Source organism: Protopterus annectens, chromosome 3.part0, assembly GCF_019279795.1.
Source record: "Protopterus annectens isolate FY-2018-M chromosome 3.part0, PAN1.0, whole genome shotgun sequence".
In the NCBI taxonomy this organism is placed as follows: Eukaryota; Metazoa; Chordata; order Ceratodontiformes; family Protopteridae; genus Protopterus; species Protopterus annectens.
This window is the reverse complement of record NC_056731.1, coordinates 329,988,327-330,276,684: the sequence shown is the minus strand read 5'-3', so window position 1 is coordinate 330,276,684 and position 288,358 is coordinate 329,988,327. Positions and strand designations below refer to the sequence as shown.

Genomic DNA, 288,358 nt, shown 5'->3' with positions numbered 1-288,358 from the left:
AATAGTTTATTGTATTCTCTTAAATGTCCATATTGATGTCAAGTGACCCTCTTGGGTACCTACTGTATAAGAATCCCAATTAATTAAACCCAGCTAAACCTTGTAATATCTGTCTCATCGTAACACCAGAAAGTAGGATAACTATGGGTCCCAGTTGTTACCATTTGCATCTGTAACTTTTCTTAGCATGGATTTAACTGTTTTATTAAACCTCTCTTTCCTAATCCATCAGACTGTTGACTGTAGACTGATGTCTTCAAATGTTTGACTTTAAATCACTGACAAAACTGATGTAGTATCCGTGGCATAAAGGAAATGTCTCGGTAAGTAAGCATTTCTTTAGGGATATACATTTGGGAGAAAATAATCAGTTTTCTGGCAATAGCTTTAGCTTTCATAATGGTACTTCCTCTAGAAACTTTGCATCACAGTCAGTTATTAGTATTATATACTGATACCTATTGTTAGATTTAACTAGTGACCTCATGATGTCCATAGCAGTACATTCAATTGGCACTTATATGATAGGCATTATGAGGACTTCAGTATAAAGGAATGATTGCAGTTTTATGGAATTTGGGAAAAGAAACACAACGTTTATTCTCGCTTTAATAATGATAATCTGCCAGTAAAATCTGGCTAATACTGTTCCTTTGGTTTTTCCCATCTCTAGTTGAGCTCCTAATATTTGAGTATGGGTTACTTTCATTACTACTGTCTTGTAAAGTTTTGGCACAAGCAGCTGGTATAAAATGTCTTCCTTATCCTCACTCACTCTATATGAGTTTATATTCTGCACAAAATAGGAAATAAGAAGTAATGAGACTATCCTGTTCATTATTCTTCCTTATAACTGTGATTATAGTCTTATTATGTCAAGATTAAACGATCATCTTCCCTGTGTGCACTTTTACGATTTGTGTGGTTTATGTGTAAGTTCATGAACTCAGGGTTACTTTCATCACTAGCTTGTCTTGATGTCCATCTCAATTGCCATTTACAAATTCATCACTTTCTCCACAATAAATGGACACCACTGCAAAACCATTGAAAAAAATAACTGGCTACCTGTGTTAGGATTGAGCAGTTGTTGCTGGCTCACCCATCCTGAGAGGAGTGAGATACGTCTGGCTTGCCACAGTGGTGACACCTAGATGAAGTTCTACATGTTACTCAGGGGACTTCAAGTCAAGGCTCTTACTGTCATGGTGATTAGCACAAGGGACGCCAACATAAAGAAACATGTCTCCCCTCAGAGGATACCAACAGCAGGCATGGAAGAGCCACTCAGGGCAAGAGGAAGGTAATGCTTATAATGGGGAGAGGACAGGCATTTTGTCTTATTCCATACCACCCAGGCCTCACCATGGAAAAGAATGGCTGATTGAGATTTCCATGTGAAAATAAATGGACTATAAGGCTTTCACTCAGACCTGGGATGCCTCACTTCCATATCCCAGAATGAATGAGCGAATGGGTATTTATAACACAGCCATAATTCAAGGTCCTCAGAAGGTACAAAAATGTGTTTTAAGTGGTCCTCTTCCCCTTTCATTTATAGAAGCATCCGGTCATTAGTTTAATGTATCAGTGTCAGTGGTGCAACGGGTCGCCCACTCATCTTTGGTGTTGGAAAACCAGAAGGCTATGGGTTCTTCTCCCACTGCAGCTGGGTTACAGACACTGCAGTGTAGTATTAGGGGGACAGTGCACTCCAGAGTATGTCACTCTTTGGAAGAGACATTAAACTGAGGTCCCATCTGTTTGAGTCGGTGGTAGCTCAGGTGAATGAAAAAGGACCCACAGCATCTATCAAAAAGTGAAGGGGAAATTCTCTGATGCCATGGCCAAATTTCCCTAGAAGTTGAAACAAAACCTTGGCTGAAAAGAGGTTACTAGCCTAGTGGGACTAACCTTGTCAGCATATAATAAATAAATAGGAATCAAGTTAAAAATGCATTCTTTATGCAGGATTTTCCAGAAGTGTTTGTAATGTTATATTCACCCATACTTTTTATAATGTTTTAAATTGTATTTTTCATAGATCTGTAAGGGTCCAGTAGGATCATTTCATGTACTCCTTTACCAAAAGAATAACATACATTTTCTGTTTTCATTTGAGTGCTCACTGCTTTTTGCTTTGACAAGTATCTCTATTTTGATTGCTTATGGCATCCTCTTTCTTGGCGTCTTCTCACTTTCTAATATTTGCTTAATTGTCAGCCTTCTGAATTTATTTTGGCATTTAAACAAGATCATGACTCCTTATTCGAAAATTGAAATCTGTTCAGCTTTATAACCTGCCCAACACTGTTAGCACTGCTGTACATTTTAAAAAATAATTAAAGGTGTTTCTTCTATGCATCTGAAACTTTGTGTATTTTTTAATAAAAAAATGTGCTGTAATTGGTTTTATAGCATCTTATTCTTCAATGCAAATACCAGCAATTGCCAAAATGAGTCACAAACCAACGTGTTAGAGAGGATGAGTAAACATGTGCTACAGCAGGTCTCCATGTTGCAGAAGCCCTGATGGTTATCTACCAGGATGTGCATAACAGCTGTGCTGTGCATATGCCACTGCAGTAGGTATTAAGTACGTAATACCTTATAAGGAATGCTAGCTGTTAAATAATAGCTTATACAAGTGCACATGTGAAGCATTTCTGCAAACAAGACTAGGCTGCCACAGTCTTCGCAGCTTCACTGATGAATATCTTCCTTTTGAAGGCAGATGAGTGCAAGCATGCATCCAGACTACACACACACACACACACACACACACACACACACACACACTGTAGAGGGAACAGTGTTCAAAGTACAATGCTATATAATTTTATTTTAAAGTTATGTTTGTGTGCCAAAACAGTGGAAGATATTTCTTTTTTATGTCTTGTCACCTGAATGTTTATACACACAAAGTAATGTTCCTGGAGATCTGCATACTGAATAACTGCCACATTCATAGTACCCTATTTATTTTTACAGCTACTCACTTTGGTTTGCTAAACTTAAAAAATAGCTATTTATTTATTGCTCAAAATAGAAAACAAGTCAGTCATTTTATATTTTTGCATTGTACAGCAGTACAAATAAATGTTTTTAATTTATGGTGAGTACTGGTGCTACAAATAAAAATATCTAGAAGCTGTCACTGACAGAGTGGTGTTGAATTAGCGATGATAGTGATAGTGTGTTAAAAATGAAATATACTGTACTGCATCTCATATATCTGCTTTTAACCTAAAATAGAATAAGACATTTAAAATGACATATATCATACTTAATCTCATATATCTTCTTTTAACACAAAAATAGAAAAAGACATAATGATGTTTTATGAAACACATATCTAAGCTAGAGTGGCAATAGATAGTAGCTCTAGTAGTGATGATACTGGTAGAGTGGTGATAAATAGAATTTAGCAAATGGTCCTAGAAAATGCTTACACCTAACTGAAAACACTGTAAAAATTGAAATTGAACAAACTGGCATGCTCTAAGCCTGGTTAAAAAGAAGACCAGATAACACAGACTATTTACAATGTAGGATCAATTTGCCTAATAATATATATTTTTTCACTCCATTCACTTTCCTGTACCTGCTCTTTTCCGCAAAACTGGTGTTATGCAACTCTGGATGTCTTTTTTTATTTGCTAACTACTTATTCTAGGATACTGCATGTGTTTTACATTGTAGAATCTGCAGCAGATTTGCAGTTAATAGTGCACACTGGCAAGTCAACTGCCTCACTTACCCACTGCTCGGTTGCAACCATTCCTGGACTACAATCCTACCTACGGCACCTGTACCCTTGTGTAAAGTATGTCCTGCTACCTTCAACTTACCACTGCTCAACCCAGCCTGTTATTCCCACCATAGCTTGTATTCTAGTTGCACATCACTGTACCGCTCTTTCTACTTTTACCTATCTCTGGCACCCCCACCCTGATTTTTCTTGCTCACCACCCTCATGTACTACCAATAGCTCCCTGCTTGCTGCTTGACTCCTTGTCCATCTCTGAACTCCTCTCCCAGCCAAACCTACTCTCCTCCTTACCTTTACTCACCTAAACTAGATAAACTTGTTTACCTTTTACTCTCCTACCTTTCCCTACTGTCTCTCGCCTGTTTTTTTAGATTGTTTCTGCTGGTATTCACCTATTCCCAGTGTAGCCCAGCTCCATTCGCCCTTGCTACATTTGGGCTCACTTTACTCCCCTACCCCACCCCCATTCCTGCCCACCCCCACCTTCCTAACATTTATAACTCATAGACACTCCCCTTCCCCTTCTGCAATCCAGTCAAATTCTATTTCCTCCCAACAGTCACTCCCACAGACATAACATCACTCCCTTCCTGCAAGCCCAAAAGCTATGTAACTTCCTGCTTTCTGATACTCCCACACACACCCGCTCCACACATACTTAACTCTACTCCCCAGCATTTCCCCTACTACCCCTTCCTAGCTCTAGACCCTCCAGTCCTCACAATGTACCACATCTACTTTACCAACCCACTTCTAACTCTTCCCACTTTCTCAACCTCAAACCACACTAATCTCTCTCACCCACTTATGCACCCTATCACTAGCAACTATAACCCAATTCCTACCTTCCATTCATTTGTAATCTCCCCATTTCCCTACAACATTTCCTATCTCTGCTTCCATAAATATATTATTCATCAATACACCTCTCTTAACAACAGACAAAAATGAAAGCTTTACACTCTCAATTCCCTGCAAACTTCTCACAACACATCTACAAGCACCCTGCTACTATCAGGAGACATTCACCCCAACCCCAGAACACTTACCCTTTGTCCCAACACCACTCTCAAAAACTCTTTCCCTACTTCTCCATCCTGTCACCCACTCAGTTTCCCTCCTGTTACCCACCACATCCCCCCTCCCTTCTAGCTCTGCCAACTCTCATCCCAAACACCTAGCTATGTATTCCCTAAATATTCAAAGCCTTGTTAACAAGGCCACTGATCTTCACACCTGGATTGCCATACCACCCCCAATATTTTAACCCTATCAGAGACCTGCTGGCTAAAACCCCATGTCACTAACAATGAAATATTACCACCTGGTTACAATATTTACCGTAATGACAGACTCCCAAAGAAAGGTGGCAGTGTTGCCATTCTCTACTCTAATGATCTTAACCTCTCACCTATAACTATCCCTATTTTCAACTTCCACCCAGCTGAACTACTTATTCTCAACTACCACCTAAATTCCCATAAGAAATTCATCATTGCCTCCATATATATTCCTCCAGGGAATAATATTCCCACCCTCAAGCTTATTCTATTCTGGCTGTCCCAAAACATCAACTATGAAACAGTCATCCTCGGGGATGTCAATATTGACTGGTCAAAACTATCATCAGACTCCCCACAACTCTGCATTAACTTACACAGGTTCCTCCAACTTATTACATCCCCCACATGCATGCACAAAACCTCATCTACTAATCCTATACTAGATTGGATCCTTGCAAACACCCCACACCTCTACCACAACCTATGCACCCTACCTGGCAGTCTAAGTGATCATCTTCCCACCTACATCCAAAGATACTCCCCCAAATTACCCAAATCTCACTCCTATCGAGAATGTCACAAACTCACTAACTTTAATGCCAACTCATTTAACTCCACTCTGGCTAGCATAAACTGGTCCTTCCTCCAGCATCTCCCCCTCAGTGATGCTGTTCTTACATTTAATAAACTTTTCCTTGTTATTCTCAACTCCATATCCCCTACTAGAAAAATCAAAACTAAAGCCAATTATGCCCCCTGGCTCTCCAAAGAAACCCAAGCTCTTATGCATAAAAGTGATAGTGCTTGGAAAGCCTGGGCTAAAACCAAAACTCATGCCCTCCTCCAAAACTATAAAGAGCTACATAACCTCATCAAAAAATAGTTAATAAAGATAAAAAATCCTACTACAGCTCACCCCAATTTGACCGAATATCTAACCCACAAAAATTCTGGGCCACCCTAAACAACATCCTCCAACCTAGCAACCCATCCACCCCCTCCCTGTTTCCTAACAATACCCCACTGGAAACTGCTACCCTCCTGAACAATTACTTCATTGATACCATCCAAAAAACTAACACACACAAAACATAACTCTAACCCTTCTCCAACCACCCCTACTCCAACAAACAATACCTTCTTCTCCATGATGCCCATCTCCACAGCCTATATTAAATCACTCTTGCTTAAGTTCAAACCTTGTTCTCTCCCAGCAGATCATCTACCACCTGTCTTTCTCAAACTTGCTGCAGAATCCATTGAGTACCCTGTATCCCTGCTCATAAATAGATGCATTCAAGAAGCCACCGTCCCTGAAATTTGAAAAGCCTTTTACACCATTCCACTATATAAAGGCAGTAATTCTACTGACCCATCAAAATACAGACCCATAGCCATACTTTCCCCTCTATCAAAACTACTTGAAAAACGTATCCATACGCAACTACTTAACTTTCTCCTTCAGGAAAACCTACTGACTCACACCCAGCATGGCTTCAGACCAAACCACAGTACTTCCACTGCACTGTTGGCTTTTACCCATACAGTAGCTGAGACCAGGGACAACAAACTTGTATCCTGTCTTCTCCTCGACCTCTCCAAAGTTTTTGACATTGTTTTACACCCCCTTACTCCTCTCTAAACTCAATGATCTAAATCTCTTCACTTCTTCTCTTACTTGGTTTACTAGCTATCTTTCTAACAGGCAGCAGTCTGTCAGATGGCTCACTTCCAGCTCCTCCTTTCTACAATGTGGAGTCCCCCAAGGATCCATCCTAGGCCCCCTTCTGTTCAATATTTTCATAAATGACCTCCATACCTCCTGCAAACAGTCCTCCCTCATTCAGTACACCATCAATTCTATGCTTAATTCCATCTCTGACTACTTATCTGACCTCCACACACTAACCCAACACTCCTTCCTGTCTGTTGAAACACGGCTCACCAAAAATCAGCTCATCTTAAATCCAAAAAAAAAATAAACTCTTACTACTATTTCCTCAATCTTTCTCTCACCATAAATCTTCCTTTGTCATCACATCCCTTGCCAAGACCACCATCCTAGCCGAAGCCCACACGAAGCTCCTAGGCACAATTATTGATGATGAACTTAAATTTAATCTGCATATTCAGCAAAATATTAAAAAAAAAAAAAAAAACTAGGTCTACTTTACTGAAATAAGAAATTTCTTAACTCATTAGCTAGACTCACCGTAGCTCAGTCTCTCCTCTGTCCCTCCATTCTCTATGCAGCCCCTATTCTCACTTCCATTCAGTCCACACATCTTTCCAAACTCCAACAAACTTACCATAAAGTAGCCAGATTTGCCACTAACTCTCTACACAACTCACACCACTGCCTGGCACCCAGCTTTCTTAAATGGCTAGAATTCTCCCAACAACTCCAAATGTCTCAGTTTCAAATCATACACTCTGTACTATACAAACCCACTTCCTGCTTCTCTCTCTCTCTCTCCTCCCTTGTATCCTATTATACCCCAAACTGCACTTTCCGTACATTGAATCAACAACTCCTTGACATTTATAAACCCAACAAATATTTTGGAAAACTACTTTACAAATGCAGCGTAGCCCAAGCATGGAAAAATCTCCCTTCACATATAAGAACCATTTCCCACCCTAAGCACTTCAAAAAAGAGCTTAGACTACATTTACTTAGCATAAAGTCTTGCCCCTGTTATGACCCTACCTAACCTATTACACATCTTCACCCCCTCCCCCAAGCTGGGAATAAACTACAGATAGTTTAGTGATTTCAGTTATATAAATGTATCTCACACCTAGCTGTATGTTAACTATTTTTTTTGAGGTATGTTAAAAAAATTCCTAATATTACAACCATTATTTTTTATGGTTTGTATTTTTATCTTGTTCACATTTTTCTGTACATCTTAATTACCTGCCATTACATTACTACTGCTTTTTGATTTGTGTTGTGATTAACTGATAACTATGTTAAAATTTGTTCTTGTGCCTATAAAATCTTTGGAGCTTTTCTCCTCGGGTCTCCACTGAAAATGGGCCTCTAGCTCAGTTGGACCAACCTGGTTAACAAATGTCAAATAAATAAATAAATAGTAACAATTAAGTAAGATGCTTGCACAGGCCACCTATAAGGATGAAAAATAAAGCTGCACAATTAGTATGCAGTTTCAGTGTTGCCAAATGACATGTAAGTAAAAACAACTGTGAGCACATTAAAGGTGCAGTCAAAAAAAAAAAAAGTTTCAGAAGTATCATCATTCAGACTTTCTTCAGATACCTCGGAGATCCATGTAAAATACCTCTCCATTGCTATAGAATGTAATTCAAGCTGTAGTAGCTACAGCCAAAACACCTACCCCGCCATCAGCCATCTCAAAACAGAACATGTCAGTGTACAATAGTAGTATGTTGCTAAAAATATGTACTTCATCTTTTAATTCAACAGCACACTGTTTGTTACTCTCCTACTTTGGACACAGTAGAAGAATCTCTGTGGGTTCTGTTCAAGCAGCTTTATTTTATAGAAACACATCACTACTTTCCGCGGTGGTGCAGCGGTAGCGTTGTTGCCTCACAGCAAGAGGTTCTCCCATTCGATTCTCGGCTGGACTGCGGGGAGTGCCTTCTGTGTGAAGTCTGCATGTCCTCCCTATGGTTGGGTGGGTGTTCAAAAGACATGTGTAAATGGGCGTGCCTTCGTTGAAGGTTGAACGTCGAGCTGACACCTCCACGTTCATGAAAATCTACTGCCAATCATTAGCAGACCGGAGTTCTGCTGTGGCAATCCCTAACCGGGAAAAGCCAAAAGACAACAACAACAACAGCAACATCACTATAGAAGTTTACTGACTTTAACTTAAGTAACGTAATATGCAAACTAACAACTGCAATCATGCACGCTCTCACTCTAGCTGTTCTTACAAAATGGCACTAGGGAATGCACGTGTCTGGAATTTATATGTGCATGTACAGCCTTGACTTGCTTTTTAAAGAACCAGCACACTTCACTTGCCCTCTGATCTACATCCTCCCTCTTTGAGAAATAGATTATACAATGCTATGAGTCTATTTAGCATGCAGAAATCACAGGCAATTCTTAGTCATGCATTAAAGAATACTAAGCACACACACACACACACACACACACACACACATATATATATATATATATATATATATATATATATATACAATCAAGTCCACGTTGCTGCGTATTTCACACTAGGCTTTGATACTCACCCATATCACGTGACATAAAACTGAGAGATAGATTTAGCAACTGGAACTGTCTCTGCAAAATGTTGACCTGTGGAATGTCTGGAACATTTTCTGGAATTGAATCAGAATTTTGAACACATTCTGATATGGAAACAGTGTCTGATTCACTCTTAGATTTGAAGTCTGCATCACAGAAACAATGTTGTGATGGTGATGATGATTCTGGTACAGTAAGAAGATGTTTATGGTTCCTCCTATATTCCACACCCTCGGAGTCCACAGGTAGGATCTTGGCTTGGAATAGATGCCTGTAATCTGTCCAATTCAAACAAAACCTTTTGTTGTCTGGATTTTGGACACCCAGGTCACTCAACACCCCCCACCTGTAGTCACCCGAACCCCACCTGTACCTGCAAACCCCTTTCACTCCAAACCAAGTAGCAAGAACCTTTAACACCTTCTTCACTGAAACCATTCTTCTTCTTTCCCAACAACTATCCCCCAATAAACCCATTCTAACATCCCATAATACCTACTCCCCATTTCATCTCTCAAAAATCTCCCACCATTGCTGCTTCATTGCCAAAACTCAAAAAAACCACCATCTATAGTTACAGATGCTCAGATCCTTTCACATGTTATAGCAGCTCATGCAGTAACAGATGCACCAATCTGGGTTCTGAATGGACAAACATAACAAATATCTCATTCTTCATAACATATGTAAGGATAGGGATCTATCCACTAAGGATCATACTCTGGCATCTATGAAATTACCCAAAGACACCATGCAATATTACTCTATAAAACATCTAAAAGACAGAACAACATTTGCATTATAACAACACTGCAAATACAACAATCACAGCCAGCTGCTGTACTGCTTTCACCCTTTTTTCACAGTACTAACTTTTGCCAATAATTCCAATCTATCCTCATAATAAAGCATCAATCCTCCACCTCTCTATCCTCAGCCAAGCCTTTTTCTCTCTAAACACACAAAAACCATGGTTAACCACAAACTTCTCATTAACACTGTGACCTTCCTATAGCAATAATATACAATTAGAATACAACAGGCAACAACAAGTCTTGTGGGGAACAAACCCATCCCCATCTCCCCTCCCTTCTCTCCTCTACTTGGACCTGGTTCTATACTGTCTTTATCAATGACCTGGACACACTTGTTCCTCCTCCATCCTGCTCCCACCTTAATACAATAACACAATATGCTACACATCCATGATATAATCCCACCACACCCAAATCTCTCACCCAAAAATCCAAAAGTGTTTAATCTAGTTGATAATTGGTTACAACATCAATGTCTTATCCTAACAACTAATCTAAAACAAAAAAACAAAACTTCTACTTTACTCCCACACATAACACACACTCTCAACTTTACTGTCACTTCAACACAACTTCTATAATACTGTCCTCTGACCTAACACAAAAACCTATACAATTAAATGACAATAACCATAACTTATAACCCATAAACAATAATAAACAAAAAAAAAAAAAAAAAAATACTACTAATATATTATAGAATCATCTTACTTTCTTATTAGATCCTAGCTAGATCTACTTCGCCTAGACCCCTACCCTCTCTACCTCCTCTATGCCTCCCCTATTTATACAAAACCACTAAAAAACCAAAACTAACAAACTATACAACAATATTGCAAGATTTGCAGATTTGCAACTGGCTCTACATTAGGACCCCACCACTATTAAAAATAAAAAAATCTTGAGTTACTAGAGTTACCCAACCTATCAATATTTAATCAATTAATAAATCCTAAAAACCCTCACTAATAACACACACACACCACCTTACCAACCTTATCCCCTACAGTAACCTTAATATACCTGCAGCTACTATAAAAATGCTAGTACTACACACACACAACAACAACAAGGCACAAGGCTCTATTTTCTAACACCATTGGTAAAAAAACCTGGAACTCTCTTCCCAGCGACCTAACCTACTCACACTTACACAAATCAAAAAAATCAGGCTTAAATCCTATTAAAACACATTGGCTATGCACCTGTCTTAACCCAGACTAAAATTTCTATATGTCTGCAATCTCTACCTGCATAATACTGAAGAAGAGAAGCTGAACTTCTCTTTCTTTTATTTTGGACTATTTATACCTATACCTTATCTCTCTTTGTCACTCTAGTATCTTATGTTAACACACCTCTTTTCTAGCTGTTCTTGTTACTGTACTTCTTTTACTTATTTCTTACCCTTACTACTATTTCTATATGTTTTTTTCATAAATACTATAAAATTGTATATAGTACTTCTGTTTCCTTAACTGTGAATTTTTTTACTTTTTTATTTGATTAATGTCATACACTGTTTTTTGTACTAGAGGAGCTTTTCTCCCCGGGCCTCTGCTGAAAATGGATATGTGTCCAGCTGGACTAGCCCGGTCAACAAATGTAAAATAAAATAAAATAATAAAATAATTTGTACCATTTCTCCTTCCCTCAACGGACAAAGTAATCTGCTCGATCTGTCGTAACTAGATTTTTAGATGTTACGCTTCTTAACCAATTGAGCCTTGATGGTTTTATTGTTCTTGGGTTTAGGCTTCAATAAACTGGAAGAAATGGGTAGTGTCGTTCTAGTTTTCCTGGAAAGTAGCCTTTGAGCAGGTGAGCCAAGAATATCATCATGGGGTATGTTTCTGAGATTAAGCAAATTCAAGACTACATCAGTATTGTCACTCTTTGACCTTTCAAGTAATTGCTTTGCACTCTGTACTGCATGTTCAGCTAGACCATTTGACTAAGGATATTCAGGAGTACTAGTGACATGTACAAAATCCCATTATTTTGTTTCTGAAACAACTGGCTAGTAAATTGAGTACCATTGTCAGAAAGAACTTTGTGTGGACTACCATGAACTGAGACACAACGTTTCAACTTAGTAATAACAGCAGTGGATGTTAAGTTAGGTAGTAGATCAATCTCAAACCAATTTGAATAAGAGTCTACCAAAACCAAGTAGTGTTAATTGTTCCATTCAAAGATATCAGCTGCAACTGTTGAACAAGGTAGCTCTGGAAATGGACTTAGCTGAAGTAGTTCTCTTTGCAAATGCGGTCTAGTACTATTGCATACTGAACAAGAAGAAAGTACTTTATCAATGTCTTCTGGTAATGAAGGCCAAAATACTAATTCTCGTGCTCTTCTCCTAGTGGATACAGATCCCGGGTAACCACGATGCAAAACCTGGATATATTCTTGTTGTAAGGAAGCAGGAAGAGCAGTTTTAGGACCTTTGAAAATAATTCCATCTTCCATCAACAATTCATCTCTGTAAGGAAAATAGGTTTGCACATCAGGTGGTACACTAGATTGCTTTGATGGCCATCCAGTATTAATGTAGTGATTGAGCTTCTGCAAAACTGGATCAGTCTGAGTGTGATCTCTCAACACATCAAGTCTAGTGGTAGAAAAATTATGCATTGAAATCACATCAAAGTCAAAATTCTCTGTGTGAAGCTGTTCTGTCATATTTCTGGGCAATCTGGATAAGGTATCAGCCAGATAAAGCAATCTGCCTTTCGTGTAGACCAGTTTGAAAATGTACTTTTGCAATTTGAGCATCATTCTTTGTAATCTCGCTGGAGCAGAATGCATAGGCTTCTTTAGAATAGTAACTAGAGGTTGGTGGTCAGTTTCAATCGAAATAGCTCGACCATAAATATAATCATGAAACTTAAAACATGCAAATACTATTGCTAAAAGCTCCTTCTCAATCTGAGCATACTGCATCTCAGTTTGGGTTAGTGCTCTAGATGCATAGGCTACTAGTCTGACCTCTTGAAGTATAACTGTGCCAAGACCAAATTTTGAAGCATCATAGGAAAGAGTAACTGGTTTGTTCACATCCTAGTATCTTAAGGCAGGTGGGGTGGCAATTTTCTGCTTACCTTCCGGTGCTGCTCCAACCATGACCATGCAACATTTTTGCACGTTAGCGCTCTTAAAGGTGCTGTCAACTCACTGAAGTCTGGTATAAACTTGCCTAAATAGTTGACCATGCCTACAAAACATTGTAGAATGTGTACATTATCTGGTGCTGACAGAATAGCGGCTTGCTTGGTCGGGTCTGGTCTCAAGCCTGTACTCATGAACAAATTACCTACATAGGTAACATCTGAAAGTCTGAATTTGCACTTCAGAGGACTGTGCTTCAAATTTACTTTACTAGAAGTTCTGACTTCTGAATCTTACACTAAGGTACTGTACGAGCACATCCACTCATGCATGAATCGTGCCATCTCCAATAGAACCAAGATGCTCTCCTCCAAAAAAAGGAAGCCAATCTGGTGGTCTCTTGCCATAAACAAACTTTACAACAAAAGGAAGAAACTGTTGCAGAAAAGAGGAAAATCCCAGGATGCAAAAAACTCCCTTAACAGCCTCTGTAAGAAGCTGAGATCCCTCAAAAAATCCTCCAAAGCTAGTTATGAAAATAAAATTGCCAAAGATTCCAAAGACAACCACAAGGCATTCTATAGCTATGTCAGGAATCTGAATGGCAATGCTCAGATTTCCTCTGAGCTACAGCAGAATGGCATTAAATATACTGATCCCAAGGATATTGCCAATATCCTGGCAGATCAATTCAGTGCAAACTTCATCCCCCTCTCACCCCCTAAAGGGCCCATCTCAATACCGAAAGATTGCCAAATTCTGGTAATAATGGCCACACAGGTAAAAAATGCACTCTCCAAAGCTACGAATACAGCATCCATGGAACCAGATGACATCCCAGGCTGTGTACTACATGAACTACAAAATGAACTGGCACCTCACCTAAGTGTCCTGTTTAATCATAGCCTCACCTCAGGCTTTGTGCCCACTGAGTGGTGCACAGCTACAGTTATCCCACTCCACAAAGGGGGATCCACCTTGGATCCCAGGAAATACTGCCCCATCAGTCTGATGAGCCAGATCTGCAAGGCCATGGAACGTATTATCATGGAATCTATTAACAAAGACATTGGCAACCTTCAAACACTGGACCCCATGCAGTTTGGGTTCGTGAAGGGCCGATCTTGTCTCTTGAACCTGACTGACTTCTTCAAATCAATCTCCAGAGCCATGGACAAGGGTAAGGTGGTCCACACAACCTATCTGGACCTCGCCAAGGCCTTCAACACCATCCCCCACTCTGGAATCATAGATAAACTTTATAAGCTGGGCATTAATCCCTACATCACTCAATGGGTTGCCAAATGGCTTACTGACAGAACGCACACTGTAAAAGTAGCTGACTCCAAATCCAGCTCCAGACAAGTGACAAGTGGTGTACCTCAGGGTTCAGCGCTGGGACTGCTCTTGTTTGGCATTTACTTCTCTGAAGTACAGGCCAACACTAAGGGACTCTGGCTAACAAAGTTTGCAGATGACTACAAACTGGGAGCCATTATTGAATCCCCAAATGATGTGGATATTCTACAAAAGGGCCTTACAGAAACAGTTGCTTGGTGCCAGAGCCATGGACTCAAGCTCAATGCCAAGAAATGGATAGTTATCCCCTTTGGGAAAAACCATGTACCCATGAATTACCACATAGGTGGCAGTACACTAAACACCGAAAGTGTGATAAGAGACTTAGGGACACAGGTGGACAGTGGTCTCACCTTCGATAACCACATCGCCACAACAGTCAGGAAATCCATCTATGTGGCACACCTCATCACTAAGGGCTTTTCATCTAGAAAAAAGGAGGTCATTGTCCCACTGTACTCATCCCTCATTAGACCTATTATAGAATACAACACCCTGTTTGGTATGTACCTCTCAAGACATCTGCAACAACTGGAAAGGCTGCAGAAATACCTCACTAAAAGAATCACAGGCCTAAAGCAGATGCCCTATGCTGACCATCTAAAAAAACTCCACCTATACTATGTTGCATATCATCTATTCAAAGGCGATCTCTGCTTAACATACAAGGCCATGTCAAACCCAGAGCTGTTCCTCAAAGACACATGCTCCTGGGATCTAAACCTTGTCATCACAATGAACAAAACATGCTGGAGGGATAGGTTGCTGACTCAGAGACGGCCCCAGACTCTCGAATAGACTGCCCATACATTTCAAACAGAGCGCCTCTTTGGCCCTCTTCAAAAGGAACCTTGATGACTAGATGAGAGATAGGAAATTCACCCCAGGGATCAAGTCAGTCACCCTGCTAGACAGGGGTCCAGGTAAGTAAATACTGCAGGAAGAAATAGCCAGGGAATTGTTATGGCTAGGCTTGTATAGGCCCTAGGGCCGAAAGCCTAGTACCAACCTGTGAACCTATGAACCTATGAATCTATGAACGTGCTCCATCTAGAACTCTCTTGAGGTTTCTGTCATGCTCTGCTTTACCATTGCCTCCAACTAATAAATCATCTGCTATTATGACACAAGGATAACCTGAAAAAATTTGCTCCATTGCATGCTGAAAGACTTCACATGCAGAATTTATTCCAAATGGCATCCTTAGAAATCTGTATCTGCCAAACGGAGTACCAAAAGTAGTTAGAAATGAAGATTTGCAATCAAGTATCACTTGCCAAAATGAACTCTTTGCATCCAAGACAGAAAAAACAGTAGCATTTGGTATCACAGCTGCAACCTCTTCGACTGTGCGCATTGGATGATACAGTCTCTTTAATGCTTTGTTCAGATCTCTTGGGTCAATACATATTCGGATTTCATCTGAGCCTTTTTGTGAGCTGCTACCATGGACGACACCCATTCAGATGGTTCTGTGACTGGACAAATGACACCTTGCTGCACCATTTTATCCATCTGAGTCTTAACTTTATCCTGCATAGCTATCGGAACTCTTCTTGCTGGTCTGACTATGGGAGTGGCCTCTCGGTCTAACTTCATGGAATACACAACTGGAAGTTTGCCTAACTTGTCTTCGAAAATATCAGCATACTCTGAGAAAATGGCTTCAGAAAAATTAGAATTTGGAAATGCACTTACATGATTCTTTAGCAAAAGAAAGCACATTCATTCTTAAGCTATCTTTGAGACCCAGACCAAAAGGCCGATACAAAACTCCACAATGTCACAAAATACTGGAAAAAGTTAGTCCTCACACCACTCCATATAGAAAATATTTAATTTAATCCACAGAATATATTAGCGCTTTCATCTTAAAAACCTTTAAAACTTCATCAGATACATTCTGTTTCAAATTCTCAATCATTTAAATAAACTCAGTTGGTCATGTGACATTCCCAAACTCACATTTTAAAGTGACACAAACATTATACATACGAAATCCACTATATACACAAAAAATAGAAATTACTTAGTGACTGTATTGTTATATACAAGATTAAAATATATTTACATAAAATAAACAACTAGATCCATATAATTAACAGAACTATCTCTCCCATGATTTTAATTTTAAAATTTGAGCAATACTAACATAGTCATTTAGCCCCAGATATTTATATGCTTCCAACTGCAATTGCCATTTCAATTCCTGCTGTTCTAAAATTACTGTCCATGGGCCACCGCTTATATCTTTGTCTACCTTTTTCAAGATGCTAAAGTTAAAATTATGTTCAGGTTGTTCATCTAAATGCCTAAAAAGGGCATTTGTGTTTTTTCTTTTTTTCACATCATTTAAATGTTCATATATTCGGTTACGCAGCTTTTGCTCTGTTTTTCCAATGTAAAATCTTTCACATACTTGGCATATCGCCACGTAGATTATCTCCATTGTATCACAATTAAACCGTCCTTTTATATAAAAAATCTTGCCCCTTATGTTAATGATGGTCCCTTCTAATATGTGTTTACAGTAATTGCATCTAGTAATTGCATTTAGTCATCCTAACATTCAAGGGGATGAATTTTTCTTCTTTGCTTCTACCATATTCTTAATGTTACCCCCTTTCCTGTATATAATAGTGGATGCATAACCAAGGTCGCTAATCATGCCTGTGTTTTCATGAAAGATTTTCCCATTTTTATTCATAATCCATCTCATATCTGCACTTGCTTCATTAAAAGTAGTAATAAATGCCTTATTATAATTTCTACCAATATTCCTTTCTATTCCTATAATTTCACTATGAACTGTACTTCTCTTTAAAATGGGTAGGTAAAAAACATTCTCTCTTTTTTTTTTGTGTAACCTCAGTTATTAACTCATGTACCATTTCAAGTGGATAGCCTCTTCTTACAAACATTCCTGTTAAGGTCTCTACTTCCTTATGAAAGTCACCATTCAAACTATTCATTCTAGCTGCCCTTACCAGTTGGCCTTTTACAATCGCTCCTTTTTGCTTGTAAGGGTGACAGCTAGAATAATGCAATAGCATATTAGAGTAGATAGGCTTTCTATAAACACTTGCTACATATTCATTTTCTTCATAGTCTTTCCTAATCAAAACGTATGGCATCTCCTGTATGCCATATTGAAACATGAATCTCAGAAATTCAGTAGTTCTATTGATGTAATCCATGAATTCCTTAAGGGTAGCCACATCACCTCCCCAAATAAGGAAGATATTGTCCAGATATCGCACATAAAATTTTATACTTTGAACGTAAGGACTATTATGAATGAATTTTCATTCCCACTCCAACATGACCACATTGGCCATTGAGACCCAATAAAGATTGTACTGGTCTTCAGACTATGTAGAATAACAAGTTGCAACAGTCCTTGGCCAAATTACATGAAAGCATCACTGAACCTTCAGTTTGAATTTATTCACCTCCATAAGCAACAAGTTTCACACTACTGACCACATTGAGTTGTTAGTTAGTTCTCACGTTACCAAATGTGTCTGCCTATATAACATTATACTTTGAACCAGTGACTACTTTAAGCTCTGTGGATTTTCCATTAATCCAGACAGTACAAAACACCTCACTTTTTGTTAATAAGTTCTCTGCATCAACTCTTTCATCAAGCACTCATACACCATCTACATAGAAAGCTGTCTGTTTGACTCAATAAAAATATGTACCTCATCTTTTAATTCAAAAGCACACTGTTTGTCGCTCTCCTACTTTGGACACAGTAGAAGAATCTTTGTGGGTTCTGTTCAAGCAGCTTTATTTTATACAAACACATCACTATAGAAGTTTACTGACCTTAACTTAAGTAACTTATATACAAACTACCAACTGCGGTCATGCATGCTCTCACTCTAGCTGTTCTTACAAAATGGCACTAGGGAATGCACGTGTCTGGAATTTATACGTGCATGTACAGCCTTGACTTGCTTCTTAAAGAACCAGCACACTTCACTTGCATTCTGATCTACACTGTTAAAATGTTGTGGCTTGCTTTATTTCACAGCTCCACTGCAGTATCACTGTCTTGCTCATGCACAAGATATGTCACAGAATAAAATCCAGTTTTGCAGATAATTTCTTCCTTCCATAATGTCCTCCAGGGTGGGAGTTATGAGGAAATAATGAACCTTTTGGGGTCGGAGGCCCTCCCTTGATGGCATGTCGCAGCTCTGATCAGGACCCTACCTCATGGTTAGGCATCTCAACACCAGTGAGTACCCCCCCCCACACACACACACACACACACACACACACACACATATATATATATATATATATATATATATATATATATATATATATATATATATATGGGTTCCATACACTAGATCGAATTTTCACTAATTCGAAATAGTGCATGGAATGCTCACTGCTGCGAAAGTGCACTTACGCGAAGTTCAGTACAACGAACTGGTGTTGTACTGAACTTCCGTGCAGTACTCACGGACCTTAGGGTTAGGGCACAGGTCATAGTAAGGGGATAGCTCGTAGGGCTATCCCCTTACCATGACCCGTACCCTAACCCTAAGGTCCATGACAACTGCTGCTAAGTGAAGGACATAGCAATGTCCTCCACTATGGTGTGATAGTCACAAACCTTAGGGTTAGGGCATGGGTTAGGGTAAGGAGATAGCTTTACTAAGTATCCCCTTACCCTAACCCTTGCCCTAACCCTAAGGTCTGTGAATATCGCACCATAGTGGAGGATATAGCTTGTTTTTTATGTCCTCCACTGTGCTGCGGTGTTTTCGGTGAAGTGCACTTACGCAAAAGTTCACTTTTGTTAGAGCGAACTTTCTCAGAAGTGAGGCTTCCTATTACAAGTTCGAAGTAGTGAACTTTCGTTCTTGTAACAGGAATCCATATATATATATATATATATATATATATATATATATATATATATATGAATATATACTTTATATTTTTCTTAAATAAAAAAATATATTAAAACCTTTTATTAAACTATTTTTAATAAAGTTCAGTAGCAAAACCTACTGATGGCCACTCCACAGAAGTTGTGTCATACATACTCCACAAAACAATAACAGGGACTATTTGCGATCAAAAATATCAAGAAAAAATACATTTTTTTATCATTTAAAAATCACAACATGATAGAATAAACATCAACAAAAACAAGCATACTGGTGATTTGCTAAATACAATAACACCTTCCAGGATGGTAGATATAGGAAAGTAATGGAACTTCCAAGGTGGGAGGCCCTCTACTGGAGGTATATCACAGCTCTGGCCAGGACCCCACCCCACCATCAGGCATTTCAATACCAGCAAGCAGTTGTTGCTAGTGCACCTTTTTCAACAAACTAAAATCATTTTTTTTAGAAAGTTTGATTTTTTTTGGCAAAAATACAAAACAAAACCATACAAAGGACAGAACTCAACTTTTTTTTACTTTAAAAAGCTTAAAAGCTTATTCTTTGTTTTATTTGCTTTTTCTTTTCTTATTACATTTTTTTTTTTGTGTTTCAAAAAAACTGTTTTTATGCAGCTAGAAAAAAAAAATGTAAAAAATTTTTTTTTCCTAAAATTTTTTTCCATTTTTTTTTTTTTTTTTTTGCAGGACACAACTGCCCAAAGAGGGACTGTCCCTCGCAAAGTGGGACAGGTGGTAACCCTAGTTGTTGCTTATCACTGCTCTACCATCAACAGCAATAAATTTATCTTCACTCAATCATCACCAGATTTTAGAAACCAGTTAATTATTTCCTGTTACAGCAGCAATGCTCACCACATTCATAGTTACTGCAGTAGCATACCATATTATAAACGAAAACATAAAGCTTAAAGCAGATGGTTTTACACTGTAAACAAGTTATCCCATACACAAAATATACAAGATATTTGTACATTTACATGATATATGCTTTTTATATGTAGGCAGTTTGACAAAGAAAAACAGAAAATCAGCAGTTTTCATGTTAAACAATGCTTAATAATATTACAACAAAGATCGCTGCCCTGGCCAAATTTCCCCAATCAGTATGAATATCATTTTGAGTCTCCAAAGAAAAGAGGCCACTGGCCTAGTAAGACTAATCTGGACAACAGTGACTGCATGAATAATTAAATACATAAAATAACAGTTTCTACTCAACATATAACAGTTGAGTATAAGGGATTGTGTGTCATTCCTTTCTTACCACAATATATACTTCAAAACAATGGAGCTCAGAATTCAAGGATTTGTTTAATGAAGATACTGAATAAAAATATACTGTACAAAAGCATTTATTTGCAGTGCCACACGCTTTTTACTATATGGCTATACTGCATAATACAATAAGCAAGTAAGCTAAAATTGTATCCATGAATAGCTCTGGAATAAGCAGTAAAGCTGGCAAATTCAGATTTGTGAATATGATGCAAACAAGCTAAAAGAATGAGGACCCTTCCTTATGGACAAGGGCTACTTCCCTTATGGACAGGGGAAATCTGTAAGATACTGAAGGCATAGGCAGAAACCCATGACATCCTCTTGCCCCTAGCTGCCATATATTGGGTAAAATCAGGTTATATTGGCTAGACTTGTAAGGGCTCTAGTAATCTCCTATGAACCTATGAGGTTGCAAGAGTCTTCTTTCATATCTGTCTTGGGTTTCTATGAAAACAGTACTAGCCCCTATAGGGAAGTACCCTCAATACTGATACTAGCACTTAGTCTTACTTCCATCTAATGCTGGTCATGCTGACCTTTACCCTTGGTAAACACCCAGAATGGTCAGCCTCTTTTCATACTCCACCTTTCCTGGTCCTTTAATCATTTTTTATCACTCTTCTCTAAGCTTCTTCCAGTATGATGGCCTTTCTTATGGTAAAACTTCCAGTACTGCCTGCAACATTGCACAACAGTCTCTACTATTGCTCTGTAAAATAAAATAATATCCTGAAAATCATTGCAGTCCAAGCCTCTAAGTATGTACTCAAGCATCTTTTGTGCCATGCCTATGGCTTTTCTACAGTGAATGGAAAAACTTACCTTTTATATGAGTCATGTCTCAGGGTTCATTTCTTTCTATGCTATATATTCTTCTTCTTGATATGGTAGTAACACATTGTTTGTTATACTTGTTTTCTTTGTATAACAGCATCAATAACCTACTTCACTTGGCTTTTTTACAATGGGGCAATTAATTACTCCCAGGCAAATTTAGAGGTGACAGGATAAAGGAAGGGTTTAACTTTCTTAGGCAACAGATAAAGCCAGACGTTAACATGCTCTCCATATCCTCAATATTTAGGGTTTCTATCAGAAGAGCCAACACTTAAATTAGTGATTGCTCTTATACTGAACTTTAAAATGCGAAACTTTAAAATGTCGGCACAAAAAAACTCGACTTTGCTGCACTCTGCTGATCTCAGAGTTGGTAGTTTTAAGTATTTGTGTGTGGTGTGTGGTGTGGGTAGTCCCCCACACACCATTTTTGCCTGTACATTGCTTTTTTTTTTTTTTGAATCAGCAAATTTTTTTCCCAGGGAAAAAAAACTCGATGGGCCATTCTCTGGACTTTGCTGTTTTCTCTGCACTGGTGTGATCTCAGAGTTGGTATATTTAAGTTGGGGCAGTGTGTCAGGGGGTGTCGGGGCGAAGTCCCCCCCCCCCCACACTTTATTTTGCCTGTACATTGCTTTTTTTTTTTTTTTGAATCAGCAAATTTTTTTCCCTGGGAATTCACTGATTTGTTCCTTTGACATTTTAAGGTTTTGCATTTTTAAGTTCGATAAAAGATCATTCGATCTTGTGATATAGACACAATATTTAAACTAACAAATTTTATGACTTAAATTAATCAGGCACATTTTTTTTTCTGTAAGCACACTCCTCTTTCCATTAAATTCTCTTTCCCTTCCTTCACTAATTGTCCTTCTCCTGTCTTAGATCCACACTGTCTGACTGGTCTGACTTAACCAAAAAATTATTCCTACAAGAATCTCCGTGTGTGTTTCTTCAAACTGTTCAAGGAGAGTGATATTAACTTTCCATGATGAAAATGGAAAAATCAGTCATTCTTCATGATGAATTGTATTAGTAGTAAATACCATCAAACACTCCCATGGCTGGAAGGGACAGAACTTAAATAAGCTAAAAACTTCTTTTCAGGTGGCATGAGCATTCTTACTTAATTGTTTTTCTTTTCCTTGCAAGAAATGATCCCTCTGGAAAAATCTATTAAATTATTATTTCTTTTAACTTCTAAATTTTAAATAGAATTGAACTGATGTGCTTTACATGAATATATCTCTTTCCATAGCTCTCTGACAATATGTTCTTCTGCCCTGACTCTGACTCAGATTTTTCAGATTGCTTTATTAGTTGTCAGTTTTTATCAATTACAGCATTTGCATCTCATCACACATTTATTAAAACACATCAGACTGACAGCACAGTGGATTAAGGCCATGACCTGTTAACAAACTGCTTCCTGAGGTACAGGGTTTGATTCCCTCAGCCTTTATTTGCCTGCTGTGTGACTTTGAGCAAGTTACATAATCAGACAGTGCTTGGTGGCAACTGAGAATATTGGCTATGTTCCTCAGTGATCTCCTGGGCTGTATGCTTAGTAACTACCTATGAACCTACAGAATACAATAAAATCGCATAACAGTATATCTTTGTGGCGCTAAATAGCATCTTATTTTACATGTCACTTTCTGCATTACGACATTTTCTTCCCAGGCATTTCTGCCGTGTGCTCATCCCTGATGGTGAACAAAAGGGCAATAAGAATCTTTTGACTCTCATAGCTCTTTTGTTCCATCAGGAACAAATGGTGTAATCTGGATTAATACTTGAAAACATATTTTTCCTAATCTTATTGTGATGGGAACATCTTGTCAGAATGTCTGCTACATCCTCCTCACTATTCTGACCACATGAACACCATTTACCTACTCCAACTCCACACATTCTTTCTTTCTGCTTCGGCTCACTGTTTTACTATACCACTACCTGGCAGAACATCTACTAAGTAAGTCTTGTCAGTTGTACTGCTAATTCTTCAGTTAATCCTGAATATTCCCAAGCCTAGTACAGATGGCTAAAAGGGATTTGTTTTTCTTGGGCCATATCTACATTTGTACCATTGCCATCACATTGCAGATTTCAGTAAAGGTGAATTTGGTTTGCATGTCTGCACAATTTGAAGCCAAACATTTTGCTAGCTATAATATCAAAGTGGTAATTTTATCTTGGTTTTAATGAAGATAAGCCAAGGCTTCCAATTTTTCTTAACATTTTAAGGTATTTACTTACAAAGAAAATTTAGCAAAAAAGGTAGACAGTATGTTTATCACTGCAAGTCAGAAACATTTTATCTCGTGTGGCACTTCATTTCTTGGTTGCAATAGTTCTCTCATTTCTTTTATGAATGTTTGCATTACAGCCAGACTTCAATATTATAAACAAGATTAGAAATCAAAGTCTTAACCACATTCCCTGCCAACAGAGTTATAGCAGAGCTAGCTACCTGGCTGTGTTGGATTCTATAACCATTTGATATACCAGCTGATAACTATACTTCTTTGCACTTGATTTACACTGTACTGCATTTATATATCTTCCCTCTGCATTCTGTCTGCATTGTTTGTTTCTCAGAATAGTTCAGTAGCTAGTTTCAGGTGGGGGCTGTTTTGCTTTCTTTGGGGTCAGCCCATCTAAGGTGTTAGCCATTGACCAACACCTGTGTGTTTATCTGATTGCCCGAGGCTTATTTTCTATATTGTAGTTCTAAAACAATGAGTATAAAGGTCACACAGGAAAACCAACTGGTTAAAAAACACAGAAAGAAAAATCTAGCAAAGCTAGACTTTCCACTGTATGATACCTTAAACCTCTTGTATCAGAGGCAACATGGGATATATGCAAATTATCCCTTAAGGCTATCTAAATGGCAGTTCTGAATGTCCATAACTTTTTCTTTTACTTTTACCTCTAAGTCTATTTATGGACAAAACACAGCTAGAGGGTTTGGCTTTATTGGCCTGAAAGTGTCCACAAATAGACTTAAAGGTAAAAGTAAAAGAAAAACTCATGGACATTCAGAATTGCTATTTAGCTGAAACACCTGATATCCTTAAGGGGTAATTTGCATATATCCCATGTTGCCTCTGATAGAAGAGATCTGTTTTACTTCTAATACAAAGACTTACATTCTGTGAATTTCTGCAGAGCTATAGCAGAGCTAACTACCTGGCTGTGTTGGATTCTATAACCATCTGATATACCAACTGATAAGTATACTTCTTTTGCACTTGTTTGCACTGTACTGCATTTATATATCTGTCCTCTGTATTCTGCCTGCATTGTTTGTTTTTCCCACCCTCCTATCCTAGTGTTGTTGTATTCTTAAAGTTGGTGGCTTTGGAATTGCCTGCCCCTGCTGTAAAATTGATTTTGGTCACTCCCATTCCCATCTCATTTGCTCACTCATCTGAGTAAATTTAGATAATTTGGGAAGGACTTCCACCCTAGCTTCTTTGATTTTGGACACTCCTCCCTGTCCATTCTCATCAGCTCAGTCTACTGAGTACAGAGAGAGCATTTGGGGAAGGCCAACCCCCTTAGTTTTTAAATCTTGAACTATCTTCTGTTTCTTCCCTCTCCATTAAAAAAATACACTTTATTCACCTGCTTCTACTGTAATTGTATTCTTCCTACTTTATCACCTTATTTTTGCTGTGTGCTTTTTAGTGTTCAAGTGCTTTTATTCTGCTGTGTTTATTACTGCTTGTTAGTAGCCTGTTTAAATTTATCTGTTATTCTAAGCATCTTAGTTTTGGTTTTAGCACCTGTGCTTTAGGATGGTTACTTTACATTTAAGTTTTTTTTTTTGTTCTACACTCTTGTGGACAAACCCTTATCAAAACCCTGTCTCCATAAGTCCACCCAAGTATTTGGAACACTATGTCTGGATAATTCCCATCAGTTTCTCCTGCCAGCCTGATCGACATAGGCATACTGAGACAGTGTAGCAACTGCCTCATGTTTAGTGACAACCCTCTTCTCCTAGCACTTAATTCTTCTACTTGTGAGAAATGCATCTATATCAGTAACCTGGAATCCATGCTGTGTCATTCCGCAGTCAGTACTCCTGACAAACAGAAGATTGCCAGCACAAATGCCACACCACTCACATCACATAGTCAAGCACAACACACACACACCTATGCAGAGGTCCTCAATATAAATTTACCTAAACAGCAGAAACCTCCAAAACACACACACAAACATTCCCCACATAACACCAAACACATCACACATAGCAGACAACACACCACTGTGTCTCACAAACATAGCCCATGAGGCAAAACAATAAACCATCACAGCCCATAAGGCATAACAGTAAACCAAACATACTAGTCACTGGTGACTCATTTGTGAGACACACTGATGCCCCCTCACTAGGCTTGAGTATGTGTCCCAGGCAGGTATGACCCTAGCCCTAAACAGCATCCTACCTTCACAAAGAATGTTACCACAATACCAACAAAACATAATTGACTTCAACAATTGGCTTACTTTCTAGTGTCATTCCAAGGGGATCCAGTATCTGTCTGCCTGGGATGACATGGTTGACAGGCCTCATTGCTTTGCCATAGATGGCCTCCACCTGTCACCACTGGAATTCCAGATCCTGACCAAGGCTCTCACCACCCCCATTGTGCTTTTTTTAGGCAAGGCCCCAAAGACAAATCTTGCAACATAAAAGATCTGTCAAAAAGCAAACTAAAGGTCATTCTGCTAAATGCTAGGAGCCTTAGCCTGAAAATGCACTCACTGGAGGCTCTGATTACACAGGAAGATGCCGATGTCTGTGCGGTCAAATAAATTTGGTTCAGGGTTGAGGAAAGCACCCCTGCCTTATCAGGCTATACCTCATTCCACACATTCTGACCCCAAAATAAGGTCAGGAAGACTAAGGGTGGTGGAGTCTCTATCTTCATTAAGGACAGGCACACCTCCAGACTGGTCTCCCAACATGATGCATTGGAACTACTCCAGGTGCAACTGACAGTTGGCAAGACACCCATCCAAGTTATAGCCAGCTATAGACCCCCCTCCATGACTTATGACATCCACTCCTCTTACCTGAATCTATTTGACTACATCAAGGTACCGCCTAACACCCTGATCCTTGGTGACTTCAACTACCCCACAATAGACTGGGTTAACTACTCCTGCACAAATGCACTCACTGAACAATTCTTTGACTTCATCAGTTTGAATGCACTAGACCAGCTTTTCTCATTCCCACAAGGGGGAGATAACATTCTGGACTTGGTTCTTATCAACATGGGTGACCGCTGCACCAGTCCCATAGTATGTTCTTCCCTGGTGAGATCAGATCATCAGACTGTCTCGTTTGAAGTTTCTATCCTACCCACCCCCCCCCCCAGCCATAATCAAGCTAAAAAACTTTTCAAAATCTGACTGCAACCATCCCAGAGGATGCAGACAAATATGCTGAACAGTACGCTAATACAATATAAGCACCTGTACAACTGCATGGATGCAGCCATACCCAACAGAACTAAAACCTGCTCCTCAAGGAAACACAGACCTGTTTGGTGGACATCCTCTATCAACAGCCTTTACAAAAAAAGGAAGAAACTCTTGTCCAAGGGTAAAAAGGAACAAATTCCAAATTCAAAAAACTCCCTCCTTAGCCTCAACAAGCAAATTAGATCACTAGTGAAAACTTCCAAAGACAATTATGAATTGAAACTAACCTCTGAAACAAAGGGAAACCACAAAGCCTTCTTCAGTTACATCAGGCACCTCCATGGCAAAGCCCAGGTTTATTCTGAATTAGTACTTAACAGTATCACTTACACTGATCCTGTTGACTTAGCCAACCTGCTAGCAGATAGGTTCAGTGCAAACTTCACCCCACCTGCCCCCCCCAAAGGCCTGTTCGACATCTCTGATACTTGCCCTGTACCTCACATCTCCATAGATCAAGTGTTAAAGGCCCTATCTAAGACAAAGAACACCACTTCCATGGGACCTAATAGTATCCCAGGCAACATTCTGCACCGTCTCTAGCAAGAACGGGCTTCGCCACTGAGCACCCTATTCAACCACAGCCTAAGTACAGTCTTCAGTTCAGCAGAGCGGAGAACTGCCATTGTCATCCCCTTGCACAAAGATGGTTTCACTACTGACCCTGAAAACTATCACCCCAATTAGCTTGACAAGTCTTATCTGTAAAGCCATGGAGCATATTATTATGGATCTCATAAACAAGGACATAGCCAGTCTCTAAGCACTTGACCCCACCCAGTTTGGATCCGTCAAGGGGACATCTTGCCTACTGAACCTGGGTAACTTCTTTGAGACTGTCACTAAGGCCTTGGATGAGGGAAAGTCAGTACATACAGCCTACCTTGACTTGGAATCCCTATCTTATCAGGTGGGTGGCCAACTGGCACACCGACAGGACCCTCAAGGTCAGAACAGGCACCTCAACCTCTAACAGCAGACCTCTCACTAGTGGAATTCCCCAGGGATCTGTCACCTCTGTTGTTTGGCATCTACTTCTCAGAGGTCCAGGCAAAGACAAAAGGCCTGTGGCTGACCAAGTTTGCAAATGACTGTAATTTGGGTGCTGTCATCGACTCCCCAAATGATGTTAACATACTGCAAAAGGATCTCATAGCAACTAATGACTGGTGCCAAAGTCATGGCCTTAAGCTGAATGCAAAAAAATGTATCATCATACCATTCAGCAGAAACACATCCCCTACTGATTACCACATCAACGGCAACCCCCTAAATACACAACCTGTGGTGACAGACCTGGGTACTAAAGTTGATAACAATCTCACATTTGACCATAATGTAGTGGCAGTGGTCAGAAAAGCTTTTCACTTGGTTTATCTCATAAGTAAAGGGACTGCATCCAGAAAAAAAGAAGGTTATTACCTCCCTATACTCCTCCATCATTAGGCCAATAATTGAGTATAACGCCCCATTTGGTATGTACCTCTCCAAACATCTGCACCAACTGAAAAGGCCACAGAAATACCTCACAAAGAGAATCCATGGCCTCCAATACCTGTCCTATGCAGACAGGCTCAAATCACTATCACTCTACTTGGTATCGTACAGATTGCTCAGAGGTGATCTGTGTCTCATCTACAAGGCAATCACGGACCCTGTCCTACTAGAGATGCTCCATATCTGCAAGTTTAACTCCTCGAGCATTACCCACTTGAAAGGCCTAATCTAACATGCGACATCAACAAAATCTGCTGGAGACACAGGTTTGTCTCCCAGAGGCTACCCTGTCTTTGGAATAGGCTTCCCATACACGTCAAATAGAGTACCACACTGACCCTCTTCAAGTGCAACCTTGATGAGTGGATGGGAAATCACAAATTTGTACCAGGGGTTCCACCTGTATCCCTCACTGACAGGGGTGACAGGTGCTGACTGAGGTTTCTTTTTGGGGTAAACTCTTGGCTAGGCTTGTAAGGACCCCAGGGCCATTAACCTAGTAACCTTCTATGGTCCTATGATCCTATAAATGTTCATGTTTCTTTCCATTAGTTCATGTCTAAGCATTGACAGGGACCTAACAATTCTTTCCCAATCTATTTCCCTCATTAGAATACACATATATATATATATATATATATATATATATATATATATATATATATATTAATAATGGAGACTGACAAAACTCTAATTTAATGTATTTTTTTCAAGTACTCATCTTCCCAATTTGTTGTTAGTGTCTTCCCTAACACGTAATATTTTGCAGTTCCTGTAAAGCTGACATGTGGAGTTCATTAATATTGCTCCATTAGCTTTCATCATTGTCACAATCCTCCGTAATTAACACATAAAATATATTTCTACGTCATTTCATTCATACTGAATGGATTGAGATGATCATCGAGGTTATTCTGGTTCTGTGGGGTGTACTGCATCTTGGATTGGTGTGATTACGAAGTTTAATATGAAATCCACTTATTTGTTTCTCTCATTCTTGCTTAATCACCTTAAAGGGCTATGTTCAGTTCAAAGAATAAAGTCTCATCCAGAAACATATTATCTTTAAGGAATAAATACCTCATAAGTAGTAAAGCATTGTCTTTCAACACTAGATTAATAGAGTTCTGAGACTGTCACTTTTTACTTAAAAAGACTTTTAATTATGCCTTGCTATTTCTTGCCTTAATACTGTATAAACACTTCCTTAGTATCACCACCAAAACCACTCCTGCCACTACCGACCTTCTCCCATCTCTCTTATATGGTGTACCCATCCTAACCAACCTTCAGAATACAGTTTAAAATAAGCTGGAGGCATACTATAACACAATTGTAAAATTTGCCACCAACAAACACCACAGCCACCACTTTATTGCCCTTAAAGCTTTGAAATGGTTTGAACTGTCTCACCACTTTGCATGCAGCTTATCACCACACACAACATTACTCACAAAGCCAATGACTGCCCTGATTTTATACCTACTCTCAATTCATATCACCTTAATAGACTACTTCCATCTAATGAACAATGTGCTACTAAAAAAATGGAATTCTATCAATCTGCAAATTAGATCTACTTCTAACCTCTCCAAATTCATACTACTACTAAAAGACTAACTAAATTAAATCTGTCTTGTCTTCTGCACTACCCCAGGCTGAAGTAGACCCTCCTTCTTTCAACCACCAGCATACTTTAACAATGTTCAGACAGAAGGAGCTACTAAAATCTATTTCTTGGACAAAGATCAAATATATTTTTGCCTAGGCTATATTATCTGGTCCTCTCTATTCCAAAGAGTGTGCTTAGTATGGTTAATGTCATCTGTACGAACTGCATCTTGTAAATACTGTATCTATTAACAATGTTCTTTTTCAGCTTGTTATAGCTGTCTAAAATTTTGCAGTATACATAGGTTCACACTGTATGAACTGAAGCTGAATTTGTACTTAGTGTGTCATTCTTCTGTATCAGGATTTGTAATACCTTTATTTAACTGTAGCCATATTAAGTCGATGTGGAGCTTTTCTCCTCGAGTCTCTGCTGAAAACAGTACTAAGTCACCCAAACACACACAAAACCAACACCAGAACACTCAAAACCCACCCAGGTGGGGGGCTGCCCCCCCAATTAAATATACCAACTCTGAAATCGCACCACCGTTTGGGAAAGGTCAAAGTTCACTTTCACAGCTAATAGGTTACTTACCCTGGGAAAGATTTTGTTCATCTGGTCTGTCAATGAAGTGGGTTTTCGTGGATGTCGTCTCGATGAATCCATCTTCGACAATGTCGGCTTTCGATATTCTCAGGTAGACACACACACACATACACATATATATATATATATATATATATATATATATATATATATATATATATATATACACACACACAATTTTATATATATATATATATATATATATATATATAGAGAGAGAGAGAGAGAGAGAGAGAAAGAGATTTTTTTTAGAAGGCTCTTATACAGGCACTTTTCAATAATATTAAGATAACTATAAAGCTGAAAAATGCAACCTTCTTATTATGACTAGCATTTCATTTAACTGGGGGAAATGGATGCACATCACACTTGGTTATGGTATTCCACTTCTGAAAATATAAACAATGATAAATGCCTCACCCTGGTTTATTCACTGTAAACATAAGAGGTAACTACTAGTTGAATATTCAGTTAATACTTGCTGTACAAGCAGTGCATCTCATTTGTTGCTTTTTTTCTGAAGGACTTAGGAATTATAGAGGTTCATACCCACACATCTTGACTACTTTTACATACAGCTGTAGCTAGGTCAACTGGCACCCTGGGCATTAGGTCCCCACTCACAAAAAATGTCCTCAATAGTCGAGTCTATGTTTGTCTGTAGCAGTACTAATTGTTACTAAACCACATTGCATGAAATGAGGTTTCATCCAAATGAATATTCAGCTGAATGAGTTTTCAATTTGTAATAGTTTGTGACTAAACCAAACGCCATTTAACCAAATGAAGGCAAATGTACTGCTTTTTCATTTTCTACTTACAGCACCAAATGCATTGCTGTTGTTTGTTTGACAATGTGATATCATCATATTAACAAATTTGTAATGTGTACCTTTGGGACAGAGAGATGAGTAATGCTTCATACGTTATTGGTCTTATTTATTTATTTGCTTGTTTGTTTGTTTATTGACAATTTCATATGATGTTTTCCCACTCTTCCATTTGTTCCAGTGTACCAACCACAACTTTTCATTTTCACATTATTTGTTTTGTTGTTTTTGTTCTTGTTTTTGAACAATATTTAGTCTATCTCAAAGAGTCTGACTCACTATGGCATTATTTTTCTTCCCATATTTCCTTTATGACTGATGTGGAACTGGCCTGGTTCCACACTGCTGTGTTATACCTCCTGATAAGTGAATAACAGCATCAGTAAATACTTACCTCTTCCTTATCCTTGATCATTTACATATTTCTTTACCATCCCTGTAATATCTGATTAGACCGTCCTGTTAGTTCATCAATTTGTGATTGATAAAGTGATATTTAAATTTTTAGTTTTAGTAATTTATGCACTACATATCTAATAAACCTTCCCAATGTAATCCCATCTTAGAAAACACATTCTTCAGCTCTTTGTTACTTTTTCAGTTCCTATGTATTAAGCGATACCCTTGTGCATTTGGGAAAAAAAAATCAGACATGAACAAGCTGCATGTATTTCATCTTATTTGTCCTTGATAATAGTGTTATTGCATCAACCCCTGTCTTCTCAAATGGAGTTTGTGATAAGGGTCTATTTTGACATAAGGCCCCTCTGCCAGATCAGTTTGGTAGGGTTTTTTTCCACACTTCTGACATTTTTTAGTTCCCGATACACTCATGAGCAAACAAAAATCTTCCTCAGAATTGGAGACTCATACTTGTGTAGCCCATCTTTGGAGATCAGACCATGGGTATGCAGGGCTAGGTTTCTGAACATCCTTATAAATCAATTGCCTTGTAAGTACCTATCAACCTTTGAATGTATATGTCTTGAATCTCCATATGCCCTTATATCGTGTGTATAAGCTAATTACCTTCATTTTCTCTCCCCATTGTTCTTTTTTTCTTGTATAATTAACCAGTTTCTTCTTTATAGCTTTTGGAATTGAAGTTTTACTTTTCCCCTACAGCTTTCTATATTTCTCGATCATTTTTCAAACTGAATTTGTTGCTGACCTGAAAAGGCTAACACTTTTGGTTTTCTTACATCCAAGGGAAATACCTTATGTAATGACATATCTGTCATAGAAGATGTACTTATAAGACTATTGTCTGTTTCACATCAGGAGACAAGGAAGTCCCATTACATATTTGGGATGAAAGCGCTAAAACTTTTGAATAAAATAGCGTTTTAATTATGTTCAGTCTGTTGTTTGTGGAGACTTCTATGGTTTGAAAGCTTCTATGAACAGTTGGACACTATGTAAGCCCACAACTGTTTTTTCTAGTATCTTCTAAATTGCCATAGATGTATGTGTGTGTGTGTGTGTGTGTGTGTGTGTGTGTGTGTGTGTGTGTGTGTGTGTGTGTGTGTGTGTGTGTGTGTGTGTGTGTGTGTGTGTGTGTGTGTGTGTGTGTGTGTGTGTTAGTATGCTGTTTTCATGCTATAAGTCTACTGCATGCCAATTTGGGCTTTAGCTTTTCTATAACCTTGAGTGGGTTAAAGTAGATACCGAAAAATTAATGAATTTATTCAAGTTGACTCATACGATCATTTACAATTATACAGGTAATGCATATAATTTTCCACCCTATGTTCATTCATAGGATATAATTTAATTTGTATTGAGTTTTCTGAGGCATTTTACATCTATTGGAGCTTAAATTTTTATTAATTTAATATCTATTGGACAGATGACCAAATAATAATTCTATAACTGACATGTAATTAAAGCATTTGCGATTCTTAGGACAGCACTTGAGGAAACCTGACTATCTATGTTGCTGATCATGAACCAAGGTTTATGCTCTTGATTTATTCTAGCTTTCTATAAGGTTTTCTTCCATCTCCCAGTAGTGACTCTGCTGATAAGCTCCCTTGTAGTCTTCTATTATCTTTACAAAAAACTTAACAGTCCTAAAGATCTTTTCTAGTAGCCAAGGTCTCACTTTAAAAGGTGGTATTGTTAGCATTCACTCTCAAATCACTATGTCAGTGCTTGTTTTAATTCCTATTAGAATTTAACCATTTATGCAGTGGCGGCACGCGATATTGGACTGCAGGACTGCAGCCCCCCCCAGCTGTGAACCACAATGGTACAGTCCTACTGATCACAGATCCTCCATACAAAGTAAATCCGGACTGCTGCCTTTCCAGTCCAGATTCAGGAAGAAGGAAGCAGACTTCTGATTCCCCCGAAGTCTATGCAGTGCTAACCGCATAGACTGGAAGGGGATCAGACTGCAGAGTCAGCAGTCTTGGAACAAGCCAGCCGGAAACCAGAAGTGTGCATTCCGCAAGCGAATGCAGGATTATGTCTGCTATGGGTTCATTCTCGGGATGAAGAAGGTATTACTGCTGTGGGTTTTGAGACTCAGTCAGGATGGATTAGTTGTTACGATCAGCGGTGAATGCAGGAGAAAGCATACTGAAGGTACTATAGCTGTGTTACGGACTTTGCAGGATTAGCTGCTGTTTTACTGCTGTGGGTTTAGAAACTCAGTCAGGATGGAGTAGCTGTTACAGCGTGAAAGCATGAAGGTACTGCAGGATTAGCTGGTTCACAGAAGGTGTGTGTGTGTGTGTGTGTGTGTAATGTCCCAGCTTGGATACACCAGTGGCTAAAGACAGGCTTGAACCCAGTACCTGTAATGCAGGTAACAAGAGCCTGAATTCCCTACCCACCACCATTTCTGAAAGTTTTGCAGATTTTTGCCTCATATTTTGTTCTGTTCTGTTTCCTTGTAAAAAAAATCTGTGCTTTCTGAGTTTTTAATTAATTAAATAGTTGATGGTGCAGTGGTAGCATTGCTGCCTCACAGCTAGAGGTTCTCTGGTTTGATTCTTGGCTGGGGTGCCTTCTGTGTGGAGTCTGCATGTCCTCTCTGTGTTTGTGGGGGTTTGCTCTGGTGTCCTCCCATGTTACAAAGATCTGTGTCTGTAGTATTTCTCCCTGGGCTTCTCCTGAAAATTGGATTTTGTTCCAAGTCAGACTTTTCTGGTTAACAGATATTAAATAAAATTGACAGGCATTTGAATTTCAGACTTCATATTCTTCAGAAAGTACATAGTAAAACAAAACCTTTTATTCTAGCAATTTTCTAAGTTTAAAAGATGAATATTTGAAATGTGTCCCTATTTTTGGGACTGTATTCACCCATTATTGGCTTTGTCCAGCTTTTTTGTGCTAAGGTTGACAGCTATAGTGAGAACTGAATTCACTGAATATGTCTGAGGGCTGTATTCCCCATTATTGGCTTTGTCCAGGTTTTGTGTGCTAACGTTGAGAGCTGTGGTGAGAACTGAATTCACTGAATATGTTTGAGGGCTGTATTCCCCCATTACTGGCTTTGTCCAGGTGTTTTGTGCTAAGAGGTTGACAGCTATGGTGAGAACTGAATTCAATAAATGGTAGCCATTTAAGTTTCAGTCTTCCTGTCTTTCACAAAACAGCTGATTTGGCATAGTGGTATGTTGCTCTGACTATTTTGCATAGGGTCCTGGCCTGGGTTCAAGACTTGGCAGTGAAATGCATGGTGGTAACACAGCATTTTATTCTAGCAACTTTCCAAGATTATATAAGCAATGTTTAAAATGTGTCTCTGGCTTTTGTCCCTCCCCAATACATTTTGGCTTTTTCCAGATTTCTTGCGCTGCAAAGTTGAGACATACAGCTGAGTGTCGAGTAGATTTTACAAGGAGCTCAGAGGTGCAGGGGAAGAGAAGTTTAGAGCTGCTTATGTTGAGACCGCTTGCATTGTTAATAGCACAACAGGTAGGGTACTTGCTTTTGATGCAGAAGGCTGTGGGTTCTGCTCTCACAGTATGTAGATGCATTGCTGATATTGTACTGTGTTGTAAATGGGGTGGATGCTGCCATCTTGATAATGTCCTCTTTGGTGAAGATACCTAGTAACTATGAACCCGTCCATTATTTGCCACACATTCCCTATTGCAATATTACTAGCTTATCATTTTTTCTAATGTAATATAGGCAATTAATTCCTCAGGGGCAACAGGCACTTTATTTGTAGATGAAACAATGAAATATAAAGTTGTTTGTTAGCAGCGACCTCTTCATTAGTTACAGATCTTTTTAATGCGGAATTATTTAGATGAATTTTATTTCTGCAGAGATTGTGCATTTTTACTGATACTGGTGGATTGTAGAAGTCTGAGTAGACTTTTATGATGGAAATGTTCTCAGTTGAGCAGTATTGTCATTACTGGTGCATGCATTTTGTTTCATTGTTTACTGGAAAAATGTTCAAAACAATACATTTAAAACACACTCTAACAACTGTAATTATACAAGGAATATAATTTAATGCAATCAGGAAGGTGCATCACAGAACACATGTATGTTTTGTGTGCAAGGGGCCTATCATTTGAAAATAGCACAAAGTTAATCTTTATCTGCCACTAGCCAAATCTATTTTCTTTGAATGTGGGTTTCCATGCTGTCTCAATGAATGTGAGTTTCAAGGGCAGAGAAGTTTTAATGCTAAGTCTGTTTTCATTGTGAGACTGCTTTATTTAGCAGATGTCTTAGTGTTTGTGCTGTAAAATGCAAAATAAAACTTTCAAATGAAGTCCAAATCATCAAAGAAGTAAAGCAGTATGCACATTAGTGTTTATCGTAAATGGGGTGAAATAGCCAAGTATGGTTTATTACAATGGCTGCAGGAGGGAGGCTCCATTCAACCATGATTCTGAGGGGAAAGTGCGGCAAACTCAGACAGCCCTGGCTGAACTATACCTCTCGATTGTCCAGATTTTCACAGAATGAATAGAGTTTTGCTTCTTATTTTTGGTTTGTTCCTCATAAAATGTGTGGTTTTCTGGCAAATCATTTAGGAATTAAGTCAGTAAATAACAGACACAGAGTTTCAGACTTTATAACCTTCGGAAAAATGCATGCTAAACAAGACCTGTTATTCTATCAACTGTCTCAGTTTATACAAGAGCAATTTTTAGTACTGTTTATGCATTTCCCCAATATATTTGGCCTTGTCCAGATTTCCTGCATTAACAGGTTGAGAGGTACGTGTAAATAAATTGCTTTATAGAATTAGGCATATCCAAATCTCTCAACTGTCCCCGATTTTGGCTCAAAATGTTGCTCTTCCCCTAATAATCCCTCCGCAAAATGGCAATTTTGGAAGAAAACATGGAGGGTTTACAATTAATAAATAACTGTAATAATCAGAGTTATAGATTACTTTTATTTCAGAAATGCATGTAGATTCTTTTATTTTGTCAGCTGCTCAAGTTAGCAGTACTAATATTAAAAAAGTATTCCTTCTTTAACAGGTTCCCAGCTGTATTGTGTGGCTATTTTATATTTTTGCATCACATTTTTGGTCCATTTTTCATAAAAGTGTGTTTTTGGCAAATCAGTGGGAAATCATTAAAGACTGAAGTTAGAAAATAATGACAGACATTTGAGTTTCAGATTTCATACCCTTCAGAAAATTCATACTAATGCAAGACCTACTATTCTATTATCTTTCTAAGTTTATAAGCGCAATATTTAAAAATCGTCCTTATTTTTGGGCCTTTGTCCAACTTTTATGTATGGCTTTGTCCAGATTTCCTGCTCTGAGGTTGAGAGGTATGACAAATGTGTCAGGGCCATCACAGTCAGCCAGAGACATTTCAAATTGTGACATACTTGTTGCACCTCACTTCCCCATGTAGTGACTCTGGATGTGTCCAAGCAAGGCAAGGAGCAGTTATGCAGTGTAAATGTGCAGAGTATCCACCCATCCAAGGTACACAAGTACTACGGTGGCTTCTCATCTGTTCTTGATTTTGCTTATTATTATTCAGAAAGTGCCTGTTGCTCTGTGTTTAAGTAGCAATGCTTTAATGACCATCAGGTAAGCTTGTCTGAGATAGTAAAATGCAAGTAAGCTTTAATAAGCATACTGTTAAAGAACTGCTAACATTGAAAGCCTTTCTGTTGTTGCCATGCAGAGAATACTTGCATATCTAGATAACTTATAAGCCTTGGATATTGAAATGCATATGACAGTATTTGTAATAAAGGACAGGATTGCATTATTTTAAGAAACTCATTACATTTGTTGGAGACTTGCAGTTATCTTTGCAGGCTATACCTGTAAACTAAACAGAATGTCAATTGATCATGTGTGCTCCATAACCTGTGCAGTAATCCCTTTAGGCAATGCATCTTGAGCTTCTTTCTTGTCTGTTTTTCATTTTTTACTTGGATCATGTTTTCCCCTTGAAACAAGTAGATAGTTGTTGTCAGGCAGCAGGTCTTTTTTGGATAAGAAACATTTTTACAAGTGGGGGTATTGCAGAGATTGCTACTTTCAGCATGTTACTTGGTACTTTAATAAAGTTGAATATAAATTATAATTAGAACTGCAGTGCAAGGAGAAGTGGTTTGAGTTAAGTGCTGCTTGTTTTTCTTATACTTGATTTTGACTGGCATTCAAGGATAATGTATTTAAAAAGTAATTTATTTTTCATGCCTCACAACCTTTTTGTTTCCATCTAGATATTAAGTAAGCTGTCATGCAGCCAATGCATTTAAATATTTTTTTTTCTTCTACACTTAATTTTGTCTTGATTGGACTCTCATAATGATGATTTGGCACCCAGGGCAGCGTATTTAATTAAAGTTACAGTTTTGGGGGTTTTGAGCTTTTTAGTTGGCCGCACCCCTTCCCATTGACCCCACACTTTCAGCTGTCTCCTGCAGCCCCCCTTTGATTTGAAGTCACCAGCCGCCACTGCGTTTATGCCTAATCCACTGCTTCTATTTACAAGTCCAGCATAGAGTATCATAATATCATAGATTCACCTGCCAAAATCTCACTCAGTAGGCTTCATTATTAATATTATATCTATTTAATGCAAAACTATTAAATATACACATACGATAGGCTGAAAAAAGAATTGATGGCAGAGTCATACTATTTATATCAGCAAACAAAAAAAAAAACACGCCTAATATTAAAAAAACATACTGTCTGCAGACAATGCTCCAAATTATCTAGTAGTCCAAGTACAATTAGAAATATTTACAAAAGTAAATATACCTGCTGGTAAGATACCATCACCATCCACTTCTGCACTCCTTGAAGAGGGTACTACTAAGTACCCACAAAAACCTTTTAAATCATATCTTTATATTTTAGGTGATTTCAGTCTCACTTTAGCTCAAGGTATCATCACTCAGCTCATTATAAGTCCTACTAGGTAAAAATCCAAACAAGGATGAAAACACTTCCTAAAACTGGTCTTCACTTACTAACTCAACAAATTTGAAACTAACAAGGTTTTATCATGTTCCCTTAATGAGCAATATGCAGTGATTAAATAGTGATCTTTAAAAACAAAAGCCCTTACTGTTCAAATCACTGGAACATCAATCTCACAAGGAATACAAACTGCCCCACTTGTAGACTTTAGCTCTAATAATAAAGATTTAATACAAAAAGAAAGAGAGATTAACATTGCCTGTATCCAGTTTCTCAATATCCTAGAACACTTGCAAAATAAATGATTCCATCTAAGAACCAGATGAATAAGTGGAAACAAATATCCATGAGCCACCAGAACTAAGCATAATAACAAGAGGTGCATGCAGCATAAAAAATGGAAGGCTACAAATGACCTGATCATCTACAAGATATTCATTACATTTCATACAGACTCTTGTACCTCCACTAATTCTGCCAAAGCCATATACTTCATAACAAAACAGGTCAAGTTAACCTCTGCAAAACCTTTTTGGAAATAGCTTCAAAGAAATGACAGGATATGTTATTCCCAAGGTCACCCCCAAAATAATCTAGACAAATCTACTACAACTACAATCCTCAATAAAATTAAGCATCATATCTCAAACAAAGAACACTTTTGTCATAACCATCCCCACACTTGCTTCCTTCAGCCCCAGTACCACATCCCCATTCCATGGAAACTACAAGAAGACACCTTTTAACTTTTCAAAGATATCATCAAAACCTGCTCAAAACATTTAAACATCATACCCCTCTTTTCTCGGAATGTCAGGTCTTGTGGGTGCTCATACATTAACCTGCACAACCTTTCATTGACACAAAACAAGTCTGAAATATTCACTCAAAATCCCCTCACTAAACTTCCACACTGGACGGGTATCCCTTTTCAGGTTCCACCAGAAAATGATGTCACAGACCAGGCAAATGATGGTGGGAGGAATCAAAGTCTGTATCCCTGGTTATAATAAGGAGCTCGTTGACATGGCATAGTCTTAATCGAATGCATTAACTGTTGGTTGCTTAGGACATTTTATATATTATCCTATGCCTACTTTATCCTGTCCAAAACAATAACCAAAGCAAAAGCAAGGCCCCAATTTGGAAAGTACAGTTGTGTAAGTTGAACTTACCATAACAGTAGATGTTCAGATGATCACTGCTGCAATAGCCTTAGTTATATGTGTTACATCCTGCCAAGGACATAACAGCCAGCCAGATTCCAAAGCTTTAGGGCACCTTCCACATGCCCATACTATTGGACAGCTCAAGCTGAGCTGATTAAAAGACAAGTTTGGGCACGGAGCCCTTCAGAGGCTTCATGCCAGCAGAGAGAGAGGGAGGTTGAGAACTCAAATACCAGTACTAGGAACAACAAAAATAAATCTCCATGCCTTGGCATAAAAAAAACACCAAAAGGACAAGGGTGGGTGGAGGGAGGGAGCACTACTGTAGCAGTGATCATTTGAACATCTACTGTTATTTTAAGTTCAATTTACACAGCTGTACTATATTCTTCATATTATCACTGCTGCAGTAGCCTTATCTGTATGGGTAGATTACCTTACCTAACTACATTTGGAAGGTGGAAGTAAAAGAGTCCTGGAACCCTGGGAAAATGGTCTTAGCAAAGCTTGATTTGGGCCTAAAGAAGGAATCAAGCTTATAGTGCTTTGTAAAAGTATGTGCAGAGGACCAGTTATCAGCTTCTAGAATACTTCGAGAATACAACCCTTTCCAAAAGGCCATAGATGTCACCGAGGCCATGGGGGGGGGGGGGGGGGGGGCTTGATCATACCTGGAATAGTTTTACTATGGTGAGTGTAACAAAAGTTAATAGACTTAGACAACCATTTGAAAATAGTCTGTTTTGACACAGGATCCCCCCCCCCTTTTACCTTCACAAAAAATGAACAATTGACCCAGAGATCTGAAAGATTTAGTTCTGTCAAGATAGTACCCGAGTAGTTTGTGAACATCCAAGGTATAGAATATCATTTCTCTCTTATTTTTAAGTACAGGAAGGAAAACAGGGAGATGGATAGTTTGCCTTAAAGTAAACTCAGATACCACTTTACAATAGAAGGATTAGTTCTCAAAGAAACCCTGTTTTCATGGGAAATAAGATAGGGCTGACTCACCATAAGAAATTACAACTCAGATACCCTTCCTGCAGAGGTTAGAGCAATTTTTAAAGTTGTTTTCCATGTTAAGAACATCAAATCAGCCAGATTAGCTGGTTCAAATGGAGCAAGTATTAATTTCCGTAACAAAAAATTAAGATCCCAGGGAAGGGCTAATGGTTTTCTTGGAGGCCTCTTATATAAATCCTCTTTCAAGAACATTTTGACATCAGACTGCATTAAAACAGAAGGATCTATGGGTAGACATGCTGAAATGGCCAATAAATGAACCTTGATATAGGAGCAAGAAAGGCCATGGAATTGTAACTCACACAAATATTGTAAAGCCAGAAGTAGCCCTGAATGATTGTGGGTATGTCATTGGCACCAACTAGAAAACATTTTTCCATTTGCTAATATATGATTTTCTAGTAGCAGGCTTTCTAGCCTCCATTAGTAACTGTTGCATGTCCTCAGTAAACAGGTGCCTAAAGGGAATTAAGACCCTATCATCGAGGCAGTCAAATGAAGATGATTGATGTCAGGGTGTATGAAACACCCTGTTCTTGTGTGAGTAGATCCAGTCTGTGAGAAAACTTGTGGTAATTGCCACTAGTCATTTCCAAAAGAAAGCCAAAATCACAGCATCTATGGGACCGGACAACATCCCAGGCTGCGTTTTACACGAACTTCAGAATGAACTGGCTCCCCACTTAAGCACAATGTTCAATAATAGCCTCGCATCAGGCTTTGTGCCCACTGAATGATGCACAGCAACAGTTATCCCACTCCACAAAGGGGGAGCCACCACTGATCCCGGGAACTATCGACCTATTAGCCTGACGAGCCTGGTCTGCAAGGCCATGGAACATATCATCATGGAACTCATAAACAAAGACATTGGTAACCTCCAAACTCTGGATCCCACCCATTTCGGGTTTGTGAAAGGCAGATCATGCCTCCTCAACCTGATCGACTTCTTTGAGGCAGTCACCAAAGCCGTGGATGAGGGTATGGTGGTTCACACAGTCTATCTTGACCTCGCCAAGGCATTCAACACCATCCCCCATTCTGGAATTATAGCTAAACTCACTAAACTAGGTATAAATCCCTACATCACAAGATGGGTTGCCAACTGGCTCACTGACAGAACCCACACTGTAAAAGTTGCAGACTCCAAATCTGACCTCAAGGCAGTGACAAGTGGAGTGCCACAGGGTTCCGTCCTGGGACCTCTCCTGTTTGGTATCTACTTCTCTGAAGTACAGGCTAACACAGAAGGCCTCTGGCTGATGAAGTTCACAGATGACTGCAAACTAGGAGCGATAGTCACGTCCCCAAATGATGTGGACATCCTACAGAAGGGCCTCATTGAGACAGATGCCTGGTATCAGAGCCATGGCCTCAAGCTCAATGCCAAAAATTGCAGTGTCATCCCCTTTGGTAAAAGCTATGTACCCATGAACTACCACATAGGCAGCAATCTACTTAACACTGAATGCATGATAAGAGACCTTGGGACCCAGGTGGACAGTAGTCTCTCCTTTGATAGTCACATCGCCACAGTAGTCAGGAAGTCCTTCTACATGGCACACCTCATCATAAAAGGGTTCTCATCCAGGAAAAAAGAGGTCATTGTTCCCCTCTACTCATCACTCATTAGACCCATTATAGAGTACAACGCCCCTTTTGGAATGTACCTCACAAGACATCTGCAGCAGCTGGAAAGGCCAAAGAAGTACCTCACAAAGAGGATTACTGGTCTCAAACAAATGGCCTACACTGACCACCTCAAAAAACTCCAGCTTTACTCCGTAGCATATCGCCTACTCTGAGGTGATCTCTGCCTAACATATAAAGCTATGTCAAACCCAGAGCTGCTGGACATGCTACACCTAAAGAAATCCCAATCCCTCCAAGCTACACGCTCTAGGGACCTAAACCTTGTCACCACAATAAACAGGACATGCTGGAGGGATAGATTCCTGTCCCAGAGACTTCCTATACTCTGGAACAAGCTACCCATCTATGTCAAGCAAAGTTCTTCATTAGCACTCTTCAAGAAAAATCTTGATGAGTGGATGGGAAATAGGAAATACACCCCAGGGATCACTTCTGTGTCTCTACCGGACAGTGGCACAGGAAAATAACTTTCTTGGGTGGTGTAAGCTATGGTACCTTGCTGGCTAGGCTTACGTAGGCCCTTGGGCCAATAGCCTAGTACCTACCTATGAACCTATGAACCTAAGGGAGAAACTCAGTTGCCTGGGCCAGAATCGAGTCACCACAGTGATCTTAGAGGATTGCTTCCAAATCTTCAGAAGTACCCTGGATATTAGTGGAAGGGTCCTGTCCAAGAAAAAGAAAAGGCATCTATCTTCCTGGCCCTCTTGCATGGAATCCTGGAACATAATTTTACCAGTTCATTGTTTAGAGAGGTGGCAAACAGGTCTACTTGAGGAACTCCCCACAAAATGGATCAAACCTTTGGAGAGCCACGTGATCTAGTTTCTATTCCTGAGGATCTGCCATGGTTCTGCACAGCTTGTCTGCCACACAATTTTGCTCTTACAGAAGGTAGGATGCCTCTGGAGTGAAACTGTGCTTTGATGCTATGTCCCAAGCAAACATGGCTAGTCTGCAAAGGGGGTACAACCTAGTTCCACCTTTCTTGTTGTTGTACCCCATGTCTGTTATATTGGCTGTAACTTCTTGAAATGGTCTCTGGAACCAAAGATGGTTCAGAGAGTTGAGTGCCTTGATCAGGACAAGCATCTCCTTGACGTTTATCTGCTTGCATCTCTTCTCGGTGTCCATACTCCCTTTACTTTTATCCCTCCTGAAGATGTTACCCAATCAAAGTCTGAAGCATTTGTGGTGATTGAGTGCTTTGTAACAGGGAGGGTGGAGGGGAGATCTGAATTTAAGGATATCTGCTGTCTCCACCATTAGAGTTCTCTTCTGACAAACCCCGGAAGTTGGATTTGAAATAATACAGGATGCTGATGCTGGGACCAAAGATATTTCAGACACCAATGCATCTTTTTTTCATGTGGAGTCCTGCCAGGGTATTGTGAGACTTGTAGATGTCATAAGACCCAAAATCCAAATCAAAGTCTGAGCGGAAAACCTTAGAAATAGATCTAGATAAAGATCTATTTTTTTCCTTTGTAAGAAAAGCTCTTTGAACTGAGGTGTCTCGTCGATATCCCAGGAACACAATCCTGTGTGAGAGAGTTAAGAAAAACTTTTGAGTGTTCTCTTGGAGTCCCAGCTTGTGTAAGAGATTCTCACACAACAGTGAGATTCCCGACACTTTGAAAAAGACTCTGCAAAGATAAGCAAGTTGTCTAAATATAGAAAATGTGGACCCGTGTAGCCTGCAATGAGCTATAACTAGAGTTAGACACATTGTAAACACTTTTGGTGCAGTGGATAGTCCAAAGGGTAAGGTAGAGAGAACTGATAATGTGATCCAGACACACAAAATCGTAAGAAACGTCTGAAGTCTGGATAAATAGGGATATGTTGATAAGCATCTTTCAAGTCTAGTATTACCAGGAAACTTGAAAGAAGGAGAAAAAGAAGAAGAAGAAGAGTTAGCAGGCTTGGAAGTGGCATCATTTTGAATTCAGGCATTATCACAAACAGGTTAAGGAAAGAAAGATCTAGAACTGGTCTCCAACCATTTTTTTTCTTTCTTTGGCAGTAGGAACATCCTTAAATAAAAATCCTTCCTCACCTAGGAAGAAGGAACTGGTTCTATGACTCCATGGAACAGCATGTGATGAACAAACAGATGGAAACAAAAGAGTCTGATCTGGAGGATAAGGAATAACCCCCAGGAAAGGAGGAATTACTTTCCACTGATTTTCTAAACCCATTTGTCTGAAACAAACTGTTGCTAAAGAGAAAAATGGATACTCAGACTTTCTGGAAGAAAAATAGAGGCAAGGGCTTGAGGGGTGCAAAGAACTCAAGAAAATTAATTCAGAGTTGGATTATCCTTAGTTTTAGAAGGTTTGAGAATTTTTGGAACTCCCTTGCCATTTTTTAAATGTCTGTTTACCTCGGTTTTGTTGAGACTGTTTATTCTGTTTTTGCCAAAATTGGATGAGGAGATAAAAAATCCCTTGGACAATTTGGAAAAGGTGAGCAGAAAAATCTTAGAGATTACCTAAATCAGTTTGCCCCTTTCATCACACTTTTTGATCACCTCTTCAGCAGAGGAGCCAAACACTAAGTCTCTGCCCAAGGGAGAATTATACACCTCATTTTAATATCATCTGGGAGGTCCTTTAAATGCACATAAACCTCCTCAAAATAGTATCAGTGGCCACAGCCCTGGAAAAAAATATCAACAGAATCATACACATACTGCAAACAATGAATAGTGATCTATGCAATAGACAAAACTAAGTCATTTGAAGCAGCTTTTTCTTCACAAGAAAAAACTGCAAATAAAACATTCCTAATACTTTCACAATTTGTCAGAACAAACTTTAACATATGGCTTGATAATTCAAAATTCTGAAAATCAAAATTACAGAAGTATACACTTTTCCCCCATACCATTTGTATCAGAAACAGTAGGATTGGAATTAACTAAATGTTTAACAGCAGTGGGATTAACTAAAGCTATAGCTGTTGGGTCAGGTTTGGGAATAGTGTGTACAATTTTAAAAGACTGAGGACCTTTATAGATCCTATCTTCCTTTTTAAGGGCAGCTGGCTGACTATCAGGAAAATATCTGGCAGTAACACACACAACCTATAAAGCTGACAGAACAGGAGGTGGTTCTGGAAAATCATTCTGTGACAACTCGCAGTATTTTCTGAGGGATGAGAAACTTCAGTATTCTCCCACTGAAAACACTGGCACATTCTAGCAATAGTTTCAGAGAAAAAGAATCCCCCACAGACAGAATCAGAAACTGAGCTTTCCTCTTTATCTGAATCAGAAATGTGAGGAAGAAATCCTGCATCCATTCCAGTATCTTCTTCTTCACATTCTTCAGGAAAAAAGGAATCCCTCTTTCTTTTAACAAAAAACGCTTTACAATAAGGATCAGTAGACTGAATTAAACCCTGAACCAAACCCAATAAACTATTCCTATTCAAAGAAATTTGAGGAGGAGTAGATACAGGCTTGATTTTCTGTTTGTTTTTGGTAGAAAAATTGGGCCAACCATGTTACTAATGGCAGTAGCTGCTTCACCAGTGATGGGAACCAGAGTTGGATCCAGCACTAGCCAATCTAGGCAGTTGCCTAGAGCCCTGCTGGCCGGGAGGGGCCCCAAGCTGGCTGGGAGAGGCCTTCTGCCTCAACATTTACTTTTTATTTAAAAAAAAACTTACATGTCTTTCTTTAAGAGTGTTCATCTTTAGGAACACCCCCTACATGCAATATATACACCTCATTATACACACACACACACACACACACACACACACACACACACTGCTGCTTGCATTGACCTGCGCTTCCTTTGCTTATTATTCTATCCCATATCCGCATGTGGAATTTGTTTGTTTTGTGTGTAATACCCTAGTTAGGGCAGGCAAGTTAGTTAATTTAAACAGGTTCAAACCCTGTACCTTAATTACAAGAAACAAAAGTGTGAATACTGTAAACCAGCTGCCACACTATGATTTCAGTGCATTTTCAGGGACATGAATTTCAATACCTTTTCAAGGAATTGTGAGTTTCACTGCATTTTTCAAGATAATGTGAGCTTCAAGCGAAGAGAAGTTTACTGCTGCTCATACTAAGTCTATTTTCGATGTGCAACTGTCTTGTTTAGCAAATGTTCATCACTGCTTGTGCTACAGAACTTGAAATCACTGTTACTAGCACAATAGGTAGCATACTTGGTTTTGATGCAGAAGGTTGTGTGTTCTACTCTCACACCATGTAGCTGGATTGCTGATACTATGTTGTACTTTAAGGGGGGCTGCAATCCTGAATGTGTCCTCCTTTGGATGAGATGCTTGTAATTAAGAACCTGTTTTCAGTTTGCTTCCATGTATTATTTTAATATTACCAGCTTACCATTTTTTTAATGTAACACAGACAATTTATTCTTCAAGGGCAGCAGGCACTGAATTTGTAGAAGAAACACTGAAATATAAAGTTGTTTGCTAGTGACAATCTCTTCTTTAGGTACAGATCTCTTTAATGTGGAATTATTCATATACCTTTTAGTTCTGCAAAGATTATGCAAATTGACTGATACTGGTGGATTGCAATAATATATGTTTGAGTGGCCTTTTATGGTTGAAATGTTTGAAATGAGCAGTTTTGTCTTTATTGGTTCATACATTTTGTTTCATTGCTTACAGGAAAAATGTTCAAAACTACAAATTTAAAACACATTCTAACAAGGGGTGCTGTATTATACAAGGAATATAATTTAATACAATCAGGTAAGGAATCAAAGAACAGATGCATGTATGCATGGTCCTAAAATCTGTGCAGGGGCTTATGGTTTGAAAACAGCCCAAATAAACTTAATCCACCATTGGCCAGAAGTATTTTCTATGAATGTGGGTTTCAATGCCATTTCAATGAATATGAGTTTCAGGGGCATAGAAGTTTACTGTTAAAGCTAAGTCTGTTTTCATAGTGAGACTGTATTGTTTTGTTTAGCAAATGCCTATTAGTGTTTGTGCTATAAAATTTGAAATAAAAGTTTTAAATTAAATCCAAATACCTGTAATCACTGTAGAAGTAAAGAAGAAAATAGTGTCACACTGACAGGTTTGGACAGTGTTTATGGTAACTGGGGAGAAATAGACAAGTAATGGGGCACTGAAATGGTTGCAGGAAGGTTTGGTGTAAGGGGGAATCCGATAATTAATTTGGCAGATTAAGTTAAATGCCACCCAACCCCCGGGCCTGAATGACAGTATAAGCCTCATGAGTGTGCTAAAGATGAATAGAGATAAACTGCTTTAACTACATCTACAGAGGGTACCTTTAGGGCTACAGGGATTACTTCTACTTTTATCACTCAGATCTACTGTTTGACCCATCTCACATTTATATGGACTTTTTATTGTTTAGTGTCATTTCTTTTATTGCATTATATAGATGTAGATAACTATAGTTTACTAATTTAATTATCCTATGAACAGTCTGGCAATGTTCTGGGCTTCCTATGCGTCTACTGTGTATATATTTGTAAACATTTAAAAATTTATGTATAAAATGTTTTAATGTATGTTTATTTTAGAATTGGTTTTACTATACAATTGAAGGAATACTTTTCACTACAGAGGATTTTAAAAGAACATGTGAGCATATGTTTAATTCAAGCTTGCATTTTTAACAAACTTAATGCTCAGTAGCATTTTTTAGTTATGCTTTTGTAATAGTATGAGTTTGGTTAATGATTTCAATTAGTAAGTGCTAATTAAAGCACATGACTAACTTCCAAAATATAAAAGGAACAACAATTACTAATTTAATTCAACTTGAGAAAGCCTGGTACAACCAGGCGAAAGCGCTTGTTCGAAGTGTTCTGTTGACTTTCTAAAATAAAGGATTTATACCAGCTATCGAAGCCTCAACTGTTGCTGCTTTGAGTTACTTCAGAGTGTATTTATGCCGTCTACTTTGTGACTGTATTTTTATAGCTGGGCTACGCTGGTTTCCGCACTTGGGATTTTTTTGGGGAATCCATTACCCTGCCTAGGGCTAGGGTCCCATTTGACCTTGATCCAGCTCTGATGGGCACAGTATTCTGATACAACAGGGAAACATTCTTTGTTCCCTCTTCCAGGACCAACAATAGAGGCTCTCCCTTGCCCACTGATGGGACCCCAACAGCCACAGAGGCACGGCTAAACCTCCAGTCCATAGTATTTGTAGGTGCCACATGGCAGAGGTGCAAAGAAAGACCACAAAGAGTCACCCACCATCAGAGAGGCAAATTGCTAGACTGCTGTAGTGGCAAGGGCTACTTCGGAAGTCTGCTCCATGATCATGACGAAAATGGTGCCTCTTTCCCAGAGAAAATAAATAGCAACACTAGCAGTCCACAAAAAAAATACTTTTTTTGGGGTGGGGGGACAGTAAAAACCACTTTAAATCAGCCTCACAAAAGTAAAATAAATACAATTTCTCCACAGACAAAAAAAAAAAACATTTTTTCAAATATTTCAAACTACTTTTAAACTGCCAATAAAAAACAAGTGCTCTGTTTAAAAGTGCGTTATAGACCCGAGACAGAAACATACTGTTAAGTCCTAAACTCACTATTACAACCTGTGATAGTTAAAACAGAAACACCACAATTTACCTCAACAGGTATAGTAATAATGAAACCTTTATAAAAAATGAAAATAGAATTATTAAACGTCTTCCTCCAAAGCAAAGCCTATATATATATATATATATATATATATATATATATATATATATATATATATATATATAGGTTTACTATCATAAATTCGAAAGTAAAAATAAATAATGTCTTTATTTTCGAATTTATGCATCAAAAATGAACATTTTCGAATAATAGTAAACTCGAAAACAAGGGTGTATTGTCAAAAATGTCGCTTGGACATTTACGGCGATACACAGCACGCCCACCCTTCCCATAATCACCTACCTACCTAACCGAACACACAGTTATGCAGGGGGGCTGTGCCCCCCTGCACCCCCCCTGTGGGGGGTTGTGTCCCCCACACCCCCCTAACTTAATATTCCAACTCCGAGATCACACTACAGTGAGGAAAGGGATGCATTTCCCTAACCGCACTGTACCGCGATCCCCTCCCATGACCAAAAGTTAGAATTGCGAATGCACAGTTCATTCGCAATGCAAACCTTCACTCATGTCACCTGCCGTAATATGAAGTATTCGAACATCTGATGTTCGAATACTTAAAACCGCAACTACTGCACGTCGACATAATGATAGCAAACCATATATATATATATATATATATATATATATATATATATATATATATATATATATGTGTGTATGTTCATAGATAGGTATACTAGGCTATCTGCTCAAAGGCATTTATAAGCCCAGCTGGAATGTATTGGCTTTCACTGCCCCCTTAGATTAGTTCCCTGTGCCTCTGTCCAGCAGATCCATTTAAATGATCCCCGGGCTAAACTTTCTGTTTCCCAACCACTCGTCAAGGTTTCTCTTGAAGAGTGTTAGTGATGAACTCTGCCTAATGTAGACTGGAATCATGTTCCAGAGCATGGGACATCTCTGGGATAGGAATCTATCCCTCCAGCACGTCCTATTTATTGTTGTGGTGAGGTTTAGATCCCTAGAGTGTGTGGCTCAAGGGGATATGGTTTTCTTTAGGTGGAGCATGTCCATCAATTCTGGTTTGGACATGGCCTTGTATGTCAGGCAGAGATCAGCTCTGAGTAGGCAATATGCAACCAACTACAGCTGGAGTTTCTTTAGTTGAGCTGCATAGGGCATCTGTTTTAGGCCAGTGATCCACTTGGTGAGGTACTTCTGTGGTCTTTCCAGCTGTTGCAGGTGTCTTGTAAGGTACATCCCAAATAGGGCGTTGTACTCTATGAGGGGTCTGATGAGTGATGCGTAGAGCGGCACAATGAACTCTTTTGATCTGGATGCAAACCCTTTTGTGATTAGGTGGTCCACATAGAAGGATTTTCTAACCACTTTGGCAATGTGATTATCAAAGGAGAGATTACTCTCTACCTGGGTCCCCAGATCCCTTATTACGTCTTCCGTATTTAGAGGGCTAGCACCTATGTGGTAGTTTGTGGGTATTTTGTTTTTTCCAAAGGGGATGGCTATGCACTTTTTGGCATTTAGCTTGAGGCCATGGTTCTGACACCAGGTATCTGTCTCAGTGAGACCCTTCAGGAGGATGTCTGTGTCAGCTGGAGAGTCAATTATAGCCCCTAGTCTGCAGTCATCTGCAAACTTGGTCAGCCATAGTCCTCCTGTGCTTGTCTGTACCTCTGAGAAGTATATGCTGAAGCCCTGGGGAATGTTACTTGTAACCGATTTAGAGTCAGACCTACCTCCTGCAACTCTTACTATGTGGGTTCTGTCCATGAGCCAGTTGGCAACCCATCTCGTGACGTAGGGGTTTATGTTTAGGCTAGTGAGCTTGTCTATAATACCAGAGTGGGGAATGGTGTCAAAGGTCTTTGTGAGGTACAGGTAGGCTGTGTGGACTACCTTTCCCCTCGTCTATAGCCTTGGTAACTGTCTCAAAGAAGTCCACCAGGTTTAGGAGGCATGATATATGTAGGACTCTACACCAGTTACAAGTTGTGTTCCCCAGGGCTCAGTCCTAGGAACCCTCCTGTTCGGCATATACTTCTCAGAGGTACAGGCAAGCACAGGAGTGCAAACTACTGACACAGACATCCTACAAAAGGGTCTCACTGAGACAGATACCTGGTGTCAAAATCATGGCCTCAAGCTAAATGCTAAAAAGTGCATAGTCATCACCAATGGAAATTTGGGGACCCAAGTAGATAGTGATCTCTCCTTTGATAATTATATTGCCAAAGTGAACACTCTTCAAGAGAGGCATCACTTCAGTTGCTCTGCTGGATCTGGCTAGGCTTATAAATGCCTTCAGGCAGATATCCTAGTACCTACCTATGAACCTATGAACATATATATATGTATGTACATATATATATATATATATATATATATATATAGATATAGATATATATATATACATATATATATATATATATATATATATATATAGATATATATATATATATAGATAGATATTTTATATATATATATAGATATATATATATATATATATATATATATATATATATATATATATATCTATATATAGGTACTTTTCCGTTAAATCCCAAACACACATTTTCGGTCCCAGATTGCCATGTTTCTGGGATGATTCCTCAGCAGGCTGTGCAGATCCTTTCAGACCCATGCAGTGAGCCATGCATCGGCAGTGTCCTGCAGCTCTCGATTTCTGGAGAAGAAGTGTTACATGGGGCAGATTGTTTTCTCTGATGTAAACTTGTGTCGTACCGGCATGAGATTGCTTGGCCACTGCCGGCCATCCCAGGTTAACAGATGTTGTGGACAGCAGGGTTGGTCTTTCACAGACTTCACAGTCCGACTTATCTTCCACTGTCTCCCCCCTTGCACCACCGCACTTCCGCGGGTGATTGCTTTTTACTGATTTCCTTGATACCCCCTTCCAACTTGGCCACTGCCAGCCTTCCCAGGTTAACAGATCTTGTGGACAGCAGGGTTGGTCTTCCACAGACCTTGCAGTCCGACTTGTCTTACACTGTCCTCCCCCTTGCACCACCGCATGTTTACGGGTGATTGCTTGTTGCTGATTTAGAAAGAATCAGGGCAAAACACAGCAGTCCGGGTCCCAGCACGCATGGCAGGAGTTTAACGGAAAAGTACCTATATATATATATAGAGAGAGAGAGAGAGAGAGATGTAGATATATATATATATATATACATATATATATAGAGAGAGAGAGAGAAAGATATATATATATATATATATATATATATAGATATATATATATATATATATAGAGATATATATTTATATATAGATAGCGATATATATATATAGATAGATATATAGATAGAAATATATATATTATATATAGATATATACATATATTATATATATATATATATATATATAGATATATATATATAAATATATTATATATATGTATATATTTATATAGATATATATATATATATATATATATATATATATTAGATATTATACACACACACGTATAGGTTTTCTTATATCTATTTCTTTTGCGGTAGTTACTTTGTTTTGGTTTATTTTTCACGTGATAATTAAGAGTATGCCAGGACACTGCAATGTCACGTCCTCTTGGCTCCTAAGCTGTACGCTTTCAGCACATCTCGCTCTTAGTAAATTTGCGCAGTAGTCGGGGCCACAGCCAAAACATAATGGGAGAGCAAAGGCGCGCAATAAGGGACAGCATTTAAATATTGCTGTTATTAAACGTTGCTAAAATAATAGACTTTGCATTAGCATACATTATTTCCGAACAATACGAAGTCCGAAACGCAAATGTTATTCCTTATTTTCTGACTGTAGTTCTGTAATGATTTACCAGAAAATCCCACATTTAAGGGGCGACATTGAAGTGTATTAACCCACCTGATGCGCAGTAGCAAGCCACGCCCAAACCCCGCCTGTGACAGCGATGTCAGTACACCGCCCACCTTTTGATTGAAAGCTGCCAAGTCATTTTCCCTAGGTCGGAAATTGGAATAGGAGGACTAACATAAGTTAAAAACAAGAAACGGCACAGGATCAGCGTTAGCGTACTCGTTTAATAAAATTCATACAAAACGAGAAGACCAACAAATTCAAATAGTCTTCATTCCTACCCCCACAGCTGTGATATTTTAAGGAATACAGAATAAAAAAATGTAGAAATTTGGATATAGTGCGAAACTCTGGGCAGTAGGAAGTACGGCTGCACTGCTCGTGCCAACAGTAATCAGAATACGTGTTCTTTGTCACGCTTATTTAAAAGAAGTTAATGAAAAGGAGTTTTAACGATAAACACAGTCACTCGTTGTAAATGCTCGACTTATGCAGCGTAAGGGACATACCGTTCAAGTGTACCTCATTACGAGGAACGTACCTCATTTGGGGTCTTAAAAAGTTCTTGTTCCTCAAAGTCCCACATTGAAAGACTGTCACGCAATCAGCATTAGGAATTTTTAAAGTGAAATCCATTGTAAATATAAATGAAGCATATTAATTCATTAAAAGATCTTCTTTATAAGTAAAACCAGCATATTTTAACCATCTTATGATCTTCCTAGTTGAAGTTGTTAGTAAGCCATAAGTATGTGTTCCACATTTACAACATTTGTTCTACATTATGAGGGCTGGTGTTCCTCATTTTGGACATGGAAGGCTGAGAGCTATGGTAAGGGAAGATTTAAAACACACACACACATTTTGAGATTCGTGCCCCAAAACTGGGAAATAAGCTTTTAACCGTATCATTTCCCATTAAATGAATAGGGTCTACAAATGCTTAGAAAGTTATGACAACAACTGTTGGTTCACGTATTCACTATCGGGAATAAAACAACCAGTACTGTATAAATTAAAGTAGGAGCCGAAAGTGAGCTGAGTATGACGTAGTACTGTGTCTGGTAACAAGTGGGAGGTCTGAGGACATTTTTTTTTTACCGATAGCTACTGGGTTTTCGAGGGCGCGAGTTTTATTTTCGATAGGCGTATTGTTTACTGTTCATTCCTGCACGTTCCAGAAGTGGGAAAGCTCTGAATAGTTTTGGTAAGCATTATTATTTATTGTAATATAAAAGGACAAAGTAGACGTGAGAACTTTCTAAAATAAAGGAAATTGTTACTTTATGGTGTTTTCCTTTAACAAGTATCTTCAGGCCTTTTGGCCCTGCCAGTTTATTCATCTTCTACTTTTGATTGGATGCACCTGGATAAGCGCTGACTGTTGAAGCAACACCCCGATCCTATATGCAAAAATGTTGTACTGGATGGATATGGCTCATAGGGGTCTGTTGTGTTTCACCGACATCCCAAAGCACTAAATGCATTTCCTTGCCTCATCTTGCATAAAACACACTAACCTGAGTGCACATATTTTGTAATTATGTACTGTAATATTAATGGATTTTAAAGAGAAGCACATGTAAAAACAAGTTGTTTTTTTTTTGCGGGGGAAACAAGGCTCCTCCGTGGTTGTAGACTTTACCCCTTCTCTTTACATCTGTCTGACCGTATGTCCTCACTTACTCTACTACCACTTGGAGAAACGGAGATCACTAAAGATAAAAGCTGTTTCTATTTTCTTCAAGACACTGCAGTCTCCAACTGCATATAGAGTAAAGACATGTAGAGCCAGCATACATTGCTACAGTATGCAGCATGCAATAAATAAAGGAATGTATTCCCTTTTCATGGCCTAAACCTTTATCTGTTTTCCCCCTTCTGTGTTGTAATACAGTGTGTGATCTCACTCTTGACCTCCTGAACTGAAAGAAAAACTGTGCAAACGCACATCTAGTCGCACCATACCCAATTACATCTCCAACCCAGATTCATGAAGCCCACCTTGCATTCCAACTCCTACCTGCATATATGTAGACATTTTAAATGTCCTGAAGTACCTGTCAGCTTTGATTTTCTGTACAGGTCACCTGTAATGCATGTAACCAAGCATTATTTATTTGGGTAGTACACTGCTGGCAGATGTTGCTTACAATATTTCCATTATTTTCTTTACACATATTCTTTCCCACTAACCTCTTTAACTTTAGTTTCTCCACTGACACCCTGGATTCTTCTAAAGGTTGAGTAGGACTCTAAAGATGGTGGTGGTGACTCCTTTCTGCCCAGGCAACAGTGGTTCTCCCTTCTTTTCAAGATAGTGATGGTGATTTCTTTTTGGCACAGGCAACATTGATTCTCCATTCTTTGCAAATTAGCCAAATGTGGTTACTACAAGCTTTCCCACAGACTGGACTTGCACAAGATAGGGGTTGTTTGATACACCCCAATCTGAAAACATTTCAGTTGACTGCCTAAATGATAGAGTTGTCCTTTAGGCATCTTTTTTTTCTTAAGATGTGCAGCAAGGACTAAAGAAGGCTTAAAAATTCTGCTGCTAGAAAATCATATGTGCAAGTGATAGGTGTTCAAGTTGATACTACCCTGAGAATGAGGACTTTTCAAGGCCCATTTACCTCGGTTTATAGACTGTGAGAGTTGTCCTGTAGCCTTTCTTATTTATCCATCTATCGATATTCATGTTTTGGTTATTTCTGCTTGTCTGCCCTTAAAGTTCACCTTCTTGCTGTCCTCAAGTCAAGTCAAGCAGTTTTTGAAAGGGGCTTTATATAATCCATCCACCTAAGTAAGAGGTGGTTTCTCCCTGAGATATTAATTTTGTGCTTGCAAAACTAACACTTTTTCCATTTGAGCCAGCTCACCAGGCTTATTTGAGATTCTTGACTTGCAAAACTGTGTTGACTTCTGCAAGAAGAGTATGTGTGGTTAAAGATTTTATGGTGAATCAGCCCTACCTCATTTGGCATAAGGAAAGGGTTTCTTTGAGAACAAATCCACTATACCTAAAGTGGATTCACAATTTACTTTTGAACCAATCTATTAATCCCCCTGTATTCTTTCCAGAACCTTGGATGTTCACAGGCAGTTCAGATACTAACTGGACAGAACAAAATCTTTCAGGAAGGCCGATGAACTATGTGCTTTCTGTAAAGGTAAGATAAAAGGACAGCCACTGTCAAAGCAGACCGTTTGCTGTTTCTTTCTGTTAGTCTCACCATATCAGGCCACTTCCAGGCAAGGTTAGGACCCACTCTACAAAGGCTTTAGCTTATTATGTTGATTTTTGGAAAGGGGTGAACTCACAAGTATTTTAGAGGCAGCAAACGTGATCCTCTGAACAAATTTTCACAAAGCATTACAAACTGGATTTTTTTCCAGGTCCAGAACAACTTGATTCTTAAATTTCTTCATCATCCCTAGGTATTCGTAAAATATGCTAATCTGCTTATTTAGCTTATGCTACAGCAGTCGTGATATAAATGTTGAACAATGTATAGCTGTGTATGTAAACTTAACATAACAGTAGATGCTCTGATAGATCACTGTTGAAGTAGCTGTCCCCTCCCTTTACCCCCTTATTCTTTTCTGGGTCCGCTTTTCGTTCATGGCTCTAGTCTCACTTTTACATTAAATATTTTTATTAAGTATTAAAAAAAATCGTGCAGCAAAATATCGTTAATTGAATAGTGATTATTTTTCAAGTGTACATGAACATAAGTTTTAACAATTCATGCTAATGCAGTTGCTTTATAACTGTATACAATATTTGCATAGCATGCTTCATATTAAAGTCCATATAATCAGGTCCGGTCATTTGTGCTGTAAATTGAAATAATATATTCTGTCAAAAAAAAAAAAAGCAAGTATAAATCAAGTCTGTTACTTTCCAAATTTGTCCAATATGTTCTGAACATTTAACCACTGGAGTTTGGTAGGTTTAAAACATAAAACTGTATTTGTTTTCAAGGTTGCTAATTCTTTGTTAATAATCGATTGTAACAATTGTAGAACATTTGAAAATTGTGGAGATTCCCTTTTCCATTTTCTGGTGATTATTTTCCTTGCAATTAGTAATAAAGAACATACAAGATGATATTGTTTAGGTTGAACACAAACTGGTAATGGTGTATTAATATTACTAATTCTTTGTTTATTACAAATTTATCATTCTATAGTACTTAACCAAAACATGAAATGTTATTTCAAGAAAATCAACATATTAAATTTGTATATTGCATGCTTCCAGTTTGCTTTTGTCTACACTGCACACCTCCAACAAATTACTGAATAAGAATTTATTTTTAGTGAATAAGAATTTATTTTAGAAATCCTATTGGGAGTATAAAAGGCTTTGTGAGTACATTTCTAAGTAAATATTTTCCAGATGGGTGTTTGTTGTTTTATCGGCTGATTTCAGTGAGTGTTCCTTGTTAATACTTTTTTATTTCTGAAATATGTACTTCCAATAAGACACACACAATCCATTTTTGTAATCCGTTATTAATATGTCAAAATTATTTTTTTATTCTTTAATACAATTTTACTAAAATATTCCAATAATTTTGGTGTAGTTTTACTTGGATAATTCCTCAGAGATTGGAAGCATTTTTTAAATGAATCCTTTAAGAGTTTAAGTATTCAATCCATTCTTTCTTTAACTTTTATACTTTTGATAATTTATTCCTGAGATTGTATTATTTTGTGCAATTTTAATTCTTTCCATAGCTAATGTGAACAATAAAGGTGATAAAGGACACTTTTTTATATTTGTGTTTTGAAATAAAAATGGGCCTCTTTTAATATATGCCTTGGTGTGTGTGTGTGTGTGTGTGTGTGTGTGTGTGTGTGTGTGTATATATATATGTCTCTCTTTAGATATAAGACCAGTTAGAGAATTTTTTTCAGTGAAAAAAGATGTCAATGGTGTAACAGGTAACACACTTGCATTTAGTCCTGAAGACTGTGGATTCTGTTTCCACACTTGAGTAGATCAATTGAGGACACTGCGTTGCAGGATAAGGATGGTGCTGTACTCATGAGTGTGTCACAGTTTGGATGAGACATGGAACCAAGGTCCTGTCTGCTTGAGTTGCTAGTGGCTCACATGGCTATAAAAGATCCCATGGCACCTATAGAATAGAGTAGGAGTCCTCTGTTTATATATAAAAAGAACTCTTTCTTACAAGATATTTACAAATGTGTAGATATACAAATATATTTATACACATTCAGAATTTTCTTTACAGTCCTACTAAATTTATAATTTCTTTTAGACACTGACTCCATTTTCTATAAGCACCATCTGATTTTACTTGGTTTACTATCAAAAGAACGAAAATCACATCCGCAAACGGTGAATATCCTCGACTCACTCATATTAAGTAGGTTGTATGGTCGCCACAACAAGATCGACAATTTTCTATCGATCTTAAAGTTAGCAACTCCCATTGCCAACCATGCTTTGAGCCCCTGCCCTGTGTATGTCCTTCTGAAAGGATGTACACATGAACGTCGACATTCCGGGTCTATATTAGAACGTCGAAATTTCATTATTTCGAACGTTCTAACATCGACCCCTTTTTCAGCGAACGCTGAAAATAGAGAAATGACAGATAACCAATTTTTTTCCTAGGGAAAGAATTTGGTTGTCCATTTCTGTCGTTTTGCTATTTTCAGCGCTGTGGTGGAAAGTTACGGGTCGGGTTCAGGTAAGTGTGCAGTTGGGCATGGGTTAGGTGAGTTAGGGTTAGGGCCCAAGGGAGATATGTGTGCGATTGTGTGGACATGAGGGTTAGGGCGCGGGTGAGGAGAGTGTGCGATAGTGATGGACCTTAGGGTTTGGGTTAAAGTAAGTGGATAGTTAGTGGTGTTTGTACAGTTTAGTGTATGGTTAGCTGCAAGATTTTGGGTGCATTTGTGTGGATTGCTGTTTGTTTGGTGTGCTTGTGTTGTGTGTGTGTTTTGGAACAGCTTATTTTTTCCCTAGGAAAAAAAATGCTGTTCTGAATGTTCAATGTTGTCAGCGTTCGCTGAATAGGGGTCGATGTTAGAACTCTCGAAATAATGAAATTTCGATGTTCTAATATAGACCCGACATTACAATTGTCACTCCTACCATGTTTGAGGAGGAGGCTGTCATGCATCTGAATGTCAACATTTTGACTGTAAAGCGATTTTACTTAATGTTGTTGCTAAAATCTGTCTCATTAAACATTATTTCATTTATTCTTTCATCCCATGTAACCCATATGGCATATAATAACTTTTTGTCTATTCTTTTAACATATTCTTTGTGTATTCATATATCTGTATTTACTCATGTCCATGTTTATCCACTTCTTTTATATCTTCAAGAAAATCTTCTTTACATAGTTTGCCTCATAACTGTTTTACTTACATTTCAAAAGCACATGTTCAGTAGTTTCTTCTTCTTGAAAACATAAACTTATTCTGTCACTTTTTTCATTTTATATAACATATGTCCTTTTGCTGATAATTTATCTATTACTAGTCTCCACAAAAAATCATGGCATTCAATTTTTTATTACACCATTTGCTTCTTATTTTTATAGAAGAAAACAAAAAAAAAATGCTGGAAACAAAGCCACACACAAGGAGTTTAATGCAAGTAAATGATGAGCGCTTTCGTCCTCTGTTTTTATTATAATTTTAAGGTCTTCAAATAAATAAAAGATGCAGCCTTATAAGCCATTCCCAAAATTCCACACTAAAAATCCATCCAATCATAACACTGATTTAATTAATCAATTAAATCAGTTAAAAATGTCATTGTTAATCCACACATTTTTAAACTGAAACATCCTTAAGATATACTTATAAAATAAATATTCACATACATTGAAAATATAAAAAAATGTAGATTTAACTTGTACACAATAACAATATCATGGTTACAATTGTTAGTAAAATCTGAATCTCTCCCTTCCCCATTTTCCTTCTCCACATTTTCTCTGCCAATTCTGGTGTTGTGTGTTGCCCTGGGGATGGGGGGAGGGGGTATAAAAAGTAGGATCCACTGCTTGCCTTGTATGCAAGGGTTTAAAAAATAGTTTTGTGTATTGAAGAGAGTTCTTCAACCTATACTGGGCGGTTGCTGGGGTGCCGTTATTGAGACAAAAGAACTTTATTGGCAAATTAAGTTAAATGCAACATCATCCCCAGGGCATAATGGTAAAACTTAATAAGCCACCACAAAGCCAGTAATCAGAATGGAAATAAAAAAACTGTTAAACCTGTTATTTATTATCAACACAAACCAAGCTGCTGTAGTGCCTTGGCCCACAGGCCTTCTAGGAATTCATAAGCATGCGTAAAATACATCAAATATTTTACATAATTATCATCAATAATTCCATTATCCAATCAAAAATTATTTACAAAAGAGACTTCAAGCTACATTCCTTATTAAGACCAGTAGATGTCGGAGTTCCATATTTTAAAATAAAAATAGATTTCTTAAACAGCAATTTATTCTTTAAAAGAGTAACATTCTCAGCTGTAACATGTTCTAAAATGCACCCCTTTAAATTAGTAAAAAAGAAATTTAATAATGGTATGACTTCCCTCAATGGGCTGTTGCATTGCACCCCTTTAAATTAGTAAAAAAGAAATTTAATAATGGTATGACTTCCCTCAATGGGCTGTTGCATTTGAAATCTATGGATATTTAAGGTGCTTTTTTTATATCAGTAGTATGATACGAGTGTTATATTTTCAATGTATGTGAATATTTATATTAATCAAGAATGCTTCAGTTTAAAAATGTGTGAGTTAAGCTAACTTTTATTTATGTATTTATTTCCAGTCTGGTGACCGAGGAGGTCCACTGGGTTCAGGGAGCCCGTTTTCAGTGGAGGCCCAGGTAGAGAAGTTCCGCATTACACAGTGTAATTACAGATACAGTCATAGTAAACAAAACACAGTTACAATTTCATTTTATGCTAGAGAACAGGAATAAATTCTTTGGTTACATAGTATCAAAATATTTAGGATGGCATTACATGGTGTAGTTACAGATACAATTATAGTAAAGAAAAACAATTAAAATTTCGTATTATGCTAGAGAACAGGAATAAATTCCTTGATTGCATAGTATGTTAAATATTTAGGATAGCAGTGGTAACTTAATTGTGAGGGAGAAAAAAAGTTTGAGAAGGAAAAGCGAGAAAAAAGGTGGTAAAGGTTATTTATAATACAATTATGTTATTTACAATATGTACATTTATGTTGGGTTAGCTTGTACTCAGAGTTAGTCAGGAGTTTAAGGGGTGGATTTGATTATTAGGCTAGGTGCAGTTGTATTTCCTGTTGGAGGAAAGGTAGGAATGTAGCTGAGTTTTAAAGGTTTCAAAGTTTTCACAAGTCCTTAGGATGGAAGAGAATTCCATTTTTTAGTTAAGGAAAAGGATAGCAGAAGCTGACCAGCAGGACGATTGGGTTTGCGGACAGTGGTTAGGTTTTGGTGAGTAGATCTTAGAGTTCTCTGAGGGGTGTAAGGTTGAAGGATGTTGGCTAGTGCCAGGCACTTAGTAGGTTGAAAAATTAGTCTGTGGGCCGTAATAATTTGGCAATAATCTAGATGGTTGGAGAATTCAAGCCAATTTAACAAATGAAGGGCAGTACAATGATGGGAGGAGAATTTGGCTTTGGTGGCAAATTTAGAAATCTTATTATAACAGACTTCCAATTTAGAGGAGAGAGAGGCAAATAAGTTTGTTAGAGGAGCGCCATACAATAGTGAGGGGAGTAGATAGGTAGTGGCAAGAGTTTGGTGGGAGGTGAGAGAAAGTGGATGTTTCTGTATAGCATACCAAGTTTTACATGGGTTTTCTTAATGTTTTGCTGGATGTGAGTGTTGAATTTTAGGTGTTCATCAATAGTAATCCCAAGTAGTTTAGCGAAGGGAACAACCTCTATTGTAGAGTAGTTTTGGCTAATAATTTGGAATTACAACCTCTTTTGTAGAGTAGTTTTGGCTAATAATTTGGAATTAGTTTTTATCAAGAGGGGAAGCTTTTGAGGGAGAGAATAATAGTATTTTGGATTTGTTGGCATTTAACGAGAGGTGGTTTTGGAGCATCCAGTTTTCAGTGGAGGAGAAAGCAGTTCGGTTCACTGTTTGAAGCTCTGAGAGGTTAGAGGCGTAGCAGACTAAAGTTGAATCGTCTGCATATTGTATGATTTTGGTGTTGGGTATGGCTTTGTGGAAATTATTAATAAAGATGTTGAACAGCATTGGACCAAGTATAGATCCCTGGGATATCCCAGTGGGGGTAGGAAGGAAGGTTGAGGTGCCGTTCCCCCACTTCATGGCTTGAGACCTGTCGGAGAGGTAGCTTGAGAACCAGTATAAGGAATTCTGGGAGAGATGAAGGCTAGAAAGATGGTTCAAGAGGTGGGTGTGGGAGGTAGTATCAAATGACTTGGACATTTAAAGTAGAACTGTAGATGCTATTTTTCCAGAGTCACGGGCAATATTTACTGTGTATAAGAAAGAGAGAAGAGCAGTGATAGTACTATGGCCAGGTCAGAAGCCATGCTGGGTTGGAGTAATTAGATGGTGATTGGCTAGGAATGTCATAAGCTGAAGGTGGATGTATTTTTCCAGGAGTTTTGAGATTGGTGGAAGGATAGCTGTGGGGCGGTAGTTAGAGATGCTATTGTTTTTGCCCCCTTTATGGAGGGGTAGCATAAAGGCAGCATGCCATAATTTGGGAACATAAGATTCCTGAATGGATCTATTGATCACGATGCTGATGGGGAGAACGATACCATTTGCAGCTATTATTAGGAAGGAAGATGGGATATTGTCAGGGGCATTGGAGAATGGTTTTAATTTAGAGAGTAGTTTTCTTATGTGGGAGGTTGAGATGGGTTTAAGTTCAAAAACTGGAGGAGGGTTGGGGGCAGAGGGTTGTGTAGGGGGTGATAAAGATTGGATAGGTTGAGGGGAAGGGTTGTTGTTAGAGAAGGTTTTGGTCAGTTCTGCTGTGGAGTTGATGAAGAAGGAGTTGAATAGGGAGGCTATTTCAGGATCAGATTTGCTTGTGTCGGGGCAGGGGTTATTTTTGGTGCCTGGGTTGAGAAGAGAATTAATGGAATTCCAGAAATGTTTGGGTTTTTTTGATTGGTTAGACTGGAGTTTAATATAGTAGGACTTTTTATCTCTTGATTTGTTTTTTAACGAGGTTGCGGAGTTGTTTATATTTAAGAGTTTCTGGTTGGTTATTTTGCAGGTATGTTTTCCAGGATTTATCTCTTTGTAGCATAAGTTGTTTTGGTGCCTTTGGTTAGCCAAGGGGCAGTCTTGAGTTTTATTCTTTTTGTTCTTGGTGGAGCTAGGGAGTTGAGGATGTTTAAGAAGGTTGAGTTGAAGAATTCTATGGCATTGTCTAGTGGTAGAGTTTTTTGGGGGTTCCAGTTGGTTTTAGGGCTTCAGAGAAAGTAGTGGGGTTAAAGTTTGTGAGGTTTTGTGTGTGAGTATATTGGCAAAGGTGAGGAGAGGAGTGGGTAACTCTGTGGATGAAAGCTGGCAAGTGGTCTCCTATAGGGTCAAGTATAATGCCAGAGTTTGTGACTTTATTAGGGTGAGATACTAGGATCCAGTCTATTATGGTACCTGGGGGGTTGTTTTGTTGGGTCTGGTAATAGAGTTTGTTAGTTAGGTGTAGTTAAATAAATTGATGGATATGGTGGGATTTGGGTTGTTGATTTTATTCCAGTCGATATTTACATCTCCAAGTATGAAGGTCTCTAGATTAGTATTGGTAGAGGTCCAGAGAAGGATTTCTTCAAGAGTGGTGGTGTTATTACCAGGGGGAATGTAGAGGACAATGATACAAATGCTTTTGTGGTTATTTAGTTTTAGTAGGCCTATTACTAGTTCTGCATTGTTGAATGGAAGGATAGGGTTGGGGTAGGGAGAGATGGATAGCTGGTTGGAATAGATTAAGGCTACCCCACCCTTTTTTTCTATTTAAGTGGTCATGTCTGAGGGATTGGAATTCAGGAGGGAGGATTTCAGAGTCACAGATATGAGGTTTTAACTAGGTTTCTGAGATGGCTACAACGTCGGGTAGGTTGTAGTTAACCCAAGCATGAAAGTGGGCTACTTTGTTTCGTAGACTTTGGGCATTGATGGTGAAGAATTTGAGGTATTTATGGTTGGTTTTATTGTTTGTGACAGGGGGATTGGGGCTAGAGGAAGTATTTGGTCTAGGATTTGGGTGCATGTCCCCTGCTAAGCAGAGGAAGTTGAAGAAGGGTAGTAACATTTTTGATTTGGTCTTTAATAGTTGTGGACAGTAAGGAATTAGGTTAGGTTTATAGTATTTAATTGAGGGGGGGGGGTTAATCTGAAGTAGTGGAGCGAGTTGGGTTAGAGAGGCAGATATGTTGTGGAACTGTGTTTTAGTAGGATGAGGAAGTGGGGTTGGGAGTGTGGGGGTAGGACAGGAAGGAGGGGTGGAGTTGGTTATAGGAGTAGGAGGTAGCATGGTATAAAGGGAGTAAGAATAGAATGCAGATAGATGGGTAAGAAATGTTTGAGGTAGAAGACAAGTCATGGTAGAGGAGTGTGTGTGTGTATATTAGCAGTATAAAGTGAGTAGGACAGATTGTATAAGTGAATAGATGAAGTAGAATAGATGTTTATAGGGACTTTGGGTGGGGTGGTTGTGATAGGCAAGTGGAGTAAAAGAGGGGTGGGGTTACAGAGTGGGGGTAGTTGTTTGAGAGAGGGAGGGGTTTGGTATTGAAATAAATGTAGGAGTAATGGGGACGGGTGAGAGTTGTGGGCAGGGTAGGGGAGCAGAGTGAGCCCATAGGGCGAACGAGTGGGTAGAGCCGGAGGAGAAGAAAGAAGACCAACCAGCAAGGAACAATCAGTGAGCAGGGAGCCAGTTAGAAGGTAAGGAAGGCAACACGGGTGGGGGATGGGGTCTTTATGTACTTAAAGTAAGAGATGAGCAAGATGTTCTCAGGGGGTAAGGAACCACTCACAGGGTATCCTTATAGAGACTGAGCTGTTGGCTAACTGTGGTTTGGCTGGGACTATGTAATTCACCTGAAATACATTGACAGGAATATTAGCATTCGTTATGGGGCTAGCGAGGGAATATGCTGCTTCCTAGTGGCCAGACTGAGAGCAAACTACAGGATAAGGACGGGCTGACAAGGGAGTAGGAAAAGGGCCAGGAGAATTAACTGGTTATATGGCTGTATTAGGCTGCTAGTGAGAGTAAGCTTGGTGAAGTATAACAGGTTAACTAAAAAGCAATACAGGGACTGTAGTTTATAACACAGGGTTACACGCACTTAATAAATCCTAGATAGTGGGTAGGCTGAAGTGGATAGCAAACACTGCAAGATCTCCTTTAGGTGGTTCAATTCAGAGGCTGGAAGCCTGGAGTTTAGTTGAATAGACGGAGACACCAGGGGTAACATGGCAGTAGTAAGCTGTAAAGAAAAGGAACAGATAAGTAAGACTTTACAGAAAATAACTATATATTACTAGCATAGGGGAAAAGACTTTAAGTAAGAAAGGGTCAGTGTAGATAAAGGCGGGTAACCAAAAGATGGGTTCGTAGTTGAGGTGAGAACATGCAGACACTAGAAACAGAGAGGGACCAGGTAAAAAAATAGGCATATAAGCATAGTTAACCATGACAATGTACAAGCAGTTGAATATATTACACTTTAGCAGCAAAAACATTTACACCTTGGAAGAGAAAAAGAAAATCACAGTCCTAAAACAGCAACACTCAGGTATGAGCAGATAGCAGTTGGAACCTTTTAGAATGAAAGCGGAATTACCGGTTACACAAGGTTCAGCAGCAAAAATACAGTTTAGAATGCTTTAAGTGAGCAGCAGATGTTTCACATGTACAAAACAGTAATAACTCAGCAGTTACATGAGTCCATAAAAGAAACTCCCACTAGCAAGCAGCAACAATAAAAACACTATCCATGCAGGCAATGCAAAGCAACAAATACCGTAACACATGTACAGGTTTACAGTAGGAGGAGATTAAACGTAGAGTAATTTAGTGACTAGGTCAGTGATTCAAACAATGGCCCGAACGCAATGTATTCAGCGTGCAGTAAACAGCGAAGCACTGTCGTTGACCTATAAATCTTATGGTTTGGCCACATTCAGTACATAATTCATTATTAGAGTGCTGTCCGCTTGCTTTATACAGCGGACACAGAAAAGCCCAGATAAACCTATGTGTTATTGGTACTTAGAGCTAGCAACTAAAAAAAAAAAAAAACCCCTAGTAGAAACGGCCTACAACGTATGAGGCTAGTGGAATTGAAAAACAGTATAAAAGCTATGTTATTGTGTTCACTGCGACAGCCAACACTATCAGGACTAGCGCATTGATCGCAATTGACCAGGGCTATGTGGAATAGCCGTTAACTAAATAATCTTAGGTTTCAAGCGTTAGGAATATCCAGACATTTCATATATATATATATATATATATATATATATATATATATATATATATAAAAGAGAGAGAGAGTTGTACAGATGTATAATCATACATACGACATCAACCATAAGACTAGCTTACTAGTAATTACAGTTCAAAGAAATCACTTACCAACGAATAAAGCCAGCAGCCTAGGGCCGTACAGGGGTGGAAAGGATAAGAAAGGACTTTTAAAAATGGCGCCACAGGTAGTGGCGTCGCTATAATGATTCTGGGGGTGGGAGGGCAGATAAGAAGAAGAAGGAGGGGCAAGTGTGAAGGTAGAAGCAGATGATTAGGGGAAGAGAACAGAGAGCTGGAGGGGGAGGAGGTATGAGCGAAGGAAAGAAATGGAAATAGAAGGAGCCAGAGGAGAAGAAATAAGACCAGCCAGCAAGGAACAATCAGTGAGCAGGGAGCCAGTTAGATGGTAAGGAAGGCAATAGGGGTATGGGATGGGGTCTTTATGTACTTAAAGTAAGAGATAAGCAAGATGTTCTCAGGGGGATAAGGAACCACTCACAGGGTATTCTTATAGAGACTGAGCTGTTGGCTAACTGTGGTTTGGCTGGGACTATGTAATTCACCTGAAGTACATTGACAGTAATATGAACATTGGTTATGGGGCCAGCGAGGGAGTATGCTGCCACCTAGTGGCCAGACTGAGCAAACTACAGGATAAGGACGGGCTGACAAGGGAGTAGGAAAAGGGCCAATAGAATAAACTAGTTATATGGCTGTATTAGGCTGTTAGCGAGCGTACGCTTGGTGAAGTATAACAGTTTAATGAAAAAGCAATACAGGGACTATAGTTTATAGCACAGGGTTACATACACTTAATAAATCCTAGATAGTAGGTAGGCTGAAGTGGATAGGAAGCACTGCAGGATCTCCTTTTAGGTGGTTCAGTTCAGAGGCTGGAAGCCTGGAGTTTAGTTGAATAGAGGGAGACACCAGGGGTAGCACGGCTGTAACGAGACTTAATAAATCCTAGATATTGGGTAGTCTGAAGTGGATAGGAAGCACTGCAGGATCTTCTTTAGGTGGTTCAGTTCAGAGACTGGAAGCCTGGAGTTTAGTTGACTAGAGGGAGACACCAGGGGTAGTACGGCTGTAGTGAGCAATGAACAAAGCCAGCAGACTAGGGCCATACAGGGGTGGAAAGGATATGAAAGGACTTTTAAACTGATTTTTAATTGATTAAATCAGATTCCATCCAGAACTATGATTGGATGGATTTTTAGTGTGGGATTTTGGGAATGGTTTATGAGGCTCAATCTTTTGTTATTTGATGAGGCCCTTATAATAGTACTCTCATTTATTTGCATTAAACTCCTTGTGTGTGACTTCGTTTCTGGCATTTTTTTGTATTTTACTTGGGTGCTGTTTTTTTTTTCTTGTTTTTATAGCTTTCATTTTTCATCTATTAGATTTTGCCTTGGTTTTACATAGCAGTGTTTTGTCATTACATTCTTATAGCGTGCTTTTCTTTCTTTTTCTATATTATAAATTTCTATTTTCCACAAATATATATTTTTTCTTGGTAACATTTTATGTCTTCATTTTTTTTTTATTCGGCTTAGCTAATTGTCTCTTTCTGTTTGAGTTTATAAGGATTACACTGTGTCCTGTATATTGTTCTGCATATTATATTGTAGTAACTTGAATATTTAGGTAGTGACTGTGTTACTTTCTCCTTGCTCATTGTTAAATGTATTTTTACATTACTGCTGTTTATCCCTTTCCCGCTAAAGGAATAGGGTCTCTGACACAAAGTTGAGCTAAAAGCGAATGTTGTCTTTAAATGTTGTAACCCATATTGCCTAAGCTGTACTACCTCTAGCCTTTACCTGCTTCTTTATACTGATATTCCCTTAAGGACTCTATCCCTCTACAGCCTAGCTCTAGCTACATCCAACTCCATACCCTATCTACTTTTTGTGCTTTCTAACACCAACCTTTTCTCTCTATATATCGCTCTCTATCTGGCTTCCTCCCTCCCTTCCCTTTCTATCTACCTACAACTTTACCTAACTAAGTGTTGGCTCTCTCTCTCTTCCACAGTAATCCGTCCCGGGTGCTCCCTCCCTGCCTCAAAGCAAACAGGAGTAACTCCAGCCACCTCCTGAAGACACCCTAACTCTGCCAGCCTGCCTGGTAATCAGAACGCTACTGCTGAAAAGCCCCCCCCCCCCCAACAAGATTGTGTTAAATGTTGCTCACTATTAATTATACATTGCCTTGTTGTAATACCTTTTGTGCTAGTCTGGCCTCCTGTGTGTGCATTCTAGCAGCCTACCGTAGACCATATGCCCTCTCCCCCTCCTGTTCTCCATAACTAAGACTATATTTACACTTAAGACTGGTTTAGACTCACCTTGCTGCTTGCTTCCTCCCTCTACCACTAAGTGTCAGCATCTACCCAAGTAAACCCTACTTGTACACTTTAATCCCGATAAGTTAATCTTCTACAGAAGAGTCTGTTGAATCTAATATTCTACGACTGCATATATCCTTTCCCTCCATGCTAAACCTCCCTCAGTAAAGGTCAGTCTGTACTACCTCTCCCAAAACATTAGAACAAACCCTCTTACTACAGCCATTAAACTGCCCTTCACTGATACTTTTTCTGCTGTACTCCCCTCTTCGGCTCCTTCCCGCTCCGTTCGCCCTTTGGGCTCACTCCGCTACTCCTACCCTGCCCCCAATTTCCACCTGCCCCCAGCACTCCTAGCTTTATTCCTCCTTGACCCCTCCCTCCCAATCTAATCACCCAGTAGCTGCTCCCCCTACCAATTCCCTCCCATCTACTACCCCTTCATACTCTTCCATCTGCACACCACCCATATAATTACAGTCCCCTCCTCCTTTAGTACATTTCTATAAAATCCTTCATCACTCCCTTACTAAACTTCTGTTAAAGCCTTCATCACTTTCTAAAACCTCTCTTCCTATTCAATCTTCTCTTTTCCACAATCCTACATCATTCTTTCTCCCTTCTGCCCAATATGCTCTTATCAAGTCATCACACCCTCCAACTCCCTTGCCTACTCTCCCTTCTCCTAATTCCCCTATACTTTCTTAGCTCATACACCTCTAATGCTTGCTCAAAAATTACCTACTAAAACAACTAGCATACATACACACCTTCACTCTCAGTCCTACTCCCATTTCTGCTCCATCTCCTCATCTCTCATCCAGCCCAACACTCTTCACTTATTCCACCCTAAAATCTTCTCCTTTAAAGTTAAGATTGTCACCCACTCTAACCTGAAAACCACCAAATCTCATACTTAGTAAACCTAAATGGCTAAAGGATATTACCTTTAATAACTTAGTCCAAGCTGGTGATATTCATCCTAACCCTGGTCCTACCCCCTCCTTTGCCAACACCTACCATCTACCATCCACCTCCTACCACAACAGCCTAAAGTTTTTCACTTTAAATGCACAAAGTCTTAACAAAATTCACCAATTTTAAGCTTGGTTAAGCCATAACCAGCCTGACATCTTAGCCATCTCCGAAACATGGCTCAAACTTTCCATCTCTTACTCTGAGATCCTACTCCCAGGATTTCATACTCTCAGAAGCGACCGACTTAACAAAACAGGTGGCGGCTCTGCCCTAGTCTGCTCTAACCTCCTTACCATAATTCCCCTCCAAATTCCAATTCCAGAATACAGAACAAAACTGCTGGGACAAACACAAAAAATATCTGTATTATTGCCCTATATATCTCACCTGGTAATAATATCTCTACACTCAAAGAAATTCTCTTATGGGCTTCTACTAGAATTCACTACGAAACATACATTATAGGAGATGTAAATATTGATTGGAACAAAATCAATTGCCACACCCCCTCCCTAACCATTAACCTCTATAACTTCCCTCAGTTAATCCTCCCCATCACCTGACCAAACAAAATAAATTTACCTGGATCCTAGTCTCAGATCCAGAAAAAAATAACCAACTCTGGCACTATTCCTGATACCATTAGCGACCACCTCCCTGCCTTCATACATCGCTCAACCAGCACTTCTCCACACCAGCATCAATACATCCACACTCGCAACCTCACTAACTTCAACCCACTACCTTCTCAAACATTTTCAAACAGATGAACTGGCAAATTCTAAACACCCTTCCTCTTGACAGTGCTATAGATTACTTCAACTCTGTCTTCTTAGATACCCTAAACTCCCTTGCCCCTCTAAGAAAGAAAAGGATAAAAGCTAAAACTGTTTCTTGGCTATCCAAAGAAACAAAAAAGATCATGCACCAAAGAGATAAAATATGGAAACTTTACCAAAACAATAAACTGCCCACTATACTACTCCAATATCAATAACTGCATAACCTTGCAAAAAAAACTAATCACCAAGGACAAAAAATCCTACTATATCAAACTCCAGTCCAAAAATAATAATGAAAATCCCAAACGTTTCTGGAATTCAATAAATTCTCTTCTCAATCCAGGCTCCAAGAATAACCCCTGTCGCGACCCAAGTAAATCTGACCTTGAACTAAGCTCTGAATTTAACTCCTTCTTCATAGATACTATTTCTAACCTCACCAAGACATTTCCTAACAATAACCAACTTCCTTTCATTCACCACTTTCCAGTTCACCGAACAACCCTCCCTCTCTGAGCTCAAACCCATCTCCACTAATAAAAAACATTAATCCAAACTTAAACCTTGCTCTAATGCTCCTGACAATATCCCTTCCTCATTCCTGAAATGCGCTGCTGATGGTATTGCTCTTCCAATCAGCAGCATTATTAACAGATCCATAAAGGAATCTTATGTCCCTATATTCTTCCACTTCACAAAGGAGGCAAAAACACCAGCATCTCAAACTTTCGCCCACTCGCTCTGCTCTTGCCAATCTCCAAAATCCTAGAAAAATGCATCCACCTCCAACTCATGCATTTTCTGACCCTAAACAACCTCCTCACTCCCACCAAACATGGCTTCCACCCAGGCCATAGCACTATAACTGCTCTACTCTCTTGCCTTGAAACTGTCAATCAAGCCCGGGATTCAGGACATTTAGTTTCTACCATTTTACTTGATCTGTCTAAAGCTTTCAATACTGTGTCCCACAAGCACATTCTCTGTCAACTCTCTAACCTCCATCTCTCACCCAACACTATATCCTGGTTCTCCAGTTATCTATCCGATAGATCACAGGCAGTCAAATGGAAGAACTCCATCTCTTCCTTCCTACCCACTCCAACTGGAGTACCACAGGGATCTATTCTTGGCCCCATGTTTTTTAATGTCTTCATCAATAACTTTCACTCTGCTATTCATGACACCAAAATCATTCAATACGCAGACTATTCAACCTTAGTCTGCTCTACCTCAAACCACTCTGAACTACTAAACAAAACCCAGATTGCATTCTCAACAACCGAAAACTGGATGTGCCAAAACCACCTCTCTCTCTAAATGCAAATAAATCAAAGATTCTGCTATTCCCTCCTAAAAAGTCCCTCTCCTATGACAAAAACAACTTCAAAGTCTATAGCCATACCATTTCACCTATAGAAGTAGTTCCCTCTGCTAAACTAGTTGGTATTACCATTGATGACCACCTCAAATTTGATATACATATTCAACAAAATGTCAAGAAACCCCACCAAAAGCTAGGCATGCTGTACAGGAACAATCACTTTCTCTCCAACTCTTCTAGGCATACTCTGGCCTCAACCTATCTTCTTCCTTCCTTATTATACGGAGCCTCTCTCCTAATCAGTCTGTCCTCCACTATCACCTCCAATCTAGAAAACTGCTATAACAAAATCTCTAAATTTGCTAACTCCAAAAACTATACCCATCATTGCCTCACCCTACAATCCCTGAATTGCCTCAAACTCCAAAACTATGTAGACTACCTCCAACTCACCACTGCTTATAGACTCGTATTTCACCCAACAAAATGTCCTGCCCTAACTAATCTCCTTCCCCCTACATACCCAACAGAACACTAAGATCTGAACATCAGAATCTAATAGATATCAACAAACCTAAATGCCCTGCTGGCCAATTTCTCCTCTCTTACTCGCTTGGCAAAAAATGGAATTCCCTTCCATCTACTCTAAGATCTATACCAAACTCTGAAAACTTCTCCCTACCCTAATCCAAGCTAAACTCCTTCTGCTCCCAGAGTGTTCTCTTTCTATTTCCTGGGCTCTCTATGCCCTCAACACCTATAGCCACTCTGACTCAACTCAACCCTGTAAATATTGTAAATAGCATCCATGTTTAATTGTGCGTAAGCAGAGTGCATTCTCTATTTCTTTATTCTGTCTTCTCTTTCTACTCATGTTCATACATACATACATACATTGTTGTCAAACTCCATCCATTAGAGTGCTCCTTAGATGAAATTGTATAACCCTGAACTCTGTTAAATATCATGACACCAAATGTGTTAATTGTAACTTTTTTGTATAATGTATCTTTTATACTTGTGTACCACTTGTATTGAAAACTGTATTATGCAACTTGGAGCTTTTCTCCCCGGGCCTCCACTGAAAATAGGTCATTTCGGCCCAGTGGACTTCCCCGGTAATCAAACTGGAAATAAATAAATAAATATTCTTTTTAAATATCCTCCAGAATTTTATGATACTAATATTTATACAGTTTTACCTTTATACACTTCAATACTTTTTTAAAATGTAATGAAGTAGCATATACCACTGGGTTAATCAACCCTAAACCTTCTCTTTATTTACATACAAAACTTATATTTACTGGGTTTATTCTAGAACTACATATGAATGAAAAATTTATCTGTGTTAATTCCTTTTCAAATGCTGTTGGTAACATAAAAGCACTTAAGTATGCTAATTTTCACACCAGTACTGAATTTATCAAATAAGCCTTTTATCTGAATGATAATTTATATGTTCTCCAGAAAAGATAGTTTTGTTTTATTTTTCTGTTTTTCCCCATTGAATTCTACTTGCATCTTTATTCCCAAATGTTATGCCCAACACAGAAATTTCATTAATTGTAAAATACGTACCCCCTATCTTTACTACATCACCTAAACCCTAACTTTTCTCTTTATTTAAAGCCATCCCTATCCTCTCTAGATACTTGCTTGTGCAAATTATTGCTTCTTTTATCTAAATTTTGTTTTTTGCAATTCTTATAATATCATCTGTATATGTTAACAGGACTAGAATTCTTAACTTTTCAGGTGTTGCATACCCCGCATCCTTTATTTCACATACTGTCACATTCATAACTAATGCAAAGACTATACAATTCATTGGGAATCCCTATCTTACACCACTCTTCATATGTACCTCTTGGCTTAGCCACTTACAACTATTTTTACTTTATTATTAATATACGATGACATACATAATTTCGTAAGATTTTTACTTATATTCTTTCAATATTACCCTTAAGATTTCATGTCTAGTTGTATCAGATGCTCTGGCTTAACCAGCCATTTACAAGTATTTTTATTTTATTATTCATATACGATGAGATACATAATTTCATAAGCTTCTTATTTATATTATTTCAATATTACCCTTAAGATTTCATGCCCAGTTGTATCAGATGCCTTAATAAGGTTTCCTGTCATTTTTGCTTCTTCTTTTCTGTTCATAATATCATCCACAATTTCTCTAACTGTCATTAATATTTTTTGACAGTCCTCCCCCCTTTATTCTATATATATATATATATATATATATATATATATATATATATATATATATATATATATATATATATATATACTGTTTTCCATTTTAGTTTCAAATATCTTTTGTATTATTTTCATAAAGCTCTTAAAATCATCATCATTATTCAGTACTGCTGGTCACCAGTTTTAAATTTTCTGTCTTCCTTCTTCCATATGACATCAAGTATTCCACTTCATAATTATTTATACATAAAACCTTAATTTTACCATTTATTCAAAATATTTTAATTTTTTTTGACAATCCCTTAAATTTATATATATGTTATACCCTATTCTGTGTGGTCTGCAACCAAATCATTTATCTTGCTCATACAAAGAAATCTCCTCTTTCAAATCATTATTATTTTTGTCTTGTTAGCTTTTTTTACTTTCCGGGTTTTTTCAGTACCTTCTTTTTTCATTAAACATTTCTTGTAGGTATTGTACTATAATATTGATAATCTTTTCCTTGAGTTATTTCTATTTTTCCTTTTACAGTTTTCATTTCTTTCTTTACAGTACCATCTTCTTTTACTGGTCTGCTTAAATAACTCAATATTGTCTTTTCCTTGTAAAATATCTTTGCTTAAATAAGTTTTTGTATTTTTTATTGATTTCTTTCATATAATTCTTTTCCTTGTCAAAGTGCTTTCTATCATTCTGCTCTATATCTTCCAATGCATTGTTGTATTTTCTTTCACATTTTTTTTTCTTTATATTACCACTGTAAAAGCACATTTTTTATAGTTTTCCTTAAGTATCATACACCAGACCCATTTTTATAAAATGTTCTCATCGTAATATGATCTTTTCATAACAGTATTACTAGTCTCTTTCCTTCATTCCATGCTCTTTCATTTATCCTTTTTATTCCTTTGCCTGTTTTATATATTCCTTATTTTCCTTTATCTCTAGCCATATTGCAAGATGATCAGAATATCCTGTTTCAACCATCTCTCCTTCTCCTTTTACTAAACCTTTTGATACTGTAAAATCTATTTCAGTTCTATACATACCTGTTTTGTAAGTCCATGAATTTTTGTCCTAAAGTTTTAATTTATTGCATCATATAACTTCTAACATTTTCTTCTAACATTTTCTTCTGTTATCTCCCTTCTTTTTACACTTGCCTCTTAAATCACAGTCTCCTGTCATTATAATAATTGTTATCATTGCAGAGTCTAGTATTTGATGAAATAAGCTTTTCCTTTATTTACAAATAACATAAGTATATAATGTTGTAATTTTCTATATCTGTTCTTTCCATTTTAAATCTACAATGGTTAATCTTCCCATTTTTGCGAAAGTTACATCTCATAACTTTAATGCATTTCTACAGACTATGGCTATTCCAGAAAATTACTCATTTCCCAAATTCCAGATCATCTTTTCTGCCCATAGTTTCTGTTTGTAATCTTTATTAATTTGTTAAAAATCATGTGTCTTCTAATGCAATTACATCTACATCATGTGTGTTACACCTTTCCAAAATCCCCATTCTTCTCTACTATGTTCTTAATACTATTCACATTTACAGAAGGCACAATTTTCCCTTTGATTCATGGTTTCTTAGGTTCATAGCTAATTACTAGGCTAGCTGCTATATGGGTCCTTGTAAGCCTAATCAGTTTCCGTCCCAAAGGTGATAATCAAACACTGTACCTTGTGTCTGTGAGTCAAACACATTAATTAATACCAACCCCAACCGTTAACTGTATGTATTCTTTTTCATCCATTTCCTTTTTGTTCTTATACATTTAAAAGTTCTTTTTCTGTCTTTTACCCCTTTACCAATATCTCCCAATTTGTCTTCACTTATTTCAGAGCCTCCTTCTATGTCCTCTGTTTTTTTTCTCATCTAAATTGTCTTCTATTCTACTACTACTAAAATTTCTTCTTTGTTCATTTCCTTCTCTTTCCTTTCTCCTTACTCTTATTTTTACAGTCCCTCCTATTTTGTTACATTTATAACATTTCAATTCACATTTTTGCATCATGTCCCAATTTCCTTACAAATATAACATTTTCTTTTATCACCGTTATTTATCCAATGTCCTTGTTTTCCGTAAAAAAAAAAGTTTTTGTTTGTAGCCAGTGTTTTACAATGGCCTATTCCCCTCCACATTTTTTCATGCTTAGTATTTGTATAATTTTTTTTTCTCTTTCTGTTTTTAACACAATATTACATCTGCCGGTCTATAAGCCCCTTTTATCGTAAATGTTTGCAGTCACAAATATGCCACAAGATGTCTCTTTAATAAGAATAAATGCTCTTACCTCACGCACTTTTACATCCAAAGGAACTATTAAATTGTCCCACACTTCATACCTGTCCATTTCTTTGTCTTCTTTACTTTCGAGTCCTTACCACATACTTCCATTTTTCATTTTCTTTTGCTTTTTTCTTTTCTGCTACTCCCTTTTTGCCTCATTTTACTTTCTCTGCTTATGCTTTCTTTCCCATTTCACCACCTTTCTTCAGTATTGTGTCTGATTCCTCCTTTTGTATTTTCTCTGTAATGTCTCACCAGGAAATATCTACTTCATTTTCTGACTCATTCTGCATCACCATAGTCATCCTGCAACCCTCCCAACTGGAGGGTTGTAATTATGCATCCATCATTTGCTGATTCATTTCTATTAGATTTCTTTGAAACATCTCAGAATCCTGCATGCATTCTCTGGTCTTGATATTGGCTTTCTCCTCCATTTCTCTCACTATTCTATTATCTCTTTCTCTGTCCATCTGCCAGCCTGTGTCTCCAGTCCGCCTCTGTACCTGGAATCGAAAACAGGAAGTGCTCATGCAAAATGGGTCCCACACACAATTATCAAGTAGGGGTTCTTTATTGATTATCACAGCTTATGTACATTATTTACATAATCATTATTTACAATTATTTGCATTTTTATGTACAATACAATACAGTCTCATATGCTTTAATAATTTCTCCCAACCCTTTTCGACAGCCAAAAATGTATCTTCTTCAAAATCTCAGATAATATCCATTTCCCATTAAACTTTACTTCATTGGGTCTTTCATTGCATATTGTCCCCAAGATATGCAATATTTTATTGAATTTTCATAACCCCTTCTCATTTTTATTGCCTTAATGCCCATACTCAAAACATATTTGTTTAAATCTTCAACCTTTTCAGAACCTTTCAACATCTTATTTTCACATTTTCTCCCACAACTTCTTCACTCTAGAACACTTCAAAACACATGATCCATCATTTCTACCTCCCCGCAGTAATTGCACAGTCTTTCTTGTATTTTTTATAGGGCATGTTAACTTTAACAGGCAGTTTACTTGTCAGTCTCCACAGAAAATCTTTACATTCATATATTTTATTACACCATGCAAATATTATTTTAATAGTATTTCTTTTTTCATTCTGTAAATGTTTCAGTGGGAAAACTTAATGTTCATTATATTTAAATACCATTCTTTCCTGTTTTTTCCTCACATTTATATCCAATTTCCATAAAATAATTTTGTTTTGGTACTATTTTATATCTTCATTCACATGATTTTTCCATCTTTTCCCTAACTCTATTCTATCCCAAAAATGTGTTTAACTTTCAATATAAGTAATATTAAACTCCTATTCTCTTTTTTTTAATCCTACCAATGCTCTATAAAGATTGAAAGACACTGTATAAACAGTCGGATTAATTAACCCCAATACTCCTTCCTCAACATACAGAATCCCTCTTCTAACTTGATTTAGCCTTGATCCCCGTATAAAGGAAAATACAATAGACGTTATCTCTTTTTTCATACCTAGACAAGGTCATATGTACACTTGCCAAATAGGCCAATTTGCGTAAAAGAAATCTTTATTAAATATGCTTTTTTCTACAACAGTTTATGTGACTTCCAAAACTTGCACATATCTCTCAATTTTTGAATGACTTTTCTCCCACTGTTTATCTCTCTCTGTGCTCACCTAATCCAGGTACAGATCCCAGTATATCTATAACTTCATCATTAAACTGGATGCCTTCTGTATTTCATGTAAGCCCAAACCCTTTGCTTTTGTCTTTTATACATAAACCAAGCATCTTTAAATAACTATTTAGCTTTCTAATTCCTTCTTCTATCCACTTCTTATCCTTAGTACCAAAGACTGTATCATTTGCATAACACTCTGTTCATTTTATTGACAACCACATTCATAACTAAAGCAAATAAAATGCTACTTACAGGACAGCCTTGCCTTACTTCACACTCTAGTTTTATTTCTTCACTTAACCATCCATTTAATATTACTCCCACATTATTTTTGAAATAAACTGACATAATATTTTTTATCTTTTCACTTTATCTTGTAATATATCCCACAAACATTCATATTGTATTCTATCCAATGCTTTACTCACATCTCCTACCATAAATTTGGTGTCCACCTTATTTATAATGTCGTCTGATTTCTGTCATTATCCATAATAAATCCTGACTTTTCCTTTTTTACCAAAAATTGTATATTCAAGCAATTTATCTACTTTATTTGTTAATCTTTTTTCCTATTCAAATAAATATCTTATACATATGTGCTATTCAACACAATTGATCTCCAATTTCTTATATCATCTTTTTCTCCTTTTTCCATAAAAGTTTCATAATCCTAGTACACATTTCTTTTTATACAACTCCTGTCTCTAATTATTCATTTAATACCTCCACAAAATACACTTTTTGCCATTCTTCCATATTGTTATACATACAATATTCAATGCCTTCTGTTCCAGCAGTTTTTTCCATGTTAAGTTTTAAAATTCCATTAAATTCTTCTATACTCCTATTTTTCCAAACTCTTACAATCCTCCTAACTTTTTTAAACTTTCCATTTTTGTCTTCATTCTTTTTTTTTTTCAAAGTGTTCTCTATATGCTTCCTTATTACCATATTTATCTTTCTTAGTCACTCTTTTTCCTTGATCATTCTTCAATTCTCTTATTATACCTTTGTTTATATAACATTTTTTAAATTTTGTACTGATTCATTTCATATATTTTCTTCTCCTTCTCATAAAAAATTGCCTTATTTCTCAACACTTCTCTGAATACCTCCTGACTCAATTGTACTTTAGTTTCTCTATAATTCTTCTCACAGCTTGACGTTCCAAAAACACTTTTTATACTTTTCCTTAAAACTTATCCACCAACTCATCCAGTTTTTATAAAAAATTCTCATATCTGTATGATTTTTCCATAATTTATTAATCTCTTAATTTTCTACTGATTCATTTCATATATTTTCTTTTCCTTCTCATAAAAAACTGCCTCATTTCTCAACACTTCTCTGAATACCTCCTGACTCAGTTGTCTGTACTTTAGTTTCTCTATAATTCTTCTCATAGCTTGACATTCCAAAAAACATTTTTTATACTTTTCCTTAAAACTTATCCACCAACTCATCCAATTTTCATTAAAAAAATTCTCATATCTGTATGATCTTAAAATTCTCATATCTGTACAATCTTTTTATAATGTATTAATCTCTTTTCTACCTTCATTTAAATCTTTTTCATTCAGCCTCTTAACAACTTGTTTTATGTATCCTTCCTTCTTCGGTACTTCTGCCTGTACAGCCAAATGGTCTGAGAAACCTGTTACCTTTATTCCAGCTTGTACAATTTTTAAACTGTCAGATATTAAAAAATAATCAATTTCCATTTTTATATCATTTTAAGTCCAATGTTTGTTATCCTATATAAATATATATAACTTTCCATTTTTTATCTCATAAACATTCTTAATATCACTTTCTTCTATCCTTTTTCTTAAATCACAGTTAAAGTACCCTACTAAAATTATTTCCATATTTACTCCTACATAATTTAGAATATTTTTAAACATGATCTCTTTTTCCTTTGTAACATACACATATATTACAATAATTCTGTACACATCTTTTTTCTACTTTTAAATCTATCGCTTCTATTCTTCCCAATTCTATGGTAATATCTAATACGTTTGTTTCCTGACATAACACACTTGTTCCTGAACATGCATCTTTTCCCATATTCCAGGTAATATTTCGACACCATAGTTTTTCTGTTTGTAGCCTTTCTTATTATGTCAATACTGTTGTATCTTCTAATGTAATTATGTGCATATCAAGTAAAGCACAGTATTCTACTATGCCTATTCTTAAATATTCTTTATACTGTTAAAATTTATTGCTAAAACTTTCAGCTTCCTTTTAATGTAACATTATATTCCCCTTCTGCATCTATCCTTTGCCTTTTTTATTTTCTTTCACAATTATACTTTTAAACTTTCTTTTTCTTTCTTTCACCCTTTTTCCTATAGAATTCTTTTTCCCCTCACTACTTACCAGTTTACATATTCCTTTTCACTTGTATCTTGCACCACTTCTTCACCTTCATTTTTTCCATTTTTTGTTGTTTTCACTATTTTTTCTTTATTATTTTTTTGTATAATAAACTGTTCTTCATGTTCCTTTTCTACAGTATTTTCTATATCACATGCAGATTCCTATCTGTTCTTGTTCAGTAACCTCTACTTTCTCTTCATAATCTACCCATGCGTGTCCAGTTCATCCACATATTTTTTTACATATCATATCACATTTCTTAGCTTCATGCCTAGGCTTACCAGAGATACAGTATTTTATTTTATCACAATTACTAATCAAATGGTCATCTTTCAACAAAAAAAAACATGTTTTCAGTTGTCCTTTATATTTAACAAAACCTCTGTTGCCTTCTACATTTCTCACACTTGGAATAGGTATAACATTTTCATTTTCCATTTTCAAAATTACCCCACATTCCCAACCCCCAGTCCATAAACCGTTTGTGTTGTATATTTTTGTCATGTCCATAACTTATTTACATAAAGTCTTTAAATAGTCCTTTAACACTTCCTTTTCGACTTCCATTCAAAATTGCACAGTAATGCTTTTATTAATTCCACTATGAAATGCTTGCACCGCATAAGGGTTGCAAGGATTACAGTGTTTTTTTAATTCATACTGTTCTAAAAAATTTTAAATGTCACAATATGTCTCTCTATTAATGCGAATAAAAGCTCTTACCTCTTTGGTGGACTACCCAATGGTGCAATTAACTGTCAAGCCCATTTTCTTCTTTGCTGCTTAACCTTATCACAACTTCTTCCTAGTCATCTCTTCACTTCCTGCACTCGTTTCTCTCCTCCTTTTACAATCTGTACATATGATCTCTTTACTTCATTCTCCACCGCCTCTTCTTCCTGTATCTTTTCCATAATTTCATCCCATGAAGCAGCCATCTCTGTCCAGTTCACTCTGGTCTACCATCTCTTAAGTAAACATCCCGCAGCCCTCCCAACTGGAGGATTGTAACAACACAGGCTTGTGTTGAATCCTTTTCCCTAAGAAGATTTTGCTGAAAAATGGAAGTCCAATATAGGTACAGCCCTCCTGCGGTGTAAAGTATCATGCTTCTGTTTTGAAGACTCAACTGCCTTCAACCCTTCCTGGCATTCCATTTCTTCTGCTTGCTCCACAGTGCACATCCAACTTTCCGATATAACCTGTGCACTTCACATCTCCTTTCCTCTTTTGCGTCATAACAGTTTGCTTCTCCTTCATGAATTTACTTCCTTTCCACTCTGTGAGCTCTGTTTTTCCTACCTGCTTCTACAAGCTACCGTCATGCTCTGATCGGAAGCAGAAAGCATCCCCATATGCTAATGAGTATGGGAAGTTCCCCCGGTGCCCTGGTCAAATTTCCCCTAGTAGTTATAAATACCACCTTGGGTCTCTCCTGAAAAGGGGCTACTAGCCTAGTGGGACTAACTTGATCAACAAAGGAAAAAAATAAATAATGGAAGACTTTTCTTTTTTGCCATTAATGATACCTTGAAGAGTGATTCATTCTTTTAATATTTCCCAGGTTTGTCTTTTTAATGTAAACCAAGTTTGATCATTGTTAATTATAATATACGTCTTTGCTTTTATTCTGTTATAATTAAAATTAACATTAGTTAATATCTAATAAGGAAATTGGTCTGAAATCCATACGTTTTAACATTTCTTTGTTAGACTTTGGGATAGGCATAATTATGGAGTATTTCCTCATTATTAGTTTGTATCTCTGCCAAAACATCAGCAAGGAAGTTGCTAATATTTTCTTTTGAGTTTTTATAAATTTCTGGAATTTAGCCATCAAAACCTGCAGACCTATTTTTAATTATTTTATTTTACTAAGAACTTCAGCAATGTTTACCAATATACAAATATTAGAATGTGGTTCATTTAGAAGTTCCTTCAAGTATTAAAGTTTTGTCTAGATTTGTTCTGCTATTATTTGCATTCAATTTCTGTGACTATTTTCTTGTTATCTGAACTTTTTATTGCTTGCATATTTTGTGTTTTTAAAACACTTTCTGATTTCTTAATCAGATTATGATCTGGAAGTCAAAGAATAAAAATAGGAAGAAAGTTTTAAATTTGCCAGCCCAATTTCTGCTGTCTGATCCAGGATATTCTGGTATTTCAGTAGACACTAAAACATCATTAACATTTTGTTTTAGCCAATTGTAACTCATTCTGAATTTCCAAAATCATATTGTCCCTAAGTTTTAATTTATTCTAGTCCAGGTAGAGATTTTTATCAAATGAGTACACTTGCAAGGCACCCCACACCATAATATTGCTAGTGCTGTCTTTATTAATGGTTAGAAAATTGTTTCTTTGCATAACCGGTTTTGAAATTCCAACAGTTGTGTTATATATACTATATTTCTACTTGACAATGATAAATAGTTATCCACAGTATCATAGTAGTATAGTAGGCTACTGACCCAAAGGGCCATTTTAAGTCCCCAAAATAAAATTTGATAGGTAATGGTTCCCATATGTTTTGTGGAGTGTTTATATTCTTAGGTAGACTAAACAAGTTCAAGCTTTTGCTCTCGAGTAAAGATATGGATGGCAGACCAGGGGTATGTTTGCAGTTTTCCATCTTATGGTCAAGGTTCTGCATGAGTAAATGCAGGGAAGAACTAACTCTGCTTCACATTGAACATTTAGGTCCCTAGAGCAGGTGTTTCTGATTGTTATTTAACAAGTCCATTTGTGCTGGATCTGAAGAAGTTTTGTAGGCTAGGCAGCCTGTATGTAACTGAATACAGAGTGATTTGAGGTGGTCTGTATAGGACTTGTTTTCTATCCCTTGTATTTTTTTGTGACAAATCTGTCTAAGCTCCAGTTGCTGCATATGCCTGGTGAGGTACTTAACAAAGGGGGCGTTGTACTCGATGACAGGTTTTATGAGGGTAGAGGACAACAGGATGATGACTTGTTTGGACCCAGATGCCATAGCTTTAAGTTTTGCAACATGGAATGATTCCAAACCACAGTAGAAATCAGAGTCATACACTAAATCTCTGTCTTATGTGTGTTCCCAAGTCCCTGACTACAGAATCTACTCTCAGTGGTGTATTGATTGTCAGTGTGGTAGTTTGCAGGGGTGGCAGTCTTTCCAAAAGATACTATGATGCACTTCTTAGCATTGAGTTTTTGACCATGACTCTGGCACCAGTTATTAGTCTTTGTCAGGCCCTCTTGGCAGATATTAGTATCTTGGGAGAATCGATGACTGCTTCCAGTCTGCAGTCGTTTGCAAACTTGGTCGGCCAGAGGCCCTAGACATTAGCCTTGATGTCAGAGAAGTAGATGCCAAACAGTAGTGGCCCCAGCACTCATTCCTGGGAGGACCCTACAAGTAACCAGCCTTTTTATGGAGGTAGATTCCTCTATCAAACTTCCTGGATCCTGTCATTGAGCGAGCTGGCTATCCATCAGGTGACATATGGAGTAATACCTAATTTAGTGAGCTTGGTAACTATGCCTGAGTGGGGTATTGTATAAAATGGCTTGGCCATGTCGAGATAGGCAATATGTACTGAATTACCCTTGTCCATCACTTTGGTAACCTTCCCAAAGAAGTTCACCATGTTTAGCTGGCAAGACCTGCCCTTTACAAACCTGAACTGACTAGGGTCCAGTGTTTGTAGGTTACGTATGTCAGTAGTCATGATATCCCTGATTCTCCACTGCATAACTTTTATAATTCATGTTAAGATTGAAAGCATTGTGATCAGTTAACAGACAATGTAAAATTTTAAAGCTGTTAACTGGAAATCATTTGAGATGAAAATCTTGTCAGTTTTAGATTGTGAATCATGAACTTGATAATACCGAGAGAACCTTAGGAAATCAATGTCCTTCATTTTTGAAGCATCTTTCATGTGTCATATCCATCTCTTATTTTATTGTTTGTCTATAGAAGTTATTACAGTTGATTATCAGGCTAACAGTAAAGGGATTTTTTAAGCTAGACATGCTTCCCACTTGTATTAGACATGTTATGATACCACTAACTTTACATGGGGTATAACTTGGACAAAGCAGGGGCATAGGTGGCAGGTCCCTGTTAGAAGGCAGTAACTCTGCTTCACATGGATTGGAAACCTGTTCCAGAGAAGGGGTAGTCTCTTGAGACACATACTGTTCATCCAGCATGTCTTAGTTATGCTGCATTCAAGATTCTCGTCCTTAGATCAAGTGTACTGATGCTGTTTGCTTTGTAGATGTATAACGGGTCCATTAAGGCTGGAACAGAAGATGCTTTTCAGGCCAGCCATCGCATCTATGGAATCTGTAGGTAACCGACTATAAGGATAAGGATTTGAGGTTGTCCGTGTAGGACGTGTCTACACCATATATTTATTTTTGAGGAACCTTTGTAGATACTGTAATTGTATGTGCCTGGTCAGGTGCATACCGAGGGAAGCATTGTACTCATGCTTGATTTAATGAGGGCAGGTTACAGTGGAACAACGACATCCTTAGACCTAGATGGCATATACCTTTGCTTAAATGTTGCACAGCATAGAATGATTTCCTAACTACAGTAAACGCATAATGGTTAAAGGCCAAGTCATTGTTTATATGCATTCCTATGTCCCTGAACACACAGGGTCAGCTCTTAGTGGGTATTATCAATGCAGTAATTTCCCAGTTAATGTGAGGCCTTTTTGGAGGATGTTTATGTCTTTGGGGGATTCTGTGCTCCTAGATTACCATCATCTGCAAACAGATTCTAATAACTTTTGAAGAGTTATAATTCAAGAGTTTTTGACTTGGTTTAAAAATTAAGCAGTATGACGGGAGTCCATTTAGAACTCTGAAAATATCTAAACAATAATAAGTAAGATTAAAAGTGAAAAAAAAAATTAAAATCAACCTGCAGTGCATGAATTCCTAGTTTAATTCAGAATTTCCTAACAAAGTATAGACTTCAGTTCAAAGTCTTTGTTAGTCTAATAGCTACATTTGCATTAATAATAATGAACTGAGTAAATTCAAATGACTGTGTAAGTCAAGATCTAAGCACATAATTACTGTAGAGACTCTATAATTAGTATTATACAATGACCCCCCCCCATTAATATTCAAAATGTGCATGTTGACTGGTCAGCGTGCACGTTGTAAATCAGACTTGTACTAATGGAAAAAGGTCCGGTTGCCCAGACTTTTTCCATTAGTATAAGTCTTTTTTTTACAGCAACGGAGAACGCAAGATCTCCATTGCTTTTTAGACACTGTCTCGCTATGTTAAACTCCTTTAACATAGCGAGACACTTTGTAAAAAGCAACGGAGATCTTGCTTTCTCCTTTGCTTCCACCCACAGCTCTGATGTACTGCGTAAGCATACGCATGCACAGTACATCAGAACTGCCGCAGAATACCAGACAGCCGCAGAAGGGCAGCAAGGAGGCATTATACAATGCCATTATTTAAGAAAAGTAAGTATTTTTTTTTCTTAAATAATGTCATTGTATAATAGCAGTAACCCACACCCAGGCGTTAGTTATTGCTATATTAACCATTCCTTATTTGTGTTCTCTTACTAGGTTAACATGTAACTTAAACTAAAGCAGAGTTATAAATTTACAGTTATTGCTGATGTGTATGCTTATTCAGTTTCTAACTATTAAAATTGTCTCATTTCATATTGTATCATAACACTAAGCTTATTATTAGTATGTGAAACAATATAAATTCATTTCCATTTTCACATGCATTATCTAAATTAGTGACACCGTAAATTTACAAGTTCCTTTTACTAGATAATCTGTATACATGACTGATACATACATAAAAATTCTTAAATTAGCTTTGAAAATATATTCGGCTTCTGTGAATTAAGGAAAAAGCAATAAAGAGAAAAATTTGGTAGATCGTGAAATATATGGACAAAAATATTGTTGCTGCAAGGGCTGTAATCTTTGTTACTTTAAGAGAGTTAATTGTCAGTCATGTTGCTATAAATCATCCTCTGCCTAGTGTCTGTTTATGAGCATACTGTCAGCATTATATAATATTGGAGGATAGTTATTCTGTTAATCCATTTTACCGGGATGTTAGTCACTAGATACCAAAAGTTTGTATACCCCCAAATACATGTCTCCTAGAAAAGTAGTTTTACCTATTAAACTGTGTGCCTGTACATCGGTATAGATGTTTTCTGCTTTTTTTCTATCGGACCCTCTAATAAAAAAATCATTATTCAATAATGCCATCCTATTGAAAAATATATAATTATGTCTTTCCTGTCAGCGCTTGTATTTGAAACTAAGAATAACCAAGGGAATGACAATTTCAGAGATAATAGTCACTTTTATGTAGCTAAATAACTACAGCAGTATCTTTCACAATCATTTATTTACAGTCATGTATTTGATTGTGTGTCAAATTCCTGCTTTGTACAATATTTTTTTAGTGGCAATAGACTTAAGCCATGGTTTATGTTAAAATCTAAAGTAGAAACAAAAAATTGTTGTTGACAGATTTTTTATCCCTGTAATCTTGGATCTAGTCTATCTGCCTGTCTGAGAATGCCAACATCACATTAGTAAACCTAATCTGCTAGCCTTACACTATGTAAATGAAAGTGGATACCATGTACATTTCCAGATAGCAAAGCAGTATATGGTGTGTTGCTGTGAAAGGGTCTAAAGCAGGGGTTTCAACAGGTGTGTCGCAAGAGGTCCAGAGGTGTGCCGCAAAAACATGACAATTTTGTTTAGAAAAATAAGTCACTTAACTCCCACACTTCAGCTTCTTCTCTTTACAAAGTATATTGTCACCAAATGCGCCTTATCTAACATCAGAGATGCAACTGGAGGTTGCAGTCAGGTGATTTTTTTAATGACATCCTCCTCCAACCGCATCTCTGTTGAATATTAGGCACGCTGGTGAGCTATCATAGTCGTAACCCGAAGCCATCAAGTGAGGAGCGAGCAGTGACCACTGAAATGAAGCAAATATTGCCTTTTGACCTGACATCATCGGACCATGGGGTAGAATGCTGTGAATTAAAACTGCATTGAGGTAATAAATGCAAGTATTACTGATCTACCTCTCAACCCGTAATATTTTGCATTTGTATTTGTAAAATTTTCTGTAGGATATGAAGTCTGTCACCAAAATGTCGCTGATTTCCTGTCTTCATTCCTACATGATTTGCCAGACAAGCAAACTTTTATGAGAAACCGTTAAGTATGGCCTGTAAAATCTGAATACTTTCTTGGGTGCCAGAACTGTATGGATTCCCCAGAACAGATAACGGTTTCTATCCTGCCCAACCCCTTTGTCAATCAGTGTGGTGGCAATGTGGTCTTCAAGGCGCCAAAGCAGGACATTTTGAGAGCTTTGGCGCGCTGCAGCTGGTGTAAGGGGAGCTTTTCTACAACTGGGACATCGGGAGGCCTACCAACGTAACAGTGTGCATGTGGGTATGCCTGATATTTTTCTGTCTGCGTGTCTGAGTGAATGTGTGTATGAATGCAGAAGAGAAAGTGTGTGTGTGTATGAATGCAGAAGAGACTGTGTGTGTGAGAGATCGGGAGAAATGAGAGCGATCTTGCGTGTGTGTATGAATGCAGAAGAGAAAGTGTGTGTGAATGAATGTGTGTATGAATGCAGAAGGGACTGTGTGTGAGAGATCGGGAGAAAGTGAGAGCGATCTTGCGTGTGTACGAATGCAGAAGAGAAAGTGTGCGTGTGTATGAATGCAGAAGGGACTGTATGTGTGAGAGATCGGGAGAAAGTGAGAGCAATCTTGCATGTGTGTATGAATGCAGAAGAGAAAGTGTGTGTGAATATGTGTATGAATACAGAAGGGACTGTGTGTGTGAGAGATCGGGAGCAAGTGAGAGCGATGTTCTTCATGTTTCACTGTTGCAGTCATTACATTTGGGTAATCTGCTGGCAGGTTGCCCTCAGTCGGCCTGAATTCCAAAGTCTTGGATCCTGCGTTGGTTGCTGTCACTTCTTCCATGATGTCAGGTCATCAGGGGTATAAAACAGGCAGCCGACACCATTTTCTTTAGTCTTTCTTGCTGCGCAGTGCCCGAAGCAGAAGCAGTTTGCAAGTGCCGGTCGGCCAACACCTGAAATTTTCGAATTCGAGTTTCAGAACCGAAGTCTTCACTTAAAGCCAAGTACCCCATTGGGGAAACTTTTTCTTGCTCCATACCGATTTCAGTAAAAGTTAACAATTGCATTACTTGTGGGAAGCAAATACCTCATAAGGATTTTCATTTGTACTTTATTCCTTGCCTAGGCCCAGATCATAACGTGCCTAGCTGTCTGTTTTGTGCTAGATTTAACCAACGCACTATTAAGCGTCTGTATATCTTTGCTTCAAAGTATTTTGGAAACAAATTTAACTGTCTGAAATATCTTCAAGTAGCAATCCGACCACCGGAGTTAACAAAAAATGAAAGAAAAGGACAGAGACCGACCGTCGAGGTCCAAAACCGACGACGAAACTTCTCCTAAGCCAGTTGCCGGTTCGCCGGTACTCAGTGAGGCGCTTTCGCAGCTCCTGATACCCGCTACTTTCGAGTTGCAGGCCTCTACCAAGACCCATGTGGAATCCGGCATGCCGCGAGATTCTCAAAGTATTGTACCCGCGGATGTCTCTCCCTCGGATGGGTCCAGAGCCGCTAAGCAGCCACCGGCTTCTGAGGGTGTCTTCAGGCCTCAGCATTTCTATATAAAACCGACACCAGCTTCAAAATCAAAGAAAAAGCAACTTCTAATGCTAAAAAACTGACGCACGAGCCATGTGCTCAGGCCTCTATGCCCAAAAAACAGATGATCAAAATGGCTGAAGACCTAATTACCTTGATCAGGGGTTCCCAACCCCCTCCTGATAAGAGGCCTAGGCAAGACACTGATTATGAATCTTCAGATCAGGTTTCTATTTCTTCTGATTCCTCTTCTGATCGGGAATTTTCTATACCACCTTATGAGGATTCTGATGCAGAGGAATCCATACCATCTGCATATCCTCCTGAAGATTATTCCTTTGGAGAAACCTTGCATACTTTGAGGGAGCATTTTCATTGGGAGAGTCAAGATTTCTCAGAAACAAAAAAGAGGCTTAGGGATTTCCTTCTGCCTCAGCATAGGCCTTTAGCCATATCTCCTGTCTTAGACATTGTTTTTGATGTGTTTTCGGAGTCTAGCTTGACTCCAGACTCCTTACCTCCGGCTCCTAGCAAGCCAGACTGATATTACAGGGTTCCTGACTCACACAGATTTTTATTTAAAAGAACCCTGCTGCTGACCCTGAAACTATCTCACAGGGTCCCAAAGGTGTAAAGGCCTCAACAGCTAAAAATCCTACCCCTCTGATAGAGATTCCAGGGCGCTGGATAGATGGGGAAAGAAGGTTTATACATCTGTAACCTTGGCAATTAGGACCTTAAACTGCCAGTTTCATATGCTTAAGTATCAACAGCATGTTATGGGATTACTGAAACAGAAAATGATGTTGATTTCTGAATGTGTAGAAAATAAAGAATTGCAGGAATTATTGCATGCAGCAGAACAAGTTGGAAAGCATACTTTGCAATGTGGTTTTGATTCCTAAGAGGCCTCCTGCAGGGCCGCAGTTATTGGATCTGTGATTAGAAGGCATGCCTGGCTAAAAGAGCAAAATTTGCCTGATCATGTTAAAGCTAAATTCCTGGATGCACCTTAACAGCATGATACTGTGTTTGGTTTTAAGGCGGAAGAGGTTTTAAAGAAAATGGAAGACGAAGCTAAGTCTATGCAAACTGTAAAAGACTTCTTACAAGTGCAGCCACCAAGATTCAGTAGACACTGGCCTACAAAAAATTGATCCTTTCCTGTGTTCGACAGAGCTCCACGGGGCAAATCCAGATGCCCTAAAGGCTCTAAATACTAGTGACAGGATTCTTACAGGTCAAAGCAATGGGATGCCTCTACCTCCAAATCTGGAGGAAATAAAGCGCAACCCTACAGTAAACAGTCTCAGTGACTTCCCTCTGCCATCACCAAGCACTTATCTTTTGGTAGCTCCCTTAGGGGGAAAATTAGCACTTTATGCTCAAAATTGGCAGTTAATAACCCAGGACAAGTGGGTATTAAACATAGTATCCCAGGGACACAGATTTCATTTCCACACTCTGCCAATTCCAAACGGTTGGCCAGATCTGCCAAAAAATCAATGGGCAGAGGCACAGAAACATGTTACGTCCTTCATGGATGTGGGGGTTATTCAGCCAGTGTCACAGGAAAAAGGACAAGGGTTTTACTCGACTGTTCTTGGTACTCAAAAAAGACAAGGCCTGGTGCCCAATACTGGATTTATCAATTTTGAACACATTCCTGGACATTCCAAAATTCAAAATGCTAACTTTGCAGCAGCTTCTGCCCATGCTGGGCAAGAACGATTGGCTAGTGACTTTAGACTTAGAGGCATACCTGCATATCCCAATAAGGGAATCGTGCAGAAGATACCTCCATTTCAAGGCTGGCTTCATGCATTACCAATTCTCTGCACTGCCCTTTGGCTTATCTACTGCGCCCAGGGTCTTTACAAAATGCCTGGCACCAGTAATTGCATTTTGCAGACAAAGAAGTATACAAATCTATCCTTGGACGACTGTCTCATTCAAACCGAAAACAAGGACATCCTTCATCAGCAGCTGGCGTTTGTGAAAAGGCTTCTAACATGCCTAGGGTACACAATAAACAAAAAGAAATCACAACAGGTACCCTCTCAAAAGATAACATTCCTGCGTGCAAGCTTGAATACAACTGCCCAGATGGCTTTCCTCACGCCAGACAAACAAAGGCAACTGACTACTTACTTCATACAGATGGCAACAAAAACCCAATTATCTGCAAGACAAATTCTGCAGGCTTTGGGGTTCATGACATCCTGCATTCTACTGATTCTATATGCAAGACTGCATATGAGGAAACTACGGTGATACCTAAAAAGTTTTTGGAGTCAACATTGTCACAGTCTGGAAACAATGATTCCTCTCATTCCCTGCCTACAACAGGAGTTTCTTTGGTGGGCAGAGACATGTCACCAGAACAGGGGACGATCTTTCACTCTAGCCCCTGCCAGCCAAACCTTAACTACAGACACATCAGACTATGCATGGGGGGGCCCTCATTTAGGGCATATGGACCCCAAAACAAATGCATCTGCATATCAACCAGAAATAGATGTTAGCTGTTCAAAATGCCCTGACCGCCTTCAAGGACTTACTTCATCCATGACAACTACTGATAAAGACGGACAACACCACGGTTATGTGGTACATAAACAAGCAGGAGGGCACACACTCAAACCCCCCCCTTTGCAGACTAACCATGGCATTGTGGGACACAGCCTTAACTTACCAAGTACATCTTCAAGCTCAATTCCTGCTAGGAAAACAAAATAATCTGTCAGACGACTTAAACAGAAACCTTATGGACCCTCACGAGTGGAAACTGGATCCACAAGTCTTCAGCATGATAACAAAGAAATGGGGGAGCCCGGACATAGATCTGTTTGCCTCTCCTTAGAATTATCAACTGGACAAATTCTGCACAAGGACTTATCACAGACAAGCATGGAATGTGGATGCCCTATTCTTCAGTTGCAAAAACCCATCAGTTTACGCCTTTCCTCCTTTGCCGCTTCTTCCCAAGGTCCTACTAAAGGTCAGACAAGAAAAAACAAAAATGATTCTAATTGCCCCGGACTGGCCCCGCCAACACTGGTATCCAATCCTAAGGAATATGTCTCAACTGCCAGCTTGGTACTTGCTTCAAATACCTCATTTACTGTCTCAGCAAAACAATCGGCTCCTGCACAATCAGCACCAAACACTGAACCTGGCTGATCATGTAAACCAACACCTCTCAGTAAATCTGTGATGGATGTCATTTTGGAAGCCAGAAGGCCTAGTACTAGACAATCTTATGCTGATAAATGGAATAGATTCTGTGCTTGGAACCAAGCACAAGGAACTGACACAGCAAAGCCGAATATTCCTCAGATTTTACAATACTTGACTGAGATGCTTGACAAAGGCCCATCCTTTTCATCAATAAAAATCCATACCTCTGCCATCTCTGCTCATTACAACACAGAGCCACCAATCTTTTCTCACCCTTTGCTAAAACAATATCTTAGAGGGGCCAAAACTTTATGGCCTCCCAGAAAATCACCAATTTCTGCATGGGCCGTCAAGTTTGTGTTGGAAAAGAAGTTTTTATCATGGAAAACAGCTTTACTTGTGGCAATCATTTCAGCAAGAAGGGTTTCAGAGCTACAGGCCCTCATGGCTGTGGAGCCGTCTATCATATTTTACCTAGACAGGGTGTCCCTTAGGACCAATCCTTCCTTTATGCCTAAGGTGGTTTCCAGTGGTGGCACTTAACCGAACCATTCACCTGCGAACATTTTACCCAAATCCGCAGAGTAAGGGGGAGCGGATTCTGCATTCCTTGGACGTACACAGACAACTAAGATTTTACTTAAACAGGACCAAAGCTCAAAGAAAAACAGAGCAGCTACTGGTGGCATTTGCTGCAGGATCAGAGGGAAAGGCTATTTCAAAGCAGACTATTTCAAAGTGGATAAGCCACTGCATTCGTTTCTGCTACTTACATCATGGTAAACCGGTGCCCAAGGGCATTAGGTCTCATTCCACCAGGGCTGCATCTACATCAGCAGCTTTTCTCAGAGGAGTACCAACCAAAAGACATTCTAGAAGCTGCTGCTTGTTCTGTTCATACTTTTACAAAGCATTATCATTTGCCTCTCTCTGCCTCTCTTCTATAAGTCCAGGGCAGGCTTTACTACTGCAGTTCTGCAGGGTCTTATAGCCGCCCCTAATGCTGTTTAGCTCCAGCCTCCCATCCATAACTTTGGGATTCTACCCAAATGTAATGACTGCAACAATGAAACACGAAGAACATAGTACAGTTGTGTACACTTACCATAAATGTAGATGTTCAAGTGTATTCACTGTTGGTCTGGGTTACCCGCCCGCCATCCCCCTTTTTATTCTGGAGCTTCTCTTTCCTTCACTATATTCTACAGCCTTTGTAGTGTATTTGCTTTTAGATGAAGGTAAAGTTGATGTTGTTGCATGTATATATAGTTTTATATATATTTTTGCTCCCCATTTGGGGGACACCTGACATCTGGGGCAAAAAAAACTAAAGAAAATAGCATTGGCTGCCTATTTTATACCCCTGACGTCATGGAAGAAGAGACAGCAACCGACGCAGGACCCAAGACTTTGGAATTCAGGCCGACTGAGGGCAACCTGCCAGCAGATTACCCAAATGTAATGACTGCAACAGTAAATACACTCGAACATCTACATTTATGGTAAGTGTACACAAATGTACTATCTTGCATATGTGTATGAATGCAGAAGAGAAAGTGTGTGTGAATGAATGTGCGTATGAATGCAGAAGGGACTGTGTGTGTGAGAAATCGGTAGAAAGTGAGAGCGATCTTTCGTGTGTATGAATGCGGTGTGGGTGTGAGTGAATAAATGTGTTTATGAAACAAATATGAAGCAAGCTTCTGATCATATTAGTAGAAAGACCTGCTACCACAGACAGAGGGTCCTGTAGCAAATCACAGAACCAGTACCACCTCAGACCACCTGACCAAAATATCTTTATTATTGCATATACAGCCTGATAAAATCCAGTATTAAGGAGTCCTTCTTATGTAGGAAGAATACATTCAGTACTGGTTAAAGATCTGCAGCCTCATGCAACACCACACAGTCTTTGCATACTAGATGCTAGTAGTGAGAGCTACCCTAAATATTCCATGCCAAGAATGCACAAAAGCATCGCTCATTAAGTGGGTATGTGCATGGCTTCTATCTGTCTATTGTGTTGTCCTATAAATGCTCTTTTCTTACAAAAAAACTGCTAACATTTACTAGGCAGAGATGCATTTGCAGAGAGCACCTCAGCCCTGTCCCACATCAGAAGTAGTGAAACACAGGCCTTAACTGCCCAAATTCAACTTTGCCTCCTCTGTTTGATCCTTTGACATATTGCTTGTCTTAGCTAGACCAAAGCTATTCATAGCAGAAGCAACACATTTAATAGAATGCTCATAACTAATTGGTAACAGTGGCTCAAAAAGTAATCCACTTGTATTTGGAAACTGCAAAGCACAAAGCTGTGGGTTCCATTTCCACTCCTGGTGATTAGGTTTTCAATTTGCTGACACTACGGTGCAGCATTATGGGTCTGATAACCTGAGGATATACCATCCTTTAAATGAGATTTTAAACCAAGGCATCATCATCTTGACTTCATGGTAGCTCCAAGTGGAGCAGAACACAGATTCATTTTGACCATTTTCAGACCAGCATGGTTAGTAAAAAAAATAAATAAATAAATAAAAATAAAAAAAAATAAAAAATTGAGCACTTGCCATGCTTACAGGCAATAATGTACGTACTGTGAGAAAAAATAGTCAACATTTGAACTGTTAGCAGGAGAGATTATGTAGTCCATGCAAGGAACAAATAAGAGGTATATCAAAAAGTTTCAGAAAACTATATAGTCACTTAGTTCTTAGTACAGTCATTTGGTTGAAGGTTGTATATATTTAGTTTAACTTTTTTTTTCTTTTTTCTTTTTTTTTTTTAATGAAGTGAAACACTTGGGGAATCTGATTTGCAGTAATGAGGTTTACTGGGGACGTACAAGGCAAAACATAATCAGAGGATAGATTTCTGATGAAAAACAAGAATATTTGGAATGGAAGGTGTGACTCTAGTAGCAGGAACTCAGGCAAAATTTACATATCATTTTCCTAGGAAAATAACTAGGCTTGACTGGATAGAAATTACATTTTAAAGGAGCACTAGTATTTAATCGGAAGCTTTGAAATGCATCAGCTATTTTAGATCACACACCAATAAAGACTAAGATAAAGATGCAAGATAATAAAGTAAAAATGAGACTGTTGATTTCCTACTTATGTGCTAAAGAGAGTAGTTTAAGGAATGGGTATTGGAAATTATTCAAAAGTTATTAGAGAAGGCAGACATGTTTTCAGAAGGGATAGCTAAGGAGTGATTTAAAATTAAGATGGAGTTTAAAAATCGAAATAAGAGAGAAATATGGGGAAAAGTTGTTAAGAATTATTTAGAGGAGTTTTCAAAGGTTAAAGCAGTGCAAAAGAAGGAACTGATGAGTCCAAAGGAAAAATTAGGAAGCAATTGTATGAGTTTAAAAAGGCTGTTATAATGGGAGCATTTTTTATACCAGTTCCAGAGCGAAAAAAGAAAAAAAAAACACTCCTCATGATGACATAGGTATCAGAAATTTGAAATGGCTGTTGCCAAACTTATGGAGCATATGACAAGAAAATAAGAAACCCTGTGTAGAGCTATTAGAGATATTTTGTAATTTCTGTGGAAATTTGTATAAACCAGAGGAATGGGGAAACCAAGAAAAGACACACACAGAAATATTTATGGAAGACTGAACTGTGCCAAGGTTAGAGGAAGATGAGGTTTTAGAAAAAAAAAGCTAAAATAGGAAGGCACAAGATAAAAATGGCGGTGTGTAATCGATCAACAGGAAAGTCTCCAGGAATCTATAGCATTCCTGTGGGCTGCAAGTTGGGAGAGAAGAAAATGATAAAGATGTAGAAACTTTTGCTTAGCGGTATTTTAAAGGGGGCGGGGGGCATGCTAGCATCTTGGAAGAAAGCTGTTGTGGCTGTATTATTCAAAAAGGGTAAAAAAACATCATGACTCCGCTTCAAAGACCGATTTTAATTTGAAGTCATAATTATCAAGTATTTGTCTATATACTAACAAAGAGAATGGCAAATATGTTACCAAAAGTGATAGTCCTAGAGTAGAGACATAGATCAATGTGGTTTCATGGAGGGAAGACAAACATTTGAGAATATCAGTAGAATGCTGATTAAACATATAGAAGCAAAATGAACGAAAATGCTGCTGTTTTTGGTAGGTCTTGATATAGAGAAAACATTCAGTACAGACAACTGAGATTTTATGAGTAGGGCCGTGGTAGCATCTGCATTTGCTGATAGATAGAATAATAGGGTCAATAAGGAAGATATATAGGTTCATAGGTTCATACTAGGCTATCTGCCCTAGGGCATTTATAAGCCTAGCCAGAGTGTGTATGGCTTTCGCCACCCATTTTAAATTAATTTGCTATGCCCTTTTTCGAGGTTAGTATACTGTGCCTCTGTCTAACAGTGACACAGAAGTGATACCTGGGGTAAACCTATGATCTCCCATCCACTCATCAAGATTCCTCTTGAAGAGAGTCAATGAGGGACTCTGCCTAACCTGGACTGGGATTTTATTCCAGAGTGAAGGGAGCCTCTGGGTTATGAATCTGTCCCTCCAGCATGTCCTATTTATTTCAGTGCTGAGGTTTAAGTCCCTCGAGCGCATAGCTCGATGGGATTTGGATTTTCTGAGGTGCGGCATGTCCATTAATTCCGGGTTGGACATGGCTTTATACGTCAGGCACAGATAGCCTCTGAGCAGGCGGTATGCCACTGAGTAGAGCTGGAGTTTCTTTAACCGGGCAGCATACGGCATCTGTTTGAGCCCCTTGATCCTCTTGGTGAGGTACTTTTGGGGTCTTTCCAGTTACTGCAGGTGTCTGGTAAGGTACATCCCAAAAGGGGTATTGTACTCAATTATGGGCCTGATGAGGGATGAGTAAAGAGGCACGATGACCTCCCCTGATCTAGATGTGAATCCCTTCATGATTAGGTGGGCTGTATAAAATGTTGTTCTAACCACTTTGGCCACGTGGTTGTCAAATGAGAGATTGCTATCAACTTGGGTCCCCAGGTCCCTAATTACTTCTTCTGTACTTAATGGATTACCACCTATGTGGTAATTTGTGGGCACTTTGTTTTTGCCGAAGGGGATGACTATACACTTTTTGGCGTTTAGCTTGAGGCCATGGCTCTGGCACCAGTTGTCTGTTTCTATGAGGCCCTTTTGGAGGATGCTTGTGTCGGCTGGAGAGTCTATTATAGCGCCCAGTTTGCAGTCATCTGCGAACTTGGTCAGCCACAATCCTTCCATGTTGGCCTGTACCTCCGAGAAATATATACCGAACAAGAAAGGTCCCAAGACTGAGCCTTGTGGGACGCCACTTGTAACTGGTTTGGAGTCTGACATGGCTCCAGCTATTCTAACCATGTGGGTTCTGTCCTTGAGCCAGTTTGCAACCCATCTAGTGACATAGGGGTTTATATTTAAGCTGGTGAGCTTGTCTATAATGCCCAAGTGGGGTATTGTATCGAAGGCTTTTGCGAGGTCCAGGTAGGCTGTGTGGACCACCTTCCCCTTGTCAATGGCCTTGGTGACTGTTTCAAAGAAATCGACCAGGTTTAAGAGGCAGGATCTGCCCTTAACAAAGCCGAACTGGGTAGGATCCAGTGTCTGTAGGTCCCCAATATCTTTATTTATAAGGTCCATGATGATCCTTTCCATAGCTTTGCAGACCAAGCTAGTGAGACTTATCGGGCGATAGTTTCCAGGATCCGTTGAGGCACCACCTTTGTGGAGAGGGACCACTGTTGCTGTACGCCACTCTTTGGGTTCATATCCTGTAGTAAGGCTGAGATTGAACAGTAGTTTTAGGTTTGGGTTTAGCTCTTCTTGGAGTTCATGTAGGACGCAGCCCGGGACACCGTCTGGTCCCATTGATGCTGTGTTTCTTGCTTTGGAGAGGGCATCTCTTACCTGAGCATCTGAGATGTCAGGGGGGCAGCACTCTGCTGGGATAGATATTAGCCCTTTTGGTGGGGAGGGGGGGGGAGAAGTTTGCGCTGAACCTGTCAGCTAGGATGTTGGCAATGTCTGTGGGTTCGGTGTATTTTTTGTCATTTTGGACTAATTCTGAGCATATCTGGGAATTCCCACCCAGGTTCCTAACATAACTAAAGAAAGCCTTGTGATTATCCTTAGTGTCCTGTGCAATTTTTCTCTCTAAGCTGGCCTTAGATGATTTTATGAGTGCCCGTAGTTTTTTGCTAATACTGATCAGAGATGCCTTCCCTTTTTGGGATTTTGCTCTATCATGTAGTAGCTTCCTCCTTCTATTGTATAGTTTGTTTATGGCTGGGGTCCACCAGACAGGACGTCTGCCTTTGGAGGATTTGGTCTTGGTTTTATTTGGGATTGCATGATCCATGCATTCCTGAAGGTGTTCATAGAATGCGTTTATAAAGGATTTTGTGGTCTGGGCCGTATTATCCACAGGCCGGGGGCTTTGAAGGATTCCACCTCGGTTTTGAGGAGTGTGAAATTTGCTTTAGAGAGGGTCGGGATATCCAGTGAGATTAGTTTATGGTGTGATCTTACCAGTGAGGGATACACTTCTGGTCTGGAGCATAGAGTCCCCATGTTGGTGATGATCAGGTCCAGTATGTTTTCCCCTCTTGTGGGAGTGGTAACAAGTTGTTCCATAGCATTTGAATTTATAAATTCTAGGAACCTTTGGGCTAGGGTGTTGGAGCTAGAGTAATGCTCCCAGTCTATGGTTGGGTAGTTGAAGTCACCCAATATAATGGTGTTTGGAGAGACCTTCATATTTTCCAGTGTTCTCAGGAAGACCGAGTGGGGTTCCTGGGTTTGGGAGGGTGGTCTGTAGCAGGCTATAAACTGGAAGGCAGTTTTACCCACTGTTAGTTGCACATGGATAGTCTCTGATGCTTCGTGCTGTGCCACCAACCTAGAGGTGTGGGTATCTTTGACGAATATTGATACTCCCCCTCCTTTTGTGGTTTGGTCCAAATTTTGGGGCCGAAAAGCATGGTATGAGGTATAACCTGATAGTGCTGGGGTGCTCTCGAGAGCCTTGAACCAGGTTTCTGTTACTGCACAGATATCAATGTTCTCCATGCTAAGGAGAGTTTCGAGTGCGTGCATCTTGAGGTTTAGACTTCTGGCGTTGAGTAGCATTACTCTTAGTTTCTTATCCCTTGTGATACCTATGGAGGTGGGTTTGTCTTTTGAGCCTTTCCTAAAAAAGGCACTATGGGGGTAGCAAGAGCCTTTGCCAATATCCGAAAGCCCAGGGGTGACAGTTGCAAGCCGTCCCTAGTGAAGCATCGTGGCTTGTCGAGCATGTCATCCCAGGCTGACAGGCATTGGATCCCCTTTGAATGACACCAATACTTAAGCCAATTGTTGAAATTGATAATCTTGTCTTCATACTGTGGCATCATTCTTGGTGAGGGTAAGATGCTACTCAAGGTCAGGGTCATACCGGCCTGGGCTACATGCTCAGAGAGCTCCTCTGTCTCTTTTCATGTAGTCCAGGGAGGTACGTCTCCGGTCATTCACACCAGCATGGACAATGACTGAGTCATATTTGTACTTGCCTTGGAGTGACCTGAGTGCTTGTGTTATGTGGCGGATCCTAGCGCCCGATAGGCAGCTCACCGTGACCTTCTCCTTGTTCAGCCTGATGAGTGGGACGTCAGTGTGCCTGATGATAGAGTCACCTATTACAAGTGTATCAGGTGTGTTGTTTAGCCTTAAGGGCTGTGACTGTTCGGCACACTGGCTTTGTGAGCTGTGTGTTGCACGTGTTTTGTTTTGGGGTAGAGGTTGCTTGGGTGTCTGCTTTGGAGGTCTCTGCTGCTTAGGCAGATTTTTATTTAGAGCCTCCAAGTATGTTTTTGTGTGTTTATGTGTTTGGTTTGCTGTCGTGGTAGGTCTATGTGAGACTGGAATTGTAGTGAGTGTGGTTTCCTTCTCCTCCAGACTGGTTATGCCAGTTCTGAGTTGAGAGAGCTTAGCCTCCAGTTTGGCTATATGGTTGCATCTCTCACATGTGTTGGAATTTGTTGGGAGGAGGAGAGGGTTGTCTGTGTACATTAGGCAGTTGTAACATTGCCTCAAGATTCCCAGGTTCACCAGCTGGACCGGAGAGGAGATTGACAACTGACCTTTGGACATGCTAGAATAGTATTGGGAATTCCTTTATAATTGAAAAAAAGGGCCAATGGGGAACAAGTTACTCAAGGGGAGTTTGTGAGGGTGTAGGGCTGGAGGCAAGAATTTTATGGTAGGAATGTTTCTCTCTGACAAGCTGTGCTTGAACAGAGTAACAGGGCAAATTTAATTGGAATTTAAATATTTTCAAGGCTTCCACATGAAGTGGCTGGTTTGTGCCTTCCAAATATGTATGTGAGCACTCTCATGCCTCCCAAATATGTATGTGAGCACTCTCATGCCTCCCAAATATGTATGTGAGCACTCTTGAGGAAAAAAAGTTTAAGTACAGTGTAAAAATATTTCTAGTTTTATCATTTTCAAATCTAGGTGATTAGGATTTCCCTCTCTCTTCCCCCCTTGGCTGACCTGGTGTGACTTTGTGTAAGTTTCTTCATTGTATGGATCTTTTACTGTATTTTTGTGTAACTGAATGACCTGCTGCTAAATTCTGATTCTGCACAGACTGCTCTATTTTGTTTTTCAGAGGCTCTATAAGTAGCTAGTGACTTTACTGAATTTCTGTGGTAATATTTGTGTTTAAACTGAACCTGTACCTAGAGAAAGTGTATAATCAGAGCTCCTCCTTGCTGCATGTGTTTTTTAATGTTTAAATTGCACACACACATTGAAGAAGTGCTTTTATGACTTGAATAACTTGGGCTAGCTATACCTGATGTGCTTTTACTGGCAATTTTCTAGTTGTACTATTGTGAATAATTGATTTAGTTTTTCTGGTATATCTTTAAAATCTGGCAAGTGTTTATTTACTGCATTGCTCTCTTGCTTAGGTTTCTTAGCTATAAATCTTAGCTCATTCTGAAGTATGCTACTTTACCCCCCCACCAAACCTTTCTGAATGCATTATTATATAATAACTGCCTGTTGTTGTCTTCATGCTTACCCTAGAATGTCTGCTTTTCTCTTTTCCTAGTTGAACTCTACAGTTCCCTACAAAACGGTGTCAACTGGACTGCAATCAGTTTCTCTCAACATTTAAACAGAGTAGGTTACACACAAAACGCATTTGTTAAGCTTTCACTTACAGTGTTTTGTAATTAAGCAGGTCACCATATTGGTCAGCCATAGAGCTCTTTGTTTCTACTTGAGTGGTTGCCTCCTTCCCCTGTAACTGCAGTAAATTGACTCTTACATTAGAGCTGTAATACTTACCTTATAGCTTTAGGACACCTTAGGAAACCTTGTAAACTGCAATAGCCCTTCGTTAAGCCTCACGCTCGGGCTCTCTTCGCTCCCCTCCCTGCCCCCAATTCCCTCCCGCCCCCAGTACCTCTAAATTTATAGTACTATAGCCACTACCCCACTTTCTAGATCCTATCTGCTGTCATCTGGGATAATTCCACCCACCCCTATTCTACTACCTACATTTAATAGCACCTATTAGCTTTCATCTGGCATTCTCCCATCCCCCTTCCAGTACCTTTACCTCACCACTCTATCTTCTGGTGTTGCATCACCAGGTAAAACAGTTCCTTCACTCACTAGCTGAATCACATATAATGATATACTCCTCTTTACTACCCCTCTTGTTCACACCATACCTCCTTACCTTGTATGAAAACCAGTTTCTTACGGGATTTCAGGTCCCAAAAGGCCATACTATCACCCCAGCTGTAAATCCTTCCACCTTCAACCATACTTACAGTACCAGATCCTATCCAACATCTTGTTCAGTCTATCAACATCTCAACCCCAGGCACATTAGCTCTAGATCCAAACACTACCACAAACTAATAAACAAATTCCTGAAGTTCATCACCAAGTATAGACTCAACCTAATACTTGGTGGTGATATTCACCCCAACCCTGGCCCACTCACTTCAGATACACATACCCCCTGTACTTGTAATCTAAGCTACAAACCTACAATTAATAGGCCAACTAACTCTCTCCTAGTCTGTCATCTCAATATTAGAAGCATTAATAACAAGGTACATGAATTGCATGCACTTCTGGATATCCACTCCCCTGAGATTCTCTGTTTATCTGAAACCTGGTTAAAACCTAACACTAAAGACAATGAAGTATTACCACCTGGGTACAACATACACAGGCTGGATCGTGCTTCGAGGAAGGGGGGTGGGGTAGCTGTACTCTATAAATCTGAGTTGAATGTCACCATAGATGTAATACAACCTCCTCAGATTAATAACTCTGAGATTCTTGCCACCAAATTGCAACTTAATAAAAATATTATTATCTGTATGTACATTCCCCCAGGTAACAATATATCTACATTTGAAGATATCCTGCACTGGTTATCATGTCACTACCCCCAAGAAACCCTACTACTTGGAGACTTTAACATAGACTGGGGCACCTGTTCCTTAGAATCCTCAACCACCCATATTGACCTGCATGCATTTACACAAATCATATCCACCCCTACCAGGATAGGTAAACCCAACCAAAAAAAAAGTATACTTGACTGGGTACTGATAAACAGTCACCCCCAACTGTACACCTCTGGTACCCTCCTTAATGGCCTAAGTGATCACCTTCTCACATATGTAATTAAGCACAAAACCATTAATTCCCAACAACCCTTACTCAGAAAGGTTAGAAACAATAAAAATTTTGACCCTGCCAAATTCCAACAAGAACTGAACTCATGTAATTGGTCTATTCTAAAACACCTCCCCTTAGAGGAAGCAGTAGCATACTTTAACAACAAATTCCTTGAGATCCTTGATTTGCATGCACCTGTTCGTTCAAAGAGCACCAAGGCAAAAACTGCACCATGGCTTTCTATAGAGCCTAAACTCAAAATTACCCTTAGAAACAAAGCATGAGCTTTATGGCGTTCTTCTAAAGACCCTCAAGATCACATTAAATACAGGCAATCCAGGAATGAAACCAAAAAATCAATTTTACAAGACAAAAAACTATACTACTGTAATTTACAGACAGTAAATCAAAATAACCCTCAGAAGTTTTGGGCAGGTTTAAATAATCTACTACATCCTGGACAAACTTCAATCCCAATCCCTGCTGCTACTATTGATAAAACCCCTGAAGATGTTTCTGATAGTTTTAACCAATTCTTTACTGAGACAATTCAAGCCCTAGCTAGCCAACTACCTCCTAGCTCCCCTGGTCCTGAAAGTAGCACCCCTAGAAACCTACTTGCGTTCAGCTTCCAACCAGTCACCACTTCACTTATCCGTACCTTGATCATAAAATTAAAACCCACTACACTATCTGCTGATCAACTCCCTGCCGAGTACCTACAAGAATCAGCTGATGCTATTGCTTACCCAGTCTCAATACTAATCAATCGAACCATAGTAGAATCTAAAATTCCCACCATCTGGAAAATATCCTATGTAATCCCACTTCACAAAGGAGGCAGCTCTACTGAATTCTCCAATTATAGGCCAATAGCTATACTCTCTCCACTTGCAAAGATTATGGAAAAATGTATTCATAGACAACTCATGCACCACCTAATCCAAAATTGCCTTATGGCAGACACTCAGCATGGCTTCTGTCCTCATCACAGCACTACTTCAGCCCTCCTAGCCTTTACTAACACCATAAACCATAATCGCAACAATAATTATATATCCTCAGCCCTCTTTTTGGATCTTTCCAAGGCATTCGATATGGTTATCACCAACTTTTAATCCATACCCTGCAAACATTCTGTCTAGATACTGGAGCCCTCCAATGGTTTCAATCCTACCTGAATGGTCGACAGCAGGCTGTCCTCTGGCAGAACAAACTCTCTAACCTTCTACCTAACACCCTCTGAGTACCACAAGGCTCTATACTAGGGCCCTTGCTGTTCTCCATCTTCATTAACGACCTTTATACTGTCATCCCAAAAGTCAGCTGTATCCAATATGCTGATGACTCTACTCTGATTTGCTCAGCCACATCTTCAGTAGAGTTATGGTCAGCTACCCAGACCACCTTTAATACAATAGAAAATTGGCTTTCTGAACATCGTCTGATCCTAAATCTCAAAAAAACTAAACTGCTGTTATTTTCACCAACACGTAGGTCTACCGCTTTCACCTTTATCATAAAATCAAATGATGGCACAATAATCTCCCCTGACCCATCTACAAAACTATTAGGTGTCATCATAGACAATAATCTCAGTGTTAACCAAACTATCAAAACCATCAATAAAAAACTAGGGTCACTTTACAGAATAAAAGCCTTCCTAACCCCTCCAGCTAAAATTGCCATAGCTCGCTCTCACCTTCTTTCAACCCTTCTGTATGCATCCCCTCTACTCTCGAATTTGAACAAGACTGTCCTTAACAAACTCTCAATTTGCTACAACCACATTGCCAGGTTTGCCACTGGGCTGCCTTTTAGGACACATCATTGCATCAATCTAAATCATCTTGGTTGGCTTGAACTACCTAGCCTAATCCAGTATAACCAACTGATTATGGCCTATAAAATCCTCTATAATCCGGACAATACACCTGCACTTAAAAATATTATCACCCCCCATAACAATCCTAGACTGCTTCGATCCTCTAACAAACTACTAATTCAAACTAGCAAAATTAATAACACAGCCGGTGATTCTCTCTTTGCAAACTCTGTAAGTAGATCCTGGAACTCTCCAGCCGATATTACCTTACTTTCCACCTTAGGTCAATTTAAAACTAGACTCAAACAACATCTGTCACTTAACTGGCTATGTCAATGTATCAAGCCAGGCTAACTCGAATGTGTAAAAATCTGTTAACCAGTTTACTGTGTAATTTAATTTAACCCTGACTTGTGCTCAGGACTAACTGTAACCTGTGGAACTTGTTTAACTTGCTTACTTATGTAATCTCTGTAAATAGTCTGTTTGTAATATGTAATGCTGGCATTATGTAATGCTGTATCTGCTTACCCTTGGAGCTTTTCTCTCCGGGCCTCCGCTGAAAATGGACATGCATCCAGTCGGACTATCCCGGTCAACAAATGTAAAATAAAAATATACTAGATATTTTTACTTGTAATGGAAAATGTAAAGATGCTTTTGACAATGTTAATGGAACAACCCATATATGAATATATATATATATATATATATATATATATAAAATGTGTGTGTGTGTGTGTGTGTGTGTGTGCCATTACACCAAGTAACAGAGTAATTATTGGTATTGGTGCTATGATCCATAGTGTTTTATGTCATGTAACAGAATAACCATTGGTACTGGTGGTATGATCCATAGTGAGTGGTACTGGTAGTATGATCCACAGTGTAATCGACACTGGATTTTTTTTTTGAAAGGGTAGTAGAGTGGATAAATGCAATAGTTGGTAGCAATGCAATTCAAAAGGTTGTGAATTTTAGGTTTATGAGAAAAGTGAAAATATAACTGTTGTGCAGATAACTGCTAATCAGTCATCTGGAGGTATTGTTAGTGTAGTAGTACTTACATTAGGGTGACCAAATCATGAACTGGAAAAAATGGGACACACCCAAGGAGGGTTTGGGGGATACCCTCCAGCTAAAGAGGGGTCCAGGGAGCCTCCGCCAGAAACTATTTATTGAAATATGCTCATTTTAACTATTTTGAGACCTAGAAATCTTTTTAAATTTACCTTCACTTTTGTTATCTAATTTAAACACTGAGGCATATCATAAACGAAAACAATAATTTTGCAGTGAATACTTATTTATTTATACATATTTTACAACATAATACAACACAACAAATTAAATTTCACTAGTCTAGGATTTAAATTGAGGATATTTGGCTGTTGTCCCAGCCATTGTTAAAACCTCCTTCTTATCTAATATAAACTTGTAAAAACAGTCCATTTCGAAATTGTAGAGAACTTGCAGGATTGCAGAAAGGGTCTCCACTCTCATCTTGTTTCTTTCGTCCATCCATTGAATGTTCATGAGCGAAGAGATTCTTTCAGTATTACCATTATGGGCAGGGATCGCAAACACATATTGGTATAGCTTCAAAAATTCCAAGTTCTGTTCTGGCCTAGTATGGGTTTTGAAAAAAAAACCCACTTTTCGTGACACTGAGGTGTTTTTTTATCTTCATCAGTCCACTCTTTAATATTTTCACTTACAAAATCCGCTAACGATGCCAGTTGATCAAATAGCAAAGTATCATTTTATTTCAATACTTTTTTCATTGAAGTAACAAATAGTTTCTTCAATTTGTTCCCAACTGGCGATGTCCTTCAAAAGCATCCATTTGAATTTTGAGAAGGTAGAGAATGGTACACTCCATTTTTTAAGATATTGTAGGCAGGTTTCATAAAACTCGTTAACTTCATTTTTGAAGTTAATTTCGTCTTGTTGCGTAATATTGGCCCGTTTAAGAATGGATTTTACACTAAATGATAAAAACTGTTCCTCTTTTCTTCTGGTCAAAGCTTTGAGAGTACATTCCAATACATCATTGACTTCCATCACACTTTTTGTACTTTCTTCAATCTTTTTAATTCCTTGGTGAAAAATACTGAGTTGGCTATGGATAAACTATAGGTATGCCTCACTTAAAGGATTATTAAAAAATGTAAATCTTTGGAGCTTTTTCCTCGTTTAAAAAGAAATCCTTTAAAGCATCAAACAGCTATAAAATTCGTTCTATTGCAGGCATCAAAGACAGCCAACGAGTTTTTGAATACGCCAAAATAGTGCCAAATTCGACGTCGACCATTTCACAAAATTCTTTTAGCCTCTCTGTTCGCACCATGTATATAGAAAAATAAGAGAAGAGTTTGACAACAATACCTTCAATGTCACAGCTTAATCTATCAGCTGCTGCACATATGCAGTTATGTAGTACATGTGCAGGACAACCCACACCTTCAATACCACCATGTAAATTAGTTGTTAATTTTGTAAATACATTGTTTTTTCCCACTCTGTTCAAACCACCAAAATTTGTGTTGGTATTGTCACCACAAAACGCAATGCAACTGTTTTTATTTAACTTGAATTCATCAATACAGTTCAAGCAGAAACTAGAGATCTCATCTGACGTTTCACATGGCAAGGAAGCTACTTTCAGTAACTTTGACTTTATCCCTTCATTTATGTCAAAAAACTGAACTACAAAAGGAAACATTTTTATAGCCTTGTGATTACTTGCATCAGTTGAAATGCCATAAAAAGGGGATTTATTTATCTCTTCAGTGCTAGTTTTCATGCTGAATGGAGCTAAAACACCAGTTATCAGGGCTGATTGCTTTGTTCTGGCAGAGCTAAACTTTAATGCAATTGATGAGTCACTAAACATAACACTGTTTAACTTGTTGACACAGTCATTTGACCTAAAGCTGTGATGGTGCTTTACCGTATGGTAGGCCTGAGTTAGTTCAGCAGCTCTAACTTTCGTTTCTTCATTAGAATCGTGTTTTATAAAATAATTAAGAGACATACTGCTACTTGGGGCACTCGGTCTGTTCCTATGTTTCACTGATGGGATGTGTTGTTTTATATCTGAACGTCCACCATGACCAATACTAAAAACACTATTGCAAACTGTGCACTCGGCTTCACTGTCATAGCGTCCCTTTTTAATATAGTTCCACTCTTTGGAATATTCCTCCATAAACTTACATTGACGCTTGGGCATAATTATTGTCTATATGAGACGATAATATAAAATTAAAGAATAAAGTTCAACACCCAAAACAAACACCTGTCACTCTGACACGAACAGGCCGGCAGGGATCACACATAAGACTAACACATTACACGCTGCTACAGGTCTGTCTATATGGCTATGCTTACTTCTAAAAGTTTGTAGCACTTAGAAGACTAGAAGTGCTTAGCGGAGCCCCTGACCTGATATTTGCTGGGGGGCCCCAAAATGCTAGCACCGGCCCCGGTTATACTTTGTCTTTGCTCCTCAACTACAGTGTACCTTCTTACGTTCTCCATTGTAGAGTTCCTTTGGCCATCTCTTCCTTGCTCTATGTTCGCTTTAAATAATCGCGCACGTCCAGTAGCCATAGCAGCAAGGTCTCGTGTTCATTACACTACTCAAAAGTCTAAAAAATGAAAAATATTAAAACAAGATCAGTTTCGCATACAGACTGACCTTAAAGTTATCAAATTTACATGCATAAAAATACGCAGCTGGTATCGCCAAATAAGTTTCACATAACACTCCAAAACCCCAAATTACATATTTTAAAAAAGTAGCTTTCAAGAAATTGTGAAACATCTGATATGACGCTATAAAATATATTTTTCAAACTTTCCTTCAGATACCATTCATTTCAAATAATTGCAACAACACACATACTCACCTTCTTCACCACCGTTTATCTACCATAACCTGCCAATCAAAACAATGAGGTGGGATTTAGTTTACTTGACATGCACTTTACAAAAGGGGAGGATGTGCTATCACATTTCGCGATGCATTGTTGGTACTGCAGTTTTTAACTGCTCATTTTGTCATATTAGCTACGGAAATAGAGCTGTAGTCCCTGCAGCAAAGGAAATAGTAAAAATGCGGCGTGACACAATATTGACAAGTTTGACATTGACAACTTCAGTTATGTTGAGTTTCGATTTTTATTATCAATATTTATTGTGTGCTGTGTGGTAAATGAAGGAAACGTATATCACAAGTGTTGTATGGTGGAAGAAGCCACTTTTTTATTCTTAAAATGACCTGCTTTTGTCTTAGAAAAGTTCAGTGGGCACTTAAGCCCCTTATATACAGATGTTGCGGTTGACATGTAGAATATGCTTATGTACACAATCTTTGTTACCACTATCAGTCGGTCCGTCATCATCATCATCAATGAGGAGTAATAATGGTTTAAAAACTTGTGTTGAGGCACTTGTGGGTTCGGGTGTATGGAGGGACAGCACCAGTCTGCATTTTATTACGAAGTGCAGCATTTACACACCCACTCAAAATTATACACAAAAGAGAACGAGCATAGTGGGCAGCAAGTATCTGTATGGAAAAAAGCTGCTCCTCCCTCATCTGTTACTCAGAAAGGTAAATAGAAAATACTTGTTTATTTTTGCAAGCTTTTCAGAAGTAGCCAAAATATTACTTGAAGTTATATAATTAGGAAGTTTTAGTGATTTGATAGAAACTGGACATTTAGGCATCCCAAGAGACTTTTTCGGGACACGAAAAAACGGGACAATCCCTTTTTTACGGGACGTTTGGTCACCCTAACTTACATATAATTTGATATATATGGTAATGGAATGGTGCATTTATATGAACATCCTCTGCATTTCTGATGTTTGGTTGTGTTTTTCAGTTAAATAAAAATGGCTGCAGTACGTAGGAATGAGGATGGATGCATTTCTGGTGTAACTGAACAATGCTGACTTCATTGTATAATTTACCAGTCAACACATGGAGCCACTACTATTACAGGACAATTTTATCTTATGTTTGGAAATAGAATGAATGACAGCTGATATTGAGCTTGCTAATGTATAGGCCTACTGAAAAGTGTAAAAGGAAGCACTGTTATATTGGTATTGCCAGGTGAGGAGTTGTAGCATTCTACCAGCCGCTCATCCCTCTCTAGCATAAATGATAAGCAGGCTGGGTATTCCATTTAGATTTTAGATGCTTTATACATAGAAACACATCAGGATGGGTAGCAGCATCATAAAATATAAGCAAACTGGTTAACAGACAGACCTTACATACATACATGCTTACATCTCAACAGCTTACCTTACTACAAAATGGCAGTCAGGCTTGCACATGTTCAGTATTTATACACTTCTACAAGCTCTTGGATAGCTTCTTCCACACACACACACTGATCATAACATTAAAGTTACACATGCATAGACATTACAAACAAATACAATGTTCATGTCCAAGTTGCCGTGTACTTGTTACTTATTTTTTGTTATTTATTTGATTGCTTACTTGTTTGTTGGTTTATTTGTTGGTGAGCGAGGACTAAAATGATTTTTCTATTTGTGTCCTGAACACATTGCTGTTTCTCCAGCAAAACAATAAACTGGCACCTACTTTTTGTCTGACTTTGTTTGCTTATGTTTGATACGCTTCTGTGCGTCTATTACACTAAGAAAAGTCAGAGAAATGGCAAAGCTGTTTGTGATGGCCAGTGAAGTAAGTGGTGAATGAATTTCTATAAATTTGGCATAATATTTCCATTGGTTTATGTTTGCTTAATTTTATGACTGGATTTAACAGGTTGCTGCATATTTATACCGTAACAAGCAAAAGAGTATATTCCTAGGCAACATACACAATTCTGATTTCCCTTCATTTATTCTGTTTAAGTAACTAGTGTTAACTAGTGTATTATCATAACAAGCTTTGAGACTGTAGGATCTCTCAGTGATTCACACACAGTCTCACATCTATGCCAGTAGTTGTTAGCCATAACATTAAAGTGGTAAGGTGGCAACATTTTTGTACAGATAGCTTACTTTTTAAATGTTTAGTATGAAATGACTTATTGTGTGGTAACAAAATTGAAGGAAATGGTCATTGTGCATCTAAGGCAGAACATGAGGGGGTTGTTTGCTAGATGGTTTAGATGCTGTCATTAAATACCACAGGGTTGTTAATGAATAACTTGAGAAGAGACTTTGAACTAAGATTGTAGTGAAGCGAAATCTTAAAATGCTGAGATTGATGTTAAACGGTTTCCTGTTTTAAGTGCACCACAGTATCAGCAATCCGTCTGCATATCAGGAGAGCAGAACCTACAACTTTCTGCACCATTTGTGTTCATATCTTGTGCATTAAGCCCCGTTCATTTAAAAGGCATGTTAGATTCCACCAGGAATGCATCTTGTCACCACTTATTTCTGATTTTCATAGATTCTTTACATTGCAATGGTGCCCACTATGAGGACTACTACAGTGCATATTTCTTGCTTGCATATCATGTTGTGTTTTCAGTCTTGTCCAACGGTGACTTCAAATAAACATTCAAGTGATTTGCTGCTGAATGTGAGATGGGATAAAAATCGACTGCAGCGAATCTGAAGTGATAATACCGTCCCGAAAAAAAGTGCTTTGCTCTTTTTAGGTGTGTCTTTGTGAAGTGGAGGCATCTGCAACATAGGGCAGTGGCTGCAGTCTTACAAGTGCTGACTTACAGCAAGAAATCTGGGCAAAGGTTTATTAATAATGGGAGGACAAAGGAACAAAACATAGGGACAGATGTTGTTCCTATAAACGTAGAAAATTGCTTGAATGACAAATTTTACGTTACTATATATTTTCTGAAGGATATGAAGTCTGAAACTGAAATGTCTGTCATTATTTAGTAGCATTTATTGAGTTTAATCCTCAATGATTTGACAGAAAACCAAAAGTTTTATGAGGAATGGACCAAAATAAGAGTACAAATGTGGGCATTTTAGTTTTATATAAGTGCAAAGCTTTACAAAACATATCATTATCAGGGACAAGATTTACTGTGCACTGGAGGTTTTGAGTTTGTATTCATAGAAATTTACGGATGGTGAAATGGCTGAAAAGTGTGTAAGATTTATTTCATTTGAAGAGTTTAGTTTTGACTGGTAGGAATTTTTTTATTATTTTTTAAATACAGGTATTTTTTTCTTTATTTTTATTCAATAGCATTCAATTTAAGATGGACAAGTTTATAATAAAAAAAGAAAATTAGACAGTGATGTTACTACGTCGAGTGTTGCTTTGCCCAGTCCCAGCATATCAGCAGCCAATACCTCATCTAGTACCTTAATTGGCACTGGTTCTTTTAAAGCTAAATTAAAAAAATATTGTTCGCTATTATGATGAAGATTATTTGTCATTTGGCTTTATAGCCAGTGAAGACAATCCACCACGTCCCACATGTGTAATTTGTGGTGAAAAATTAGCAAATGAAGCTATGGTTCCAAGTCAATTAAAAAGACATTTGCAAACTAAACATTCTCACTTGTGTAAAAAGCCAGTTGAATATTTTAAAAGACTTGTACTGGATAACACTAATCAAGCAAAAAGCTGGACTAAATTTGTAAAAGTATCAGAAAAAGCCCAAGAAGCAAGTTACGCAATTGGAGAAATCGTTGCTAAACAAATGAAATCTCACACAATTGCAGAATCTGTAATTTTACAAGCATGCCATAAAATTGTAAATATCATGTTTGGTGAAGAACATGAAAAGTGGGTATTAAAAATTCCACTGTCCGATAACACCATTTGTCGACGTATTCAAGATTTGTCCCAAGATGTTGAGTTGCAAGTGATATTTCACATTAAAGAAGTAGATATGTTTGCTATTCAACTGGATGAATCAACTAATGTGACTGGCAAAGCTCAACTTCTAGCATTCAGCAGATTTATTTATAAAGAAGAGATTATTGAAAAGTTTTTATTTTGTAAACCACTCCCAGAAACAACGAGGGGCCAAGATATTTTTGATGTTGTTGATAATTACTTCAGTTGTCATAACTTGTCTTGGGATTCCTGCATCAGTATTTGTAGGAATGGTGTCAGCGCTGTGTCGGGAAGTATAAAAGGATTTGCTACACTGGCTCAAAAAAAGAATCCTAGAATTACTTTTACTCATTGTTTTTTCCACAGAGAAGCACTAGCGTCAAAATCTTTGGTACCCAAGATGAAAAAGGTACTAGATGAGACTGTCATGATTGTCAAATTATATAAAAAGCAGGCGGTTAAATTTGAGACTGTTTGCAGCACTATGTTCCTCAATGGAAGCTTCTCATACGCAGTTGTTACTGCATACAGAAGTTAGGTGGTTATCCCATGGTCGAGTTCTATTGAGAGTTTATGAGCTAAAGGTGGAAGTTCTAACTTTTTTCAACAACTCAACAATCTCTGTTAGCACATTTTCTCAGTGATGAGCTTTGGTGCAATAAGATTTCATTTCTTGCTGATTTATTTCAATCTTTGAACACACTTAATAAAAGTATGCAAGGAGAACGAGAAAATATTCTTATTTCCATCAATAAAATTAATGCTTTCAAAGAAAAACTAATGCTTTGGGAAGAAAGAATCAGAAGAGAGAATGCAGTAGAAATGTTTGAGTTAACAGGTGCAAACTGGATGGAAATCTTATAGATCTAATTTTACATACTTTATGCTTGCTTGGTACAAATATTGAAAAATATTTTCCCTCAGTTGACATGTCATCCTTGGACTGGATCAGAGATCCATTTGTCTTAAGTGCGTGCAAATTGGCACATTTAAATATTACAGAAGATGATGAGCTAACGGAGATAAGAAATGACAGAGGATGAAAACTTAAACATTCAATAACAGATACTACTTAATTTTGGTTATCTCTTAAAAGTGAATTTCCCAATATTACAAAAAAAGCAATAGAAGCACGTCTTCCTTTCTCCACATCTTATTTGTGTGAATCAAGCTTTTCCGCAATGAATAATATTAAGAACAAGAATAGATCGTGGCTGGAAACCCTGGAAGATTAAGAGTATGCGTGTCCATAATTCGACCTCGCACAAAACACATTGTAAAACAATGTCAACCTCAGATTTCTCATTAAATATTAAATGCAAGTCGAGAGGAAAAATTTTTGGTACATCAGGTGTTGCTTTGCCCAGCCACAGCAGATCAGCAGCTGATACCTCGTCTAGTACCTTAATTGGCACTGGTTCTTTTAAAGCTAAATTAAAAACTGTTGTTCACCATTATGATGAAGATTATTCGTCATTCGGCTTTACATCCAGTGAAGGCAATCCACCACATCTCACATGCGTAATTTCTGGTAAAAAAAATTAGCAAAGGAAGCTATGGTACCAAGTAAATTAAACAGACATTTACAAACTAGCCATTCTCACTTGTTCAAAAGACGGTTGAATATTTTAAAAGACTTGTAATAGATAACAGCAATCAAGCAAAAAGATGGACTACATTTGTAACGATATCAGAAAAATAGCCCAAGAAACAAGTTATGCAATTGCAGAAATTGTTGCTAAAAAAAAATTACATCTGACACAATTGCAGAATCTGTAATTTTACCAGCATGCAGTAACATTGTAAATATCATTTTTGGCGAACAACACGAAAAGGCAGTTTTAAACATTACAGTGTCAGATAACACCATCTTTCGACGTATTCAGGATTTGTCCCAAGATGTTGAGTTGCAAAGGGTATCTCACATTAAAAAAATGGATATGTTTGCTCTTCAGCTGGAAGAATCAACTGATGTGAATGGCAAAGCTCAACTTATTCACAAAGCTCAACTTCTAGCATTCAGTACATTTATTTATAAAGAAGAGATTATATAACAGTTTTATTTTGTCAAGCACTCCCAGAAACAATGAGGGGCCAAGATATTTTTGATGTTAATTACTTCAGTTGTCATAACATAGCTAGTCGTGGGATGTCTGCATCAGTATTTGTATGGATGGTGCCCATTCTTTGTCAGGAAGTGTAAAATATTTGTTACACTGGCTCAAAGAAAGAATCCTACAATTATTCTTACTCCTCCTTTTCTCCACAAAGAAGTACCAACGCCAAAATCATTGGTAGCAGAGCTGAAAAAAGTACTAGACGAGGCTATCACAATTGTCAGTTATTATATAAAAGCAGGCCATTAAATCCAAGATTGTGTAGCACTATGTTCCTGAATGGAAGCTTCTCACACGCAGTTGGTACTGCATATTTCTGACAACTCAACAATCTCAATTAGCACATTTTCTCTCAGTGATGAGCTTTAGTGCAATAAGGTTGCATTTCTTGTGGAATTATTTCAATCTTTGAACACGCTTAATAAAAGTATGCAAGGAGAGTGTGAAAATAATCTTACTTCCACCGATAAAATTAATGTGTTTAAACAAAAATAATGCTTTGGGAAGAAAGAATCAGAAGAGAGAATGCAGTAGAAATGTGTGAGCTAGCAAACACTTCTTCCTTTCTCCGTGTCATATTTGTGGAAAAGCTTGATTTGCACAAAGAACAACAATAGATCACATCTGGAAGCCGTGAAAGACAACTTAATAGTATGCCTGTCCAAAATTCGACCTCGCACAAAACACAACAACATCAGCTTGGATATCTCATTAAATATTAAAGGCAAGTAAAACAAGAGGAAAATAAATCAATCAAAATTATACCTATTTTTTTGTCACTTCGGCAAAAATTGTAATATATTTTTTGGTGTGCCGCGAGATTTTTGTAATAGGTTTATGTGTGCCATGAGATGAAAAAGGTTGATAATCACTGGTCTAAGTGTCTGCTTCTTGAAGCAGTAAAACAAGAGAGTATCATAAAACAACATATATTTGTTAAACTAAAGTCTACTGATTTTGGACACTGTCATACTTGTATAACATTAGTCTTAAACATTTTGAATACATATTTACTTTCTCAAAATGAATAATTTTACAGTACATCATTGCTTGGTCTTCTTAGTGAATATATTCTTAATAAAATTCTATTCTTTCATCTCTTAGATGTTGAGTGGTTACAATAAATGCCACGGCTCGAACTCAGGAACTATTTACACAATTTTATTTGCAAAAACAATTAATAAAAGTACGTTAAGCGCTTTCATCTGTCTCCAGACTTCTTCAGAACGTACATTTGAATGTTACAGCCAGTTTATATAGTTTTCATCAACTGCTTTTTGGCGCCAAAAATAACTCATTGCAGTACTAATTGAATGCTGACATGAATATACCTTAATGTTACATAATTATAAATGTAAATGTAAATATACATATATAATTAAATATACAAATATGTATTTACTAAAATATAAAACAATATTAGCTGATTAACATTTATTTCTCTATGCATGTGATCCTAAAATATATTAAATTAAATTATATTATTAAGGCTTTAAGCAAAACTGTTGCCCTATTGATCAATAGTGAAATGGTGGAATGGTAATCCATAATTGGGCATTACTCAATGACAATAATACAAGTTAAATGCATGAAAAGCAGATATTAACAAGGTGCATAAATACAATATTAATAAATAATTACAATTTTCATAAATAATTTCATGGTTTCAAATGGTTAAAAAACTTTCATGGTTTCAAATAGTTAAAACTAATGTTTGAAAACTGATTTAAAAATATTTGAGAATAGTTAAAAAATGTTTGAGAATAGTTAAAACATGTTTGAGAATAGTTAAAAAATGTATGAGAATGGTTAAAAACTGACACAAGGTGGAGAAACTAGTAAATTGTGGCAGACTATACTGTCTACTTTCTTAATATTAGAAAGGGCTTGATGCTTATATTGTCATTAATTCCTGGAAAATTTGTTGCATCACAAATTATCTGCCACTTACTTTCTTTCATTGCAAGAATAGCTTTAACATTTCCCCCATAAGGTGATGGTTCCACCTTATCGATAATATAAAACTCAAAATGATGATTCTCATTTGTATTGATTACATGACCTTACCTAGCCCTTATGTTAAAAAATCAGTTCGCAAGTATTCTGTGGGCAAAACGAATCGAGTTAATAGTGGTAATAATAACAATTGTTATTTAGACAAGTTTTTAACCGATGATTTTAATTTTGATAAATACAACAAACACGATGCCAATCACAATGTGAGACTGAATAGTGAAACTGAGCATGTGTTGAATAACAATATCAAGGACAAAATATATTTACTAGGTAAAAAACTTGTTACTATTAAGAATATCAAAATTGAGAATGCTTATTTTAGTAAATGTTTGATGCTACATGTTGTGCCCAAAGGAATTAGATTTTTCAAATTACCAATGGGACATGACTAAAATGATGATACAATTGCTGATTTCAATAAGTTGTTTGATCAATTTGGGTTTGAATATGTTAAGGTTTTAATACAAAAAAATGATGAGAAGTTGTCCTGTTTAATTTCTGAAGTAGACATGATCAATGTTGAGATTTTAAACAACAGTACATTCAGCCAGTGGAGTGAATTGTATGACAAGCAATATTTGGAAGCAGATAGGAAAGCTAAGGTGATTTTCCAAAGGAAAGAGAGAAAATTAAATCGTGATGTTGAAGCGTACGCCAACAACAGGGCATATGTTTGGCCTAAACAGCATGATAGTAGACAGCAACATAATGAAGAACGATTGAATACACATAGGAGAGAATATGATGAATTACAGTTACAGGGGGGGGGGAGAACTTATCCATCAAAAAACTATTATGGGACAAAAAACAGGAAATGGAAATAATAGATCAACATTTTGTCAATGTCAATTCCGTCCACTATATAAACCCTATAGGAAATAAGGAAAAATTTCAAGTTTTAGATGCAGATGCACCTAGACCAGTAGAAGATGAAAAGATCATTGAAAGTGCAGATGACAGAGAGAAGGAATCCAGTTATGCATCCACAACACATAACATCTTGCATACCAGAAATGGGTTTAATGTCTTTAATTACACAACTCATACTATTACAGAAGAATTTTTCAGTTTATTCTCCAAAGGAATGAAGTTTATTCCCACTACCAAATTTAATATAGTAGATACCATTGTGGAAGTTAAGTTATATTGTAGGAGATTGAATTTGGCTTTACATTTTGACCAACAATCAAATGGGATGGAAAATAATACACATGGTGAATTGAGAAAGAGAAGCACTTTCATACCCCCTATGAATTCCAACATACAATTATTTGAGAAAATGGTATGTAGTGATATGTACAAATTCAAAGGAACAGACAATAAGAATGAACCTAATCTTACCAAGATAGAACAGGAATGTCTCGCCAAATTCATCAATAGTAAGGAAGTGAGATTGATGAAACCAGACAAGGGTGGAGGCATAGTTATGTTCTACTATACTGATTATATTAAAGAGATACAGAATATATTAGATCATTCAGGGAATTATGAGAAAGTCTCACTTAATGAAATAAATATTGGACATAGACGTATAGATACGACATTGGAAGAATATATGCTAGATAAGAGAATCACTATTGAGACACACGAATTTTTAAAGGTTGAATACCCAGTGTTAGCAACCATAGTGGGAATTCCGAAGGTGCATAAAAATATAGAACATCCACCATTTAGACCCATCATTTCTGGAAGTAGAGCAAAAACATTTCCATTAGGTATGGCTGTGGACAGATGGGTCAAACCAGTATACAAGTCCACACCACATCTAATTAAGGATTCTTGGATGTTTCTTGCACAACTTACACCACATCTATGGAAAAAGGAATTAAAGTTTATAACCATAGATGTGGTCGATTTATTCTCTTGCATACCCAAAGAAATGGGTTTGGAGTATTTTTCTAACAGCCTAAGGAAAAACACCAATATGAGTTGGGACAAAATTTGTCTAATAACTGACATGATGGGTTTGATTCTCGATCACAATTATATTCAGTTCCAAAACGAGTTCTACAAGCAAACCAGAGGTGTTGCCATGGGCGCATCCTGTGCCCCAATTTTTGCTAACTTGGTTATGCTTGATTGGGAATCTGAATATATTTTCAAATCAAAATTTTACCAGCATATCAAGTATTATACAAGATTCCTTGATGATTTATTTATTTTATGGGATGGTCCGATGGAAGAAATAGGAAAATTCATAAGCTACATCAATAATACCACGGAATTTTTGAAATTCACTCATGTTGTCAAAGAGGATGGAATAGCATATTTAGATGTATACATAAGTCACGGGGATGCAGGTTTTATATCACGCATCCATAGGAAGGACACATTTTCCAATGATTATTTGGCATACACCAGTAATCACCCGAAACATGTTTTCAAAAACATCTACAAGGGCCAATGTATTAGGGCAGCCAGGATGAGTTCAACAAAAGACATCATGTTGAAAGAAATAGATCTTATTAGATCTATGTTTATTAATCGTGGATATCCTGACAAAGTATTAAATGGAATCAACAAATATATAACAGATGAATGGGGAAAGAAGTTTAAGCCCCTGTTAGGAGATTTCAATATTTATTTAAATTCCACCAACATGGGTAATTCCAGGTCAACGGAATTTGGCCCAAGGGTATGTGTACTAAGCTACTCTCCTATGATTAAAAATGTTGAATCATATATCATAGAGAGATGGAACCAATTTGTTGCCAACAAAGAGTCTATTTTAGGAATTCATATGAAAATTGTATACAAGACAGGTTTCAATATTAAAAAATTATTGGAAAAAACAAAAGGCAAGTTACCAAGAGACAGTAACAAAAATACGATAAAATGTGGGCATTGCAATCAATGCAAACTTATAAAAGTATGCAAAGGCACTAGGTTAGATAATATTAATCATACCTATATACATAGTATTCAAGGAAATTGTTGTTCTACCTTTGTGATTTACATGGCTACCTGTGTAGCATGCAATGCATTCTACATAGGTAAGACAGAAAGACACCTTAAAAAACGTATTTATGAGCATCAGTATGCTATTAGAACTAAAGACAATAGAAATGCTCTGTATCGTCATGTAATCAATACAAATGAGAATCATCATTTTGAGTTTTATATTATCGATAAGGTGGAACCATCACCTTATGGGGGAAATGTTAAAGCTATTCTTGCAATGAAAGAAAGTAAGTGGCAGATAATTTGTGATGCAACAAATTTTCCAGGAATTAATGACAATATAAGCATCAAGCCCTTTCTAATATTAAGAAAGTAGACAGTATAGTCTGCCACAATTTACTAGTTTCTCCACCTTGTGTCAGGTTTTAACCATTCTCATACATTTTTTAACTATTCTCAAACATGTTTTAACTATTCTCAAACATTTTTTAACTATTCTCAAATATTTTTAAATCAGTTTTCAAACATTAGTTTTTAACTATTTGAAACCATGAAAGTTTTTTAACCATTTGAAACCATGAAATTATTTATGAAAATTGTAATTATTTATTAATATTGTATTTATGCACCTTGTTAATATCTGCTTTTCATGCATTTAACTTGTATTATTGTCATTGAGTAATGCCCAATTATGGATTACCATTCCACCATTTCACTATTGATCAATAGGGCAACAGTTTTGCTTAAAGCCTTAATAATATAATTTAATTTAATATATTTTAGGATCACATGCATAGAGAAATAAATGTTAATCAGCTAATATTGTTTTATATTTTAGTAAATACATATTTGTATATTTAATTATATATGTATATTTACATTTACATTTATAATTATGTAACATTAAGGTATATTCATGTCAGCATTCAATTAGTACTGCAATGAGTTATTTTTGGCGCCAAAAAGCAGTTGATGAAAACTATATAAACTGGCTGTAACATTCAAATGTACGTTCTGAAGAAGTCTGGAGACAGATGAAAGCGCTTAACGTACTTTTATTAATTGATTTTGCAAATAAAATTGTGTAAATAGTTCCTGAGTTCGAGCCGTGGCATTTATTGTAACCACTCACATACCAGAAGTGTTCTTGTGGTATTATTAAGTTGTCGGTTCGTGTGGGATCTCTTAGATGTTACCAACTCCTTTTGCTTTAAATAAATTAAAATATGGCAGAGTTAAAAGAAATATACGCAGTGATGTGTATAATCAAGCACAGAATTGGATATCCTCTTCCCGTGTCACCTTCAATTAATAACTCCATTGAAACTTTGACTGAAATAATGCTCTAAGGTAATATTACAGAAAGGAAAATGTAGTGTTGCTTTTTATTAATTTAATTTCGATCACATGACATGTTATCACTCAAAATTCCATTTCCACCTCATTACCATAATTCAAGAAAGGACAGTTTAACTATGTGAGTATTATAGTCTTAACATATCCCATTAGCAGGACTTGCTTCCTACACAAGCTTTATACACTGTCTCACTACTAGAGACACTGAGTGAAAGTCTAACCATTACACGGCCCTTTGTACCCATCCATTACTTTTCCCAATCTACCAATTACAACTCTGTTGTAAAGCAAATTTCTTCTTCTTTCTCCACTTTTGTTTTCTTTCTCAATTTTTTAATAATTGAACTTTAAAAGAAATCTGTTGTGGTATGTAAGAACTGGATTCATCTTATTAAACAAATCCTTACAAATCTAGAACACTGAACTAACTGCTGAAATTCTAAAACTCAAACATAAAAGTATCTGCATCATTGCCCTATATATCTCACCTGGTAACAATATCTCTACACTCGAAAATATTCTCCTAATGGGCCTCTACTGAAATTAACTATGAAACTTGCATCCTTGGTGATGTGAGTATTGACTGGAATAAAATCAATTGCCCCTCTCCCTCCCTATCCATTAACCTCTATAACTTCACTCAAATAATCCTCATCATCACTCAACTTAACAAAATAAACCCTTCCGGATCCACTATAGATTGGATCCTAGTCTCTGATCCATATAAAATAACCAATTCTGACACAATTCCTGATGCCTTTAGCAACCACCTCCCAGCCTTTATGCATCGCTCAACTAGTTCCTCCCCACACCAGCATCAATACATTCAAGCTCGTAACCTCAGTAGCTTCAACCCAACTACTTTCTCAAATACTTTCAAACAAATGAACTGGCAAATTCTAAACATACTTCCTCTTGGCAAGGCTATAGAATACTTCAACTCTGTCTTCCTTGATACTTTAAACTCACTAGCCCCACTAAGAAACAAAAGGATAAAAACTAAAACTGCTCCTTGGCTATCCAAAGAGACAAAACAGATTATGCACCACAGCGACAAACTATAAACTATGGAAGCTGTACCAAAACAATAAACTGGCCAATACCTTGCTCCAATATAAACAGCTCTGCAACTGTTCAAAATGACTAATCACCAAAGACAAAAAATCCTACTATATCAAACTTCAGTCCAGTAACAATAAAAACCCCCAAAAATTCTGGAACTCCATAAACTCACTCCTCAATCCAGACTCCAAGAATAATCCCTGTCCTGACCCAAGTAAATCTGACCTCGAACTAGGCTCTGAATTTAACACATTTTTCATAGAATCTATTACTACCCTCACCAAGACATTTCCCAATAATAACCCAACTGTTTTACACTCTCCCCCTTCCAACTCACCTCATCTGTTTGAACTCAAACCCATCTCCACAAACTTTTATAAAAAACTTTTGTCCAAACTTAAACCTTGCTCTAACACTCCCAACAATATTCCCTCTTCCTTCCTACAATGTGCTGCTGATGGGATTGCTCTCCCAATCAGCATCATTATTAACTGATCCATAAAAGAATCATACGTCCCCAAACTCTGGCACTCAGTTTATATTCTTCCCCTTCATAAAGGAGGCAAAAATACCAGTATCTCAAACTTTCGCTCCATTGCTTTGCACTCACCAATCTCCAAAATCTTAGAAAAATGCATCCACCTACAACTTATGCCTTTCCTGACCCAAAACAATCTTCTCACTCCTACCCAGCATGGCTTCCGTCCAAACCATAGCACAATAACCGCTCTACTCTTTCCTAGAAACTGTCAGTCAGGCCCGAGATTCAGGGCACTTAGTTTCTACTGTTTTACTCGATCTGTCTAAAGCCTTTGATACTGTTTCCCACAAGCACCGTCTCTGTCCTCTCTCAAACCTTAATCTCTCACATACTGCTTTATTCTGGTTCTCCAGCTATCTATCAGACAGATCACAGGCAGTCAAATGGAAGAACTCCATCTCTTCCTTCCTACCTACCCTAATTGGCATACCACAGGGATCCATCCTTGGGCCAGTGCTTTTTAACATCTTCATCAATAACTTTCATACTGCTATTCCTGATGCTAAAGTCATCCAATATGCAGACGATTCAACCTTAGTCTGCTCTGCCTCAAACCTCTCCGAATTGCTGACTAAAACCCAAACTGCTTTCTCAACAACTGAAAACTGGATGCGCCAAAACCACCTCTCTCTCAGTGCAAATAAATCAAAGAGTGTACTATTCCCTCCCACAAAGACCCTCTCCTACAGTAAAAACAACTTCAAAGTATGTAGTCAAACCAACTCACCCATAGAAGTGGTCCCCTCTGCCAAACTACTTGGCATTACTGTAGATGAACACCTCAAGTTTGATATTCATATTCAACAAAATGTTAAGAAAACCCACCAAAAGCTAGGTATGCTGTATAGGAATAATCGCTTTCTCTCCAACTTTACCAGGCAAACTCTGGCCTCAACTTATCTTCTTTCTTCCTTATTATACGGAGCCCCTCTCCTAACCAACCTATCCTCCTCTATCATCTCTAAACTAGAAAACTGCTACAACAAATTCTCTAAATTTGGCTCTAAATCTAAAAATACCACCCATCACCGCCTAACCCTACAATCCCTGAATTGGCTTGAACTTCTAAACTACCTAGACTATCTCCAACTCACTACTGCATATAGACTCCTATTTCACCCAACAAAATGTCCTGCTCTAACATCCTTCCCCCTTATACACCCAACAGAGCGCTCAGATCTGAAAATCAGAACTTAATTACTATGCATAAACCTAAACGTCCTGCTGGCCAACTTCTGCTATCTTTCTCACTAGGCAAAAAATGGAATTCCCTTCCCACCACACTAAGAACCATACCAAACTCAGAACACTTCAAAACCCAGCTATTCAAACACCTGTCCACTAAATGGAAATGTACCTGCCTTCACCCAGCCTAATCAAAGGGGGTTCTCTCTCTGGTTCCCAAGCTCTACAACTCTCATAGTTATCTTCCTATGAGCCTATCTAAGCTCTCAACAATTTCTATAGTTTCTCTCCAAGCTCTGAACAACTCCTACAGCTACCCTCACACAGCCCAACCTTGTAAATATTGTAACTAGCATTCTACTGTTGATGTGTGTATGTAAAGCGTATTTACATTTTCTTAAAAGGTTTGTATGTTAACTGTTTCCACACCTAACACACATCTGTTTTCCTGAAATGAAACTGCATGATCCCTACCTTCAAGCTTAATGAATTTGTTAATTATGCATGATATTGAATGCATTTATGAGTAACTATTCTATATAATATTATCTTTAATATTAACTATCAGTTGTATCTAAATTGTATAATGCATCTTGGAGCTTTTCTCCCTGGGTCTCCACTGAAAATGGGTCACTTCGGCCCAGTGGACTTCCCCGGTAATCAAACTGCAAATAAATAAATAAATACATTTCTCCTGTATAAATAATTTTGAGGCTTCTCGGTTATGATATTCTGTGGGCGATATGCATTATTTATGCATTAATGTCCTCCTTATTGTGAAATCAAATACTTTTGTTGCAAAACTAATTTCTGTTTGACAAATTGAAAAACACGTGAGTTTTTTCCTGGATAAATGGTTTAATGCAAGTTTACTTTATGTTTAGAAATTGAGATGAATATATTTCTTAACAGCCAAATATGTTTTTCTGGTGGTACACCAACTGTAGAAGTCATTGGCTCTCTGCAAACGTACAGTATGTTCACTGTTTTTTTATTTATTTACTGACATTTGATTACTGAAAATGTCTGACTGGGTAGGAGCCCATTTTCAGCGGATTCCGGGGAGAAAAACTCCAAAGTATTACAAAAGATTTAACAAACAATTTATTTTGCAGTCTTTAAAAATAATGCAAAAAACAACTACAGTTTAAGTACTTATACTAACTCCACTGCCAATCATGAGCGGACAGGTGATCCGCTGTGGTGACCCCTAACCGGGAAAAGCCGAAAGTAGAAGAAGATTAAAGAATTGGTTAAGAATAGATGCAAGTTATATGACAATGATTTAATAATTATAGAAATTTAACCATTTTATAAAGAAATTATCAGTAAGTTAGTATAAGGGAATTCAGTACAAAGTGAGAGAAAAGCAGCCTTATGGTATATTTAGAGAGAAAGCCAGGGAGAGAGAGAAATTGATAGAAGTAAGAGATTGAAGAGTAAGTTAAGAATGGAGATTAAAATGTAAGGTATGAATAAGTATTTGTTCACATTTAGGTTCATTGTTCTTTCTCAATGCTAGGATAAACTGAGCCAGTCTAGAGAGAGCACAGTATTAGCAGCCAGCACTACAGGGTAATTCATATGACCACCTTGATGTGACTTTTTTTTTTTTGATGGTATGATGTAAGCATTGTGTTTCCAAAAATGTTTATTACATGGGGTAAATACAAATCTACAGGATAATCTTCTGTGTGGGAAAATACGTCACCTAAGTGCAATTTTACATGAGGGGTGTTGGCATGCTGACATCAGTGGGATGGAGAAGGTGTGGGTGGTAAAAGTGGGATAAGGGGCTGGGGACACTTTCTTCCGTGTTAAAATCTTCCAGTGAGTGGAAGTTAATACATGACCTTCCAGGAAGCTTATATATAAGTGACATTGAAGCCACGCACACAAGTTCCCCACTGTGAGAGTAAAACCTCATACCTATCTACTTATGCAATCTAGAGAAAGAACACAGTATTAGCTGCAAGCACCACAGGACAAGTCTGACTGTTAAGGGGAGACAGTGCACGTTTGACAGGATGGCCTCAACATATGTTGTAAATAAAAAGTTTGTGTTAAAAGTGGGATGAACTGCAGCGTGAGCTGTGTCCAGAGTTCGTTTTCTCCTTAGTGGAAGTGGATGCAGCACATCTGTTGAAGGTTTACTTCCATTACACTAGAACCACTTAGATACCCAAAGTTCACCTCTGTCAGATTTGAGTCACCAACCTAACCTTTTACACAATCTAGAGAGCTCAGTATTAGCCACAAGCGCCACAGAAAAAGTATGAATTTAATGATGTGAAAAAAGCACATCTATAATTGTTAAAAATGCATTGTTTGTAACAGCTGGTGCTGTGCATCACAGGTTTTGGGACAAATGCATATGTGTGGACAGGACAGTGTTACAGCACTGTGATTGTCCCATGTTATCACATACTTCTGCTGCTTCTTTCGGCTTTTCCCGGTTAGGGGGCGCCACAGTGGATCACCTGTCCGCTCATGATTGGCAGTGGAGATTTTACGGTGGTGAGTTGCCAGCCCAGCGCCCAACCTTCATCAGAAGGCACACACATGCATGCACTCACGCCTAGGACCAATTCAGAGTGTCCAAACTACCTACAGCATGTCTTTGGGATGTGGGAGGAAACCGGAGCACCCAGAGGAAACCACACAACCACAGGGAGGGCATGCAGACTCCGCACAGAAGACACCCCAGCCAAGGATCAAACCGAAGAACCTCTTGCTGTGAGGCGGCAACACTAACTGCTGCACCACCATGGCTGCCCTTATACTTCTGCTAAGATTTATTTACTGTCCTTCATGTACATTGTGCTACTGTGAGGGACATGTACCCATTTCCCAGTGTAGGATGCCAATGGCAGTCAGTCATAAACCCGTGTATTATCAATCAAGCATTCCTGCCACTTCATTCGGCATGATTGCCCACTTGTCTTGTCTCATGCTTGCTTAATGTGCGTTAACAATACAGACAGACACATCCTAAGTAGGACAGTGCACTGCAGAATAATCGTGATGCACTGTGTGTGAATATCTTAACCAACATTGTAGCACAGATGTTCTTCATTCCACATTGCTGCAGTCCTAACTATTGGGTAGTCCGCTGTCCAGTCGGCCCGAATACCAAAGTATATGGCTGACGTCGGTCAGGGCGCATTAGACTGACGTCAGTACGTCAGGGTACTAATGCGCATGACCGACGTCATATCCTCAGTCTTTTTTGCCGCATGGTCCGATGCAGAAGCAATTTTGCGAGTGCAGGTTGGCGTTCTGAAAGTTTCTGAAGTCAGAGTTTCAGACCGAATCAAAGTTGGCTAAGTACCCCGTTGGGGAATATTTTGTTTTTCTTGCCTCAGTATTTAACCGGATGTCAGAAAAGTGAATAACTGTATTTCTTGTGGGAAACAGATACCTCATAGGGATTACCATACTTTGTGTATACCTGGTTTAGGGCCTGAGCACGGCGTTGTTGGATGCCGCTCTTGTGCTAGATTTAACAAACGCACTATTAAGAGAAGGTTAGACTGTGCCAGGTTAGTTTTGGGAAGCGTTGTAATTATAAAATGCCGCCGGAGGCTCCGGCCGCTTCGCCAAAAGCGCAAGGACAAAGCAGCAAAGCCTAGAGTGGAAGAACCGACAGTCCCAGACGCCGGATCTTTAGAAGGCTCAGTGGAGCCGGAGGTTTTGCCAGGTGTTTCTTTGGAGTCTCAGGAGAGACTTTACTGTTACAGGATGTATCCTCGCAGGAAGTAGGCCAGGCTGAGGGGCTTCTCAGGTGGCTGTTCTTCCCTCTCTTCCTAAGGTGGTTAGAGCCTCCCTTCTGTTTCCAAGGCTTCTTTGAGAGGCAGGCCAAGTTTATCTTCAGTGGGGTTTCTCCTAGTGCTTCAGGGTCTTTGCCTAAGAAACATATGCTTAAAATGGCAGAGGATTTGATTACTATGATTAGAGGTTCTATGCCCCCACCTGATAAGAGGCCTAGGGTGGAACCTGAGTTTGAGAGTTTTGAGCAATGTTCGGAGGCTTCTGAGTCTTGACTGAAGACTTGCAGGAGTATCCTCCTTATTCTGATTCTGATGTGGATGATTCTACTCCTTCAGCTTCTCCTCCTGAGGATTTTTCATTTTCAGAGACTCTGCATTCCATGAGGGAGCATTTTAAATGGGAAGGTCAAGATTTCTCTGATTCCAGGAAGAGGCTTAGGGAATTCTTGTTTTTACCCCAGCATAGGCCTTTAGCTATACCTCCTGTTCTGAATGTGGTGGAAGATGTTTTTGCAGAGGCTTCCCTCAATCCTGATTCTTTGCCTCCTGCCCCAGTTAAACCGGATAGGTACTATAGGGTGCCTGAAGCTCATAAGTATCTTTTTAGGAGTCCTAGGGCAGACCCGGAAACTGTCTCTCAGGGGCCTAAAGGTGTGAAGGGCTCTGTTGTTAAAAATCCTGTTCCTCCTGATAAAGAGGCAAGGGCTTTGGATAGATGGGGAAAGAAAGTGTATACTTCTTCCACTTTAGCCATGAGGGCGTTGAATTGTCAGTTTCACATGTTAAAATATCAGAATTATCTCCTTTCACAATTGAAATCTAAGGTGGATGCTCTGGCAGAAGGTATTGAGTGTAAAGAGTTGCAGGATTTAGTTCATGTGTCTGAACAGGTGGGTAAACATTCCTTGCAATGTGGTTTTGATGCTGTGCAGGCCTCCTCGAGGGTGGCTGCCACTGGTTCTGTTCTTCGTAGGCATGCCTGGTTGAGAGATCAGAATTTAGCTGAGCATGTTAAAACAAGGATTTTGGATGCTTCTTTGCAGTCTGATGTGTTGTTTGGTTCGCCTGTGGAAGCAGTCTTAAAGAAAATGGAGGACAAGGCTAAGTCTTTGCAAACTGTTAAGGATTTTTTGCAGGTGCAGCCTCCGAAGTTTAGTAGAAATTGGCCTACTAAGGGATGGACTTATCCTGCTTATGATTCCCAGTCTAGGGGTAGGTCTAGACGTGGTAGGGGCAGAGCTCAAGGTTCTTTTAGGCCTAGGACAGGGAGTTCCCCTGCTCAGACTTCTGGTGAGGGCAGGGGTCAGTCCTTTCGTAAGCAGACCCAATGACCTGCCTTTTCAGCTGCCAGTACATTCTCGCCTGGCAGCACCTTTGGGAGGAAGGCTGTCTCTTTTCAAAGAAAATTGGGATTTAATTACCCAAGACAGATGGGTTCTGGATATCATTCACCACGGTTACAGGTTTTATTTCCATACCATGCCTCCTTTCAAAGGCATGCCAGACATTCCTCCTCTACAAAGACAAGAGGCTCACAAGCAAATTTCTCTGTTGCTCCACATAGGGGCCATTCAGCCTGTTCCTGTGCCAGAAAGGGGCCTAGGATTTTATTCTCGCCTGTTCCTAGTACCGAAGAAGGGGAACACGTGGAGGCCAATTTTGGATTTATCTATCCTCAACACTTATCTGGACATTCCCAAGTTCAAAATGTTGACGTTACAACAGCTTTTACCTCTGCTGGGCAAGGATCACTGGATGGTAACTTTAGATCTCAAGGAAGCTTACCTTCATGTGCCTATAAGACTAAGTTGCAGGAAGTATCTGCGTTTTCGAGCTGGAAATTCTCATTATCAGTTCTCTGCATTGCCCTTTGGCTTATCCACTGCCCAGAGTATTCACAAAGGTTCTGGCTCCAGTGATAGCTTACTTCAGGCTAAAAGGAATTCAAATCTATCCTTACTTGGACGACTGCCTGATTCTAGCTCAAGAAAAGGAAGACCTTCTACAGCATTTGGATTATGTCATAGCAGTGCTAAGATGCCTAGGGTATTCTGTGAATGAAATAAAGTCCAGTCTAGTACCCTCTCAAGACATGTGCTTTCTGGGTGTGAGACTGAATACAGCAGCCCAGATGGCCTTTTAACCCCGGACAAACAAAATAATCTTTCCAGTTACTTCCATCAACTATCTCTTCAGTCCGGGCTGACTGCAAGGACAGTCCTTCAAGCCTTAGGGTTCATGGCATCTTGTATTCTGGTGCTTCCCAATGCCAAACTGCATATGAGGAAGCTGCAATGGTATCTCAAAAATGTATGGACACAGCACTGCCAGGATTTGGACACTGTCATTCAAATAATACCTTGCATTCAAAAGGAATTTTTGTGGTGGGCTCAGGAATGTCACCTAAACAAGGGACTCTCTGTGACCCGGCCAGAGGCGAGTCAGATTCTAACGACAGATGCCTCAGACATTGCTTGGGGAGCTCATCTAAATGGAAAGTGGATACAAGACAAGTGGCCTGCCAGACTACAGCATCTACATATCAACATGAAAGAGATGTTAGCAGTCCAGTTTGCATTAATGGCTTTCAAGGAGTTACTTCTTCCAGGGCAGGTGTTGATTCTAACAGACAACACAACTGTCATGTGGTACATCAACAAACAAGGGGGAACACATTCTTACCCATTGTGCAGGCAAGCAATGATTTTATGGGAGACTGCGCTCAGCTTGCAACTAACTCTTCAGGCAAGGTTTCTGCCGGGAGCACAGAACTCCTTAGCAGATGTGTTAAGCAGACACAGACAAATCATGGATCCCCACGAGTGGAAACTGGATCTTCATGTATTTCAAAAATTGACAGTGTCATGGGGAACTCCAGACATAGATCTGTTCGCTTCTCCACTAAACCACCAGCTGCCAAAGTTTTGCACAAAGAGGTTTCATCACACAGCTTGGAAAGTGGATGCTCTTTCTTTCAGTTGGAAAAATCTTCATGTGTATGCTTTTCCACCTCTGCCTCTTCTCCCAAAGGTGCTTCTAAAGGTCAGACAAGACAAGCCAAGGATGATTTTAATAGCTCCAGATTGGCCTCGGCAGCACTGGTACCCATTACTGAGGAGTCTGGTAAGGAAGCCTCCATGGCCTTTACCCTTGATTCCACACCTGTTGTCTCAGAGGGACGGTCACCTGCTCAATGTCAAGCTTCAATCTCTTCATCTAACAGCCTGGCATATTCTGTTTTGAAAGACAGCAGGTCTCAACTTCCTCAACAAGTTTTAAATGTGATTATGGAAGCCAGAAGACCTAGTACAAGGAAAGTGTACGCAGAAAAATGGAAGAGATTTTTATTTTGGAGTGCAGCAAACAATTTGGAGATTTCTGAGCCTAATTTGAGTGTGGCTCTTCAATATCTTACTGAGTTATTGGACAAAGGTTTGTCTTTCTCTTCCATTAAGATTCATGCTGCAGCAATTTCAGCTCACTATGATTGTGACCCACCATTGTTTTCCCATCCTTTGTTCAAGCAATTTCTTAGAGGGCCAAAGAATATAAGACCCCCACGTAGAGCTCCTACTCCTGCTTGGGATCTCAATTTTGTGTTGGAGAAACTTACTCTACAACCTTTTGAGCCTGCGGCTACTGCTGAATTGAAATATTTGTCATGGAAGACTGCTTTTTTGTTGGCCATTACTTCTGCAAGAAGGGTTTCTGAGTTGCAGGCCCTTATGGCGGTAGAGCCTTTTTTGATTTTTCATAAGGATAGGGTATCTTTACGTACTAATCCTTCCTTTATGCCTAAGGTGGTTTCTAGTGTGGCATTAAACCTAACTATTCATTTGCCTACTTTTTATGCAGATCCCCAAAATAAAGGGGAAAAGATTTTGCACACTTTAGATGTACACAGGCAAGTGCGTTATTATTTGAGCAGGACTAAGGATTTTAGGCAGTCTCAGCAGTTGTTTGTTTCTTTTGCTTTGGGTTCGCAGGGCAAGCCTGTGTCAAAACAAACTATTTCTAGGTGGATTGGGTTTTGCATTGCATTTTGTTATTCCCATCATGGCAAGGAGATTCCAGCTGGAATTAGGCCTCATTCCACTAGGGCTACTGCCACTTCTACAGCATTTCTAAGGGGGTGGCCACTAAGGATATTTTGGAGGCAGCTACTTGGAGTTCAGTGCATACTTTCTCTAAGCATTATCACCTTCCTCTCTACTCTGTCTAGGGCTGGTTTTGCCACAGCTATTTTGCAAGGCATGTTGTCAGTTCCTGCTTCCTTATGATTTGCCAGCCTCCCTTACCTCTGCTTTGGGATTCTACCCAATAGTTAGGACTGCAGCAATGTGGAATGAAGAACATAGTACAGTTTTGTACCTACCATAAATGTAGATGTTCGAGGATCCACATTGCTGCAGTCCAATTTACCCTCCCTCCTTCGCCTCTGTGTTTAAGGGTGGTTGTGTAGGTGAGGTTATATTCTGGTAATTTTGTATATATTGTACATATTTTTGGTGCAGGTATGTTTGGAATTTTTGGTTTTGGCCTTAGCTTTTCAGGGTCTTCTGACATCTGGGGCAAGAAAAGACTGAGGATATGACGTCGGTCATGCGCATTAGTACCCTGACGTACTGACGTCAGTCTAATGCGCCCTGACCGACGTCAGCCATATACTTTGGTATTCGGGCCGACTGGACAGCGGACTACCCAATAGTTAGGACTGCAGCAATGTGGATCCTCGAACATCTACATTTATGGTAGGTACAAAACTGTACTTTCCAACTGTAACCAGTGCAGACATACATTAACAGACTGACTTGAATCAACATCACTGTGAAATCCAGGTAAATTGTCAAAATGCAGTACAGGCATACAGATGTACTGCAACTTAAATAAAGAATCACTTGTTCTAATTTTTTTATTCGCTTCCTGAAGCTCAGAGCTGCCAAGCTGAGTTGCTCTTCTAATAAAGTATTAGCGCATGTGTAATCTTATCTTGAGATGTTGAACTTAGAACTGGAATTAATAGTAGTCTGTGGTGCTCTGTGTCTATTTTTGTGAAAAGTATTTCTGATGGACTACAGAACAGATATGTGTTAGGGTCATGTTCATGACAATGGCAGTCAATCCTTGTATGAATGCTACAGGTATATTATGAAACACATCAGAGACCAAGCATGCTATTGCTGGTGGAAACATGGCTTATGGAAACAGTTTTGAATCAACAAGGTTTATTGGATGACACAGAAGGGGTGATAAGAGGTAACCATTGGTGACAGGAATACACAATACAGACATACTGACACTTTAGTTCATGTTTCATTTCTGCACTTATTTGTGTTAGTGTTTGCTTTATAAGCATAATATTTCATGCAAGATCTGTACACAAGAGGCTTTCTACAGAGAGCAAACACGTTAGTATAAGCAGCAGGATAATGGTGTTCTAAGAAGAGGCGAGTCACAGTTTACACCTACAGGACTCGTATAAAATATTCAAAAACAGTTTGGCATACTTCTGAATTCAAACATTGAGGGTATTCCAAGAAAAAAGTACAGACCCGAGTATTATCTAAAGACATCCTATAGAAACTCCTGCTTCACAAAGTTCTCATTTGACAACAAATTGCAAAAAAGGAGAATGTATGTAGTACTCTTCATTACCTTCATGACAGCTGTAAGCTGTACATTCAACTCTTCAGCTTGTTCAAAAGTAGATTAACCTGGGTAGAGATAGTTAAGCACACTAGCACAAAGGCCACTAGAATAATGGGACCAAAAGCAAAAACTCACTAGATTCTGCCAGTTGCAGTTGGTGCTCAGTGCCAGGCATTGCACATCTGCAGTGGAAGACTTAATGACACAGAAGGCAGAAGGCACAGAGTGAGAGGGAAGCAGGGACCAAGTAGCTCATGAAAGAAGCAGGATAATGTTGGCTCATAATATGTAGGCAAACACTACACACAAAATAATGTACTAAAAACCTGTCTGTAACACTTAACTAATGCCAGTAGCTCTGAGAATTATCTCATCATGACACAAAGGAACTTTGGCTTCACACACTTTTAACACAATTGAAGAACAATGACAATTTATTGAAGCAGAAAGGGTGAACAGAGAAAGAGAGAGATAGAGACAGACTTGAGACAGGAATAATAACGGTATATTTTGTGGGACATATAGGACCATCTGTATGGTGTGTTACACTTGCTTATTTCCTCATTATTAAGCTGGTGCATTAAGTAGAAAGAAAAAGGGGAAAAAGATAGTGCATGACACATTTATTTAAAATGTATATTTATGATATTGGTTGTCTTTCAGCATGAGCATTGGCTCATTAAACAACATTATGTTCATACAAACACGACCATGTATGGATTAAAACCCCAGGACACCAGCACATTCACAAGACATCACTATGTGCCACACACATTATACTGTGAATAAAAAAAGAGATTACCTATATTCAATATATGACTTAGTATGAATTGACATTACAGGTGCAACAAAAAAAAATTCTGATCTTTGTACTGTGTAATTTGCAGTTAGGTGTGTGGATGGCTGTGATACTGGGAACAGGGCAGGTAATCTTTCTTCACACAGTATAAAATAAAACATTTGAACACTGCACTTTTTTGCTTCTTTTTATTTTGTGAACTTCATTAAAATATCTATACTTCTCTAACAAGACTATGTTTTTTGCCTTGCAGTTGATACGTTTCAATGAGTAATCTACTTCTTAGAACTGCAGACATAATTGCATTCAGAGGCAGAAAGTGTTTTCATAAACAATTAATAGTGTTAGGAATGTTCCTGTCCGAAATCAGACAATGGTAGTCATAACATTTCTCGTCAGTACCTTCTCCCTGACACACCATGATTGAAACTGCAGTCAGAGTAATTCACACTTATAGATTCATAGGAGGTTACTAGACTAGCTGCACTAGAGCCTTTACAAGCCTAGCCATGTTAATCCCAAGTATCTCCATTTTTCTTTTTTGGGTAGATCACAGAACTAATTTATGAACAGAGTAGGTCTGTGATCAACACTAGCTACCCCGTCTATGAGTGACATGGGTGCCACCCCAAAGGTGAATTTGCAGTCTCCCATCCAATTATCTTGGTTGTGTTTGAATAGGGTCAGTGAGGAGCTCTGTTTTACATGAATAAGGAGTCCAGTCCAGAAAAACATCAGTCTCTGGGAGACTTATCTGCCTCTTCAACATGATCTGTTAATGTCACATACTAGGTTGTGATCCCTAGAGTAAGTGACTCTTGAGACATTTGACTTGCAGATGTACAGCATTTCCATTAGGGTAGGGTTGGAGATTGCCATATGTGCAGGCACAAGTCACTTCTCAGCAGCCATCCGCGTGTGTCATGAATTGGAGTCCCTGCATTTTCTTAGTGAGAAACCTCTGAGATCTCTCCAGCTGCAGGAGTCTGGTGAAGTACATGCAAAAGGGTGCATTATACTCTCTCAGTGGTCTGAGGGTCGAGTATAACATCCCTTGACCTGAATGCTGTGCCTTGTTTATGAGGTGCACTATATAGAAGGCTTTCTGTACCACTGTGGAAACTTGGTGGTCAAAGTTCAGATTACTATCAATCCATGTTCCCAAGTCTCGCACCATTGGGTTGGAGCTCAGGGGGGGGGGGGGTTATCAATATTGTAATTTGTAAGGAATTCCATTTTGCCAAAGGGAATAATAATGCATTTGTTGCATTTTGTTTTATACCACGTCATCGGCACCAATCATTTGTTTATGTTTGCCCTTCTTGTAATATGTTGACATTGTTGGGGGACTCAATGATTGTGCCTAGTTTGCAATCATCAGCAAACTTGATGAGCCAAAGGCCATCTACTTTGGCCTAGACTTCTGAGAAATAGAAGCCAAACAGTAAGGGGTCCAGCACAGACCCCTGTGGTACTCCATTGGTGACAGGTTTACTGGTGGAGGTGGAGTCACCAGTTTTAACATTGTGTGTTCTGTTGGTGAGCCAATTGGCTATCTATCTAGTAACATTAGGGTCGGTCCCTGTTTGGAAGAGTTTCTCAATGAAGCCAGATTGAGGAATTGTGTCAAAAGCCTTGGCAAGGTCAAAATCTCCTGTGACGAAGGTGTTAGGTTGTATGGTGAGGGATTCCAGTAAATTGAGGTAGGCAGTGTGCTTATCCTGGTTCATGGTGGGGGATCTGTGGCTAGCAGTGATGTTGTATAGTACTTGCCCAATAGTTATTTGGAGTAGTTTGAGAGAGTCATGCTGTTTAACCGGTCTCTACATGTGTTTGACTTTAATGAAGATGGATACACCCCACCTGTGGTTTCTTCAAATTCATGTTGAGGTCTGAATGTGTGGAAGGCATTGTAGCCTTGCATGGTTGGGGGGCTGTGGATGGCTTTGAACCACATCTCATTAACTGCACAGACATCCGCATCCTCCAAGGTGAGGAGTACTTCCAGGGAGTGTAGTTTCATGTTTAATCTCCTAGCATTAAGCAGCACAACCCTAAGTTTGCCTCAATTAGATTTGGTTATGTTAAAAAAAATTGTTTTGACATTTCCTAAAAAGGCACTATGGGGGAGGCAAGAGTCTTTGCCAGTATCCAAAAGCCTAGGGGACAGGTTTAGATCATCCCTAGCAAAGCAGCAGGTCTGTCTACCATATCCTCCCAGGCTGACAGATATGGGATCCCCTGGAGTGACATCATACACTGAGCCAATTGTTGAAATCCGTCATTTTTTTATGTTGTGGCATTATCCTGGGTGAGGGTAGGATAATTCTTAGGGCTAGGGACATACCTGTCTGGAACACAGTCAGAGAGTTCTGTCATGTCTATATTCATATAGTCCAGAGGGGTATGTCTCAATTCATTCACTCCAACATAGACTGTGACAAAGTCATAACAGTACTTGAGTGCATACGTGATTTGTCAGATCCTAGCACCTGATAGGCAGCCGACCATGACGACTTCTTGTCTACTCTGGTGAGGGGAACATCTGTGTGTCTCAAGCAAGTACTTAGCAGGTAACAATTACTAGTGCTCATCCTTGCAGAGGTAGGTCATGTGCGCGTGCAAGTCCTTGCACCATTTTTACATTCCCTGCACTTCAGATTTTGGAACTCTTGAATGCTATTTAGTTCACATCTCATTTTCATATTCACAGTGCTCATAGGGCTGAAGCTGCACTCCATCAAGGTAATGGTGTGGGGAAGGAAATGAGTATTGTGGTAGGGGAAACTGTTTATTCTAAGAGCTACATGTTGTTAACTGCTTGCAAAACATATTTCTAGTATCACAACTAAGTTTATGCAGAAGTAAGTTGCTGTTTTTTTTGTGTTTTTGTTTTACAAAATGCTGTATTTCAGCCTTGGTGATTGCATTTCATAATGCAACCATAACTTAGTGTATGCATCGTTTGTCCCTTGCTGGTGGCATAGGCATGTATATCAGTTATTTGTTACATAACAAATGTTTGTGAGGAAATGACATGCAACATTTTCTATCCTTGGGGGCTTGATGTTTATAGCCCACAGATGTGTTAAGCCTGTGATATATAACTGACCTCCCTCAACACAAGTGGACATTAAGAACACTTCCATTTGTGCTGGAAAACTGCAAATTGCTTTAGTTAATGCTGCAATGTACTAATCCGTTATACTGCTGCTGTTCTCCTTATGTAACCTGTATGCTTTTCATTTCCTTTACTTTTTTTGGAGGAGGTGTTTATTTGTGCGTACTAGTATGGAGCTATAATGTTTTTACTTATTTTTGTAAGTTGATATTAGTTCTGACATGGAGGACAACACCAATGGTTACACTACAGAACTTTCAATTGGGCAATACAATTCAATAATTCCTACTCGCTTCTTTAGTGTTGGGCTTGCCCTCATATATTCTATCCCCCCCACCACCTGTTCCAATGATGTATGGCTTTGCACTGGCCTTTTTACATTTTTAGTGTACGTATATATTATATTGTGCAAAGTCCATAAGTAGATATTTCCGGCATCACAATCTTATGGTATTACTGACAAATGTACACAGGATAGATGTGTCATCTTAGTAACATATAACTACTTGCATATGGAACTAAGCAGTTAAGTTTTTTTTTAAAATCCGGTTCAACACTTACCTTGGGCCTCAGATGAGGGCGGAAGAGGATTGCATATTACTATACTCTTTCCGTGTCTACCTAGTTTTGCTATACAATTTTTTGTATCGTGCAGTCCATAGTAAGTCAAACAGGATAGAAAAAACATTTTTCTTCTTGGCAGAGGTCTGGCAACAGCAGCTATAATCCAGAGAGTTTTGGATTTCAGGGCAAATAACTACACTGACTGTACATAGTTGCTTTATAGCTTCATGAATAGCTCTCCCATCTTAGACTGGTTAATTAGCATTTAAGTCACATACTCATTCTTTCATTAGCATATGCTGCCATTTACCTTTGTTCAGTGAATACGAAATGTTAAGTGTAGCTGTTGTGTATGCACATTATCATGTGGGTGCCACATACACAACAGCTACACTTAGTGTAGCTGTTAATGAATCTGTCCTTTTTGTTTTTTTTATTACTGGCTTCAGTCCAGTTATTTTTCTTTTATGTGCATTATACACTCAGTGTCTTCAGTAAAAGAAATTAAGTCGTAGTTGTTGACATAGGATGTTGCATCTTTGATTGTATTAAAAGTATGTGAACCTAAAGCTAGAAATATTTTAATTCTGGCCTGATTTCAAAAACGTAAACGTAAAAATTCTGAAAGAAAATAGTATTATTAAAGGCAAGCACTCATTTTTTTTCTATTTATTTGGTTTAGAAGCAAAGTCATTATCAAATCTAATACCATTTGTCCTACTTTTGTTGATGCCTTTGACCAGCGTGTTCTGAGGGCTAATTCTTTGCGCAGGCAGAAAATAAACTTCACCTGTATAAACCTAGGAATAACATTAGACTTGGTTGACAGATATTTTCCAAAAGCCCTACATGCCTTCTTAATTCTATATAAAAAACTGTCTGAAGACCTACTTCTCCATTTTCTAACTCTTCCATTTTGTTTATTAATCAAGTGCTTTGTTCCAACAAAACTTCAGCATGATTTTGCTCCTCTTTCCTTCTTCCTGCCAGATCATTTAATGTTATTTCCATGTCCGAAATCTGAATATGTATTATATTTTTCAGTTATGGATTTTAATATTTCACTTTGTTTCTTACTGTTTTCTTGAAGATTCTCTAGTTTTGAAAATTATATATCTTAACATTAAGTTCTTGAATAGATGATAACCTGCTGAAAATATATATGTGTGTGTGTGTGTGTGTGTGTGTGTGTGTGTGTGTGTGTGTATATATATATATGTATATATATGTATATATATATATATATATATATATATATATATATATATATATATATGTTTTATGTAGCTTCACGAAAGAGCTTTGATGTATTATTTTTAAACTGTATTTATTGAAATCAGTTTCTGGGCAAAGTAGTCTGACAAAGTAATAACTTTTTCCCAGGATAAACTTACCAGAGAGTCAATAAAAGAATTTTCTCCTCTTTTTCTGTGAGAATTCTTACATTTTCCTGTCAAAATATTCTTTCTCTATAAATCACTAACAATGCTTTCAGACCTCTCCATATTGGATGGAACCCTCAACTCCTTCCTTGAGGCAAGAAAGCTCTGAAGATTTTGTCACCCTAACTGCTGCTTTTATGCAGCTTTCCTCAAGCCTGCCAGAGGTTGGACCATCTGAAAGGTGCCTTTAAACTTTGAAACTGGCTGGATGGCTGGTTACGTCTCTTAATAGGCTATAACCCGTATAGCTTGGGCTGCTGCAGCAGTGCTCTATTAGAATCTCTACTCTTACACTAAGTTTATTTACACAACTGTATTTTCCTTAAGCAGGGTACTCTTTGGGTGAGGTACCTCTTTATCCAGAAAGTCTTATTTATGTTGAAGTGAAGGTTAAGATCTTTAGAGCCAGTGTTTTAAGTAGTATTGAAGCTTCTGAGATGAAAGAGGTCTAGCAGGACCGTATGTTTCTTAGCCTGGAAGGCAAGACAGAGGTCACAAACTAGAAGCTGTTAAAATTCTGAGAAAGAAAGAGAGTGTTTTGGTCCATTCTAACTGCTAGGGGATCTTGGTTCTTTTTTTACTTAGACATACCAATTTTTTCAGTTGAGAATGGTGCTTAGTGCACTACATTCCAGATGGTGCGGAGCATTCTATGGTTGGCCTGACAAAGGAAGAAAAGAGGGGGGATTGTGACATCCTTGGACTTGAAAGATATTTCCTTAGTAACTAATTGTACAAGGTAGAAGAATTTTCTAACTATAAATGATACGTGATATCACAGGATATTTCATTTCCAACAAAAGGTCCTAGATTTCTAATGACTTTGTCAGGCTTACATGGAGTCCTAGGCATATGATAATCCGATTTGTTTCCAAAAGGCATTTACTTTACATTTTTGTCGTTAAGCTTAAAACCATGATTGATATGGCAGTTTTTGGTTCTGGCAAGTACTTCTTGGAGGATATGAATGGCACGCAAAAAGGTAGTCGGTGTCCCTGCTGAATGGTTCTCTCACCAAATAAACTCGAGCACAATGTAAATAATATAGTGAGATACCAACCACAAGGAATGCAGGTGGAAAAGTTCTTGATAAATCACTGATGTCCAATCAAAAGACTCTGGCAACTCACGGAAAATCCAAAAAGATTCTTTATTAAAACACACAAAATGAGCGCTTTCGCGTGGTGCATCCACGCTTCATCAGATATCAATTTAGAACAGCTGTTACACTTATATACATCCGCTAGAGCGCGGGAAAACTTTCTAAATTGGTTAAAACAAAAAAATCCTGTATTTTAAAATTAGCGCTAAACAATTGCGCTTGTTACTCAATACTTATACTATAAAATAATAGATAACTTCTCTATGAATATATATTAGTAACTTATAATTTAAGAACATGATTATACATCAACGTCAACTGTGTCAATAGATGAGGAAACTTGTCCAGTATTATATCTAAATGATCCCATTTGCATAGGATGAAGCCATGTATAAGGTCTTTTAAAAATGTCAAACATAAATAGGGCACGTAAGTAAATGACTAGTGCTCACTAGGCTATGCACTTCTTAATGACAATATGAATTAATGTTAATGCTAATTATTTCATTGATGTTAACTTGCTTCGGCGTAAAAAGCCTAATGCAGAAGATGGTCAATTGTGAACAACAGTGAACTGTATGCGTTTATAACAAAATGCATAGATCATAAAGTGCATACCGTTGTTTGAGCTTAAAACGCTAACAGGCTAAAAATACTTACTTAACTTACAAAACCATTGAATGTATTTACACTCATTTATAAATGTTTCTGTAAGAAACAAGAACCTAACAGCATATATGTACTTACAAAGTATCGGGCATGAATGAAACTCATGAATAGCAAGTACTCACTATATAATGCGCTACTTAATGACAATAACAATGAAAACAGTATGAATGACCAACTAATAAATTGTTGTCAACTTACTTCGACATAAAGGTCATTATATGAGAGGCCCTATATAAAAAATCATCATTTATAAACATCAATAATCTGTGTATGTGTGTAATAAAATAAATATGCATGAAACATTACTTTAATAATCTGATGTATATATAACAAAATATATATGCATAAAGCATCGCATTGAGTCTGTGATGCTAACCGACCAGACTACATGCTTAGCTAATCATAGTATATAAAATACATTCAAATTAATCTGTGCAAATTCCTATATAAATATGAAATAAGAAGTAACAATGTATATATAATATGAATATATATCATTCTTTAAAATATATATATATATGTAAATAAATGTTTCATTACTTAGATAATAATACTGGCTTAATAGATAAGAAATTATTTATTCCTGGTGCTATATGCGCTCCTAATCTTAAAATCCAATTTAATTCCGTGAGCGCCAAGTCATTCTCTGTATCACCATCCCTACCATTGTGTGATGCTATCTGCAAAACTCTAAAACAGAAAGAATGAGATGGAAATTCTATGATATGTTTCGCTAAGGCATTAGTTTCTACAGCCTTGCGTATATCATACAAATGGTTGTATATGCGTTCTTGAAGCTTTCTTTTGGTTAATCCTACATAAAATGCCTGGCATTTTGTGCATGTGGCAAGGTATATCAAGTTGCGAGTGTTACAGTTGGCATAGAAATATGGTCTAAAAGTATAGTCCATGTGGGGATGTTTAAAGAATTGTTCTTTGGTTATATATTTGCATCTATTACAACTGTAACAGGGGAACGTGCCTTGATGTTTGGAATTAGAATGGTTCATTGCATTAACTTCCTTGTTTAATGTAAAATAATGGTCACCACATAAAATTCTTTTAAGATTTTTACTGTTTTTATAAAGAAATGTGGGATTCCTACCAGCAATGTCTCTAGTTTGAGTGTCAAAAGTTAATATATGCCAATTGTCATAGACGATTTGTTGTACATTTTTTACATCACTGGTGTATGTGATGGTATATCTAACAAGGCTTCTAGCTAGATTTTCTTTGCTGTGGTTATTAGGATAATGTTTTATGTAACCTACTTCTGTGTCGATTAACTCTGTTGGTATTATTCTCCCTAATATCTCCTGTTTAATTTTTCGGACCTTCATCGAATCATACCCTCTATTGATAAATAATCTTTCTAAGGAAAGAGCTTCTTTAGTTAGATCTTCAACTCTACTGCATAATTTAAGTATCCTCACGAATTGGCTTTTCACTATGCCTTGGAAAACATGCCTGGGGTGCATGCTATCAAAAGTCAATATCGCATTTTTCCAAGTCGATTTCCTATATAATGTGGAAATGATGTTACCTGCTGGTGTAAAACTAAGTGTGACATCAAGAAAACTGATAGGTGTGAAGGAAGTCTCCTTGGTGAACCTTAGAAATGTGGTAGTTGTTTCCAAATGGTTCAAAAAAGACTCAAAGAGTTCCAGGGTACCTTCCCAAACAATTATAATGTCATCTACAAACCGCCTATAGAATTTTACATGCTTAAACTTCTCATTGTTGAATAAAAATAGCTTCTCCCACCACAAAACTACCAAATTGGCGTAAGTATTTGCGCAGGGGGTGCCCATGGCTACCCCCCATCTCTGCAAATAATACATATCGCCAAACATAAATGCATTGTTGGATAATACAAGCTCCAAGAGTTGACACAATAAGATGACCCTATCATTAGTAAAAACGGTTTCTTTGGTCAAAAGTTGTCTTATATATTCCATACCTACTTCATTCAGTATTGATGTAAATAAATTCCTTACATCCAGTGTAATGAATATGTTTTGTTGGTTATTATCTATTTGGACTTCCTTTATGTTGTCAAGGAGATCATAGGTATCTTTTAATATAGTGGGAAATTGGTTCACCACAGGTCTTAAAGTGTCTTCTATAAACTTGGAGATGTGTGCTGTTATCCAGTTCTCCCCGGATACAATGGGCCTGAAAGGAACTGGAAGTACCTCTTTATGAACCTTGGGTATCCCTTTAATTAGGGGTGTGGTGGGGTGTTCTATATTCAAAAAGTCAAAGGTCTCCTGACTTATTTGGCGGCACATAAGAAGATCATATATGACATCTTTAACTGTTTTCACAATGTGTAACACTTCTCTATGAGTTATTGGAATACAAGTATCAATTTCTGATAGTCATAAATATAATACAAGCATGCTTAACATGCTATCTAAAATCACCACGCCTCCTCCTTTATCAGCCGGTTTCATGACTATGTGTGGATTCTGTTTTAGCTTACTCAAACTATATGCTTCAGTTGGTGTGAGATTATAATATCTCCCTTTTTTTGCTGCTTTACTGAACATTAAATAATATTGATGTTCACAGGCCCTTAAACATTCAATATGTGCAGGCATAATAGGCATGTAGACACTTTTAGTTCTATATCGTGCAATGACCTGTTCATTACTAGTTTCAGTATTAAACAACAACTTTAAACACAGCTTTCTACAAAATAACCTAAGATCTATTAATGTATCTGTTAATGTTGCAGGAGTCGCTGGAATAAAGTTGAGGCCCTTGTTTAAAACATTAGTGCTAGATTCATCCAGTACAACACGAGAAAGATTAAAAAGTAAACTGGAAGTCAGTTCTTTCTCCTTCTGTTCTGCGTGAACTGTTCCGGTGAATATTTCCTCTTGCGGGAGTCCCTGCTGTGGGACCGCCCTCTGGTTTGGTGTGTTACCTGCCGTTTTAGATATGGTAAAAAACCAACCGAAGGAGGTAAAGCATTGGAAGTGCTTTTTGGGATAGCTCCAGCAGTCTGAGATATAGTGTGGTTAAAAAAGGCTTCCTGATTGGGAGGAGGCGTGTCGGCAAACACTGTTCCAACATGAGCAGTCCCTGATGAAACCGATGTAGACGCTTCTGTGTGGAACATAGAAGCCGGTAACTGAGGTAGATTATGAGGATATGAATGGCCATGGGGAGTCAGTAATAGCACCTAGTTTACAGTCATTGGGAGCTTTGGTGAGTTATAGCCCTTTGACATCTGCTTTTACATCAGAAAATTAGATACCGAAGACCCAAGACAGAGTCCTGAGATATCACTAGTAATGTGTCTTTTAGATGTGAAACTACCACTAAGTCATACTATTTGTTTGGAGAGACAGTTTGCAGCCCAGTCCCTTATGCAATACAGAGAGTATGGCCTTTGTCAGTGGCATCTGTTAACACTGTAAAATTAAGAAGATTAAGGAGACAGCACCTACCTTACATAAAGCCAATCTGATTATAGTTAAGGGGTCGTGGGTCACCCATTTTATTGTTTCAGAAGCTGACCAAGGTAAGTTTCTCAGTTTTACATATGATCTTTGACTGCTGCTAGTATGTGATTATTTTGAAATTTGTCATTTAAGATTTGCTCCTTTGTATTGTATCTATTATTCTGCTGTTTTTATTGCAGTTTGTTTTACTCAGTTTTAAAGTTCTTGGTTTGGGCCAAGTAGTAAAGTTTTGTTTTCCATTTTTAACAGCAAATGGATTTAGTCTAGCTGATTTGTGAGTGGAGCTAAAAGTATCATTTAAGGTAAGCAGGAGAGGAAGAGGTTTTAACTTTTTTGGGAGCTGCCACTGATTTTTGACTCCCTGGCTGTTACTGCACCCCTGCTGTACATTCATTTAAGAAGCTCCACCCAGTCTTGTGTCAGTTGCTCATACTATTGATCACTAAAAAGAAAAAACTGATAAGGCCCTTCCCTTGGATTTACAAAGCTTAAATTACCTTCTTCTTCATATTTTCCAGTTTACTTGCACACTATAGTACTTGCAGTATTATCTCCCTATTCTATCTTGCATTTGGAATTTGTAACACTAGCAAGAATACTGTTCACAGGGGACTTTCCAGGTTGACTGTACACTGATCAACAGCTTAACTTCAGCTCTCCCAGTGTGGAAAAAGAAACTCCTCCAGTGTGAAAAAGAAACTGAATGACTAGTGCCAAGATCTCTTGTCACTTTAGAAAATTCAGTTACTGGCTAGTAAGTACACTGCCTGGATGCCAGTAAAGAAGAAACTAAGAAATCTTGAAAAAAAGTCAACTAGAAAAGGCGAAGAGAAAACACTGACCTGGATGAATCCTGCAGCTGTTTAAGCTCCAGCTTTGGTGCAAGACATAGCTTCCATCAATCTCGAAGAAAAAAAGACATTAAATGTGCCCAGAACTGATTAAAATAAATGAAACACTAAAGGAGTATATTGACCCCAGTAACAAAAAGGTGGAAAAATGGAAGACACTTTACAGATATTCAGATGAGCTGATAAAATTGCAAAAATCGAGTTCAAAATGAACAAAAGGTTGTCTGAGTATAAGACTGCTCAAGAAGAGTTGTTTAAAAAAATGGTCGAAATAGAGGACAGAGCATGTAGGGAAAATCTGAGATGTTCAGACTGTATTAATTTTATGAACACGAAATAAGCATCTGGCTTGGTATTCCACAGCAAGACCTGTTAATTGAAAGGGCACACCATGTGTATGTTCCAAATCTGACCATTTGAAAGCAGCCAAGATGTAATATTAGTAAAGATATAATCCTACCAACAGAAAGAGTTGATCCTGAAAAAAAATGTGGTCAAAGGACAAAACATTTAAAAGTTGGAGACATAGAAAATGATTATTCACTTTACACCAGGCAGGAGAGAAACATACTTATTCTAGCAATCGGGGAATGTGGAGAAGCAGGTGTGAGATTCAAGCTACTGTATCCAGCTGTCTTCAGAATGTTTTTCCTGGAGGATCAGTCTTTTGATGCAGAACACGCAATGGAGGAAATACAAGCATTTGTTCAAAAAAAAGTAAACCATCAAGCAGAAAGGAACCCTGCTTCTCATTTTTCTGATAATGTGATAAGCACACACACAGACTTTCCCCAGTGAAACTTTTTCTGTTGTTCCAAAAGAAAATGCTTGAGAGACGGAGAAAAGTACAAGAATTGACTAGAAGTATTAGGAGTACCTTGGAATTGAACCACAGTCTGGAGTTGGGAAATGGAGATAAACAGGAAGAAAACCAGTAAAACAAAAAGTAGTGAATAAATGTGAGGCTACAAAATATGGCTGTACAGGAAAAAGTGGAGAGTGAATTTTCGTTGACTTTGTAAAACTTGTGGTGAACTAAGGCATTTACCTCACTTCATGTCATTAATAGTTGAAAGGGCACTGAGGGTAAGGGAAGAGGAATGAAAAAAGTAACTAAGTAAAACAATTTTTCTTAACAGTATTTCTATGAAATTTGTCATGATGTAAATTGCTTGTTTTATAGAAAAACATTTTTAGTTCTTGTATGAGACAAGATACTAAAGTAAACAAGCACCTTTTTTCTTCTGTTTTAGTATTAAAATGCATCTATTACAGTGGAAAAGGAGAAAAAAGGCAAGACAAGCACATTTAAGTTAATAGGCTGTAATCTTGGGTTGTTTAGGTGGGGGATGGGATGCAAAAGTACACAGATAATGTATGTAGAGCTGAAATGTTTTATCTTACTTCTGTAAAGGTGAATGTATGAATTAAGACCCTTGGCTTGATCTAATAAAAAATTTTATGTGGAAACAAGTAAATAAGAGAACGCTGAATATAATGAAAAGTTTTCCTTTAGCAACAAATGTTTCAGCTTGCTTTTAGAATCCTGCAGCGAAGGACAATTTCTTTTTCTTACATTTCCATGAACACAAGCTGATCTCATAGGGCAATAAAAAAGCAAAAGCACTGTTTCATCAAGGCTGAATGCTAATGTTTTCCAAAAGCAAGCTTTTTTTCTTTCAAATCTGGGGTAGGAGAATAAAGATAAAGAATAGAAACCAATTATTTTAAGTAGAAGCACGGGCAATAACGTGTCCTAGCATGGATAACTGCAACTTTAGGTTTTTTAAGGCATGTGATTGCAGCTATCTGTTTGGTAAGTACAGTTGTGAAAATCGTACCATTAACAGTAGATGTCCTTGCCTTCACTGCTGCAGTATTCTTAACATATGAGATTCCCTGTTGTGGAAGCCCAATGTCCGGCCAGTCTACCAAAGACTCCTGTTGCTTTAGAGGTATGCCAAACGTCACACAAACTCTCCTTGCATAGCGTAGGGCATAAAGATGAAGTTCAGGCCTACCATAGTCAGAACAGATTACACCAGTAAGAGTACCACTCCAGGGAACCCAAGAGGTAATCTGTGCATCCAGGAGGGCAAAGGACTAGGGGAAGGAGGGAGGAAGCAAATGCTGCAGCAGTAAAGGCAAGGACATCTTCTGTTATAGTAAGATTTTATACAACTGTACTATGTCCTTGCATTCACTGCTGCAGTATTCGTACCATATGGGAGAATGCCGAATCTCAAGAGGAAACTAGGGAGGGAGAAGGTGCAGGAGAGCCCCCTAAAAAGCCATGAAGAACAACACTAGGAAAACCAGCCCTAGCGATACCATCCAACTTGTGCTGCTTGGTAAAGGTATGCACAGAAGTCCATGTAGCTGCTTCAAGAATAGAATTAGTATCTAAGCCCTTGAAAAAAGCACCAGAAAAAGCCACAGCTCTAGTAGAGTGAGCCTTGACTGAAGAGGGAAAGTTCTTGACATGAAAAGTATAGCAAAAAGAAAGAGCCTTCGAAATCTAAGAAGAAATAGTTTGCTTGGATACAGCAAGTCCCAAAGACTAGGATGAAAAGAAACAAATGACTAATCAGATTGTCTAATAGCCTTAGTCCTATCCAAATAAATCTTGAGTTGCCTATGCACATCCAAAGTATGCTGCACCCTCTCACTGTCAGTTTGTGGAGAGAGGAAAAAAGTAGACAGATCAATAGACTGATTAAGTGATAGATTATTAACCACCTTAAGCATAAAAAAGGGTTAATGCACAAGGACACTGTGTCCTCATGAAAGAGCAAAAAAAGGACAAGTCAAAAGGGCCTTTAACTCATACACCCATCTGGCAGAAGTAATAGTTAACAAAAGAACAGTCTTCCTGGAGCAATGTTGCAAGGAAGCTAAAGCAGTAGGCTCAACAGGAGCCTGAGTCAGCCTTTCCAAAACAAAATTAAGATCCCAGGGAGGAGGAACAGGCTTCCTGGGAGGTCTAATATTAAGGACGCCTTTAAGAAATTGTTTCGCCTCAAATCTAGAAGCTAAAGGAGGAGAAAAAGGCAAACAAGCAGAGACAGCTGATAAGTGGGTCTTAATTGAATAGGCCAAACCAGCATTAAGCAACTCTCACAAATAAGAGAGAACCACAGGAACATCCATGGTAAGTGGGTTCAGGTTACAAGAGAGACGTCAAATAGAAAACCTCTTCCATTTGGATAAGTAGGATTTCCTAGTAATAGGTTTCCTGGCCTCCTGCAGAACTTGCAGCACGTCCACAGGAAAAAAGTGTCTATAAAGAATCAAAACCCTATCACCCACACTGTCCGTTGAAACGTGGACAGGTGGGGATGGATGAGAGATCCCTTGTCTTATGAGAGGTAACTTGTGATTGCATCTATTGATAGCATCCTGTTGAATTTTGAAGAGGACTTTCAGAATGAGAGGAAGGGAAAGGAATGCATAAAGAAACATTCCCTTCAAAGAAAATGAGAGGGTGCCCACCTTCCACACCAGAGGACCTGGGACTGTAGCAATGAAAACGAGGAAGTTGTCTGCTCAAGAGGGGAGGCAAAAAGATCCACTTGAGGAGTACCCCACTGGTGGGTAATGTCCAGAAACACATCCCTGTGAAGCATCCATTCATGGCACTAAGTTAAGGACCTGCTCAGAGTGTCTGCCACAGTGTTCTGACCGGAAGGGATATAAACTGCCTGAAGAATCGCTTTTTACTTGAAAACAAGTTCCCATACCAGAAGTGCCAACCAGCAAAGAAGAGAAGATCTCGTTCCTGCCTGTTTATCGATATACCACATCACTGTAGTATTGTCTGTGAACACCTTGAATGACCCTGGAGAGAAAAGAGGATGATAGAACTGAAGAGCTTGCAAAAGAACTCTCCTCTCTTTGACGTTGATGTGCTCCCTCTGCTGATGAGGCGACCACACCCCATGAGCTTTTAGGGAGCCAAATGTCACACCCTATACCATGTCTGAAGCATTTGTGAACAATTCCTGAGAGTGAAGAGTGGGGATGAAAAGGGATCCCTGGATTCAAAGACAACTGCTAAATCCATTAGTGAAGTTACTGCCTAAGTCAAGGAAGAGGAGGAACTACAGAGTCTAAAGGATGTGCATGTTGAAGCCACAGTGACTTCAGAAACCACTACAACTTTTATCATGTGAAGTATGGTCAGAGGGAGCATCAGAATGGGGGCTGCCATGAAACCCAGAGCTGTCAAACTCCCTGGTAGTAATGGAAGCCAGAAGAAGAAGAGTGTGAAAGAAAGAAATAAGAGTTGAGACCTTTGGAGGGGGCAGAGAAGTCAACATTGGCACAATCTGAATCCTGCAACCCAGAAAAACATGATTCTGAGAATGAGTTAGAGACATTTTTTTTTTTAAATGTATAGCGAACCCAGACTCTGAAGAAGGGAAAACTGAAAAATGAAGATTTTGCAAAGGGTCTTTGGAGAGGACACCTGAATCAACAGGTCAAGTAAGGAAATATTTAGATCCCTTGAAGCCTGCAAAAACAAATCACAGGAGCAAGGCATTTGGTGAACACCCTTGGGGCAGTAGAAGCGCCAAAGGGCAAAGCAGAGAACTGAAAATGCCAGGAAGCAACAGAGAAACTCAAAAACTTTCAGAAAAGAGGATGGATTAGAATATGGAGATAAGCATCCTTGAAATCCATAGACACCATATAGGCTTGAGGGAACAAGAGAGGAAACAGAATCTGAAGGGGCAACATCCAAAAGGAAGGTACTTTTATTTATTTATTTATTTATTTATTTATTTACATTTGTTAACCGGGAAAGTCCAACTGGATACAGGTCCGTTTTCAGTGGCGGCCCGGGGAGAAAAGCTCCACATAAAGTATTATTTGCATTAGACAGTTAAACATAGCATTTACATATAGACATTAGTACAGTTAAGGACGCAAGACAAGAAGAAAACCGATGTAAAACAGCTGTAGAGCATAGCACTATTTTAAAATATGGTGACATACTAAACATGGTTAAAATGTAGTTGAGATTCATCAGTGAACAATTGATACAAACTGTTTTTGAGGTACATAACAGCCATTAGCAGTTGTTGCTACAAGAAGTTAGTATTATATGGTAGGTAGCTGGGAACATTAGTAGCCAAGCTTGCTAAGAGTAGGTTGTTGATAGGGGCTGAGAGAGGTAGTGGGTGGGGGGAGTGGATGGTATTAGAGGGGGGGGTTGCAAGGGCATATCTGGCAAATTTTGAAGTGTGATTTTAGTAAGGATTTAAAGTGGGTGCAAGAAGTTACAGAGGTAATTGAGGATGGGAAGGAGTTCCAGGTTTGGCTATAGTGCAGGAGAATAAATCTTCTCCAGCAGAGTTAATGGCTCTTGTGACCTGTAGGAGGTTTTTGTGGCTGGATCTTAGTGGTCTCGTGGTTATGTAGAGTTGGAGTAGATTCTGGAGGGATGGGACTTAGTGGTTGGTTTATTCGTTTGTGGGCGAGTGTGAGTTGGTACCATTGAAGGAGGTGGGGGAGCTCTAGCCAGCCCAGTTCTGCTAGTGAGAGGCAATGGTGAGTACTGTTGGAAGCCCCTGTGGCGAATTTGGCGATTTTTGTTGTAGCAGGTTTCGAGCCTATTTAGATCACATTGTCTAAGGTTAGTAAATACTGGAGAGGCATAGAGTAGGGTAGAGATAAGATGAGAATTTGCTACTGAAATTTTAGCTGCTTTGGTAAGTAGTTGCTGATTTCTATACAATGCTCCTAGTTTTTTGTGCACTTTTTTAATGGTCATGGAAATGTGAATGTCAAAGTTCAGTTTATTGTCTGTTTCTACTCCTAGTAATTTGGTGTGTTCTGTAGGATGGATGGTGGTGTTGTCTTTTGCTGTGATGTTAAAGTAAGAGCTGTCTAGGGTAAGTTTGGTGGGTTGGAAGATTAGTAATTTTGTTTTGTTTGGGTTGAGTATTAGTTGGGCATCGGATAACCAAGTTTCAATAGAAGGAAATGCTTCCTGTGTGACTTTTTGCAGTTCTGGGAGGGAGTGGGCTGTGCAGATGATGGTTGAGTCATCTGCGTATTGTACAAGTGTGCCATGTGTTGTGGCTGAGGCTGGATTATTGGTGAAAATAGAGAAGAGTAGGGGTCCTAGGATGGACCCTTGGGGAACTCCTATGGAGACTGGTAGTTGGGGGGATAGGTTGTCCTGCCAAACAATTGCTTGTTGGCAGTCAGATAGGTAACTCTGAAACCAGTTGATGACTGGTTGAGAGAAGGATAGGTTAAGAAGAGAGAGGAGTTGTTTGTGTGGGACCATGTCGAAAGCTTTAGAGAGGTCTAGGAAGGTAGCTGAGGAGAGAGAACCTGCATTTTTATTTTGTAGGATAGTGTTAGAGAAAGAGAGTAAGGCGGTAGTGGTGCTATGGTTAGGTCGGAAACAATGTTGTGTGTTGGAGAGGAGGTTGTTGGCAAGGAGGTGATCTGAGACTTGAGAATGAATGCATCTCTGTAGTATTTTGGAGAGTGGCGAGAAAATAGCTATGGGGCGGTAATTGGTTAGATCGTGGAGGGGCGGTAATTGGTTAGATCTGTGGAGGGGCCTCCTTTGTGTAGGGGAATTATGTGTGAGACTTTCCATAGTGTAGGAACATTACTTACTGACAGGGATCTGTTAATCAAGAGTGATACGGGGTAGGCTAGAGCGTCTGCTGCAAGTTGAATGTATTCACCTGGGAGGTTGTCTGCTGCTAATCTGGTGGTTTTAAGTTTAGTTAGTAGTTGTTTTATTTTGGAGGTAGGAACAGGAGAGAAAGAGAGAGATTGTTAGATGTTCTTCATCTCACATTGCTGCAGTCCTTACACTTGGGTAGTCCGCTGTCCTCGGTCGGCCCGAATATCAAAGTATTAGGCTGACGTCGGTCAAGGCGCTTAAGACTGACATCAGGACGTCAGGGTACAAATGCGCATGACCGACGTCATATCCTCAGTCTTTTTTGCCGCATGGTCCGATGCAGAAGCAGCGTTGCAAGTGCCGTTCGGCGTTCTGAAATTTTTCGAATTCGGAGTTTCAGACCGAGTCAAAGTTGGCTAAGTACCCCGTTGGGGAATATTTTAGTTTTTCTTGCCTCAGTGGTTTACCGGATGTCAGAAAAAGTGAATAACTGTATTTCTTGTGGGAAACAGATACCGCATAGAGATTATCATACTTTGTGTATTCCTTGTTTGGGGCCTGAGCACGACGTTGTTGGGTGTCGCTTTTGTGCTAGGTTTAATAAGCGCACTATTAAGCGGAGGTTAGATTGTGCCAGGTTGGTCTTCGGGAAGCGGTGCAATTACAATATGCCGTCGGATGCTCCGACGCCCGCTTCTTCGAAGAAGCGCAAAGACAAAGCAGCTAAACCCAGGCAGGAAGAGTCGTCCGTACCGGACGCCGGTTCTTTAGAGGCGTCAGTGGAACCGGTGGTTCCGCCGGAGGCTTCTCTGGAGTCCCAGGGGGAGACTTTGATATTGCAGGATGTGGCTTCTCAGGAGAAAGGTCAGGCTGAAGGGGCTTCTCAGGTTACTGTACTCCCCTCCCTTCCTAGGGTGGTTAGGCCCTCTCCTTCTGTTTCCAAGGCTTCTCCCAGAGGCAGGCCAGGCTTAGCTTCTGTTGGTGTCACTCCTAGTTCTTCAGGATCTGTGCCCAAGAAGCACATGCTCAAAATGGCAGAAGATTTAATTACTTTGATTAGAGGTTCTTTGCCCCCTCCTGATAAGAGGCCTAGGGTGGAACCAGAGTTGGGGAGTTTTGAGCAGGTTTCGGATGTTTCAGAGTCTTCGGCTGAAGACTTGCAGGAGTATTCTCCTTATTCTGATTCTGATGTGGATGATTCTACTCCTTCTGCTTCTCCTCCAGAGGATTTTTCTTTTTCAGAGACTCTTCATTCCATGAGGGAACATTTTAAGTGGGAAGGTCAGGACTTCTCTGATTCCAGGAAAAGGCTTAGGGAATTTTTGCTTTTACCCCAGCATAGGCCTTTGGCTATACCACCTGTTCTGGATGTTGTGGAAGATGTGTTTGCAGAGGCTTCACTTAATCCTGATTCTTTGCCTCCTGCTCCTGTTAAACCGGACAGGTATTACAGGGTACCTGAAGCTCATAAATATCTGTATAAGAGTCCTAGGGCGGACCCAGAAACAGTTAGTCAGGGACCTAAGGGTGTCAAGGCCTCTGTGGTAAAAAATCCGGTTCCTCCAGATAAAGAGGCCAGAGCTTTGGATAGATAGGGAAAGAAAGTCTATACTTCTTCCACCTTAGCTATGAGGGCTTTGAATTGCCAGTTTCACATGTTGAAATATCAAAACTATCTTCTTTCTCAATTGAAGTCTAAGGTGGATGCTCTGGCGGAAGGCATTGAGTGTAAAGAATTACAAGATTTGGTACATGTTTCTGAACAGGTGGGTAAGCATTCTTTACAATGTGGATTTGATGCTGTACAGGCCTCGTCTAGGGTGGCTGCCACTGGGTCAGTTCTTCGCAGGCACGCCTGGCTGAGGGATCAGAACTTATCTGACCATGTTAAGACAAGGATTTTAGATGCTCCTTTACAGTCTGATGTATTGTTTGGTTCACCTGTGGAGGCAGTTTTAAAGAAAATGGAAGACAAGGCTAAGTCTATGCAGACTGTTAAAGATTTTTGCAAGTTCAGCCTCCAAGTTTAGTAGGAATTGGCCTGCTAAGGGGTGGACGTACCCTTCTTATGATTCACAGTCTAGGGGAAGATCCAGACGTGGGAGGGGTAGAGCTGAGGGCTCTTTCAGACCTAGAACAGGGAGTTCACCTGCACAGTCTTCGGGTGAGGGCAGGGGCCAGTCCTTTCGTAAGCAGGCCCAATGACCTACCTTTTCAGCTGCCAGAGCCTTCTTGTCTGGCAGCACCTTTGGGAGGAAGGTTGGCACTCCTCAAAGAAAATTGGAGTTTAATTACCCAGGACAGATGGGTGTTGGATATTATACACCAAGGTTACAGGTTTTATTTCCATACCTTGCCTCCTTTCAAAGGCATGCCAGACGTTCCTCCTCAGCAAAGAATAGAGGCTTACAAACAAATTTCTCTGCTGCTGCAAATAGGGGCCATACAGCCGGTCCCTCTGCCAGAAGTAGGCCTAGGATTTTATTCTCGCCTGTTCCTAGTACCAAAGAAGGGGAACACGTGGAGACCAATTTTGGATTTATCTATCCTCAACACTTATCTGGACATTCCCAAGTTCAAAATGTTGACGTTACAACAGCTTTTACCTCTGCTGGGCAAAGATCACTGGATGGTGACTCTGGATCTCAAGGAGGCTTACCTTCATGTTCCTATCAGGCTAAGTTGCAGGAAGTATCTGCGTTTTCGAGCTGGGACTTCTCATTATCAGTTCTCTGCATTGCCCTTTGGCTTATCTACTGCGCCCAGAGTGTTCACAAAGGTTCTGGCTCCAGTGATAGCTTTCTTTAGGCTAAAAGGAATACAGATCTATCCTTATTTGGACGATTGCCTGATTCTGGCCAAAGGAAGGGACGAGCTTCTTCATCATTTGCAATATGTGATAGCAGTGCTAAGATGCCTGGGGTATTCTGTGAACGAAATAAAGTCCAGTCTAGTACCCTCTCAGGACATGTGCTTTCTGGGTGTGAGACTGAATACAGCGTCCCAGATGGCCTTTTTGACCCCGGACAAACAAAAGAATCTTTCCCTTTACTTCCATCATTTGTCTCATCAGTCCAGGCTGACTGCAAGGACAGTCCTTCAAGCCTTGGGGTTCATGGCATCTTGTATTCTGGTGCTTCCCAATGCCAAACTGCATATGAGGAAGCTACAATGGTATCTCCAAAATGTATGGACACAGCACTGCCAAGATATGGACACTGTCATTCAGATAATACCTTGCATTCAAAAGGAATTTTTGTGGTGGGCTCAGGAATGTCACCTAAACAAGGGACTCTCTGTGACCCGGCCAGAGGCGAGTCAGATTCTAACGACAGATGCCTCAGACAAAGCTTGGGGAGCTCATCTAAATGGAAAGTGGATACAAGACACGTGGCCTGCCAGACTACAACATCTACATATCAACTTGAAGGAGATGTTAGCAGTCCAATTTGCATTAATAGCTTTCAAGGAATTACTTTTTCCAGGGCAGGTGTTGGTTCTAACAGACAACACAACTGTCATGTGGTACATCAACAAGCAAGGGGGAACACATTCTTATCCTCTATGCAGACAAGCAATGATTTTGTGGGAGACTGCTCTCAGTTTACAGCTCAATCTTCAGGCAAGGTTTCTGCCGGGAGCACAGAACTCCTTAGCAGATGTGTTAAGCAGACGAATTATGGATCCCCACGAGTGGAAATTGGATCCTCATGTATTTCAGAAATTGACAGTGTCATGGGGAACTCCAGACATAGATCTGTTCGCTTCTCCGCTGAACTACCAGCTGCCAAAGTTTTGCACAAAAAGGTTTCATCCCACAGCTTGGAAAGTGAATGCTCTTTCTTTCAATTGGAACAATCTTCATGTGTATGCCTTTCCACCTCTGCCTCTCCTCCCAAAGGTACTCCTAAAGGTCAGACAGGACAAGCCAAGGATGATTCTAATAGCTCCAGATTGGCCTCGTCAGCACTGGTACCCATTACTGAGAAGTCTGGTTCGGGAGCCTCCATGGCCTTTGCCTTCGATTCCACACCTGCTGTCTCAAGAGAACAGTCATTTACTCAATGTCAAACTTCACTCTCTTCACCTAACAGCCTGGCATATTCTGTTTTAAACCCTGGAGGGTCTCAGCTTCCGCAGCAAGTTTTGAATGTTATTTTGGAGGCCAGAAGGCCTAGTACAAGGAAAGTATACGCAGATAAATGGAAGAGATTTTTATTTTGGAGTACAGCAAAGGAATTTGATGTTGCTAAGCCTAATTTAAGTGTGGCTCTTCAATATCTTGCTGAGTTACTGGACAAAGGTTTGTCCTTCTCTTCTATTAAGATTCATGCTGCAGCAATTTCTGCTCACTATGACTGTGACTCACCATTGTTTTCTCATCCTTTGTTTAAGCAATTCCTTAGAGGGGCAAAGAATATAAGACCCCCGCGTAGAGCTCCTACTCCTGCTTGGGATCTCAATTTTGTGTTGGAGAAACTCACTCTACAACCTTTTGAGCCTGCAGCTACTGCCGAGTTGAAATATTTATCATGGAAGACTGCTTTTTTGTTGGCCATTACCTCTGCGAGAAGGGTTTCTGAATTACAGGCCCTTATGGCAGTTGAGCCTTTCTTAATTTTCCATAAGGATAGGGTATCTTTACGTACTAATCCTTCCTTTATGCCTAAAGTGGTTTCTAGTGTGGCTTTAAACCAAACTATTCATTTGCCTACTTTTCATGCAAACCCCAAAATAAAGGGGAAAAGATTTTGCACACCTTGGATATACACAGGCAGTTGCGATATTATTTGAGCAGAACTAAAGGGTTCAGGCAGTCTCAGCAGTTGTTTGTTTCTTTTGCTTTGGGTTCTCAGGGCAAGCCTGTGTCAAAACAAACTATTTCTAAGTGGATTGGGTTTTGTATTGCTTTCTGTTATTCCCATCATGGTAAGGAGATTCCAGCTGGGATTAGGCCTCATTCCACTAGAGCTACTGCCACTTCTACAGCTTTTTAAGGGGTGGCAACTAAAGATATTTTGGAGGCAGCTACTTGGAGTTCAGTGCATACTTTCTCTAAGCATTACCACCTTCCACTTTACTCTAAATCTAGGGCTGGGTTTGCCACTGCTATTTTACAGGGCATTTTGGCAGCTCCTACTACTTTATAGTTTTGCCATCCTCCCTTACCTCTGCTTTGGGATTCTACCCAAGTGTAAGGACTGCAGCAATGTGAGATGAAGAACATAGTACAGTTTTGTACCTACCATAAATGTAGATGTTCGAAGATCCACATTGCTGCAGTCCAATTTACCCTCCCTCCTTCCCCTCTGTTGTTAGAGGCGGTTGTGTGGTTTGGGTTGTAAATATTGTGAATATTGTATATATATTGTTCATAGGATTAGTGCAAGGGTGGTTGGTTGTTTTTTGCTATCTTTTGGTTTTGACCTTTCTGTTTAGGGTCTTCTGACATCTGGGGCAAGAAAAGACTGAGGATATGACGTCGGTCATGCGCATTTGTACCCTGACGTCCTGATGTCAGTCTTAAGCGCCTTGACCGACGTCAGCCTAATACTTTGATATTCGGGCCGTCCGAGGACAGCGGACTACCCAAGTGTAAGGACTGCAGCAATGTGGATCTTCGAACATCTACATTTATGGTAGGTACAAAACTGTACTTTCTAGTTGATGGTGTGGGTTTATGGGGGGGTTGTGTTGTCTAGCTAGTGATAGTACGGTTTGTGTGAAGTGATTGTTGAAAGAGGTAGCAATATTTTCAGAGGAGTGAGTTAAGTTAGGAGTGGGTGTACTTACTTTACCTGGGTGGAGGATGGAGTTTATTGAGGACCAGAATTGTTTGGGGTTATGTTGGGAGGAGGTAGGGCAGACTGGTAGTATTGGATTTTGTCCTGTTTTATAAGCTTTTTGTTTCTATTGTGTAGTTCTAGGAATTTTTGCCTAGTAGAGGGGGTTTTGGTTTTGCACCAGTTGTCCCATGCTTTATCCCTGTTTTTCATTTCAGACTTCGTGTTTTTTTGTAGCCATGGGGATTGTTGGGCTCTAGTTCGAGAATGTCTTATGGGGGCATGGTAATTAAGGATGCTTAGGAATGTTTTATTAAAGTAGTCAACTGCATCATCTAGTTTGAGGTATTTTAGAGGTTGCCCGTTACAGTCTTTTAAGGATGAGGTGAATGAGAGAGGGTTGAAGTTAGTTTTTTGCGTATTTGACGGTAGATGATGGGTTTTGCTTTATAAAGGTGTTTTCTTGTAAGAGGGTTGGGGAGTGATCACTGAGGCTGTCAGATATGCAGCCTGCTGTATATGACTGGGGGCTCTTATTGACTAGTATCCAATCAAGGGTAGTGTTTGTTGGAGTTATTTATCCTAGTAGGTGACTGGACTAATTGGGTGAAGCCATGAAGATTTACATGATGGGTTGGGTGGTTGCTAGAGCAGGATTGCCAGTCAGTGTTGAAGTCTCCTGGAATTAGTTTCTTGGGGTAGATGATGGGTAGTCCAGCTAAGGAGGTTTTCAAGTGGAGGGATGTTGTGGCCAGGTGGTAAGTAGCAACCTATTATGTTTAGGGTTTTATTTTGGTTTATTTTAAGCTTGGCATATATTATTTCTTCCTTACCTATTTGGGGAGCTGCTAACTTTAAGATCTGGATGTCTAGATGCTGCTTAAATATTATAGTTATACCACCTCCTTTTCGGTCTACTCTTAGTATATTGTAACCAGTATATTGTAAAACATTTTTTTAGAAAAGTGTTTAGATGAGAGAGGTATAGAATAGTTCTCCAAGTGTCCTCTTTCCTGGGCGCTAGAAACAGAGTGGAGTAGAACCCTTTCCCACTCCTGAATAGTACACTGAGTCAATAGATTTTGAAGAACCTCTGGGAAAAAGGGAAGTTGTTCCTGAGGGAGGTTGAGGAATACCCATGAAAGAAGGACAGGATTTACACATTATGAAGCACCCCTGACAAATGATTGACAGAACCCAAGAATTCTGAGTGATCTGAAGCCAAAGAGAAAGGTGAAAAGAAAGAGGAATGTGGCTGGGAAGGGATGAGTCCCTGAAAACTGAGGAGCCTTAGCAGGAGGAACCCATTTGCCACTCTTCTTACCTTTAGTAGAAGTGTGGGATTGCCTACAAAGAAGTTCCTAGCAAAGAAAGAACAGAAGTTTTACCAGAGTCTGGAAAATCGGAAATAAGCTGACAGGCCTGAGAAAGAAGAGCCAACACATAGCTAGACATATGGGTCTGATAATGAATAGCCCTAAAAGCCAGGGTAGCAGAAGTGTAAACCTTCTTACCCAGCTTTTCCATAGCTCTGCTATCCTTGTCAGAAGGCAATAACTTGGGTTTCATCATTTTGGAACAATGAACTGTTTTACCTGTGTTTTTTTTTTTTTTAATTCTGGATAAATTATTTCCTCTGCTGAAGGCAGTCTTTGGATATGAACCTAATATTTGTTTGTGTTCAGCTGAAAAAAAGAAGTCCCATATATTGTTTAATATATTTCTTAAGGCTAGTGTTTGGTAGTTATACTCTAATCATACTGCCAATTTTGTCTACATTTTAGTGTCTTTATGTGTTTTAAGTATGGTCAGTCTGTGTGTATTATAATTGCATAAAATGGGGGCATATCTATCTCTTCTTCCCTTGAGTTTCTCTTCTTTCACTTTTTATACTTGATGTACACAGTGATCTCTTTTAATAAACATGCTGCACAGTTTTGAAATCTCTTTCAAAAGTTTCACCTAATGGCACCAATATGGACAAGTGAACCATCTGTCCTTTTATAATATTTCTTTTTTTTGTTTAAAGGGATGACTGCTGTTGAAATGTAGCAAGAATTAGAATATGTGCCCTTACTGTAAATGTTTGAAATAAATCTCTTACATATGTAAATTGCTAGATCTAGAAAATAAAGTCTGTTCCACTTGAAGAAGTGAACTTTAGGTAACTTTTGTAGATCTATTAAACTCAGGCAAAAATGAATTAAAACCAGAGAGTCCATCCATCCAAAGTGTAAGTATACTGTGTAAAAATCTAAAGTAACAATATACTTTTTTAAAATGGGGGGAATGTAAAAGTTTCTCTGTGCTCCCAGTCAGCCAGTACTAGATTTGCATGTGTGTGAGCACTTCTGGCTACCATGGCTACTCCAGTTACCTGATGATAATATTCCCCGTCAAAGTAAACATAATTGTTTCTAACACCATTTCTAAAATTATAAGATATGTAGATCATTACAGGACTTAGCTGTGCCTTTTGTTAGCATATTACAAAAGTTGTCTAACCCTTCTTTGTGTGGGATAACTGAAAAAAGATCAATTACGCCTATTGTGATGAAATGTACTTTCTCATTAAATGAAGTGGAATTTAATATCTGTAATAAATGCCAAGAGTTGTGAATATGTCCTTGGCCTTCTACTACATTTTTACTGTGAAAGTCAACATACAAAGCTAATGGCTCATTTTTAGATTTGCTTGCTGCGACAATAGGTTTGATGGGGGTGCAAGTTCTTGTGGACTTTAGATATTCCGAACACTGCAGGGATCACAGGTTTGTCCACTTTCACAAATTCCAAAGTATTAAACATTAGGTCATTTAAGCAAAGATCTAATTTAGCGTAAGCCATATTGACTTTGTTTCTACAAACCTGCTTATATGTATTGGTGTCATTTAAAATATCCAACATTTTCCCTGCATATGTTAAAAAAAAAAAAAAAAAAAAAATCATTACCACAGCTCCCCCACCTTTATCTGGTTTCATAACACTGATATTTTTGTGGTCTTTAATGTGATACATCAGGTCTCTTTCATCTGATGTCAAGTTGTCAATGTACTTGCCTTTGTGTTTCAAGTACCATCCAAAGTTATTTTCACAGATTCTTTCAAAAGCTGACAGTATTGGATTAGTAGGTGGCATAAAATGCTTTTCCTTTTTAAAGTAATAGATGTAGTGGTTAAAAGGGAATTGCCAAAAACATATTCAAACTGAGCTGCCTAGCATACAGTTTAAACTGAACTAACAATTTTATAACAACTTGCTTAAAGGTTGGTACAAACTTAAAACCCTGTTTAAACAATGAAACATATTTGGATTCCAAAGAAAAATTACTATAATTAAAAACCTTAAAGCCATCATTAGCAACAATGTTAAATTGTAAATCGTTAGATGCAATATAATTTTCTAAAAAGGTCCCATTTAGTTCCATTTCTTGTTCCTTCCATTTCATTTCTGTTTTGATTATTTGGGAGTAGTTGTTTTTTTGATTCATAAAAGGGGGGCTGTGCAAGGCATGACATATGGAAGGTCTCTGTTCATTTATAAAAAGATCATCATTTACTTCTCCAAATAGTCCTGTAAACTGTAAGGCTACAGGACTGGTGATCAAGTTTTGCTCATTTGTCTGTCCCCCTTCATTAAAAGTTTTAAAGACATTATTGTTAGTGTACTCCTTGGGTTTGGGGTGTGCATACTTTCTGTCATACTCCTATTTGTCCCTAAGGAGTTTCTTTTGTTTCCTTATCTTGTTCTTTTTTACTAAATAGTCCACCCTATTAAAAACTTTAAGGTACTCTTGTTTGCACGGTGCAAAAAGTTGATCAGCATGTATATCAATATTAAGTTGTATTATCTCAGTTTTTGAAAATGTAGTTTCTCACACATTATCTGAGATTAATAGCTTCATAAGTTCTATGTTTGTCTGATCACCAATTGTCTGTGCAAGGGTAAATTGATTTTAATACCCACTGGGTATTTCCAGAATCCAAGTCCCCTGGGTATCCTTTTCCTTTTCGTGTACCCAGACAGGTAAATGTTATCTAGCTGTAGATTTCTATATTTAATCAAGTTTTGTTCAGTTTAATTTGATTAACCACTGTACCTTTAGAGGAAGGCTAACTGATTTTAAAGTCTGGATTAGTAAACCACGCTATTAAGTGAAACTGCATAGCTCTGTTCAGAGGGTTCAGGTGCATCATATGGTCCTGTGTGGAACAGGGTTTGCTCTTTACTAGTGGATTAAACTGTGGCAATCCTTCAGCTTCTTTCACACCCCCTGACACTGGAACAGATCTTGAATTCAGATGCAGCAAGACTGTGAGGTTGCCATGCAGAGACACCATTGTATAAGCAGACCGGAGGAGAAAATGTATAATGGTCAATTAATTGAAGGTGACAGTGAATTATTGGTTGAACAAAAATAATTTAATTGGTAGTTACATTTAAATGCCACAATTAGTCCTGAATTAGATGACATGTTGTCTTTGAATTGCATTTTGAAATACAATCTGCTACACTGAACTAATATTGCCTAAATTTATGTTTTAAATTATAAATTGAATTACAGCATTTTGATTGGATTTATATTACTGTGTCTTTAAATGCTAGACTCTACTTGGGTTGCTTAATCGAGCAGAATTTTTGAAAATCAAATACCAATAGGTTAATTGCTTACTGCCTGTGCTATTTAAAGGTTATAGTTTGTTGATATTTTTATCTCTGAAGAAGTCTTCTGTGAGAAGATGAACACGCTGAGTTCATTAAATTTCTTGGATTTTATTTACACTTCATGTGCTTTTTAACGTGAGTTACTGTGTCTTACTGCCCAGTTTTATGACTGTATTGTGGTGGTTCGTTGTAGGAGTCTTGGTGTGTGGCTGTGTTTTTTTTCACCTAGTATTAAGCCTAGATAGTAAGACAAAATAATTGGCTTGAGCAGTTGCCTAACTAGTTGCTGTCATTCAAAGGGGATCTTGTGTGTGTGATCTTTGGATGAGCTGGTAAAGACTTCCTGCTCTCCCAGGGATGGCTTATACCTCTCATACCAGCACTTTCACATACTGGCTGATGCCTTTACTGTCCTCCACTGGTCATTCCTACATACAAATTGAAACTTGGATTTAAGGCATCATGGTGGCACTCAGTTGCTAAGAATGTAAATAGAAAGTCAACAGAATTTAGAGCAAGTCTTAGCATCCCTCTCAAAAGCTAAAAGTAATACTTCTGTGGAACCAGATAACATTCCAGGTTGCATTCCCATCATTGCCAAGTATGCAGTATATTGAGCCTCTATTAAAACTGTTCAACATCCAGACTAAGCACAGGGTTTGTACCTGATACCTGGAGAGCGTCTACTGTGACTCCGTACACAAGGGTAGCCCTCTACAAACCCAGGTATTTATAGGCCCATTCGCCTCACCAGCCTTCTATGCAAAGTCATGGAGCATATCCTAGCAGAATTCATTTATGCTGACTTGGGCAACTTAACTGATCTGCACCCCACTTAAGATGATTTGGTGAAGGGCAGGACCTGTCTCCTGAACAGAGTAAACCTCTTTGAGGTTATATTTTGTACAAAGGAGACAACCTGTTGTATTGTCTGGGCAATTGTTTTTGGCTGTGATAGAGTGGCTTTGATCTGGTCCATGGTGACTGGGGGAAGAGCTGTTCAGTGGTTTCAGGGAGAGAACACTGAAATGAGTGAAATCACCAAGGGTTGACTGTTATCATGGTCTCCATCTCGCATTCTGGCATATCGTCTCCTGTATTCATTTTCTGCCTACCTACAGCTTTTGCTTCTGCTGCTTCCATACACATGAAGCTTTTTTTTCTTCCCCTCCTAATACCCAGTTTAGTGTATTTATTTAATACACTGTCTCAGTCCATCTTTCATTTTCAGTCTTATTTCTACACTAGACACAGACAGTCCTTAATGTAATTCATATTTTGAACTTTGACTTTACTTAGGTGTCGAAACCCAAGCGCATATTTTCTTGAATGCAATGCATTCAGACACTAGTGGTTCAGGTGGATTGAGTGCTGTCCACTGCAAAATGCCACAGGTCAGCAGCTGGCTTTCAAGTAGCCTAAAAATAGCTGGCTTGTGACTCGGGTGTCACAGGAAGCCTATGGAGATATATACTGTCTGTGCTTGGGTAAGTAGTATGTATGTATGTATATGTATATATATATATATACAGTTTTACTTTTTTCAAGAACAATATGTATGTGTGTTTATATGTATGTGTGTAATTAGTTATGAGTGGGCTCAAACGTAGTGGTTTATCTTTACATGTGTGATCCACTAGTGGATGCAGTCCAAGTGTGTAGCTAGTTTGTTTATGGCTGACATATTTTTTGAGAGAAGGCATGCAGCTTTGTGTCTTCAGCTTAGTAGTGGCATTATAAACCTTTCTCTTGAATAATGTCTCCTAGTAGAAGCATATACACAGCAGACAAGAGTTAACCCAAGATTGAACTCTTGAGCTCCCCAGAGATCAGAGAGTAGAGAGAAGAATTAATTCCCTGAGTTCATCCAGATAGGTAGGTGCCAAACCAATCCAGCATGACACATCAGATTGCCCAAAAGGATTACATAATCAACCATATCAAATGATAGAGATCTAAAAGTAGCATAGTCAAATAATATAGATCTCTTATCAGAAGGCAGTCATTAAGTATTCTAGCGAGTCCTGTTCTCGGTACTCTGTCTTGATTAAAAAAAATGACTGGAATGAATTATTTTTGTAGAATTACAAGATGCACAAACCTTTAGATTTCCAAGATGGCTGCACATTGAATAGCAGCTTAATTTCAGCTCTCCTAGTGTGAAAACAGAAGCTTAGAAGAGAGAGCCAGTAAACTCATATCTTAGGGTAATTTCAGTAACTGGCTAGTAAGTGCATTGCCTGGATGCCAGCAAAAAAGAAATTCAGTGAACCTGAAAGAAAATCAGTCACAAAAGGTGAGGAAAAGAACACAGATTGGGAAGAATTCTGCAGCTGTTCAGCAAAAAGCAGTGCAATCTCCAGCTTTGGAGGAAGGCATGACTTCTAGTAACCTAGAGGAAAAAAATAAGTCAAACGTACTCAGAGGTTATTAAAATAAAATAAACACTGAAGCAGTATGTTAACTCGTTACAAAAGGCTGTAAAAAATGGAAGAAGCTTTAAACAGATATTCAGGTGAGGTGGTAAACTGCAAAAAATCAGAAGTCAAAATAAAGAAAAGGCTGACTGGATATGAGCCTGCTCAAGAAGAGATGTTTAAAAAATAATATTATTAAAGACCAGAGCATGTAAGGAAACCTGAAATTTTCTGCGGTACTGCAAAAGCTGGAAGGAACAGACTGTATTCATTTTTATGAAAGCACAAATAAACAATTAGACCGATATTCCACGACAGGAGTTGTTAATTGAAAGGGCACTTCATATGACTGCTCCAAACCTGGCCATGAGAAAGCAACCTAGACCTTTAATAGTAAAGATGCAATACTACCAGCAGGAGGAGTTGATTCTGACAAAACTGTGGCAGAAGGATAAAGTACTAAGTTGGGTACTGTAGAGTGGAAATGATTACTCACTGTACATCGGGCAGAAGAGGAGTACATTTATTCCACTAATCAGGGAATGTCAAGAAGAAGGCATGAGGTTCAAGCTGCTGTACCCAGATATTTTCAGAATATTCTTTCCTAGAGGCACAAAATCATTTTTTGATGCAGCACATGCAGTAATAAAGCCCACAGAGAGGCTGTACCAGTGACACCTTTTCCAGTGTTTTAACGGTAAATGCTTGAGAGACAGAAAAAGCATAAGGGTTGACTAGAAGAACTGGGAGTACATTGGAAGTAAAGCAGAGACTGGATTTTGGGAGATGGAGATTAAACAGAAATAAAACCAGCAACTTGGAAATGGACAAATAATGTGGGATTACAAAGCATTAATTATATTTGTGAAACGCGACTGAACAAGAAAACCTGGAAGTATTGGACTTTTTCGACTTTGTTAAACTTGTAAGGGACTCTAAAGCATCTGCCTTACTTTATGAAAATTAATGTTCGAAAGAACATTTAGGAGAAGGACAGAGGAAAGAAGGTGTTTAACTGTAAGTAAAACAAAATTTTGTTCTCAGCAGTAATATTTTGATGATGCATGATAGATTCTGCATGCTATAAAATAAATCTTTTGCAGTTATTTTCAGCGTAATGGGGATACTAAAGTAAACAGGTGCCCTTGTTTGACTTTATAATTCTTCTTGTTCAATTTTAAGAAATGTAGGCACTTCAATGTGCTTTTTAGAATGACTGGATTAAGGCTCTTGGCTTGATCTAGTAAGTTTTTAAGGGAAAGCATATAAATACAAAAGAAAAATGAATGTAATAAAATGTTTTCTTCTAGCAAATAAATGAGTGCTTGTAACAGCAGCTGTGTTTCTGGCTCTTATGTCTCCATGGAGATAATCGGATAAAGAGCAGTAAAAACAGAATACTTATTTCTTTCAGTGGCTAGGGTATGTTTCCTGAAAGCATTCAAGTGTTTTATTAATATTGGAGAGTAATAAATGTAATATAAAACCAGACAGCACTTTATAGAAGCACAGGCTGTACTATGTGTCATATCATAGATAACCGTCCTGTTTGGTTAATCCAGGTCTACGAGTGTGGCTGGCAGTCTTAGACAGTTGCTCCTATTAGGTGGGTAAAACGTCAGTATTTGAAGATGTACATAGTTTTGTGCGTTAGTATTAAGTTAATAGGTTTTAGGGCGTACTGGGGTGTATTTGTTTTTTGTTTGAGGGCTTTCAATAAAGCGAAAAGTTTTGTGAGATATGACATAGTCTAGTTTTGTAAGATATGACATAGTCTCAAACGGATATGACAACAAACAGCTATATATGCTGTCTAGGATGTCATCTGAGCAGCTTGCTTTCCGTGCCTCTCCATGATTATCCGAACTAGACTTGGCTGGCCTACACAGACCTGTGCTCTGCTGCTGCTGTTGATTGCTTCTACTAGAATTGACCAAACTGCGCTTCTACTAGAATTGACCAAACTGCGGATCCTTGACCACCAGGAAAGTACTTTACTCTGAAGAAGCCCACGGAATGATGGGTGAAAGCGCTTAGTATGTCTTTGATGTAATAAACGGCTGGTGTATCTATTGGCAGGGTCATGGATTTTTTACTTATTAGTTGGTGATTTTGGCTGTGGAAATATAAAAGATCAACCTGACAAACATTAGTATATGCATGTAATACAAAAGCTTGGAATTAGGCACTTAACAAAAAAGCTGTTACACTTAAAAGGTGGGAATAATAACTTTTTAAAATAATGACACTTTTTGTATCATCTTTAAATGTAAATGGTCTCACAGATGCATACAAATAAAGAGTGAACTATATTGAAAAAATGTACAGTGCAAATAGCTATGGTAAAGACAACACATTTGTAAAGAATTGAGCATGTGAATTTGATAAAGGTTTTCAGGACGGTTATACAACTGTACATTATTGGACAAAGAAAAAGAAGGAGTCCTTATATTAATTGCAAGAAGAGCTTTAATAGTGATAGAAGAGGATGAAAAAGATAATGGTAGTTTTGTAGCACTAAGGGGCTACTGGCAAAGGAGGAGGATTAAATTGGCTACTGGCAAAGGAGGAGGATTACACTGGCATGTATTAATATTCCACCTAAACCCACTGTAATGGAGCTTAAGAAAATTGTGAGAGAAACAGTCAGTTTTCAACAGGGAATATTACTTATAGTGGGAACTGGAATTTGATTTGCATCATTAAAGATATATCTGGGGGGCCCAGAAGGGAAAATATAACAAAGGAGGGTTGATTTTTGAAGAAATTTATGAAAATATTAGGCATGGAAGATATGAATTCAGTAGTGGGAGTTCGGAGTAAATTTGCATATTATTCCCCAAAATATAAACACTGGGCTAGGCTAGCCAGAACTTATATTTAACAGGAACATAGCATTTATTTGAAAGTTGTTCAGATTACACACCAATAATAACTAAAATAAAAATGCAGGTTAATGAAATAAAAATGAGAGACTTGCGCTTTCCCACATATCTGTTGAAAAGAGAGGAATTTAAGGAATGAGTAGTGGAAATTATTCCAGAGTTATTAGATATGATGGACATTTCTTCTGAAAGTATAGCTAGGGAGTGAGATAAGATAAAATAAAAAAAAAAGGTAGAAATAAGAGAGGTGTGGTTAAGAAGTAACCAAGAAAACCGAAAAACTACTAAAAATCAAAAGAAAAACGAGTTGAATGGTAGGAGAAAACTGAAATAAGCAAATATGAATAACGTAATGCTAAAGCAACTAAAAACTTTAATATGGTAAGCGCTTTCAATGGTAAAAATATTCCACCTTCTTCAGACCTAGCAAGAATTATTTAGAGGGACTGACAAAGGTTAAAGTATTGCAGAATGGGGGTATCTAACAGAACAAGAAGAGCAATTAATTACAGAATGCTATACAAAAAATAAGGGATTACCTTGATAATATGCATGAGTTTAGAAAGACTGCTGTTAAGCAACTGTTTTTGATGATAACTACAGAGCACAAAAACGACAACTCCGGCAACAGAAAGTTGAAAAGGCTGTTGCTAAGGTTAGGGAACCTATAACAAGGAAGAAAACAACAGATCTTATAGAGGTACTAGAAATATTTTGGAAAAGTTGAGAAGTATGGAAATCATGAAAAAGTACATATGGAAATGTTTATGGAAGAATTAAATATGCCAAAGTTAGAGGTGGATGACAGTTAGGATAGGAACAGTTGAGATAAAAATGGTGATGTATAACCAATCTACAGGAAGGTCTCCAGCAATAGATAGCATTCTTGTAGAAGTTTGGAAGCTAGGCGGGAAAAACTGATAAAGATCTGGAAGGTTTTGTTTAACAGTATTTTAAGAGGAGGGGAAGCACCAGCACCCTGGAAGAAAGCAGTGGTGGCTGTAATACTTAAAAAGGGTAATGACCCATCAGATTCAGCTTTATACAGGCCCATTTCAATCCTAAACCATGATTATAAAGTGTTTGTGTCTATAGTGGCTAAAAGAATGGCAAAGGTGATGCCAAAGTTGATAGACGTGTTTTTGTGGAGGGGAGGCAGACATTTGACAACATTAACAGAAAAATTATCCAGAGGGAAGCAGAATGTAAGAAAATAACACTGCTGTTGGTGGGTCTTGATGCAGAGAGAACTTTTGACAGAGTAAGCTGGGAGTTTATGAGCAGGGCAATTGAAACATTTGCATTTTCTGATAAAATTACAAGTTTGGGATATATGAGGGGCCAGAGGTGAAATTTAAAGTGGGTGGATTCCTCTCTGATAATTTCTGTTTGAGCAGAGGAACCAGGCAGTGGTATCCTCCTTCCCATTTGTTATTTGCATTATATTTAGGACCATTGACAAAGAAAAATAAGGAACTCAGAAATTCAAGGATATAATTGGTGTTGTAGTTGAGAAAAGCTGGCTGTATTTCCAGATGCTATTATTTTATACCTGATAAACCAATAAAGGATATCTCAGAGTTGTGGAACATTTTGAGATGGTTTCTAGTCTTTTCAGGGTACAAAATTATTGAAGCTAAAACAATGGCAATAGCTGTAAATTATGTACCCACACACTAATTGGTTCAGCAATATCCATATTTATGGGGACATGATAAAATGAAGTACTTGGTAGTATGGATTAAAAAAGATTCTGCTCTGGCAGCTACAGATATGTGGGAAGAGACTAATCAAAAGGTAATACAAAAACTGAGAAATTGGAAGCTGTATAATGGATATGGATAACAAGATACAAGCAGTTAAAATGTCTTTAGTTCATTTAGTTTTATACAGAGGTCAGGCATATTTTTATCAACCAGAAAATAAGTTGTGGATTGCAATTAATAAAGAGCTGAAGAATTTTTCTGAGAGGGGAAGATGGCAAGAGTCAAGTGGGATCAGCTGATTCCTCCAATAGAACAAAGTGGTTTGGGATTACCTGATTTGAAGAGGTATTTCTGAGCCGCACAGCTAAGGCACCTATACATAGCACAAAAAGAAAGTTATAATTCATAGTGGAAATGGGATGATGATGAAACAAGGGAAAGGTTCAAGAAACAAGGAGAGACTGGGATTTTGCATTTAGATCCTTAAAGAGAATAACAATAACCATACATAATATCATATTCATAAAGTAGCAGAAAGTATTCTGAGAAGTATGCCAACATGGGAATGGAGAAAGGAAATTCAGCCAATAAGGATGTCTGCAACTAAGGCTACAGACAATAGGTAAGGGGGGCTGGAATTTACTGGAAAAAACTGACAAAAGAACTAAGGTACTGGGAGCAAATAATTAGAGGGGTAAAGGTAATAGAATGGGAAGAGGACAATAATTTATTTGGACTGCAGGCTACAGATTGTCTCCCCAATCAAGAACTGATATCCGCATATAGGCAAAGAGAAAGAAATAGGGGATGCTAAGCAAAAGACAAGCACTGGTAGAGTTGTTGGTAGAACCTAGAGCAGAAGTTGTTGCTAAAAAAGCAATAATTAGTAGAACATATAAAATGTTGTATGATTAATTCTAAGAATCAGAGGGGTTAAAAAGGATTGAGAAGAGAGATTGGATGAGCAATTAAGAAACAATGATGGATATATGTATGTCTCCCAAATATGCAACAAAGTCTAAAAGATTGAGGATCTTTGCTTGGAAGTGTTTACATAGGTATTTTTATACCCCAAGTAGACTCCATATAATTTTTTGTCTGGTAGATGGCAAATGTTGGAGGTGTGATGGGGAAGAAAGATGTAATTGGGAACATATTTTCTGGGAGTGTAATGAGTTGGCAGACTTTACAAATTCCCTGCAGACTACAATATCGGCAATACTGGGTGAGCAAACTGGTATAACAAAGGAAATGATTTTTTGAGCTATGATACAGAATTGGAATTGCCTCAACATAGTAAGGCCTTGCCGAGTCTAATTATGGTGGCTGCAAAAAAACAATTGCTAGAAAATGGAAATCGATGCCTAAACCAACTGTACTAGAAGTAGTGAATATAGTAACAGAGATAAAACAACTAGAATTTGGATATTTAGAAATGGGTAGGAGCAAATTACATTGAAAAACTGGAAGTTGTGGGAACAATACATGCAGAGGAGGAATGAGGTTTAAAATAAGGCAGGGCTTGAATGAACTATGGAATGTTTGACTGACAGTGATTAGATAGATTATAAGTGATGTATACATATGATTGCCTATGACATAAAGTGATGTTTAATAAAGATGTTTCTTGTTAAAAAAAAAAAAAAAAAAACACACACGATTGGCAAATATTTGGACCTTTCCATGTGTTAAGAGAGGATGTGCTGTTAAGTCTGCCTGCTACCTGGAATTTGGACTCCTGGTCAGTTTGCCACCATAGCAACACATAGATATCCCAGAATAAGTAGAGAGAGAGAACTTTTGGGAGATATTCATCTGGTAAACTGAAAAATGCTTATATAACAGAATAAAGCAGGCCAGTGCAACACCACCTGCTCTGTTAACCCCTTTCTTGTCCTTCTATATTCATGGAACCTGGGATTTATAACATGAATCAGAGAGGGCATATATGAGTTGAGGCTAGGCAGGTGAGAGAAGCACTCAAGGCCTTGCAATAGTCCTTCACAGCTTTATCTAGACCCTTGACACTGAATTGCAGTAGTTGCTGAGGTAGAACAGGAACCAGTAAATTTAACGTTGGAGTAAGGTTCGTTCAAAACACCAGACAATGGTTGATGGATGCCATTTGGAGTAAGTCAACTACAAAGCGAACTAGGCTATGATTTGATAATGTGATTTGTTCTGCCACTAAGTCACTAACCATAACTCTCAACCAAAACACCAAGTTGAATGCGGGTCATCCTCAGCAGATGCCTGAGCAAATGCAAATCCCCTCATTGCTTAGGGGTTATAATAGTTAAGGTGTTTGTCACAGACAAGAAGTATATGGTTTGATCCTCAGCAAAGGAAATTGGCTAGGCTTAAAATGATCCTCAGAGGCAACTAGCCTAGCATTTGCTGAACTTACCTATGAACCATAATACAAAAAAAAATTATTTTACATGGTCCACAGATGCTCTCTCAACTCTGATGTTGAAGACTCCGATTTACCCATCTGGATGATGTCAGCACTAATGAGACAAAAAAGCCATGTGAGCACTTGAAGAAACATTATTTATTTATTTCTATTTGTTGACCGGGAGTGTCCGACTAGACGTTGGTCCATTTTCAGCGGAGGCCCGGGGAGAAAAGCTCCACAGTTAAAATAAACAGACAGTAGTTAAATTGGATTACATAGCGATTAACAATTTACATAGCAATTACTTACAACATATTTACAGATGAAGAACATAGTACATCAGTAGGCAACTAGAATCTTTATCTGTGAAGTACCTAACAGACATTAACAAATGTTACAATAAGAAGTTCCTGCTGTATAATAAGTACTAGGCTTATGAGCATCTGAGCTTGATATAATCATGGTAGTTAGTGGAGTGGAAAGAAAGGTAGTGGTTGGATGGGGTGGGTGATATTAGAGTGGGAGTTGCATGGGCATAGCCAGCATGTTTTTAGGTGCGCTTTTAGTAAAGTTTTGAAGCGGGTGCATGATGGTATGGAGGTAATTGTGGGTGGGAGGGAGTTCCATAATTTGGCTATGGTGCAAGAGAATAGTGCTTCACCAATACAGTTATTGACTTTAGTGATCTTCAAGTGATTTTTGTTGCTGGATCTTAGTGGTCTGGTGGTGCGATAGGGTTGGAATAGATTCTGGAGGGATGGGGCATTTAGTGGATGTTTACTAGTTTGTGGGCGAGTGAGAGATGATACCATTGAAGGAGGGGAGGGAATTCAAGCCAGCCCAGTTCAGCAAGTGAGAGACAGTGGTGACTATGGTAGGATGCCCCTGTGGCGTATTTGGCGATTTTGTTGTAGCAGGTCTCTAGCTTGTTTAGATCACATTGCCGTAGGTTGGTATATATTGGAGAGGCATAAAGTAGGGTGGAGATAAGGTGGGAATTTGCTATTGAAATCTTTGCTGCTTTGGTGAGAAGTTGCTTATTTCTGTATAACGCTGCTAGTTTTTTGTGGACTTTTTTTATGGTCATGGATATGTGAATGTCAAATTTTAGTTTGTCTATTTCCACTCCTAGCAATTTGGTGTGTTCAGTTGGGTATATAGTGGTGTTGTCTTTTGCTGTGATGTTAAAGTGAGAGTTGTTTTGAGTATGTTTGGTGGGTTGGAAGATGAGTAGTTTAGTTTTGTTTGGGTTAAGTATTAAGTGGGCATCGGATAACTTAAGTTTCAAAAGAGGAAATGGCTTCCTATGTGACTTTTTGCAGTTTGGGTAGGAACTGGGCTGAGCAGATGATGGTTGAGTCATCTGCGTATTGTATGAGTGTGCCATGTTTGGTGGCAGAGGCTAGATTATTGGTGAAAACAGAGAAGAGTAGGGGTCCAAGGATGGATCCTTGGGGAACCCCTATGGAGACAGATAGTTGGGGAGATATGTCATTCTGCTATACAACGGATTGTTGGCGATCAGACGGGTAACTCTGAAACCAGTTGGTGACTGATTGTGAGAAGGATAGGTTATTGAGAACAGAGATAAGTTGTTTGTGTGGGACCATGTCATATGCTTTAGATAGGTCTAGGAAAGTAGCAGAGGAGAGAGAGCCATTGTTTTTATGCTGAAGGATAGTGTTAGTAAAGGAGAGTAAGGCAGTGGTGATGCTATGGTTTGGTCAGAAACCATGCTGAGTATTGGAAAGGAGGTTGTTAGTAAGGAGGTAGTCTGAGACCTGAGAGTGTATGCATCTCTCTAGTATTTTGGAGAGTGGAGAGAGAATAGCTATTGGGCGGTAATTGGCTAGTTCTGTGGAGGGTCCACCTTTGTGGAGGGGAATTATATGTGATACTTTCCACAGTGTGGGAACGTAACTTTCTGACAGAGATCGGTTAATCAAGATGGATACGGGTAGGCCAGAGCATCAGCTGCGATTTGTAGGCATTCACTTGGGAGGTTGTCTGCTGCTAATTTGGTGGGCTTAAGTTTAGTTAAGAGTTTTTTTTTTTATGTTGGAGGTAGGTACAGGAGAAAAAGAGAAGGCAGTGGGGAGATTACTAGTTGAAGGTGTGGGTTGGAGGGGAGGGGGTTGTGTTGTTTAGCTAGTGATAGTATGGTTTGTGTGAAGTGTGTGTTGAATGAGGTAGCAATATTTTCAGAGGAGTGAGGGATGTTAGGAGGAGGGTTACTGACTTTACCTGGATGGAGTTTATGGAGAACCAGAATTGTTTGGGGCTGTTGGGAGGAGTCTAGGGCAGACTGGTAGTATTGGAATTTGTCCTGTTTTATTAGCTTTTTGACTCTATTGCGTAGTTCTAAGAATTTTTGTCTAGTTGAGGGGGTTTTGGTTTTGCGCCAGTGCTCCCAGGCTTTATCCCTGTTTTTCATTTCTGACTTAGTGGTTTTCTGCAGCCATTGGGGAGGGTTATGCTTTGATTCTGGAAAGTCTTATGGGGGCATGGTAATTAAGGATGCTCAGGAAGGTAGTATTAAAAAAATTCAACTGTGTCATCATACTACCATGTTAACAGTAGATGAGGAGGTACTAATAGTTGGCTGCTGCAGCCATGTTCTATTCAAAGAAGTTGGTAGCTTCAATCTTAACCTCTTTCAACTCTGTGGTTGTACAATAGAAGATACCCCTGCCCTAGGATGTTGTACAAAAGAAATATTGGGGGCACTATTGACACGTTTTAATAAATGCCAGGTTGATATCATGAACTGAGAGTAATATAATTTTGAGCTCCTTTTCTTCCAGTAAAATGGCTGAACTTTGACAACTTTATTGTTCTTGTTTTATTTTCAGAGGAATCATTTCATGTACTCTGGAAGCAGGAAAGAAAAGGAAGAATTTTGTGTGGGTTGAGAATTTTCTGGGTGCAGTAAAGGCAAGAGTAAATTAAGCTCTGTTAAATTTGAAAATGTAGGCATGGAACTTCTGACCTCTCCACCTTTAAATGTGCCCCATAGTGTAGTTAAGCTGTAGATGACTTCATTATAAATTTGCTTGCATAATTTAGTTGTACTTTTTCTTTTGAAAGTTTAAGCAGTAGGAGAGAAATGATGACCCTGTCCTCTATCACTGTTAAATTATGTACTTATCTTTTCATGGGTGGGAGTTGCTTTTCGTTTACCAGCCATATTTGAATACATTTTTAAAAAGACATTGAATTTAATTAATATACTAGTTATAAAATAAAGGATCATAAGTATTCAAAAACTAGCACACTGATTGGACACACCAACCAATGTACCCCTTGGAAAGTGGGCATATGCCAATAGAAAAAGTCTGGCTGCTGAAGTACCTTTGAGTGGCCATACTTTTTATTAGTATGTAGTAGATAACAGCATTCTATATATACCAAGGACGCACCAAAATATGAGACAGAATTTCTGTTGGTATATAGTAGATGACATCATTTTATAAATATATATATATATATATATATATATATATACACACACACACACACACACACACACACACACACACACACACACACACACACACACACACACCAAGATATGAGAAAAATCCAGTACATTCTGCAAAACGACAGAAACATGTCTGATTTTCCTCATATTTTTGTGATATCCCTCGTAAAGTTTTACTTTTTTAAATAGTTTAAAAAAAAAAAAGAAAAAGCAGCAAAGATGCCCCTTTATACCTTCTTTTGCACTGATGTGCTTTGCAAGTGTGGGAATGCAAATCCTGTATGCCTACGTAGAATGGCATCAAAGACAATGCAGAAGGAGGCTAAAGTGTCATTATTCTAAGATTAGTAATATTTAGTAACATTAATATTAATAATTGGGCTTCACCCTCATGATTAAACCACAGCAGCCATGAGTAAATTCTGATATACCCATACACAGTCATAGATTACTGCTTAATTGTTCTTTCAGTGTTGAATCCCTTACTGCTTAATTATTGTTTCAGTGTTGAATCCTTTACTGCTGACCAGTTAGCAAGTGCATTGTCCTATAATTGCTAATGGTTTTACATTATGTTTTGGTTCCTGTTTGTAATTGGCTGTATCTCCAAATTGTTTTGGCATATGTTTGTGAAGTTTTCATGAAATGATTGAGTGCATTTGTTGACTGAGAAAGTCCTATTGAGTACAGAGTCCTTTTTTCAGCTGAGGCCCGGGGAGAAAAGCTCCCCAGACACCAAGGTAATTGCTGAAAAATACCTTTTAAATTGTGTTCCTAGCTTTAGAAGCAAAGGAGTAGCTGGACTTGATTTTTAAGGAAAACATTTAAAACAACAAATATATAATTTTTACTGTAAGTACTGCATGTATTCTTTTTAGTCAAGAAATCACAACACTATATATTTAATATGTTTTATTTTTGTTACTTTGAAGGAAATGGATAATTGCAGTTCTGAATATTTTGTAGATGTTGCAGTTTTTTCCATTTCTGTTAGCCATTCTGACTTGAATGTGACCCTACCTATAAATGTTAGTATTTCTGTATTGCTTCCAGGTGTTTCTATTATCAAACCAAGGCACCTGTATGGTCAAACTTGTGTAGCATGTTTTTAGGAGTTAGTACTGTAAGAGTAAATGGAAAGGGAAGTTCATGTTTGCGCATCTGAAAAAGATAAAAATGTAGTCGTTTGCTTTAATGTTTAAAATGAGAGAAAATAGCACCTTTTTCAGAATTATAATTAGTTGTGGTTTTAAAAACATAATGCTGCAATTTGGAAATACGCCAAGACTGTAGGGAAACATTTTTGGATATGTCTGTTGTGAACAAAAAAGCAAACTAAAGAAATATCCAAATGTCTATGAATCTTGAAGGTGTTCCTTGAATATATGGTCTTTCTCTGAAACATTTTGATGGTTTGTCATGTTTCTCAGAAAAATGTCATCATTGTCCACTACCTAATTCACAGTGGATAATTTCAGATGTAACAACATGGTTATGGCTTTACTTTCATGTAATGCGTTATGTGAGTCTAAATTATGACTTGAGATGACGAGCATAATTCCAGTGACAGAGAGCATCCCTATTCAGGAGAATTATTTTGCATCTGATGTAATTCCTGTTCAATATGGATAATTCTACACATCATGTGCTCACCACAGTGGAAACAAGGATAGTGTAGTGAGACAGGCTTTCAGTCTAATACCTGTAATATCTTACATTTTGTAATGACGTGATGTGTAAAAAGGTTAAATAACAGTACCTATTAAGAGTTTTAAGTAGAGCTCTCGGGAAATTACACTTCGATGTGTAGGGACAGTATTTGCACAAGACTACCCTGAGTGTAGAAAGTTTTGTTCATGACATGTTTCCAATGAAAAAAGTCCCTTTTTGTAGAGAGACATCTATATGACAACTTTATGCAGTTATTTACAGAAAATGTTTCATGTTTTCGGTTATGAACAGGAGTTGTATACCCACAAATTGTGTGTGTATGTATGGGGGGTATAATACATCTTTGCAGCTTCAAACACTAACAGTCCTAGACCTATTAGTGGTGCTTAGCAATGTAGTGTTGTAGCTCTAAAACTACTTGGCATTTTCTCAAGTAAACTTTTTAAACAGCACATTAAGATTTTCAGTTATAAACTGTTTTTGAAGTTGTGCATTTACTTGCAGAAAAAGTGAAACATCTGTATTTAGAATTTCTGACTACTGGTTTACAATCCTCATTTTTTAATGTATGAACATTTCAGTTATTCTGTATAAACATTTCAGAAACTTGAAAATATCACATTCAGGAAGAAATATATAGGGTGTTTAGTTCAAATGTTATAAAATGCAGTATGTTTATGATTTTATATAGTTTGCGTTTGCCCCTTGGGTAAAAGGAAGATGTGCTTGCTTGGCTTGAACTGAACCTAAAAATGTTTGCAATAAGAATGCTGTGAAATTATAGTAACAAACCAATAGTTTGAATCCCAAAACACAGGCTCTTTCTTCATTATGTTTCTAAAATATTTCCACATATTCATTTAATTTCCTTTTGCGCACACAGTCCTATTAGAATATGCTCTCTTATTGTGCACACCGTTTAACTTGAGTCACTCGCATTCTCCCCAAATAAAGGCTGAGGTGATTTCTTGCATAGATTCTTCCCAGACACTCATACGCATTCGGACTGCACCTTACTTGGCTGTACTACTGAGTTAACTGTGATGAAGAGTACAGTAATTGTCAGTCACTTTTATACACAGACACCCTCACAGCCTCTTTCTTTCTCTTGTGTGTGTGATCAACACAAAATAATTTTAACGTTACCCACACACATGCACACACCAGTTGTTGCTTTTACAGTAATAAATATTCACACACACAACCCCCCCCCAAAAAAAAATAAATAACTACACTCTGACTGTACAAACCTGGCAGTTTAATTGCATCCCTATTTCTGCCAGCATTTGCTGCTCTTTATTGTCTTAGTAAAACAAAAAAAGTAATGTAACTTGTTGCTATAAGCAGTGTATTTTATAAACAAGTTAACATTGCCCAGAGATTTGCCTGTGTCTTTCCAGTTTTTTATTTTTATGACTAGCTACTGAAATTGCACATAGTGATCTCTAGTAAGATGGTTAGCGGTCACTAGTTAAGCATCGATATCAGTTGCTATGAAAACAACAGTATTTGTTCTTGCCTCACAGAGGGAGTATCGATAGACTAGCCATGGCCTGTTACTGTTTGAGAGGGCTGGAAGTGATAGATATGCTGATGAGTAGCATATGATACCTCACATATGAGTGGCATTTTCATTAATAATTTTTCAGTACAGTTTCATCGGTACATTTATTGTAGTAAAGAAGTAATTTTATCTTTGGAGCATTTTGGTGGTAAAACAGTTTTTATTATAATGGACAGTTTTAAAAAGAAAAAATCTTGGGGAAACCTCGTTATACATGTAACCAAAGTTCTGGCCCGTACCTCTTCTGTTGATAACATAGTATTTAATATTGAGAGGTAAATGCTATATTACATTAGTTTCGTTCAGGTTTAATATTTTAAGAAAATCTTCTACAGGCTGTAAAAGAAGAAATTGGTCATTATTACTCAGTGAAATGTTATTTTTTCCTCCTGAGTTGGAAATGGTACATAGTGCAAAATACTTGAGAGAAGCTTTAGTTTAAAACATTTTCAGCAAATTCCATGCTATCTGTACTGAAACTAATCAAAGTTGAAAAGTCCTCCACCAAAACATTCTAAAAAGTCATTCAGTCTGAGAGAATGAAAAAAAAAAACATGCACATTAAGACAAAGTTAACACAAGTGCAGTCCTCCTGGTTTAGTGCTTTTAGTAGAAGGGGTAAACCCTTCTTTGTTAAGCAGATTGTTTACATATATTTGTTGCTAATCACATATGGTGAATCTTCACAGCCTGAAGCATTTTAAAGCGACTTACCACTACATTCAGTCTCTTCCCTGAAACAGTTTTGAGCACTTATTGTCTTTTTCTGGATACTTTTATAAGTGATGTAATGTTGTGTTACCCAAATAGATATTGAAAATTGGTTTGAAAAAACATTTAATTATATTTTTCATCGGCAATGCAAAGTTTCTGCGTTTGCTATACTAGCTGTATTATATGCATCTATCTCAGTAGAGAGGCAAGAATTTTCTTTTCTCTCATTAAGACAGTGAAATGGCCATCTTGAAATGTATCTGTGTAGCAGATTTCAAAATTATGCATCACTAAACAAGCATTTAAAAGATGCTGCTTTCCCTGGGTGGAAAAATGAGTCACTTGTTATGATTTATGACAAATGCCAGTTTAGAAATGGTATATATTACATCGGGTCTGCTTTGTGTGGCAGTCCAAAGAATCTGACCTGTTTCTTCTTCCAGATGACCATATTTTGTTTCTTGTAAAGGTGACCTTAATTGTAAATGGCTCCTTTATGATCTGGAGGAAAAGGATACGGGCTTTTTTATTTTCTATATGCAGTAAATCACAGCAGCTATTTAACTGTCATTTAAACAAAAACAACTGATAATTGAAATTCTCACCTCAAAAAAAAAAGTTGCAAAGTCTTTTCAGCCCTCCCCAAGTAAAATCAACATGGAGGAAAACCAATCAACCCAGCTTCCTGCCTGTCAGTTTGATCTACCTCTGTATATTTCAAGTGTTACCAAGCATGGTATCTCAGACCTTATTGTACCAAAAGTAAAGTAAGTAATTTTCCAATCATTTGTTTCCACAGTATTGCTCATATTTTGCCTCTTGGAGATGTCAAATGTAGATGCCCTCAGTCTCTGTACAAATTATGCTGAATTTCTTAAGATGTCTAACTTCCATTTTTGACTTTGAGTGGTTAGAAAACTTTGTCCATCTCTAAAACTTCAACCCCTAGATGAATCCTGAGCTAAATATCTGCAGTTGCCTGAATATATACCCAACTCATGTGAAAGCACTTTTGTCTCATCTTTTTCATAGAATGCTTTACTGCTTCTTATTTTATTGTTCCTTTGTATTATGAAAGGCATCCTCCACTTTGGGCTTGTACTTATCTGAATGTAAGTTGTTTTGTCCATCAGATGCTTGTTCATAACAAGAATAATTGATCCTCAAGAAATCATCTGATTGTATAATCCCCGCAGGTTTTCCTTGGTTTAGCATACCCCACATTATACCTTTTTCATTGTATATTTGCCTTTCCTGCACCCCTAAAGATTTCTGTTTTGTGTACTAAGCCACTTTGTACACATTTGACAGTCTGCCCTGACATCAGGTGAGGCATACAGCTAACTCGTTGTAAGGGGACAGTGGCTGTGTGCTGCTTCCTCATCGATACTTTCTGTATCACTGAATAGTTGCCTCTTAGACAGTCTCTGTGATACAGCCTTTAGATATAAAGTCTGTATGTAACCTGTCAGTGATGTCCGACAGTGAGCTGTAGCCTTCAGATACATTTCCAGCACTGTTGTGCACTCACTATTCTGAGTCTCAAATGCTGTGTGTGTGTGTGTGTGTGTGTGTGTGTGTGTGTGTGTGTGTGTGTGTGTGTGTGTGTGTATCTATGTATGTGTACAATATATATTACACACAGTCCTCCATTTCTCACAAAGACACACATGCAATCTTGTCTAGAGAGAGCTCCAGGACCTTTCTTGTTTGTATGGTCTACTTCTTTACAGTAAACATTCTGTCCAGCCTTATTTTGGGTCTGCAGTCTATAATTGCTTGCACAAGATTCTGCAAATCTTTTCTGATCATTCTGCTTCAGTAAATGCTCTGTGAACATGATGGTGCTGCGGTAGCGTTGTCGCCTCACAGACGTTGTCCGTTCGATTCTCAGAGCGTCTTCTGTGTGGCGACATGTGTGAATGAGCGTTCCTTCGTTGAAGGTTGTGCGTTAGGACCGGCAAGCCAGCATGTCAAAATCTACTGCCAATCATTAGCGGACCGGAGTTCCGCTGTGGCGACCCCTAACCGGGAAAAGCCGAAAGAAACAAACATATGCTGTCATAACCAAGTGCTTATCATTGTACCTTCAGATGCAGGTTGGTTATCAGTTCATGTTTAATGTTTTTGGGAGATTTCCGTTTTTTCCAAATATCAGCTGATATGGACTTTGGCCACGTACCTTTTACATGGGATTTCTACACAAAGGCCCATTCTTGGGCAGCTTGCATATCGCATGTGGTGTTTTGTTCTACATTTGCCAAAATTGTCAAGAGCATTTGAATGTTTTTTTTTCTAAGGCGATATTTTACTGGGCTGTAGATAGCTGTTGACTTATTTTCATTGTTGAACGTCTTAGTTATATGTGTCATCTCTTCATTGCTGAATTTTCCTCCGTTGTCTTTGTACAGTATTTATGGTGACCCATGAGCACTTAGTAAACTGCTGTGAAACAACTGATATGGCCAGTTATATGAAGGCATCATATATTTGACTCTAACTTGTGCAAGTCCATGGTGTCATTCTTACTGTATCTGGAGCCAGTAATTGTCCTATAGCTCATCTGAGCTTAGGTTTGCTGTTTTTTGTAATTCAGGTCTGTTCACAATCTTCTCTAGAATATTATATTATAAAATTATACATATTGTTGAATCATTTTGCCTGAGATTGTAGACACATTTTATCAAAACCCATCCAAATTGCCTCTGAAGTTTATCATCATATCAGCAGCGGCAGACGGGATTCCCCTTTAAATGGCGGCCCCAGGAGATCCGAGAGACTGAAAGAGAATGGGCAAGGCAATTATTCAACAGGGAACAATGCCAGGAGATATGTGGTGCAGGGAGCGAGACCGAAGGATTACAAGTATATCAGCATCAGCGCCAGCAGCATTATCGGCCGAGGAGACATTAATGGGCTCCCTGGGTGAAGTAAGTCTGTATTTAGAGGCTGAGCTCGCTAAAAGTTTTGACTATGGACATATCAACAAGCATACTGATGGTAGGGGTGAAAATGGACACAATATCAGTAAAAATGAACTGACAAAGAGGGACGTTGTGGGTGTTAATAGTGGACATGAATGCAGTAATGAACAAGTGGATAGTAACCAAATAAAACTCAGCAACACGGATCAATGAAGGCTGTCTTCTTACTCCAAATACTCCACCAATAATTCCAAAAACAGTACGAAAAATACAAAATGTGAACTTTATTCCACTACAAAAATAAACAGGATTGAGCGCTTTCGTCTCCACACCGGAGACCTCTTCAGAATCAAATAAAGCTATCAGTAGCACTTATTTATATCATTGCCATTAACACCATAAACAATGTCCACCTTCACTTTTAAAGTGCAATAACAACCTATAAAATATATATATATATATTTCCGTAAACTAGTGTATTCATAACCCTAGAATAAATAGAGCCTAAAATATACAATACATAAAACTTAAACTTGTCTAAAAAGATGTACTCTAATAAAAAAATAGGTATATAAAAAAAAATATAAAAATATGTACGCATATATATTCTAAAATGTATATTATAAACTATGTAGGCTCTCTAAGTATATAATAGTAACAATTATAATAGTTGATGTACATACCATAGTTGGTAATTTATACGTGTATGTATGTTTTTCGAGGGTCTTGAGATAACAATTTTAATGCTTGTAATGTGGAAATGTTGTCATTAAGACCCTTGCCACTACATGCATCTAATTTTAGTTGCCACATAATTTCCCTATATGTGAGTCTAGTTTCCCAATCACCTCCTCTTTCTAAGGGTTCCACTATCTCCAGTACCCAGAATTTAAAATTCGCTTCCATACAAACTAGTGAATGCCTGTATAATGCATTATTTTCATTTTTACGGTTGATGCCCCTAATGTGTTCATAAATTCGTCTCCTTAGGTGTCTTTCAGTCTTACCAATGTAGTAACACCAACAGGATTTACAGTAAGCTAGGTATACAACTCCTTTAGTGTAACAGCTACTATATTTTGTAGCTATTAGGGTTGCTTTAACACTAGGTAACTTCACCATCTTTTCGTCAGCAATAAAAGAACATTGGGGACATCTCCCACATCTAAAAGTACCTCTTTTGTTAATAGCGTAACTATAACTACTATTAGAATACCGTTTCTTCCCCTTTTCTAGGATATTTTTCAAATTGTAATTTCTCCTATAACTGTAGGTCAAAGTATTTTGAAATACTGTCACTCTTGTGGGCATAGATCTAAACATATCCCAAGTGTCGTTAATACATTTTTTAAGCCATCCAATGTTGTGGTGGTACGTTAAGGTCAAATATGGGATAGTTTTGATGTTATTTTGTTTATTTACTATATTTATAATACCCACAGTTTCCCCTAAATTGTAATCAAACCCGAGTAAAGGTGGATAGTTGGTTTCTCTTCTTTCTATTACAAATTTTTTAATAGTCTGTGTTAAAGCTACTGGGTATCCCGTTTGGTGAAACATATTTTCTAGAATATCTACCTCCTTCAAGAAGACTTCTTGTTCTGTTGTCATCCTGGACACACGAATCATTTGTCCCTTAACAATATTCTTTTTCAAATGAATGGGGTGATCACTCTCATAGTGTAAATAGGCATTGGAAAAGTTCTTTTGCCTATAAATGGTAGATTTATATCTTTTAGCTACTTCATCCTTGTAAATAGTTACATCAAGATAATGTGTTACATCTTTATAGATTTCATGGGTAAACCTAAGAAAAGAAGTACTATTATTGATGTATTCAATAAAATCACTAATAATAGATTCTGGTCCTGTCCACAAAATAAAAATGTCATCCAAAAACCGATAATACCCGTGGATATGTTGGTAAAAATCAGATGCAAAAATATACTGTCTTTCCCAGTGTAGCATAATAATATTAGCATACATGGGGGGGCACATGCTGCCCCCATAGCTACACCTTCAGTCTGGTGGTAATATTCGCCTTGAAAGAAAATATATAATTGTTTCTTAATACCAACTCCATGTTTTCTAAAATTATCCTGAATTCATCCGGTTTCAAAAAATCCATTTCAATTAATAATTTTTCAAACCAATCCAACCCTATAGAATGGGGTATAACGGTAAACAGGTCCTTGACATCAATGGTGATAAAGTGGGCATTCTCCTTGTATGTCACGCTTCCAATCTTTTCCAGGAAATCCCAAGAGTCTACTAATATATGATGGTATTTAGAGTGGTACCCCTTCAATTTCGTATCTATATATATTGCTAAGGGTTGTGTCTTTGAACCTTGGGATGACATAGTGGGCCTCATTGGAGGATCGTGTACACATTTATGAGTTTTGGGAATACCAAAAATAGCTGGAATAACTGGCTTTCTTACCTTCAAATAATTGTGTAATTCCATATCAATGAGCCCTTGTAACAAATGATCATCTAAAATGTAATCAATCTTTTGGTATGAAATATTAATTTCGTTCTTAGAAACAAGGGTGTAACTATTGGTGTTGTTTAGAATGTCAAGCATTTTTCTAGTATAGTCCCACTGATCCATTAGAACCATACCCCCACCCTTGTCAGGTTTCATCACTCTGACTTTTTCATTACATCTGAGCTCATAGATAAGCTTGGTTTCATCCCTTGTTAAATTACTTTCATTCTTCTCTAGATTATAATAATAATTATTTCTGATTTGTTTGGTAAGTACATTCTCAAAATATAAAATATCATGCTGTAGTGGTGGGTTATACATACTACTTTTTTTTAAAATTCCTTGTCCATCAGATAGTCCTGTATCTTTAAAAATAACTGCTAAATTCAACTTCCTGCTAAATAGCTTAACATCTAGCAAAATACTATCAATACTGGGTGTCCTATATGGTACAAAGGTAAATCCTTTTATAAATAGATGAAAAAAGATCTCATTAATCTCCATGTCGGTGTAATTAAAAATATTAAAATTGTTGAATGAGTGTATAATAGAGCCCGTCTCATTTTCAATATGTATGTTCTCATGAGAAGAACTCCCAAACACCATCAAGTTACTTCTCAATTCTACTTGTGCATTCCCCTGTTGTAGAATCGATAATCCCCTGCCACCTGTGCATATGACTGTTGTTGGGGGACTCGTTTCTTTAACCTCTCTGATCTCCTGGGGCCTACATCTTCTAAAGGGATGTATTCTTCTCTATTGTAGTTGTTCTCCCAATAATCCGTGATGTTTTCATCAAATGTTCCCCCATTATCATAATTGTTGCATGTACCCCCGTATTCTACCTGTTCTGTTCTAGAAAAGGTACCTGGGTTCATAGTGTAACCCGTATATGATCTATGGTAGGGTCCCCTCGGGAAATGAGTTCTCCTATTGTTGTCTCCCATGTATGCTGTACCAGAACGATATTCATTTAAATCCCTTCTAAGCTTAGATGTTTTCCTATTATAATTACGCGTGGTAGCAGTGTCAACATCTTGTATATTTCTATAATATATGTTCTTGTATTATTCTATAGAGAATAATAAATCTTCAGTAATTTCCTTATACAATTTATCAATTTTTTCAGATATCATTTTGTTCTCATTGTGTTTCATAAGTGCTTTAATTACAGACAATCCACATTCATTGAAAATGTTACTAATGTTCTTAAATAGTTCATTCTCAACTTCATAATTAATATTACTAGGAAATATTTGGATCCTCAGTCCTTTAGGAACAACATTGTCGTGGAGACACTTGTTGAAATACCAATTTTCCACGACAAGGTTCCTATATCTGGTTAATAAAAGTTTAAAAGTCTTACACTTCTCTTTATATGTTGAGTTGTTTCTCTGTTCCGACTCTACCACAGGGATAGAATTGCTGAAAGATTTGTTTAACCAGTTATGAAAGTCCATATGGTAATATTTAGTGAAGTCGTTCCCCCTAGAATGTGGATGAGCATTGTGTCCCAATCTGTTGAAATTATCCGGACAACCCAAAATGTGCTTGTTCGATGTAGATGGTCTTCTCATCCTTGTATTTTCGCCTTCTCTAACGTCTGATGTCAATGCATCATCAGCTCAGTTTCTAGGGCTACTCTGAGCACAGGGAATACTATTCCCAGCCTCCACAGGTGTAGGGATAGTTTGTGAGTAGCTTTGAATAACTCTAACTAACTCACTCAAAAGTGAACTGTTGTTGGCCATTATAAGTCCCAAAAGAAAAAGAAAAAACAGCAGCACAAAGTCCCAAATGTATATATTGCAATGTAAGTACAGAGCGGCTGGAGTCCCCTTCTCCAATGTACTCAATTCAAAACCCCCTCAAAATCATACAGTCCAGGAACGGTAGTAGTAATAATGATAGTAGTCCAAGAAACTAAGAGATTCCTCGAATCCGGGTGCTGTGAAATAGAAAGAATCAACCAAAAGTAACAACCGTAACCAAATAAAACTCAGCAACACGGATCAATGAAGGCTGTCTTCTTACTCCAAATACTACTCCAATAATTCCAAGAACAGTATGAAAAATACAAAATGTGAACTTTATTCCACTACAAAAATAAACAGGATTGAGCGCTTTCGTCTCCGCATCGGAGACCTCTTCAGAATCAAATAAAGCTATCAGTAGCACTTATTTGCCATTAACACCATAAAACAATAATTGATGTGCTTTTCATAGTTAATTAATTAACTTGTCCACCTTCACTTTTAAAGTGCAATAACAACCTATAAAAAAATATATATATATTTCCGTAAACTAGTGTATTCATAACCCTAGAATAAATAGAGCCTAAAATATACAATACATAAAACTTAAACTTGTCTAAAAAGATGTACTCTAATAAAAAATAGGTATATAAATGTAAAAATATGTATGCATATATATTCTAAAATGTATGCTAATATTATTATGCTACACTGGGAAAGACAGTATATTTTTGCATCTGATTTTTACCAACATATCCACGGGTATTATCGGTTTTTGGATGACATTTTTATTTTGTGGACAGGACCAGAATCTATTATTAGTGATTTTATTGAATACATCAATAATAGTACTTCTTTTCTTAGGTTTACCCATGAAACCTATAAAGATGTAACACATTATCTTGATGTAACTATTTACAAGGATGAAGTAGCTAAAAGATATAAATCTACCATTTATAGGAAAAATAACTTTTCCAATGCCTATTTACACTATGAGAGTGATCACCCCATTCATTTGAAAAAGAATATTGTTAAGGGACAAATGATTCGTGTGTCCAGGATGACAACAGAACAAGAAGTCTTCTTGAAGGAAATAGATATTCTAGAAAATATGTTTCACCAAAGGGGATACCCAGTAGCTTTAACACAGACTATTAAAAAATTTGTAATAGAAAGAAGAGAAACCAACTATCCACCTTTACTCGGGTTTGATTACAATTTAGGGGAAACTGTGGGTATTATAAATATAGTAAATAAACAAAATAACATCAAAACTATCCCATATTTGACCTTAACGTACCACCACAACATTGGATGGCTTAAAAAATGTATTAACGACACTTGGGATATGTTTAGATCTATGCCCACAAGAGTGACAGTATTTCAAAATACTTTGACCTACAGTTATAGGAGAAATTACAATTTGAAAAATATCCTAGAAAAGGGGAAGGAACGGTATTCTAATAGTAGTTATAGGTACGCTATTAACAAAAGAGGTACTTTTAGATGTGGGAGATGTCCCCAATGTTCTTTTATTGCTGACGAAAAGATGGTGAAGTTACCTAGTGTTAGAGCAACCCTAAAAGCTACAAAATATAGTAGCTGTTACACTAAAGGAGTTGTATACCTAGCTTTCTGTAAATCCTGTTGGTGTTACTACATTGGTAAGACTGAAAGACACCTAAGGAGACGAATTTATGAACACATTAGGGACATCAACCGTAAAAATGAAAATAATGCATTATACAGGCATTCACTAGTTTGTATGGAAGCGAATTTTAAATTCTGGGTACTGGAGATAGTGGAACCCTTGGAAAGAGGAGGTGATTGGGAAACTAGACTCACATACAGGGAAATGATGTGGCAACTAAAATTAGATGCATGTAGTGGCAAGGGTCTTAATGACAACATTTCCATATTACCAGCATTAAAATTGTTATCTCAAGACCCTCGAAAAACATACATACACGTATAAATTACCAACTATGGTATGTACATCAACTATTATAATTGTTACTATTATATACATATTTTATAATTTACATTTTAGAATATATATGCGTACATATTTTTATATTTATTTTTATATACCTATTTTTTTATTAGAGTACATCTTTTTAGACAAGTTTAAGTTTTATGTATTGTATATTTTAGGCTCTATTTATTCTAGGGTTATGAATACACTAGTTTACGGAAATATATATATATTTTTTATAGGTTGTTATTGCACTTTAAAAGTGAAGGTGGACAAGTTAATTAATTAACTATGAAAAGCACATCAATTATTGTTTTATGGTGTTAATGGCAATGATATAAATAAGTGCTCCTGATAGCTTTATTTGATTCTGAAGAGGTCTCCGGTGCAGAGACGAAAGCGCTCAATCCTGTTTATTTTTGTAGTGGAATAAAGTTCACATTTTGTATTTTTCGTACAGTTCTTGGAATTATTGGTGGAGTATTTGGAGTAAGAAGACAGCCTTCATTGATCCGTGTTGCTGAGTTTTATTTGAACAAGTGGATAGTAATGATGTCTGTAATGAAAATGCACAAGTTGAATTTGATGTTTTGTTTGTTGTTTTATTAAACATGGAATACAAAGGCAGTAGGAGTAACCCTGATATTATCACTAAATCACTAAATATGCTGGGTGATTATAAGTTATACAATTACTCTAAAAGGGCTTTGGGTATTATGCATGCATATTTGTGGCTTCACCTTTGTGCCAGGTAGACGTGAGGTTTTGTCTGACACCTTAATTGACTTAAAGTTGTTCACACAGAAGATGAATTTAAAAATGTGGTTTAAAAGTGGAACCGTGGAAACATATGGGCCAGGTTTAAAAAGGCATAGTAGTTTTAACCCCCCTGCCAATAATATAGTAGCCGTCTATGAATGAGCATGTGAAACTGATATCCAGGAAGGATTAAAGAGCAAACCGGTACTGCAAAAGCAAGTTATCTATGGAGGAGAGAGGTGTGTTAGCTGAAATTGCCCAGTACAGGGATATACATATAATGAAACCTGATAAGGGAAATGGGGCAGTGATAATGGATAAAAATGATTACTTTGACAATATGGCAGTGCTTTTGATGGATGATACTTACAGTGAAAGTAACATTGAGATTCACATAGCTTACAAAAAATTTGACTTGTTGGATGACGTTCTATCAGGGGCAGATTAATGAAAATGAACACAGATATTTGAAAAATGAATATCCTTTGGTTTCCAATATATTTGGAATACCGAAAATATACAAGGGATTAGAAAATTTAAACTTCAGGCCTATAGTGGAAGGGAAACATGCTAAGACTTGTTTCATTAGCAAATATCTTGATTATCATTTACAAAAAAGGCTGGGCGTGTTTTCCTAGATTACCAAAGATTCATGGCACTTTTTAGAAACGTTAAGAGACACAGTTATTACTGAAGACACACTTGTTTACTGTGGATGTATGTAATTTATTTTCTGTGATACCCCATGTAGTTGGTTTAGAATGGTTGGAACAACAGCTAAATAAAACCCAATTATTTGACCAGGACCAAATTAATGTGTTTACTATGTTAATGGAGGCCGTGTTGAACAACAGTTTCTTGCATTTTGAGGGACAGTTCTATAAACAGCTAACCGGTGTGGCTATAGGGGCTGCATGCGCCCCATTATATGCCAACTATGTTATGTCATACTGGGAACAGGAATATGTGTTCCATATTATATTTATGGCCCACATTAAGCATTACATGAGATTCCTGGACAATATTTTTATCATTTGGGAAGGGCCAAAGGATGTGTTGGGAAAATTTCTTGTATACATCAACCAGACGGTGGGATTTTTTAAATTCACCTATGAATATAGCCCTGAGATGATATCCTACTTAGATGTGAAGTTAAGGATTGACAGAAGGAATAAGTGTTTGGTTTCAGGGATACATAGAAAAGCTACCTTCTCAAATTTTATTTGGAATATCATAGCTGGTACCCTTACCACCAAAAAAAGTCTGTAGTAAAAGGGCAGTTGGTAAGGGCAGTCAGGATGGTTAGTGATGAGTTAGAGTTATTTGGTGAAACCGCCTATATAATAGGCTTATTCACGAAGAAAGGTTACCCTGAACCCTTGTGTACTTCGATTAAAGAAGAAATTATAAGAAAAAGGAATGAAGGTTTTTATAGACTTATTTTAACAGGAACTACAAAACAATAATAAATAGTAATGTGCAAAGGTATAAGGGACTGAATAATGATGGAAAGGAGATGGAAATTAGTTTGTTCTTTGCTACATTTAATCAGGATGTGGAATGGGTTACCCAGGTTATTCAAAAAAACTGGGGACTGTTGCAGTTGGACAGGGATGTTGAACACAAATTGGGAAGAGCCCGAAATTTGTCTTTTGGAAGGATAGATCCTTTAAAGACATTTTGGAGATGAGTAGCCAGATGGGACCCCATGGCAACAATAGAACAATAGGTAATTTTAAATGTGGAAGATGTGCAGTATGTAAACACATAATGGAAACTGGGAGTAGGTTATGTATTGATGGAATTAGGGTGCAGTTTCATGGGCATTTTAATTGTTTAAGTCAAAATGTGGTCTATATGGCTAAATGTGAGCACTGCCTAGCATTCTATGTAGGAAAGACTAGTAGGCATTTCAAAGATAGGGTGTACGAGCATTTATTAGATATTAGAAAAGGGAAACCTACAAATGCCTTGGCTAGACACATTTCTGCACAGCAGGGACATGTTTTTATTTTTTTGTTTTGCAACAATTGGTTAAGGATGTGCAAGGCAGGGTTTTAGACGTGCATCTTGACATTTGTGAATTAAAGTGGCAATTGCGCCTGGATGCAACTAATTTCACAGGAATAAATGATAATGTGAGTATTTCTGCTTTGTTGAAATTGAAATACATTTTAGGGGTAGATACCCAAGTTATATAAAGGGCTAGTGGTACACATTTTAATGCACACAATTTTGTATTGTAATTTTGTATTGTATTTTTACTGTGTCTTTAAATGGTTTTATTGTGATGTCACTAATTAATGTGTAATTAAGATTAAGTAGAATGGCATGGGTATGTAATGGTTGGGATTTTAGCATTATGTTGTTCTGAAGAAGTCCTAATAGTGTTTGGATGAAAGCGCTAAACCTGTTGGCAAAGACTGTTGTTGGTTAACAATAAAAGCTTGGAATTCAGTCGCTGTGGCCAGTGGTTCTTCTGTTGTTAGACTCTTGGTTATCTTGTTTGGTGTGAAGTTTATCATCATGTTTTGCTTCTGCCTGTTTATCATTTCCTTTCTGCCTTTCAAAATCTTACTTTTTACCAGACTTCTTTGATTTCTTTCTTCATCGAGCATGTTAATACAGCAATGTCCTGAAGTTAAGTCTCACTGGGTGTTTAAATGCTTTTGATTTATTTTTCATGTCAAACCCAACTCCTTTGATTCAGGGGGTGTAGGCAGGATTTTCACATTTGTGCTCACAGTTCCCAGACTGCTGCCCTCAACAAGCCACACCCACATCAACACATTGCTGATTGAGCACTTCCTTAAACTGCTGACCAAGCCATGCCCCTTTCACAATGCTGCTCAGTGAATGAATCATTGACAACCATATACCAGGATGGTAGTGCATCTTCATGGGTCAGAAAACAAAATACCTTCCCATTTACCCCAATCAGACACACACATGCACACACATACGCGCACACACACACACACACACACACACACACACACACACACACACACACACACAAGCAAAACACCACACCACACATGTATACTAGTTAAATAGAAATACCAAGACATAATCAAATAGTCCAAAGTGCCAGTAAGTGTACCCAAATGCACAGCAGTCTTGCAAAGGCAGAATTATAACAATAAATAGTAGGACCACTCATTTCAATTACAAACAACCCCCCATGCCCGTTACCTACCTGAAGTAGGTGGTTTGGCATTGCCAGCATCAGTAAATTAATGTTTTCATTACTGTATTGAACTGATGCATGCAAATAGCCATGCATTCGATCTTGTTTCACCAAAATAAATATGCATTAATACCGCAAAGCCAGAATTATTACACCAGAGCTACAGTGCCAAATATTTTATCCACAAACAGCCATCATATCAATTGCCAACCTAAAGTATCTGCTTTGACCCTGCGAGGATTAAAACAAAACTATCAGTGATTGCATTAATTTACTCTGTTGCATAGAAACAGTAGTTAAAGGCTTGAATGACAACAGACTTTGCCCAAATACACATTAATCTTGCAAAGCCGCAACTACAACAGTAAACAGCAAGGCCAGTCATTTCATTCACAAACACCCCATTACCTAACTAAAGTAGTTGCTTTTTACCCTGTCAGGATTGAAGTAGAAATAATAGTAACAGCTGGGTTGCACACTTGCATTACTTTCATTTTGTTGAAAGAAACATTACCGCGTGTGCCAGCCAAATACACATTTAATTTTCTTTATTTTTCATTTGTTTACCCAGGTTTCTGCAACCGGCTTTAGTCAAACAAAAATCTTTTCAGCATATGTCCAGGGAGAAAAGCTCTAACATATTAGAAACATTTTTAAACAAACATTCAGTATGTATATGAACAGGTATGAAATAACATACATTAAGAATTACTCATAAACTTGCTAATTATTTTACATTCATCTTTAAAGTACACAAAGAAAAGTATTACAATTTTTCAAAACTGGAATTACAACAGTAAATATTAGGGCCAATTGTTTCTTTCACACACAGCCCCAATTTCCACTGCCTACCAGACCCACAGTATCTGATTTGATCTTGCAAGGTTAAAAACAAAAACAACAACAAAAACACTGTCATTAAGGCAAGTATTCCTTTTTTTTTTTTCACATAAACAATACTCCGAGTTTAGAGCTTCTGGTCAATCTTACTTCATTCAAATGCACATTACTCTTGCAAAGCAAGTCAGAAGTGCAGTCATTCCATTTGCACGGAGGCATTGCCCCCATCTCAACTGCCTACCCAGAGAATCTGCTTTGAGCGTTCAAGGTTGAAAATAATGAAAATCAAAGACCACGGTTACATTACTTCAAAGACCACGGTTACATTACTTCAAAGAGCACGGTTACATTACTGTATTTCTTTTACATCACATAGCCAGGATCTTCCTTGTGATCTTAGTTCAGTTCACCCATACACACTTTACTAATGCAAGAGAAGAGTTTGTTTCAACAACAAAACATTGACAAACCATTCTAATATATCTTAACTAACCCTGCAAAAAAGGTAGTTGAAAACCCCAAAATGCACAGACCACTAGCATCTGTTTGACCCTGCCAGTGTTTTGTTTGTTTGTGTCTTTCGGCTTTTCCCGGTTAGGGGTCGCCACAGTATTATGTTAAAAAAAGAAAATCATCAACAGTCCCCACAACACATTGCCTCCCTATACTTGGTTAACCCTGCCAGGATATTATATTAAAAAAAAAGAAAGTCATCAACAGCCCCCAAAACACACAGACCACTAGAATATGGTTGACTCTGACAGTGTATTATTAAAAAAAAAAAAAAAAGAAAATCATCAACAGTCCCCAAAACACATTGCCTCCCTATATCTGGTTAACCCTGCCAGGATATTATATTTAAAAAAAAGAAAGTCATCAACAGTCCGTAAAACACACAGCGCACTAGTATCTGGCTAACCCAGCCAGGGAAAAAATGCAGAACGTAGCTAGTTGGCCCTGCCAGGACAAAACAATGAGAACTTGCCTTACACACTAACCCAATCGCAGTTGGGAAGAGAATGAGAGAGTAACAGGACTAATCAGCAGCTGCATCACGTATGTGACAGGGTGCTGAGTTCACAGTCCCATCAGTCGGCTTCCTATTACCTGCGGTTAAAACCACAATGACTTCTAGGCATCTTCATTGATGCCTGTGGTCTTTCCAATCTGGACTGTTTTTAAAACAGTCCAGAGACTAAAAAAAAAAAGAAAAAAAAATGTTTTTTTTTTTTAAGGGGAACTCAAGCATGCATGCACTCTGCTCCAAGTTCTCTATAGAATGGCATTCAACTTTAAACACTAGTTTGCAGTTCAAACTGTTACTAGTGTGTAAAGTTTAATAATTAAACTTTTTTCTTTTTTTTTTTTTTTTTTTTTTGGAGAAAGTTTGGGGGGGCTGCAGCCCAGCAGTCCAATACCATGTGCTGCCACTGGCTATTTTATTTTATTTGCCTGCCAGATTCTACCCCCCACACCAGATAAACTGTACTGAAATCTGTATAGTGAATATGTCTCCCGACATCCTTGCTTTGATTGTTATATTAACTGAGTAATATAGATGTTAATGTTACTACTTATTAGATCTGACATTTTGTTTGTGTAGTTTTTGCTGGACTTTTTTTTTCTTTACTCTATGGCATACTGTACAATCTTTTCATTCCTAAACTTGCATTATATTCTGATTTATGAATTATGTAAACATTCATCTTATTTTTGTTCATTGTTATAGATACATAGCCATTTCTCTTGTCATAAGAAGTGTGCATGCAGTGTCAATGACTATAGACACTTGGGATCCAGCAACAGAAATTTATCCCTCTCAGAGGCTGTTTGGAAAACAGAGTGATACACCATTTACAGCTTCTTCCATTAACTTAATTTCTTAATTTTTATGTAAACACTTTTTGCCTAGTGGAATGTGCTATATCCCTACCTCCTAGGAGTGGAGCAAACTATTTCCTTAGGAAAAAATAAAACTTTTACAATATTTGCAAGCTGAACATGAATGCATATGTAAATGAAAAAAGGTTAGTATCACAGATTTGTCTTACCTTGCTTTTCACAGGGAATGTAACATACTTTGCCCCCTAATTTTGTCTATAATTTATTATGCCTTCTGTCTGTATTCCTTTCATGTGTTATAGAGAAAATGGTTACACAGATCTGCTTTGTCATATTCTATTTAACTGCAGCTAGGGATTGTATCCAAATTTTATGATTATTCCATTGAGTCATTGTTTTCTTCTCAACCCATGTATTCTTTGTATAATTGTTTGTACACTCACTGTGTATTCTGTCCTCCTGAGCTTACTGGATGTATTCACATGTATATATAATCCTAGAGTATTGATGATCTTCCATTAATCCAGGTCATGGCCAAAAAAGTTTCCTAGACCAAGTCCACTAACCTTGTTCACAAATTAATTAATTCATTGTGCTTAGGAAAATGTCTGTTGAATCTTTTTCCAGAATGGCCCAGAGGACTGGAACCAGACAGATATTTCCTGTGGGTAGTGGTTTTGGAAGCATGCTTGTACCTCTTTTGTGGTCATTGTGTTTTCCTTGAATCTCTCTTGCTACTTTTATGACTCCTTTTTTTTCTCTTCTCAAAAATATGCTTCAGAGCAGTTTTGTTTAGAGACAAAAGTTATATCCGGATATGCAGCTCTGTCTGTTCTTTTTCTGGGTACCCGCGTAAGCAATGTCCAGTAAGTTAAGGTCACTACTACATCTGGGAGAATTGTGCCAAGTTTTCACCTTGTTATTATTTTTATAATATATTTATTTAATTAATTAATTTTACTTTGTTACCCACAAGCACTCTAACCTTCATCCACTTCCCAGAAGAGAGAGGTTTTCTCAGTGTGTCTGAGCTTAACATCCATGACCACTGCTAGTGTTGGGTATGAGCCCTAGAAATGGAATCTTGCCTACTTAAGCCGGCTAAGGAGAAGACGGGTTAGCTGAATTGTACAGTATCTTTTTGAGTGCTTCTCCTTGCGTTTTTTTCCATTAGTTTCCAACACCTCTTTATGGCTGTTTGGCATGCACACTGCTCAAGTGGGGATTACAAGTTTGGGTTCTGAATGTATGAATTCTCCCCGGCATGCACCAAACACTTGACTACAGCACTGAGTAGTTCTTGGCATTCCAAGCATGCTACTTGTTTTTGTACCCCTGTCACATATCACAATTGTTGACTTCCGCGCCTCCCCTCAGGATGATTGATGATCTCATGTCAGCCACGCATATCCACCTTGTACATGGACTACTATCAACCCTAGGTCCTGTTTTTGCAGTAACAATAAAGCTTGTTATATATCTTTACTAAACCAAACAGTGTAATTTGTCACAGCAACATTTCAGTCCTGCAGTCTCTACTTGTTAGAAGTGTGTGTGTGTGTGTGTGTGTGTGTGTGTGTGTGTGTGTGTGTGTGTGTGTGTGTGTGTGTGTGTGTGTGTGTGTGTGTGTGTATGTATGTATTCTGTTACTACCCTGGGGAACACTTATCAAATGTTTCTTTATGATTAGTTTACATGTTTTGGCACAGTTCCTCTGCTGTTTGTCCCTAGCTTGACCTGAAAGTAAGACTGAATGCCAGAGCTTTCTTTCCCAAATGAGTCATGCATCTTCAGATTTTTGTGTTCATATGGCCTTCTTTAATTGCAAATGGGAGGTACTTTATAATTTGGCACCATATTCTGCTACTTGTTATACAAGTGGAGCAGTTAAGACCTCCTAAATAAACTCCAGACTGAACTGGAAACCTCTTCCAGCAAAATGTTTTCATTCAGTAAAATTTTAGCATGAACTGATCTGTCTAACTCAGAATGTGAAGTTGTTCAATCTCGTCGTTCATTCTTACACATGGGTTCGGAGATGATCGCTTTACTAGCTGAAGATCTCAGAGTAGCTCGAGGCCAGGTCCCTATCCCATGAAGCTCTTCATCCTACCTCAGATCTAGTTTGCCTCTGCAACAGATCGGAGGTCGTCGGAGAGTTCGGGGCCAGTTTGTGACATATTTTCCTATTTTTTTCCTAATTTTTCTGCTTATAGCTGAATAGTATTACTAATTATACAGTTGTACTGCTTATTGGGCTAGTTAGCTTTGTTTGCTTTTTCTTTATCAAGAAGTTTGATGAGTTTCGTCCTTTTCAGAGCGGTTGCTGTTAGGCCTCTGGCTGTGCCTTCGTTATTAATTCCTTTTAGTATGAATAGTGTGTGAATTTAGCTTATTGCATAGTAGTGTACTTAGATACTGGAAATTAGAAATATATTTAGATATTGGATTGTGATCAGCTTGACAGTTGTTCAGTGGTCTGTCAACTCAGAGTTGTTTATAATAGTTAGAGTTTGCTGTGTTTTTGTGTGTGCTTTGTTATACAGTAATCTTTTTGTCTTCATTAGTGTTTACTGTGGTGATGTTCATCGTGTTACACTGCTGCAGTCATTACACTTGGGTTATCCTGCCGTCAGGCGGTTCCCCAGTCGGCCTGAGTTCCAAAGTCTTGGTCCGGCGTCGGTTGCTGTCGCCTCCTTCCTGACGTCAGTGCAACAGGGGTATATAAGATGCAGCCGACGGCATTTTCTTCAGTCTTTCTTGCCACGCGGTGCCCGAAGCAGAAGCAGTTCGCAAGTGCCAGTCGGCCGACTCCTGAGATTTTCATTCCGAATCCAGAACCGAAGTCTTCTAAAAAAGCTAAGTACCCCGTTGTGGAAACTTTTTCTTGCCTCAGACCGATGTCAGTAAAAGTTAATAACAGTATTTATTGTGGGAAGCAAATACCTCATAAGGATTTCCACTCCTATTGTATTCCATGCCTAGGCCCTGACCACAACGTCACTGGTTGTCGGTTTTGTGCTAGGTTTAACAAACGCACTATTAAACATCGGTTTGATTTTGCCCGACATTATTTTGGCAGAAAATTCAATTACACCATGCCGTCGGAACTTCCGACGACCGCAATGCTTAAAAAGCGCAAGGACAAGGATAGGCATCCGAGGCCCAAAACTGACGAGGCCTCTTCTAGGCCGGTCGCCAGTTCTCCGGTTTTCAGCGAGGCGCCTACGCAGCCCCTGACGACCACTTCCACAGAACCACAGACCACCTCCGACTCCCACGTGGAGCTGGCTGGGCCTTCGGACGCACTAGGTTTTCAGCTTTCCGATCCTAACCCTACAGAGGGAACCGAAGTAGCTGAGCAATCCACAGCTACAGAGGGTGTTTTCAGACCTACCCAGTTAACCATTAAACCCTCTGCTAAGTCTAAGCCCCCCTTAAAAGCAAAGAAACAGACACAACTCTCTCCAGGACAGGCTTCCATGCCTAAGAAACAAATGCTAAAAATGGCCGAGGACCTAATTACCCTGATCAGGGGGTCCCATCCCCCTCCTGATAAAAGGCCCAGACAGGATGCAGACTATGAATCTTCAGACCAGGTGTCCATTTCCTCAGACTCTTCCTCGGACCTAGGATATTCTTTACCCCCTTATGAGGATTCTGATGCTGAGGAATCAATTCCATCAGCCACTCCGCCTGAGGATTACTCCTTTGGGGAGACCTTACATACCATGAGGGAATATTTCCATTGGGAAGGCCAGGATTATTCAGAATCCAAGAAAAGGCTCAGAGACTTCCTTTTATTGCCTCAACACAGACCCCTTGCTATCCCGCCAGTTTTAGATATTGTGGATGATGTGTACACTGAATCCAGTTTAAACCCTGACTCCTTACCCCCAGCCCCAGTTAAACCTGATAGATATTACAGAGTCCCTGACTCTCACAAATTTCTGTACAAAAGCCCTGTTGCTGACCCTGAAACTATTTCTCAGGGACCCAAAGGGATTAAGGCCTCATCAGCAAAAAACCCAGTTCCCTCTGACAGAGATTCCAGAGCATTAGACAGATGGGGAAAGAAGGTATATCGCCTGCAACTTTAGCAATGAGAGCCTTGAACTGCCGGTTTCACATGCTAAAATATCAGCAATTTTTGATGTCTCAGTTGAAATAAAAGATGCTTCCAGATTCAGATCCTCCTAATTTTAAAGAAATGCAGGATTTATTGCATGCAGCTGAACAAGTGGGAAAACATACTTTGCAATGTGGATTTGATTCCTTAGAGGCCTCCTGTAGAGCAGCAGTTACAGGCTCTGTCATTAGAAGGCATGCTTGGTTAAAAGAACATACGTTACCAGATCATGTTAAGGTCAAATTATTGGATGCACCTTTGCAGCGGGATGTGCTGTTTGGAGTTAAGGCAGAGGAGGTATTAAAGAAGATGGAAGATAAGGCAAAATCTATGCAAACGGTGAAAGATTTCTTACAGGTTCAGCCTCCTCGTTTTAGCAGAAATTGGCCAACAAAGAATTGGTCCTTTCCAGTCACAGATAGACTTCAAAGGGGCAGATACAAACGTCCAAGAGGCAGAGGTCAGACACAAGGCCCTTACAGGCCTCGACAATGGGGTACACCAGGCCAGAAAGAAGGGGAAGACAGGCCTCAACCTTATAAAAAGCAGCCTCAGTGACTTTCCACTGCAGCTGCCAAACAGCTCTCTCTTGACAGCCCCCTTAGGAGGAAAACTGGCACTTTTCTATCACAACTGGCATTGCATCACCAAAGACAAATGGGTTCTCAACATTGTATCTCAAGGTTACAGGTTCCACTTTCACACTCTGCCAAGGTTAAAAGGAATGCCAACTCTGCCACCAAAATCAATGGGCAGAGGCTCAAAAACAAATTACAGCACTCATGAACATGAGAGCTATTCAAAAGGTACCACCACAGGAACAAGGACAAGGATTTTACTCAAGACTCTTTCTTGTTCCCAGAAAGGACAAAGCCTGGAGACCCATTCTGGACCTTTCTTCACTAAACACTTACCTGGATGTTCTAAAATTCAAGATGTTGACACTACAGCAGCTGCTTCCCATGCTGGGCAAGAAAGCTTGGCTCGTGACTTTGGACCTCAAAGAGGCATACCTGCATGTCCCTATCAGACAAAACTGCAGAAGATATCTCAGATTCCTAGCTGGTTCAATGCACTATCAATTCTCTGCACTGCCTTTTGGCTTATCTACTGCGCCCAGGGTCTTCACAAAGTGCCTGGCACCAGTAATTGCATTTTGCAGGCAAAAAGGAATTCAAATTTATCCATATCTGGATGACTGCCTGATTCAAGCAGAGAGCAAGGACATTCTACTAAAGCATCTGGCGTACGTAAAAAAGTTATTAAGTTGCCTGGGGTACACAGTAAACGAAAATAAATCAAAACTAGTGCCCTCACAACAGATAATATTCCTGGGTGCCAGCTTGAACACAACGGCCCAGATGGCTTATCTCACGCCAGACAAGCAAGGACAACTGATTCAATATTTTCATTTAATGGCAACAAAGACCCAACTCCCTGCAAGAAAAATTCTGCAGGCCTTGGGCTACATGGCATCTTGCATACTACTAATTCCATATGCCAGACTGCATATGAGGAAACTACAATGGTACCTAAAGAGTGTATGGTCTCAACACTGTCAAAGTTTGGAAACAGTTATACCACTAATTCCTTGCCTACAACAGGAGTTTCGATGGTGGGCACAAGCTTGTCACCTCAACAAGGGACAGCTGTTCACTCAACCCACAGCCAGGCAAACGCTGACAACAGATGCATCGGATTATGCCTGGGGAGCCCACATGGCAGGAAAATTTATCCAGGGCGAGTGGCCCACAGAGGAAAGACCTCTCCACATCAGTCAAAAAGAGATGCTAGCTGTACAAAATGATATTATAGCTTTCAAGGACCTGCTGCATCCAGGACAATTACTACTAAAGACAGACAACACCACAGTTGCGTGGTAGATAAACAAGCAAGGGGGCACACACTCCTACCCCTCTGCAGACAAGCCATGACCTTGTGGAACACAGCTCTAAACTACCAAGTTCATCTGCAAGCACAATTCCTGCCAAGAGAGGAAAAACAGACTGGCAGACGACCTAAGCAGAAGCATCATGGACCCCCACGAATGGGAATTGAACCCACAAATATTCAGAATGATAACACAAAAATGGTGGAGGCCGGACATAGATCTGTTTGCCTCCCTAATGAATTGCCAATTACAGAAATTCTGCACAAGGAGCTACCATCCACAAGCATGGAAAGTGGATGCCCTCTCATTCAGCTGGAAAAAAACTACAAGTATACGCTTTCCCTCCTGTACCTCTCCTTCCAAAGGTACTCATAAAAGCCAGGCAGAAAGAGCCAAAGATGATCCTGATTGCACCAGACTGGCCACACCAGCACTGGTACCCAATCTTAAAGAACTTAGCACAAGAACTACCCTGGATTTTGCCTCAAATCCCACAGTTGCTGACACAGCACAACAATCAGATACTTCACAGCCAGCTAAAGACCTTAAATCTAACTGCATGGAAAATTCCTTAGTCAAGCAAGCAATGCCTCTCTCCAAAGCTGTTATGGATGTCATTCTGGAGGCCAGAAGGCCTAGCCCCAGGAAAGCATACTCGGATAAATGGAAGAGATTCTGTACCTGGAACCAAGCGCACAGCCTTAACCCTCTTGTCCCAAACATTCCTCAGATACATCAATACTTATCTGAGATGCTGGACAAGGGCCTGTCTTTTTCATCCATCAAGATCCACTCCTCAGCTATTTCTGCTCATTACAACACGGATCCACCAATTTTTTCTAATCCTTTGCTCAAACAGTACCTCAGAGGGGCAAAAAACATAAGACCGCCCCGTAGAGCACCTACACCAACTTGGGACCTCAACTTTGTTTTGGAAAAATTAACTTTACCTCCTTTTGAGCCAGCTAACACAGCAGAATTAAAATGCATCTCTTGGAAAACTGCTCTGCTACTGGCAATAACATCAGCAAGAAGAGTTTCAGAATTACAGGCACTAATGGCAGTGGAACCTTTCCTCATCTTCCACCAGGACAGGGTGTCTTTAAGAACTAATTCTACGTTTATGCCAAAGGTGGTATCAAGTGTGGCTCTAAACCAAACTATTCACTTGCCAACATTTTATCCAAAACCACAGAACAAAGGGGAAAGACTACTACATTCTTTGGACATTCACAGACTGTTATGCTTCTACTTGGACAAAACCAAAGCTTTCAGAAAATCTGAGCAATCATTGGTAGCATACGCTGCAGGAGCACAGGGAAAAGCCATTCAAAGTGGACTATTTCAAAATGGATAGGACACTGTATACATTTTTGCTATACCCACCATGGGAAACCTGTACCTAGCAGCATTAGATCTCACTCCACCAGGGCAACAGCCACTTCAACTGCCTACCTCAGAGGAGTACCTACCAAGGATATTTTGGAAGCAGCAACATGGAGTTCTGTGCATACCTTCACCAAACATTACCATTTGCCTTTATACTCCAAATCCAAAGTTGGCTTCGCCACTGCTGTACTGCAGGGCCTTCTAGCCACCCCTAATGCCTTATAGATCCAGCCTCCCTACCCCAGCTTTGGGATTCCACCCAAGTGTAATGACTGCAGCAGTGTAACACGATGAACATAGTACAGTTTTGTAGCTACCATAAATGTAAATGTTTGAGTGTAAACACTGCTGCAGTCCAGGTTACCCTCCCTCCTTCCCCTCTTACTTTCTGGTACTTACCTAGGTCATCTACCCTTTATTACCTATGGGGAGTATTTGCTGGTAACTAAAAATGCTTTTCTTTTGTATATTTTACTAGCAATTTGAATTGCCTACCTGTTTGGGGGCACCTGACATCTGGGGCAAGAAAAACTGAAGAAAATGGCGTCGGCTGCATCTTGTATACCCCTGCCGCACTGACGTCAGGGAGGAGGCGACAGCAACCGACGCCGGACCAAGACTTTGGAACTCAGGCCAACTGGGGAACCGCCTGATGGCAGGATAACCCAAGTGTAATGACTGCAGCAGTGTTTACACTCGAACATCTACATTTATGGCAGGTACAAAACTGTACTTTGCTCCTAGTATGGCTGATCAAAAGGAGAAGCAAAAATCAGGTTTTAAAAAGTGCCCTAAATGCGGGCAGATGTCCATCACGGATGCCCATGTGAATTGCGTCTATTGCTTAGGGCCAATTCACCATTCCTTTAGTAGCAGGGTTTTACTTGAGAGACGAAGGACATTGGTGGATAGAGGGTTATTGAAACCAGATTTTCAGGAGTCCTTGGACAAGGCTGACCAGACCTCCAAGTCATCGAAGGGGTCGAAGTCTTCTAAGGCTTCCTCGGAGCCCAAGTCATCGGCTCCAAGCCTTATCGTGAAGATGCGGTCGCCAGTTCCGCAGTCTTCGGAGCCGGTCCCCGGTCTTGGAGCCAGTCTCCGAAACCTTGAGATCGCCTATCCTTCAATCAATGGCTTCTTTGGTTCCTTCGACTCGTTCTTCGAGGACCCTCTCTGATGTGGATATGGACCGGGTGGTGCAGAGGCTTCTGGAGAACCTGGCACTGGCTAAATTATCGGCCTCGACCCAACTGGTTTCGGGGCCTAACTATCCCACCTGCTATGACTACTCCTCCTCCGAGCCGAGCGGGGCCTTCGGAGCCGAGGGAGGAGGATCTGATAGTTGTGGAGTGGAGTCTTCAGAGCCGAGGCCTGTTCCAGTGTCATCGGCTCCGTCAACCCTGACTTCTTTGGTACCATTGGAAGAGTTTGGGAGCCGACACTATCTGGTCGGTTCCAGGGGAGAGTTGAACCGATGCGTCGGTTCCGATCCTTCCTTTCGGAGCTTTGGCACGGATGAGCTCTGCTCCATCCTCTGGTTCGGAGCCCACTGTCTCGGCACCGGGAAAGTTGCCATCTTTTTCAGAACTGACGGCTTCCTCAGGTCGGAGCAATGGTGCCTTCGATGCTATGAAGAGGGTTATGTCATCCAAGACACGCACGTCATCAGGTCCCTCCTCCTCCTCCCCTAAAGTGCCGCTTTCTGACTCTACATCGCAGGTCCTTGTGAAGTGTCAAGGCCCGGATCCTCAGGTAACCCCATCGGGTGACCCTTGTTGTACTGAGACCTCACCAAAAGCTCCCACTGATGAGGTTCCCAGGAACAGACTTTGCAAGAGGAGGCATTTAGATTCCCCACAGGAGTCCTTGACATCAGATACCGACTTAGAGGAATCAGAAAGGTCCCCACGGTCCCCCTCAGAGGATATCTCCTTTGCTGATATCCTGGAACTCCTTAAGCAGAGGGGTGACTGGCAGTCCGTTAGCCCTACTGAGGATGTGGTGGTGCTCCTGAAGGCCTTTGGGTCTTAACCTTCCACCTCCTGAGCGACTCCACCTTTTGATGAACTAATAGAATTGGTTGCTCGAAGGGCGTGGGAGGCTCCTGATACTTAGTTTATCACCTTCCCCCAAGACAAGATGTTCCTCACTAAGGGAGTTCTGGTTGATGCCATGGTGGTGACGGCTGCCACCAAGAATGAGATGTCCAAAACTACTTCTATTGTCCATCCTCCTAATAGAGATTCCAGGACTATAGACATGTATGGGAAACACATCTTTAGTTCTGCAACCTTTGCTATGCGATCGCTTAACTACTTGACTCATTTTACCCATCTTCAAAGAGATCTCCAAAAAGAGCTCGGAGATACTCTGCAGGGTAGTACAGATGGAGCTGTCTCTGAGAAGATGACAGCCCAGCTTAATACCCTTAATTCCATAGTTAACTTGTCCATGCGGCTCATTTCCTATGCAGCCGATGGTTCAGCAATAGCTCTTCGGAGATAGTCCTGGATGCCCTTATGCTCCTTTGCGGAAGCCTTCAAGTCTTCCTTTGTCAACACCCCATTCGATGGCTCGTCTCTTTTCGGGCCCCAAGTCAAGGAGACTCTCACTAGGTGTGAGCAAGAGGGAAAGACTCTTATCTGCCGTAGGAATCCATTTTTTCACCCCTACCAGACCATACCCCAAAGGGCAGAAAGGCGGAAAAATGTAGTTCGGAAAGTCCCAAGGAGCTTTCCAGAACACACACAGTGAACTCCCCTCCAGGGGCAGAGGAGGGGGTAATAATGGAAGACGCAGCCCCGGTGGCAGAGGGGGTCCGCAGAACCAGGGCGACAGGGATCAGTTCCTTGGTAAGCCCTATCAGAGCTCCTGAAAAGAGGCCCGACTGTATTACTCTGGAGACAGTCGGGGGTTGCTTGGCTTTGTATCCAGATGCCTGGCTAGGAATTACAAGAGATTCTTGGGTACAAAGCATCGTTACCAGAGGTTACATCATTCCATTCTTAGAAAACCCACCTGTTGGGAAAAAAATCCCAGACGTTCCACCCAATGTCAGAGATCAAGCAGCCATAGAAATCTAGAGGCTGCAGGAAAAGGAGTCATCCAGCCAGTCCCAGCAGATCAGATAGGATCCAGAACTTACTCCAGATTCTTTTTAGTTCCAAAGAAGACAGGGGACTGGAGGCCCATTTTGGATCTCAGCAGACTCAATACATTTGTAAAGAAGGAGAAGTTCCGGATGATCACACTTCAGTCTATTCTCCCATTCCTCGGAATGGGTGATTGGATGTGCTCTATAGATCTCAAGGATGCTTGCTACCATATCAAGATGGCCAGACCATACAGAGATCATCTGCGTTAACGGCTGGGAGACAGTCACTACCAATTCCGAGCACTGCCCTTTGGACTCACAACAGTTCCCAGAATGTTTACCAAATGCATGGCAGTGGTTACGGCTCACCTGAGGCATCTAGGATTCAGAGTGTTTCTGTATCTGGACTACTGGCTCCTTATCGCCACCTCCAGGCATCAACTCATTCTATCCAGGGATCACACACTCAATCTCTGCTCTCAGTTAGGCATCACTATCAGCTTTGAAAAGTCTGCGTTGTAGCCATTGCAGCGTATCTCCTTTACCGGAGCAGAACTAGACACCACCACAGTAAAATTGCCCCTGGACAGAATAGCCGCTCTCCAAAACCAGGTCTCAAACATTTTGCAGAGAAGAAAAGTACCAGCCTCTCAAGTACTGAAGATATTGGGTACCATGGCAGCTATGCTCATAGCAGTTCTTCTGGGACGTATGCACATGTGGATTCTTCACTGGTTACTCTTCACCCAGTGGTCTTACCAACAACTTCCAATGTCATTCTTAATCATGATTACAGCCTCTTGCAAGAAGAATCTTCACTGGTGTTGACCAGCCATCAAGTTACAGTGGGTCACCAATTTGTTTCTCCCCTGCCATCAGCCACGGACACTTCTCTGATAGGGTGAGGGGGGGGCTTTTTCAGGGAAGAACAGCCCAAGGCACCTGGTTGGAGACAAGAGTCACAGTTGCACATCAGTGTTCTGGAGCTGAGAGTGGCGCTTTTGGCAATGCAGCACTTCCATGACTCTCTCCCTCTAGGGACGATTGTGATACAGGCAGATAGCATGTCTGTGGTCTGGTACATCAACAAGCAAGGGGGAACCAAGTCTTACCCTCTGTGTCGAGAGGCCTTGAGAATTTGGCAGTGGGCAGTATCCACCGGGCGCTTTCTGATAGCAATGCATATCCCGGGGAAATACAACGTGATAACGGACAAACTGAGCATAGCCATTCTGTTGCTACACGAGTGGTCTCTCAAAGATGAAGTTGCAGAGATGATTTTCCGCAGATGGGACCAGCCTTGCTGCGACCTGTTTGCATCCCCTGTGAATGCCAAATGCAGAAGCTACTTTGCCCTGAATCCCCCTCCAGGGGACAGCCCAAGGGACTCGCTTGTACACGATTGGCCCCCGGGACTCCTGTATGCCTTCCAACCTGATCCCGAGATTTTTGCAGAAAGCCAAAAGCCTGGAAAGGACTGTAATCTTAATAGCCTGTTTTTGGCCTCGACAGATTTGATTCCCCTTCCTCCAACTCTATCAACTGGAGGAACTTTGGTTTCTGGACCCAGTTCCAGACCTGCTGACACATTCATCCAGGGCCCTCCATCCCTCCCTTCTTTCCCTCAGACTGACAGCTTGGCTGCTCCGATTCCCAACCTAGCCAGGTCACATAAATTTTCTTCTGAGGTACAGCATATTCTTGTATCTTCGCATAAGGCTTCCACCAGAAAGGTGTATGTTAGTAAATGGAAGCAATTTGCTTTTTGGGCCTCCCAGAATAACATTGATCCTTATGTTGCCCCGATTACTAGTATCCTGGAATTCCTATCTAAGCTTTTTCATGAAGGTGCTGCAGCTGCCACTATTAGAGTTCATTTGGCTGCAATTTCGAATTTTCACCTCGAAGCTGAAGGTTCTAATTTTATGTCTCACAGATTATGTAGGGCCTTCCTGAAAAGTACCATAAATCTTAGGCCGCCTGTTAGACAACCCTTTACTCCTGGGAGTCTAAATTTTGTGTTGTCACGTATTATTCTTCCCCCCTTTGAGCCTGCATCATCCTGCCATTTGAAGTTTCTTTCTTGGAAAACTATTTTCTCGGTGGCCATTACCTCAGCACCTAGGGTGTCTGAGCTTCAAGCCCTTTCTATCAAACCTCCATATTTGTTTTTTCACCCAGACAGAGTATCACTGAGGATTAATCCTTCATTCCTACCAAAGGTTTGTTCCGAGACTAACCTGAATCAAACTATTGAACTTCCAACCTTTTTCAGTAATCGTTCTAATAAGTTGGAGTATATGTTGCATAAACTTGATGTCCACAGACAATTGAGATTCTGTTTGGACAGGACAAAGGAATTTAGAAGATCTGACCAACTCTTTGTATTTCATGCTTACACTAAGAAAGGATTACCAGTCTCTAAAGTTACCCTTTCCAAATGGTTAACTGACTGCATTAAATGTATATACTCCAGCAAACCAAACATTAGATCATGGTGTGAAGGCACACTCCACTAGGGCTGTTTCCACTTCTTCTGCTTATGCGGCTCGTTTGCCTTTGGACACTATATGTGCAGCTGCCACTTGGTCTAAGCGCATACCTTTATCACTCATTACAAAGTGGACAGGGCCTCCAGGGACAGGGCTTCCTTTGGTTCCACTGTTCTCAGGAATGTACTCCCTTGAGCCACCCAGGAATAGGGTGCTTGGGACACTACCCATGTGTAAGAATGAACGGTGAAATTGAACAACTTCACATAAAGAAGTTATGTACTTACCATAACGTTCCATGGAAGTAGTTCATCTCGCCTTCATTCTTAGCTTCCCACCCGCCTTCCCCCTCCAGGGTCTCGAAGAACGAGTAGACTTGGGGTTCTGGTGGTCTTGTTCTGGGACTTCTTACTCCGGTTGGAGTATTTATTGGGTTATATCTGTGCATGCTGGGTTCAGTAAACTAGATCTGAAGTAGGATGGAGAGCATCATGGGATAGAGAACTGGCCTCGAGCTACTTTGAGATCTTCAGCTAGTAAAGCGGCCGACTCAGAGCCGATAAATTGGCTCCGAACCCATGTGTAAGAATGAAGGCGAGATGAACAACTCACATGGAATGTTATGGTAAGTACATAACTTCTTTTTATTCAATGTTTACAAGTATAGAGAGTAATAAAGATCATATGTTAACTGTGTTTTCTTTGATTAGGACGTGTTTAAAATGGTTGTGGGATAACTTTCAAGTTGTAATCCAGAAGGCTGAATTTAACTTCCTGATCATATTCCAACTAATTTAGTCTAAATTATTTTTGCAGTGAGAGCAAACTGAAAAGTTCTTCACAAGTAGTTTGGAAACCTGCCTATCTCTTATTACATCTTAGTCACTTAATTTTAAAATTATCTTACAAGTTGCCGTGTAATAATTTAGTACAGTAGTAGTATTGAAATATGAGTGGAAATCTTCATATGTTAAGGATTATAGGCAAGATAGATGTATACAGTGTCTTAGTTACTGAAATACTGAACATCTTTTTCTGTTCTTCATTTTAGGTTTTCAAAGATGCAGATGCCAAGTTCAAGCCTCTTGAACTTAACTGAGTGGCAGAAAAATTACTTTACTGTTACTTCGGGTAACTGCTTACCTAGACAGAAGGCCGATGCCTTTCGTGCACAGATATTACAAATTCAGTATGCATGGGCAAACTCTGAAATCTCTGAGGCCTGTGCTACCAACCTCTTAAAAAAATATACTGAAAAATATTCTGCTATTATTGATTCTGACAATCCTGAGACTGGGGTTAATAATTATGCTGATAGTGTCTTGTCTTTGGTAAAATGCCCTCGAAATGACAGTAAGAAGTGGAAGTCCTCTCTAACACCAGATAATGTTTTTAATCTAAAGTGTGTACAAGAGATGTTGGAGGCTGGGAGAAAGGGAAAGAATGCTGTATCACCAGCAGATGCCTCTGTAGTGGTTGGAAAAGAGGTCAGTGCTTCAGATAATGGCATTCATCTTCCAGTTATGGGTAACAGCAGAACTGGGGACTCCAACTGTAAGATGTCAAGAAGTTTAGAAAACACATTAGATCATGCTCCAACAGAGACCTCTTCATTGGTGCAGTGTGTCCAAAACACTACACAGTTTACTGCTTCTAAACAGATCTTAGCTCCGGGTGCAGCTTCCTTGTTTTACAATGTGGCATCTAATAAAACTTTCTTAAACACACCGTTTGCAGCAAGTGAAAGGAGTAATAATTATTCAGGTTCTGTGCAACCTGCCCATGGGTCAAATTTAGCAGGCAGTACTGGATCAAGGCAGCACAGTGTTTTTCCTGGCCACTCTGCTGCTTCCACATCATCCAGCAGTGCAGCCAAACGAAAAGCTTTTTATGAATCTAGTGATGGAAGTGGCAAACTGAATGTTAGTAGTGCCTTTTGCCATAACCAAAACCCTGCTTCTCTACAGCAAAAGTTTTACTCTGGGAATGGAAAAAGTGAGGAAGAAAACAGTGGGGCTGGTTTCAAAACTGCAAAGGAACAACTCTGGGTAGATCAACAAAAAAAATACAATAACCAGTCTCAGCGAGTACCTTCCTTGTCATATGGTGGTGTAAAAAAATCTTTGGGAGCAGGCAGATCTCGGGGACTGTTTAGCAAGTTTGTTCCTCCAGTGCCGAAACAAGAAAGTGGGGAAGAATATGGGGGAATGGCATCAAAGCCTGCCTCTGGCTCTACAGAACCTGCTTTCCCTATTGATGACCGATTAAAAAACCTAGAACCTAGAATGATTGAACTCATCATGAATGAAATCATGGACCACGGTCCTCCAGTGAACTGGGATGATATTGCAGGGCTGGAGTTCGCTAAAGCAACAATAAAGGAGATTGTTGTATGGCCAATGCTGAGGCCTGACATATTTACTGGGTTACGTGGCCCTCCTAAAGGAATTCTCCTTTTTGGCCCTCCTGGGACAGGAAAAACATTGATAGGTAAATGTATTGCCGTTCAGTCTGGTGCTACTTTTTTCAGCATCAGTGCATCATCCTTGACATCAAAATGGGTTGGAGAAGGGGAAAAGATGGTCCGTGCACTTTTTGCAGTGGCACGCTGTCACCAGCCAGCTGTAATTTTCATTGATGAGATTGATTCCCTTTTATCTCAAAGAGTGGATGGTGAGCATGACTCTTCCAGAAGAATTAAAACTGAATTTTTGATCCAGTTAGATGGAGCAACTACCTCCTCAGAGGATCGTATCCTTGTAGTAGGAGCAACAAATCGGCCACAAGAAATTGATGAAGCTGCTCGAAGGAGGCTAGTTAAGAGACTGTATATCCCTCTACCAGAAGCTTCAGCTAGGAAACAGATAGTAGTTAACCTGATGATGAGTGAGAATTGTTGCCTTAGTGATGAAGAACTAGAAAGAATCATTGAGCGCTCTGAGGGTTTTTCTGGAGCAGACATGACACAGCTCTGCAGAGAAGCTGCTCTTGGTCCAATCCGTAGCATTTCTGTCATGGATATTTCATCTATTACCCCTGATCAAGTCCGGGCTATAGCTTACATTGACTTTGAAAATGCTTTTCAAACTGTTCGGCCTAGTGTTTCTCCAAAAGATTTAGACCTGTATGAAAATTGGAACAGAACTTTTGGTTGTGGTCATTAATAGAGATTGACAAAATTTAATAAGATGATTGACACTTTTGTATTTCAGTGCGTTTCTTTCTGTATATTTGCTGGGGATGAGAGGGTTTTCTACAAACATTAAAACATAATTATTGCTGAACATGAGGAGTAGTGCTACACATATCCAGACCTATATCATAGCTTTTGTTTGTTCCTTTTTATTAGGTAAATTAATTTTTATATTTAACTAACATGTGAGACGTGCCATAAGGGAAAACTTAACAGAATGTGAATATTTCAAATCTGTCTATTAAATGAACATGAGTATAATTGATTGAGTCATGAGATGATAATATACTACTCAAGTTGTATAGCAGTCTTTAATTTTACTGAAAATGGAACCAGCCCCAGTATACAGTGAGTGATTCTATGACTTTTATACTGCAGTTTAGTGCACCTGTCTAACTTGCATGAAGAATGAACAGCTGTCCGTGACTTTGGAGGATTCATTCATATGTGTATACAATATGCACAGTTCAGCTTGTCTTTTTTCATGTAGCTGTATATTTATTTATTTCATTATTTATTACTGAAGACATAAGCCTTTTTGACTTAAGATCTTAAGGATTTCATGACACCAGACTGTCAGTATATGCATGTATAATATGATTATAGTGAAAAAAGCTGGGATGTCAGCTATGGATATTCAGACGCAAATGGAAAGTATGACATTTTCAGTTTATGAAAGTGTCTTTGAAATTAAGAAGGGCAAAACTGTATATTGTGTAGTCTGGACTGGGTTGTGCTTTTGGTCTAATGGGTTGGGAGTAAAAGATCTGAAAGTGAATGAGGTGCCAGCACTAGCAAAGCCTACACTGTTGGGCTTGTATTCATAATTGCTGACAGCAGTCAGAAAGCAAGATTATTATTATTCTCATCTCACTCTTTGCTCAGTAGAATGTAGTTGTGCACCTATTTAATTTCTTTGCATTTACGTTATAACTGTAGGTACATAAACATAATTTCCAGTTAGCTTTACACTTTCAACAGCGAAACTGTTTTACTTATTCATGAAACTTTCAAAGGATGTACAAACAGCGTAAAACAGTTTGCTTCCAAGTGTGTTCTAAAGAAAAGTGTAAAATATACAATGTAGTAAAGCTCAGCTGTGAAATCTAGCCAGAGTAAAGTAAAATAGGTCTTATTGTTGAGCTAGATAGTTGTAGACTGCTATTTTGCAGGTGCAGCGAATTGATCGCTACCTTCTGCGCATAAGTAGTTACTTCAGGCAATATTTTCCTGGATCTTAGTAAGTGTTGATAAAGACATACAAGTACTCAGAAATATGCATGGGTTGGCAAAAGTTACAAGACTTCAGCAATATTTGTAAGGCAATACAATTTAAGATTGTTGCATGTCAGGTGTTCCAGGCAGTCTCTGGTTTTATCCAATTATTTTTTTTAAGTAGTAACATCAGTAGTAGTTGTTCAAAGCAAAGTCTTCCCTACCATTAGACAAGTCTCAGATGGACAGTGCTACAACTCAGTGATCCCATTTGGAGGCGTTGTAAGTGCTTATTCTGCTAAAGAATTGTTGGTGGCATTGTGTCTGCTTCTCTTACAGCACTGGCAGTTATTCACTATGTTTCCCCCACGGTTGTGTAATAGTGGATTTAAAGTAAGTAAGAAGTATGTGTGTTGTATCCAGATGAAGCTGTAACCTGTTGTTTGTCCAGTTATAGCTTTGTCCATATGCACCACTATTTGTAGGAGAACCACATAATAAATCTCTGAAAACCCATTTATCATGATTTTAAGCATGTTTTTATATTGTGAAAAGCCATTTGTGCAGAATCTGCATAGTTTTTTCACTAGTCCCTCCAATTTTCTCTCTCACCCCTCAGCCGTTCTGTAGGTGAAGTGGCAAACCTCTAACTTGACCATAGTTATGAGTTACCATATGGGAGTATGTATATGCTCCCAGTGATGGGTCCCAATCTTGTTCAAGATGAGATTGCTAGCCTTGCACCCACTGAGTTCTTGTTTAGGCACAGCGTCTCCCACAGCCCTCTACTGGATTAAGTACATCCTCTCAGAATGCATTCAGTGTGCAAGAATGTAGGGTTTTTGAAAGAATATTGCAATAACATTATATTTAAATGTGCTTTGAGTCATAAGACATCCTCTCTACACATTAGTGCTACTTGATCTGCACAGAGTGGTTTTGTTGTGCCTGATAAATGTTTAGTCTTTTTGGTAGCTTAATTTTGGTACCAATTTCCTGAGTTTTCATTGAATGTCAAAGATTATTGTTTGTAGAATTTTAAGGACTTCACTTCATTGTTTCCTTCCTGTCTTAAATTGTCATTCAAGAATGTTGTCTCTGTTCCTCTAAAAAGGTATATGCTAGGCTAACGACCACCAGGGCCATTATAAGCCCAGCCATGCAACCCCAACCCATTTGTGTCCCTATGTATCATGGATGTTTATTAAAAGGTAGTATGTTAGAAAGTTTCTAGAAGTTGTGTGTATAATATAATATAGTAATGTGTGTGTGTGTGTGTGTGTGTGTGTGTGTGTGTGTGTGTGTGTGTGTGTAGGGTGTTGGTTTGGGCATTACTGTCCACCTCTGTCTATTGGAGACATAGGGGTCAGACCTAGTGTGAAAATAGGGTTACGGATGGACTCTGATTCACATAGATGGAGAGCATGGAAAGATCATGGGGATCCTCTGATATACATATATGTCTTGCCAACATGTCTTATTTATGTCACAAGCAAAAGTTAAGTTCTTAGATCTAGTGGTTCTGATGCTGTTCGCTCTGCAGATGTGCAAAATGTCCATCCTTTAACACTGTTGGCTCTGTTGCTGTAAAAATCTTTCTTTCATCTGCTGTATGTGTGTGTAGCTGCTCCCCAAGACTAGTATAGAAAGCTATACAACTACAGTCTTCCTCAACTCAGAATTGAAATTATTGAAATTACTTGAGCTGTTGCATTTTTATAGCAGTCTGTCATTAAATGATCTTGCATTATTTATGCTTCTTTAACCATGTGCTTGAAGTGATTACTTTACATTGCAAATTATTCTCTGTATATTTTACACCATTTTGTAGTTCCTGATTCATCACTACAGGTGTTCATCATATTGAGCACAGCTGCAGTAGCCTTAGTTGTTTGCGGTATATCATGCCAAGGCTATAACAGCTGGTCAGTTTCCAAAGCTTCAGGACACCTTCCATGTGCCAAAACCATCAGTCAGCTTGAGCTGAGCTGACTAAAAAAGGCAGGTTTGGGCAACAAGCCCTTCCAAACATTCCTGCCACTGGATAGTAAGCTCCTCCTGCAGGCTTTCAAGGATCAGCAGTTGGCTTGTGTTGTTCCTTTGCTGGACAGAGGAGTTCACTTTGGGGAACGTGTTCAACTTTATTGAAATTGCTTGTTTTTATTTACATTCCTGTTTAGCAAGGTTATTTTTAAGCTATGAGTGTATATTTTAACAGACTGTCATAAAACTTAACTGTACTTTTAAACAGGAGTATTCTTATTCTTTTTTTCCTGTCTGTTTAAAATTTGTTTAAAGTAATTGAAAACAGTGTTGTGGAGAAACTGTTTATTATACTTTTGGGGCTGGTAGAGTGTTTTAGAGTGCTATTTACTGTGTTTTTATGATAAAAAAAAGTGCCTTTAAATTTTTACCAGCTTTTGCTGCCTGTTTTTCCTAGGAGAGAGACACCATTTAAGGCTTGACAATGGAACAAACTACTGATCCCACGGTCAGTCCTTCTTCCAGCCACAAAAAAGAAAAAGTTAAGTAAACAGCCTTTTCTACTACAGCAGGCTAGCAGTTTGCCACAGCTGCGGGTGGGTGGTGTGGCCATGGCTTGTTCCTCAGACCACTTATCTTTTACCCTGGATCCCTCTAGTGTAGTAACTTAACAGCCACTCTGCACCAGGGGTTAGCCACATCTTCTGTAGCTATTGGGGTGCCCTCAGTGAGCATGGGAGAGCCACTCTTCTCAGTCCTGGGAGAGGGAACAGGGAAGACCTCCCTATTTAATCAAAATGTTGTGCCCATCTCTGAGGAAGTTGCTGCTGCCATTAATAACACTGTTGACACCATTTTCCCTGTCAGTAAGAAAACAAAAACTAAAGATGTATCATATCCTCCTCCTCAAATTCCCCTAGACAGGAGTAGTTTCCTGGGTCTGGCTCAAGGGTTGATTCAGGCTATTGATCCTTCTTACAGGGTGGTTTCTTGTAAAAGAGAGAGACTTCTTTTCATGAAGAGATTTAAGATTCTGAATCTGGACATGATGATGAAAGGATAGATGCTTGTTTTTCTTCTCAGTTTTCTAACTGAGAGTCTTTAGAGAGTTCAGTTTCTGATTCTCCCTCTAGGGATTTCTGTTTCTGTGAGACTGCTTCAGAATGTGCTAGTGTTTCAGTTGGAGAACACAAGATCTGAAGTAGTTAACTTCATTTGATCAGCAGCCTGTGGGTATCAGATCCGACCTGGATCCGAGCCGGCAGCTTTCCAAGCTAAAGATATGAGCTCTGAGCTCCTCCCCCTTACCCATAATGCCCTGCTACCTCCCTCCATTCCTCAGATCTCGTTTGCTGCGGCTTCTGAAGCATAAGGGATGAGCTCTTGGCATTTTTAGGTGAGAGGAATTTAGGAGTTTTCTGGTTCAAATTCTAGCGATTTGAGTGTGTGATACAGTGTTATAGATCCATAGTTCAGTTAAACCGTTTTTTATTTACTTTTAGTGGTAAATTAGTGATGTCCTTCAAGGATGCATCTGCAGTCATAACATATGGGTTGTCCTGCCTCAGGCAGCCCTTCGGTCGGCCGGATTCCAAAGTCTGGGTCTGGCCTCGGCTGATGTCGCACTTTCCCCGACGTCAGAGCGTCTGGGGTATAAAAGCATCAGCCGACGCCATCTTCCTCAGTCTTTCTTGCCGCGCGGTGCCCGAAGCAGAAGCAGTTCGCAAGTGCCGGTCGGCCAGCTCCTTTGATTCAGCTACCGAAGACTTCGAAAAAGCTAAGTACCCCGTTGGGGACTCTTTCTTGCCTCCGCCGATGTCAGATAAAGTAAATAATTGTTTAACTTGTGGGAAACAAATACTTGATAAGGATTTCCACTCTTACTGTCTCCCTTGCTTAGGCCCAGACCACGACGTCTCAGCCTGCTCTGCCTGTGCTTCCTTCAACTGACGAACGCTTAGGCATCGGTCGGAGTTTGCCGAGGAATATTTTGGGGATAAATTTGCGTATATAATGCCGTCGGAGACTCCGACTTCACATGTAGTTAAAAAACGGAAGGACAAGGACCGACCCTCGCAGCCCGCAGTTTCGGCTGAAACCTCGGTCAGGCCTACCGCGAGTGTCTCGGTTTCGGCTGAAACCGAGTCCTTGGTGCTTCCTGTTCCCGAAACCTTACAACTGACTACCTTGGCCTCGGAGGATCCGGCCGAGTCGGTCATTGAACTACCTACGGAAACCGGTGTCCGGGACATGTCCGACACCATTCCTTTAGACGAGTCCACCCCTGCACGTGGTGCAGCCAGACCCCCTGCATCCATGTCCATTAAGGCCTTCTCTAGGGCTAAAGCTGCCAAACTTGCCAAAGCTTTTCCTCCCAAGTCTACCTCTCAGAAGCCTTCTACCAGCACTCAAATTCTCTGCCTAGCAGAGGACCTTATCTCCTTAATTAGAGGTTCTCAACCTCACCCGGACAGGGGCTCTCTTCCACCTCCAGACAAAAGGCCCAGGGTTGAGCCCTCTGACCCCCACTCTTCAGATGAGTCTACGGATGAATCTGTGTTGTCAGAGCACCAGCAGGAGGCTTATTCGGCCTACGAGGATTCTGATGCTGAAGAATCTATTCCTTCGGCCTCCCCTCCTGAAGAGTTTTCTTGTGGTGAGACACTGCATTCTATGAGAGAGCATTTCCAATGGCAGGGCCAGGAATTTTCTGATTCCAGAAAAAGATTAAGGACCTTTTTACGTTTACCTCAGCATAGGCCTTTGGCTATACCTCCTGTTTTGAATGTTATTGATGATGTGTACTCTGATGCTAGTACAGCCCCTGATTCTCTCCCTCCGGCTCCTGTCAAACCTGATAGGTACTACAGGGTTCCGGATTCTCATTTTCACCTGTACAAGGCCCACACTGCAGATCCAGAAACCATTTCACAGGGCCCTAAAGGGGTTGCAGCTGCCACTGCTAAAAATCCTTTACCTTCTGAAAGGGAATCTAGAGCTTTAGAGTGATGGGGAAAGAAAGTTTATACTTCTGCAACTCTTTCTATGAGGGCATGAAATTGTCAATTCCATATGATTCAGTACCAAGAGTATTTGTTAGATGAATTGTATAAGAAACTTTCCTCCTCTGAGCCCCTTGACCGTAAATCTCTTCAGGATCTGGTACATAACTCACAGCAGGTTAGCAACCATTATCTGTAATGTGGCTATGATGCACTGGAAGCTTCATGTAGGTCAGCAATGACAGGGGCAGTTATACGAAGGCATGCCTGGTTGAAGGAACAATCTCTACTGGACCATGTTAAAGCTAAGCTCCTGGATGCTCCAATGGAAAAAAAAAATTATTTGGTTCCACGGCCCAGGAGGTCTTAAAGAAGTTTGAAGAAAAGGCAAAATCTGTGCAAACAGTCAAGGACTTTCTGCAGGTACAACCACCGAGATTCAGCAGAAATTGGCCTACTAAGAATTGGTCCTTTCCAGACTCAGACAGATCACAGAGAGGCAGGAACAGGCGTACCAGAGGTAGGGGGCAAGCTAGAGGCCACTACAGAGGCCGTCAGTGGCAGCCACCCAACCAGAGAGGTAGTGCAGGAACAACAACAACAACTGCTACACCAGGACAAACACAATGACTTATTTTTGACTCCGCCAACCAGGGCTCAATTAGAAGCACCATTGAGCGGAAAGCTTTCTTTATTTTCAGAAAATTGGCATTACATTACAAGGGACTCATGGACACTGCAAATAATAGACAAAGGATACAGGTTCCATTTCCACACATTGCCAAAAAGAAAAGGAATGCCAGACCTGCCACCAAATCAGAGGGTGGAGGCTTTAAAGCAAATCACCAAATTACTACAAATGAAAGCCATAGAGAAGGTTCCTCTCTCAGAACAAGGCCAAGGTTTTTATTCAAGGCTATTCCTTGTTCCAAGGAAATAAAATCAGTGGAGGCCTATTCTCGATCTGTCCGCACTGAACACTTACCTCATTGTGCCGAAATTCAAGATGCTGACCCTACAGCAGCTTCTTCCCATGCTGGGCAAGGAGTCTTGGCTGGTGACTCTAGATCTCAAGGAGGCATACCTGCATGTCCCCATTCGACAAAGTTGCAGAAGACACCTCAGATTTCTTGCAGGATCAGAGCATTATCAATTCTCAGCATTGCCCTTTGGCTTATCTACTGTGCCCAGAGTATTCACGAAATGCCTGGCATCAGTAATTGCACACTGCAGACTTCAGGGGATTCAAATCTACCCGTATCTGGACGACTGCCTGATACAAGCGGACAGCAAGACAAAATTGTTAAAGGACTTGGACTATGCCATCCAGCTACTACAGGCCTTGGGATACACAGTCAACATCCAAAAATCAAGACTTGTGCCATCCCAAAGGATAACCTTTTTGGGTGCAGATCTGGATACAACCACCCAAATGGCCTTTCTCACAGAAGAAAAACAGAAACAACTTCCAGATTACTTCAAGAATCTGACAAGACAAACTCAGCTAACTGCAAGGAAAATCCTGCAGGCCCTGGGTTTCATGGCATCCTGCATAATACTAATTCCACAAGCCAGGCTACATATGAGAAGATTGCAATGGTACCTAAGGAGTGTATGGACTCAGCACAGTCACAGCTTAGAAACTCTGATTCCAATCATATCTTGCCTTCAAAAGGAATTCCTGTGGTGGGCTCTAGCCTGCCAGACCAACAGAGGGTTGCCTTTCTTCAAACCAAAAGCAAACCAAACCATCACCACGGACGCTTCAGACCGAGGTTGGGGAGCACACATGGAGGACAAATGTATCCAAGGGCTATGGTCTCAAGGGCAGCTGCAAATGCACATAAACCAAAAGGAAATGCTGGCAGTGATACATGCAATCGAGGCTTTCAAACCTTTCCTTCAACAAGGCCACCTGCTAACAAGGACAGACAACACCACAGTTATGTGGTACATAAACAAGCAAGGAGGCACGCACTCCTACCCTCTATGCAGACTGGCTATGAATCTATGGGATCTTTGTTTGAAACTCAGTATACAACTACAGGCCCAGTTCGTGCCAGGGAAAGACAATACTCTGGCAGACAGCTTAAGCAGAACTACCATGGATGCACACGAATGGATGCTGCACCCAGACATCTTCTTACTCATAACACAGACATGGGGAAGGCCCGAGATAGATCTGTTCGCCTCACCCCACAATCATCAACTGAAAATTTTTTGCACAAGGACATACCATCCACAAGCATGGAAGGTGGACTCTCTCTCTTTCAGCTGGAAAGCCCGAAAAGTCTATGCTTTCCCACCAGTTCCATTAATGTCCAAGGATTTACTGAAGATCAGGGCAGAACAGCCAAAAGTGATTCTGATAGCTCCAGACTGGCCAAGGCAGCATTGGTACCCACTGTTGAAGAGCTCATCACAGACGAAACCGTGGCCTCTTCTTCTGACGCAGAACAATTACAAGATCCTGCATCCCAACCTAAAGACCTTGCAGCTAACTGCCTGGAGAATAACATGACTCCTTCCCAGGACAGCTTATCCCAGAGGGTAAAGGACATTATTATGGAAGCTCGCCGCCCTTCCACAAGGAAGGCATACTCAGCAAAATGGAGAAGATTTCTCATTTGGAACACAACAAAAGGCCTTGATGTGACAGTGATGAACATGTCACATATACTGGAATACTTAGCAGAATTGTTCCACAATGGCCTGTCTTATTCTTCCATTAAAATACATGCCTCAGCAATTTCAGCAGAATGCAATGTAAATCCTCCTGTCTTCTCGCATCCTCTCTTAAGACAATTTCTCAGAGGAATCAAAAACATCAATCCTCCAAGGAGACCACCTTTACCTACTTGGGACCTTAACTTTGTGCTGGAAAAACTAACACTTCCTCCATTTGAACCAGCAGCATCGGCAGATCCACAGTTTCTATCCTGGAAAACTGCATTCCTTCTGGCCATAACTTCAGCAAGAAGAGTATTTGAGTTACAAGCTTTAATGGCAGTCCAGCCATTTCTTATTTTTCATCAGGACAGAGTTTCATTAAGAACCAACCCAACTTTTATGCCAAAGGTGGTATCTAGAGTATCCTTGAACCAAGCAATTCATTTGCCTACATTCTTCCCAAATCCACAAAATAAAGGGGAGAAACTTCTACACACTCTGGATATCCACAGACAATTACGCTACTATTTGGACAGAACTAAAAGTTACAGAAAGACTGACCAACTGTTTGTAGCATATGCTGCTGGGACACAAGGAAAAGCAATTTCCAAACAGACAATCTCAAAATGGATAGGAAATTGCATTCACTTTTGCTACTCCTTTCATGGAAAGACTGTTCTTGTGAATATTAGGCCTCATTCCACGAAAGCCACAGCCACCACTACAGCCTTTTTAAGAGGGGTGGCTACCAAGGACATTTTAGAAGCTGCTACATGGAGCTCTGTGCATACTTTTGCCAAGCATTACAATTTACCCTTATACTCCAGATCCAGAGCAGGTTTTGCTACAGCAGTCCTGCAGGGTCTCTTAACTAACCATCATTTTCTTAGTACCTCCACCCCCAGATTGGCTATGGTATTCTACCCATATGTTATGACTGCAGATGCATCCTTGAAGGACATAGTACAGTTTTGTACCTACCATAAATGTAGATGTCCGATAGGTATGCATCTGCAGTCAGGATTACCCTCCCTCCTTCCCCTCTGTGGTATTCCTAGGGTGCTTACCCCTTCATTAGCTAGCTGGGGGAATCTGTTATGGTGTATTTGTTTGTGTATATGTATATATATATATATATATATATATATATATATATTTGCATTATGTTTGCAATTTTTTGGCTTTTTATCCAAATTTAGCCTTCATAGAGGGCACCTGGCATCTGGGGCAAGAAAAACTGAGGAAGATGGCGTCGGCTGATGCTTTTATACCCCAGACGCTCTGACGTCGGGGAAAGTGCGACATCAGCCGAGGCCAGACCCAGACTTTGGAATCCGGCCGACCGAAGGGCTGCCTGAGGCAGGACAACCCATATGTTATGACTGCAGATGCATACCTATCAGACATCTACATTTATGGTAGGTACAAAACTGTACATTTTTCCCTTCCCCTTACTAATGTGTGTTAGGGTGTGTGCTTGTTCATTATGGCCGAGGGCCCCAAGGCCATTTTTTTCGAAATGTGCTGAGTGTGGCCATAAGCTGTCCCCAGCAGATGGCCACTCTCAGTGTGTTCTCTGCCTGGGGGTAGCCCACTTAGCATCAGACTGCCAGATTTGTGCGGCGTTCAACCCCCGGGCTGTGAGGGACAGGAGTAATAAGTTAATCTTGGCGGGACTCCTACCCATAAGCAAAGGGCCGAATCGGCTCCACCGGCTAAGGTGTTTGGTTCCCCCCCAAGGGTTTCCAGGTCTTCCCCCTCTCGGCTCTGCTCTCCACGCTTCTCTCTGGAGCAGGAGGAGGAGTCCCAGTCACCCTCCAGGTCGTCTGGGCGGCCCTCCAGGCCCGCCTCGACGACCTCTTCAAGGTCTACCAGGAGTTTGTCCGACGCAGATATGGACTGGATGATGCGTCGATTCCTGCAGGCCCAGATGTAGATGGGAGTGCTCCTGCCTCCCTCCCCCCCGCAGGGAGGGAGCTTGGCCCCTTTCTTTGCACCAATTGCTCCTTCTCCGATCCACTGTTGGGTTTAGGAGCCGTCTGATCAGAGTCGTCTCGGAGCAGGGGAGTCGGCGCCGATAGTAGTTGCTACTTCGACGCCGGCCTTACCCTCGAGTTTATTGGGTCATCTTTCGGATCTGAGCTCTCGGGGCCGAGAGCCAAGCTTTGGATCCGTAGGGGTGAGTGTTTCTTCGGCTCCATTGTTGTCGGAGCGCACTTCCCTCTCGAGTCCGATGGCGTCTGCTCTGACACCGGTCCTCACGTCGGAGTCGAGGGAACTAATCTTGGAGCCAGGGGAGAGTGGTTCACCTTCGGCGTTCGACGTGGTGGAGAGGGTGCTGTTGAGGAGTTCGAAGTCCCCGGTCCGTGCTACAGATCCATCCTTCACTCCCTCGCAGATGGGCCTGTCTTCCATCGTCCAGCCCCAGGGACAGTCTGCGTCTGCACCCCAGTTATTTCCTGTAGAGGAACAAGACCCCGTTGGTGAGCCCGCCTCTCAAACGAAAGTGCAAGAGGAGGCACTTGGACTCCTGAGTCCCTCACGGAGGACACAGACTTAGAGGAAGGGGAAGGTTCCCCCAGGTCACCCCCGGAGGACATCTCCTTTGGAGACATTATGGAGATGCTGCGCATAAGAGGGTGGTGGTCAGCCCAGAAGCCTTCCTCGGATGAGTCTGTGTTCCTGGAGGTGTTTGACACAGGCCCGTCTACCTCCTGGGTGTCCCCCCCCCGGCTGACCCCTTGGTAGACTTGATTACTACCAGGGCTTGGAAGGAGCCAGACACTGTGGAGCCAATCCCCAAGAGAATGGACAAAATGCTTAGTTGCCCTTCTGACAAACCCGCGTGGAATAAACGTTCCCCAGTAGATGCCATGGTGGTGGCGGCTGCCACCAAGAAGGAACTGGCGCAAGAAAGTTCCTCGGTCCATCCTCCTGATAAGGAGTCTCGGATGATGGACAGCATTGGAAAGTGGATGTTTGCTTCAGCCACCTTTTCTATAAGGGCACTGAATTATCTGGCACGTGTCATTAGGCTCCAGCGGGATCTGATAAAAGAGTACCCTGGGTCTCCCCCAGAGTCCATGGCGGCCGAGGACAAACTTACCTTCTCGACTCACATGGCCACTGTAAAGTCTATATCAAACACTTCTATGCGGCTTCTCTCCCATGCCACGGAGGGGTTGGCTAGAGCCAGTGGAGCAGGGGACGCCTTCAAGGCGTCCTTCGCTAATGCTCCCTTTGACGGTTCTTTGCTTTTTGGCAAAACCGTCCGCGACACGCTACTCCAGAGCGAGAAAGACTGGAAGACGCTGTCTGCCATAGAAATCCGCTTCTCTGCTCCTCGGAGATCCTTTTCAAGGAACCAGAGAGGGCAGAAGAAGATGTGGTTCTGGAAATCTCGGCAGTCCCGTACCTCTCCGGACCCTTCGTCCTTCAGAGGCAGGGGAGGACAAGGTGGACGCTGGCCCAGAGGCAGAGGGGGGGGCTGAAGAATTTTGGGTCGAGAGTCCTTCTCCGACCGACCCACGCAGCAGCCCTGAGGGGTTATCCGACTGTCCCTCTCTGGAAGCAGTCGGGGGGCATTTTTTGGAGCATCTAGCAAGTTGGGAGTCCATTACTACAGATCACTGGGTGCTCCGAATAATATCCAGAGGTTACTCTATCCCCTTCCTGAATCTTCCCCCGTTAGTGAGGCACCTCCCCGATGTCCCACCCAATCAGAGGGAGGCTGCGACCTCAGAAATAAAGAAATTACTAGAAAAAAGGGCCATCCAACACGTCACCCCGGAGCAGTCCGGGTTAGGCAATTACTCCAGGTTCTTTTTAGTGCCAAAAAAGACTGGGGACTTGAGGCCAATTCTCGACCTGTCATCCTTGAACCTGTTCATTGCCAAAGAAAAATTCCAGATGGTCACTCTACAATCTATTTTCCCCCTTCTGCAGGAGAATGATTGGATGTGCTCCATAGACCTCAAGGATGCGTACTACTGTATTCTCATGGACAGACGATCCAGGAGGTATCTCCGCTTTCGGCTCAGAGCCAGTCATTACCAGTTCAGGTTTCTTCCATTCGGCCTTAACACTGTCCCTAGGGTGTTCACCAAGGTCATGGCAGTTGTAGCAGTCCACCTGAGACTTCAGGGAATTCAGGTCTTTCTGTACCTAGATGACTGGCTCCTCACCGCCCCCACCAGGCATCTACTCTCTTCCGCCAGGGATTATGCTTTGCTCTTGGCCAATCACCTTGGCATTACCATAAATTTCAAGAAGTCTTCTCTTCAACCTGTTCAACTTATAGATTTCATAGGGGCCAGGATAAACACTCTCCAGTCCAGGGCCTTTCTGACAATGGGCAGGTTACGCACCTTGTCGCTCCATGTAATAGATCTCCTTCAGTCTTCGGCTCCACCTGCAGAATTAGTCCTGAGAGCCCTAGGATCCATGGCGGTGGCCATCAGCCTTTCACCTCTTGCTCGACTGCCCACGAGAGTCCTTCAGTGGACCCTTCAGGTTCAGTGGTCCCTCCTCCTACACGCTTTGGATTCACAGATTCCCCTGAGCAAGGTTTGCAGGAGCTCCCTTCTCTGGCGGCTTAATTCCAGAGAGCTTCTGGAAGGGAGACCATTCGTAATGCCCCTACCCCAAGCCACGCTGACCACGGACGCTTCTCGCCTCGGGTGGGGGGGCATTGCATGGGTAGAACCGTCCAAGGCACATGGACCTCTGTAGACACTGGTCTGCATATCGATGTCCTGGAGATGAGGGCGGTGCTTTTAGTGTTGCAAGCCCTTCAGGACCTTCTTCCTCCAGGGACTATTGCAATCCAGACAGACAACATGGCGGTAGTCTGGTACATCCACAAACAGGGAGGAACCAGGTCTTACCCACTTTGTCGAGAGGCTGTGAGAGTTTGGGAATGGGCGATTTCCACCAACCGTTTTCTGATAGCAACGCACATTCTGGGTCGGTCCAACATTCTAGCGGACAAGCTGAGTCGTTCTATCCTCACTCCTTACGAGTAGTCTCTAAATCCCTTAGTAGCGAAACAGATCTTCCTCAGATGGGGTCAGCCTTGCTGCGATCTCTTCGCATCTCCTTTAAACGCGAAATGCAGCAAATTTTTCCCTTTAATTCCCCCACCAGGGGAGAACCCCAGAGATGCTCTGATCCATGCTTGGCCGCCCGGTCTTCTTTATGCTTATCCTACTCTGCCATTAATGTCGAAGTTCCTAAAGAAAGCTCGTCGGTTGGGGAGCAAAATAATCCTCATAGCCCCATTCTGGCCTCATCAGATCTGGTTCCCGTATTTGCGGTCTCACATCATAGCCCCTCCTTGGGTCTTAGATCCCATTTTGGATCTGATCTCTCATCCTTCGGGATTACAAACTCCAAACCTGGACTACCTCAAGCTCATGGCTTGCTTGATCCAGTTCCACTGATGGCTAGGACTCCCGGTATCTCGTCCTCGGTAAAGACCATTCTGGTAGCGGCACATAAACCCTCTGCCAGGAAAATCTACAACAATAAGTGGAAGCGTTTTTCCATCTAGGACAAGGATAGGGATTTGGATCCTTTCTCTGCTCCCACTCCAGCAGTTCTGGAATTTCTGTCCCACATTTTCCATCAGGGGGCCAGTTCTTCTACTGTAAAGGTTCAGATGGCTGCCATTTCTCATTTCCACATCGGGGATAATCTTAAACCCTTAGCTTCCAGTAAGATATGCAAGACCTTTTTGAAAGGCACCTTTCTCTTAAGAACTCCGGTCAAGAATGTAGTTCCCCCATGGGACTTAACTCTAGTTTTCCAGGCCCTAATGGGTCCACCCTTTGAACCTGCAGCTTCCGTTGACTTAAAATTCTTATCCTGGAAAACCGCCTTCTTAATTGCGATTACTTCGGCTAGGAGGGTATCTGAACTTCAAGCCCTTTGTACGAAACCCCCGTACTTGGTTTTCTATAAGGACAGGATATCTCTCAGGACTAACCCTTCATTCTTGCCTAAAGTAGCCTCCGAGGCCAATATCAATCAAATCATCAATTTGCCTGTTTTCTTTCCCAACTTTCAAAACAAAGGGGAATATAAACTGCATTTGTTGGACGTGCATAGACAATTGCGTTTTTACTTGCACAGGACAGCTGCTTCTCGCAGATCAGAACAGCTTCTCATGTCTTTCCCTAAGCCATCCTTGGGCAAGCCAGTTACAAAAGTTACTTTAGCCAGGTGGATATCCCTCTGCATTTTACAAGCCTATTCAGCTTCTGGTAGACCAGAACCCTTGGGGGTTCATGCTCATTCTACCCGTTCTATGGCTACCTCTGCAGCATTTTGGTCAGGAGTTCCCTTAGATGACATCTGTACAGCCTCTACTTGGGCCTCTTCTCATACCTTCATTTCTCATTACAAGCTGGATCTGATCTCTAGAGGTAGGGCAGCCTTTGGCTCCACAGAGCTCTGGAATATTCTTCCATGAGGACCTCCCAGGTTTAGGTAGCTGGGGACTCTGTCCCACAGGTTGTTGATCAAATGAAGTTAACTACTGCAGATTAAGAAGTTATGTACTCACCATAACGTTCCATCTGAGTAGGTAACTTCATTTGTCAGCAACCAACCCCCCCCCTCCTTCCCCCTAGCCTGTTTCGTGATCTTGTTCACAACAGAAGGTTTTTTCTTCTCTGGCGCATCAGCTTAGTGTTCTCTTTCGAGTATGTTTGACTGTTGTGGTGGATAAGTGGCAAACTCGATCTGAGGACTGGAGGGAGGTAGCAGGGTGTAATGGATAAGGGGGAGGAGCTGAGAGCTCGGATCTTTAGCTTGGAAAGCTGCCGGCTCGGATCCAGGTCGGATCCGATACCCACAGGTTGCTGACAAATGAAGTTACCTACTCAGATGGAACATTATGGTGCGTATATAACTTCTTATTTTTCAGTCCCTCAGAAAATACTAAGAATTGTACAGAAGAAAATTCCAGAACCTTCACCCATTACTCAAGTTCTGTCATCTCTGTGGGATGTGTTTGCCACTGCCTACAGTTTTACTGATGGTCATCATGGTTCCCCTAAAAAAGGCAGATAGAATGTATTAAGTTCCTCAATCTTTTAAGTTCCTATGCAGTCTTCCCAAACCTGACCCAGCAGCTATAACTTTAATTAATTCTACTGCTGCTAAACATTTGGTTAATTCCAGTCATACTCTTTTTGACAAGAATGGGAAGATTTTTGATATGTGTGGAGACAGTTTATGCTTTTGCAGCCATGATTTTCAGAATTTTGAATAGTCAGGCTTGTATGTTAAAGTTAATAAACTTTAATATATGAGCCTGATGATCCAAAATTGTGAAAGTATACATTTTGACTGGAGTTTCTTCTTGTGAGGAAAAAAATATGTGTTAAATAATTTAGTTTCTTCCATGTTATAAGTCACCACTCATTGTTTACAGTGTGATATGACTCCATTAATACTTCCTCCAGGGCTGTAACCTCTGGTACTGTTTTAAGGAGGTTTGCCCTGCTGTGTTCTCAGAACCTTCCAGATGATGTGGAAGTACGATTTTACATTCTCCTTTGGACAAAGATTTAGTTTTTGGTTCCTCTGGTGCACATATTGTGAAGGGGATAAGTTGATACTGGGAATCTCTGATTTTTCAACCCATCTTTTCCAAATCTTGTAAGGAGACATTTAACTCGAAATGGAAAGGAGTTCCAAAAAGAATTCAGGAACTCCTGAAAACTGGATGGTCTAACAAATTAGAATGACTATTTAAGGGACTTTGTCCTCACCCTTCACACCTTTCTGTCAACCTCTTTTCTCTTCCAGAATGCCTGAATCATCATTTTTGTCTTTGGGAACAGATAGTGTCAAACAATTGGGTTCTGAAGATTATCTGTCAAGGGTACATATGATAGTGGGAAAAAATCCCTCCTTTTCATAGGGTAATTCCTCATCCACCAGATCAAACTCTTTTTTTTCCCCGTCAGTAATGGCATGTTGTCCCAGGAAGAAATAGAACCAATTCCTCCTTCCTAGGGTGGGAAGAAAGAAAATGCATGGAGACCAGTTCTGGACCTTTCTTTCCTGAACTTGTTTGTGACAGTTCTCAAGTTCAACATGCTGTTACTTCGTGAACTGTTGCCTCTCCTTCCTTAGTCTAGTTTTCTTAACTTTGGATTTAAAAGATGATCTCTATTTATCAAGATGTCAGGCATTTCGTTTTTTGTCTGGATCACATTATTAATCCTTCGGCTATCCAGTACACCAAGAATATTCACAAAGTACCTAGATACAGTTGTAGCTCATTACATGGTGTCCACATTTTTCCATATTTAGGCAACTTGCTTATCTTTGCAGAGTCAGGAATCCCTCAAACACTTTTTTTGATGCTTTCACACAGGACTGTGTTCCTGGGGTGTCAGCTAGACACCTTAGTTCAGAGATTTTTTCAGCGGAAAAAAATATAGCTATATCTAGATCTGTTTCTAGGGTTTTCCACTCAGGCTTCAGTCACTGCAAGAGAATACCTCAGAATTTTGGGTCACATGGCATCTATGCAGCTCATAAAACCCCTAGTAAGACCGTACATGAGTGATAACAGTGGTATCTGAAATCTCTTTGGTCCCAACACTAGTATCCTTTGTCTTTTCAAATCCCAGTGCTGCTGTTTCACAGAAGAGAAGTCACTTGGTGGAGACAGCAAATATGCATAAATCTGCGTCTGACCTGCTCCCTCCTTGTACCAAAGCAGTCAGTCACTACAGATGCTGCAGCCTTTGCTTGAGGAACAGTTTCAGGAGGGATAAAAGTGCAAGGTGTGTGGGACACCAAGGACAGGTTCAAGCACACAAATATAAAACGGATGCTTGCCCTGGTCAAGACACTCAACTTTCTGATTCCTCTTTGGTCCCCAGGACCTCTTCACGTTGTTACAGACAATGTCAAAGTCACGTGGTACATCGACAAGTAAAGGGGAACCAGGTAATACTCCTTTTGCAAACTAGCCATGTAGCTTGGGATATAGCTTCACATCACAGTCTCATTTTACAGGCATCCTACATTCCGCCATAATAGAATTGTGTGGCAGACAAGCAGAGCAGGACAAGAGCAGACCTTCACAAATAGAAACTAAATCAGGGGTCTTCCAAGACTTGATACATCTGTAGGGAGTACTTCAAGTAGACCTATTTACCTCCTCCCTAAACAATCAACTGACAAGATTCTGCTCCAGGACTCCATGCATGAAGGCCTTGAAGACAGAAACCTCTTCTTTCCCATGGACAGGAATGTTCCTGTATGCTTTTCCACCCTTCCCACTGATATCCAGGGTACTTTGAAGATTTGGAAGGAATCCCCCGAGATCATTTTGGTGACTCCTTTCTGGCCCAAGCAAAAGCAGTTCTCACTTCTTTTGGAAATGGCCAGGGGCAATTAAAACAGACTTTCTCACACACAATATATCTATTTACAAAATTTCAGGGGTGTTTGATACATCCCAACCCCAATTAATGTCAACTGACTACCTGGATAATTGGGTCTTGATTCCCTTTAGACATCTGTTTACTGAGGACACACAGCAGGTACTAATGGAAGCAAGAAAGTTTGCTATTAGAAAATCATATATTAGCAAATGAAAATGGTTTCTAGTTGGTACCAATAACATAACCAGCACCCATTCAAGGCTAGTTATTGTCTGGTTTTACTATATTTGTGTGAGTTACTGCCTAATGGCCTTTCTTATTCCTCCATCAAGGTTCATTTATCAGTCATTTTATTATATCTGTCCATGGATCCTCCTCCTTCAATGCATCCTCATGTCAAAATGTTTTTGAAAAGGGTTTTACATAAGAGACCTGCAAGAAAAATAATGCCCCTCCTTGAGATCTTAATTTTGTGTGAGAAAAGCTAACACTTGCTTCATTTGAGCCAGCTGACCTGGTTGACTTGAGTATCTTCACATGGAAAACAATTTTATTACTTGCTCTGACTTCTGCAAGAAGGTTATCTGAGTTGCAGGGTGTTCTGGTGAGTCACCCTCTCTCATTTTCCACAGAGAAAGGGTTTCTTTGAGAACTAATCCTTTAATGTCTGAAATGGTATCCAAGTTAACTTTAGGCCAAACTCTCCATCTCCCCCATTTTCTTTCATGGATGTAAAAAATTAAGGAGAAAGAATATTCCATACCTTGGATGTCTACAGACAACTTGGGTACTATCTTGACAGAACTAGATGTTTCAGATCTTTGGCTTAGTTATTCATTTCTAGTGATGATAAAAGATGGGACAACCTGTGCCAAGATTGTCTAAGGTTCACCAAAACAAAACTATTCGACAAAGTCAATGCCCTTTCTACCATGGCCTTGGCTTCATCTGTTTTTTGTAAAGTGTTAAGATTCTAGAAGTATTCCACAAGCAGCAACGTGTTCCTCAGTGCATACTTTTACAAAGCACTACAATCTTGATTCATTCTCTAGGTCTAGATTATGCTTTCCTAGGACTATTCTCCAATGTCTCCTGAACTCTTCACCTTCCACCTTCTCAAATGTTGTAAGCTAGGATAATCTACCCATATAGCTAAGGCTACAGCAGCAGCAATCAATGTGATGAACATAGTACATTTGTTTAAGGTAGCATCGGTAAATGATTTTACTGTAACATTTTTGTTAGTGGCCTTGGTTTTTAATATGGATGTAACTGCTAAGTAAAATAGTATTTCCTGTTATCTTAAGTTGATGTTTTTATGCCATTTATTTGTCTACTGTTTATTTCCTATCATTTCTATATATTTTTTGAAGTATAGCCTAAATAGCTGTTTCTGTTATTACTCATCTCCATCTACCATATACTAAATTAATGGGCCACTTGTCTTATTACCACCACAGTGGTACCATAACCCACTGTTGCTGCTCCTTTTTCCAGCCTGCTGGCACTTCCAGTATTGAGGCAGTGTAGCAAATGTTTTATATTGCTGACCTTTACTCTTGTCAGGTGCTGACACTATCTGCAAGAAATGTAAATATATGCACAGACTGGGAAAAGATGTTGTTCCTTATAGCTTGGAGTCAGTAAACAGCATTCCCTGAATATCTGAGGTGGTCAGGGAAAAAAAACAGTACCTGTCTAGCAAACCTCAACCACTTATAACCACTGTTGAAACACATGTGCCCAGTAGGAATGATGGTTACCATTGCGAAAGCGCTCACTATTTTGTATTAAAAAAGATTTTACTTTGTCGTGGTTCAGCTTCTTTATTCCAGCTACCTTCCTATTGGGCACCTGTGTTTCAACATTTTCAACTTCTGGACTGGTTTGGATTTGTTTGCCACTTATAAGCACTACTTGAAATATATCTACATGTATGTCTTACACTCCACTACCCCTAAGGATAGCCATTTGTGATGCAAGCTTGCATGGTTAAAGGACCTAAAAACTACCTCTAGTATAGTCTTAGTTATTTGACACCATAGTTAGGAACACAGACTCTGCACTCACACTGTCCATGTCCAGTCTAGTAACAGCTCTCTCTGATGCTAAGATATGTGACATCACTAAGGCTTTTAGAACTCCGTGCCCTAAATATGACTAAAACCTTGTGCTTGCCCATGTGCATTGGAGCTCTACCCTAAAGGAGATGGAGAGACATGGTTGAGGTGCTGTACATGTCCAAGACGGTTAAGACCTTCATTCTGCCATCTCCAAAAATGATGTGAAGACGTATAGAATTGGGATTGATAGTAAATGAATACAGTGGACAAATGTTAAATGTAACTTCAGGGACAGGATGGCTTCAACAATTGATTGGTTTACTGCTGTTTTCATGGAGGTAAAGTATGTGGCTACAAGATTTGCTGCCCTCAGTGACTTTTTTATGCAAGATCCATCTTTCGGGCATCTCAGCATAACACATTCAAATTCAGCTAACGTTAAGGTAACACTTCTTAATGATAGAAGCGGGACAATAAAATGTCTAAGCTTGAGTCCTTTCCAGCTCTCAGATGCAGTCATATTCGTGTAATGATTGAAACATGTTGCAGATATATTGATGGCATACAAGAGTTCAGCATTGGTCATGTTCAGACCATCTGGGTGGTGTGGGGAGGTGTATCTGTATCTGAAATTTCATCATTTTGCATTAAATCCCACATGAAACCTTGAATTTCTTGCAGTTCTGGTGACACTTAATAAAGCCATCTTTCACATAACTGATGATTACAGATCCCCTTCCATGTCATCTACTGAACATGAAGCATGTTTATGCCAGTCAAATAAAAAAATACCATTGCACCTAACATTCATGGGTGACTTTAAATGGTACATATAACTAATAATAAATATGAACACAGATTCCTTCAATTTATAAATTCAAGTTTGATAGACCAAATAGTACTCCATATAAGAAGTTCAGATCTTCCTGCACTTAACCATTACCAGTATGTCCTGTTCTTGTACCACCTCAGAGAGTGTCTGCCACCTTGGTGAAGTAAGACCATTATGCTGTTATTTTCTTCCTGACAATTGGTGCTGAAGAATACAGCTGCATTTAGGAACTATTGTGAAGCTGATTATATGCCCTTGGTGTGACATGAGAAACTGCAAATGGCACTATAACCCTAATATCAATAGCATTGCATACGCTTGCAAATTTGTCTCTTTTATAAATGGTTGTATTTAAGCATCTGTTCCTATGAGTTAAGTGTAGTATGTGGCTAAATTCTCACATCATCAAATTGTCCTACAGGAGGAAAACCTACTGATTATTTATAAAATATCTCCCACCCACCTCTAACATCCTTGCTGACAAATTCAAAACCAACTTTTCATTCCACTGCTCTTGTTAGTCTTCCCATTACCCTCATAACTGTCCTGCCACCCAAAAGACACCCTAGAGTAAATCCTGTCTACAAACACTAGCTACTTGGGTCTTAATAATATTCCCTGCTACCTCCCAGTAAGTGCAGAATGTTGCGTAGGGCATCTTTTTCTAAATGTATTTAACCTTAGCTTATCCAGTAGTTATAACCCAGAGGCTTACAGAACTGTCATAAGGGGTGTCCTCCACAGATCGTGATAGATATAGACCATTATGCTTATCATTATAATTTTTAAGGCCATGGAAGAAATACATAGATGACCTATAGTCCCTTCAGGCAAAATCACTTTGATTTAATGAAAAGCAAATTGTTTCTGCTCAATGAAGTTGATTTCTCTGCTTCCAGATTAGGCAAAACTTTTTGATAACATTCCTAATACAAGTATTGATGAAAAGCCACCAATCTAAACATTGGTTATATTACCTGTTGTATATCTAACTGTTTAACTGATAAAACACCTACTTAAAGTTTGTGTCCCACATGGGCTTAGTCCTAGGCATCTCCTTTTTGTAGTCTACATTTGTGATGTAAAAGCACTGTGGGTTATCAGATTTGCTTATGACTGCAAAGTATCTACTTTTATGATGACCCTGACTAAAAACAGGTATATTCCAGCAAGTTTTTGGTCATATGAGTGCTTGGTGAAATGCAAATGGGCACCAACTCAATGCAAAAAATTGTAATGTTGGTGTGTGTGTGTGTGTCTTTCGGCTTTTCCCGGTTAGGGGTCGCCACAGCGGAACTCCGGTCCGCTAATGATTGGCAGTAGAGTTTTACATGCTGGCTTGCCGGGCCTAACGCACAACCTTCAACGAAGGAATGCCCATTCACGCATGTCGTCACACGGTAGACGCTTTAACTGAGAATCGAACGGCCAACGTCTAACTATGAGGCGACAACGCTACCGCAGCACCATGTTGGTGTATTTGGAAATTAAGGCATACCTAGGTCAGACACCTCCATTAAAACTAATAGTCATTAGAGATCTGGGCATATTTGTAAACAACAAAATATCCTTTGATCAGTATGTGTCAGCTTTGGACAGAAAATATTTCTAGCATAGTTAATTTCCAAGGGTATTTCCTCTAGTTCCAAGGAAGACTTAATTCCTCTATAAAATCATCTCTGGGCATAATATTGAATATAGTGCCATTTGCAACATATGTCTCCAAACTCCTTGTCCATTGAGAGAGATCACAATGATTCCTAAGATAATTATTGGACTATGCTACCTAAGCTGCAAGGCTAAAATCCTTATCATTATACTTTACCTTGTACAGGCTGTTGAACTGGTGATCTTTGCCTGGCCTTTATACTATGAAATATCCAGTCCTTTTGGATCTTCATCTCTACAAAATTGGAAATATCTGATATTATGGTCTAGTGCTTCCTTGAAAAGGGTGGTTACTACTATACAGTTCTGGGTTATTTGGCTAAGCTTTTCATTGATCATGTAGACTAACAACCTGTGACTGTTGTGTGCCTCTCTATCTCTAGGAGCAGCTGGCTGGAGGTTCACCTGTTACCAAAGAAAAAATCTGTTAGGAAAAATGTATAAGGAAGATCATATTTAGAGAATTTTCTCAGTCTCTGTTCACCCTCACCTTTTGTTTTTGCCCTTGTTGGACTTCACACTCCAACAAAAGTCATTGGCAACAAAGGAGCTGCAAAAAGTTCATTGAAGAGAAATCAGAAGTCCCATTGGGCCAGAAAGGCAATGTCTGTTAAACAAATTACCTCAGACCCATTCTACAGCTTAGAACCATAAATGTGTTCATTTCCAAATAAACCTGACATGCTCATGATGCATTTTGTTTATCCTAAGGAGACTAGATATGCTTCTTAGTCCTCCAGGATGTATACCTTCACACAGAGATTGCTGTCAGAACCGAGTCACTATCAGTTTTGAACTGTTTCTTTTGCCTTACCTTAACTTCCACGGTGTTTACCAACTGCATTTCACTTATGGATCCAAGGTTTTCCCTTACCTGCATTACTGTCACCTTAACATAATGATACAGGATGCTTTGGTTTTCCAGAGGGAGTCTCTGCCAAACTGTTCTCATTCCTCAAAGTGAGTTGACTTTTAAATCCCATTTTCTTCCAATTCAGGTTTTGATATCCACAGAGTATTCTATGAAGACAGCTATTTGTTGGGCATTTTTGCCTCTTGGTAGGATCCTGTTCCTGCAGCAAACCGTGCTGATAACTCTTCCAAATTAGTGCCTATGGAGACTTGTCTCAAAGCCGTTAGTGTTATGACAGCATCAGTTTTCATGGTACCAGATGCCAGCATGCCAGATTCAATGGCATTCCTCCAATTGAACCCATTTAGGTTTAGAGGCCTTATTATTCACTCTTCTTTTTTTAATCCCATCTAGATATTCAAATCAAGCTACTTTCATTGACCTGGTGACTAGATTCAAAATATCTTCATATAAGGAACCCTTTCCAACCACAGATGTTTTCAGTTAAAGTTGCCATATATGTTTCTGCCCCAGGATAGGAGTGGGAGTATTTCCATAGACAGACAATCCAGAGAACCTAAATGCCTCAGGATTCTTGATTAAACATCAGTATTGTAAAAATGAGGGCAGTGCTCCTGTGCCTTCTAGATTTTTGCAATTCTTTTCCAAACTGAGTCTTATCTATTCAGTCTTTGTGGCTGTAGTCTACTATAGCAACAGAACAAGAGTCCTCACTGTTACCCTCTTTCTGTAAATTACTTGAAGGTATCCCAGTTGTCATTTAAATCCCATTGCTTTCCAATGGCAATGCATGTCTGGAGAGGCCAAACTGAATCCCTGCCCTCCTAATCCTTCATAAGTGGTTAATTGGTTGCATAGTGGCCAGAAAGTTTTTTCAACTCTGAAGAAGCCTCATGATGCAACCTGTATGCATTTCTGGCTGATGCCATATTTCCTACAAATTTGCTTCTAGTCCCACCTTTTCAGTGACAAAGCAAGGGATGATGGACAGGTGGCCTTTTTTATGCTTTTCATTGTTGGCAGAGTTCATATGAAAAAGCCAGACTTCTTAAAATCAAACTTATCCATGTAGCAGCTTTTGGGGCCAGACTTGGTTTCTTCTTCATCAGTTTTATATTGTTATTTTCTCACCTTTCCTGGAAGTCATGCACAGACCTTCATTCTGTGGATCTTTCCTAGTTGTATCGATCAGCAAGAGTTGCTGTTCAAGAAGCATAATATTTCATTACCTTGGCCCAGTGATCATCTCTTTAGCAGATATACCAAGATAAATGGATTCTGTTTCCCTTTCAGCACCCCAATATGGGTGTGGATCTCTGTTCTCCTGGCCATTTGTTATCTGTCTGAAGTTGATGATGCCTGTCTTTTTCATCATGGTTCATTTGGCAGCAGTTTTTTTTTCTCTCCATTCTGGTGTAGATTCAACCCTTATAGCTTTCTAGAAAGTCTTTAGGACTTTATTACAAGTCACATTCCAGGTCTGGTCTTATCTCAGAGATCCTGCCTCTCCCTGGGATATCTACTCTATGCTTGGAAAGCTTACCCTTCTACCTTTAAAGTCTTCAGGCTTTGCTGAATTGATGTTCTTGCTCTGTAAGACCCATTCTTGATACAGCATATGGATATCCAGAGACAGCATAGATTTTATGTGGACAGAACCAGATCTTTTTTCAGAGGTGTCCATCTGTTTGCCTTTTTTTGGTAAATTGAAACCCAAGAGGATTAGCTTGGGGCTTTGTCCATGATGTCACCAAAGACGGACCACTTTTTATCAAACAGGAAAGTTACACTCCTAATAGATTTGTAAGAAGACAGTGATATACTTCCTTCTATCTCCGTCTTTTATCTTCTTTGTGAATTTCCATAGTTTGCCTATGAACTTAAGAACTAGAAGTGTGGGATGCTTGATGGGAAGAATTGGAAAGGTCTGGCTGCTTAGGAAAGTTTTATCTGCCATGCAGTCGTAATAGCTGTAGCATGGTCTAGAAATGACAAAAAATGTACCTTCTTACAAATCTGTTATGTTAAGTACACACCTTTGAATCTGGTAATGAAAGATCCTTCCTTCTGAGCACCCAGACTAAGGTCTGAAGCCTTAGAACTGCTCAACAACTAAAATTTTCCTTGTTGCCTAGTACCCTGTCTCTGTCTATAATACATGGTAGTGCCAATCATCTACAGATCTTGACTACATCACTATAGTTCATAGGAGGAAAATTACATTTGAGACTGAAGTATTTGGGAGCTAACTTATGAATAAAAGATTTTCTGGTTTATTTTGTTTCTAATGCTATTTAGTTAACAGGAATGTTTATGATGAGAAGCACTTTCTGCTGTCAGGAGATTGCTTGGTTTTTGGACATAGGCCCTCCTTAAAATATTAACTGGGAAAGTTTATTTTATATATATATATATATATATATATTTTTTTTTTTTTTTTCTTTGCTGTCTTGTCTGCCATCAGTTAAGCTTCCCTCAACTGGATTTGAGTCTGTTCTTCATGGTGGAGAGTCTCCAGAATCCTGGAGAAGCTGTCATTCAGGCAGCTGCAAAAGTTGCTGTTGTCCTTGTTATGATATAATTTCTGAAAATGTTTGAATAGGCTATAAATATTTCTTGGTTGTGGGGGATAGACAAACTTGTTATGGGAAAAAAAAGCTGGTCAATGAAGCCAAGAGCAAGACCAGCAGTTTATTAGAATGCAGTGCAAAGTTTTCAGGTTAAACAACCCTTCCTCAGTGCAGTATAAACTCATTAAAATTAAAAGAAGAGACCAGACACAATGAATCAATCAAATGAAGAGAGCAATCAATAGCCAACATTTCTTAAAGTTACCTACACCTTCGTATATGAACCAATAGAGTTAATAAAAATCTATAGCAAGGATTTTAAGTTAGGAGATAGCCAACAGTTTTAAATACAACCATTAAAAATCATAAATAAATATTTAAGTATCAATACTTATAGTTATTATAAACAATTATATAAATGCTTAAAAACATTTTTCTGTATATACGTAGTCATACCTGCATCTGTTTTTCCATTAAAATTGGTTTGTTACTTACAGTTGCATTAAGACCAGGGGCTCTATCAGCATTCAGTTCTGCTATTTCTAATTTATTTATATTGCCACCCCTCATATTATTTTGAACAACTTGTACAACTCAAAAATTAAATACGTTGCATACCATTATGTTTAGATAAAGCATCAGTTAATATATACCTTTTTATATCTGATAGATGTACTTTAATTCTGTCTTTAAATTGTCTGTTACATTTCCCTATGTAGAAGGCAGAACATACTAAAGTTGCTAGGTAAACAACATGTTCTGCAAAACAAGTTGCATAAGAGTTAATAAACTGTCTTTTCCTGCTATCAGATGTGTAAAAGATTTATCCTTAAAGATATGATTACAGACCACACCATTAAAACACGGAAAGGTACTCATGACTAAGTGCATGGTTGTTACAATTGTTTATTTCCTTATAACAAAGCCTCTGCTTAATATTTCTACTTCTCTTGTATCCAAAAGATGGATGTTCCCTTATAATTTTATACAAATCAGAGTGTGCACTTAGTCCAATTATTCCTTATAATGCTTTTAAGATCATTAGTCCTAATATTATAATGAGTTAGATATCTACTAGAACATCAGATGTGTAAAAGAAATAATGAACAGATATCTGAAATAACACCTGAGTTTAGTTATAGTGATGCTCTTTCATGTGTATCAAAAAATATTTTGACATTGAAAGAAGTAAACTTGCTAAACCTCATTTTGCACAGAATGGATATCAGATAGAAAAGATGGGTAATAAAATGGAAAGTAGTTCTATTAGATACTTGTTATGAGGCCGGTTAAACTTGAAAGTGGATCTTTGAATAAGATAATTGTGGAAGTGGTGAGTTGTTGCTGCAGTGCCAAATGTTGAGTTGAGATCCCCCATTTTGTATACAGCATAGGAAATGTGGGATTTCCATAACTGATTTTCTGGGAAACTTACTTTTTACATAGAAATTTCTTAAGGTGCAAATAGTTTCCATTTTATAAGTGAGATGATGGATCCTACAAGTAAACATGAAGCTTTGCAACCGACTAGGTTCACCGGAGTTGGAAATACACATTGTTACAGATTTATATGTGGGGCAACCTGGTTGTCTTTGTTATAAGAAAAGTTTGGAATTAAAGCTAGATAGTGCATTGGTTTTATTTATATAAGGAATATGAGAAGAAAAGTATTTTATAAGACCTTGAAAAAAGATCATTGTGATTTAATGTTTGACTATCAAATAATGATTTCACCATGACCTAGTTGTGGATGAACATCACTGGAAATGGTTGTTTACTGAAACACAAGTAGTTTAACGTCCGTTGATGCATACTTGAGCGCTTAGTTATTAGAGCACAGTTTACTCTGTACGGGTAAGTTTTAGATTGGAATTATGTATTAGGATTAGGATCCCTAATAAGGAAAGATTTAATATGTTCCCTTTGATGGTTCTATGTGTAGCATTGTTAAATAGCAGTCTAAATGATATAGGTATAGTCACCTTAGGGGTCAAAAGGGGCTATCAGTTTTAGTGTAATAACTCATTCAAGAGGTGTTCACTGGACCCAGCTGTTTGTGTGTGCAATATAAGCAAGCCAGACAAGTAGGGAAATGATCAAGATTTATTGTTCAAGTAATCCCTGATAAGATATGATGGTATATTTATGACAGCTTTGTCAGTAATTTCATACCTAACTTACAGTTAACTGGAGTCACAAGGGGGCTCAGTAAGTGAAAATTAGTAACTGACACATCTGAGTGCATCATTGATTTCACTGTATTAACTGTAGAAATTAAGTACAAAAGGTAATTACAGTTTGACTTTCACAAAGGGGCAGTCAGTAGCAATGTGTATGACTAAAGGCTGACTGAGAAAGACAGCTGTGTATTTACTTGATAATAATGTAGGTATGGTCTGACTGTAGGCTTGATTTTGAAGGTGTTAGATGCTATGAGTGAATTTTGTTGCACTACGTTCACCTCCTTTAAATCATCAAATCCCCCCTTTTTTCCATTTTCTACAAGTTGTCGGAGTGTCAATTCTTTCCATCTCTCTTGATTCAGTGCCACTACCCTACCTTCCTCAACCTGCCTGACTGTCAAAGGTCCTCACACATATAATCTATCCCCTTGCTGGAAACCATCATTTTCTCTTACATTCTTTCCCCAATTTTCTTAACCAGGTTGTCTTCTCCTGCACATGCCTGAACAGCTGTAATCTGTTCTGTTTGACTTTCTCTGTAAATGGAGCTATTCTGGCTTCTGCTGTGATTTCCTCATTTCTTCATCTGTCCCACACTGTGCATTTTACCACCCCACCTCAGGCACTTCATCTTCATCTCCTCTAACTTCCTCAACTGCTCTGCCTCCACTACTCAGGTGTCTGTACCATACAGTAGTACTGATCTCATCACGATTTTGTACAACTTACTTTTCAGCTTCTTTGGCATTCTTCTGTCACACATTTCTCTCTACCAGTTGGCTGCATCCCCTCTGATTTTAGCTTTGCTCTCCTCATTCAAACTTCCCTTATTGTAAAATATGCAAAATAATTTCTTGTACATATCTGCTTGTCAGATCTTTCTTCTACTGTGAACATCTCAGTGTAAAGCTGAATGTGTTTGTGATTCTTCTGTGAATGTTAAAAGTGTTGCTCTCAAGTATATCTTTTTTGTAAATAGTACTCAACAAATGCCATTACTGTGTACATTGTATAATGTAATACAATTATAGCAATACTTCCCTCATTTCATTCTATCACCTTCCCAAGTCATGCTCCTTTACCACTTAATCATAATTCCTGTCTAATGTTACTAACACACTTATTATCCAATCATCTGCAGCTTCATAGAAAACCACTACCACTGCCAGGCACATTTCACAGGCTCAAAACACTGCCTACTCTAACTTCACTATATCTCCAGACTTATTCTCATCAATTTTCATTCACCTTTTCAAGATCATCCATCCAGCACCAAATCCCGTTACTCCTAAAACTAGGACTTACAATCAAATTCAAATGTAAATGGCTCCCCTCCAACTTACCAAACTATGTGAGGATGTCCACCCAAACCTGGGTCCTCCTCACAATACACCATCCTCAATGGTTTCTAGCTCACAATACTGCTCTAAATCATTCCAACCTATATCTTTTAGTACAACTTTAAGAAACATTAAAAATAAATTAGCATATGTCTATGTCTGGATAGCATACCATTCACCAGACTATTGAAAACCTGAAAATGAGCAAACAAACTGGCACAACAAGAGGTCCTGGTCAAAGCAAAGCCCAAAGCACAAAGTAATATTCCTTAACGCAAATTTATTGTGGAAAGACAACAAGCGTTTTCGCTACTCCAAAAGAGAGAAGCTTCATCAGAGAAGTACAAAAAGGGCGCCAAAACCTTTTTGAACCTAAGTAGCAGTTGGTACATTACATCACTTCCTTTCAATTAAAATAGAACAGTACACTTAAAAGGGCTATACCAAGTAAAAGAAACAGAAGTACATAGTTGAGTAACTCATCAGTTAACAATAACATGGTTTAAATACACAGAAAATATTTAAAAAAATTTTAATAAGAAACATAGAATTAGATAAAGAGGTTTTTAATAAATGTAAAAACAATATTAATGAACATTGCCTAAGCAACTCAAATCCAGTGGATAATTAGATCAAGAGAATTAATGGTAAAAACATAAGTTTTAAAAATATAAAAGTAACTATTTGTTATTTTGTAATAGAGTTAAGATAAGTAAACCCAACTAGTAGGTAAGGGCAAACAAGAACTGAACAAAATATTCTCAATATAAGCATCATCTCAGAAATGCCTTAAGTTTAAGAACAGGTGCAATATTGCAATTCTCATTTAAACCCGGGTTATTAAAGGCATCAAGTTTCAACTGCCATTCCAATTCATGGTTTTCAAGAACCAGTGAAGTAGGGCCACCTCTAATAGATACTGGTACATGATCAATGCCCATGAATGTGAAACTATGCCCTGGGTTGCATGTAACGTGCTTAGCCAATGCGTTTTCAGTTTTACCTTTTTTGATGGCGTAGCAATGTTGGTAAACACGCTCCTTAAATTTTCTGTCGGTTTTTCCGACATAAAACGCAGGGCAACACACACAGAAAGCAATGTACACTATAGACTTTGTTTCACAGTTGATTTTAAATTTGATATCAAATTTTCTATCCCTAATAGAAAAAGTGGAACCAATATGAATTACATTACACCAGTTACACATTCCACAAGAAAAAGTCCCTTTAAGTCTATTATAGGGATGAAGATGTGAGTAAGTATTCCTCTGTAACAGTTCCTTTATATTCATTCCCCTTTTATAAACAACATGAGGTCTAGTACCTAATTTTTCTAATAATAGTGGATTACTTTCAATGAAAAAACAATTTTTCTGTATAATCCTCAAAATCTGATTAGAATTACTGTTGAAAGTGGTGATAAAACTCAAAGGGGAGATGGTCAAGCCTTGTACAGTAGTTAACTCAACTGTTGTACCTGGATTACTCATCTCTTCTTCATTAATGACAAGAGCCTGTTGGTTGTTCCTACTCCCTTCTCACAGTTTAGGAGAGGCTTAAAATAGCCATTAGATCTCTTAAGCTCAACCTCACTAAGTAGAGCCTCAAACATAACCTGAGGGTAACCTCTATTAATAAAAAGTTGTTTCAGGAAATTACACTCAAGTGAAATCGGAAAGCTTACTGCACATCCTTACTGCCCTCACCAGTTGACCTTTAACAATGGCTCTTTTTTGCTTATAAGGGTGAGAGCTGGAATAGTGTAAAAAGGAGTTGCAGTAAGTAGCTTTCCTAAAAATGGAAGATTGAAGGCTAGAAATAGTTGAATCTTTAGTCAATTTCACGTCAAGGTAGTCAATGCTTTCCTTAGAAAAATTATAAGTAAACTTGAGGAAAGGTGTAGTTGTATTTAAAAAGTCCACTAATGACTCTGCTAGTGTGGCCTCACCTTCAAAGAGGATGAAAACATCATCCAAAAATCTCGTATAATAATGGATGTGTTTCATCCAATCTGGATTGTTAAAAAGGAAATTTTTCTCCCAGTGTGCCATAAAAAGATTGGCAACACTGGCACATAAGGGAGCCCATTGCCACACCTTGAGTTTGCAAGTAGATAGATCCGTCAAAGGTGAAAAAATTGGACGTGAGAACTATATCTAATAGTTCAGTGACGTTGTCGATCTCAACCTTAGGTGCTTTAAGTTCGTTAAGGAGCAAACAAATCCACTCAACCGCTTCTTGGTGAGGGATTGAGGTGTACAAATCGACAACGTCAATAGTGAGGAAGTTGTAATGGTTGTAAAAAGGAATACTGTTAATGTTGGTCAAAAAAGACCAAGAGTCCTTACAAATGCTGGGTACCAGTTTAATGTATTTGGAGAGCAAAAAATCAACATATTTAGAACATGGATAGGTCATAGAAGATCTTCCATCTATTAATGCTCTCATAGGGGGGTCACTGCTGTTCTTGTGGACCTTTGGTATTCCAAACATTACCGGTACTTTTGGTGAAACAATGTCTATATATTTGTATGTGTCCACATTAATTCTTCCTAGAAGGTAAATGTCCCTAAAGTAACCTCTAAGTCTGTTTGAGCAACTGTTCATTTCATTTAGTGATGCTGGTCTATAAGCTTGAGAATCAAGAACCTCAAACATTCTTTGAGTGTACTGGTCATTTTCAAAAATAACTAACCCACCCCCTTTATCCGGTTTAATGATTCTCACAGGGAAGCACATAAGTTGTTGAGAGCTTCAAATTGGACCTTAGTGATGTTAGAAGTGTTTTGTACTTCTACAAAGGAAGTCAAGTGGCGTCAAGTTCGCAAATGTTCTCGAACATTCTTAAACCAAGATGTAAGGGGTTGAAGGTACTCGATAGGGTTAGTGAATTGTTCAGAACATTCACCTCATTGTTGAAAAGCAGCCTTAAATTGAGTTTTCTGACATAGCATTTTAAATCAATCAACAGTTTGGCTAAATCAAACTTCTTAGAAGGCACAAATGTGTTACCTAGTGCCAACAATTCGATGAGTTCAGGTTCCAATGACAGTGATGAAAAGTTATAAACCTTAAAATCACCTCTACTATTAAAAAGAATATTAGGTGATTGAATATTTTCATCATTGTTACTAGGACTAACTATCTGTTCCAGTTCCTGTTCCTGCCCTTGTTGTGAGTGTTGTTGTGATTCCCTAAAAAAACGGAATTATCACTAACATTGTAAGTGGAATCGCCAAAGTTTATAGAATTGCTAACGTGGCCATCAGGACCATCAGCCTTTTTGTGGTTCCGATTACTACATCTAAGACCACCTTCCTGTTGAACAGTTACTGCTGTGGAGTCAGTGTTATCTGATATAACCCCATTTCTATTAGCATCAACTTTGTTAATAGCAAGGTCATCATTTACATTTTGGCTATTAACTTTAGACAGTTTAGGGTAGGCCCTGTTTTCTTAGTATGCACATCTGTCCCTAAAGAGTTTTTTAGACTTATTAGTCTTGATCTTGCTCATAAAAGCATCAACACTTGAAAAAATGCGATTATAATCAAACTTAAACTTGTAAAAGTCAATATGCAGTTTGATGTCATTGTCCAGTAAGTTGACCTCATTCGTTAACTTCTCAATATTTAAAACATATTTAATAATAAGTTCCAATAGCTGTGCCCTTGTTTTGAAACAGCACAACCAAGTCAGTTAGAAAGTCAGAATCCGAATTAAGTTAGAAGGAACAAACCCGTTCCTCAAACCCTTAGGGACAATGTCTTCATTAAGGCATTGTCTAAAATAAGCAACTTCAACTGTAATTTTCTTAATTTAAGTACCTTATTATCAAACAGCTTCAGCTTGCTTAGAATGTCATCTTGTTTAGTTAGAGACACAGATGTCGGCACCGGTAGATCTTTCTGAAGAGGCTTTAGAAACACAAACAAGTCCCCAGTATCGTCAATCCAGTCAGCCAAAGAAGAAACACCAATAAGTGCAGGTCCGTTGGTATTGGGAGCAGGAAGTCCATTCTGTAAAGCCGCATTTTGAACTGCATGATTATCTGAAGCGGGTTCTGTACGCACGGGCTGTGCTGGCGGCAAAGAACACTGTTCGGTGTCTCCCGTACGTGCAGTTCCCTTTGTGCTAGTTGAAAGAGCTGGTAGAAGTAAATCGTGTACGGACGTCTTTCAATATGATCCAACCACTCATTCAGCGAATCGAGTCTCTGGGACACAGCCAGAAGTAATTTACTGATGTCCACATTATCTTTGGGTTCAGAACCGAATAAATTAGGGCTTTTTGGGCTAAGCACAAGATCAGAAGCCATGGAGAACAAACTGTTGAAAACCTGAAAACGAGCAAACAAACCAGCACAACAAGAGGTCCTGGTCAAAGCAAAGCCCAAAGCACAAAGTAATATTCCTTAACGCAAATTTATTGTGGAAAGACAACAAGCGTTTTCGCTACTCCAAAAGAGAGAAGCTTCATCAGAGAAGTACAAAAAGGGCGACAAAACCTTTTTGAACCTAAGTAGCAGTTGGTACATTACATCACTTCCTTTCAATTAAAATAGAACAGTACACTTAAAAGGGCGATACCAAGTAAAAGAAACAGAAGTACATAGTTGAGTAACTCATCAGTTAACAATAACATGGTTTATATACACAGAAAATATTTTAAAAAATTTTAATAAGAAACATAGAATTAGATGAAGAGGTTTTTAATAAATGTAAAAACAATATTAATGAACGTTGCCTAAGCAACTCAAATCCAGTGGATAATTAGATCAAGAGAATTAATGGTAAAAACATAAGTTTTAAAAATATAAAAGTAACTATTTGTTATTTTGTAATAGAGTTAAGATAAGTAAACCCAACTAGTAGGTAAGGGCAAACAAGAACTGAACAAAATATTCTCAATATAAGCATCATCTCAGAAATGCCTTAAGTTTAAGAACAGGTGCAATATTGCAATTCTCATTTAAATCCGGGTTATTAAAGGCATCAAGTTTCAACTGCCATTCCAATTCACGGTTTTCAAGAACCAGTGAAGTAGGGCCACCTCTAATAGATACTGGTACATGATCAATGCCCATGAATGTGAAACTATGCCCTGGGTTACATGTAACGTGCTTAGCCAATGCGTTTTCAGTTTTACCTTTTTTGATGGCGTAGCAATGTTGGTAAACACGCTCCTTAAAATTTCTGTCGTTTTTTCCGACATAAAACCCAGGGCAACACACACAGAAAGCAATGTACACTATAGACTTTGTTTCACAGTTGATTTTAAATTTGATATCAAATGTTCTATCCCTAATAGGAAAAGTGGAACCAATACGAATTACATTACACCAGTTACACATTCCACAAGAAAAAGTCCCTTTAAGTCTATTATAGGGATGAAGATGTGAGTAAGTATTCCTCTGTAACAGTTCCTTTATATTCATTCCCCTTTTATAAACAACATGAGGTCTAGTACCTAATTTTTCTAATAATAGTGGATTACTTTCAATGAAAAAACAATTTTTCTGTATAATCCTCAAAATCTGATTAGAATTACTGTTGAAAGTGGTGATAAAACTCAAAGGGGAGATGGTCAAGCCTTGTACAGTAGTTAACTCAACTGTTGTACCTGGATTACTCATCTCTTCTTCATTAATGACAAGAGCCTGTTCGGTTGTTCCTACTCCCTTCTCACAGTTCAGGAGAGGCTTAAAATAGCCATTAGATCTCTTAAGTTCAACCTCACTAAGTAGAGCCTCAAACATAACCTGAGGTCAGAGGTATCCCATCCCCCAGGACCTATCCTTGTCATTAATGAAGAAGAGATGAGTAATCCAGGTACAACAGTTGAGTTAACTACTGTACAAGGCTTGACCATCTCCCCTTTGAGTTTTATCACCACTTTCAACAGTAATTCTAATCAGATTTTGAGGATTATACAGAAAAATTGGTTTTTCATTGAAAGTAATCCACTATTATTAGGAAAATTAGGTACTAGACCTCATGTTGTTTATAAAAGGGGAATGAATATAAAGGAACTGTTACAGAGGAATACTTACTCACATCTTCATCCCTATAATAGACTTAAAGGGACTTTTTCTTGTGGAATGTGTAACTGGTGTAATGTAATTCGTATTGGTTCCACTTTTTCTATTAGGGATAGAAAATTTGATATCAAATTTAAAATCAACTGTGAAACAAAGTCTATAGTGTACATTGCTTTCTGTTTGTGTTGCCCTGCGTTTTATGTCGGAAAAACCGACAGAAAATTTAAGGAGCGTGTTTACCAACATTGCTACGCCATCAAAAAAGGTAAAACTGAAAACGCATTGGCTAAGCACGTTACATGTAACCCAGGGCATAGTTTCACATTCATGGGCATTGATCATGTACCAGAATCTATTAGAGGTGGCCCTACTTCACTGGTTCTTGAAAACCGTGAATTGGAATGGCAGTTGAAACTTGATGCCTTTAATAACCCGGGTTTAAATGAGAATTGCAATATTGCACCTGTTCTTAAACTTAAGGCATTTCTGAGATGATGCTTATATTGAGAATATTTTGTTCAGTTCTTGTTTGCCCTTACCTACTAGTTGGGTTTACTTATCTTAACTCTATTACAAAATAACAAATAGTTACTTTTATATTTTTAAAACTTATGTTTTTACCATTAATTCTCTTGATCTAATTATCCACTGGATTTGAGTTGCTTAGGCAACGTTCATTAATATTGTTTTTACATTTATTAAAAACCTCTTTATCTAATTCTATGTTTCTTATTAAAATTTTTTTAAATATTTTCTGTGTATGTATACCATGTTATTGTTAACTGATGTCAACTATGTACTTCTGTTTCTTTTACTTGGTATTGCCCTTTTAAGTGTACTGTTCTATTTTAATTGAAAGGAAGTGATGTAATGTACCAACTGCTACTTAGGTTCAAAAAGGTTTTGGCGCCCTTTTTGTACTTCTCTGATGAAGCTTCTCTCTTTGGGAGTAGCGAAAACGCTTGTTGTCTTTCCACAATAAATTTGCGTTAAGGAATATTACTTTGTGCTTTGGGCTTTGCTTTGACCAGGACCTCTTGTTGTGCCAGTTTGTTTGCTCATTTTCAGGTTTTCAACAGTTTGTTCTCCGTGTTTTCTGATCTTGTGCTTAGCCCAAAAAGCCCTAATTTATTCGGTTCTGAACCCAAAGATAATGTGGACATCAGTAAATTACTTCTGGCTGTGTCCCAGAGACTCGATTCGCTGAATGAGCGGTTGGATCATATTGAAAGACGTCCGGTACACGCATTTACTTCTCTACCAGCTCTTTCAACTAGCACAAAGGGAACTGCACGTACGGGAGACACCGAACAGTGTTCTTTGCCGCCAGCACAGCCCGTGCGTACAGAACCCGCTTCAGATAATCATGCAGTTCAAAATGCGGCTTTACAGAATGGACTTCCTGCTCCCAATACCAACGGACCTGCACTTATTGGTGTTTCTTCTTTGGCTGACTGGATTGACGATACTGGGGACTTGTTTGTGTTTCTAAAGCCTCTTCAGAAGGATCTACGTGCCGACATCTGTGTCTCTAACTAAACAAGATGACATTCTAAGCAAGCTGAAGCTGTTTGATAATAAGTTACTTAAATTAAGAAAATTACAGTTGGAAGTTGTTATTTTAGACAATGCCTTAATGAAGACATTGTCCCTAAGGGTTTGAGGAACGGGTTTGTTCCTTCTAACTTAATTCCGGATTCTGACTTTCTAACTGACTTGGTTGTGCTGTTTCAAAAACAAGGGGCACAGCTATTGGAACTTATTATTAAATATTATGTTTTAAATATTGAGAAGTTAACGAATGAGGTCAACCTACTGGACAATGACATCAAACTGCATATTGACTTTTACAAGTTTAAGTTTGATTATAATCACATTTTTTCAAGTGTTGATGCTTTTATGAGCAAGATCAAGACTAATAAGTCTAAAAAACTCTTTAGGGACAGATGTGCATACCAAGAAAATAGGGCCTACCCTAAACTGTCTAAAGTTAATAGCCAAAATGTAAATGATGACCTTGCTATTAACAAAGTTGATGCTAATAGAAATGGGGTTATATCAGATAACACTGACTCCACAGCAGTAACTGTTCAACAGGAAGGTGGTCTTAGACGTAGTAATAGGAACCGCAAAAAGGCTGATGGTCCTGATGGCCATGTTAGCAATTCTATAAACTTTGGCGATTCCACTTACAATGTTAGTGATAATTCCGTTTTTTTAGGGAATCACAACAACACTCACGACAAGGGCAGGAACAGGAACTGGAACAGATAGTTAGTCCTAGTAACAATGATGAAAATATTCAATCACCTAATATTCTTTTTAATAGTAGAGGTGATTTTAAGGTTTATAACTTTTCATCACGGTCATTGGAACCTGAACTCATCGAATTGTTGGCACTAGGTAACACATTTGTGCCTTCTAAGAAGTTTGATTTAGCCAAACTGTTGATTGATTTAAAATGCTATGTCAGAAAACTCAATTTAAGGCTGCTTTTCAACAATGAGGTGAATGTTCTGAACAATTCACTAACCCTATCGAGTACCTTCAACCCCCCTTACATGTTGGTTTAAGAATGTTCGAGAACATTTGCGAACTTGACGCTCGTCACTTGGACTTCCTTTGTAGAAGTACAAAAACACTTCTAACATCACTAAGGTCCAATTTGAAGCTCTCAACAACTTATGTGCTTCCCCTGTGAGAATCATTAAACCGGATAAAGGGGGTGGGTTAGTTATTTTTGAAAATGACCAGTACACTCAAAGAATGTTTGAGGTTCTTGATTCTCAAGCTTATAGACCAGCATCACTAAATGAAATGAACAGTTGCTCAAACAGACTTAGAGGTTACTTTAGGGACATTTACCTTCTAGGAAGAATTAATGTGGACACATACAAATATATAGACATTGTTTCACCAAAAGTACCGGTAATGTTTGGAATACCAAAGGTCCACAAGAACAGCAGTGACCCCCTATGAGAGCGTTAATAGATGGAAGATCTTCTATGACCTATCCATGTTCTAAATATGTTGATTTTTTGCTCTCCAAATACATTAAACTGGTACCCAGCATTTGTAAGGACTCTTGGTCTTTTTTGACCAACATTAACAGTATTCCTTTTAACAACCATTACAACTTCCTCACTATTGACGTTGTCGATTTGTACACCTCAATCCCTCACCAAGAAGCGGTTGAGTGGATTTGTTTGCTCCTTAACGAACTTAAAGCACCTAAGGTTGAGATCGACAACGTCACTGAACTATTAGATATAGTTCTCACGTCCAAATTTTTTCACCTTTGATGGATCTATCTACTTGCAAACTCAAGGTGTGGCAATGGGCTCCTTATGTGCCAGTGTTGCCAATCTTTTTATGGCACACTGGGAGAAAAATTTCCTTTTTAACAATCCAGATTGGATGAAACACATCCTTTATTATACGAGATTTTTGGATGATGTTTTCATCCTCTTTGAAGGTGAGGCCACACTAGCAGAGTCATTAGTGGACTTTTTAAATACAACTACACCTTTCCTCAAGTTTACTTATAATTTTTCTAAGGAAAGCATTGACTACCTTGACGTGAAATTGACTAAAGATTCAACTATTTCTAGCCTTCAATCTTCCATTTTTAGGAAAGCTACTTACTGCAACTCCTTTTTACACTATTCCAGCTCTCACCCTTATAAGCAAAAAAGAGCCATTGTTAAAGGTCAACTGGTGAGGGCAGTAAGGATGTGCAGTAAGCTTTCCGATTTCACTTCTGAGTGTAATTTCCTGAAACAACTTTTTATTAATAGAGGTTACCCTCAGGTTATGTTTGAGGCTCTACTTAGTGAGGTTGAGCTTAAGAGATCTAATGGCTATTTTAAGCCTCTCCTAAACTGTGAGAAGAGAGTAGGAACAACCGAACAGACTCTTGTCATTAATGAAGAAGAGATGAGTAATCCAGGTGCAACAGTTGAGTTAACTACTGTACAAGGCTTGACCATCTCCCCTTTGAGTTTTATCACCACTTTCAACAGTAATTCTAATCAGATTTTGAGGATTATACAGAAAAATTGGTTTTTCATTGAAAGTAATCCACTATTATTAGAAAAATTAGGTACTAGACCTCATGTTGTTTATAAAAGGGGAATGAATATAAAGGAACTGTTACAGAGGAATACTTACTCACATCTTCATCCCTATAATAGACTTAAAGGGACTTTTTCTTGTGGAATGTGTAACTGGTGTAATGTAATTTGTATTGGTTCCACTTTTTCTATTAGGGATAGAAAATTTGATATCAAATTTAAAATCAACTGTGAAACAAAGTCTATAGTGTACATTGCTTTCTGTGTGTGTTGCCCTGCGTTTTATGTCAGAAAAACCGACAGAAAATTTAAGGAGCATGTTTACCAACATTGCTACGCCATCAAAAAAGGTAAAACTGAAAACGCATTGGCTAAGCATGTTACATGTAACCCAGGGCATAGTTTCACATTCATGGGCATTAATCATGTACCATTATCTATTAGAGGTGGCCCTACTTCACTGGTTCTTGAAAACCGTGAATTGGAATGGCAGTTGAAACTTGATGCCTTTAATAACCCGGGTTTAAATGAGAATTGCAATATTGCACCTGTTCTTAAACTTAAGGCATTTCTGAGATGATGCTTATATTGAGAATATTTTGTTCAGTTCTTGTTTGCCCTTACCTACTAGTTGGGTTTACTTATCTTAACTCTATTACAAAATAACAAATAGTTACTTTTATATTTTTAAAACTTATGTTTTTACCATTAATTCTCTTGCTCTAATTATCCACTGGATTTGAGTTGCTTAGGCAACGTTCATTAATATTTTTACATTTATTAAAAACCTCTTTATCTAATTCTATGTTTCTTATTAAAAATTTTTTAAATATTTTCTGTGTATATAAACCATGTTATTGTTAACTGATGAGTTACTCAACTATGTACTTCTGTTTCTTTTACTTGGTATCGCCCTTTTAAGTGTACTGTTCTATTTTAATTGAAAGGAAGTGATGTAATGTACCAACTGCTACTTAGGTTCAAAAAGGTTTTGGCGCCCTTTCTGTACTTCCCTGATGAAGCTTCTCTCTTTTGGAGTAGCGAAAACGCTTGTTGTCTTTCCACAATAAATTTGCGTTAAGGAATATTACTTTGTGCTTTGGGCTTTGCTTTGACCAGGACCTCTTGTTGTGCCAATTCACCAGACTATAATACAATATGATACAATATTCTAAGACTAGATAGAACCAAAAAGGGCAGGTATTGTTATTATACTTTATAAATATTTCCTTAATTAACTCTTCATTCCTCACTATCCCAGTAATAAAAAATGCTGAAATCTTCATGTCCCTTCTAACATTAAATAAACAGGAGTCTCTATGCATGACAGGAGTTTACATTCTTCCTGCCATCAATACTAATGCAACAGAAGAATTTTTCTCCTGGGCTTCCTCAAATATTCAACAGGAAACTATTACAATAGGTGATTTAAATACTGACTGGCACACCACAAGCAGTGGAACCCCTAATGGTGCAATAAATGTATATGGGCTAACAGTTTATTACAGCCCCAACTAAGTTCAATAAGCATTCTGATAGGAAATCTACATTAGATTGGATCCTAACTCCCCAAATTAAATTATTTCCTCTGGTGCTCTCCCTGATACCCTAACTAACCACTTCCCTGCTTTAGCTACAAGGGACCACAATGATATTCATAAACACATGCAGTTCTTTCCTCCTTCCAAATAGAGGCCTTCATCTCAAGCTTAAAATAAATAAACTGGAACCGTCTACTAACCTTCAGCTAGATGATATTGTCTCCCTATTCAAAACCACTTTCCTCAGTATTCTAAATGTGCATGCCCCCATAAGAACCAAATGAATCAAAGCAAATCCATCACCTTAGCTCTCCAGACAAATCCAACAATCTATGAACCAGAGGAGAAAAGCATGGGAAACCTGGAGAAAAAAGTAGCACCAAGCAAAGGATTCATTTTGACAAGAAATCATATTACACCAATTACCAAACTTTAAATCAAAATAACCCAAAATGTTTCTGGTCTTTAGTCAACTAACTACTAAATCCTGGCCAAGCAAAGTCCCTCTGCTGTCCATAAACTCAAACAGTCTCCTAATTCAATACACATTTCATTTGCATTAAGTTCTACATACCTGTAACAGTAAATGTTCAAATTACACACTGCTTCAGTTAGTAGCATATGGGTTCTGTGTCTGCACAAACTCACATGTGAAGCTTTCCATCACTATGAATCCACTCCTCTGACTCTCTGTGAGTGGATTGGCTAAGCCCCAGCCATCAGGGGAAGTCTAATTCCTGTCATAGAATGTCAGTTATTCAGGCTTTTAGTGCCAAGCAGAAAGAAACAAGAAAAACCAGAAGCAGCAATTGCCTGAAACCAACCATCTGATATTGTTAATCCTCATTTATTCCTTACGTGTGGGTATCAGTTCTGACCTCGGAACCAAGCCGGCCATCTTCCAAGCTCACGTCCGCTACAAACTCTCAAGCTAAAACTCTTACCCAGAATTCCCCTCTCCCTGTTACCTCAGATTTAGTTTGCCGCGTCGCCATTCGGTCATGTCAAGCTACTTCTCTTGAGCTAAGTACAATATTTTGTCATACTAGTCTAAAAACAACTTTTTCTCTCAGAAATGTTACTAAATTGTTTTCTCTTATCACATTTAGCGACTATCCCTCCTTGAATCTTTTCCATCCCCTTCATCCTGTTTACCGTGAGGTATTTTCTTCTTTATCATCATTGGTAAACCCCTTTTCCTCCTTACCTTAGGGTATATCTTGTACCATTGATGGTATTCTTTCTGAATTTCCTTCTTTCCTAACATAGCAGATAAAAACGGTAGTCCAGGATTTAAGAGATGTTCAGATTGTGGCCATAAATTACCTACTTCAGATGCACATTCCCTGTGTATCTATTGCTTGGGTATCCCTCATTTATCAGTTGACCCGCCCTGTGGAATTTGTAAGAATTTCTCTAACAGGACGTTGATTGAGAGGAAAAATAAATTGTTGAAGGGCCTACTTAAATCTCCTTTTTCAGAGGCTATTTCTGGGACAGAGGTTTCAACCCCTCCAAGATCCCATAAGAAAAAGACTGATGAACATACAAAGGCCAAGTCTCTTCCTTCATCCCTGGCTGGGGACTCCCACCAACCGAGACCCAAGAAGGCTAAAAGCTTTCCCCTTCGGATCTGACTTTTTCAGCTCCAACACTTTTGGTGCCTAGACCTTCGGCACCATCTGTGATTTCGGCACCGAATAGCATGCCCTTTACTGTGTTGGTACTGAGGGGCTCCTCTGTTCAGACTTCTCCACCGGCACCGACTATCCAGACTGGTGAGGTGGGCACCTAGCTTGCCCCATCTTTGGATAGACCTGACTCTCCCTCAGCCATGTCCGTGAAATCCACTAGAAGCCTCTCTGAACATGACGTGTTGCGTCTAGTGGATCAAGTGCTTTTGGTCAGAGGTATCCCATCCCCCAGGACCTATCCTTCCTTGGGAGGTGATCACCCTTTGCCAAAGACCCCTACTTATTCTCCTCCTTCATTGCCTTTGAAGCTCCTTGATGTAGCACAGTCTTCCCCCTCTATGGTTCCCTTTATGGAACCTCACTAAGGAACCGCAGTTGCCTTCGTGGCAGGAGAGTTTTGCTATGACCCAGGATGTCAGCTGTGGCATATGTAATTTGGTGTTTCACAGCCATCCAGGGACTCCGAGTCGGCAGGTTGAGCCACTTAGGGGAGAGGTGACTCCTGTCCTGGACACTCACCCCTCTTCAAGTGGACCGGCCTTCCAACTAATGGAGAAGGCTTTGGCGTCGGCTAGCGATACTGTGCTATCAATCTCCCCGCCCTCCTCTGGACCGCAATGTACACAAGTCGCTCCTAGCAGACACCGGGCACAAGGGCCTCAGGATGTACTCACACAAGAAACCCCTTTTGCATTGTCTTCCCCAGCTTCTCTCTCTGAGGAAGTTCATCAAAAAAGCTCATGCAAGAGGAAGCACATGGGCTCCACAGAGGAGTCCCTTACTGAAGACACAGACTTTGATGATGGGGAAGGGTTCCCTTGGTCACCCTCTAAGGTATCCTTTGGTGATATCCTTGAAATCCATAAACAGAGAGGTGGCTGGCAGCCCTCTAACCCGACCTCTGAAGAATCTGTGTTCCTGCAGGCCTTTTGCGCCCAGCCCCCTACCTCCTGGGTTACTCCACCTGCCAACGAACTGGTCCGGCTCATTGTGCAGCATTCATGGAAGGCTCCTGACACCATTGAGGCCATTCCCCAGAGGCCAGATAAAATTTTGTTCCCTCCTGCTACTGACCCCCATTGGTCTAAAGGTCTTCCTGTAGATGCTCTGGTGGTGGCAACCGCAACCAAGAAGGACCTAGCGGAAGAAGAAAGCCAGACTGCTCATCCGCCCAACAAAGAGTCCTGGGCTCTGAACAGAATAGGGAAGTGTAATTTTGCATCAGCAACCTTTGCAATCAGGTCCCTGAATTATGTGTCACACTTTACCAGGCTTCAAAGGGATTTAATTTCTGAGCTCTCTGAAACTTTGGCTGGTGCCATGTCTGATGAGGTCCATGACAAAGTGGCCTCTCAGCTGGCCACCATTGAGTCGATATCTAGCTCCTCCATGCGCCTGATATCTCACGCATCAGAAGGAGCAGCTAGAGCGGCGAGTTCAGGCATTGTTCTGAGACGACACACTTGGATGCGCTTATGCAGTTTCATGGAACCATTCAAGGCTTCCTTTCTCAATGCTGCCATCGAAGCCTCTTCATTATTTGGACCCAAGGTTAAAAGCACACTGGCCAGGTGTGAACAGGAAGGTAAGACCCTTTCTGCCGTGGGTGTCCGTTATTCTTCCCCTCAACGTGCTTTTTCCAGAAACCAGAAGAGTGGGAAGATATGGTACAAAAAGTCTCAGGGTCCTTTCTGTAGCACACAGGCCGAGTTCTCCCCTAGAGGCAGAGGGGAAACTCACAGGGAAGACGCCCTTTTTTAGGGCAGAGGGGGTCTGCATAACCAGGGTTCCAGGGACTCTTTTCCTGGTCAATCCTCCCAGCGCTCCTAAAGAGTGGCCCAACTGCTTTCCTCTGGAGGTGGTTGGGGGGGGGTCATTTCTTCTTGTACCCTTCTGCCTGGCTAACCATCACCACCGACTCTTGGGTACAAAGGATAATAACCAGAGGTTACCATATTCCCTTAGATCTTTGTCCTGCCCCCCCCCAACAAACTTACTTGACGTTCCACCCAGTCAAAGGGAAGAAGCAGCATTAGAGATATCAAAGCTGCTAAGAAAAAGAGTCATCCAAATAGCCTCTCCAGATCAGACAGGATCCGGATTCTACTCAAGACTATTTTTGGTGCCAAAGAAAACCGGGGACTGGAGACAAATTTTGGATCTCAGTGTATTGAACAAGTTTGTAAGAGTACAAAAATTCCAGATGGTCACAATACAGTCTATCCTCCTGCTTTTGAAAAAAGACAATTGGATGTGCTCGATAAATTTTTAAGATGCATACTACCACATAAAAGTGGACAGGCCATCAAAAAGATTTCTGCGCTTCTGTGCGGGAGCCAGTCACTACCAGTTCAGAGTACTGCCCTTCGGACTTTCTACAGCCCCCGGAGTGTTCACAAAGTGCATGGCAGTCATCACAGCTCACTTGCGACTACAAGGATTCCAGGTGTTTCCATACCTAGATGACTGACTCATCTCCGCCCCCAACAGACATCTATTGGAAGATGCCTTGGCATACTCTCTCCTCGCTGCAGAACGGCTAGGCATAACCATAAACTGGCAGAAATCCAATCTCACCCCATCTCAGTCCACAGAATTCATAGGGGTCATCTTGGATACAAAGAATTGCAGAGCATCCATTCCAGAGCACAGAATTCTAAGGATAAAGCAACAACTGATCCCAATCCTTTCAAGGGAGAAATCCACAGCTCACTCTGTCCTGCAGCTGTTGGGTTCCATGGCAGCCTCCATCACCATTGTCCCCCTGGCCAGGTTTCACATGAGGCTTCTACAATGGCTGCTGCTCATCCAATGGTATCCTTTTTAGTATCCTCTTTCAGCCAAGAGTTGAGTAACTCACAGATGCAAACAGGATTTAAATTGGTGGATGACCCACAGCCCATCACAATGGTCTTGCTCCTTTTCCCCACAACAGCCCAAGGCTACAGTGACCATGGATGCCTCCCTGATGGGTTGGGGGGGCTATGTCAGGGACAGACAGTCCAAGGTACTTGGTCCGAATTGGAGGCCCATCTGCATATAAATGTTCTAGAGCTGAGGGTGGTGCTTCTGGCATTGCAAGCATTCCATCCCCTGCTGACATCTGGGACTATTGCGATACAATCGGACAACATGGCAGTGGTCTGGTACATCAACAAATAGGGCTCAACCAAATCTTACCCACTTTGTAGAGAGGCCATGAGGATATGGCAATGGGCGATGGCTAAAAACCGTTTTCTTCTAGCAACGCACATTCCCGGGAGTTCCGACGTGATAGCAGACAGACTCAGCAAGTGCATTTTACAACCTCACGAGTGGTCCATGAATCCCTTGATAGCGGCGGAGATCTTCCACTGCTGGGGTCTTCCTTGCTGTGCCCTCTTTGCATCCCCAACCAACTACAAATGCAGCAACTACTTCGCCCTGATTCCCCCTCCGGGACAGTCACCCAAGGACGCTCTAGTCCACGATTGGCCCTCGGGTCTTCTTTATGCATTTCCACTCTCCCCCTCATTCCCCAATTTTTGAAGAAAGCCCGCCGGTTGAAGAGCAAGGTGATCCTCATAGCACCATATTAGCCTCGTCAGATTTGGTTCCCCTTCCTTTGGTCTCACCTGTTAGATCAACCATGGATTCTCCATCCAACCCCGGGGTTGGTCTCCCATCCGCAGAATATGATTCATCCCAACTTGGACAGCCTGAAGCTCACAGCTTGGCTCCTCCAATTCCCTTGATTGCCAGGCAGAATGATCTTTCTTTGCCAGTACGGGACATTCTTATTGCATCTCATAAGTCTTCCACTAGAATTACTTATCTAAGCAAGTGGAAAAGATTTACCTTTTGGTTGAAAGAAAAGCAAGTAGATCCCTTTTCAGCACTAGTGTCGATAGTACTGAAGTATCTTGCCGACCTATTTCTATCGGGTCTGTCGGCCTCTGCCATTAGAGTTCAGTTGGCTGCAATATCTAATTTCCATGAGGGTGTCCAAGACTCCTATCTTATGTCACACAAATTATGCAAGACCTTCATAAAAGGTGTGAATCATCTAAAGCCCCCTTTTAGAGAACCTATTCAACCATGGGACCTGTCATTAGTTTTACAAGCTTTGACAATGCCACCTTTCGAACCAGCTTCTTCTTGCGATCTCAAATACTTGTCATGGAAAACCTTGTTTTTGGTCGCCATTACTTCTGCCAGATGTATTTCTGAGCTTCAAGCCTTATGTATCAAGAGTCCATACCTAATTTTTCATAGAGATAGAGTGTCATTGAGAACTAATCCTTCCTTTCTGCCAAAAGTGATCTCTGAAATGTCCATTAACCAAACCATTGAATTGTCAGTTTTTTTCCCAACTATTCAAACAAAGAAGAGTATTGCCTACATACCCTAGATATTCACAGGCAAATTTGCTTCTACTTGAACAGGACTAAGGCCTCTTGTAAATCAGAACAGTTATTTTTGGCCTGCTCTGGACCTAGATTAGGATGTGCTGTTGCTAAGGTCACATTGACTAGAAGGTTGAAAGACTGTTTATACACAATGTAATATTCCATTGCCTACTACCATAAAGGCTCATTCGACAAGGTCGGTGGCAACTTCTGCTGCCTTCCATGCCAGAGCTTCTTTACAAGACATCTGTGCAGCTGCAACTTGGGCTGTGCCTCATACCTTCATCAATCATTACAAATTGGATTTGGCCTCCAGGGGTAGAGTAGCTTTCAGTTCTATGGTGCTCAGGAATGTCCTTCCATGAGAGCCTTCCAGGAATAGAGGTAGCTGGGGACTCTGTCCCACAAGTAAGGAATGAACGAGGATTAACAATATCAGATAAGGAAGTTATGTCTTACCATAACGTTCCATCTGTATTGTTGATCCTCATTCAGTCATTACGACTCTCCCTCCTGTGGCTTCTAGTGGATCTCACCTTCCGGTTCTTTTAGGCCATTTGACCAGATGTAGCCTCTACCTTCTTTGACTTGCAAACTCAATCTGAGGTAACAGGGAGAGGGGAATTCTGGGTAAGAGTTTTAGCTCTAGAGTTTGTAGCTGACATGAGCTTGGAAGATGGCCGGCTCGGTTCCAAGGTTGGAACTGATAACCACACGGAACGAGGATCAACAATACAGATGGAACATTATGGTAAGACATAACTTCTTTATTCACAACAACATAACACCAACACAGATAACCAAAGCCAACCAACAACACAACAAGGTTGGATACCATCGAACTATCTACAAAATAAAGGGGGGTGAAATTTGAACCATTAGTTTTACAGGTAAGGGCTTACACAACTGTATTATATTTATCATTCCCATTGCCTCAGTGGCATATGTATGGAGTCCCAAAGCTTATCCTAACTGGAAGGATAAGGATCCAGGAGCTTGTGGAGAATGGTCCTCACAAAGCCTGCTGTGGAACTTGAGAAAAAAATGCAGATTCTGCTGCTTTGTAAAGATATGAACAGAGGGCAATGTTACTACCTCTAGAATGCTTCTAGAGTCTACTCTTTTCCATTATGCCACAAATGAGGATAAGACTTTGATAAAATGTGCCTTAACCTTACCTGGAATGGATTTAACATGGTGGGAGTAACAAAAAAAAACAAGAGCAGAGGACAGCAAATGAGCAGTCATTTGCTTAGAGACAGGTTGACCCTTCTTGGTCCAGAATAGGAAATAAACAGCCTCTAACTTTTCCTGAAGGACTTAGTTCTGTCAAGGTAACACTTGAGTTGCCTGTGCACATCCAGGGTATACAGAATCTTCTCTTCCTTGTTTTTAGGTTTCAAAAAGAAAATGGTGAGATTGATGACTTGATTCTCAGTAAATTCAGAAACATGGCTTGATTCTTAGTAAATTCAGAAACATGGTTTGATTCGCAGTAAATTCAGAAACAACCTTTGACATGAAAGAAAGATTAGTGCATAAAACAACCCTTTCCTTGTGGAAAATCACACAAGGTTAGTCCACCATGACAGCTTGTAACTCGCAGATTCATCTTAAAGATGTCAGAGCAATAATTTGTTTGCAGTGAAAGTCCAACTGGGCATGGATCCCATTTTCAGAACATTTGCAGAGAACCAGGGAGAAAAGCTCCACAAAGACTGGTACAGTAAATACAATACACATGCTAATAAAGTACAGATTCAAAAGTTAATAAAGTGCAATTTCAAGGCCAAGAAAGGAGTAAAAAGTAAACATACTATAAGGAGCACAGTGTGTTACAATAAACAATACAGTTGAAAGGACATTTTGTTTAGTTATTTGGTTACATTCATCACTGGCTAATACAATAAACACACATTGATTAAGAGTATAGAAAGGAGTTGTTGCAAGTTATCATAGAAGGTTAAGGTATGATATGATCTAATTAAATGAAGCTACCCAGCGTCAGAATAATTATATAACCAAGAACTATGTAAAAGGGACCGGAGGAGTTTATTGAAGTTATTTTTGTTTTCAGTGGTCCTAATTTCTACGGGGATAGTATTCCATGCTTTTGGAACAGAAATGGAAAACAAGGAGTCCTCAGAGCTCTTGATGCTTTTGCATGTGCTTTATTGGTGGATCTTAATAGGCGTTTATAACCACAAAAATTGTGCCCAAACAAAACTAAGAACTAGAATACCAAGTGCAGCACTCTTGGACAGTTCAGAGGAACAGACTTCCAAACTTAAGGCCATAAAAATAAAAACTGAACAAAATAATTAAGCGCTTTCATTCTTTTTAGTATTAAGAACTTCTTCAGAATAAAACAATCAGTACTCACAACACTTTTATAAGACAATTTACAATGATGTGGCAGTAAACCAAGCAATAAAATTATGCAAACAGTTGATTAATTTCACAAGTATAAAAACTGTGCAACTAATACAATCAAATAAAAAACATTAAATACTTTTCTAGTTCAACAAAAGTTTTATAGAAATGCAATCACTGAGCCGTGGTTTAATATCAGCTGGTAAAAAAACTTGCCATTTTAACTCCAAATATTCAAGAAATGTGTTAAATGAATCCACAAATTTTAGTTTATCCACTTGTTCCATCACCATGAAATTAAATTTTCTAAAATCTTTACATTAAGTAACATGCCTGGCTAATGCATTCTTAGTGTCCTTTTTCTTTATTGCTGAAACATGCTCTTTAATCCTATCACTTAACTTTCTTGTCTTCCCAACATAAAAACCATCACAGGTGGAGAAACACTCTAAATATACTAGTCCAGTACTGTTACAGCTGTACCTACTCTTTGCTGTAAATGCATAGTCAAGGTGCCCTTACAGCTACCTACCCTTATGACTACTCCACTAGATACTTGCTCTAACAAGTGTTTTAAATTCCTATTTTTCTTAAAAACAAAGCTTGGACTCTCACCTATGACTTGAGAAAAATCTGAATTCCCTAAAATGATTTTCCAGTTGTCCGTTATGATTTTCCAAATCACTGGACCATCAGTACTCATTGGTAACGGAAAAGAACAGTAATGTTTTTGAGGTCCACTATTGGATTTATTAACCTCTGTATCGCTTGATTTAAACCCTACTCTCAAAATAGGGGAAAATCTGTGTTCTCTTTCTTTAATAACTTTTTTTTCCTTTGCTTCTAATTTCCTAACTGGGTACTTTTTGTTTTTAAACAACTCTAAGATTGTTAACCTCTGCTAAAAAAAATCTCATCTTCACTGATTAAATTACTCAAACTGATTAGTTGTCCTCTGAATACATTTAACTTAATGAAATCTGAGTGAAAACAGTCAAAATGTAAATAATTGTTAGTAAAAGTTTCCTTTCTAAATATATTACTTTCAAATCTTCGAGAACCTGTTAGCATAGTAATTTTCAAATCTAAAAAAATGAACTTTAGCCCCCTGTTACTTTCAACAAATTTTAGCCATGTTAAACTGTTGTTAATTTGACCAATAAATTGATCAAATGAATGTGAGTCCCCTGTCCAAATAAAAAAGAGGCCATCTATAAAATGTTTATAGAAGCTGACATATTTATATTGTGGTAACTTCATTAAAAATTCTTCCTCCCACCAGCACATAAGATTTGCAAATGCTGGTGCAATTTGTGCCCCCATAGCTGCTCCACTAATTTGTTGATATATAGCTTTATTAAATAAAAAGAAATTATTACTGAGAACCAAATCTAATTATAAACATAAGTGTTGCTATCATACCCTAAATTTCTACCATGCCTGTTTAAATATTGTCTAACAAATTCTAATTCGTCTTCTTGATGAATCGTGGTGTATAGAGAACAGACATCAATAGTACACATCATTGTCTCTGTTGGTGAAAGTGTAATTTTTTAACTCCTCCAAAAAAAAACAGGAATATTTTAAATAAAATGTATTATCCTGTACTAATGGATTAAAAATAGTAACCAAAAATTAGAAATGTTAACAATTTTATTCTGTGGTGCAGAAACATTTGGCCTAAATGGTGGATTAACAGCATCCTTATGAATCTTCAGTATGCCAAATAATGTCCGTATTTCTGGTTGTTCCACTAACAAAAATTCAAATAAATCCAAGGACAAATATCCCTGATGTAACATTTCTAAAAGAGTTAAATCAATTTCTTGATAGCTGTTTCTTATTGTGTCCTTACTCACTTTTTTTGTAACTGTTAACATTTGATAGTCAATTTTCAATTGCCTTATTATATTCAGTAACTTCCATAATCACTAACCCATTCCCTTTGTCTGTTTTCATGAACCTGTAACTTTGATGTCTTCCCAAGTATAATAATGATTGATGTTCATTTTAAGTGAGGTTGTGTTTTGTTAACTTAGAATATGGTTTTCTTAATGCTTTATATAAATCAGCTTCATTGAAAAAAACATTCAAAGTGTTGACTAAAGGAGGATTTACTGTACTGGAGTTCTTATATTTTGTGACATCAAAGACTTCCCTTGTTTTATCTAAAATGTATTTAAATTACATTTGCGTACAAATAATTTGAAGTCCAGCAAAATATTAGTAATATTAGCTGTATTTGAAAGAATAAAAGAAAAACCTTTTGATAATGCATTAATTTCATGTTCTGAAAACGCTTTCTTAGTTAAATTAAAAATGTTTTTTCCTTTTGTTAATGTCCCCTTCCTTTGCCTCATTTTTTCATTTGCACTGGAGAATTATCTACACCAGTTCAGGGGTTTTGTTCAAAAGTCCTTGTATAGAAAAATGGGGGTTAACTGATATTTCACTAGTGTCACTAGAGTCACTCGACACACTAGAAACTGCCAGATGGTGAGAATTAGAGTGTCTTCTGTGTAATCTGTTCCTTCCCTCATTGTCAACTCCTGAAACACCTGACACCTCATTCGCTGTTGTAGTAGTGACTCCTTGGTTAGAAAAAGAGTTTAATCGATCAAGTCTACCTTTTTGGACATTTCCTTGCATTTTGTTTCCAAACTTTTGGGGATCACCATTAAATTTTGGTTTGTTCTTATTCAATAAAAATGCCTGCCCAGTCTTATAAGCAGTAATGTCTCTAATTAATTTGTTCTTTTTTCTTAATACAACGCTATTAACATGTCTCTCTACTTTGAAAGTTTGGCGTACTGATGGTCAAACAGTCTGAAATAAGGATGTCTTATGACCACATTATCCAATTTTATAATGTCATCTTTAAGCTCCCTTAGCTTTTCTGTGCTCCATTTGACCCAATAATTTTAAAACATCCAAGCCTGCTTGATTTAATATTGCACATAGGTCTTTAAAGATACCATCCATAATACTTATCCCATTCAGAAAAGCATATACCCTTAACCAAACAGTACTATTTTCAATGTGTGACACTTGTGTAAATAAAAATTCTCAAAGTCCAAAGATTTGAATTTTAAAACATTTTTTCTCCATTTCCAACAGACTGGTCTTAAAGTCAGAAAACTTAGTTTCAACATACCTGTGTAATCCACTGATATCACTGGTCTCGTCAATTTTTAAATCAGTGAGCAGTTTACTTGTATCAACATTTACCCAGTTACTAACCACATTTGGAGATGAAGAATAAGCAAAAACATTGTCTCCCATGATGGTGCCTTCATCGGATGAAGAATAGCTATAGGAATTTTTACCAAACTGTTTGTGGGCTCAGAAATTCTCTTTTCCATGTTTAAGCATTGCTTCCACCTTTTTGACAACTTCCTGTAGGTTTTGTGTTAGCCTCAAAAGATCATCTGGAACAGCAGAAATACTAAGGTCAAGGTTCAGATCTTTTTCTCCTGCCATAGAGCCACTCTTAGTTAATACACCAAAGACCAATAATAAAATTCTGCTCATGAAAATATCTTGAGAAGTGCTTTTAAATGCCAATAACCACAAAAACTGTGCACAAACAAAACTAAGAACTAGAACACCAAGCACAACACTCTCGGACAGTCCAGAAGAACAGAATTCCAAACTTAAGTCGTAAAATTAAAAACTGAACAAAGTAATTAAGAGCTTTCATTATTTTTACAATTAAGAACTTCAGAATAAAACAGTCAGTACTCACAACACTTTTATAAGACAAATCAAGTTGGAGGTTGCAGGAACAAAACAGGTCCAAAAAATGAAGAGTATCTCAAGACCAACTATGTAAAAAGAATGAGTATTTATTTAAAGATGAGCGCTTTCACTGTTGACACAGCTTCTTCAGATCTAAGTTAAAATAGATAAAAACTTAAAATGGTTCTTTTATATGATCGCCTCTGGTGGTCAAACAAGTAATTACAATAAAGAAAACTTAAACTGATTATTTTGTATGATCACCTCCAGTGGTCAAACAAGTAATTACAATGAGGATGCATATAATGAATGAATAACAAGTTGGATATACATCATAAAATCACAAATCAAATAGATGTTAAATGCTCAAACAATGCCTGTCCTGAAAATACAGAAAATCCCAATCAACTACATTTCCATGACATAAAAAATATATATAACCTACATAAGAAATATCATGAATAAAAGTGAAAAAAAGAAAAAAAAAGCTGAATTCTCTAGTGATCAAACAAGTGATTACAATGAAAAGAGCATAAACTGGTTATTGTATGATCACCTCTAGTGGTCAAACAAGTAAATACAATAAGAATGCATGTAATGAATAACCAGCTGAATATACAAAATGTATGTCCTGAAATCACAAATCAAATGAATATTGAATGCTCAAAAAATACCTATCCTGAGGATACAAAAAATCCTGGTCAACTACATTTCAAATGGAATGACATGAAAAATAGCAAACCTATATGAAAAATGAAAGTGAGTATTAAAAAGGGGGGGGGGAATGAGGTAAAATACTAGTACAGATGTCACTGGAGAGAGCAGATACAATCTATTTAATATTCCTACGTGTTCTTAGTCTCGGTTTTATCGAGGCTCTATCATTGAGGCCAGATCCTTTATCTGCCCTAAGCCGAACTATCCAGACACATTCCTTGTTCTCTGTGTGCGTCCTAATATCACCGCCTCTTATTGCTGGAACTATAGTTTCAAGTACTCTAAAACAAAAACAGTGCGATCTTCCTGCAAGATTGACGTGTTTCGCTAGGGCATTATAAGGTAAACCCTTCCTCATGTGATAGATGTGTTCCCTCATTCTGTCCCTTAATGATCGGTTGGTTTTCCCAACATAAAAGTGGGAGCAGATCTGACAGGTGGCCAAATATACCACATTAGTGGTCATGCAGTCAGCCTCCACATTTATTTCATAAGTGACAAGCGTATCAGGATGTAAAAAGTTGCTGTCTTCATTAATAAATTGACAGAAATTACATCTACCACACGGTTTAGTATGTCCTGCTACTTTGTTTACTGTTCCATACCTAGGATAGCATAGCATCTTTTTAAGATTGTTCTTATTCTTATACAAAAAACTGGGAGTTTCACCAACTATAACTCTTAATTTAGGATCAACATGCATGATCGACCAGTATTTATTGATGATATCTCTAATCTCATTATTATCTGATGAATAATATTTTGAAAACTTAACATGAGATGACATGTGCTCCCTGTTCACCTGGGTGTTGGAACTATGACGTCCAAAATATGGTGTAGCTACAGTGTTACGTAGTCCTAAGGCTCGTTCCAGAGAAGGATCAATTTCATTAATATTGTATCCTCTCTGCAAAAGCCTACTTTTAAGATCCCCTAGTTCAGATACAAAGCCTGCCTCCAAAGGATTTAGCCTTGATGCTCTAATGGCCTGACCTACCATGATATTCCTGAATACAAAAGGAGGGTGCATACTCGATCTCATGAGCAGAGTATTAACATGATATGGTTTCCTGTACACTCATGTATTAATAAGACCATTTGGAAGTTTTTCAATATACAAATCCAGGAATTCAATTCTCTTATATGAAAACTGCATTGTAAATTTGAGACAATCAATTAGATTATTCATGGTAGTGTGCATCAATTGAAGTTGTTCTAAAGTGCCATTCCATATCACAAACACATCATCGACAAAACGTCGATAGAACTTAACGTGTTCTTTAAATAATGTCTCACAAAACAAGATATGCTGTTCCCAATGTGCAAGGAACATGTTGGCGTAGCTATTGGCACAGGAAGTGCCCATAGCTATGCCATCTACCTGTTTGTATATGATGTCATTGAAAACAAAAAAATTGTTTTCCAATACTAGTTCCAGGAAGTGTACCAATAAATCAATCTTCACTATGTCGTACTCACTATGTTCTTTAAGATACTCAGAAATAAACGTAAGTCCTAAGGTGTTCGGAATGACCATAAAGAGTGATTGTATATCAAGGGTCACGAACATATATTCATCAGTGATGCCATTACAGTTAAAACAATCATATAGTTCTATTAAGAACTGTTTGGAGTCCCTCAATACAAACTTATTCTTGTTCAGTACTTGCCTCAGATGTTTCTCTATGTATACAGAGATATGCTCAGTGACCCATCCACGGCCAGAGACAATTGGTCTCATGGGTGGGTCACTGGCATTCTTATGTAATTTCGGCAGGCCATGTATAACTGGAATCAAGGGTGTTTTCACTACAAGGTATTCATGTAGATCACGATCAATCAAACCACTCTTATGAATATCTGATCAGATGTTATGTACATATAAAATAACTTCTTTTACTGCTGATAACTCAGTCTCTTTATAAAATTTATCATGCAGCATACTAGACATAGAATCACAGTAGTGTAGGGTATTCTTCACTACAATGCAACCACCTTTGTCAGCAGGTCTAATAATGATTCTATGGTCCTGTTGTAGTCTCTTAAGACTCTGCCTCTCTTGGTATGTTAAATTATCATATTTTCTTGAAATCCTACCTGATTTGGTTCAACTATAATAGTTGTATATCTCATCTTCTGTGAGCCTGAAATAGGCTTCAACAAGTGGATGATGTACAGGTTTATACTCACTTAATTTTTTAAACACTAGTGCATCCTTTGAATATGCTATAGTATCAGAAGCTCCAAAATGGAGTTTCAGCATTACATTCCTGCAATAAAGTTTCAAGTCAATAATTGTATCTGTTAACTTACTGTGTGTTCTGGGTATAAAACTAAGCCCTTTTCTCAATAAGTCGAAATCATCATGTGAGAGTGCAACATCAGATAGATTGTGTACTATGTTTTGTCTGTTCTGTTCCACATCTTTTTCAAAGTACGGTTCTGTTGAAACTCCCCTGAGAGTTTCCTTTTCTGCCTGCCACGACTCATAGACCTTGCCCTTCTCGGGCCTTTCTCCAGTCAAATTGGCAGGGGAAAAGACACTTGTGGATTAGCATCCAGACTAACATTCCCCACATTCTTCCTAACTTTAGGTCTAACCACAGAATCAGTAAGTAGGCAAGATTTATCCTTTACAATCTTGACTGCAGGATATAAATTATTGGTCTCACTTACACTCGGATGTATGATATGAATGACATCCACTGAGTCAGTGGTAGAGCATATTGCATTGTCAGAGTCTGTATTTTTCCTGTCACTATTGTCATTTGGCCTGATATCTAATATTCCAATGTGTTCCGGACGATCATTCTGAGCAGGGGATGTGATAATCACCTCCCCATTAGATCGAGCCTCATCTACAGAATCTTTAGAAATACACTTATTCAGGCCATTCAACACAATGGGACATGCATCGGTGTTACAAAACTGTTGCCTATGCAAAGAAGTATACAAATTATGACCATCTAGTCTATGTCCCATACCATTTCTAGAATTAATGTCCACTCCAATGCTGCTATTGGTATTGGCACTGTTCACGCCAGCTTTACTGTTAGTATTTGTACTATTCAAATCATTTTGTCCATATCTGGGCCAAGTGAAGATATGGCCCAGTCTAAAATCTTTAAAGTCTCTGATTATTTTGTTATTTTTCTGTTGGAAAAGCTTGCGTTCAAAGGCGTGAATGCTATCTAATAAATTCTCAATAAGTGGGTCTACAATACCAGCTGTAAAGTCTTGAAAAAGTACCTGCTGTATACCATTAATGTCTTCAATAAGTGCAGCCTCTTCCGGTTTGAAAAAATCCACCAACAACTGCAGATATTGATAACTGAAACCAATATTCAATTTCTGCCATGCTGTGAGTAGGTCTGGATACTCCTTACCCTGGCTGGGCATGTTGAAAACCCTCAGACCTCGTGGAATTATGTTATTGTCTATACAAAACTGAAAATGCAGGCACTGTACCTGTAAGCGCTTCAGTTTCAAAAAACTTTTCTCCATTCCATCAAGCAGTTCATACAACCTCTTTGTATCTGTTGTATTACCATCGATGTCATCACTGGTCGCCAGACAGTTAGAGGTCCAAGGGGCTGTCACTGTACCAGCTAAATACTGCCGCATCCTTTTTTGCAAGTTTAAGAAAGAAAGATTGGCAAGACAAGGCTGTAAAAAACAACAGCAACTCCAAACAGTGGTAAGCGCTTTCGGGTTCACCAACCCTTCATCAGACAAATAAAATATTTGTCTGATGAAGGGTTGGTGAACCCGAAAGCGCTTACCACTGTTTGGAGTTGCTGTTGTTTTTATTAAAACAGTGTTTGTTTTTACAGCCTTGTCTTGCCAATCTTTCTTTCTTAAGTTTGGACTATTTTGGTTTGGCAAGACTTTAGCTACAGTACAGAGCATTATTTTTCCTGGTTCCTTTTTTGCAAGTCTTCATTAACCATGTGAATATTCCGCTGGTCTTCACCTCGCGGTATATAATCCAATTCGATATCTGCCATAATAGAGGCTTTATGGAACTGCTCCGGTCGTCAGTGGTGTATAAACACAATAAATAAGTAAACTTAAAACAGCACACCACTGAATACACCAGATGAATGCTGCCTGTCACCCAGTTTAAAAAGCACTTGAAGTAAAATCAAGTTGGAGGTTGCAAGAGCAAAACAGGTCCAAAAAATGAAGAGTATCTCAAGACCAACTATGTAAAAAGAATGAGTATTTATTTAAAGATGAGCGCTTTCACTGAATATTGGTTTCAGTTATCAATATCTGCAGTTGTTGGTGGATTTTTTCAAACCGGAAGAGGCTGCACTTATTGAAGACATTTTAGACTGGGCCATATCTTCACTTGGCCCAGATATGGATAAAATGATTTGAATAGTACAAATACTAACAGTAAAGCTGGTGTGAACAGTGCCAATACCAATAGCATGTGTCCCTCATTCTCTTGCAAGGAGATCATTAGCACCTTCATTGAAGGCATTATTGAACACAGGTGAATGTTCATACCCGTCCTGCACTTCATCCCCTAGCTTGTGCACCCCCAGTTTCCTCACCCATTTCTTCCATTGGATCTCCATGTTCATATCCATTTTGAACTCTGTACTCCAGCTCAGTGCAACTCCAGTTCCCTCTCTATCTTTTCCATTGGATTCACACCCCCATGTTTTTCCTATCCCTCTCCTCCCTCCCCACCCTTCTCCCCCCTGTGGTACTTCCACTTGTACCCTCCATTTTTAACCTTCCCGCCCTTCTTTTTCTGTCTTCGTTCACTCCCTCTCTTTTGTGTCTGTCATACCCTTTCCCATCTTTCCTTTCCTTTCCATATATCATTCATTTCTTGCCACATCATCTCCTTCACACACACCAGTTAGAGCCGTGGCCGAGTTTCATTCATTGTCATTTTTTCATGTCCGGTTTATGGGTTTACTACACCCAGGAACCTATTGTACAGTTAAACGTGGTATTCTAGTGTTTAACATTATCGCTGCTGGTATACGATATGTCCAAGTGTTAAAAATGCGAAGTTATGCAGACTTTAGGCATCTCATTTTTGCAGCGCATGTGCACACCCACAGTTAGTGTATACAGAGCATGTAGCCTGTATTAGTTTCAATGGTGACGGATGTATACATTTTACATTCCGCTCCAGCCCTAGTTTGCCCCAGTTTAGTTTTTTAGAAGCAATGCATTTGGATGCTTCATGCGTACCCCCAGGAGATATATTTTATGTATTAACAGTTGTCCTCTGGGTAAGATCATTCAGTTTGAGGCATTCGAAATACTTTTATTTTATTTTTCATTGTTTATCATTTTTGTTTTATTGTTTTGTTAGATAGGAGACAGTAGAATAGCTATGCTTATGCACACAGCTTTACACTCAATCCGTTTGAAGTGGATCCTCACCACAGTACCCGACTTCAAATGCTCTATTTTAGAGCGATGTCCCTTTAAATTTAAGCTGACGACACAGTCAGGAACTACGTGTTTCATTGTTTTGATAGCGTAGCCGTGGATAAGCATAAGCAGCAGCATTACTTGTTGCGTCTAAAGGTTTTTAACGTTTTTGTGGATTAAATTATTATAAAGCAGTAAGTACAAGCTTGCTTTTTTGCACACATGTCTAGTGTGTTATATGTAGGTTAGTTTTAATATGTAAATAGCAACTATATGTATTCTTATGCAGCTATATTACAGGGCTCTGTCACAATGGTTTTATGTTGTTCTAACGTGACAAGGAACATGTAGCTTATTTTAAAACGTTTATACAGGATTTGATGTATTTATTTTCTTAAATATTGTGTTTCTATTAATGGAATGTTGCTCTTTTGGTATCCGTTTTTACCGCTTGGTTGAGTACGAAGCGGATTGCTTTATATGTATGCCTTGTGTATAAGATCAGGTGCCATGTGTTTTAGTGTTTGAATATATGCAATGACGTTTTAACCAATGGGGTGAGGGGACATGTTATAAGTTAACTGTTTGAGTTTTGATTATTGTGTAACAGTCTGAAGAAGCCGCATGGCGAAAGCGCTCACTGTGATTAAAGGATTTATTGCTCCACATTGCTAGAGTTAGCGTGGTGATTTCTACTTGGAAGTTTGGAATTCTTTATCCAGGAAGGATTTACTGCTCCACATTGCTAGAGTTAGCGTGGTGATTCCTACTAGGAAGTTTGGATTTTTTGTCAGTTCAAAAGTGATTTAGTGGAAGGTTTCCTTTCACTATACTATCTGGTTTGAGCATAATATTTCAGTTTTGGTTTGTGGCCGCTTTACACCAGCTCCTGCTGTTATTTGGATTACTTTATACTGTTTTTTGCTGGTGTGATATCCTAAGCTCGGGGGTTATTTTTGATTTATTATAAATTTTATAAAGAGACTGAGTTATCAGTAGTAAAAGAAGTTATTTTATATGTACATAACATCCTATCAGATATTCATAAGAGTGGTTTGATTGATCGTGATCTACATGAATACCTTGTAGTGAAAACACCCTTTATTCCAGTTATACATGGCCTGCCAAAATTACATAAGAATGCCAGTGACCCACCCATGAGACCAATTGTCTCTGGCCGTGGATGGGTCACTGAGCATATCTCTGTATACATAGAAAAACATCTGAGGCAAGTACTGAATAAGAATAAGTTTGTATTGACGGACTCCAAACAGTTCTTAATAGAACTATATGATTGCTTTAACTGTAATGGCATCACTGATGAATATATGTTCGTGACCCTTGATATACAATCACTCTTTACGGTCATTCCGAACACCTTAGGACTTACGTTTATTTCTGAATATCTTAAGGAACATAGTGAGTACGACATAGTGAAGATTGATTTATTGGTACACTTCCTGGAACTAGTATTGGAAAACAATTTTTTTGTTTTCAATGACATCATATACAAACAGGTAGATGGCGTAGCTATGGGCACTTCCTGTGCCAATAGCTACGCCAACATGTTCCTTGCACATTGGAAACAGCATATCTTGTTTTGTGAGACATTATTTAAAGAACACGTTAAGTTCTATCGACGTTTTGTCGATGATGTGTTTGTGATATGGAATGGCACTTTAGAACAACTTCAATTGATGCACACTACCATGAATAATCTAATTGATTGTCTCAAATTTACAATGCAGTTTTCATATAACAGAATTGAATTCCTGGATTTGTATATTGAAAAACTTCCAAATGGTCTTATTAATACAGGAGTGTACAGGAAACCATAGCATGTTAATACTCTGCTCATGAGATCGAGTATGCACCCTCCTTTTGTATTCAGGAATGTCATGGTAGGTCAGGCCATTAGAGCATCAAGGCTAAATCCTTTGGAGGCAGGCTTTGTATCTGAACTAGGGGATCTTAAAAGTAGACTTTTGCAGAGAGGATACAATATTAATGGAATTGATCCTTCTCTGGAACGAGCCTTAGGACTACATAACACCGTAGCTACACCATATTTTGGACGTCATAGTTCCAACACCCAGGTGAACAGGGAGCACATGTCATCTCATGTTAAGTTTTCAACATATTATTCATCAGATAATAATGAGATTAGAGATATCATCAATAAATACTGGTCGATCATGCATGTTGATCCTAAATTAAGAGTTATAGTTGGTGAAACTCCCAGTTTTTTGTATAAGAATAAGAACAATCTTAAAAAGATGTTATGCTATCCTAGGTATGGAACAGTAAACAAAGTAGCAGGACATACTAAACCGTGTGGTAGATGTAATTTCTGTCAATTTATTAATGAAGACAGCAACTTTTTACATCCTGATACGCCTGTCACTTATGAAATAAATGTGGAGGCTGACTGCATGACCACTAATGTGGTATATTTGGCCACCTGTCAGATCTGCTCCCACTTTCATGTTGGGAAAACCAACCGATCATTAAGGGACAGAATGAGGGAACACATCTCTCACATAAGGAAGGGTTCACCTTATAATGCCCTATTGAAACACGTCAATCTTGCAGGAAGATCACACTGTTTAGAGTACTTGAAACTATAGTTCCAGCAATAAGAGGCGGTGATATTAGGACGCACACAGAGAACAAGGAATGTGACTGGATAGTTCGGCTTAGGGCAGTAAAGGATCTGGCCTCAGTGATAGAGCCTCGATAAAACCGAGACTAAGAACACGTAGGAATATTAAATAGATTGTATCTGCTCTCTCCAGTGACATTTGTACTAGTATTTTACCTCATTATTTTTTCTCCCCCCCCCCCACTTTTTAATACTCACTTTCAAATCCCCATATAGGTTTGTTATTTTCCATGTCATTCCATTTGAAATGTAGTTGACCAGGATTTTTTGTATCCTCAGGATAGGTATTTTTTGAGCATTCAATATTCATTTGATTTGTGATTTCAGGACATACATTTTGTATATTCAACTGGTTATTCATTACATGCATTCTTATTGTATTTACTTGTTTGACCACTAGAGGTGATCATACAATAACCAGTTTATGCTCTTTTCATTGTAATCACTTGTTTGACCACTAGAGAATTCAGCTTTTTTTTCTTTTTTTCACTTTTATTCATGATATTTCTTATGTAGGTTATATATATTTTTTACATCATTTCATTTGGAAATGTAGTTGATTGGGATTTTCTGTATTTTCAGGACAGGCATTGTTTGAGCATTTAACATCTATTTGATTTGTGATTTTATGATGTATATCCAACTTGTTATTCTTTCATTATATGCATCCTTATTGTAATTACTTGTTTGACCACTAAAGGTGATCATACAAAAGAATCAGTTTATGTTTTCTTTATTGTAATTACTTGTTTGACCACCATAGGTGATCATACAAAAGAACCATTTTAAGTTTTTATTTATTTTAACTTAGATCTGAAGAAGCTGTGTTAACAGTGAAAGCGCTCATCTTTAAATAAATACTCATTCTTTTTACATAGTTGGTCTTGAGATACTCTTCATTTTTTGGACCTGTTTTGCTCTTGCATCCTCCAACTTGATTTTACTTCTAAGTGCTTTTTAAACTGGGTGACAGGCAGCATTCATCTGGTGTATTCAGTTGTGTGCTGTTTTAAGTTTACTTTTATAAGACAATTTACAATGATGTCACAGTAAAACAACAGTAAAATTACGCAAACAGTTGATTAATTTAGTACAAAAAACATGAAACTAATACAATCATATAAAAAAAATTAAATACTTTTGTATTTCAACAAAGTTTTTATAGAAATGTAATAATTTTTAGCCCTGTTTAATGTCAGCTCTTAAAAAAACTTGCCATTTTAATTCTAAATATTCAAGAAATGTGTTAAATGAATCCACAAAATTTAGTATATCCACTTGTTCCATCAGCATAAAATTAAATTTCTAATTAGTTCTGACATTTCCGATAGGGGTAAGATGATTTAGAATGATTAGAAATGTGTTATTGAAGTAGTCTTTCCAGGGGGAGAGATGAGAGTGGCCTCCAGCTGCACTGAGTGCAGATATAAAGTCATGGGTTTTGAAATTCTTTGTATAATGGATTTGTTGGAGGATTTTAATGGATTCACTTGGTGTCTAATTATAAAAGTGGGAAGGTGGTCACTGAGGGTGTCTGAGAGGTAGGATTGAGATGGTCTTTTAGTAAGGATCCAGTCTAGGATGGACTCCTTTTTGGATGCTTTATCTACCCGTGTTGTGGTTTTGATTAGTTGAATGAAACTATGTAGGTTAATGTGGTTAGTGGGGTGGAATGAATTACAGGAGGACCAGTTGATATTAACTTTACCTAGTATGATTGTTTCTTGGGGAAATTTTTGCAATGTCCAGTCTAGAAAGGATTCTAGATTGTGTTAATGTTATTGCTGGGGGTATATTGGTACCAATTATATGTGTTTTTTTAGTTGATTTTCAGCTTAGTGGACATAGTTTCTGCATTATTGAACTTGCATTGACTAACAATTCAATGGTCAGGCTTTCAAGTTTGCAAGTGATGAACTTCAAATTAGCCTGAAATGTAGGTTCAAAAGCAGATAAGGTTAATTTCTCAAAAAAAAACTTTAGACACCAAGAAGAAGAATTTGCTTTCGAGGGATTCTCAAGTGTAACACTTCTTTCATTGCCTATTTGACCACTGTTAAAGTTCACAAATAAATAATAAAGAGTTTTACATTTTAGTCTAAGTCAAGAATAAGACTTCAGGATGTGCAAAGTACTTCTGCTGGGAGACTGCCTACTTAAATTTTCAGATCAGTCTCCAAGAACAAAGGAAACCTTCAATTTTATATTTTTTCTTATCAATTTCATGCAAGTAAAACTCTGACATTACATTGCTTTTAACAGATTGTAAAATTTTTAAATGTTTTATGTCCTCATGATCCTCAGTTAGAGCTTCATGTGATCACTTCACAAAATGCCTTTTCAAAACATAGACCACATGTGCTTAAGATTTATTGGCCTTCAGCTTTGTAAAATCAGACACAAGTACACACTATCTCACAGACATCATTGCAAAGACTCATCCCCCAGCCTGATAAGGTCAGAGTGTACTGTTGATTAATCTGGTTTCTACAGATACCAGACACTTTCAAGCATAGCATAACATAACATGACATAACATCCCTCAACACCTTCAGCACTTTGCCTTCAATTACGAGTATCTGTCAGTACACTACAGAGAGAATGCAATTGTAAGACACTTAAAATATAAAGCTACTATATCTTGTATAATCATGCATCTGTTTTTCCATTTCCCTTTCACATAAACATATTATAACCATTTTATTTGAATAATTTATGAAGAAACTATAAGTTAATATGCATTTTGTGAAGAATAAACACGAGACATAATAATCTTCCATAGTAGTCCTCCCTCTGACACTATGAGTGTCATCAAACTCCAAAGACAACTGACAAACCACTTAATAAAACAAGAAAAGAGGCAAAAAAATGGAAACAAACTATTTTTGTATTTTAGCACTTTCATCAAGTTTAATAACTCACCTTCTTCAGACAAACAGAACAACCATATCAGATACACTTAAATAAATACAAAATCACATGATCAAGAGTAAAAGTCATATGACCAGGCAATGTTAAACATTTAAGTGATCACATTCCGTTTATAAGAAAAACATTTTGAATGCATAAAAAGTCATTTAAAATACCATCCGCCCTCTGAAAAAACATTCAGCATCCTCATTTTTTAAAACATGCACAAACAAAAATACACAAATAATATACAATTATAAACTATTCAGCAAGTCAAACCGTTCAATTTCAGCACCCAGACTATAGAACACAGATCATTTAATCCTGGTTGATTATAGGCATATGTTCTAATCTGCCAAAATAACTCGCAGTGCTCAAGTCTTAGGGTATGTGAACCTCCCGTTTCATCATGTTCAACTTGATGTATCACTCTGAATAAAAATAAGTTATCTAGCTGATTGATCACATCTTTGGCTAAAGCACTTTCCAACCTTCCTTTTCTAATATTATATAGGTGTTCATACACATGCTCTCTTAATTTACGGTCAGTCTTGTCTATGTAAAAACTAGGACAAGACTGGCACTGGGCTAAATACCCCACTCTACTGGAATTACAGTTGTACTTGTCCTTACAAATATACATTCTCCCTTTCAGTGTGTATGTATAACCCACATCCATATGCTTACAATAGGCACAGGCCTCACATTTAAACATACCTTGTGTTGCCTTGTCAGTCCCAAATTTTTAAATTCTAATAACCCTTTCAGGTTTTGAGCTTTTCTAAAAAATAAATTTAGAGTTCACACCTAGTTTATTCACTAAGGACCCCTCTGATGCTATTACACTCCAATTCTTAATCAAGACCTGTTTAATGTTGCCAGCATCAATATTATAAAGGGTTATAAAAGTCAAGGGAGAGTTTACTATTTCACTTTGTTGGATATCATCACTCACTGTACCCCCATTTTCCATCATGCATTGTCCACCCCCCAAGATAGCTTTGAAATAACTTAGATTCCTTTTCATTTGAACTTCCTTCACCAATTCTTCGAGTAAGGGTACCGGGTAGCCACTTTTTGAAAACATTTGGACTAACAAGTCACATTTAGTCATGAAAGTAAAATTAGTAGGGCGCATTCTGGCTGCTCTTATGAGCTGTCCCTTCACAACAGATTTTTTCTGATACCAAGGGTGAGCACTAGTAAAGTGCAAAAAGGAGTTTGAGTATGTCTCCTTTCTATAGATCTTTGCTTTATGACATCTATTCTATCCTTAGACAAGTCCACGTCTAAAAATGCTATCCTCTCTGTATTGAATGTGTAGGTGAATGTCAGAAATTCTGTTGTTCTATTACAGTATTCAATAAATTCACCAAATAAATCATGTCCACCCTTAAATATAATAAAAATATCCAAAAATCTGGTGTAGTAAAAAATGTGCTAAATAGAGATTATTATTAAATACAAATTTGCTCTCCCAGTACGCCATAACTAAGTTAGCCAAACTGGCTCCTACTGGGAAGCCCATGGCTACACCCTTTTTCTGCAAATAATAATTACCCTTAAACAAGGAGAAATTATTGTTCAAAATAATATCCAATAATTCCAGTATAAGGGAAACATTAGTGTTACTAACACCCCTCTTAGCTAAAAGTAGGCTCACCCATTCAATTCCTAGATCTTGCAGAATTACAGTATAAAGGTCCTTCACAGCTACAGTAGCAAAGTTAAAATCAGGTTCGAAATTTAAACTATTGATATTCTCCGAGAAGGACCATGAGTCTTTGCAAATATAAGGTTCTTTCACTACATACTTCTTCAAAGAATTATCTACAAACATAGCTAGGGGGTACGTAATGGAATTCCTACCATTCACAATTGGCCAGAAAGGGGGATTTACCAAATCTTTGTGAACTTTTGGGATCCCGAAAATCACTGGAATCCGAGGAGCTGGCATAGAGAAATAATTCAATATATCAAAGTCAATACGATTCTCTATAAACAAGTCATTCAAGTAAATGTTAATTCTCCTATACACTTGGTTCAGTGCATTCAAGGAAACCAAAATATATGTGTCAGTGTTTAAATATTGAGCATTCTCTCATTATAATCAGAAATGTTCATAAACACAAGTCCCCCACCGTTATCAAGTTTGGAAACCTGCACTCCACTTTTTCTTAAATTTTCTAGCATTTCCCATTCAGCAGGTTGAACATTAATACAATTCCTCTTTCTGCTTTTTTTATTACTATCAATACTCCTTAAATCTATTTCACAAATAAGCTCAAATAAATCCAATATTGTGTTCAGTAGAGGATTAAAAATACTTGAAACCCTGAATTTGGAAATTTCACAATTATTCCCATTAAACAACAGACTCAGGTTCAACTTACGAGTGTACAGTTTCAAGTGAATCAAATTCCTGCTCAAATCAAAGTCTTTACTTGGCACAAAAGTCAAACCTTTGGACAAAAAGTCTACTAAGGTACTGTTTAGTGCATAGCTTAAATAATTAAAGTTGTTAAAGTCCCCATCTGAAATTTTTACAATATTTAGAAACCAATCATTTCCCTTTCCATTTGGAACCCTATATTCAGTAGTCAATTCAGTTACTGTGGTGTTAAAAACAAGTACCTCATCTGTTGTTACCAATGACGGTTCCTCCTCCTGTTGTTGTTTCTCCCAAAGGTATTCTTCCCAAAGTTCTGTTGGCCGCAATTCTGGCCCCTGTGAACGTTTTGATTATTCTGGTTGTTTGGGGGATTGTAATCACCTTGAGGACTAAAATTTTGATTTCTAATTCTTTCACTTTCTCGCAGGTCATTGAGAGCCCCATCCTGTAGATCCCCACCATCATCATCATTATGTTGCTGGTTCTCATATTCATCCAGACTTCCTTCTGCGCTATTGAGAGGTGGGATTCTGATATCACCATGTAGTTCTGAGCTTGATTGAGCTTCCCCTGATATACGACTGTTCCATTGCTGAGATAGGGGTGGTTCAAGGTATGTCACTCCCCTTTGATAAACATTCTGATCACAGGCAAGTTTTTTAACCTTTATAGCCCGAAATTTCAGCATTTGGCCATCAATGCTTGAAAAAATGTGATTATAGTCAAATTTATACCTTTCGAAATATAAATTGTGTTTAATAAGTGTATCCAGTATGTCAGTCTCAGTCATTAAATTATTAGCCATCCCCTGATATTGTTTAACAAAAAGCTCAAGCAGTTCCAACCCTTGTTTGTCAAAAAGTTTTGAGGGAGAATCATTCGCAAGCAGCATCTTCTTTCACTCCAGTTTTGAATAATGACCAGTTGGTGAATCCAGCAGGAAATTCAGATAATTATAGGGATGGTACACTGCACTAAGTGACTTGCTTCAACTCCTATCATTTACAAGTAAGTCATTTGAGTTCTACAGTGAGTAATACCTTGGTTAATAACAGTTACTATTAATGAGAATCTAAAAGTTTTGGATTATAAATCATTTAAATTAAAGAAATTACAGTTGGAAATTGTATATTTTCATGAATGTTTACAGTGTCGAAAGGTCCCTAAGGGCTTAAGGTCCTGGTGTTATCCTAAAGGACTGGTAGCAGATTCACCCTTTTATCAAGAACTAGTCAAACATTTTGACAAAAAAGGGTTGGAACTGCTTGAGCTTTTTGTTAAACATTATCAGGTGATGGATGATAATTTAATGACAGACATTGATATACTGGATATACTTATTAAATGCAATTTAGATTTTGAAAGGTATAAATTTGATTATAATCACATTTTTTTCTAGCATTGATGGCCAAATGCTGAAATTACATGCTATAAAGGTCAAAAACTTGCCCATGATCAGAATGACTATCAAAGGGGAGTGACGTGCCTAAGCTACCCCCATCTCAGCAATGGAATGGTCGTAGTATCTCAAGGGAAGCTCAATCAAGCTCAGCTTGCCTCCCAGTAGTGCGGAAGGAAGTTTGGATGAATATGAGAACCATCAGCATAATGATGACGGTGGGGAGCTACAGGATGGGGCTCCCAATGACCTGCGACAAAGTGAAAAAATTAGAAATTTAAATTTTAGTCCTCAGGGTGATTACAATTCCCCAAACAACCAGTATAATCAAAATGTTTGCAGGGGCTAGAATCGCGACCAAAAAAACTTTGGGAGGAACAACAACTTTGGGAGAAACAACAACAGGAGGAGGAACCATCATCAGTAAAAACAGATGAGGTACTTGTTTTTAACACTGCAGTAACTGAATTGACTACTGAATATAGGGTTCCAAATGGAAGGGGAAATGATTGGTCCCTAAATATTGTAAAAAATTCAGATGGGGACTTTAACATCTTTAATTATTCAAGCTATTCAGTAAATAGTACTTTAGTAGACTTTTTGTCCTAAGGTTTGACTTTTGTGCCAAGTAAAAATTTTGATTTGAGCAGGACTTTGATTCACTTGAAACTGTACACTTGTAAGTTGAACCTGAATCTGTTGTTTAATGGGAATAATTGTAAAATTTTGGAATTCATGGTTCCAAGTATTTTTAATCCACCACTGAACCCAATATTGGTTTTATTTGAGCGTAATTGTGAAATAGATTTAAGGAACATTGAAAGTAATAAAAAGAGCAGAAAGAGGAATTGTATTAAGGTTCAACCTGAATGGGAAATATTAGAAAATTTAAGAAAAAGTGGAGTGCAGGTTTCCAAACCTGATAAGGGTGGGGGACTTGTGTTTATGAACATTTTTGATTATAATGAGAGAATGCTTAATATGTTAAACACTGACACATATATTTTGGTTTCTTTTAATGAATTGAACCAAATTTTCTGGATTCCAAAAGTTCACAAAGATTTGATAAATCCCTCTTTATGGCCAATTTTGAATGGTAGGAATTCCATCACATGCCCCCTAGATAAGTTTGTAGATATTTTTTTGAAGTCTGTAGTGAAGGAACCTTATATTTGCAAAGACTCATGGTCCTTCTTGGAGAACATCAGTAGTTTAAATTTCAAACCTGATTTTAACTTTGCTACTGTAGATGTGAAGGACCTTCATACTGTACTATGCCCATGTACTAATCCAGACTAACACCCCCCCCCTGTATAGCCTTACTGCTTTCCTTCCTCCCAATACTCTTACATTTTGATAGTAAGCCTCCTTACTTTGATACCTAGTCTTGCCTCTTCGGGTCCCACAGAATACGTATTTCTGTAATAATCAACTTGCTGAGACCACATGTGTTTCCACTTTGTATATATACTAACTTTGTTTTGTTTTTTTTTTTCACTTTGAACGTTACTTTTCAAAACTACCATAATTATTAGTTTAAATCTGTTCTTTTTCCTAGCCTTCTATATAATTGTCAAACCCTTCCTATGTAAATATGTTTCTAGTAATACTGTATTGTTTTTGTAAACCTTGTACTCAAGTTCTTGATGTTAATCTCTATTGACAATGTATTACATTTTTTATTCTCTTTGAATTAATAGTGTAATTGGAGCTTATCTCCCTGGGCCTCTACTGAAAATGGACATGTATCCAGTTAGACTAGCTCGGTCATCCCCAGCCTGATAAGGTCAGAGTGTACTGTTGATTAATCTGGTTTCTACAGATACCAGACACTTTCAAGCATAGCATAACATAACATGACATAACATCCCTCAACACCTTCAGCACTTTGCCTTCAATTACGAGTATCTGTCAGTACACTACAGAGAGAATGCAATTGTAAGACACTTAAAATATAAAGCTACTATATCTTGTATAATCATGCATCTGTTTTTCCATTTCCCTTTCACATAAACATATTATAACCATTTTATTTGAATAATTTATGAAGAAACTATAAGTTAATATGCATTTTGTGAAGAATAAACACGAGACATAATAATCTTCCATAGTAGTCCTCCCTCTGACACTATGAGTGTCATCAAACTCCAAAGACAACTGACAAACCACTTAATAAAACAAGAAAAGAGGCAAAAAAATGGAAACAAACTATTTTTTTGTATTTTAGCACTTTCATCAAGTTTAATAACTCACCTTCTTCAGACAAACAGAACAACCATATCAGATACACTTAAATAAATACAAAATCACATGATCAAGAGTAAAAGTCATATGACCAGGCAATGTTAAACATTTAAGTGATCACATTCCGTTTATAAGAAAAACATTTTGAATGCATAAAAAGTCATTTAAAATACCATCCGCCCTCTGAAAAAACATTCAGCATCCTCATTTTTTAAAACATGCACAAACAAAAATACACAAATAATATACAATTATAAACTATTCAGCAAGTCAAACCGTTCAATTTCAGCACTCAGACTATAGAACACAGATCATTTAATCCTGGTTGATTATAGGCATATGTTCTAATCTGCCAAAATAACTCGCAGTGCTCAAGTCTTAGGGTATGTGAACCTCCCGTTTCATCATGTTCAACTTGATGTATCACTCTGAATAAAAATAAGTTATCTAGCTGATTGATCACATCTTTGGCTAAAGCACTTTCCAACCTTCCTTTTCTAATATTATATAGGTGTTCATACACATGCTCTCTTAATTTACGGTCAGTCTTGTCTATGTAAAAACTAGGACAAGACTGGCACTGGGCTAAATACCCCACTCTACTGGAATTACAGTTGTACTTGTCCTTACAAATATACATTCTCCCTTTCAGTGTGTATGTATAACCCACATCCATATGCTTACAACAGGCACAGGCCTCACATTTAAACATACCTTGTTGCCTTGTCAGTCCCAAATTTTTAAATTCTAATAACCCTTTCAGGTTTTGAGCTTTTCTAAAAATAAATTTAGAGTTAGAGCCTAGTTTATTCACTAAGGACCCCTCTGATGCTATTACACTCCAATTCTTAATCAAGACCTGTTTAATGTTGCCAGCATCAATATTATAAAGGGTTATAAAAGTCAAGGGAGAGTTTACTATTTCACTTTGTTGGATATCATCAATCACTGTACCCCCATTTTCCATCATGCATTGTCCACCCCCCAAGATAGCTTTGAAATAACTTAGATTCCTTTTCATTTGAACTTCATTCACCAATTCTTCGAGTAAGGGTACCGGGTAGCCACTTTTTGAAAACATTTGGACTAACAAGTCACATTCAGTCATGAAAGTAAAATTATTAGGGCACATTCTGGCTGCTCTTATGAGCTGTCCCTTCACAACAGATTTTTTCTGATACCAAGGGTGAGCACTAGTAAAGTGCAAAAAGGAGTTTGAGTATGTCTCCTTTCTATAGATCTTTGCTTTATGACATCTATTCTATCCTTAGACAAGTCCACGTCTAAAAATGCTATCCTCTCTGTATTGAATGTGTAGGTGAATGTCAGAAATTCTGTTGTTCTATTACAGTATTCAATAAATTCACCAAATAAATCATGTCCACCCTTAAATATAATAAAAATATCCAAAAATCTGGTGTAGTAAAAAATGTGCTAAATAGATATTATTATTAAATACAAATTTGCTCTCCCAGTACGCCATAACTAAGTTAGCCAAACTGGCTCCTACTGGGAAGCCCATGGCTACACCCTTTTTCTGCAAATAATAATTACCCTTAAACAAGGAGAAATTATTGTTCAAAATAATATCCAATAATTCCAGTATAAGGGAAACATTAGTGTTACTAACACCCCTCTTAGCTAAAAGTAGGCTCACCCATTCAATTCCTAGATCTTGCAGAATTACAGTATAAAGGTCCTTCACAGCTACAGTAGCAAAGTTAAAATCAGGTTCGAAATTTAAACTATTGATATTCTCCGAGAAGGACCATGAGTCTTTGCAAATATAAGGTTCTTTCACTACATACTTCTTCAAAGAATTATCTACAAACTTAGCTAGGGGGTACGTAATGGAATTCCTACCATTCACAATTGGCCAGAAAGGGGGATTTACCAAATCTTTGTGAACTTTTGGGATCCCGAAAATCACTGGAATCCGAGGAGCTGGCATAGAGAAATAATTCAATATATCAAAGTCAATACGATTCTCTATAAACAAGTCATTCAAGTAAATGTTAATTCTCCTATACACTTGGTTCAGTGCATTCAAGGAAACCAAAATATATGTGTCAGTGTTTAAATATTGAGCATTCTCTCATTATAATCAGAAATGTTCATAAACACAAGTCCCGCACCATTATCAAGTTTGGAAACCTGCACTCCACTTTTTCTTAAATTTTCTAACATTTCCCATTCAGCAGGTTGAACATTAATACAATTCCTCTTTCTGCTTTTTTTATTACTATCAATACTCCTTAAATCTATTTCACAAATAAGCTCAAATAAATCCAATATTGTGTTCAGTAGAGGATTAAAAATACTTGAAACCCTGAAGTTGGAAATTTCACAATTATTCTCATTAAACAGCAGACTCAGGTTCAACTTACGAGTGTACAGTTTCAAGTGAATCAAATTCCTGCTCAAATCAAAGTCTTTACTTGGCACAAAAGTCAAACCTTTGGACAAAAAGTCTACTAAGGTACTGTTTAGTGCATAGCTTAAATAATTAAAGTTGTTAAAGTCCCCATCTGAAATTTTTACAATATTTAGAAACCAATCATTTCCCTTTCCATTTGGAACCCTATATTCAGTAGTCAATTCAGTTACTGTGGTGTTAAAAACAAGTACCTCATCTGTTGTTACCAATGACGGTTCCTCCTCCTGTTGTTGTTTCTCCCAAAGGTATTCTTCCCAAAGTTCTGTTGGCCGCAATTCTGGCCCCTGTGAACGTTTTGATTATTCTGGTTGTTTGGGGGATTGTAATCACCTTGAGGACTAAAATTTTGATTTCTAATTCTTTCACTTTCTCGCAGGTCATTGAGAGCCCCATCCTGTAGATCCCCACCATCATCATCATTATGTTGCTGGTTCTCATATTCATCCAGACTTCCTTCTGCGCTATTGAGAGGTGGGATTCTGATATCACCATGTAGTTCTGAGCTTCATTGAGCTTCCCCTGATATACGACTGTTCCATTGCTGAGATAGGGGTGGTTCAAGGTATGTCACTCCCCTTTGATAAACATTCTGATCACAGGCACGTTTTTTAACCTTTATAGCCCGAAATTTCAGCATTTGGCCATCAATGCTTGAAAAAATGTGATTATAGTCAAATTTATACCTTTCAAAATATAAATTGTGTTTAATAAGTGTATCCAGTATGTCAGTCTCAGTCATTAAATTATTAGCCATCCCCTGATATTGTTTAACAAAAAGCTCAAGCAGTTCCAACCCTTGTTTGTCAAAAAGTTTTGAGGGAGAATCATTCGCAAGCAGCATCTTCTTTCACTCCAGTTTTGAATAATGACCAGTTGGTGAATCCAGCAGGAAATTCAGATAATTATAGGGATGGTACACTCGTACTAAGTGACTTGCTTCAACTCCTATCATTTACAAGTAAGTCATTTGAGTTCTACAGTGAGTAATACCTTGGTTAATAACAGTTACTATTAATGAGAATCTAAAAGTTTTGGATTATAAATCATTTAAATTAAAGAAATTACAGTTGGAAATTGTATATTTTCATGAATGTTTACAGTGCCGAAAGGTCCCTAAGGGCTTAAGGTCCTGGTGTTATCCTAAAGGACTGGTAGCAGATTCACCCTTTTATCAAGAACTAGTCAAACATTTTGACAAAAAAGGGTTGGAACTGCTTGAGCTTTTTGTTAAACATTATCAGGAGATGGATGATAATTTAATGACAGACATTGATATACTGGATATACTTATTAAATGCAATTTAGATTTTGAAAGGTATAAATTTGATTATAATCACATTTTTTTCTAGCATTGATGGCCAAATGCTGAAATTACATGCTATAAAGGTCAAAAACTTGCCCACGATCAGAATGACTATCAAAGGGGAGTGACGTACCCTAAGCTACCCCCATCTCAGCAATGGAATGGTCGTAGTATCTCAAGGGAAGCTCAGTCAAGCTCAGCTTGCCTCCCAGTAGTGCGGAAGGAAGTTTGGATGAATATGAGAACCATCAGCATAATGATGACGGTGGGGAGCTACAGGATGGGGCTCCCAATGACCTGCGACAAAGTGAAAAAATTAGAAATTTAAATTTTAGTCCTCAGGGTGATTACAATTCCCCAAACAACCAGTATAATCAAAATGTTTGCAGGGGCTAGAATCGCGACCAAAAAAACTTTGGGAGGAACAACAACTTTGAGAGAAACAACAACAGGAGGAGGAACCATCATCAGTAAAAACAGATGAGGTACTTGTTTTTAACACTGCAGTAACTGAATTGACTACTGAATATAGGGTTCCAAATGGAAGGGGAAATGATTGGTCCCTAAATATTGTAAAAAATTCAGATGGGGACTTTAACATCTTTAATTATTCAAGCTATTCAGTAAATAGTACTTTAGTAGACTTTTTGTCCTAAGGTTTGACTTTTGTGCCAAGTAAAAATTTTGATTTGAGCAGGACTTTGATTCACTTGAAACTGTACACTTGTAAGTTGAACCTGAATCTGTTGTTTAATGGGAATAATTGTAAAATTTTGGAATTCATGGTTCCAAGTATTTTTAATCCACCACTGAACCCAATATTGGTTTTATTTGAGCGTAATTGTGAAATAGATTTAAGGAACATTGAAAGTAATAAAAAGAGCAGAAAGAGGAATTGTATTAAGGTTCAACCTGAATGGGAAATATTAGAAAATTTAAGAAAAAGTGGAGTGCAGGTTTCCAAACCTGATAAGGGTGGGGGACTTGTGTTTATGAACATTTTTGATTATAATGAGAGAATGCTTAATATGTTAAACACTGACACATATATTTTGGTTTCTTTTAATGAATTGAACCAAATTTTCTGGATTCCAAAAGTTCACAAAGATTTGATAAATCCCTCTTTATGGCCAATTTTGAATGGTAGGAATTCCATCACATGCCCCCTAGATAAGTTTGTAGATATTTTTTTGAAGTCTGTAGTGAAGGAACCTTATATTTGCAAAGACTCATGGTCCTTCTTGGAGAACATCAGTAGTTTAAATTTCAAACCTGATTTTAACTTTGCTACTGTAGATGTGAAGGACCTTCATACTGTACTATGCCCATGTACTAATCCAGACTAACACCCCCCCCCCCTGTATAGCCTTACTGCTTTCCTTCCTCCCAATACTCTTACATTTTGATAGTAAGCCTCCTTACTTTGATACCTAGTCTTCCCTCTTCGGGTCCCACAGAATCGTATTTCTGTAATAATCAACTTGCTGAGACCACATGTGTTTCC

General features: G+C 38.8%; 1 protein-coding gene across 1 annotated transcript; it reads left to right on the top strand.

Moving 5' to 3' along the window:
* Nucleotides 1-54,405: 54,405 nt before the first annotated feature.
* Nucleotides 54,406-213,535, top strand: FIGNL1 (fidgetin like 1). Its single transcript, XM_044064801.1, has 2 exons — nucleotides 54,406-54,610; nucleotides 209,589-213,535. The coding sequence occupies exon 2, from the start codon at nucleotides 209,599-209,601 to the stop codon at nucleotides 211,699-211,701; it is 2,103 nt and encodes a 700-aa protein (XP_043920736.1). The 5' UTR covers nucleotides 54,406-54,610; nucleotides 209,589-209,598; the 3' UTR covers nucleotides 211,702-213,535.
* Nucleotides 213,536-288,358: the final 74,823 nt, after the last annotated feature.

Bases quoted from the DNA above. Each gene is read 5' to 3' on its own strand.
- FIGNL1 (XM_044064801.1), top strand. From the start codon at position 209,599: ATGCAGATGCCAAGTTCAAGCCTCTTGAACTTAACTGAGTGGCAGAAA.